This window comes from Orcinus orca, chromosome 10, assembly GCF_937001465.1.
Source record: "Orcinus orca chromosome 10, mOrcOrc1.1, whole genome shotgun sequence".
Classification (NCBI taxonomy): domain Eukaryota; kingdom Metazoa; phylum Chordata; class Mammalia; order Artiodactyla; family Delphinidae; genus Orcinus; species Orcinus orca.
This window is the reverse complement of record NC_064568.1, coordinates 4,530,855-4,769,699: the sequence shown is the minus strand read 5'-3', so window position 1 is coordinate 4,769,699 and position 238,845 is coordinate 4,530,855. Positions and strand designations below refer to the sequence as shown.

General features: G+C 50.0%; 7 protein-coding genes, 2 long non-coding RNA genes and 1 other non-coding gene across 46 annotated transcripts; 5 read left to right on the top strand and 5 right to left on the bottom strand.

Moving 5' to 3' along the window:
• Positions 1-40,907: 40,907 nt before the first annotated feature.
• TMEM40 (transmembrane protein 40) lies at positions 40,908-73,474 on the bottom strand. 5 transcript variants are annotated; one of them, XM_012538446.3, is made up of 11 exons: positions 73,389-73,474; positions 56,438-56,509; positions 55,671-55,772; positions 49,809-49,862; positions 47,502-47,537; positions 47,096-47,128; positions 46,660-46,707; positions 42,541-42,612; positions 42,384-42,458; positions 41,822-41,884; positions 40,908-41,065 (listed from the first exon to the last, which is right to left on the bottom strand). In XM_012538446.3, the coding sequence occupies exons 2-11, from the start codon at positions 56,499-56,501 to the stop codon at positions 41,046-41,048; spliced, it is 567 nt and encodes a 188-aa protein (XP_012393900.1). In that variant the 5' UTR covers positions 56,502-56,509; positions 73,389-73,474; the 3' UTR covers positions 40,908-41,045. The 5 variants fall into 5 exon arrangements, with proteins under 5 accessions (XP_012393900.1, XP_033270032.1, XP_033270034.1 ...); XM_033414141.2 differs by lacking the exon at positions 73,389-73,474 and having other exon boundaries at positions 46,660-46,704; XM_033414143.2 differs by lacking the exon at positions 73,389-73,474 and having other exon boundaries at positions 56,329-56,468.
• LOC125965628 (uncharacterized) lies at positions 59,679-69,635 on the top strand. Its single transcript, XR_007479753.1, has 2 exons — positions 59,679-59,729; positions 69,540-69,635. It is a non-coding gene; the product is annotated as an uncharacterized LOC125965628 (long non-coding RNA).
• LOC117198297 (uncharacterized) lies at positions 73,153-81,101 on the top strand. The gene is made up of 2 exons (XR_004479389.2): positions 73,153-73,290; positions 80,376-81,101. It is a non-coding gene; the product is annotated as an uncharacterized LOC117198297 (long non-coding RNA).
• Positions 81,102-85,097: 3,996 nt separating this feature from the next.
• On the top strand, positions 85,098-114,497 carry CAND2 (cullin associated and neddylation dissociated 2 (putative)). Of its 4 annotated transcripts, none has more exons than XM_033414077.2 (16): positions 85,098-85,493; positions 89,442-89,557; positions 90,458-90,601; positions 93,586-93,740; positions 94,444-94,567; positions 96,494-96,759; positions 98,021-98,126; positions 98,308-98,450; positions 100,298-100,584; positions 101,622-101,763; positions 102,105-103,607; positions 105,797-105,892; positions 108,814-108,983; positions 110,326-110,490; positions 111,604-111,711; positions 112,805-114,497. In XM_033414077.2, exons 1-16 carry the CDS (start codon positions 85,113-85,115, stop codon positions 113,030-113,032), a joined length of 4,134 nt encoding a protein of 1,377 aa, XP_033269968.1. In that variant the 5' UTR covers positions 85,098-85,112; the 3' UTR covers positions 113,033-114,497. The 4 variants fall into 4 exon arrangements, with proteins under 4 accessions (XP_033269968.1, XP_033269967.1, XP_004284346.1 ...); XM_033414076.2 differs by having other exon boundaries at positions 111,544-111,711; XM_004284298.3 differs by lacking the exon at positions 89,442-89,557 and having other exon boundaries at positions 85,336-85,493.
• RPL32 (ribosomal protein L32) lies at positions 114,460-119,201 on the bottom strand. Its single transcript, XM_004284300.4, has 4 exons — positions 119,119-119,201; positions 117,712-117,812; positions 116,920-117,101; positions 114,460-114,632 (listed from the first exon to the last, which is right to left on the bottom strand). Exons 2-4 carry the CDS (start codon positions 117,805-117,807, stop codon positions 114,503-114,505), a joined length of 408 nt encoding a protein of 135 aa, XP_004284348.1. The 5' UTR covers positions 117,808-117,812; positions 119,119-119,201; the 3' UTR covers positions 114,460-114,502.
• Positions 117,882-118,021, bottom strand: LOC117198305 (small nucleolar RNA SNORA7). Its single transcript, XR_004479399.1, has one exon. It is a non-coding gene; the product is annotated as a small nucleolar RNA SNORA7 (small nucleolar RNA).
• Positions 119,120-142,160, bottom strand: EFCAB12 (EF-hand calcium binding domain 12). 5 transcript variants are annotated; one of them, XM_033414081.2, is made up of 11 exons: positions 141,831-142,152; positions 139,213-139,312; positions 137,670-138,752; positions 136,746-137,194; positions 133,943-134,128; positions 132,004-132,160; positions 129,816-130,012; positions 127,223-127,421; positions 123,764-123,923; positions 121,985-122,041; positions 120,793-121,315 (listed from the first exon to the last, which is right to left on the bottom strand). In XM_033414081.2, the coding sequence occupies exons 4-11, from the start codon at positions 137,025-137,027 to the stop codon at positions 120,985-120,987; spliced, it is 1,569 nt and encodes a 522-aa protein (XP_033269972.1). In that variant the 5' UTR covers positions 137,028-137,194; positions 137,670-138,752; positions 139,213-139,312; positions 141,831-142,152; the 3' UTR covers positions 120,793-120,984. The 5 variants fall into 5 exon arrangements, 3 of the variants coding, with proteins under 3 accessions (XP_033269972.1, XP_033269970.1, XP_049572054.1); XM_033414079.2 differs by lacking the exons at positions 137,670-138,752; positions 139,213-139,312 and having other exon boundaries at positions 141,831-142,154; XM_049716097.1 differs by lacking the exons at positions 137,670-138,752; positions 139,213-139,312; positions 141,831-142,152 and adding an exon at positions 141,752-141,818.
• A 3,207-nt stretch (positions 142,161-145,367) lies between these two features.
• Positions 145,368-153,896, bottom strand: MBD4 (methyl-CpG binding domain 4, DNA glycosylase). 6 transcript variants are annotated; one of them, XM_049715644.1, is made up of 8 exons: positions 153,600-153,896; positions 152,052-152,278; positions 150,778-151,631; positions 148,137-148,211; positions 147,925-148,059; positions 147,174-147,323; positions 146,592-146,695; positions 145,368-145,672 (listed from the first exon to the last, which is right to left on the bottom strand). In XM_049715644.1, the coding sequence occupies exons 1-8, from the start codon at positions 153,690-153,692 to the stop codon at positions 145,595-145,597; spliced, it is 1,716 nt and encodes a 571-aa protein (XP_049571601.1). In that variant the 5' UTR covers positions 153,693-153,896; the 3' UTR covers positions 145,368-145,594. The 6 variants fall into 6 exon arrangements, with proteins under 6 accessions (XP_049571601.1, XP_049571602.1, XP_033269953.1 ...); XM_049715645.1 differs by having other exon boundaries at positions 148,137-148,208; positions 153,600-153,890; XM_033414062.2 differs by having other exon boundaries at positions 152,052-152,282; positions 153,539-153,647.
• Positions 153,897-154,056: 160 nt separating this feature from the next.
• IFT122 (intraflagellar transport 122) lies at positions 154,057-231,975 on the top strand. Of its 21 annotated transcripts, none has more exons than XM_033414153.2 (30): positions 154,057-154,214; positions 160,535-160,601; positions 161,968-162,052; positions 166,020-166,098; positions 168,848-168,924; positions 171,067-171,133; positions 172,013-172,159; positions 175,752-175,827; positions 182,051-182,242; positions 182,399-182,537; positions 183,724-183,926; positions 184,860-184,997; positions 186,425-186,589; positions 188,721-188,918; positions 194,096-194,236; positions 197,729-197,782; positions 200,985-201,146; positions 207,009-207,175; positions 209,801-209,972; positions 211,383-211,485; positions 213,425-213,565; positions 214,483-214,577; positions 217,811-217,911; positions 219,855-220,020; positions 220,917-221,028; positions 221,636-221,761; positions 223,343-223,422; positions 223,684-223,848; positions 225,582-225,679; positions 231,836-231,975. In XM_033414153.2, the coding sequence occupies exons 1-29, from the start codon at positions 154,174-154,176 to the stop codon at positions 225,630-225,632; spliced, it is 3,510 nt and encodes a 1,169-aa protein (XP_033270044.1). In that variant the 5' UTR covers positions 154,057-154,173; the 3' UTR covers positions 225,633-225,679; positions 231,836-231,975. The 21 variants fall into 21 exon arrangements, 20 of the variants coding, with proteins under 20 accessions (XP_033270044.1, XP_049571969.1, XP_004284350.1 ...); XM_049716012.1 differs by lacking the exon at positions 231,836-231,975 and adding an exon at positions 230,959-231,062; XM_004284302.3 differs by lacking the exons at positions 225,582-225,679; positions 231,836-231,975 and adding exons at positions 173,190-173,366; positions 224,344-224,795.
• Positions 231,773-238,142, top strand: RHO (rhodopsin). Its single transcript, XM_004284305.4, has 5 exons — positions 231,773-232,148; positions 233,836-234,004; positions 235,268-235,433; positions 235,540-235,779; positions 236,633-238,142. Exons 1-5 carry the CDS (start codon positions 231,788-231,790, stop codon positions 236,741-236,743), a joined length of 1,047 nt encoding a protein of 348 aa, XP_004284353.1. The 5' UTR covers positions 231,773-231,787; the 3' UTR covers positions 236,744-238,142.
• Positions 238,143-238,845: the final 703 nt, after the last annotated feature.

The following is a 238,845-nucleotide window of genomic DNA, read 5'->3' as shown; positions in this document are numbered from 1 at the left end:
ACCGTGTCCACCTTTGGCCCGTCCTCCCTGGAATCGGACACATCAAGTGGCAAATCGCAACCCATCATGCGGGAAAGTCCCTAAACTTTTCTGAGTCTCAGTTTCCTCACCTGTAAATTGAGGGTTCCTTTCCCCCGTCAGACTGGCAAAAAGTTTAAAAGACTGATAATACCCAGTCTGGTGCAAGATGTGTGAAAACCTGCTGTGTACCTTCGTCCAACGCTGGCAGGAATGGATATCGGGAGGGCAATTTGGCGTTATCTATGGACATTTTAGTGTATATAGTATTCCTCCCAGTAAGTCCACTTCTAGGCACTCATGCTAGAGAAATAGGTACACATACGCACAAAAAGGCACCTGCTAAGATGTTTATTACCATGTTGTTTGTGTTAGAGATAACACTGGAAAAAATGTGGATTAATTAAATAGGAAACAGGTTAAATAAAGGGTGCTAGCTACACAGTACAGGATATCCATCTGTTAAAAAGAATGAGCTAGATCTATGTACTGATTTTTTTTTAATCCAGGACATTAAATTTTAAAAAGAACATGTACAGAATGATTTTATTCATTCAAACACAGGCACACAAAGCTACCCAATACCATGTACAAGTCATTCATTTAAATTTTTATTGCAAGCCTATTATGTACCACACATTGTTCTGGGTATTGGGAAGTCAACAGTAATCAAAAGCTCTGTTTTGCAGAGATGGGAAACCCAAAGAAAGCATAAATAATAAATTCAGGTAGTAATATGTACAGTATAAAGGGAAATGAAGGGACTTCCCTGGTGGTCCAGTGGTTAAGAATTCACCTTCCAGTGCAGGGGACGCGGGTTCCATCCCTGGTCGGGGAGCTAAGATCCCACATGCGACGGGGCAACTAAGCCTGCATGCCACAACTAGAGAGAAGCCTGCACTGCAACGAAAGATCCCACGTGCCGCAAGGAAAATTCCCACATGTGGCAACTAAGACCCGACACAGCCAAATAAATAAATATTAAAAAAAATAAATAGAGGGAAATGAAGATGACGAGGAGATAATGACAGGAGTATGTGGACCTATATATAAATACATAAATATATAAATACATAATAATAAAATAATATATAAATATGTAAATACACATAAATATACATAAATGCAGGGGAAAGACTAGAAGGCATTGAACATGTAGGGACCATGAAGGGATTTTTTTTTTTTTTTAATTAGGAATAATGATGTTACCTGCCAGGGTTCTTGGCCTCCTTAATCAATAGAAATTGATCAGAGGCCAGACAAGAAATTCAAGCAAGGCTTTATTGGGTCCCCTGCTGCAGCAAGGGGGAGTGAAAACAAGCTCACTCCCCAGGTGGGTGGTGAGGTGTTTCCTTATAAGGGATGAGGGTAGGGGCGGGTCCAGGGTCAGGCTGGATGGGGTGCTTAGGTGGTCTGCCCAGCCCCCTCGTGGTGCTGTGTGCAGGGGGCATGCGAAGTACCCTGCTTTTGCTCCCGACACCTCAGAAGCGGCAGTTGGGTTTTTGGTCGTTTGTATCTTGTTCTCTATAATTTGCCCCAACTGCATGCACGCAGTTATTTTTAGTCCCTTATAGTTTCTTTGTATTTTGTCCAGGTGTAAGCACTGCAGCAAAGGGTCCCAGGTCCCAGATCACATGTCCCAGCCTGTCTCAATAATACGTACCTCACAGGATTAAATGAGATAAAACATGAAAAGCACTTAGCACAGAGCCTGGGGGTTGAGGCTGACTGCCAAGGTTCAAATTTGGACTCTGCCCCTTCCTCATTTATGACTTGGATAAGTCATTTAAACCTCAGTTCCTCAGTTTCCTCATCTGTAATGAAAAAGCGATAGCACTCACCTATTAAGAGTTGTAAGGATTGGGCTTCCCTGGTGGTGCAGTGGTTGAGAGTCCGCCTGCCGATGCAGGGGATACGGGTTCGTGCCCTGGTCTGGGAGGATCCCACATGCGCGGAGCGGCTGGGCCCATGGGCCCGCTGAGCCTGCGCATCCGGAGCCTGCGCTTCCGGAGCCTGTGCTCCGCGACGGGAGAGGCCGCGGCAGTGAGAGGCCCGCGTACCGCAAAAAAAAAAAAAAAAAAAGAGTTGTAAGGATTTAGTGAGTTTAAGATGTAAAGCACTTGGAACAGTGCCTGGTTCACATTAAACATTATAGAAGTGTTAGTTGTAATTATCATAGTTAACTCTTATCATCCTATCATTACTGCTTAGGGCAGAGCAGCAAACCACACTTGCCGACCCCTAGGCCATTCCTTTCTTCAGCCACCCCCAGCTGGTATTTGCCCAGCACTTCACAGCTTAGAAAGTTGGAGTCTGTGCCTCATTCAAACTTCCCAGCTCACCAGTAAGAGTGGCTACTTCATTTTTTCAAAAATAATTTATTGAGGTGAAGTACACATAACATGAAATTAGCCATTTTTTACAATTTTATTTTATTTGGCTGCATCGTGTCTTAGTTGCAGCATGCAAGATCTTCATTGCAGCATGCGGAATATTTCGTTGTGGCGCTCAGGCTCAGTAGTTGTGGCATGTGGACTCAGTAGTTGTAGCACGCAGGCTTAGTTGCCCTGCAGCATGTGGAAGCTTAGTTCCCCAACCAGGGATGGAACCTGCGTCCCCTGCACTGGAAGGCAGAGGCTTAACCGCTGGACCACCAGGGAAGTCCCGGAATCAGCCGTTTTAAAGTAAACAACTCAGTAGCATTTAGTACATTCACAATGTTATCCAACCACCACCTCTACTTCCAAAATATTTCCATCACTCCAAAGTAAAGCCCCTTACCCTTTAAGCAGTTTCTCCCCCTCCCATCCCCACCCAGCCCCTGACCACCACCACTATGTGTTCTATCACTATGGATTTCTCTGTTCTGGATATTTCATATAAATGGAATCATATAATATGTGACCTTTTGCTCTGGTTTCTTTCACTTAGCATAATGTTTTCAAAGTTAATCCCCGTGGCTGCACATAGCAGTACTTCATTCCTTTTTATGGCTGAGTATGTAAGTATATACCACAGTTTGTTTATCCATTATCTGTCAATGGACATTTGGGCTGTTTCTATCTTTCAGCTCTTGTGCATAGTGCTGCTTTGAGCATGCGTGTACATGTACTTGTTTGAGTACCTGTTTTCAGTTTTTTTCAGGCATATACATAGGAGTGGAACTACTGGGCCATCTTGCACTCCACTGGGTTGCATGTCCCCTACTTTGCAGACCTCCGGTTTGGTGGTAGGAGAAGTCAGGAGAGCTAGAATTCCTAGGAAAGGTCTCAGAAGAGGAACGGAAGTGGGGAAAGGAATGAGTCAGAAACGGCTTGAAGAATGGACATGCCATGAGCTCAGGTCAAAGAGAAGAGGGAAAGAATGGGAGGGGTCCATTGGTGGGGGAAGGGGATGAGGGGAGGCTAACCTGGAAAATTTCCTGGGTGTTGGAATGTTCTACTTCTTAATTTGGGAGGTGGTTTCATGAGTGTGTAGATATATATATGTATGTAGAAATGGCTGTATGTAGTTTTCTATACATTCGTTACACCTCAGTACAGAAAAGATGGGCAATAAGGTCTCCAAACCTGGCCAAAAAGGGTGCATTTTTCAGAAGAAAGAAAAACTTCACAAATAACAGCTACCATTTATGGAGCCTCTTCATGTGATCAGGCATTTTTCACAATCTTCAATACACATCACAACTTAAAAGGCCTGATCTTCAAATGAGGAGCCCCTCAGAGAGGGTAATTAATCTACGGACAAAGCTGGGAAGTGGTGGAGTGGGGGTCAGGACCCGTTCCTCTGTTCATTCCTCATCCAGTTGCTGAAGATTTCTGTTGTGCCTAGTATGTGCCAGGCCCCATGTTAGCTCTGGGCCCATGGCAGCGAATAAGCCACAGTCTCTGCCCTCAAGGACTTTAGGGTCACAGCGGGGCAGACAAGCAGCGAACAGGTAAACCAACACATCAAAGTGAGACTCAGGATTGTAGTAAATCTGTGAAGGGAATGACCAGAGAACGAAGGAATGGGGGGCAGTGTGCCTTCAGACTCAGGGGCCAAGGAAGGCCTGTCTCAGGAGGAGGTGATAGTTAAGCTGGGCACTGGAAGTGAGAAAGAGTCGGGAGAAGGGCATTCTAAGCACCTGGAATAGCACGTGAAGGGCCATGAGTGGGAAAGGAGTGTAGGCCAGTGTGGTCAGAACACAGCCAAGGAGGGGGAGCTGGGGCTGGCGCAGTGGGGACTGGACAGAGGATGGAGCCACAGCAGCCTGACTCCCACGCCTGTGCCCTTTCCATGCCATCCTACCTCTCCAGCGAGTTTAATTTTAGTCACAGATGAGTTGGACGTGTGGGCCCAGCCTGGGCTGGGTGCTGGAGAGACAGAGCCATGTAAACAAACAGTTACCCCACCGGCTGGTCCAAATGTGCTCGAATGGCGAGGAGCTGCCTGAGTTCTGTGGGAGGGCACCCAGGGGAAGGGGGCAATGACCGGTTCTGCCTGGGAGGGTCAGGGAGGCCTCTGCAGAGGCCACCTTGAAGCTGAGTCTTAAAGGAAGAGTCAGAGTTTTCCAGACTGAGAATGGAGGGTGGACAGGGCAGGAGGTGGGAACAATGTGGGCCAAAGTGTAGAGGTGTGACTTATGTTTGGGAAACCCCAAGCAGCCCTTGGGTGCCCAGAGAGAATGGTGAAGGGGAGACCTGGAGGGCAAAGGATGTCTGGCCACAGTCAACCTCCCTCAGGCCATAACAGGGCAGTCTGTAATGGGGAGGTAAGGAGCTGCCTCCTCGGGTGGTCAACCACAATACACGCTGTGGAGTCACGTGCAGGAAAGCCTAGTGCAGTCATCTTGGAAACCAGCAACAATTAAGGCCTGGATGCCCTCGGAGATTACTTGGGGCTTATAAACTGCAACAATCTCTACGTAAGTCAATCTGGCAATATCAGAATCACAAATGCATAAACCTTTCCCCCCAGAAATTCTCCTTCCGGGAATTTATCCTACGGAGGGACTTGTAAATGTGTGAAATGATGTGTATATGGAAAGATGTCCAAGAAATTCTGTTGAATGAAAGAAAAAGAACCAAGGGACAAAACAGCATGAACTGGGCTTCCCTGGTGACGCAGTGGTTTGAGAGTCTGCCTGCCAATGCAGGGGACAAGGGTTCGTGCCCCGGTCTAGGAAGATCCCACATGCCGTGGAGCGGCTGGGCCCATGAGCCATGGCTGCTGAGCCTGCACCTCCGGAGCCTGTGCTCCACAACAGGAGAGGCTGCAACAGTGAGAGGCCGCATACCACACACAAAAAAAATAAATAAAATAAAATAAAACAGCATGAACTGTATGCCACTTTTTGTGAAAAGGAAAACATTTGCTGGTAAAGTCTTAAATTAACTGGGAAGGACACACAAAATACTACCACTGGTGATCACAGGCTAGGGGAAGGGTGGGATCCCAGTAGATGAAGTACCAGAGTGGAAAAAATTGTTTTCACTGCCTAACTTTTTATAATTTTTATTTCCTTCTTTTTCTTTCTTTGTTACTTTTTTGTTTTTTCTTTTTAATTTAATCTTTGGTTTCTTTTGTATATCTTTTTTTTTTTTGCGGTACGCGGGCCTCTCACTGCCGCGGCCCCTCCCGCTGCGGAGCACAGGCTCCGGACGCGCAGGCCCAGCGGCCACGGCTCACGGGCCCAGCCGCTCTGCGGCACGCGGGACCCTCCCGGACCGGGGCACGAACCCGCGTCCCCTGCATCGGCAGGCGGACGCCCAACCACTGCGCCACCAGGGAAGCCCTGTATATCTTTTTTTAAAAATTTATTTTATTTTATTCATTTTGGGCTGTGTTGGGTCTTCGTTGCTGTGCGCGGGCTTTCTCTAGCTGCAGCGAGCGGGGGCTACTCTTCATTGCGGTGCGTGGGCTTCTCATTGTGGTGGCTTCTCTTGTTGCGGATCATGGGCTCTAGGCGCACAGGCTTCAGTAGTTGTGGCACGCGGGCTCAGAAGTTGTGGCTCGTGGGCTCAGAAGTTGTGGCTCGTGGGCTCTAGAGCACAGGCTCAGTAGTTGTGGTGCACGGGCTTAGTTGCTCCGCGGCATGTGGGATCTTCCCTGATCAGGGCTCGAACCCGAGTCCCCTGCATTGGCACGTGGATTCTTAACCACTGCGCCACCAGGGAAGCCCCTCTTTTGGATATCTTATTTTTACTTGTTTAGTTTTCTTATCTTTTTTCTTAAACGTTTTATAGTTTCAAATTGTTGAACCATGTGAGCACGTTACCCACTCAAAAATTTAATTAAAAATAAACAGGCCTGGGGGCTTCCCTGGTGGCGCAGTGGTTGGGAGTCCGCCTACCGATGCAGGGGACACAGGTTCGTGCCCCAGTCCAGGAAGATCCCACGTGCCGTGGAGCGGCTGGGCCGGTGAGCCATGGCCGCTGAGCCTGCGCGTCCGGAGCCTGTGCTCTGCAGCGGGAGAGGCCACAGCGGTGAGGTCCGCGTACCGCAAAAAAAAAAAAAACAAAAAACAGGCCCCTCACCCACAAACTTAGCGTGACCCTCACCAGGACACCAATCACCCAGGACTCCAGGGATAGGCCTGAGGCAGTGCCCTCTGGGATGCCTGGGCCCCTGGATGCCTGACCAGCTTCTCCACACTTCCCAGGACCACATCCTTTTCTACTCTAGCTCCTCAGCTACAGGGCCTGGAGATAAAAGGGGCCCTGACTACATAGCCACACCTACAGTGTCTGCTGGGGGGTCCACCTGCCTTTTGAGCATGGCCGTCACACAGCCTCCAAGGGCCTCTCCCACCACCTCCCTCGGGTGATGTAGGAGTAGAAACACTTGCCTTCAAGGGTTATTGGGAAGAAAGGAAATGGGAAGGTGGCACGCAGTAGGTACCCTGGCACACAGTGGGTGATCAGGGAGCACTGCCCCTCATCCCCTCTCCCACACCTCTTCCTGACTTCCTGCTTTCTGCCCTCAACCGACAAGTCTGCCAGGTCTTGGAAAAGGAAAACACCCGTACTTTCAAATGTCCCTTTCCCCCTTCCAGTTACCACCGTAATTCTTTCTTCCCTTTTAGGGTCAAATTTATCCAAAAATGGTCTAGACTCAGGCTCAATTTTCTCACCTGTCCCTCCACGAAGCCCCACAGTCTCCTTGTCACTGAGCGTGCCCTCCAGAAGGCTTTCCCAAGCCCAGGCCTCAGTGCCCTTTATGACGTTTGGTAAAGGGCATCATCCCCTTCCTGTTGAAATTCTGCCTCTGCCTGACGTCTCCTGTCACAGGACCGGCCACCATTCTCCTCTCAGGCCTGTGGAAACCAGAGCACGTGGCAAAGCAGCTCGTGTTATTCCCTCTGCTGGAAACGCTCTTCCCTACTCTCCATCCCAGCTCCAGCCCCGTCTCCACAGAGCCGCCTCTGGCACCTGCAACCTTCAGTGTTCTGTCCTTTCTCTGCATTTTTGTGCATTTCCTGCTTCAGCCCCACACCTCATCGGGCTGCCTTTTCTCAGGCTCTCACTGCTTCCACTGGCAGAAAAGCCCTGAGGTTTGGAACCAGACACTGAATTTCCATCTCCTTATCCTTTTAGCTGTGTGCCTCTGGGCCAGGCAAACAAGCCGATACACCTTTCTGAGAGGTTTTCTTATCTGTGCACAGGGATAATAAAGGCCCACCTCACAGGGCTTGGGCAAGGCTGACATGCTTATTAAAGCATCTTATCTTGTGTTCATGAGGGGCAGGGTGGGCGGCATGGACATGAGATTGGGGAAGTCACACAAGGCCGCTTGAACTCAGAAGGCCCAGCACTTGGGGTTTAATGCTCTGTGGTCTCTATCGTGAAATCCTTTTTTTTTTTTAATCTTGAAATTCTTGATAACTTCATCTCTGAATTTGTGTTTTGGTAAGTGAACCTGATGGGACAACGGAGCCTGCACCCAGGGCTATGGACCCTCCGCTCGCACATAGTCGTGTCTCCTGCCTCCCAGGGGTTCTTGGACTCCTGCTTCCCTTCCTTTCTGGCACTTCCCTCCTGACCAGCCTCCAGGTCTCCAACCCCACCCAGCGACTTTTGCCATCCTTGTCCTCCAGCCCCGGAATGGACTCCTGCAGCCAGGAGGCCCACGTGGGCCCCTCTTTGGGTCTGCACTCCCGCTGTGAGCATCCCCGCACCTCAGGGAGCCCGGTGTTTAATAGCAGATACAGAACGCCAAGACAGGTCTAGAGAAAGGAAAAAGTTCTACATTTTAGTACCTTTAATGGCTACTTTTCCTGCTTCATGAACGAGAGTCCCACACTTTCACTTTGCACTGGGCCCCAGACATTATGTAGGTGCCCTGGAGAGAGGCCAGCAGGGTTATACGGCCCTGGAGGGGTCTTAAAAATCGCCAGCGCATCCTGCAGGTTTAACCTGGAGCCTATCATTCCAGTCGCCCCACTGTGTAACAAGCCACCGTGAACTTAGGGGTGTAAACGTGGTCTGCTTTGTTATGCTCACAGATTCTGTGGCGTAGGAATGCAGACAGGGCCTAGCAGGGATGGCTTGTCCCACAATTTCTGGGACCTCAGGAGGAAGGACTCCAGTGGCTAGAGGTGATCTGAATGGCTGAGGGCTGGACCAGCTGGGGCTGGAGGGTCCACTTCCAAGATGGTTTCCTTACTCATATGTCTGGTACATCCATGGGGATGTCTGGAAGGCGTGTGTGTGTGTGTGTGTGTGTGTCGGGGTGGCGGGGGGTGGATGTTGGCCAGGACAGTCTGCCTGAGCACCTCCTGGCCTTTCCAGCACAGCAGCCTGAGGGTAGTCGGAATTCCTACCTGGCAGCTCAGAGCACCAGCAATCGATGCAGAAGCTGCACCATCTTTTATGACCTGGTCACCCAGGGTCACGTATGGCGTACTGCACTGGCTGAAGTATTCACAAGCCTTCACAGATTCAACAGCAGGGAACACAGACTCCATCTCTTGAAGGGGGACTGACAAGGTTACAGAAACTCATATGCGATGGGAGATATTGTTGCAGCCTTCTTTGAAAAGTACAATCAGCTACAACAATGATTTAAGTTTTAAAATAAATTGTGATTATCTTGTGAAGAGCATCATTAGTTTGCATTATGCTTGTAACGGGATTTTGATTTAAAAGCATCGTATTCATTATATTCAACAAAGCAGTTTGTTAAATATGAGCATTTAAAACACATCATTGCCATTTTTTAATATCTGCTTTGGCATTTCTACATTTAAAACTATAAATAACGGGAGCTTCAAAAAATGCAAGTGTCTTGGGTCTCTCTCAATCTCCAGAACAAGGATCTAGTTATTTATTTTTGTAATATTCTACTACCCTGATCCCCCAGCGTGTAGCACTGAGCACACAGTTGGTGCTTAATATTCAGCAATTTCACTATTCACTAAGACAGAAGAGAAACTGTGGCTCCAGCTTTGAGGCGAATCTAAAGGAACAAGACGTACTGGATGACTAACACTTTAAGTTCAGGTTGTTTCACTGGCACCATTATCCAGAGTCTAAAATGGGTCTAATTTCTTCGCTGGCTTGGCTTGGCTGATTCTACAGGGAGAATGAAAGCCAGATACTCAGGACCACGGATGTGCTTGTGTTGCTTTGTTTTGCATAAATCATGTGAACAATCATCTCAGTTCTCCAGTTCACTCTCCATTACCTACAGTGCCATTTATTTCAATGAACGTTTACTGAGCATTCAGGGGGCCACATGCTGAGCTAGCCACTGGAGATGTAGAGATGCCCAGAGCGGTCCATGCCCTCAAGGGGCTTACTGTGCAGTTGGGGGAGGGGGAGGAACAAATGAAATACAGCCACATGCAAGCAACTCAAACATGATAGTGTGCACGGGGCTTGACCTTGCCCAGAGCACTTGACTCAGCCTGGTCACTGTGATTGGTTCAGGGATGGACATATGACCCAACTGGATCCTATCAAAGTGAATCTCAGGATTGTTGAGGAAGCTCCCACATACATCTTCTGAGTTTTTCCCCTGGATTTGAACCCTGAGGCGAGGGAAGGCTGGGGATGCCTCGGCTACCTTTACACCTTTACAGAGCTGTGCCTGGAGTCCTGCAGGAGCCTGCTGACCTCTGCTGAGCACTGAAACCAACCAGACCTGAGCTTTTCAGTTCCATGCAGCGTGATATTCCTTTTTTTTTAACCTAAAACCATTGAGTTAGTTTTCCCATTACTTGTAATAGAGTCCTAATAGATGCTCATGTGATTACCTGTTGATTTCCTCTCTGGCAATATTGACAGTCGGTTAAGGTCATTTCTCTTTCTTTTTCTGAAAAGAAATCTCCTAGAACATGGAAATCACTGGAGGCTATGCACACACTTCCAGAGGGAGAGGGTCTGTGAACTGAAGGACCACCGAGGGAGAAGCCACCCAGCATCTTTTGGCCCTCAGCAGCTCTGTGCCCTCAGACAGCCTGCTTCACCTGGCCAACCTCCGAGGCTCTTGTGGATTTATGGTTTGATACTGGAGAGCCTAACTGGCCATCTTCACCAGACTAGGTCCAGCACGTTGTGAGAACTTGGGAATTATTGTTATTATTACATTATTAGCACTATCTGCGTCCTTTATAAGTAGGCATTGGCCTCCTAACTTTGAGTAGGTGGGAACTGAGGGGCCTTTTTTATTGGGATCCTCTGGTATTCAGCTTCCACCTGTACCCCTTCACCTACCTCTCCGAAAGGGAAAGACTTAGAGATGGTACCAGAGGTCAACCTTAACTAGAAGCTTCTGACACCAGATTCGTAGAACTCAGGCCTGTGTGTGCAGCCCTCTTCTCAGCCTCAAATATGGTTTGCACACTTCAAATTCTAGATATTGTTTTCTCATAGTTCATTTCCTCATTATGGTTCTGGGCAACTTTGGTTTTATCTTTCTCCTCGGACCACTCCTCGTAATGTTGGTGTCCAGTCCACATTTGCTCTATCAGGAAAGTCAATGCTTTTCTTCAGAAACCGTTTCGGAAGGCAAACAACTCCAAAGCAAGTCGGTCAACATAGAAAGGAAATTAACAGCAACAGGAATAGCTGACAGTGATTGAGAGCTAACTATGTCTCAGGCATAATGCCGTAAGGCATATGGCAGCAAATCCTATGACTGAATCTGAGATGCGTGCCAGGATCATGTTGTTTCACACGCAAGGGAACTTAGGCAGGGACATGCTGCTAATGGCGGGTGAGCTCTGGGCAGAATCCAAGCAGTCCAACCCTACCCCCCTCTATTTTTAAGAGATAACTATTTATTTTGATATAATTTCGAACAAAGAGAAAATTCACAATACTACTATAAGGAACTCGCATATATAGAACCTGCATTTTTAATCATTACACTATATTTGTTCAATGAATACATAGGTACTCAAACATAGCAAGTAGCTAATCTTAATTAAGGAAACACCAGGGCTTCCCACCAGGGCTTCCCACCAGGGCTTCCCACCAGGGCTTCCCAGGGCTTCCCTGGTGGCGCAGTGGTTGAGAGTCCACCTGCCGATGCAGGGGACACGGGTTCGTGCCCCGGTCCGGGAAGATCCCACGTGCTGCGGAGCGGCTGGGCCCGTGAGCCATGGCCGCTGAGCCTGCGTGTCCGGAGCCTGTGCTCCGCAACAGGAGAGGCCACAACAGTGAGAGGCCCGCGTACCGGAAAAAAAAAAAAAAAGAAAACGCCAACATACCCACGATGAAAATCCAAAACAAAGATTAATCTTGGATGAAAGTCCCGAAGCTGAAGAGGGAAATGAAGGGTGTCTAATATTTTTTGTACAGTTCTTACTCATTTCTGTATTTATCCTTCCTGAGGTTTACTTACAGCAATAAATAGATTCACAAAAGCTTAGCGCTTAGAGAAATCTTAGAGACCCTGCAGTGCAAGCCCCTCTCCCAACTCCCACATTTAGCAGATGGGTGGGAGCTGGCTTTAAGCAGCAACTAGGGCGCTCTGCTTCCCAAGCAGCCATGGGGAGCCGCGAGCCCAGGGCCTTTAGAACTGGATCACCTCACATGGAAGCCCCACCCTGTCACTTACAGCCTGTGTGACCTTAGACAAGGCCTAACCTCACAGAACCTTGGTTTTCCTTGCCAGTAAACGCGCTAAGAATGCTGACCTCGGGAGGTTATGGAGAGAATTTAATGAGATAAGCTTGCAAAGAGCTTGACATTTAGCAGGGATCCAATAAATATCCCTTTTCTCTACTTTTTTTTTTTTTTTTTTTGGGCCAAGCCAAGCAGCTTGTGAAAGCACTGAGTCCAAACCACTGGACTGCCAGGAAATTCCCTCCACCTTTTCAAATAGCTTTTTCCATACTTCAGATGATTTCTCTAAAATAGAGTCCTAGAAGTAGAATTATACTGGGCCAACTGGGAGAAACATTTATATGACCCTTGATCTGTATTGCCAACTTCTTTTCCAAAAGGGTCCTGCCCCTGGTGGCATGTGAGGTTGCCAGTTTCACCATTTCTTTGCCAGACTAAGATTTTTTTCCCCCCTTTCGGGTATTAGAAAAAGAAAAGTATTGTATCATTGTGTTAAGTTGTATATCTTCCATTAGTTGGCAGGTGAATATTTCCTCACATCTACATTCCCTGTTTTCTGACTTGCTTGTTCGTGACCTTTGACTATTGGGGTATTGGCACTTTTTTTCTTATCAATATGTGTGAATTATTTTTTACAATAAAGAAATTAACTTTGCATATACTGACTGCAAACATTTGTTCCTAGTCTTTTCTTTGCTTTTTATTTTGAAGCTGATGGGAATTCCCTGGCCGTCCAGTGGTTAGGACTCAGTGCTTTCACTGCCGGGGCCTGGGTTCAATCCCTGGTCAGGGAACTAAGATGCTGCAAGCGGTATGGTGAGGCCAAAATAAATAAATAAATAAATAAAAATAAGTCTTTCTATTTGAAGATGTTTCATTTATTTTTAGTGATTTTTGTTGTTATTGCTGTGGTAGTTTTGGAGGTTTGTAAGCCACGGAAGTGTTTCATCTGTATTTTGATGTTTTTCTTTATAATTTGTTCTTTAAATTTTAAGCTGCCCCATCTGGGAGTTAGATACTCTTGAGGAATCAAATGTTATGGGTTGAACTGTATCCCTCCAAAAGAGATGTTGAGGCCCTAACCTTCCAGAACCTGCGAACGTGGCTTTATTTGGCAATAGAGTCTTTGTAGACATAATCAAGCTGAGACGAGGTTATACTGGAGTAGGGTGGGCACTACCCCAATATGACTGGTATCCTGAGAAGAAGAGAAGACAGAGACATACAGAGAGAAGGCCATGGGACAACAAGAGCAGAGACTGGGGTGATGCAGCTACAAGCCAGCGACTGCCGACCACCACCAGAAGCTAAGAGAAGGGCAAGGAAGGATGCTACCCAGAGTCTCAGAGGGAGCACGGCCCTGCTGACACCTTGATTTCACACTTCTGGCCTCTAGAACTGTGAGAGAATAAATTTCTGTTGTTTTAAACCTCCCAGTTTGTGGTACTTTGTTATGGCAGCCCTAGAAACTACGCCAAATTAAAGCCAAATTTTCCTATTAAAATTGGACCCAAGGAGAACTGGACAGAAATTATCCCATGATAAATGTGGAAATGCCAGACATATAGAAGAAAAGTGATGTTTTCCTACTACCATCTGGAAAAAGGGGGGGGGGGGGTTTGATCTCTACCTTGTAATTTACCTTAAATTACACTGAAATAAACCCCAAATGACTGAAAGATTTAAATGAAACTAGAGGCATTCTAGAGGAAAACATGTGAAATAAAAGGCTTTTTCAGGGCAGGGAAGGCATTTCTAAGCATTAGACAAATGCCAGAAGCTGTAAAAGGAAAAGTTGACACTGAACCACGTAAAAGTCAACTTTCAGCACAGTAATAAATACCTTCAGCAAAATCAAAGATCAAATGGCACTGGGAAACAATATTTGCAACTCAATTCACAAAGGATTGGTTTCTTTAATAAAGAGAGCTCCAAAAATCAGTAAGAAAAGACCAAATAAGAGAAACCACACTGAGAGACCACTTCTCACCTATCAGCTTGGGCAAAGTCAAAAAACATTTGCTGGGGCTTCCCTGGTGGCGCAGTGGTTGGGAGTCCGCCTGCCGATGCAGGGCACACGGGTTAGTGCCCCGATCCGGGAGGATCCCACGTGCCGCGGAGCAGCTGGGCCCATGAGCCTGCGCGTGCGGAGCCTGTGCTCTGCAGCGGGAGAGGCCACAACAGTGAGAGGCCTGCGTACCGCAAAAAAAAAAAAAAATTTGCTAATTACCTCCCAAACATATCCAGTGTATTCTTGACTGAGAAAAGCAAAAGGTTAAGATCACAATCTCTGGGTGACCTCTTAAGATTCTTTGCAGTGTTGGGACTCTATGATTATCATAATTGTCCTTGTCATTATTTTTACCTATTAGCATTAGCTGAGTGTCAAGACATCAGTGGTACTTGAAAAAGCAACTCTAGCAAATGGTTAACTGAAGTGTAATGGTTAACTGCCTGGGTCTGATTCTTGGTTCTGCCATTTTTTAGCTATATGACCCTGAGTAAGTGGTTTAACTTTGAGCCTCGGTTTCCTCATCTATACAATGGGGATGATGTAATGCCTACTTCATAGGGTTGTTTTGAAGAATTAATGAGTTGATATATGTAAAGCATCTAGAACAGTGTCTGGCACATGGTAAGTACCATGTAAGTGTTAGCAATTATTATCACCATGGGGTGACCCTAAAGTCTGGAAATATAGAGAATTTTATTATGTATAATCAATAAACCACTTATTCTGAAAATTCCTATGTGTTTCCAGATTTGGTGGCCACTCTATATATGCTAGATACTTTTAAATACATTATCTTCTTTAATCTTCCCTGTAGTCCTGTAAGATTTGCTTTATTATCTCCATCTCACTAATAAGGAAACAAGGGATCACAGAAGTAAAGTTACCTTTCCAGGGTCACACAGCTGCAAGGACCAGGGCCAAGATTCAAATGTAAGTCTGCTCAGGTTATTTCTACTCCATCTCAGGCTGTCCCCTACAGAGTGTCCAGAGGCACCCTTTGGTCCACTGAGGGTGGAAAATTTCAGCCCAGTTCCAGATGGCAGGCCCCAACAGGATAGCAGGCTCCTCCCTGGCTCCGACGCTGCCGCCTACCCCGCTGATTTACAGAGAAAGTGGGGAGCATTCCCCATACTCCAAGTGGAGAGAGAAGCAGACTGCTGGCTCCGCCCCCTGAGAACTTGCGGGTTGGGGGGAGGGGAGGGGGAGGGGAGGGGAGGGGAGGGGCATGTGGGGAAGGGCTCAGAGGCCCAGAGAGAGTCGCTGGGCTCGCTGTTACAGTCTGGCATAAACAGTGCCAGCGATTTCCTCCAGCTCTGCTGCTCGGGTGTGGGCCCCAGAGTCTCTTAGATGCCTCCAGCCGCGCTTGTTCTACCGGACGGACGATCAACGCGTGCGAAGTGTGCAGTGCGACCTGTTTCGTAAATAGATCTTATTTGGGCTGTGACTTTGAAATCCAGCCAAAGGCCCCAACCTAAAATAGTCAGCCTACTGCCCTGTTATTTTCACGGCTTAAAAAAAAAAAAAAAAAAAAAAAAAAAACCCTTCCAAAGCAAAGCAAGTATATTTTTATCACAGGCCTGCTTAGAATAGCAACACCTATTTACTTGGAGGGAGGAGACTGCAGGGCGACTTTCCGCACTTCGGTTATTATCCAGACCCGGGGACCCAGTGCACTCAGTCCACAGAAGAGGGTCCTCCCCATCACAGGGCCAGTCCAGCGGCCTCTCCAGCCTTCACCCCTCACCCCAGTACACAATCCATATCCTGGCCCCCACGCACCTCACTTTCTACACTGCTCCTGGGCCTCCAGGTCATGACCACAGGCCTTGCTTTCATGCTGGTTGCCTCCCCTCAACCCTCAAACTGTGTGCAGCCTTCACCCTTTGCTTCTCTCCGTGGCCGGAGTGTGGCTCGTCTGTGGCCTGTGGCTCACGAACTAAGGAGCCTCCATCAGCCATGAATAATCCTAATCACAACTGAATTTTTAGGGAGCACTCACTGGCTGCCAAGAGCCACGCTAAGCATTTCTCCCCTATTATCTCACTGAATTTTTAGGCCTGTTCTGTGAGGTTCCCATTCTGCAGAAGGGAAAACGGAAATTTCACTGAGCTGCCCAGGGTCACACAGTCAGAGGACAGGCTGGGAGACCTGAACCCAGCTGAATGGCTCCCAGTGCTGTGAGCTCTACATAATTCTCTCATCATTGTAGCTTTTTATTACATGCAGATGATATTATCCCATTTTGTATAACACGTATTTGTGACCATCTGCTAACATGACGCCGAAATGCTACTTCTGGGGAGGGGCAGGGAGTGAAAGTTTGAGACATTTTTTACTTGTTTCTTTAAATGTTCCTGTTTATTTTTTTATGAGTATGTATCTGTTATATTATCAGAAAAACAAACAATAGTTCGAGAAAAACAAGTAGAAGCGAGCCCTCAACGTCTCTGGTAGAGATAGTGTGTGTAGTGGCTAACAGCTCACACATTCAGGAGCCAGGCGCCCCTAGCATTGCCACTTCCCAGCTGTGTGACCTTGGGTAATTCATCTAGCATCTCTGGGCCTGTTTCCTCACTCATGGAATGGAGGCTAAAAATAACATCTACCTCATAGGCCGGGCAGGAGGATAAACGTGTTAAAGTGCTCGAGGCAGTGGCTGGCACACCCTAAGGACTCCAGAAGAGCTTGCCACCATCCAGCACCTCAGATTGTAGAGGGAAGGCAAGGAGATGCAAAAGCAAAGGTCCTCAGGGGCCCAGCAGGCATGGGGAGGTCAGCAGCTGTCAGTACTCCAAGGGGTAAGGCTTGTGGCAATCGGCAGAGTGCAAAATTGTGGCTGGAAGGGGCTGCAGTGTTTTAAGATCCAATGCATTTTCTGAAAGAGCTGTAACTCCAGGATTTTATTAAAAGTTCCCTAAGGTTTAATGTTGCCTCAAATTGAACAACACAAAGAAGGACCTGCAGAGCCCTTTGGCCCCAGGCCGCCAGCCTGCAGCCTCGCTCCCATGGGCCTCCTGCTTCAATGGTCCTGGCTCCCCAGAGGAACCCTGACACCCAGCAGCTGACAGTGAGAAGCGCGATGAGTAACGGATACCTGTGTTTGGAGGCAAGCGGCACCAGCTAACTAGGCAGGGATCCTCATCTCCATTTCACAGATGACGTAACTGAGGGTCAGAGAGGGGTAGCAATTTACCCAAGGTCCTGCAGCACAGTGTCTGATAGAGCCAGGATTCAAACCCAGGAACTTCTGATTCCAAAGCCTGTGCTTCTAGGGCTATTTATGAGTCTCGTCCTTTCCTTCTCTAACAGTTCCTCCAACATCAGCTTTCTGACAACAGTAATTAAGAAAAGAAATTTGGGGACTTCCCCGATGGCGCAGTGGTTAAGAATCTGCCTGCCAATGCAGGGGACACGGGTTTGAGCCCTGGTCCAGGAAGATCCCACATGCCGCGAAGCAACTAAGCCCGTGCGCCACAGCTACTGAGCCTGCACTCTAGAGCGCATGAGCCACAACTACTGAGCCTGTGAGCCACAACTACTGAAGCCCGCACGCCTAGAGCCCGTGCACTGCAACGAAGAGTAGCCCCCGCTCACCGCAACTGGAGAAAGCCCAGCAACAAAGACCCAATGCAGCCAAAAATAAATTAATTAATTGTTTTAAAAAAGGGGGAATGGTATTGCCTACAGTACCAGCTCAATTTAAAAAAAGGAAAAAAGAAGAAAATTTCTCCCTGTAGCATTCTTTTCTCTTAATTTTTTTTTTTTGGCCTTGATATAAAAACTGTTGACTCCAACATCATCTCTAAGTGAAATGAGGTTATCCTCCATAAGGCATACAAATGGTTAGATTAAAGGTTTAGCTGGCCACACACCCTGGCGCTGGCTTGCAGTCATCTGCCTCTACTCAGCATCTCTCTGAACACATCAGCAACCGTTCTTGAGGTGCCCACTCTCCATGAAGGACTCTGCTAACTGTTAAGAAACTAATCAGAGCCCTGCAAGCACGAGAGGCTAAAGCTGGGTGGAGATGAGGATGCAAAGAGGACTTGTATCCAGTCAGCCCCCACTGCACGCCAGGCACGCTGACTCTTCCCAACAACACACTTCTAAATTATTGTGAAACCTCCTGGGGGTTTCCTGTGATGTGGGTATTACTATCCCCATTTCATAGCTGATAGATCCAAAGGTCTGAAAGAAGAAGGAATTCCCTCAAGGTTATGTTCGTTGTAAGACAGAAGTTACATCTCTCTAGACTCTCGCTCCTCCACGCATGGTCCCTGGACCAGCCACATCAGAATCACCTGGGAGCTTGTTAGAAACAGATAGTATCAGGCCCACCCCAGATCTGCTGGTCAGAAGCTGCATTTTACAGGACACTGCAATGGGTCTCATGCACACCAAGGTCTGAGAGGTGCTGCCCTAACTAACCCCTTCCCCCCCAAGTCCTCTGTCTCCTGTGCGTTTCAAACTCTGTGCTGGGGTACAGCTGGCAGCTTTCTGCTCTTTATTCTCTAAGTTCAAAAGTACTTTGAAAAAAAAAGAAAAAAAAAACAAAAAAAACAACAACAACAACAAAAAAAGTACTTTGGCTTCAAACCTGACAGTTGAAAGAAAATCCTAAATATAAGTACCACAAATCAGCATTTGGGCATCATTTCCTTAATGGTAGCCCAGTTTACCCAGGACTGAGGGAGTTTCTTGGGATGCAGGATTTTCAGTGTTAAAACTGGGGCAGTTCTTGGCAAACTGGGATGGCTGGTCACCATATCCCTATTCCCAGCCTCTCAAACACAGGTAATTCCTTTCGTGTAGTAGTTCTCAGCCCTGGATGCACCTTAAAATCACCTGGGGAGATTTGAAAAAAACAAATGCCTGCTCACTAACCCAGATGAATTAAATCAGAACCTCTGCGGGTAGGTCTGGCCACTGATAACGTTAAAAAAGACTCCCCATGTGCTTTGAATGTACAGGGTCTAGAGCCACTGTTCCTGCCTAAAGTTATTTTTTTGCTCTGAGAAGCACATTTTTCAGGAACATGAAGAACTGACTGAAGGAAGGAAAAGAGGGAAGGGACTCGCCCTTACTGGGTCCATGCCTCTCATGCTGGTTAGCACCCAAGTGCCAGAAGCCGAGCTACCTGTGAAAGAGGAGTTATTTGTGTCCATTATGCAGATAAGAACACTGAGGCTGAGAGTAGTATCTCACCCAAGTTCACACAACCAGGAAATGGTGAACTGTGACTTCAGGTCTGTCTTCTTTTATAACCCCGGGAGGATGTTCTACACACTACCTCCAAGATATCTAGATTTCAACTTTGCCATTGATCATGAAGAGAGTCTGGATACCTCCCAGCTGAGAATGGTCTGCTGCAGAGTAGAAGATGAGGCCCACCTGTACAGGTGGACTATTTTCACGCTGGAAATTCCTTCACCATGGAGTCTTTCCCCTGAATCTTATAAAACCCAGGTAGACCCAGCAATCCCACTTCTTGGTGCCTACCCAAGAGAATGTTCATAGCAGCATTGTTTATAATAGCCAAAAGGTAGAAACGAGTCAAATATCCATCAACTGATGAATGGATAAAATGTGGTATCACTGTATAATAGAATATTATTTGGCAATAAAAAGTATTGATACATGCCACAACATGGATGAACCTTGAAAACATTATGCTAAGTGACAGAAGCCTGACACAGAAGGCCACAGACTGTAAGGTTCCATTTACATAAATGTCCAGAATAGGCAAATAGAGACAAAAAAGTAGATTAGTGGTTGCCAGGGGCTGGGGTGGGGAGGGGAGAAGGGAGGAATGGGAGAGATTGCTAAGGAACATGGGGCTTTTTGGGGGGTGATGAAATGTTCTGGAATCAGTGTGATGGTTGTACAACTGTGAGTATCCTAAAACTACCGAATTATACACTTTAAAAGAGGGGATTTTAGGGTATGTGAATTCTCTCTCAATCTGCTAACAGGAGTTCTCATCCATAGCTGGTGGGAAAGCAAAATGGAGCAGACACTGTTGAAAACTGGAAGTTTCTAGTAAGGCTAAACTTACACCTACCATATAGCATAGCAGTTCTACTCCTGCATACATGCCCAAGACAAACGAGTGCTTAAGTCCATCCAAGGACACGTACAAGAATGTTCCTAGCAGCTTTGTTCATAATAGCCCCAAACTGGATGCAACCCGAATATCCATGCCGAGGGGAACAGATAAATAAACTGTGCTGTATTCATACGATGGATACCACAGAGCACGACAAAGGGACTACTTACTGCTACCTGCCAGACAAAAATGAATCTCACTGATATGATGTTGAGCATTAAGAAGCCAGACAAAAGAGCCCAGCCGCTATGATTTCATTCCTATGAAGTTCAAGAATATGCGGAACTAATAGATGACGATAGAAGTCAGAGGAGCATAGACTGGGAAGAGGCACGAGGGAGCTGGTTAGGGAGCTGCAGGTGTTATACATCTTGATCTGGGTATTTGTTGATTGGGGCTGCACATCTGTAAGGATCACTGGGTTATACATGGAAGATCCATGTGCTTCGTGAACTTCACCATGTGTACGTACGTTATACCTAAAAAGTCCAGAAGCTCCTCGGCCAATGGTGGCCTTGTTCTGGGGTTCACTGACTGACCCTGGATGTCTGCACAGTGGACTGAAGAGGGCACAGACTGTGGAGTCAGGTGGACCTGGATTCCAGTCCAGCTCTGCCCCTGTCTAGTCCCATGACCTTGGGCAAGTCACTCAACGTTTCTCAGCTTCATGAAATGAGGAAGCAATCTCTAACAGGGACGGCCTTGAGCGTTAAGAGAAAAAATACATGGCAAGTCCCGAGCACAGGGCTCAGCCCAGGAGAGAACAGACGAATCCCAAGTGGTCAGTAAACGGTGGCTCATACAAGACAGCTGCTCTGTCAGAAGGATGCAGAGTCGCAGCCTTCTGGCAGGAACAGGGGCAGATGAGTGGGCACAGCCAGGACAGTTTATGAAACTTGTCCGGGCTGTCTGCCCTGTTGAAGAGACCACCAGGAGCGATCACATGAAAAGCCAAGGAGGGAGCTTCTCTGGTGGCGCAGTGGTTGAGAGTCCGCCTGCCGATGCAGGGGACACGGGTTCGTGCCCCGGTCGGGGAAGGTCCCACGTGCCGCGGAGCGGCTGGGCCCGTGAGCCATGGCCGCTGAGCCTGCGCATCCGGAGCCTGTGCTCCACAACGGGAGGAGCCACAGCAGTGAGAGGCCCGCGTACTGCAAAAAAAAAAAAAAAAAAAAAAGCCAAGGAGTGACAGAAGAGAGGCCCAGTGTCCTAGGGCCCCAGCTGAGCCCAGCTTCCGAGCTGTCCCCACCAAGGTGCAGCCATGTGAGTGAGCCGTCTTGGAGGAGGGTCCGGAGGATCACCGCCCCAGCCAACATCATGTGGAGCTGAGCCGGTCAGTCCACAGAACTGGGAGATCATAAACTGTCGCTGTTTTAGACTTTGGAGTGATTGCTATTCAGCCATAGACAGCCCATACAGGAATTGCTACCCAAGGGGGGGCTCCAATAAACAGCACTGAAAACAGGGGACACTGGCTTAGGAACAGGGCAATGGGCAGAGGCTAGGGGGCCTTGAAGAGACTGTTATTGGAATGTGGAAGAATGTGAGAAATTGTTACGGGAGCCTGACCAAAGGGGACGCGACTTACGTACTGACAGAAAAATGTAATAAAACTGTTCCCTGTAATATCGTGGAAAACAGAAAGTACAGTTCATAGCCTTGTTGTTTTGGCTGAGGAGATTTCAAGGCAGAATGCTGAAAGAATCAACTGGTTCATTTTAGCTGAGGGACGGATGGAGGATGAGCTAAAGAAAGAGCTGTTCCGTATCACAGAGGAATCTATAGGAAACGCTCCTCGCCTCAAGCTTGTTAGGTTGGAAAGTGAGACCGTTTCTCATTCCCAACATCTATAGCCCAATAAAGAGTCTCAAAGGAAATAAGAACCTGAGGGAGGGAAGGAACCTGGTGGCAAAGATCAAATACAGGGTGCTTCCCGTGCAATGTGGCCTCCGGGTCAAGATCAGATGAAGGGTGCAGATACAACAGACTTTCTTGAGAACTCAGATGCATTTCAGGGTACGGCGCAGGTAGAGCCTCTCAGCTAGACAACAGGCTTCTAAGAACCTCTGAAGGCGCATCCCTTAGCGCTTGCATGTGGCCCAAAGGGTCTGTTTCAGAAAGAAATGGTAAGTGTGGCTTTTGTCTAATGGAGTAGGTCATTTGATACACAGGAAATGCACAAAAGCTTTCATTTTACTAATTTGGACTGAGAGGAACAGAGACATTATATGTATACAGTTGTACCTAAGTATCCATGGGGGATTCATTCTAGGACCCCCGTGGATACCAAAATCCACAGATACTCAAGTCCCTTATATATGCGATGGCCTACTATTTGTATATAACCTGGGCACATCCTCCCGTATACTTTAAATTCTCTCTGGATGACTTATGATACCTAATAAAATGTAAATGCTATATAAGTAGTTGTAAATACAACGTAAATGCTGTGTAAATGCTTGTTGGAGGGCCAGTGCACCGGCTGTCCCGAGAATCTGTCTCTAGCTTCTAGAGTGTTTGGACAGAACACCACCAGGGACACCCCTTCTTCCAGCCTCCAACCACCCTCCAACTTTTTTCCCAGCCACAACCTTAGGCACCAACCTCTCAGCCAGCCTCGGCTTCAGGGACCAACCAACACCATATTCGGAGTTTCTCTCCGTATTGAGGATCAGCGGAGCTCCCACATTCCTCAGGATTATTTCTCTGCGGTGGAGGCCGCAATCAACCACCCGGTCAACACGCGCCTGCGCGCCTCCCACACCCAGCTCTCTCTGGGCTTCTATTTCCACCGAGACCACGTGGCTCTGGAGGGCGTGGACCACTTCTTGGGCAAGTTGGTGCGGGAGAAACGCGAGGCTGCAGAGGGTCTCTTGCAGATGCAAAACCGGCGTGGCTGCCGCACACGCTTCCAGGACACACAGAAGCCGTCCCAAGATGAGTGGGGTAAAACCTGAACACTGTGGAAGTCGCCACAGTCCTGGAGAAGAAGCTGAACCGAGCCCTCTTGGATCTGCCTTCTCTGAGTTCTGCCCCCCCACCTCTGTGAGTTCCTGGAGAGCCACTTCCTGGATGAGGAGGTGAAACTCATCAGGAAGAAGGGTGACCACCTGACTAACCTCCGCAGGCTGGCCGGCTCCCAGGTTGGGCTGGACGAGTATGTCTTTGAAAGGATCACCCTCCACTACGGCTAGAAGCCTCTGGAGCCCAGCGGACTTTGACGACCCCTCTGACAACCCCCTGGTGCCAGGGCTTCTGCCTGCCGCCACTAGGCAGCTTTTTAACCAGCCTGGAGCCCTCTCCCACACCGCAGAGCAAATGGAAACGATAAAGCTTTTTGCAGGGAAAAAAAAAATGGTGGGAGTGCAGCAAATTCAAGTTTTGCTTTTTGGAACTTCCTGGAATTTTTTTTCCAAATATTTTCGGTTTGTGGATGGTTGAATCTGCAGATGCAGAACACGTGCACATGGAGGGCCAATTGTATGTGTGCATATATGTAAAATAAAAATACAGGGACTTCCCTGGTGGCGCAGTGGTTAAGAATCCGCCTGCCATTGCAGGGAACACGGGTTCGAGCCCTGGTCAGGGAAGATCGCTATATGCGGCGGAGCGACTAAGCCCGTGCGCCACAACTACTGAGACTGTGCTCTAGAGCCCGCGAGCCACAACTACTACTGAAGCCTGTGCGCCTAGAGCCTGTGCTCCACAGCTAAGACAAGCCAGCGCAATAAGAAGCCCTTGCACTGCAATGAAGATCAGCCCCCACTCAGCAACAAAAAAAACCAACACAGCCAAAAATAAATAAATAAATTTATTTTAAAAATAAACATATAAGGTACATATACATATATACACACATTATATGTACTTTTATGGGTGAAGTGTGTCAAAAGGTAAAAAAAAATTTTTTTAAGAAAGGAACAGAAACATTATAAAACAAAATGTAGCCTCTGTGACCCTCAACTGCCTAAGGACAGGAATCAGGCAAACATGAACCATTTCTTAAGTAAAACAAGGATGACTCAGAGGCCAAGAGCCAAATAGAACCATTCCCAGGGAGCAGACCTGGGCCCCGATCAACATGCATTCCCTAGCCCTGGAGCATGGAGAATTGTACCCAGAAGAATTGCAGAATTGTGATGGACCTGTGACTGCTCTGTCTTCCCTTCTGGATGGGAGTGTACATTGTGGTGCTGCAGTTCCTGTCTCATTTTAATATGCTGGGTACGTGAGGGCAGATAACTTCTCTCTGGTCCACAGGTCTTCAGGTCAAGAGGAGCCTTGCCCAAGTGCCTCATCAACAATTGGATGAGAAACCAGACTTCTGGCCTGCCCTTGAGGCTGAAATAGGATGAGAGTTTGGGCGTTACGGAAAGTGGGGGAAAACATTCATTCTGCACAAGAGAGGGAGCTTGAGGACGAGATAGGAGACTGTGGTGGCTAGTCTCCAAAGACGGTCCCAAAGGAATCATGCGGCCCGGTGTTCATGCCTTTGTGCAGTCCCTTCCCATGCTATATTTGGCCTGGTCCAGTGACCTATTTAACCAACAGAGGCAGCAGAGTGATGCAGTGCCAACTAGGGACCCATGAATTAAGGGGACCTGGCAGTTTCAGCTTTTGCAGTTTGAGGAACCCTGAGCTGCTATATAAGAAGTCTGGCTCCCTTGTACCAGAAGGACTGGGAGGGAAAGGCCTTAGGGAGATGGGGAGGCCCTGAAATGCCTTGGAAAGAGACAGAGTTTCAGGCTTCCCAGTCCTGCTGAGGCCAGACTTCTAGCCATTCCCACCAAGCTGCTAGACGTGAGAGCACCATCTTGGGTGTTCCAGTTGAGTCCCCATTGGACTACCCCTATGTGACGTCAGGTGGAGCAGAACTGAGCCCAGATGATCCCAGTCAACCCACAGAATCATGAGAGATAATAAAATGGTGGCTTTTTTAAGCCTCTAAATTGTGACGTAATTTGTTATGCAGCAATAACTAAAACCCAATGCAACATTAAAGAACAAGCAAGCCCACTCAAGGTATCCATATAATCGGCTTCCTGAGGCAGAGACCCAAGTGGAGGGGACTTCCCAGCAGTCCAGAGGTTAAGACGCCGCACTTACAATGCAGGGGGTGCAGGTTTGATCCCTGGTTGGGGAACTAAGATCCCACATGCCTCATGGCGCGGCCAAAAAAAACCCAAAAACAGAGAGCAGAGTGGAGAAGGGTGGAGAGGGGATTTGGAAAAGAGAGAGAAGGTCAGAGTAAGATGAAAACAGGGCCAAGGACTACTCCCTGAGGAACCCAACAATTCATAGTTAAGCCTTTGCAGGAGGTCGAGCCTGCAGAGGGGACAGAGAGCGGGCAGCCAGAGAGGCAGAGAACGCTAGGTTTGTTCACTATCAGGGAAGCCAAGAGCAGAAGGTGATGGGAGGAGGGAATGGTCCACCGAATCTCACACCGCTCAGATGGCAAGTCAGAGGAGGATGAAGGATCCATTGAGATTGTGGCCTTCAGGAAAGCCATTTAAGTCCGCCTTGGGCTTAGTCCTGCACTCCCTCCCTTAGTAGGTAGCACTAAATGAGGGGGTCTGTGAAACCAGAACTGGCAAAGGAGCTGGGGCTGTTCCCAAAAAGTGAAAATCCAAATTGCCGGTAAACCCATGAAAAGGTGCTCAACCTCCTTAGTCATCAGGGAAATGTAAATTCAAACCGCAATGAAATTCCATTTCACACCCACCAGACTGGCTATAAATAAAAAGCCTAACAATACCAGGATCTGGCAAGGATGTTGAGCAAATGGAACTCTCAGGCGTTGTTGGTAGGAATGTAAGTTGGTACAACCATCTTGGTGACAGTTTGATACTAACTAGTGTGGTTGAGGATGTGCACAGTGTGTTGGGCCAGGTTCCCTGGGACACAGAGTCTGAGGAGGAGGTTTGCACACAGGAGCTTTACTGGAGAGCGCTCTCAGGAACACCACCTGCAAGGGAGTGGGCTAGACCTTCAGAACTGTCCTGAGTTGATGGTGGGGGGTCAGGCCCTTGTACCCCTGATTAGGCTACTCATTGGCTGGGGCTGCCCCCAAGCAGGGGTCCTAAATGTAGACAAGGCAGCCCCATTCATAAGACTCCAAAGTCCCAATGCAGAGGGTCCAGGTTCGATCCCTGGTTGGGGAAATAGATCCCACACGCCGCAACTAAGAGCCCGCATGCTGCAGTGAAGATCCCATGTGCCGCAACTAAGACCCAGAGCAGCCAAAACAAACAAACAAATAAATAAATATTTTTTTAATTAAAAAAAACCACGACGGTCCCATCCGTTAAAAGGCAAGACTCCTGATGGCTGGTGCCTCGGTCCCGCGGGAGATCAGGATGCACACCACAGCATTCACTACAGTCCCATACCATCTGGATCTCCTGCTTCATAAGTTACCACCATCTGAGAACATCTCCAGGATTCTGATCCATCTCTTTTTCTGGGAAACTTACAGTTAGTGGAATTAGCTACAGCTCTCACACTCCAGCTGGTATAGTCATTATCTCCCTCCTTACTATCTATTCTAGACCCCCTAACCATCAGCTGGCTCCTCTGCTGGTCAAGGTGGCGCACCTGGCCAGACAGCCCAGACCTTCATCCCTGAGACGTCTGAGTGACCCTGGTCACCATGCGCATCTTAGTTATGGCTGCTGCATCTGTCTATTTACCATCAAAATCAGTCAAAGAAGAACCAAGAAACACTCAAGAGGGTCACCTGGAGTGTCGAATGTATTTGTCTCTGTCCTGGTGTGTAACAGCAGCCCTGTCTCCTGCTGATGTCACAGTCAGTTCACCCGCCAGGAGGGTGACTCCTCTTCTTGCTTGCTGCTCTCTTGGCACAAGGAGCCTGAAGCAATCAGGTAGCCGCTATAGCTGAAAGTTTAGTGGGATTCTTGTGTATCCTGGTGGAAGCATCCCCCTGCTGGGAACCCAGACCTCAAGGCCTACAGAGCCTAGAGCTGTGAGGATGGGAAGCCCACATTCTCCCAGTGGCTCATTCGGAGTACGAGGACAGGAGTAACTCTCACTTCCACCTGCTGATCCCCAGGTCTGCTTCTTCTATGTACTGTAGGCAGCACCCAATCACGGTTTTGGTTTAAGGTGAATTGTGGAAGAGGATGCTCCATCCACACAGAGTATCTTTTCACAAGTTGGTGCCTCAGTTGCATCTCTTTTTCCTAGCTAAAGTGTTTCCTTTTTAGACCTATCAAACATTTTTTTTTTTTCCCTGCGGTACGCGGGCCTCTCACTGTTGTGGCCTCTCCCATTGTGGAGCACAGGCTCCGGATGCGCAGGCTCAGCGGCCATGGCTCACGGGCCCAGCCGCTTCGCGGCACGTGGGATCTTCCTGGACTGGGGCACGAACCCACGTCCCCTGCATCGGCAGGCGGACTCTCAACCACTGCGCCACCAGGGAAGCCCTATCAAACATTTTTAATATAATTCTTTTTTAAAAATAAATTTATTTATTTATTTTTGGCTGCGTTGGGTCTTTGTTTCTGCGCGCGGGCTTTCTCTAGCTGCAGTGAGTGGGGGCCACTCTTCATTGTGGTGCGCGGCCTTCTCATTGTGGTGGCTTCTCTTGTTGGGGAGCACGGGCTCTAGGCCCGCGGGCTTCAGTAGTTGTGGCTCACGGGCTCTAGAGTGCAGGCTCAGTAGTTGTGGCGCATGGGCTTAGTTGCTCCACGGTTTGTGGGATCTTCCCGGACCAGGGCTCGAACCTGTGTCCCCTACATTGGCAGGTGGATTCTTAACCACTGCGCCACCAGGGAAGCCCAACAATTCTTTAATATACAAACTTCACAACAGCATCCACAGAACAGGGTGGGGGGTGGGGAGGGGGTTATGAAGGGGAAGGGCAGGTTTTCAGGTTCCTGACTGCTTCCCTCACCCCTATTGCCTGTGAGAACATGGTCTTCACAGAAGACAAGTCAGTTCAGCCAGAGGCCAGGGGCCACACAGCGCACTCTAAGGCGGCCTGAGTGCAGCCGGCGCCTCCAAAATAACATCATCACCACCTCTCGGGAAAGCCAGATCCAGTTAGGAGACAAGAGGAAAGTGGTTGTTACTGAGAGCAACCTTATCATTCCTCAGCATTCTGGTGATCATGCCTTTGGGGCACAGAATAGAGTTTTCTAGAGACAGCTGGATTGGAAAGAGCTAAAATCCTCCTGGGAGAAGAAGAGAAATTGAATGTGAGCCTACCTCCTACCAGGATGTCTTGCCTGTAACTCTAGAAAGCTAGCATCTTGGTCTGCTCAGATGATTGCAAGGGGAAGGAATGACAGAGACTTTGGCCCAACAGGGCTGGAAGTCTTGCCAGGTATTGACCAAGAAAGCCTCCAGGCAGGCCAGGGAGGTCCGTGGGAAGCAGCATGTGGCCAGTGGTCCTCAAGGGAGCCTGGTGGTACATTAGCTTTCGGGAAGAATTTATTGCATGTGTGGAAGAGAGAAAGGATTCAAGTCAGAGAGTATTAAGAACTAAAGTACCTCCTTCTTACAGGTCTGTGGGGTAGAAATGAGATAATACTTCTGGGTTGGGGAGAGACCCAAAACCTGTTATCTTTTGGGGGCCCAGTTTGACTGGCTTGGATGTACGTTTTAGCCCCAAATTCCTCATAAGTCCAAAGCCTCCCCCAAATCAGCAGTTCCTGGGCAATGTGGTGTGTGATAAGTCCAGTGGGTCCCATGGTCATACGTCTACTGCTGCACCTTCTTTGCCGTAAAGTGAGTCCCTCGGTCCAAGGTGATGTTTTCTGAGACCAAATGGCAGTGGATCAAACACTCTGCAAATCTTTAGATTGGCCGAGAACGTGTAACCAGGAAAGGTAACCTCATACCCAAAATATGTGTCAGTCCCACCCAAGACAAATTGCTTCTTGGTAGAAGACGTCCAATGTAATCAACATGCTACCAAGTGGCTGGTGGGTTCCTTGAAGGGTGGTACCATGTTGGCAGCTCCATGTTAATCCTTGTTGCTGGGAAAGTGGACGTTCAGAAGTGGCAGTAGCCAGATCATTCTTAGTGAATGCAGAGCTTCTACCCCTGCCACATAACCTCCATTCATGTGGCTATTGTGCCAAAACGGGGGTGACCAGTGACAGAAGCTGACTGCTGACCTAGCTGAATCACTCTTTCTGCTTGGTTGATTAGTACCTCTTCAATGATGAATGCTTTCCATGGACACCAACATGTGGTGCAAAGACCTTCACACTTTGTGTCCATCCCTGTGGGTTCACACACATCCCTCTTTCCCAGGCCTCTTTGTCCCCAGTCTTCTAATATTTATCCTTCCTTCTTTCCCCACTGCCCATGAGGTCTGTATTTATTCTTACCTCAGACCACTTCTCTTGTCCACGGAGTGGATGCCCACATACACTGCCCAAAGCCCTGCCCATTGGGAAGATTCCACCTTATTTATTGTCCTTCAGGGTCACTTCGGAATGAGGCTGCAGTGTGGCCACCCTCTATTTTCAGCTTCTACCCACATACCAAACAGATCCATCTGTGGATCAAGCTCGGCCCTTTCCCTCCTTATCAGGTGGCCATGGGGGGTCCCATGCAGCCACAGGTGTGAGATGAAGGGGATGTGTTCGCGCAGTGCTGGTGGGTGACATGGGGGTCTCGGCCATCTGCCTGGGCAGCTTACTTGTACCCTCTGCCCTACTTGTGCCCCATCCGAGACGTGCCATCTGACTTTGGATTGTTGTCACGCCCACCTGACCTCATGACATGGTAGGTCCGACAGATCCCAGCTTGTGAGGGGCTGTTTGGGCTGCAGGGTCACTTCATGTTCCATGGTCAGGTGCACCGTCTCTGCCAGGGCCCACCCCAGGAGGACTTTCTCAAATAGTGATAATTCTCTGCTGCAGAGTGAATGGCCTTTCTCCAGAACTCTAGGGATCTGGGTTGTGATATTCCCAGCAGGGCTTGTCATAAAAATGTGGCACCTTTTCCCTCTAATACTATAGGTTCTCCCAGGTTCTATGGCCCAAGAGGCAGAACTGCTTGCAGGACAGCCTGGCTCTTCTGCAGAGCTCTTTTCTGCCCGGGACCTGCTCAGAGATGGCAGCCTTCCACATCACTCAGAAAATAGGTTGGATCAAAATTTCCAAGTTATCAGGACTTCCCTGGTGGTGCAGTGGTTAAGAATCCACCTGCCGATGCAGGGGATGCGGGTTCGATCCCTGGTCTGGGAAGATCCCACATGCTGTGGAACTACTAGGCCTGTGTGCCACAACTACTGAACCCACGCACCTAGAGCCTGTGGTCTGCAACAAGAGAAGCCACGGCAATGAGAAGCCCGCGCACTGCAACGAAGACCCAATGCAGACAAAAATAAATAAAATTAAAAAAATACAATTCCCAAGTATCAGGTATGCCAACCCCAGCCTGCAGAGGTCTACCAGCACGCTGTGCTTCCTTCTGGACGGTGGGAGGTACAAGATGCAATCAGATGTCCTTTACTTTGGAGAGGTTATCCCAGCATGCCCCAGACCACTGAACCCCCCAAACTATTGATGTGATGAGCCCCTGAAACTTAGAAGTGTTAACTAACCATCTTCTAGAGTGTTGAATTCTTGTATGGTTTACCTACTACCCTCTGGAACCATGTCTTGTTCTTCGAGTCCGCTTCACACTATTTCACCAACAGAATGGAACAATGTGCTGTTTTGCAGAATGTCCAGATGGTCCAGTCCCTTCTGACTGTATTAGGACAGAGGGCAGGAGAGTTAACATAGGCTGAGCTGGATAGTAAATGTGTACTGTTGTCTGCCCTACATAAAAGTGAGCAGTTTCTGGTCCTCTTTCCTGTTAGGGATGTAAAAGAATGTATAAGCCAGATCAATGGTTGGATACCATGAACTTGTAGCTATGTTAATGTTTAGCAAGGCTACCACATCCAACACAGCAACTGCAGTTGGGGCTACTATGTGCTTGGGTTTGCAGTAGTTCAGTGTCAGCCTCCAGGAACCACCTGGTTTTTGCCTGGGTCAGATTCGTGAATTAAAAGGGGGGACAGATGGTGACCACTACCCCTGAATCCTTTGGCTCTTACATAGAGATCTCTGAAGAAAGTATTCTTAGACCCATTCGGCAGATGAGGAAACTGAAGCTTAAAGAGTTAAAAAAAAAATAGTTTACTTATTATAAAACTTCCTGCTTTGTCAAACCAAAGCATTTGCACTTAACCACTAAGCTACCCAATCAACAGCTGTAAATAGAGTTCATTTAGGAAAGTGAAAAACAAGATCTCACTGAATTGCTACATGTCCAAACGCATCCATCATGCTTTTTGTTAGTTTTCCTAACAAGTCTAATTTTGGAATCAGAGGGGGCAAATTCTACCTACTTTCTTAAGAGTAGAAAATCAAACTCAGTTGAGAAAGTTTTGTTAGCTTTTATTCCTGGCAGCTTTTGGATGGGCTATATTTCCTAAGCTGTACGCCAGGATGTTTCCTCATTTGATTTTTCCAGGGCATGATGGAAAGAAAAAAAAAAGAAAAAGAGTTGCCACCCCAAATTGAAATATTCCCTTCCATGAGGAACAATGAAGCATGAGGCTGCCTAGAGCCGACAGTGGCTCTTTTGTGCAAATGATGAAGCAGCCCCAAGGTACGACTACCCTCTGTGTCTTCATAGGTGAGTCATCTCATGGGTCTCAGTTTCCTCATCTATACAATGGGAATAGTAATAGTCTCTAGCTCAGAGGATTGCTGTGTCTTGTTCATCTTTGAGTCCCTAAAATACCTGGCACAAAATAGCATTCAATGAATATATGCTGGGCTTCCCTGGTGGCGCAGTGGTTGGGAGTCCGCCTGCCGATGCAGGGGACACGGGTTCATGCCCCGGTCCGGGAAGATCCCACATGCCGCGGAGCGGCTGGAGCCGTGAGCCATGGCCGCTGAGCCTGCGTGTCCGGAGCCTGTGCTCCGCAACGGGAGAGGCCACAACAGTGAGAGGCCCGCGTACCACAAAAAAAAAAAAAAAAATTTAAAAAATGGAGGCACTAGTGTTAATTATGATTGTTCTCTTGGCCACCTAACTCTTCCCCTGTGTTTTCAATTTTTTGCCATCATAATAATGCTGCCACCAATATTTGCACATACACTTTTTCCCAAATTTCAAATTATGTTATTCAGATAGGTTCTCAGAAGGGGGGCTGCTGGGTCGAAGGGCAGAAACATTTTTATGGCTCCTGCTAGGTGTTGCCAGGCTGCTCTTCCAAAGAGTGGCCACTGGTTTCCACTGCAACTAAGTATTAGAAAGACTGCCAGTTTCCAAACAGCCTCCCCAGGGTGAGGGATCATGATTTAAAAATAGTTTTGCTAATTTAATGGAGAAAATAAGTTACTTTCCTGCTGTTTTAATTTTAATTACATTATTAGAGACAATTAACAGCCTCTCCCCTTGAAAAATAAACTAGTAAATATTTATTCTTTTGTAAACTGGGTTGGGAGGAAAGTTCTGGACTTCTCACCATTTAACATCTTTGGGCTCCAGTTTCTTCATCTACAAAATGGAGTGATACCAGAGTGACTGTGAAATCAAGTGAGACAAAGTATGGGAAAGCTCTTATTAACAGTGTATTCTGTGTGTAGGTGTTACTATCACCCACCCCCACTTAGCTTCAAATGTACCTATCTACTAATTTATTTTAAAACGTTCTGAAAAAAAAAAAAAAACAACCCACAACTTTCTGTTTTGTCAACAATCCAGAAAACCTCCAATCACAACCCAAATCTTGAAAAGCCGTCTTTTTTTGTGATGTGGTGCCTTCGAAGGCTGTGGGCAAAGCCCCTTCTTAATTTTTTCAGTTTGGTATTTTGTTCTGTTTTTTTTCTTTTCTCCCCTCCCCTCCCCTCCCCTCCCCTTCCCTTCCCTTTTCTTTTCTTTTCTTTTCTTAGAAACACTACGACGTGTTTGGAGTTTTCTGGAGAAGGTCCCTCAGTCCAGGCCCTCGGATATCACTACCTGACTCTAGCAGGCAAAGAGCTCCGCGATGCGAGGGCGCAGCCTCCCGGGCTCTGCCGACCCTCCCTTGCCTTTGGAAGAAGAGCCCTTCTCATCAGGAAAGGTCAAGGACGCTCTCAGAACCAACAGAGACGCTTCATGTGCCAGAAGCGGACCTCGGGCCCACCTGGCAGGTACAGGAGCCAGAACACACTGCTGACCCACTCTCAAGTATCGACCTGCTCAATGTCTTTCTCCGTTGCCAGGAAACCTCGCTTTCCCGCGGCTCACCAGTTAGAGCCCCCTCTTGCGTCCATGCCCTGTAATAGCACTTTCAGTTGAGCGAAGAACAAAGATTTTTTGTTTTTAATACTTGATTTCAGTCATTTTTATTGTGCAATATAATATGCAGAAAAGTATCCAAGATATACTCACAGCTTGAAAAATAGTTATAAAGTAAACCCCGGGTAGCCACCACCTAGGTAAAGAAACAGCATTGCCAGCACCTGGGACACAGTCAAACACCCTTCCCCCATCACACTCCTCTCTCTACAGATAAACCTCTCCCAATGCTTCGGGAATCCCTTTTTCGCTTTCCTTCATGGTTTGATTACCTGTACATGTGCCCTAAACAATATAGCTCTGGGTTTGTCTGCGGACTTTATATAAATAAAACCGCATGGTTTTACTCAATATTATAAGTTCCATCTGTGTTGTTGTGTACAGGTGGAGTGCATTCATTCTCATTGCTGGGTAACTTTGCAGTATGTGACTGTGCTACAGTTTATTCTCCTGTTGATGGACGTTGGGCTGTTTCTAGTTTGGGACTATTTTGAGCAATGCTGCTGTCTCAGAGTGAAATTGCCCAGCAACACAATGTGTATCTCTGACTTTACTAGATAATGCCAAACGATTTTCTGAAGTGATTGAACAAATAAATGTTCCCACCTGGCATCGGATGTTCGTTCCCAGTGCTCCATGGGGCTACAGTTGATATTGGCAGACACGAATTTTTCCAATCTGGTGAACGTGTAGTGGTATCTCATTGTCATTTTAATTTGTATTTCCTGGTAATTAATCAGATCAAGCACATTTCCCTATGTTTACTGCCCAGTTGGATTTCCTCTTATTTGGAGTGTCATTAAATTTTGTATCCATTTTCTTTTGGGTTGTTTGTGTTTGTAGCAGAAATCTGTAGTTCCCGCACTTTGCCAGTCTCTCTCTGCCTCTCTCTGCCTGGCCTCCCCCAATGCCAGCTTGGGCTTTCTCACTGCAGGAGGGCTTAGGACAGTCAGATTTCTTACACAGAGCCTGAATTCCACTAGGAAAAGCAGAAGCTGCCAGGCCTCTTAAAGGTTTGGCCTGGGTTAGTCACATGTCACTTCTGCTCCATTCCATTGGTCAAGGTAAGTCACAATTCCATCTGAGAGTCAGGGGTTGAGGAAACAGACCCCCCCCCCCGCCCCGCCCCACCCCCCAATGGCGGAAGCAGCACATGCGCAAAAGGAGGGGAGAGATGGTTGGAGTCCATGTGGGGAGACTCGTCACCTTGTGACCGGGTTCTGTTGAGTGCTGAGCCTGGATTAGTTGGTTTACAACTTCTGTGGCTGTGTCAGAGAGACCCAGAAAGGGAAAAAGGAAGAAAAGATGCTGGGGGACCACCAGTGCCTCTGCCACATGCCCAGCCCTGAATCAGTGACTGGGATGTGCCGACTGGCTAAAGCCCCTCAGTACCCACCGCCAGAGCAAGTGTGCGGTTGACCCTCCCAGAATCCATCAGGTGCAGGTTTCTGTGGGGGGGGGGGGTTGGTGGTAAAATACACATAACATAAAATTTACCATTTAACCATTTTTACATATATAATTCAGTGGCATTTCTAAATCCACAGTGTCTTATAATCATCACCACTATCCATTTCCAGAACTTTCTCATCACTCTAAACAAACTCTGTACCCATCATGCAAAAACCGCCTCTCTCACCCTCCCCGTCTCTGGTAACTTCCGTGATACTTTTTGTCTCTGTGAATTTGCCTATTCCAGTATCTCATATAAGTGGATCTCATATCTCATACAATATTTGTCCTTTTATGACTGGTTTATTTCACTTGACATAGTGTCCTTAAGGCCCATCCATGTTGTAGCAGGTGTCAGAATTTCATTCCTTTTTATGGCTGAACAATATTCCATTGTGTGTGTAGAGCACATTTTGTTTATCCATTCACTCATCCGTTGATGGACACCTGAGTTGCTTCCCCATTTTAGCTGCTGTGAATAATGCTGTTGTGAACATGGGTGTGTAAATACCTGTTTGAGTCCCTGTTTTCAATTCTTTTGAGTATATATCTAGGAGTGGGATTGCTGGGTTCTATGTTTAACTTTTCGAGAAACTGATAAACTGTTTTCCAGAGTGGTTGCACCATTGTTTTTTATATTCCCACCAGCAGGGCACAAGTGTTTCAATTTCTCCACAGCCTCACCAAGACTTGTTATTTTCCTTTTTTTTTTTTTAACGTAATAGCCATTATAATGGGTGTGAAGTGGTATCTCATTGTTAGTTTTGATTTTCGTTTCCCTAATGACAAATGATACTGAGCAAAGCAGATTGCCCTCCCTAATGTGAGTAGGCCTCATCCAATCCGCTGAAAACCTGCCTTCTTGTGCTTACTGGCTATTTTAAAAACATCTTCTTTGGAGAAATGTCCATTCAATTCCGTTGCTTTTTTTTCTCTCATTTTTGAATTGGGTGGTTTACTTTGTTGTTGAGTTGTAAGAGTTTTTTTTTTTTTAATATATATATATAGTCTGGATGTTAAACCCTTAACAGATGACTTGCAATAACTTTCTGTCCTACGGGTTGTCTTTTCACTCTTGATAGTCTCCTCTGATGCACAAAAGAGGTTTAGTCTTCAAAGGAAAATTGCAGTGGCAGAAAAAACACCGGGCAAATACCAAATACTGGCTACAACCAAGTGACCCCAACTGGAGCTCCGGATCTTCCTAGACTCTTTTTTCCCTTCCCTTCATTCATTCATTCATTTGCTTAATCATTCATTCATTTATTTATCGAACAAACTCAGAGCCTAGTTGAGAAGACCAATATGGACATAGAGGACTGCCGTGCTGCATGTTGAGAACGCCAGCCATGGGGAAAGGCCAGGGGGCTGCGGTGGGCGCACACTTCCAGCCATACAGTGGATTAGACCTTCATGTCTCCAAATTTACCCTTCTTCTCTGCTCCTATCGCCCCTCTAGTCTCATCCCATTAGTCTGGGCCCTCTGAGAAGCTAGCACAGGATGAGGTGAAATATGGAAGGATGTCCTTAGGGAAAACACCTATGGGAGAGAAAAAGGGAGGGAAGGGAAGGCTGGGATGATGCAAATCTAGCGCCAGGGGAAGAAGACAGGGAAGGAGGGTCAGGTGGAAGGGTTTTGTCTGCTGGATACGTTAAGGAGAGTTCGGCAGGCGTCAGGGAGTCCTCAAGCTGAAGTCAACTGTCAGGGGAGTCCTGTGTCTCCCAGGAAAGGGCCTGCTTAGTATGTCTCCTGAGTCAACGGCGAAGAGCATCCCACGGGAAGCATGGCCTCGGGGCACACACAGAGCACAGCATTGGTCCATTATCTTCCCCGTAGTTGGAGGTCATGCTCATTCGCATGGCCCCCACAGGGCCACCAGAGTGATCTTTCTAAAATGCAATCTCACCATGCCACTCCTGTGCTCAAACACCTTCCATTGCTCCCCACTGTCCTCAGGCTAAAGCCCAGCTCCTTACCCCAGCTCTCAAGGTTCTCCAGGGGGAAGCAGGCCATTTGCCCTGTGTGGTATCTTGCCCACTAATCCTCACTCCTACCCAGCCATACTGGACTGATACCTGTTGCCCCTCAGACATGCTGTCCTTTCACTCCTCCATGCCTTTGTCCACCCTGGGCCCTCTGCCTGCAAAGCCCTTCCCTACATCTTCCTCGCAAAGCCCAGCCTCCACGTCAAGTACTTTCCCCAGCTTCCCAGGCTCAGTCAGCAGCATCCCCTGGCTCCGTCTCTGATCCTGCCTGGGTCCTCTGGAGTAGACAGAGGATTCCTGGGGCCGTGTCAGGAGAAGGAGACGACTGCCACAGCACTGCCGGGCTTCCCTCTTTTCCTCCCAGTGCAAGCTGGCTTGGATGGCCTCGAAATACCCTCATACCCGTGTCCTCCTCTGCTGTGGTCACAGCAGAAACCCAGTGCACAGTGTCCAGGGCAACCAGAGATAGAAGCCCAGCCCATCCAAGCCCTGCTCCACCGCCCCACTTTGCAACCCTGCCTTCCTGGACTCAGGATTCAATGCTTTATTTTTAGACCACTTGTTGGACTGGGGTTCCAGGAATCTGCCTGACGCCTGAGGTGTAACCAGACCCCACTGGCACTGGCCTTGAGCTGTAGCTCGGCAGAGAAGCAGTGAGGGGTTCCAAGGGCAGTGCTGGGGGCTGGGGCCCCAGGGAGGCAGCACACTAGGGCAGGCAGACCCTCCACTGAGATCTGGAGGTGTGGGTCTTTCTCTCCCAGCGCATGAGGGGCCCCTACAACCTGACCCACCTGAGCCCCTCCTTTGACACCTGGGCCCAGAAAGCCCAAGGATACCAGCAGCAGTTCGAACTCACGTCTTCACAGGCAGTCACCCTCAGGTCGGGTATTGGCTCCCTCGGCCCCCTCTCTTCCCTGCTCCACACTGTTCTACACCGGGCTGAGTTTGCCTGCCTGCCCCTGAGGGCCTTAATATGGGCCTCTGCCCAAATCAAGTACCTCTACTCTGTGCCAGAAATGCAATCATCTCACATAACCCTCACCACACACTGTGAGGTGGGCGCTGCTGTGATCCCCATTGTACAGATGAGGAAACTGAGGCTGGGACAGGGAAAGCGAACCACACTGCCCTCAAGTCAGCAAGTTCATGTTTCTATTGTGAAACCTTGCATGCTGTTTGTTCATTTGATAAATATCTTATCTGTGCACTCCAGGCTCCCTTTTGAGGAAAGTAAGTTATACACAAGTGCTTGAAATCCAAACCTCAGAAACTAACTTTCCGTGTCTTAGTTTTCCTGTCTGTACAATGGGGACCGTGGACAGGTGCTACCTCTCAGGGTTGTGATGAGGATGAAACGACACGGTGTATGCAGAGTGCTTGGCTCCACATCCAGCACAGAACAAGTACTGAACAAATGTTAGCTGCGGATATTATCTTCTAAGTATAGACGGATTATCCTGTAAAGCATGAAATACCCAGTGGCCAGAAATGATGCTTAGGGAGAGTATGTAGGAACGGAAAAATGCTTATTATATATGAAAGAGAAAAGGGCCCAAAATAAAAATAAATGAACTTATGCAATAAAAAGACTCACAGGAAACACACCAAAATACCATCTGTGGTGGATTTTGGTTCTGGGATTTGGGGCAATTTTTTTTCTAACAAAATGTAAAAGGAGGTAATACATCACTAAGAAGAAGCACAATCCTCTTCACACTGATATTCAGGTGCAATGCAATCCCAGCAGAGCTCCCACCGGCTTCTTCGCAGAAGTGGACAAGCTGATCCTAAAACTTGTGTGGAAATGCAAGGGACCCAGAACAGCCAAAACAATCTTGAAAACGAGGGACAAAGTTGGAGGGCTGGGCCCCAGGTGCTGCTGTCAGGGCTGAGCTGAGAGCCGAATGTTGAGATAACATAGCCATGACTATCAGGAACATTCCCTACTCGTGGGTCATTTGTTCTGTTGAAAGAAGGCCTTAAGCTTCATTGACAGAGGCGTCTTAGCACAGAGCAGAAAAATTCTTGCAGTACAAGGTGCTTTGGGAGGTAGCAAGCCTTTCATCCCTTGAGGTGTGGGAGCTGAGTTGGAAAACCCCCAAAATGAGAGAATGTAAAAGTCCTGAGGAGTTCTTTAGTCTCACGGTTTCCAAATGATAAAATTTTCACCAGACCACAGTGACTTGAGGGCAAAGGACACATAGTGAGATTTCCATAAAGCTTCATTTTTCATTTTAAGCCCCGTTTCTGATGACAATTTCCCTGCTTTTTTGATGCGGGACTATCCTTTCTGTTATAAAATGATGCTGACAGTTGATGTTTTTTGCTATTTTTATTTCCTTAATTGGCAAGATAAGGAGTTGGCAGCCCTCCTTTTCTCACTTTATAAAGATATTCTGGGGGACTCCCCTGGTGGCGCAGTGGTTAAGAATCCGCCTGCCAATGCAGGGGACACGGGTTCGAGCCCTGGTCTGGGAAGATTCCACATGCTGCGGAGCAACTAGGCCCGCAAGCCACAACTACTGAGCCCGTGTGCCACAACTACTGAAGCCCGCATGCCTAAAGCCCGTGCTCCGTAACAAGAGAAGCCACCGCAATGAGAAGCCCGCTCACCGCAACTAGAGAAAGCCTGTGCACAGCAACGAAGACCCAATGCCAGCCAAAAATAAATAAAATAAATTTTTAAAAAATTAAAAAACAATTCTGTAAGTCTGAGAACTCCCAAATCTGGGAAATACTGGGAATAAACTGCAGCTGCCTCAGGGATGCTCTGCCTGGGGTGGGGGACTGCACTAGCCAAGCTCTGTCAGGAGAACACAGGCTTGGGTTCCACTCACAGCTCTGTCACTGACTTGCTGTGGGAACTTGACAAGTTACTACAACTCCTCGAGTCTCTGTTTCTCCATCTGCAAAAAGAGGATGATGTACACATCTCAAGGCTGTTGTGAGAATTAAACCACATAACGGACCTGGACAATCACAGACACTTGAGAAAGTGTCTTTCAGAGTCCACGAGCTCAGTAAAGGTCCCCATTTTTTTCTTCGGCAAGTCAGAGTTGTCACTTCTTCAATTATTCTTTACATCCCCACTCTAGTTTCTTCTTCTGTGTATTCTCTAGTTTGTCACTGTCACTCTTGATATATGAATCTAGAACATATTCTACTGGCGTGGTCTGGCTGTGTACAAGAGAGAACCTAATATCACCTCCTTCAGTCTAGACTCTATACCTCCACTAACACAACCCGAGTTTGCAATGGATTTTTTTGTGCTCTTATCTCACTTCTTTGGTATTTGTTGAGCTGAGAATACCTAACAGCTCCAGATCTTCTTCACAAGAACGTTTGCAAAACCCTGCCTCCTATTCCAAACCTGTGCAATTGAAGTCTTGGACCTAAAATGAGGGGCTTTTTGCATTTATTCCCGTTTATACTTTGTCCAGTAGGACAAGGTGCCCCCTCTGACTAGATGGGGTCAAAGAAGACCTCAAATGTATTCTCACACTCAAGAAACTGAAAGGAATATTTAGCTGACTCTTTTTAGTCCAGGGAAGAGAATGTTTATTTGCATCTTAATGGAGTCCAAGGACAGCAGGGCTGGCACTAGGTAATAGGAAGACCTGGATGCTGTGGATTTAGTTCCCCCAAATCTCGCCTGTATCAGGTTCACCCCAGGGGCCTGACGTGGTACTTCCCTGCCTCAGGGCAGTGGACCATCTGTCTGTCCCGGGATGGCTTGGGGACTTGAAAGAATTCACAAGCCCCGACAGGTTACACCTTGCAGGGCCCAGGGGTCTCCCACTGTCTCCTGAGAGGAGTGATGTCCCAGGATCCTCCCGCTGATCCAGGCCCCGGGAAGGGCACAGGCCCGCTCCCTCCCTCTCCTGCCATCCTGGCAGCTGGGTTGCATGCCAACACTGCCCGAGGGACACCTTGGCCCAGCTGGTGCCAATGTTCAGAACACATGGAAGGCAAAGCGCTCTCTTTATTGCTCTAGCTTGGCCCGCCAGCGTGTCTCCCAGGACGCTGTTCTGTCCTCGTGGGCTGAAAGGATGCAGTGGTGGTCACACCGGGGCCTGGCCTGGCTGCCCACCTGGCACTGGCCTCAGTCGGTCTTCCTGAAGCCTGGAAGGCAAAGCCCACAGGATGGCATGGGATTCTGAAGGCAGCCAGGCCTCCTCCCCACCGTTACCCCAGATGCCCAAATGCCCCTCAGAGCTGGGATAAGGCAGTCATGACCCACAGCCATTGCAACGAATTTCCCCTTTATGCACGAGGTGGATTAAAGGAGACAAAAGTTCATGACACGCAGGCACACAGCCCCTGGTCTCAGTTTTGTGATTTAATGGTAGACACAGAGCTGCTGGTCAAGAAAGGGGATCTCCTTTAGCCTGGCCCAGCCACCCTAGCTGTGTGATTCTGGGCAAGTCACTCTACCTCTCTGATGAACGTAACTGACTAATGAGTTTCCTCATCAGCCAAGTGTAAGATAACTGAAACCCCCTCTCACCCCCAGCTGGGCAAATAAAATCACAAAGAAGACACTGTTTGGAGAGATGCAAACTTCTATGAGAGAATGAGGGATACCCAGGTCCCCTCCACTTTCCTACAATGGTTCAGACTTAAGGACTTTTACATCCATTCCTCACTTGATTTTCACAACACCTTTGTGCTGTAGGTATTATTACACCCATTTTCCAGTTGAGGAAACTGAGGCTAAAAGAGGCTCTAGAGCCCCAGAAATGGTAAATTGAAGGAGGCAGGACTTGAACCCAAGCCCATGACTCCAGGCCCTGTGCTCTTTCTACTATGCTAAGCCTCATTTGCAACAGACGACCCTGGCAGGGAGAGAAAGTGAACATAGAAGAATGTAAAAGTTACCTATCAGCCTAAACTTCTGAAAGAGGGGAATGAAGCCACGCAGGACGCTGTGGATCCGGTACACTGTCAAGAACGGAGGAGAGAAAGGTGATGGAGCTCTGCGTCCCCTCGAAGGATCCGGGGTCAGACCTCCCCCTCCTGCCCTTGAACAAAGGCCTAACCCGTACAAACAAAGCTCTGATGGTGGAATTTCAGGCTGCAGGTTAAGCTTAGATAATGGTATTGAGTTCTTATTATTAAAAACAACCACGAGCAGCAATAACAATGCCAGGAAGCTCGGAGAATTCAGTACCTCACTCCATTAACTGCCCTGTTTTCAGTATCTGGCTGATTCTGTTTGTTTGCCACTTTAAACTGTCTTTGTTGTATTTTTATGGAGCTGCCCATTTTTTCCATGGGGTTTTGCCAACGACATCACATTGACCTTGAAAGCGGTCAGGAAGCAAACACAAGCATAAAGAAATCTTTATAAAAAGTTTAGGTCGTGGCTTTCCAGCCCTTGGCGAGCCCCTGCGGCCAGCCCAGCCGCTGCCCTCCCAGAGACTGTGTGCGAAGGTCTTACCCAGGCCAAAGTAGATGCCAACAGTCTCCAAGGAGGCGAAGGTGAGCAGCCCGACCCCAAGGGACATGAACCAGTCTGCAGGGGCAGCGAGGGAGAGAATGGTCAGCCTGCAAGTCTGGACCTCTGCCCCCTGTTCTCACCACCCCCACACACTCACCTTTATAATAGTGATAACACACCAGCAAGGCCCCAATGGCAAAGCAGAGGAGGATGAAATGGAAAAACTCGTCTGTAAAGGCAGAGGTGAAGATTACTGTTTGCTTCTTTCTCTCTTTTTAATTAACTAAAATATTCCTGTCTCTGCTCAAAGGGAGCTTTATTCAGAGAAGCTGCTCCTGACCAGCCCAACTAAAACAGCACCCCAAGTCCCACCTGTTTCAGCCCTCACCTCACTTTATTATTTTTCTAACACTTATCACCACTCAACTTGCTGGATTTTCACTGCTGTGTTTATTCTCTGACCCACTCTGTAGGATGGTGGTTGGGGATTTTGCCCATCATCTAAAGCGGCGCCGGGCATGCAGAGGTGTCTGACGCCTTATTTGTCAAATGATGCTAAATACAATTGTAAAAAATGCACGTGCCTAGTTTAAAAGTTTCCCATTGCTCCTTTCTCCCTTCCTGATCCAACTCCGTAAAAGCAAGCAGTGACTGACAAAACTTTTCCAAGTATATACATGCACATTCAAAAAAAACAAAAGCAGGATCGGTTTGTGTACCTGCTGCTCTATGGTTTGTTTTCCTCTCTTTGACAGACTGGGGCCATCCTTTCTATCTCCGAGCATATACAGATCTGCCCTGTTCTTTTTTATATATATATACATTTATTTATGTATTTATTTTTGGCTGCGCTGGGTCTTCGTTGCTGCGCGCGGGCTTTCTCTAGTTGCGGCGAGCGGGGGCTACTCTTCGTTATGGTGTGCGGGCTTCTCATTGTGGTGGCTTCTCTTGTTGCGGAGCACGGGCTCTAGGTGTGCGGGCTCAGTAGTTGTGGCTCACAGGCTCTAGAGCGCAGGCTCAGTAGTTGTGGCCCACGGGCTTAGTTGCTCCGCGGCATGTGGGATCTTCCCAGACCGGGCTCGAACCTGTGTCCCCTGCACTGGCAGGCGGATTCTTAACCACTGCGTCACCAGGGAAGCCCCTGCCCTGTTCTTTCTGATGGCTGCATAGTGTTCCATGGCATAAACTTACCCTAATTTATGTAACTAGTCTCCCATTGAGGAAGCTAGAAGGGACTGATTTTCTGCACCAAACATCACCACATATGAATGTGTCTGTGCCCTTGTGTGTGCATTTCCGTGGGCCTGGTGCCCAGAAGCAGCATTGCAGGCTCTTCCTAGTAGTTAATGGAGGTAGAGAGAGTAGCTGGGAGGCAGGGCCCATGCCCTGGGCAGGAATTCAGGGATGGTTTGTGAAGGAGGCCCCCCTGCCCTTTGCCAGGTGCTGTGGGAGTCATCAGGGGAGAGAACACAGGGGCCTTGACCCAGGCAGAGGGTTGTGATAGGGAAGATGCCAAAAAGGTTTTTAAAAGAAAGAAAAAGAAGAAAGAGAGGACAATTCAGAGACGGTTCCCTGGAACGAGGCAGGCTCTCTGAGTGGCCGAGGCTGCTGAGAATGTGTCCTACTTTAGTCCAGTTTGGCCACTGATGTGCTGTGAACTTTGGACAAGTGTCCTGACTCCCTTGAGCCTCAGCGTTCTCATTGATAAATCAAGGAGAGCAACCTCTACACCACTGACGGAGGGATGGATGGGGGTCTTGGAGGGGAAAGTCCTTTGTAAATGGTAAAAGGCAGAGTGGGACTACATATCACTGCTGTCAGGTGGCATGTGGAAGGCAAGTGAACAGAAGTGAGGAGGGTATTTCTGGTTTTGTTTTTGTTATTTTTTTTCTGGGGGGGAAATCAAAAGATTATTTCTAGAACATTCTTGGCTCTGAAATCAATTTGTCCTTTAGGGGCAAAAAAGACGTCATGCAGAACTAGACTTAAGGTTTAAGAAAGCATCAGGCTTAGGTCTGTTCGGAGATGTGACAGAGTGGGGGTGAAAACTCTTTCCTCACCCAAATCTTCAGAAATGCAAAATGAATTCCTAGCAGAGAATTTCTCCCTGATCTTTCCCCCATTTTCTTATGAGTAAATACTTAGAAAATACAAGTGTTTTTAAAAAGAGAGAGACTGCAGAGAAATGTAAGGCCAAACAGAGGGCTGGGTGGGTAGGGCAGCTTAGTTTGAAAGAGCAAAAAATTAGAAATAACCTAAACATCTATCAAGTGGGGAATGGTAAATACATTATAAGGTCCCCACACTGTGGAATTGGATGCAGTTGTAAGATGTCATAAGCATTCAGGACTCACCATATCTGGGGCAGGGATTAATGGAAGAAAGAGAGTTTGAGGTAAGCCTTAAAGATAGCCAAGGCAGTAGGAGTTGGATGAAAGGGAAGATTTTGTGTGTGTGTGTGTGTGTGTGTGTGTGTGTGTGTGTGTGCGCGTGTGCGTGCGCACATTCACGTGCCATGAGACAGGTAAGAAGGTGGGACCAAGGCACAGACCCAGTACAGTGAAGGGTTCAACCAGGTGAGGGCAGGGTAAGTGAATTTCTGGGAAGAGAACTTCAAGTTTTAGGGAACTAGAAGTTTTGGGGGCTGAAGAGATCAGGCCAGGATAAGGACTCCAAGGTGTATTGGAGCCAAGAGGGACCTAGGGGATCACCCTTGTCTGTTTTTTCTGATTTCAGCCATCTACACACCACCTTTGTGGGTTTTGCCCTTTCTACGTAGCACTGCTTATGACCTTCACAATTTCTTGCTACCCAAGGACCACTTGTTCTATTTACTTAAAGTTTTTCTTTAAGCAGATTCTTATTTTTCCTTAAATAGATTTACTTGAAAAGGAAACTTCATGTTACAACACTAAGTGGAAAACTAGGATCCCATGTCTTAAGAACAAACGCAAGGCCCATAAAGCAAGACGGTGAAGGCCTACCCGCCGCTGCCTGCAGACGGCTCCGCGTACGGTCCTGATCTCTGTGTCCGGAGGGCAGTGAGCAAGGGTCAGGGTGGCACTAAAGGCCCGGGGGCTCCACGCAGAGAAAGAGAGGGGAAAGGGCAGTCACCTTCTCACTTGGGGGTATAATGCCATGTCCTGAAGCAACCTGGACATGGCCTGCGCTTTGGGAATCTCAGTTTTAGTGGGATGAGGCTCACTTCATAGCCCGGGACAGCTCGACAGCACATCCGGGTTCATGTAGCTTGATGGAGGCAGAGCCAGGGGCTCGGACACAGGTCTCCCACTCCCTAAAGGCGGGCTTTTGAACAACTCAAAATATTTCTAGAGGGCTTCCCTGGTGGTCCCGTGGTAAAGAATCCGCCTGCCTATGCAGGGGATGTGGGTTCGATCCCTGGTCGGGGAACTAAGATCCCACATGCCGCGGTGCAGCTAAGCCCGCATGCTGCAACTACTGAGCCTGCACTCTAGAGCCCATGCTCTGCAACAAGAGAAGCCACTGCAATGAGAAGCCCACGCACCGCAACGAAGAGGAGTCCCCTCTCGCCACAATTAGAGAAAGCCTGCACGCGAATACCCAACGCAGCCAAAAATAAATAAATAAATTTATATATAAAAAACAAAACAAAACAAAAACTATGCTCTCGGGAGTTCCCTGGTGGCATAGTGGTTAGGATTCCAGGCTTTCACTGCTGGGGCCCGAGTTCAATCCCTGGTCGGCGAACTAAGAAGATTCCACATGCCTCGCAATGCGGCCAAAAAAACCGCCCAAAACCCCCCCCAAAAACATGGTCTTCCTTCCCACCCTTACCCTCCTCCCTGAAGCCCCCACGATTCCAGGCCTGGAGTCGAGGCAGTCCCTCCGGTTCTCATCACTCCTTCCCTAGAGTCCAGTCTAATCTAACCTCCCAGCTTCCTCGGCCCAGCCTGTTCCCAGCTCCCCATTATGGCCATAAGGCCTGGAGGGCGTTTATCATGCTAGTGACTCGGTGTACAGCAGAAAGAGCACAGGACCAGGATCCAAGCCCAAGTCGTGTCACTCACTAGCTGTAAGACCGCTCCCCGTCCTTGAGCCTCAGTTTCTATATCTGCAAAACAGGAATCATTGTACCACCTTCTCAAGGTGATTCTAAGCTGAGGATTTTGCAAACTGCAGGGCCCGCAGCAGAGGTGGGCCATGATTACTGTCGTTCCAGGCCACCAGCTGACTTTCTACCCAGAGAAATCTGGACCAGACAAAAGCAGCAGCCCTGGAACCCCAATTTCCTTACCATCCTTCTTTATATTTAGTCTTCTTAACTGAGAGGGCTCCACTTCTCCTTGGGAACAAGAGAGAGACGACGGTTTAACTCTGACACGGTATAGCTGGTGGGATTCTCGCTCCCCTGCCTCACTGAGAATGGCTCTCCCAGGTTCTATTTCCTGGGTCAGAGGGCACTCACTGCAGGACCGGTCAGGGCAAAGCTTGAAGGTGGGGTGGCTGTCCTTGGACCTCCACTGATGCCCTCCTCCTCCACAGGCCTGTGTCTGTTCTGATCCATGTGACCTGAGCCCGGAGGCCCCTTTCCTGGATCACGGTGACACTCTGGCTGGTGACGGCATTGCTGCTGGGACTGATCTCCCTCCCCCCCAGGCTGCCTGTGGTCCTGTCCCAGCCCCTGGAATCCAGGCCGCCTCCCACTCCCCTCTTGGAGCTTGCATATTTACCACTCTCTGGATTAGAGCCTCTCCTTCGGAGTCCTGGAAATTAGAAACTCAACATTAGTGCCCAGGCCAGCTTGGGTCCTTAACGAGTGCCACAGGTGACTTCTGAAAACGCCCCTGTTGAATTCTCCAGCCCCCAGGGGATCTTTCTATCTATAGATTGTTATTAATAATCCCTTTGTTCTTGCCTGGACCCCCTTTCTAACCTCCACTGGCCCCCCGTCTCATGCCACAGCCAGCCCCACCTGCTTGCTGAGCCCGGGTCAGAGCCCCAGGCCCCAAGCAGACTGGGAGTCCCATCTCTCACAGCCGTGCACCTGATAGCGCCTGCCTCTTTTGGGGGAAAGACGGTGCCCAGACCTCGTTCAACACCAGTACCAACGACCCCTCTCCCCTAAAAGACACTCACCTGATTCCTCAGACGGCACCACCTCCCCGGGGGCACCTGCACAGAAGGGAAATCAGTGACTGCATATTCATATCCTCTGGGTGGGGAGAAGTTACACTGCAGAGAGACTTCCCATTGATCTGCAGGGGACACTGGAGCAAACTGGAGGGTTCCTCTTTCATCTAAAGGGGCAGGCACCACCCCGCAGTCCCCGAAAGCTGCCGCAGCAATGCCTGCCCCATGTTACAGGTCTTCTAATTTCCCACGAGAAGCCAGAAATCCAGGTTTTTATATAAACTTCTTGACTATAAAAAAAGCTGGCAATTCATATTCCATCAAATCAAAGATATCATGGTTTGTGAGAATGACGTCATTTTATGGAAGTTTAAACTACTGCTAATTATAACTGCAAGTTGCCAGTGATTTTAAGAGGCACCCTGATTTCACAGATCTCCAGATGTGAAAAACTGTTAGCTGTAGACGTGATGAAATATATTAAGAACAATAATAATAATAAAGATACTCTGTGAGCCAGATGATATACATCTGTACACACAGGCCACCAGTTTGCAATCTGTGCCTGTTCATTCCTATCCAGATGCAGGTGAGGACACTTAGCCACGTGGCTCCAGCCCCACCAGGCCCTGAGCTTGTGGAAGCCAAGCTGGGTTGTACCATGGGGGCCCTGGCCCCTGACCCCAGTGTGGAGCTCCTGTCTGGGCTGCCTAGGGTGAATCGAGCCCTATACGTGCCCTGAGGTGCAGCCTTCCCTTTAATCTGGCCTGGGTAGCCCTCCCACCTCATTCACACTCTGGTTCTTTTTTTTTTTTTTAATATTTATTTACTTAGGCTGCGCTGGGTCTTAGTTGTGGCACGCAGGAACTTTAGTTGTGGCATGCAGACTCTTAGCTGTGGCATACATGAGGGATCTAGTTCCCCAACCAGGGATCGAACCCGGGCCCCCTGCATTGGGAACGCGGAGTGTTTCCCACTGAACCACCAGGGAAGTCCCCACCCTCTGATTCTTGGCACCTACTCTATTCCCAGTGACTTCTCTCCTAGCCTGTCACCTTCTTCCCCTCAAGGGGAGGCAGGAGTCCCCACTCTGTACACTTCTGCCCTCCAGATCAGCCCCAGGACACAAACACCTGAAGGGGGCACTCAGCTCATGGCAATAAACACTCAGTATGCTGAACTGTCTTTAGGCTAATGTGCAAACAGGAGCCAGTGTCTGCAAGTGACCAGAGAGGCCAGCACCAAGGGTACAGAAGGCAAACCAAGAACGGCATGAAATGAGACTCCGGCAGCGTAATTACCAAGTACCTCTGGTGTCTCGGGAGGGGGGAGGCGGGGCGGGGAATTCATTACTTGGGGGAATTAAGTCACAAATACGTGACGATATCTACGTTTTCTACAGGGAACATGACTTACTTTTTGATGAGAAAAAAACATTTAAAATGTACGTATATGTAACAGTTTCTCTCTCATTTTACACTCAGTGAAAACTTTCTTACACTACTTAATTAACATTTTAAAAAATTAGACAGTACCTGTTTTTGTTTAAAAAAAAAAGAAAATTCAGATGAAAGAAAATAGTATGACGATTACTCACAATGCTACCACCCAGTGGCAGCCACTGGTAATACCTTGATGCAGAATATTAAGATATTTCATTTCCATTTCTTTGAATGTATATGTTTCCAGTTGTATTTCCTGGGTTATTATCTGGCATTAGGAGACTAAGCGGATTATGTAAATGTTGGATTAAACAAAGTTAAACAGGTTTTCTTATCTGGCAGTGTTCATTTATGAGGCTTTTTGGCAAACTGGTTCATTCCTACAAATTCCTCCATCTCATCAAAGTGCTACCAAGCAAAGTGCCATAATATTTATATCTGCTCGCTGTAAAAATCACGATGCTTAGAGACAATTACTCCGTAATTTGAGTTTTGTAGAAATCAGGTCCTTAATTTTCCCTTGCATGCTTAAACAACCCAGTATTCCAAGAGAGAGGGTACTGATTAAGTTCCATCTTGCTGGTTGGAAAGCTGAGGCCCAGAAAGGTTGGGTGACTGGTCACAGTCAACCTGCAAGTCAGGGTTATAGATCAGAAGAGATTCCAAGACAGTCTGACTGTGGCAGAAAATGCCTGCCCCCACCTCCATCTGCCCATGTTATAACCACTCACCTTGCCACACCTCCTACATCTGCCCAGGACTTTGAGCTCATGAAACACCCTCATCACCGTGTTTCCTCCCAACAAAGCCCTAAGCCTTCATGTCCTTTGTTTAATTCTGTTTCCCCCAAAGCCACTGGACAGACAATCACCTTCATAGAGTTGAAGCTCATCCTTCAAAACGTCAGGCTCCCCATGCTCAGCACCTGGGTGTAGACAAAGCCTGTTAGTCAGCTCCCCACAGTTACAGCACCCCAGAGTGGCTTCCCTCTCCTGGTGTCGGAAGCCTTAAAAAGTAACATAGCCTTTGCGCTGGGGGTGAGGTGGGCGCTCTTCAAGAGGCAAGACAGCTGTACAAGAGCATTCCTGCTGCTCTGTCTGACGCCCCTCACACGCCCCAAGGTGACTGTGTTCAGCTGACTGAAGAAGAACTGGGGGCCTGAGAGGACCTGGGCCTCGTTCAAAGTCAGTAATAAGAGTCGCCATTTTTTGAGCACTTACTATGTACCAACACTGAACTAAGTAATTTATAGTTAATATTTCATTTGATCCTCTTGGAAATGCTGTGAAGAAGGTATTAATGCCTCTCTCTCCCCATTTTACAGATAAGGAAACTGAGGCTCACAAAAGTTAAGTTATTCGCTGAAAGTCACACAGTCAGGAAGCAGAAATTCCAGGGTTCAAACCCAGGTCTGTCACCAAGGCCTGCACTTCTAATCATTTTTATCTCCAAAAATAGAACCCAGAGCTCAGCTCCAGAGTCATGAGAGCATTTATTAAACACCTTATGTGTGCCAGGATCTGTACTAGGCATTAATCCAGGCTCTTTCCCCCAAGTTCTTTTCTTCCCACAATCAATTTAGGCTAACATTTATTAAAGTTTTCTTTTAAAAAAACAAAATTATATTCTTCTGGTTATAAAGATAAAAAAGATTATTGTAAAGTATCTATGGTATAAGTCAATTCAAAAAAAAAACAAGAAAATGATAATCACCCATAATTTAACCATCCAGAGATAACCACTATTAACATTTTGATATTTTTCCTTCCAGTCTTGTTTACAATCATGTATGTGTGAATTTTTACAAAGTGTATATGAGATCAAACGAATTCTATGATTTGAATTTCTCTTTTTCACTTTAGAGATGTATGAAGACCAGAGCTCTGACCAGGACAGGGTGTAGCATCACTGCTCTATGTTGCTGTTGTTGGACGTTAGGTTGTTTCTATTGTTGCCCTACTATAAATAACACTGCAAGGAACAAATTTTCACACGGGGGACTTCCCTGGTGGTGCAGTGGTTAAGAATCTGCCTGCCAATGCAGGGGACACGGGTTCAAGCCCTGGTCCAGGAAGATCTCACACGCCACACAGCAACTAAGCCCATGCGCCACAACTACTGAGTCTGTGCTCTAGAGGCTGTGAGCCACAACAATTGAGCGCATGTGCCACAACTACTGAAGCCCTCACACCTAGAGCCCGTGCACCGCAATGAAGAGTAGCCCTCGCTCGCCACAACTAGGGAAAGCCCGAGCGCAGCAACGAAGACCCAACGCAGCCAAAAATAAATAAATAAATAAATGTATTTATTTATTTAAAAAAAAAATCTTCACACGGACATGCTCAGGCCCACTGAGAAATTCAGCCATCAGCCAAGTGGGCAAAGGAGAAATGGTGAGGCCTACTGCCTACTGGGCGAGCTGCCCCTGCAGGGGAGACCAGCCCCCGTCTCTGCCAACGTTTTCCAGTTACTCAGGGGGGCTAGTCCTCATTGCTGCTCTTTGCAGGGAACAAACACAAGCTGTGGGAGAACCTCAGCCTGGATCGAGCCTGGAATACCTCATTCTGGTGTCGGTTCTCAAAATTTAGTTTATGTGAGGAGTGTGGTCTGGGGGAAGAATTCTGCTTTGAGGGTTAGGGGACAGGAACTGCCATGAACTTTCTGTGTGACCTCAGACAAATCACTTACTATGTTCAACACGGCTTTCACTAAGATAAGACAAGGTCCTGTGAAGTATCGTGTTACTGAGGTGCTTTCCCTACTGCCCAGTATGGGGGCTGCATCAACTCTGTGATGCCACCAACGCCACGCTGACTCTGGGTTTGCTCGTGCTCTGTCTCCCACCTGGAATGCCCTTCCCACTTGCTCCCTTATCCTGAAGCTTAAGCTGATGTCACACCTCCTGTAGAAGGGCTTTTCCAGCTGCCCCAGCTCACATGCATCTTGCCCACCCTCCTCTGGGGTTTCTATAGCATCAACTGTCTGTGCTTGACACAGTGGGCATGAGGGTCCCTGGTGGTGCTCATCCCTCCAACCACCTTGAGCTCCTGAAGGACGAGGCCTGGGTATCACTGTCCTAAGGCTGCCCCGCCTGCAGCAGGAGTTTGATTAAAGCCTTGAAGAATGACCGCGTTGTTGGCACTCTTGGATTGGTCAGCATTCTGGGGATTCAGGCCTAGGAGTTTCTAGCTTCAGGTCCAGAGGATTCCCTTTTCCTCAGGATGACCAAGAGGGCCCCAGCAGTCCCAATGTTCCTCAGCGGGCTTGGGGACCTCCTGGTCTATCATGGATAAATTTTTTAATTATAGGAAACCAAGTTAACTGTGCTTAAAAATCAGTGCAGAAAAAAAAAAAATCAGTGCGTATGTGATCTCAACTGGTACAGAAAAAGAGGTATCAGGAAGTACATCAAGATAACAACAGTGGTATTTATCTCAAGAGATGGGATTTTGAGTGGCTTCTATTTTCTTCTTTTGTGTATTTTACAAATATCAATCAATGCCCCCAAAAGGCTTTTTCATCATATTTTGCAAAATATCAAACAATACAGAAAATAAGAAAGCAAAAATTACTCCAAATTCTATCCAACAGGGACAATCTCTATTAACATTCACATCAATATTATTTTAGCTTTCTCCATGATATATTCATAATTTTTTTTTTTTTTTTTTTTCTGTACGCGGGCCTCTCACTGTTGTGGCCTCTCCCATTGTGGAGCACAGGCTCCGGACGCACAGGCTCAGCGGCCATGGCTCACGGGCCCAGCTGCTCTGCGGCATGTGGGATCTTCCCGGACTGGGGCACGAACCCACATCCCCTGCATCAGCAGGCGGACTCTCAACCACTGCGCCACCAGGGAAGCCCCATAAGATATAATTTTTAAAACTTGTTCAAGGATTGATTTTTTCCTTTTCCATTATGGTTTATTACAGGATACTGAATATAGTTCCCTATGCATAATATATAATTTTTAATAAAAGGTATTGTAGAATTGTATGCTGTCAAGAATGAGGATAATTTTTCTGTGTTCTGTCTAATTCAATTGTTTAAAAAATTAACTCTGGCAGAAAAAATCACGTTTGTTTCTGGTGTCCCGAGTATCCATCACTGAGCCTGGCACATAGTTGATGCTCAATAAATATTTATTGAATAACTGTAAGGAGATACACTAATATGTGTTTAGTGGTTATCTAACAGAGCAAAGGATGATTTTTTTCCTTCTTTCTACTTCTTTGTATGTTCCATATTTTCTACAATGTGCCCATGTGTAATCTTTCATAATGAAAAAACGTTTTAATTTAAAAATAACAGGATAGGGACTTCCCTAGTGGCGCAGTGGTTGGGACTCCGTGCTCCCAATGAGGGGTGCCCGGGTTCGATCCCTGGTCAGGGAACTAGATCCCACGTGCATGTCGTGACTAAGAGTTCACATGCCACAACTAAGGAGCCGGCAAGCCTCAACTAAGGAGCCCACGAGCCACAACTAAGATCCAGCATAACCAAATAAATAAATATTTTAAAAAACCCAAACAGGATACGTTAAGAACAAAAAGCTGGGCTTCCCTGGTGGCGCAGTGGTTGAGAGTCCGCCTGCCGATGCAGGGGACACGGGTTCGTGCCCCAGTCCGGGAAGATCACACATGCCGCGGAGCGGCTGGGCCCGTGAGCCATGGCTGCTGAGCCTGCGCGTCTGGAGCCTGTGCTCCACAATGGGAGAGGCCGCAACAGTGAGAGGCCCGCGTACCGCAAAAAACAAAAACAAAAACAAAAAAAAGAACAAAAAGCTATGTAGGGAGAGTGGTGCTGCATGCCAGACTCTGAGTTAGGGCCCTAACGTGGAGGAAGGTGGGGGGCTGCTGGGAGGCACCCAGGCTTGGGGCCCAAGGACTAATGGTCACCGTCTGAGCCTGAAGAATGGGCAGGGTCTGAGTTCCAGCAGCAGGCCAACCAGGGTAGGACCAGAGACCAGGATCCTGAATGTCAGTCTGTCTCAATGCTTCTAGGACTCCATGTTTATTTTCCTGCTGCTTTCTTTTAAGTGTTCAGTTTTGTTAACTACGCCCAGTCCCATGTGTATGTACTCTGGAGACCAGAAGGAAGGAACTTATGGCCACACTTGGGGGAGAACATTTGTGGGGGAGCAGCAACCCCTGAGGGTCAATCAGAATCAGAAGACAGAACGTCCCTTCCCACCTACGGAGGACAAACAAAGGGACAGAATCCCGTGTTGTAGCCCTCCTGCCTCTGGAAGCTCTTCTAGAACTAAACCTCACTGGCCTCGGTTTCCTCACCTGTAAAATGGGAATAACAACAATGCCTTCCTCATGGGTTGCTATGAGAATTAACTGAGTTATTCCACATAAAGTGCTTGGAACGCTACCTGGCACAAAGTAAGTGCTCAATAAATGCTAGCTGTGATGTTGCTGCTGCTATAAATTCAGCCTTACCTTTTGAGTTAAAAGAATAAAAGTAGAGAGACATCCTGCTTCTTTTCAGAGAATAATGTGGCAATTTGTAATCAAAGTCCAATTAGAGATGCTCATCCCTCTAAACCCATTAAAGTGCTTGTGGGAGTAGATATGTAGGACTTGATTTGTATGAAAAATTCAAAAATAAAGGCTTTTGTGCAAGGATGCTCTTGAGCAGGACAAACTGGGGTGGGGAAGGGGGAAAATCTTAACAATAGCAGTTATTTTTAGAGCTATTACTATCTGATAGGTGCTAAGCCTTTGCACGTGTAGAATGTAATCCTCACAGGTATCCTATGAGATAACTTTTGTTATCATTCCCATCTTATGCATGAGGACTCCAGGGCATACAGGACGCTTAGCTAGTTAGTGGCAAAGAAAGGGTATGAACCTGCAGGCTGCTTGAATGGACACATGCACTGCCCCTGATTCCAAAGTGCTCCTACAAAACTTAAACGTTCCTTTACATGAGACGCAGTCACTTTGAGGGGCTACTTGGGAAACATGAAAAATAGCCGCTAAGATATTATGGAATAACATGGCAAAATGCTTAGGATAAGATAGCAAAAAAAATTGTAAACCAAGGACAAAATTGTCTATACGGTAATTTTTTGGGTTCTTTTTTTTTGGCCACACTACGTGGCATATGGGATCTTAGTTCCCTGACCAGGCATTGAACACGTGCCCCCTGCAGTGGAAGCGTGGATTCTAAACCACTGGACCACCAGGGAAGTCCCTCTATGGTAGTTATAACTGTGTACAAGCTACATGTACAGAGAGGCAGGCTCTGGAAGGGAACATGGAAAAAGAGAGCTGTAGTACCGAGGTGGGAGGTTCAGGAGACTGGTTTTTCTTCTTTTCTCTTTTTGTTAATTTTTTTCTTTTTTTTTAATTTATTTTTTTGGCTGCGTTGGCTTTTTGTTGCTGTGTGCGGGCTTTCTCTAGCTGCGGTGAGCGGGGTCTACTCTTCGTTGCGGTGTGCAGGCTTCTCATTGCAGTGGCTTCTCTTGTTCCGGAGCACAATCTCTAGGCGTGTGGGCTTCAGTAGTTGTGGCACGCGGGCTCAGTAGTTGTAGCTCGCGGGCTTAGTTGCTCCACGGCATGTGGGATCTTCCCAGACCAGGGCTTGAACCCGTGTCCCCTGCATTGGCAGGCGGATTCTTAACCACTGCGCCACCAGGGAAGTCCAGGAGATTGGTTTTTCCATGTAAATGCTTGTCTTTAATATCTTAATATAGATTTATTTAATGAAATCATTGCTTTACCTGAGGAGGAGGATGAAGAGGAGGAAGACTTGCCGCTCTCATCTTGGTCTTGAGAATAGAGCTCAGCCTCCTCGTCTTGCTTGTGGAAATCCGTCTCTCCATCTGGGAGGCACACATAGGCAAGGATGAGCGTTTCCTGCCCTTCCCACCCCAGAGACCACCCAGGCCTCCCCAGGGGTCTACTTGGATGTGGGGAGCAAGGAGTGGCTGGATTCACTGGGACACTCTTCCCAAACCCCTAGGGCCAATGGGAGGTACAGGAGACCAGGGATCTCAGAGGCCCCAGAGGCTCTAGGAAGGCCAAAGGCAGACTTTTCTCTGAATGTGGAGCCCAGAGAGGGGCTTCTAAGCCCTCTATCCTTCCCAAGAGACCACTACACTGTGTAGAGCAGTTGCCAATTTAAAATTCTCTGTAAATTACAGGGCAGGTGGGATCCGATCAAGCCCTAAACCTTCCCATTCCCCATTCTGGGGCCATGCAGGACGCTTCCCACCTTCTGAGGACACTCCCTAGTGCAAGTCCAAGCCCCCAGAGCCTCTGAGATTTGGGGAGCAACTGAGGGTCCACACAGCTAGAGTACTGGGGGATAGACTGGACCAAGCACACACATGTGCATGTGTGTAAAGTCACTACTTCTCTAGAGGTTTTGACCGTAACTTGGGCCATTCATTGTGCCGCATGAGCTGAGCAGGGTCTTCTGTTCCACCTACTGCTGGACTTCACCTCCCATGCGGCTTTGCCCAGAGGGCAGAGAGAGCAAACATACGGTCTAGATCTTCTGATTCTCCGTGGACTCGACTGTGGTCCTGAAGTGATCCTGAAGTCTCCATGGCCTCCCCTGTTGGAATAACAATAGTAATTAATATTACCTTAGTTAATATGTTTAATATATAAAGAGCTTGGCAAATAAATAAGAAAAATATAAACAACCACTATTCAAAGGTACAAGAACAATTTATGAAAAAAGAAATACACAATTAGGGAAATTTGAATAATGATCACCTTTTGATACTATTAAGAGCTTATTTTTTAAAAAAGAGACTTCAGTTTTTACAGCAGCCCTAGGTTCACAGCAAGATTGAGTGGAAGGTAAAAAAAAAAAAAAAAAATTGAGTGGAAGGTACAAAGGTTGCCCATATATCCCCTGCTCCTAAACGTGCATAGCCTCCCCTGTTATCAACATCCTCCATTAGAGAACTTATTTTTTTAGGTGTGATATTTATATTGAAGTTATATTTATTTAAAGTATTCTTAAATTTAGAGATAAATACTGCAATGTTTATGATGAAATTATATGATGTCTAGGACATGCTTCAAAATAATCTGATTATTTGAATAAGGGAGTTGGAGGGCGTAGGTGGGGGTCCAAATATAACAAACACGACCACGAGTTAATAATTGTTGGAGCTATAACAAAATATAAACCGTAGTTAGATCTCTGAGTGGTAGCATTATGGGTATTTTTACTTTGCCTTTTCTAAATTTTTAGCAGTATTGCTTTTTTTCTTTTCCTTGTTTTTTCTTTTTCCACTATAGTTTATTACAAGATATTGAGTATAGTTCTCTGTGCTATACAGTAAATCCTTGTTATTTATCTATTTTATATATGGTGGTGTGCATCTGTTAATCCCATACTCCTAATTTATCTCTCCCATTTCCCCTTCGGTAACTAACTGTAAGTTTGTTTTCTATGTCAGTATTTCTTTTGTTATAATAAAACAACCAATAATTTTTCATTACTTAAAAATGTAATATACCACCTTATATCAGTACAGTACTTAACAGTTTTACAAAGGGCTTATGTGTCTGTAATTCCATCTGAGCCTGATCACAAACCAGTCTGTTAGGAATTGGAATTAATTACTTCACACCTGAATTGTAGTTTCTAGACAACAAAACTTCCCCAAAGATTGTTTCACTTGACTCTTACAATAACCCTGCAAGGTAAATTTTTTTTTTTTTTTTTTTGCGGTACGCAGGCCTCTCACTGCTGTCGCCTCTCCCGCTGTGGAGCACAGGCTCCGGACGCGCAGGCTCAGCGGCCATGGCTCATGGGCCCAGCCGCTCCGCGGCATGTAGGATCCTCCCGGACCGGGGCACGAACCCGTGTCCCCTGCATCGGCAGGCGGACTCCCAACCACTGCGCCACAAGGGAAGCCCAAGCAAGGTAAATTTTATCATCCTCATTTTACAGAGGAGGAAACTGAGGCTCAAAGAGATGAAGAGATTTTGCATGAATTGGGACTCCAGAACCCACGTTCTGTCTAATGTACCCCAAACACTGGTGTGGAGCACAAAACTGCTCAAAGTCAAGCCCTGCTGGTATGGCTGTCAGGATTACAGATGCAAACGGTAAAGCAAGGGCAGGAAGCAGGCACTTGAAGGTGCAGCATGAGGTTTGGGAATCTGTCCCCTCAGGACACCATACTCTGTGCTTTCCTGAAATTCTGAGTGGGAGCTAGTGGTAACTCGAAGCCGGCCTTCAGATGAGGCCATGAGAAGGCCATAAGTGTGGCCCTGGAAAATCTAAACGGCTAACCCCAGTGAGCTGGTGCTCTCCTCTGGGGAAAATACACGGGGCTGCCATGGTTGGGCTGCCTTGATTTTAGCTGGGCACATGGCCCCCAGCTAGAGATTGTATTTCCCAGCATCCCTTGAAGCTAGGCGTGGCCTTGGGACCATGTGACTCATATTCCTGCCAACAGACCGTGAATGAAGGGGATCTGCGTGGTGGTGAGCTGACAAGATGTTCTAGGGTTCTGGGGGAAAAAGTATACACACACACAGATATGTCTGCTGTAAATTTTACTGATGTAAAGAATGTATGGGGGGATAAATTAGGAATTTGGGATTAACAGATACACACCACTATACATAAAATAGATAAACAACAAGGACCTAACGATTAGCACAGGGAACTATATTCAATATCTTGTAATAACCTATAATAGAAAAGAATCTGAAAAAGAATACTTATATATGTATATGTATAACTGAATCACTTTGCTGTACACCTGAAACATTGTAAATCAACTATACTTCAGTAAAAAATAATAAATAAAATTTTAAAAAGAATGTATAGCACAGAGTTACAAAAAATAAAAATACAGTCCTCTTTATTGTGAATTTCATACACCTCTAGCTTCAGTGTGACTTGGAATTTCTTGCAAAATATACTATCAGTTTTTACAAATCTATCACCAACAATAGTGTCACAAGGGCTTCCCTGGTGGCACAGTGGTTGAGAATCTGCCTGCTAATGCAGGGGACACAGGTTCGAGCCCTGGTCTGGGAGGATCCCACATGCCACGGAGCAACTAGGCCTGTGAGCCACAACTACTGAGCCTGCGCGTCTGGAGCTTGTGCTCCGCAGCAAGAGAGGCCGCGATAGTGAGAGGCCCGCGCACCGCGATGAAGAGTGGCCCCCGCTTGCCACAACTAGAGAAAGCCCTCGCACAGAAACGAAGACCCAACACAGCAAAAATAAATCAATTAATTAATAAACTCCTATCCCCAACATCTTCTTTAAAATAAATTAAAAAAAAAATAGTGTCACAAAATCAAACTACAAATAAATGCTCAATCACTACCAAATTCAGAAAAGAGGCTGCTCACATCATGGATGAACAAGAGCACTGCCAACGTGAATGTTGGCTGATAACTTCTTTCATGTTAACAAGTAAGATGAAAGGCAAACAACAAATGCCTTTGTCATCACAGTTTGTCAGTGATATAAGCAACATCTTTGCTGAATCGAATCATATTTTACAGATTCTGGAAGAATACTTTCTCAACTTTTTGTGTTATTCACAGTGTAATGGCAACAGGTGTAATGCAATGCCTACAGGTTTGAGGTTTAATCTCCATTATTAACATTTGCTTGATCACTTTCTTAAATTTAGACAATTGACAAAGCAAACATTCAAGCTCTAATTTGTAGAGTTTACTGATCTCTGTGACTGATACCACTGTGATGCCATGGACTGCAAAGTTGGGAAGGCTGGGCTTCCCTGGTGGCGCAGTGGTTGAGAGTCCGCCTGCCGATGCAGGGGACATGGGTTCGTGCCCCGGTCCAGGAAGATCCCACATGCCGCAGAGCGGCTGGGCCCGTGAGCCATGGCCGCTGAGCCTGCGTGTCTGGAGCCTGTGCTCCGCGACGGGAGAGGCCACAACAGCGAGAGGCCCGCATACCGCCAAAAAAAAAAAAAAAAGTTGGGAAGGCATGGACAGTGGAACACAGCATTACGCAGTGATTCCACAATACAGATAAAACAGATGTGAAAATCTCAAGGGCCTAGGTAATGGGCAGAATGTAGCAAAATAAATTAGGAAGTGATACATTTTGAGTACTTATTAACCTTTTTTTAACATAAATTAGTTATTTATACATTTATAGAATTTAATTTAATAATGGTTGTGTTTAACAACCGATTCCCAGCTCTGGGCTTATAAACTTCTGTGCCTTCTACTTCCTCTTTCCGGCTTTTTGTATGCTGGAATGCAGACATGGGGTGGAGAATAACTTCAATCACGCAAACTGAGCCAACACCCCAGGGAATCCCTGAGCAACAAGGCAAAGGAACCTGGGCCCTGAAAGGCCTCACGCACAAAGCCGTCTGCGCACATGGACCTGTCTCTGGTCATTTATGTGCACAGGAAATGAGCTTGTCGCTTATGTAATCCCAGGGATTTGGTCTCTGTTACAGCATCTCAGCCACGCTGTGCAGGCTTCGTTCTGAAGCACCCCCCTGCCATTTCTTCTCCTCCCAGCTCTGAGACTAAGGCCTTAACTTCAAGAGGAGGTAGATTCACTCCTCTCTAACAAGTTTAGACCTCGGTTCCCAACCTCAACGCTCCCCACGTTTGGGACCAATGATCCTTTGCCGGCGTGTGCATTGCAAGGTGTTTAGCGGCCTCCCCACTGGATGCAGGTAACACCCCACCCAGTTGTTGTGACAATCAAAAATGTCACCAGACATTTCCAAATGTCTCCTGGGGGCAAAAACCACCCCTACTTGGGAACCACTGGTCTAGAGAATCTACTCTTTTTTTAAAAGTTTAATTTAATTAAACATTTTTATTGAGGTATAATGCTCATATAACATTATATTAGTTTCAAGGGTACAACATGATGATTCGATATTTGTATATGTTGCAAAATGATCACCACAGTAGTCTAGTTAGCATCTGTCACCATACATCGTTACAAAATTTTTTTTCTTGTGATGACAACTTTTAAGGTCTGTTCTCTTAGCAACTTTGAAATATGCAGTACAGTATTATGAACTATAGTCACCGTGCCGTACATTACATGCCCAGGACTTTTTTATTGTGTAACTAGAAGTTTGTACCTTTTGACCCCCTTCACCTATTTCGCCCACCCCCAACCCCCCATCTCTGGCAACCACCAATCTCTTCTCTGTATCTATGACTTTGCGGGGGTTTTGTTTGTTTTTAGTAGAGAATCTACTCTTAATCCACCACAAGACCTTGACAAGGCAGCATCCTTCCCCGTGCCTCAGAGCTGGATTGCCTGGCTGTGAATCCGATCTGACACTTCTAGCTGTGGGATTCTGGGCCAGTCACTTAACCTCTTATGTGCCTCAGATTTCCCATCTGCAAAATGGGGACAATGATAGTGTTTACCTCATAATATTGTTGTGAAAATGGCATGACTTAAAATCCATAAAGCACTCAGAACAATGCCTGGTATAGAGCAAGGGCTGAACAAATGCCAGCTGAGATGATGATCATTATTATGACGGGGCGTGGCAACAAGACAGCATATGCTTTGGGGTGAGACTAAGCAGGGTCCAACCCCACTTCCGTCACCTGTGCATGAGATGACCTTGGCAGGACAGGCCCCTTCTCCAAGCTCTAGTTACCTCAATTGTGAACTGGCAATGGCAGCACCTTAGAGAAGAAAGATGGCCAGTGCCTGCCCATAGGAGGGCTTGGTGAGTGTGAGTTCCCTCTTCTACAGACCTCCTATGACCCCCGGACATTTGGGGTCCAGACCCAGCCCCACCCATCTCCCATCTCCTAGGGCCCAGGCTCCATTACCCCTTTCTAGAATAAAAATTCCTATTTCTCAGGGCAGAATTCAGCTAAGCATTAGGAGGTCACTAGCCAATAAAATGAATCGATATCCAGGTATGAATGACTGATGACCACAAGCCTTCAGGGCATATTTATATTTTGAAAAGGACTCTTTGTTCATAGCAGGTGTCCAGTATGTCTCACTGGCTGAGATCATCTCTCATGGTGGAATTTCAGGTGGAGTGGAGGAAGAGACTTAGAGCTGTACGGGGGCAAGAGAGCTGCTGGCTGACAGCAAATACGCCGACAGTTCGCCAAGCTCGTCCTACCTCTTTCCTGCTCTAGCTGTCTCGGTCACGTGGCAGCCCCTGGTGACACTCAGCATTTTCAAGCCTCCAGACTTCCACCCATGCTATTCTTCCTGGTTACCAAAATTGTATCTGACTTTCCAGGCACTGTGCAAATACCACCTCTTTCATGAAGCCCTCTGCTGGTTGTCTAACCAGTACCCACCCTCCTTACCCCCACTCCCTTATTCCTTCTCCCACCTCCGTCACCCCTGGACTTCTTTCTTGCGAGCAAAACTGAATTTTGTTCTTCCATATCAAGTAGATACTTGTTTTCCCAGCTAGGAGTGGCCATGTGATTCCGTTTTTGCCAAAAAGAAGTGAGAAGCCTGATGGGGTTCTGGGAAGGAGTTTTGCTACTCCTGACCAAAGAGGCCAACAGTGCTGGTGCTGTGTCTTGCCTCTCCTTTCTTTCTTGAACATGAGTGTGATGGCAGGAGCTACAGTGGCCATCTTGTGACCATGAGGAAAAGCCAAAGCAAATGCAGGGTCACTGAACTGATGAGCCCTTGACAGCAGCTGCTTTCTTATTTAAGAAAAATAAACCCCATTTTGTTTAAACCTCTATAGTCAGGATTCTCGGCATTTGTAGCTGAACACAATTCTGACTGATACACCTTCCCTCCCCTACCTTCATACATTAATTGAGCACCTACTGTGTGCTAGCACTGGGGATACTGTGGTGAACAATTTGCAGCCCTGTCCTCAAGGAGTTTCACGGTAGACCCAGGGGGTAGTCCCATGGGAGCCAAGGGGCCAAATCAGACCAGGGTCAGTCAGGGCAAGTTCCTGAAGGAGGGAACGCTGCGGGTGAGTTTGGAAGGGCCAGAGGAGCCGTGTGCAAAGGCACAGAGGTGAGGGGCCTTGGCCCACATGGGAGACAGTTGGCACGAAGAAACTCTAAAGAAGGATGGGATTTGGGGGAGGCCCAGAGGGCACATTGCTCTCCTGAGCCTTCATCAGCTGTGCCTTGTTTCAGACTCTTCCTTCTTGAGGGAGGAGCCTTGTTGCACAACTGCCGGGGCCACTGTTCCTTGTTCACCTTCAGATCTCCAATCAGGGCCCGGCAGAGGGTCTGACACACCCAGGGTGAGTCTCTTCCACTAGATCACTAACCAGCCAGGGTAGGGACCATGGCTGATTCATCTCTGTGTCACCTGTGCCCTGCACAGGGCCCGGCAGAAAGCAAAAAAGATGATACTGATGATGAAGAAGACAATAACAAATAAGTGCTTCCTATCTACCAGGCAAGGATCTGAGCACGTGACACGTGTGCCTCACATATGCCTCACCACAACTCTAACAGGGCTCACTGTGGTTGTGCTCATTTTATAGGTAAGAACATTGAGGCCCAGAGAGGCAAGGTAACTTGCCCAGGGCCAGAGAGCTAGTAAGTGGCTGAGCAAAAGGGCAGTTGCTCCGTCCTGGCACCTCTTCCCAGGCCTCTGTCATGAGCACCAGGAAAGAAGCCACTAACAGTCATCCATTGTTATGCAAATGATGCTGACTTGGCTTCTATTTAGTTCTGGAGCCCTGAGCAAGTGTCCCCAGAGCCCAGGGAACCTCCTCGGGCAGTTTTTCAGCACACTGATCCATCAGGAGGGGAAATAGAACGATCATGGAGGCAGGACCTGAGGTAGCCCTGTTTCTCCTTTTAATGTCCTTGCCTCATCCTCCTCCACCCATATTTCTGCTGTAAGAAAGGATAAACAGAAATGTAAAAATTTAAAACTCTACGATCAGTGTGTAGGGCAATGCTTAAGACAAAAGGACAGCGCACTAGTGGTGGGACATCAGGCAGAGGGATTGCCATGAGAGGCTTCTGAAAGTTCAAGTTCACAGCATGTGACCTCCTTTGAGCCAAGATGGAACACGGAATTGAGACAGGAGAATTGAAGACAGAAGAAAGCAGAGAGAGGAAAGAGCACATGGCGCAATCCCCGTGATCTTATTTCACCCTTGCAAGTCTTATTTTACACAAAAAGAAACTGAGGTTCAAAGAGACAAGTGACTTGTCCAAGGTCTCCCAGCTTACAGATGGACTCGAATCCGTCCCCTGCCCTAACAGAGAACCCCCGTTCCCTGGCCCTGGTTAGAGGCCCATAGGCCTCCCTCTTTCAGGTGCCCCCCACCCCCCCACCATCTGAGGCTGTTCCTACAAGGAAATGCAATGCTTAGCGCTTTTCTCCAAAAAGCCCAGCCCTGCTGAGTCACCGGTGGTGCCAGGGCCGCTGCACCCACAGGCTTTGCTAAACTGGATTTCCACTTCAGTTCAGCCCAGATTTCCTAAGCTCCTGCTATTACAAGGGCCTGGGTCCGAGGTGGGAGGGATAGTAGGGGACACCAGGCCATCACAGCCTCACAGAGCTTTCCCCGCTCAGCTCACTGGATCCTCAAGCTAACCAGGCAGGAAGCAGGGTGGAGATCCGTGTCCTAGTTTACAGAAGGGGAAACTGAGCAATGGAGAGGAACTTGCACAGGATCGCACAGAGATTCAGGGGCAAGGCTGGCTCCAGAACCCTGTCTCCTGATTCAGGGGCTGCCTATCTTTCTCGGGTGTCCCACCTTGGAGGCGGGGGCTTACTAAGATTGAGTTGGATTTTAGCATGTGGCCAAAGTGGAATGAAGGTTTAGTGGAGGGGGTGGGTGGCAGTGGGCTGGTGAAGGGGTAGGAACCCCGTGAGGCTAGGGAATCATCCAGGGCCTTGAACGCTTGGCTAATGGCCAACTTTCCCCACAGGTGGACTGAAACTTCACCTCTGAGGGCCACCAATGTTGGACCAGCTCAGTTAAACACGCCGAGGGCAGGAAATGGGATGGGAGGCCCTGGGAACAGAAACAGCAGCTAAGAGGGGGACAGAGCCGACAGAGGGGTGGAAACTTACTGATTTTGCCCACCTGGCATCGAAGCCCCTTCTGGTGATTGCAGCAAAGGAGAAAGTCAGAGCCCTGGATAATCTCCAGCTTCCCAAGCCACCCCAAACAAGCATGCGCCCTAATTCCAAGCACATCCTTGTCAGGCAGACACTGCTCCAGGACAACCGTATGGGAACTCTGGAGGGGTGACTGCCCTCCACCCAGGCTAGACCATCAGCTTCTCCCTCCCGGGAATCGGTCTCGTGACGTGAGTGACACAAAGCCCTCAATCTGTGGGCGCTGGTCTCCCCTGAGACAGGGCCCTCTTGTTTCTGCTCCTGGGCACCGTCTTCTCTGCAGTCTGGCTCCTCAGAAGTTCCCTCTGTTCTGTGAGACCTCCGTATCCTCCCAAGAAAGTCCTGTTATGGTAGCCTGTGGTGGTTTCTGTTACTTGCAACCAAAGCATTTGAGATGAGATGAATGCGGGGGGAGGGGCTCTGAGAGTGCAGGCAGAGCGAAGCGGGGCTTGCTGGGCAGGCCAGGGTCCACAGATTTCACTCCAGCCCCCAGGGCGGGACGGGCAGGGCCCCTGAGGCCCCCCATCCCATTCGAGGTGTTCTGTCTCAACTCCAGGCTGGGCTGGGGAGCTCCCGGGTTTCCCCAGCACTGTAACTGCCCAAGCCAGTTGTCCTGAAGATCTTGCCCTAGAAGCCTGTACACTTGCTGAGGACAGAGACCATCTTGGAGCTGGTTCAGCTCCTCACTGGTTTTCTATTTCTTCTGTAACAAATTCCCACAAACTTAGAGGCTTAAAGCAACACCTGTATAGCATCTCACAGTTCTGTAGGTTAGAAGTCCAACACTGGTTCACCGGGCTAAAGTCAAGGTGTCAGCAGGGATGCCTTCCTTCCTGCTCTAGGGGAAATCCGTTTCCTTGCTGCTGCTTTTTCTCCTTCCCCTTTCCCTCCCCCTCCTTCTTCATTTCCTTGCATTGTCCAGCTTCTAGAGGCCACCCACATTCCTTGGCTTGTGGCCCCTGCTTCCATTTTCAAAGCCAGCAATGTCAGGTCAAGTCCTCACACTACACTGCTCTGACCTCTTCTGCCACCCTCTTCCCATTTAAGGACCCTTGTGATGACACTGGCCCCACCCAGGTCACCCAGGATCATCCTGTATGTGACGGCCAGCAGATGAGCAATCTTAATTCCATGTGCAATCTTCATTCCCCTCTGCTGCATAACCTAACAGAGTCGCAGTTTCCAGAGATCAGGACATAGGCACCCTTGGGGGCTATCACTCTGCTTATCACAGTCTCTCCACCGCAGTGCATGCCTCAGCCCAGAGCCCTCAGATGCTGATCATCTTCCTTCCTAACTTCTCTGACTCCACCACCCTCCTGGGTCCCTAAGCTCCAAAGGCAGGAAGGATGACACGGCTCCTCTCTCCACAGCCAGCCAAAGCCCAAGCCTGTCTCATCTTCCCTTCAAGAGGAGCTGGGTTCTCTACTCCCACTACCTCCCTCCCAAGAGATCCTACAAGGGGACTGAGGGTTTGGGACTTGGTCATAACTGTGTTCCTGTCCCTGTTCCTTTGCTGCCAGGCTCCACTCAGCTTCTATAAAATGGTGTGTTAATATCTATCCTCCAGAGTGTTGCGGGGATAAAAGGATATCGCGCTTACAACAAGCCTAGAATACTGGCAACTTAATAAATGAGAGTTTCCCCTTCCTTTCCCATGCTCAATGTCTCTCAAATTTGGGTAATGGTCAGATGTCCTTGGGAGCACTGTTGACAGGGCAGACGCCCAGGACCGTCTCACTCAGAGCGTCTGGTGTTCAGAGCAAGGTTAGGGTTAGGGTGTGGCTCAGGGAAGTCTGTACTGTTAACAAAGGCACCACATGCTAGGTAGAGTGTGGTCCACTGAGGCCGCCAGAAACTCTCCCCTGAGTGTTACAACAGTCTCCCAACAGGCTTGTCTGTCTCTGGCCTCCCTCCTCCAAACATGTTGCTGCACTGCCCTGGCCTTCAGTTCCCACACATGGAGAAGCTGGGCTGCACCCTGCAAGGTTCTTCCAGTTCGGACGTTCTAGGATACTAAAGCTCTGGTCCTGTTAAAGCAGTCAGGGTTCATCCACTCAATCGGCAAAGGCGCTCAGGGTTGATGTGACCCAGGGGAGGGCCCAGAAGAGCATCTTCTAACAGTAAGATACATACAGTATCTTGTGGGGCCCTTGAAATGCTCCAAGAAAAAAGTGGATTTTATGTTCAAAGAAGTTTGGGCAACACTGCTTTCCATAGCCCCCCACCCCACCCCGGAGCTGTATGAAGTGCAAGTTGTACATTAAAGGCTCTGAGAAGGCCTGCAGGATAGAAAGCTCTTTCACTCTAGTTAATCCAATCCTTCCCCAAACTACACAAGAGCATAGTCCTTTTCCCCAGAATGTGGTTCAATGTCTTTTGGTACAGCTTTGGGAAATGCCATCTGCTTCAATCCCTGCTGTGCCTGGGGCCCGTCTTTTTGTCCTAGAATCCAGGCCTGGGCACTCTTGCTGCCTCCTCTGGACACTGCCAGCTTCCCAGGTCCAGAGTTCCTCCACCCGTCAAGCAGGACAGTTGGGGAGGGGAATGAATCAGAAACAGACCCTGGGAAGCCAGAGGCATGGAACAGAAACCGTCTTTTCAGAGCTCCAGATCCCAAGGTATGGGTGGGAAGTCCTCTGGGCACCCTCAGGGCAGGGGCTGGGAGGAAAGAGAGTTAGCTGCTGTGAGACCAAGGGCCTGGCCGGGCCCTGCCACCAAGCCCTGGGCACATCGCTTTTCTCTTCTAGGTCATTTTTCTCATCTATGAGACAAAGAATAGTGTCACTCACCAAGGGTTTTGGAGCTCACCTGGGGCTGTGGACAGGACAGTACCTAGTAAAATGACATGCTCTTAGCCAATACTCTGTACTGAGAGGTATCTTGATTAAGTCACTGTAGCAGTGGGGTCTGACAGAGCCCACTCCAAATCGTGCCTCATCACTTTACTCCCCAGCTCGGTGACTTTGGGCAAATAACTTTACACTCTGAGCCTCAGTTTCCCTGTCTGTAAAATAGGGATTGTGTCACTATCTTGCAGGGTCGCTGTGAGGATTCAGATAAAATGGACTTAGATTCTGGGCTCCCTGGGATTAGGAATCACGTTTTTCTTGCTACTATATTCTAGCCCCTGGCTTAGAGAAAGTGCTTCAGAAAAAGAAGCCGTAAAGTGCTGGATTTAAGAGCTTAGAGAAATAATGTTACGCCAGCAGTGTCTCAGCATCTCCCCCTTCCCTTTATAAGATCCTCCGCTTGCTCCTGTCCCCCTTCTTCTTCAGCCCGCTACACCTCCTGCCTCAGCCTCACCTCCCACCTCACCTCACTCCCCAGGCTTGGCCCTCTCTCTCTTTCCCCAAGCTTGAATTCCACATAGTTACAGCCAGGAGATCAAAGCTGAGGCCCAGAGAGGGCAAGGGGCTTCCCCACAGGCCACGAAGCAAATGATAGGAACTCGGATCTGAGGCTGAAGTCCAAGCACAAGGGGACCCTCACAGAGGAAAAGAATGAAGACGCCACCGTTCCCACCTCCTCAGCCGTTTGTCTCAAGTCCATCCAGGCAATTTAATGGTGGGAGAACAATCCAAACTGCTCAGCCAGCTGCCCACAAGCTGGACGGACCTGTCACGAATCTGGGTGAACCCCGTGGCCACAGCACATCCAAGGATGCAGTGAGGGCCTGAGAAGTGGGGATGGCACCGAAAGAAGAAGGTAAAAGGGACAAAAATCCAGTCTGTGCAGAAGGAGGATGGGTGGGCCCAGCTTGGAGGCTGTTCATACAGAAAGACCTAGGATTTTAAAAACACTCTCTGAAAGATAAGTACATTTCAGCACAAGCATCTGACTAGACTCTAGCACACAGGGGGTACATAACCAATGTCTGTTAAAGTGAAATACGAGTCAACAAGGTGATAGAGCAACAAAGCAAAGCTAACACAGCCTTAGGTCATATTAACAGAAGCACAGAGTGTACAGTGAGGAAGGTGACCTATACCTCACCAGCTCCTATCCTAGGCTCAATCCTAGGTCCTGAACAGAACAGAGTCTGGACAAACCAAGATAATCCGGAGGATGTGAGTGGTACGGAGACCACATCCAAGAGCAGTGGCCGGAGGAGCAGGGTGCTCAGCCTAGGGATGAGCACTGCATGAACAGACCTGGTCACTGTCCCCAGGTCTCTGCAGGGCTCCTCCAGGACAGGACGACCAGGTGGGGCTCTGAGCCCAGAGGGAGGGGTTGGGACCTTGGGGAGTCACCAGGGCAGATGCCAGCTCAATATGTAAAGGAATTTTCTAAAAATGAGAGCTGCTTTGAGTGGTCATGAGCACCCTGCCATGAGAGGTGGCAAGCGAAGGTGTGGCAGAGGTGGGCTTAGATGTCTTTAGGTCAGAACCTATTAGTCTCTCAAATAATAATCTCCAAAGCACAGGAGGAAAATATTAGCTCATTATTTCTACTTAAGTTTTAGCTAAAAGTAGTTAAGAGTATATAGGTCAGGGCTTCCCTGGTGGCGCAGTGGTTGAGAGTCTGCCTGCCGATGCAGTGGACACAGGTTCGTGCCCCGGTCCAGGAAGATCCCACATGCCGCAGAGCGGCTGGGCCCGTGAGCCATGGCTGCTGAGCCTGCGCTCCGCAACGGGAGAGGCCACAACAGTGAGAGGCCCGCGTACCGCAAAAAAAAAAGAGTATGTAGCTCAACCCTGATGTGCACCCTTGGCCATATGTCAGACACCCAATGCCATGTCCATTAAGTGGGGTCTCCAGAGGCCAAAGGCAGCCCACAATGCAGACAGGTTTGCTATGCCCATGTCTTCTGTTCCTTTACATTCAGCCTACTGCTGTATACTGTAGTGTCCTGGTGGCGGGTTCGGTGGAGCTGAGGATCAAACAACACAGCTGTAACTGAATCAATCCCTGTAGTGTGGACAAGTGGCTTCTAAAAGTCCCTGCCAAGAAACCATGGATGGAGATAACGCTAATCGAGAAAGTACAAGCCAGTGACAGGAAAAGTGTAGGACAAACCCACCACTGCTCCTAGTTCAAGCCCTACAACAGCCACCCTAACGTTGAAAACAATAAAGAATGGCATCTCACATACACATTATTGCTGACTGAAATCATAGTAAGAAAACTCCTTGAAAGGTGGACTTCTATCCACTGCTGTTGGTGATGAAATTCACTCCGAATATATACTGGGCCTTGAGACATTAGTTAATTGTCACAGTACTTGTATATAATTTCTAAATCCATATATATATATATATATATATATATATATACACACACACACACACACACACACATATATATATACATATACATATATAAAATGTCGTGGGTGCCTAAACATTTTTCTTTTTTTTTTTAAATTAATTTATTTATTTTTGGCTGTGTTGGGTCTTTGTTTCTGTGCGTGGGCTTTCTCTAGTTGCAGCGAGCGGGGGCCACTCTTCATCGCGGTGAGCGGGCCTCTCACTGTTGCGGCCTCTCGTTGCGGAGCACAGGCTCCAGACGCGCAGGCTCAGTAGTTGTGGCTCACGGGCCTAGTTGCTCCGCGGCATGTGGGATCCTCCCAGACCAGGGCTTGAACCCGTGTCCCCTGCATTGGCAGGCAGATTCTCAACCACTGCGCCACCAGGGAAGCCCTAAACATTTTTCTTGAGCAGAGAGTGACATCAAAAAGTGTGACGGGGCTTCCCTGGTGGTGCAGTGGTTGGGAGTCCGCCTGCCGATGCAGGGGACGCGGGTTCGTGTCCCGGTCCGGGAGGATCCCACATGCCGCGGAGCGGCTGGGCCCGCCAGAGCGGCTGGGCCCGTAAGCCATGGCCGCTGAGCCTGCGCGTCCGGAGCCTGTGCTCCACAACGGGAGAGGCCACAGCAGTGGGAGGCCCGCGTACCGCAAAAAAAAAAAAAAAAGTGTGACAAACACTGCTCCGTATTCTTAGACCCAGCTAGACACTAGGGGGATGCTATTCCCTGTTTAGGTTTGGGAGTCTAATTAGATTTGTTTCAGATTTAGAGACGAAGAAAAACCAGGAGGGAGTGTGCTCCTCAATAAACTTTTTTGAGGCCCCCAAAATGTTTGAAGAGGAATGGGAAGAAACCAAAAACTCTGAAAAGAATTTTCCCTGGCTCTGACTCTCCAAGGTGGGTGTCTCGTTAAACAGCCAGTGCCAGGCCAGGCTCCTCTTTCTCAGCCTCTCAGGCCAGTTTCTCTCTGTCTCTGTCTCTTCTAGCTCTCTTTTCCATCTTTTTCTCTTGGTCTCTCACATTCCCTCTCTCTCTCTCTCTCTCTCTCTCTCTCTCTCTCTCTCTCTCTCACACACACACACACACACACACACACACACACACACACACACACACAGACAACTGACAATAGCAAAAACCAGAAAGGAGGCACCCAGTGAAAGAGAAAGAGCTTTCTGGCTCTTGAATATCAGACAGACCTGGACTCAGTTCCTAGCTCTACCCACCACTGACTGTGAGATCACTGCAAGTCTCACCCATTCTGGGAGCCTCAGAATCCTCCCCTGGAATGGGCACGCCTACAACTCAACAATAATATGACATCCTAATTTTAAAATGGCCAAAGGATTTCAACAGACATTTCTCTAAAGAAGATGTACAAATGGTCAATAGCACATGGAAAGCTGCTCAGCATCATTAGTCATTACAGAAATGCAAATCAAAACCACAATGAGATACCACTTCATATGTGCTAGGATGGCTAAAATAAGAAATACAGACAATAACAAGTTCTGAAGAGGACGTGGAAAATTTGGAGACTTAACGTATTGTCAGTGGGAATGTAATATGGTGCAGCCGCTTTGGAAAACAGTTTGAGCTCCTTACAATGTTAAACATAGTTTCACCATAAGACCTAGCAAGTCCTTAGTATTATGTCCAAGAGAACTGACAACCTGTGTCCACACAAAGACTTGTACATGAATGTTCACAGCAGCGTCATTCATAATAGCCAAAAAGTGGAAACCACCCAAATGTCCATCAACTGATGGATGGATAAACAAGATGTGATATAATCATACAGAACAATATTATTCACCCAAAACGAGGAATGAAGTGCTGACACACGCTAAAACATGCATAGACCTTGAAAACATTATGCTAAGTGAAAGAAGCCATTCAGAAGAGATCCCCTATTGTATGACTGCATGTACATGAATTGTCCAGAATAACCGGATCCATAGACACAGAAAGTGGATTAGCGGTTGCCAGGGAGAAGGGGACATGGTGAGTGACTGCTAAAGGGTATGGGGCTTATTTGGGGAGGATAAAAATGTTCTAAATTGGACAGTGGTGATGGTTCACAACTTGGTGAATAAACTGAAAACCACAGGCTTGTACACTTTAAAAGGGTGAACTTGGCATGTGAATGATATCTCCATAAGGTTATTTTCTTTAAAAAAAAACCACAACTTCCCACATACAGCTGTTATGAAAGTGAAATGAGCGGTCCCTGGGCCTGGCATGTGGCCAGCGTGTGAGCGATGTCCCCCTAAGAAGGTGGCCTGGTGAGGAGTTCAAGGAACAGGGACCCTAGCCTTTTAGAGGGCTGCACCAAGTTCTGGGAGATCCAGAGACAGGAGAGGGGTTCGTTATTACAGATCCGCTTGGCTTGGACTCCGAACAGGACACACACACACTCCTGACTTCACTTTTCTCTCAGTTTCTAAACAAACCAGGTCAAAATGATCAGCACAACCCCATAATCTTTCTTGTCCCCCATAAAAGGAAAATGGGTTGGCTTCCGGCCCAAAGGCTGCCTCTGAGGAGAGAAGCCGGGATGCTCTGAGCACAGGTGGGTCCTCCAGACTCGGGATGACGGCCTGGGGGACCGGGGTGGCTGGGGGCTCCCTCTAGGCCGCACCCTCCACCCCGTAAGCCTCTGACTTCAGCGGGTCTCCTAGCGCCTCCAGCTCTCTGTTCAGCACTTTTTCCCCAGAGATGCCTTTGAGCCCGAGGCCAGGGCAGCTTCTGGGGGGAACAGGAGGGCGGCTGCCTTCACTCGCCGGTCAAAGCGCAGAGGTCGGGCGTCTGTGAGGAAACACCCTCCAAAGCTGTAAGTCCCACGAGGGCAGAGTGGGAGAACCCTTCCGAAGCTAGCGGGACCCTTCACCTCACGAACGGGACGGGTCGCCTGCGGGGGCGGGGCACGGGCTGGCTGGAGGCTCACGGCACCCCTGGAGAACTTCACCCTCCCCTGATTTTCCAGAGATGGAGACACAGGCGCTCACCCAGCTGGGAAGCCACTGAACTGGGACTCAAACCCAGGCCCACAGGTAACCACAAAATGTCAGGCCTGTTGAAGAGCCTGTTCCTCCCCAGTTCTCTTAAAAATCACCCCCATCCCGCCTCTCACGCTCCGCGTACCCCTTACCTGTGTTCCCGAGGCCGGTGTGGGCTGGAGCCTAGCGGCGCTCACACTCTGGGGGCGGGCGGGGCGGGGCCGGGAAGAGGGCAGAGAGGCGGGGCCGCCCCCATGACAGGCAGGGGCGGGACGTGACGTCGCCCTGGGCCCCACGCTCACCCGCCCACGCGCCCACGCTCAGCCGGGGGGCCCTCCTTCCTGCGGTGCTGTAGGCGCCAGGCCTTCCTGTCTGACTTGACTCCCCCCCGGATGTGCCAGGAGGGCAGATGGGGCGGCTGCAGACCCTAACCCGCCCCGGGCCGGGGCCATGCCCTCTGACTTCAGGGGTGGTTACGTGGGGGCAGTCGTACCACCCTGACGGTGCCAGGCTCTGGGCGGGGAAGAGGTGGCGTGTCCCAGATGCTCCCCACCCGCCTGGGTGAGGCCGACTCAGGGCCCAGCCATGTGGGCCAACCGGATGCTCCCCCAGAGGAGTGAGGTGGGGCTGGCAGCATAAGAGGAGGCCCTGGGGCTCAGGGCTGGGTGGGGGGACTCCTGTGGGTGGGACTGGCAGTGCCCTCTCCTGGTGAGGAAACTGGGCAAAGGCTAGAACATCCACTGCCTTGTGGATCCCAACAGGGTAGGGGGTGGGGACTGACCTCTCAAAGCTGAGGCCGGTCCTCTCACTCATCTCTCAAACATTCTGGAAGCAGGACAGTAAACAAGTCCTGCACTGCCATGGGGAGCACCCTGAGGGAGACAGGCCACGACAGCCCCCATGCGGGCAAGGCCCAGGGAGTGATGGGTTCCCAGGAGGGCTTCCTGGAAGAGGAGTCATCTAAGCTCAGGAGTCATCCTTGGAGTCATCCTTGACCCTTTGCTCTCTCATACTCTGGTTCTGACCTATCTGGAAAACCCTGTTGTCCCCACCTTCATCATATACTGTATCCAGCCTCTTTGTTCCATCGGCTTGGCAACCACCCTGGTTTGGCCACCACATCACTAGTCTCTATGCTCCTGTCTGTTCTCATCATGGCAACCAGAGGGATCTGGTTAAAACTCAAGTCAGCTCATGTCCCTCCTCTGCTCAGCACCCTCCCAGGGTTCACACCTCACTCACTCCCGTATTTACACAGCCCTGTATGATGTGCCACTCACTCCTTGCTCTCTCTGATCTTGATTTCTATGACTTCCTCTCTCCCTCTGCCCCAGCCACCCAGGAATGTGCCCCAAACACTCCAGTCAGGCTTCCTCCTCAGGGCCTTTGCACTGGCTGTTCCCTCTGCCTAGAATGCTTTTCCCTAGACAGCCACCTGGCTCCTTCCCTCACTTTTTCAGGTCTCTCTACTCAAATGTCACCTTCTCCAAGAAGCCTTCCCTGACACCCTGTATACAGTAGTAACCGCCTGCACCACCTTTCCCTCGCATCCTGCTTTACTGCTCACTGTCTGACACACCGTATATTTTCTTGTTATGCATATTTCCTTCTTATGTATTGGTTTGTTCCAGGATGTGGGACAGTGTCCAACACATAGTAGGTGCTCAATAAATTTTGTTGACTGAGTGACCTGAAAGGGTAGCCCAAGATGCGTTCCAAGGGTATTTGAGGCAGAGGGAACCAAGTGTGGAAAGGTTTAGAGGTAACAGGCACTACTGTGTTGAGGATCTGTGAATAATTCAGTACAGCAGGAGAGTGGGGGGCTTGGGGGCTGGAGGAGGGGAGAAGAGAAAGCAAGAGAGGCCTCAGAAGCCAGACCAAGGAGGCCGGACCTTATCATGAGGGTGACAGGGACACGATCAAATCTTACGTTTCAGCCAATGATTTGGCTGCCATACTGTGGACTGGCAGGCAAGACATGAGGGGCAGGAACCTGGTAAGCATGAGCCGTGGCAGGGCAGCTGAGTACTAGGAACAAGGTCACTGCGCTGTCCAAAACAGTAGCCACCAGCCACGTGTGGTTATGGAGCCCTTGAAATGTGCTGGTCAGAATTGAGGTGTACTGTAAGTGTAAAATACACACTGGATTTCCAAGTCTTGGCACGAGAAAAAAGAATACACAATAGCTCCTTAATAACTTTTGTACTGATCACCTGTTAAAAAGATAATATTTGAATATAGTTGGGTTAAACTATATTATTAAAATTAGTTTCACCTGCTTCTTTTTGCTATTTTTAATGATGCTACTGGAAAATTTTTTTTAATTTTGTACACAGAGCTCACAATATATTTCTATTGGACACTGTCGATTTAGAGGGTAGAATGGACAGGGCTTGGTGGCTATGGGCTGTGCAGGTGAGGGAGACCTTTGGTCTAATTGCAAGTCTCCTCTCCCCTCCAATTGCTCCTTTTTGATGAGATCATGCAGGCCAGAGGCATAGAGAATGAGCCACAGAGGAGAGCCAAGAGGGTTAGTTTTCATCGCAACATAAGCACACACACACAAGTCATATCTTCACAGTAAAAACTATCTAGAAATGAAATAGGTTGACAGAATAGGCAATGAGACCTCCATCCCTGGAAGCAGAAACTTGAGAACCACCATTACACAAGGGAAAGGAAGTTGAGCTAATTAGCTATTCTCAAAGTGTGGGTCCTGGACCAGCAGTATCAGCATCACCTGGAAACTAGAAATGCAAATTCTCGAGTCCCACCCAAGTCCTAATGAATCAGAAACTCTGGAGGTGGGACCGCAGTTTGTATTTTAACAGCCCCCCCCACCCCCACCCCGTGGTGATTCTGATGCTTGTTCATGTTTAAGAACCACTGGTCTAAATAATAATACTTCCTACCACTTAAAGGTTTCAGTGACGGGCACATAGTAGGTGCTCATAAGACCCAGTAGGTGCTCATAAGACCCAGTCATGACCTTGTGTTTGCCTCCTTCTAGTCCCAGGTTAGGGTACTTCCCCTCTCTGAGCAAATAGGAGTTCACCTCCTGCAGCATCTGGCACAGGGTGGAGGCACAATCTCAGGGCATTTCCTACCTCTCTGCCATGGGCGGATCTCCAGGGCCACGACAGAGCTGCCAGAGGCGCAAGGCAGGTCCAGCTCAGCTCCATCCTGAGGTGACCTCACTGCCCTGCATGTGTGTGTGTATGTGTGTGGGGGGTGATTCATGGGGCAAAATCCCACCATCCTGTGGCCACAGCTGACAGCCCCAGGGAGCCAGCTCAGCAGCTGAGTGTGGCACCTGGCTTCCCTGCATTCTAGAACTGACAGCCAGGGGGGCCCCCCTGACTCAGCAGGCATGTGAATTCTGGAGGCAACAGTTACACAGCTTGGCCTCAGTCTCCACATCCATAAAAATGGGGAGACAGCAGTCCCAATCCATGGTGAGATTATTTGTATGAAGTACTCGGGGCAGTGCCTGGACACAGTCGGCCCTCCCCAGGCCTTGACACTCTTGTGATGAGGCCCTGGGATCCCTCAGGCTGATGGGAACTCCCCAGAGACTTCTTGGGTCTGAGAATGATACACTGTGGGTGTAGAGGGCAAAGAATGTGCCCCTACTATGAGCACCCTGGAGCCTGGTTCTTGACATGAGTTTTTACTTACTCAGCAAATGGATGCCTCTGAGGGCAGGGCCTGTCTTAACCACATTAAAACATTTATTAAATGAATGCTCTAAATCAGGGACTATCGCCCATTTCATGGATGAGAAAAGTGAGAATCAGAGGGGTGAATGATTGCTCAAGGTGACGTAACTGGGATGTGGCTAAGTCAGGACTTGAATCCCGGTTTCCTTGACTTCAAAGGCAGGACTTTTTTCACCCCTCCATGGAGAAACTCCAACCTAACCTCATTTAGAAGCCCCTGTATGTGTCATTTAAATCCATGTTTGAAGAGGTAGCCTCTGGCCTAGATTGGACTCTTTGCCACTCCATATTCTCTGGGAAACAATGGCTGTATCTGATGCAATTTGAGATGGAGTTTAAAATATTCCTAAATCTAGATTAAGCCTGACCCACCCTGGGCCTCTGGATCTCAGTGGTTTCAACTGTTGGTTCTAAGGAAAACCTCTGCAGCTGAAGGCAGAAGTTGGACCTGGTCATCCTGAAAGTCCTCTGACTCTCAGATGCCAGTGTCTCAATGCCTCTTCTAAAGAACAAGGACTAAAGTTAAATTTTTTTTAAAAAGGAGGGGTGGCGGGGAAAAGGTCAACCCTAGCTCATCCTGACAAATGCAAAATGAGGGTTCAGACTCAATTTAAGTGGCTTTCAAACTTCCTTTTTCTTTTTTTAAGCAGAAAGATCCTTTTAACAAATAGAATTTAAGACATTCTATCAGATCAGAATGGACTTCTTTCTAGTTCAAGTGGGGATCTTGGGGCTATTGATGGAAGCACCTGCTCAGCATCACCTTGCAGGCAGCCACTGGAGTGCCCACTGAGAACCCGAAGGCTCCAGGGAACCCAGTTTGACAACCACTGGAGGGCAGCAACGCAAACTATCCCTGGAAATCTCTTTGAGAGGGACAAATAGGTCCAGAAAATATTCCCTTTGGTTTCTAGGGGAAACTACCTCTGCTTGACCACATTTACTTAAAATTAAACTTTTTGAGATAATTATTTGAGATCACCACATGCAGTTTTAAGAAAGAACACAGAGACCCCCATGGACTCTTTCCCAAGCTTCACCCAATGGGAACATCTTGAAAAACTATAGTACAATTTCCCAACCACGATATTGACACTGATACCATCAAAATACAGAACATTTCCATCACCACAAGGACCCCTCATGCTGCCCTTTTATAGGCACACCCACTTTCCTTCTCACTCCTCCCCTCCCTGATCCCCGGCAACCACTAATCTCTTCTCTATTTCTATAGTTTTATTTCAAGAAAGTTATGGGAAAGGAACCATACCGTTTGTAACCTTTTGCGATTGGCTTTTTTCACTCAGCGTTAATTCTCTGTAGATTCATGCAGGTTGTTGTATCAGCAGCCTGTTCCTTCTCATTGCTGAGTAATACTCCATGGTACACAGGTAGGGCCCACCCCACCCAGGGCTGCTGGACCCGGTACAGAGGTTAACAGGGAACCTGGCCTCATCTTGAGGGCCTACTGTGAGCTAGCTTGAGTCCAGCACACAGCGGGAGGTTTTAAGAAGGGGTAGGATGCATTCCTGTCTCCATGCCCCTTATAGCCCATCCAGGAAGCAAAACATGTGAAGTGCCACAGTTGTGGAATTCAGAGCCAAGTGAATTTCGTGAACACGCTTCTAACAAGCTAATTGCCAACAGACATCTTTGACACGATCTGGGAAACCTGAATATGGACTAAATATTAGATTATTTATGGGTTTTTGTTATTTTTGTTAGGTGTGGCGCTGGCACAGCAGTTATGTAAAAATACCATCCGTTGGCGTGGCAGGCTGAAGCGATTACTGGTGACAGGACGTTGCGGTTGGTATTTGCTTTAAGCACTCCAGCCTCGGGGGGGGGGGGGAAAATGGGGGAGGGGGAGAGAGGAAGCACGACTGACCAACATTGACAGTAGCGGAAGCTGGGTGATTCGTACGTTGGAATTCATTATATTGTTCTTCCTACTTCTGTGTACGTTAGGATATTGCCATTTAAAAAAAGTCTTGGAGCATGCTGTGTTACTGGACTTACATTCCACATCTGGAGAGAGGCGGTCTTGTCCTACCATAGTGTCTGGACTGTGGTTTCCATTGCTTTGCTTGAAGCCAGTATTTAGCGACCAGACACCAGGAGACTCCTGGCTGGAACTGCTGTTGTGGAATCTCCCACTTTGGATTGTATCAGCCTTGGTCATCCCGTTCTAGTGCTGTCTGGTTTGCAAGTATAGTTCTGTTCTTGAGGAGGTGTCACGAATCTCTGTAAATAAATGTGTGAGTTGTTAACCTTTATGATGAATAGAAAGAATGGAAGAAAGAGAGGGAGGGAGAAAAGAAGAAGGGAGGAAGGAAGTAGGGAGGGAGGGAGATTTTTTAAAAGGCTCTTGAGAGCATCTTGAGATGCAAGACCCAAATGTTTGAAACAGGCTCACCTGTGCTGGAAGGACCCAGAGCCTTCAGCTTGGGAATTCTCCTAAAAGCTTGGGCAGTGACTCACCTGTGAGCGATGTCTGACCAGACTCAAGCCTGGGCAGATGTCACAGGACGCATCTGTCCTGTAGGCGTGAGGGGCAGACCCAGGGCACCTGATGATGGAGCCTGAGATTGTGAGTATACAGGCATTCGTGTCTGGAACACTGGCCCGGTTCTCTGCCTGGAGGATGTACTGCTCCTCAAGGCCTGGCTCACACGTCCCATCCCTCTCCTCTGTGTCCCCACAATCCTTCCCTCGACCATCATACATCAGCATATGTCTCCCCTACAAGGTGTAACGATAATAAAAACAACCAATAGCTACCATTTGCTGCAGGTTTGCCATGTGCCAGGCATTCTGCCAAGAGCGTTGCCTTATTGGGTGGGTGCTATTATTTCCATTTTATAGATGTGGAAACTGAGGCTCAGAGGGACTGAGTCACTTGCCCGAGGCCCCACAGCTAGAGGTGACTCAAATTCAGCTCTGTCTTCTCACTAAGTAGTTGTTCTTAACCACATCCCCGATCAGCTTTCCTCTATACCCCCCTGTGCTTAGCACACGGCCTGGCTCTTTGGTAAATGCTGACAGGAATACTCACTGCTTGGATCCTTGGCTCCCCCCACAGGCTGGGGGGCTGCCACTCTCTCCCAGCAACCTGCCTGCCTCGTTCACTCCTAAAAGATGTGATAGAACAAGAGTTCAAACTTGTTTGCTTCAAGCCACAAAAATCTTTCTCCATCCCAGAAAGAAGTGGTTTAGTATTACGAATAGCCCTCAAGTGGTTCAGTATTTTAAATAGCTGGGAGACCCCAATTTGAGTGCTGGCTCTAGCTGTGTGACCTCAGCCAAATCACTTAACCTCTCTGAGTCTCAGCTTCTTCATAGGTCAAATGGAGAGATCACCTGCCCCACACAGACAGCACCTGAGAGTACTAAGCAAGTGTTCCTTTTTTAGTTCTCCAGGAGGAGGCCAAAGGATTCCTTTAGTGCCCCTCTGCGGTGGACTGGCATCTCACAACTTGGAATACCAGGAGATGGGCAGAAGCCCTTGCTGAGGTCCAGACAGAAGAAGTGGGACCCAGAGGGAGCAGCCCAGCCTCTCACACGGCCGAGTGAGATGACTCTTGGGGCAGGGGCTGTTTCTTGGGGGGAAGGGAGTGGTTCTGCTGCCTGGGCCTTCTCCTCAGGCAACACCTCAAGCCCTGGCCATGTACGAGTGGGGAGAAGCATCTGCCAACAAATTCCATCTTCAGACCCCTGTGGGGCACCTCCTGGGGGCAGGGTCCAGGAATGAACCAGTCCTGCCCCCCATGCTAGGGGTATAGTGGGCACATGGCCACCGGAATAAAGACTACATTTCCCAGTGCCCTAATAGCTATGGGTGGCCAATGGGTTGTAAGTGAAATATCAGCTTCTGAGAACTTTCCTTAAAACACATCTGGCAAATTGCCCCTTTTCTCTTCTCCTCAATCCAACTAGATGGAACGTCGGTGTGTGACAGGAGTCACAGTAGCAATATTTGACTATAAGATGATCTTGGGCAGTTTAGTTATAGTGAGAGCAGGAATCTAAACAGCAACAGGATAAGCCAGAAAACAAGGAACAATGTCTTCAAAGTGCTAAAAGAAAACATCAACTTAAAATCCTAAATCCACCTAAATATTTAAGAGCAAAGGCTTAATAAAGACAGTCAGGCAAAAAACTGACAAAGTTTATCATTCCCAGATTCTTGCTCAAAGAACTTTCCTCATTCCCTAGATGAGGAAAAAAGAAATTGAATATGGAAGTAAAGAATCAAAGAAGGAATTGCTGGGCTTCCCTGGTGGCGCAGTGGTTGAGAGTCCGCCTACCGGTGCAGGGGACGCGGGTTCGTGCCCTGGTCCGGGAGGATCCCACATGCCGCGGAGCGGCTGGGCCCGTGAGCCATGGCCGCTGAACCTGCGCGCCCGAAGCCTGTGCTCCGCGACGGGAGAGGCCATGGCAGTGAGAGGCCCGCGAACCACAAAAGAAGAGAAGGAATCGTTAGCAAAGAAATTGGTAAACATAGGTAAATCTAAGTAAGTGCTCTCTAAAATAATAATAAACAACTTGAGATGTATAAACAAAAGGTAGAATCCAAATTCATATTAAACAATAATACATATCAGACTGGAAATATTAGAGTTAAAGCATTCTAAGATCCTCATATTATTCAGGAGGAGGGTAGAGGTATTGATTAACTTACAAATTAAATTAAGTTATAAATGATTTAAATTACAAGTTTAAATTATTTTTAATAAATTATAAATTTAAATGTAATTTTTAAAAATTAATTTGTTGGTCTTCCCTGGGGGCGCAGTGGTTGAGAGTCCGCCTGCCGATGCAGGGGATGCAGGTTCGTGCCCCGGTCCGGGAAGACCCCACATGCCGCGGAGCGGCTGAGCCCGTGAGCCATGGCCGCTGAGCCTGCGCGTCCGGAGCCTGTGCTCCGCAGCGGGAGAGGCCACAACAGTGAGAGGCCCGCGTACCGCAAAAAAATAAATAAATAAAATAAATAATCAAGTTGTACTCTTAGGATTTTTGCACTTTGATGTATGTATGGTAGATTTCAATTAAAAAAAAACATTTTTAAACCTTTAAAAAAAAAGAATATAAGTGAGGATAAAAGTCGACCAACCATATCAGTAATCACGACGAATATAAATGGAGCAGACTTGCCACTTCAACAAATTGGACTTAAAAAAATTTAGTCTAGCCATCTCAGCTCGCTGTAGCAAAGGTAAATTATTATTTTTTTAAGGTAAATTATTTTAAACTTCTAATTTTGATACAAATTATCAACTCAAATAAAGTGGCAGAAATAATACATAGAGTCCCATGTACCCTTCACCCAGGTTCTCCCAATGGTGACATCTTATATAACTGTACTACAATAACAAAGCCAGGAAATTGACACTGATACAGTACCATTAACTAGACTATCAGCCTTACTCCATTTTCACCATTTTTTACATGCATTCATTTGTATGCACAGTTTCTATGCATTTTAGCTCATGTATAGATTCATATAACCACCACCATCATCAAGATACAGAGCTGAAAAAAAAAAAAAAAGATACAGAGCTGATACACCACCACAAGGAAATTACTTTGTGCTATAAACCTTTATATTTGTGGACATTTTAATAAATGATGCTGAGGCAACTGAGTAACCATTTGGAAAAAGTAAAATTAGATCCATATCTCCTACCATACAGAAGAATAACATATTTTTTAATTGCATGGCAAAAATCATCATAAAGTCAAAGACAACTGACAAACTGGGATAAAACGTTTGCAAAATATACCATATATAAATATACCACATATAAAGAAGACTTCACAATTGAGGACAGGACTTCCAGTTTTAACACCAACACACAAAGAGCTTGGAAGCCATCATTCCCATCCTTGCAACAAGAAAAGCCTGAACAAACTGAAAATCAACAACTTTTCTTAGACCCAACTGAGAAGTGAGGTCGAAGGGCAAACACCACCCCAAAATTTAAAGAGGCAGGAGAATCTAGAAAGTTACAGCTGAGATCTGCTTCCCTATAGCAAAAGCCACTGGAGCCATAAGCTGGTAGGAACACTTTTACGGCAATTTTGACAAACTGAGGGAGGCTGACTGGGAACTAGCGGGAGAGTGAGAAACTCCTGGGGCCACAGCCTTAAGGGAGCCCCCCACACTTTTGTGGGTTTTACCTCCAGGCACCTCACTAAGTTCTCATAATGAAGAGAGCTCCCCTCTGAGTTCTGAGAAGGGGAGGCAAAGAGTAACCTCTGTGAAATACACCCCGAGTGTTCTCCATAACAAAGGCCTACTCTCCAGGAAAAAGTCTTTACAAATCCTTACCCCACCTGTTTTTGGTGATTATAAATAAAGCTGCTATGAACATTTATGTACAAGTATTAGTGTGAATGTATGCTTTCATTTTTCTTGGATAAATACCTCTGAGTGTAATTGCTGGGTCATATGATAAGCATACTTTATAAGAAACTGCCAAACTGTTTTCTAGAGCGGCTGTGTCATTATTTATTCTATTTCTGTAACGTACCCAAATCTGTCCATTTCTTCCCACCTTCACCACTACTCCCCTCATGCAGCCCCCATCACACTTGACTGCACGACTGCTCAGCAGTCACAGGGGTCTTTCCAAAACACCAATCATGTCACCTCCTTGCTTAATGCCCTCCAGTGGCTCCCTAGAGATTTGACATAAAATCCTAACTAACTCCTCAGCTTGGCCTGAAAGGCTGCAAATGATCTGGCTCCTGCCCACCTCTCTGACCTCACTTCCTCCTATACTTGTTCGCACCTCAGGACCTTTGCACTTGCTGTTCTCTCTGTCTGAGGAGCTCTTCCTGCAAAACTTTGCCCAGCTGCCTCCTTTCCTCTGTTCAGGTCTTAGCCCAAATGTCTCTTCCTCAAAAAAGGCCCTCCCTGAGTAACATGGCTAAAGTTGCCCCTTCACACCCAGGCACTCTCTATGCTCTCACCCTCTTTTGTTTTCTGTATAGCTCTTATTTTCCTTATCTAATCACTTACTTCCTTAATGCTCACATCCTCCATTAGAATGTATGGTCCCCAAGGGGCAGAGGCTGTGTGTGTCTAGTCCCCTCCTGTGTCCCTACTGTCCAGAAATGCACTGTCCACTATGGTAGCCACTAGCTGTAGGTGGCTCTTTAAAGTTAATTAAAAGTAAATAGAAATAAGTATTCCATTCCTCAATCATACTAAGTCACATTTAATTTAAGCCACATTTCAAGTGCTCCATAGCCACATGTGACTGAGGGCCACCATAATGGACAGTGCAGATGTATAAAATCTCCAACATTGCAGAAAGTTCTGTTGGACAGTGCTACTCTAGAGCCCAGGAACCCATAATAACTGGTACCCAAGAAGTGTGTTATAAAATAAAGATTAATTTTATCCCTATCTTATGGGTGAGAAGAACATAGCTCAGAGAGGTTGTGTCATTATCCCAAGTCCACACAGCCAGGAAGCAGCCTGGCAGGGATTTGAACCCAGGGTTGTCTTGCACATGCGACTCACTTTCCCAAGAGCCAGCAGCCTCCTGGCTGTTTGGAGAAGTTCTGCCACTCTCCTCGTCCTCCTACAGATTCTCCCACCCTGAGCTTGTACCTACCTGGGGAGAAACTGTGCACAGCTTCATTCTGGGTAAGAACTGTTGCCCAGTCTGGGGTCAGTCCTGATTCCATCCCAGATTCACTGGCCGTGTGACCTGCAGCAAGTCCCTTTGCCTCTCTGGGCCTCAGCTGTGTAGCTATAAAATGAGGAAACTGGCCGTGATGTCCTGAGGGTTGGAGGTGGCAGGCAGGAGGCCTGGGGCGATAGGGTACACTCCATATCCTGTCTGGCTTTGGGGTGGACCGCATGCGGAGCAGGGTGGGGGTGGAAGTGCTTTGGTTGGCTTGACCTACAATAGCAGCTCCTGTTCCTTGAATGCCTACAGATGAGAAAGCTGAGGCTTACAGAGGTCAAGTAACTTGGCCAAGGCCTCACAGCAGCAGAACTGACGACGGTGGGATTCGAACCTGAGACTCTCTGTTACCATGCCTGTGTCTCGCGAGCAGGGTTGAGGCCCACAGGAATCATAGGGAGAGGCTGTCCGGTGACAGGTGGTGAGCTTCACGTCTGTGGGAGTGTGCAAGCCGGTGATGGGCCGTCTGCAGGGCTGGCGCCAAGCCGAGACCACAGAGCTACTGGCGGGCCCCTCCCGCCAACCGCCTCCCGCCTCCCGCCTCCCGCCTCCCGCCTCCCGCCTCCCGCCTCCCGCCAACCGCCTCCCGCCTCCCGCCTCCCGCCTCCCGCCTCCCGCAGCGGCGGCCAAGGCAGAGGCGAGCGCTGCGCCGCGGGGCGGGGCGGGGCGGGGGCGGCTATTTCTGTTAGCTGAGCGCAGCCCGCGTGCGGCGGGGGAGGGGGCCGCGCCGCCATATTCCTTCCCGTCGGCGGCCCCGCGGCGCAGCCACCATGAGCACCGCCGCCTTCCACATCTCCAGCCTTCTGGAGAAGATGACGTCCAGCGACAAGGACTTCAGGTGCGCCCGCTGCCCGGCCCCCGCCTCTCCGCCCCGCCCTGAACCCCCGGCCTTCCCCTCCCGGAGCGCCGGCCCTCCCCCGGGACCCTGCAGCCACCATCTCTGCTCCTCGCAGCGGGCTCCACTCCTGCCCCCGAGACGCCCCCTCCCCGCCTCTGCGCCCGGCGGAAGCTCGGGCTGAGTTCTCCGCGGATTGCTTGCCCTGTCCTCTCCGGGACTCCAGCCCAGCTGCGTCTCCCACCGTGCAAACTTCAGCCCCTGCCTGCCGTCCCGCGTCTGAGCCGCAGCTTGCCCCTCTGCACGCTTCCTCTGCCTCTCCTCTCTCCGCTTATGCCCAGCCCGCATCTCTCCCCGCATTTGATGGGCCCTGGCCCTCCTCTTCAACCCCCACTGAAACCCTCGGCCTCTCCTTGGGGAACCCAGCGCCTGCCTCTTTTTCTCCGCATTGAAACTCGCTCCCCTCCCAGGACTACAAACCCCAGTGCTGACTTTTTCACTCGTACCCTCAGCTCTGCACTCTTCTCAACATCACCCCACGCCTCCTCCCCGCACTTCATAGGGGTACTCTTTCCCCGCCTCCCGGGTTTGCTCTGACACCACCTGAGGGAGGGGGCTGGGCTGAGTGGCTTAGTAGACAGAGGTAGGTGATGGTTCTGGTGGGGGCTTATAGGTTTTGTGGGCCACTCCCTTTCTGGCCCAGTCCCCTCCTCCTCAGGGGAAACTGAGGCCCAGAGAGGGAAAAGGACTGGTCCATAACCACACAGCCAGTTCTGTGCTGTAAGGAGTCCTCAGAGAGGATATAGACCGTTGAACATTCTGTCACTTTACTCGCCCCCCCCCCCATTTTACAGATAAGAAGAGTGAGGCTCAGAGGCGAGAAGGGCCCAGGTGCAGTCACAAAGCTAGGAAGTGGAGAATCGAGGTGCACAGCCAGGCCAGTCTAACACAGGATGAGATCTCAGCAAGGCCCCCTGACAGCTAAGGATACCCAGGCCCTGCCCTCCTGGTCTGACCCCTGCCTTCGGCAGTTTATTCCTCAGCACCGCTCAAGAGGCCCCGCTTTCGTAGAGCCTCTGAGCCACAGTCCTGGGTTCAGATCCTGCCTCCAGCCACTTACTGGTTGTGTGACTGTGGATAAGTTGCTTAACCCCTCTGAGCCTCAGCTTCTGTTTCTGTGAAATGAGGATAATAACAGAACCCACCTAGAGGGTTGGTGTGAAGATGAAATGAGTTAATACATGCGGGATGCTTAGATTAGTGTCTGGCACCAGGTAAGCGCTTAATAGATTGACACTGTTGTGATTTTGGGCACATCAGAAATCTGCCAGTCCCCTCCCCTGTCTGGGCCTTTACCTGGAAGTTCTTTGTCTGCCCCGTCATTTCCCCCCTTCACCAGGCTAGCTGCTACTCAGTTGTCACCTCTTTGGGATGCCTCCTGATACCGAGGCAGGGTTAGGCACCTCCCCCGGCCCATATTTCTGCTGCATAACTTTTTAAGCCTGGGAGACCCAGAGCTCCTGGACCTCTGGACTGTGCAGTCTCCTTTTGTGTCCAGAGCATGTTCTGGGTACACAGGTGATGCTCAGTGAATGTTTTCTGTGTCCCAGGCTCCCTGCTGTCCAGTGTAATCTCATTCAGTCTTCCTGTCTGCCTGGGTGGTAGTGATCGTTCTTTCTGTTCTCCAGAGGCTTGGAGAGGTGAAGTGACTTGCCCGAGGTCACACAGCCGGCCAGTCACCGAGGGGATTTGCACCACTGTCTAGGCCCTCAGGTCCAGGCTCCAGGAGAGGGAATTGGCCCTGCCAGCTGGAGCCTGAGAAGCCCTTCCAGTCTGCTCTGCCAGCGGCCCTGAGAACACTTAAAACCACCCCAAGCATATGAGGATGATATCTATTTTTAAAGTCCAAATACCAGGGGGCCTGACCAGCTGTCCAGGCACCCATGTGGCCGAGTATTTCAGTTGAGTTGCCTCTAGGGTTTCTCTGGAATGAAACTGAGACTGTGTCCTCTAGCTCCTGGAGGTGGACGGTGACTGCAAGTGGGGGTCCCAGGCAGGTGGAGGAAGCCTTCGATCCCTGTTGTTCTGCGCCCCCACTCTGTGGGCAGGCGGCTGCTCTACTCCCACTCAGACTTCAACAGTGAAATGGGTAAATTGAGGGGTCTTGCAGGAATTCCTACATCATTTATGAAAACATAGTAGTATTGGTTGAGGAGCCAGGAGACCTGACCGGTGTGCTTCTTTTCCCAACTTGCTGTGTGATACTGGGTGGTTCATGCAACCTCTCTGAGCCTAGTTGCCTCATCTGCCTCATGCCAAAAGCTGCTTGTCCTAGTAAAACTTTCCAAAGGTGTTACAAAGTGGGGCAAAGAAAATTCCCATTTTATAAATGGAAAAATTGAGGCTGAGAGAGGAGTCAGTTGTTCAAGGTCACCCAGGTGATAAGTATATGGCCAGTATATTTACTTAAAGCCAAACTTCGGTGCCCACACTCTTATCTACCAAATGATACCCTTTCCTGTATACGCCCCCTTTACGACCGCCACACACATATACACATATATGTGAGAGCTGTGTTTGCAGGAACTCTGAGGTGTCAGAAGTGCTGGGGAGTATTTCAGAAGGATTAGTTTCTGAGTTTGGATTTCCACACAGCTGGTTGGCTCTGAGCCCTGTTAGGGGCTGGTCCTAACCCTCCTTCCCCTTCTGCCCTTACCCTGCCCCCTCAGGGCCTCTTTGGACCTGTTTGCTGGGCCTGGAGTCCCAGAGATGAACTGACAGGCCTCTGTGAGTTCACAGTTCAACAGGGGAGACACTGGTGACCAAGCTTGCAGTGCAGTGTGAGAGATGCTATAATGGAGGGGTGCAGAGTATCTGAAAGGGTCCTATCCAGGGGGACCAAGTGTGCTTAGAGATTGTGGGTGGAGGATAGGGCAGGGTGATGAGAGGAGTCTTCCCTGAGACTAGGACATTTGAGCTGGGCCCTTGACAGGTGAATGGGAGTTCAGTAGGTGGAGAAGAAAGAGAGAGACAGGAGGCCCATCTTGGGCAAAGGAGTCCATCCCTTGGGTTGCCAGGCTGAGCTGGGTCTCCATGGACTGCAGCAGAAACTCAGCTTCAAGGCCCTGCCTGCCTTCTCTGAACATCCCTTCAGCAGGACAGACTTAGGAGTGCATGTGGCTACCCCTGGCCTTGTCCTGGCTCAGATCCAAACCTCATCCTTCATCTTACCTTGGCTGCTTGTCCTGAGGTGGCCAGGCCCACAGGTGGGCATGGTCAGCCCTGCCACCCCCTCCTTGCCTCCAGCCCAGCCTCCTTTCTTCTCTCAGGCTTGAGGCTTATCCCAGCTGTTAAAAATAAACAGCTGTGACACCGACAAGTGCCCTCCTGCCTAAGGGGCCCTAGGGGCCACTGTGACATCCAGCAGCAGGTCTGAGCCTGCAGAGATGAGGCTGGAATCCCACTGTGACCGATTTTGCCATAGCAGGCTTGGTGGGGCAGGGGGAGCGGGTTCTTGGTTGACTCGCTCAAGCTAGAAAGCAAGGCTGGTGTGAAGAGGCCTGGTTGGGGAGCAAAAGCTGGACGCTTTCTTTGGGGCCGCCACTCTCTGATGCGGACTTCACAGCATCTCTCCTCTCTGCTGTCAAGTGCCTGCAGGAGCCAGTAAACGGCTGCAGTGGGCCTGGGGAGAACCTGCTGACCTGGGGAGTGTGCATCTACCTACAGAGGGCAGCCGCCACTGCCTCGAGCCAGTTATAGTCACCAGAGACTGTTGGCCCAGCTGTATTCAAATATTCTGTTTTCAAGAGAATCTGGAAATCAGTACTTTTATGTCAACTCTTCTAATTTTTAAATGTCAATAAATAATTCAAATTTTCGAAAAACATTTGCCAGGTGGACACAGCCAAGGGCTGCCAGTTTAAGACTGCTCTCCCCTCCTGATCTTGGCAGGAATGGTGCTCCATGTTGCTACGGCAGCCCCAGCTCTCCGTGACCTTCCAGCTCAGACTCCACTGCAATTTCAAATGCCGGGGACAGGGCATCCGGCCACACGGATCTGCCCAGCTGTGAGTGGGTGGTCCTTGACGCTGATGCCCACCCTGGGTCTGCGAGCTGTGGCTGGAGACTGCTCAGCCGTTGCCATCTATGTCTAAGATATGCCTGTTGCCCGTCAACCTGGCCTGGGGCGTTAGTTCTCAGAGTGTGGTCCCCGCCCCTCAGCCTCATCCGGGAACTTGTTAGAAATGCATAATTTGGGGCCCCAGCTCAGACTTTCTGATTCAGAAACCCTGGGGCCCAGCCGCACTTGGCAAGCCCTGCAGGTGATTCTGATGCTGGTCACGGTTTGAGACCCGCTGGTGTGAGGGCAGGGCTGAGTGATTCTTTGAGGTCGGGTGGGCTGGACGGGGCTCGTCCCCCTCCACCTGTCAGGTAGAGAGGCTTCCTGCTGACACCTGACTCGGTTGCAAGGTTTGTGTTCGACCTTCTAGCCCGAATGAGACGCGAATGACGTGACATTATAATCATGGAGGGACACCTCCTGAGTGCCCACTGTGTGCTAAGCACACCCCATACATTGTCTTCTTTTATGTTCCATACAGCCCCACAAGGCAGGTACCGTTCTCATCCCCACTTTTCAGACAGGTTAAATAAGGCTCAGAGAGGTGAAGTAACTTGCCCAAGTTCACAGTTGCATAAATGGCAGAAGCAGGAGCCATGTGCTTTGGAGGTCCTAAGCCTTTAGCTGGGATGCTGTGTGTCTGAGTCTGCCACCTTGGGCCAGTCGGTGTCTCACACACGCGTTGCCTTGTGGTAGCCCAACTGTGCCCACAGCCCAGATAATCTATTGCCCTTGACTGCCCCTGACCCTTTGTATCAAGGTCTGCTTCTGGGGAACTCTGAGGTACTGCCCAGATCACCGGGGCCCAGGAGCTGCTCAGCAATCCTCCTCCGTCCTCCCTGCCCAGGTTCATGGCTACCAGTGACCTGATGTCAGAGCTGCAGAAGGACTCCATCCAGCTGGATGAGGACAGCGAACGCAAGGTGGTAAAGATGCTTCTCAGGCTTCTGGAGGACAAGAACGGGGAGGTGCAGAACCTGGCGGTCAAGTGGTGAGTGTCGACCCTGGTGGTGATGGGAGGGTCCCTGACCCTTTGGGGTACAGCCTCTGAGAGAAGAATTGCTGAGCAGCTGTTGGAGCCCCAGTGGAGCTGGACAGTGTCTTGGTGTAGGTTCCCCCAGAAGTACACCCTGTGGCAAGGATTCAAGTGTAGGTTTACTAGGAAAGAGATCCCAGGAAACTAGGTAGGGGGGTAGAGAAGTGAGGCAGGGAAGGAAGAAAAGCAATAAAGCATCAAGCAAGTTTCTCCTGTGGGCGAGTGGAGCTTACCCCTGCTGGGGATACCTGGCACACAGTGTAGGACATGCACCTTGGAGTGTTCGCACCTGCCAGCTTTCCTTGGTTGAGGGCTGCTCCTGGGGTAGGTGGAGCGTTATGCATTCCTTGGCATCTCCAGCCAGGGAAAGCCGTCAGGCACAGATGCAGGAGTTGGCAGCTGGAAGGTCAGGCTGGCATGCACAGGAGTGGTGGGGGTGAAAGAACGCGGCGGGGGTGGGCACATTTGCCATAGGCCTCATGAGGTGTCGTTCTGAGACCTTTGCCAGTAACCCCCAGAGCTGAAAAGGCAAGATGGGGTATGTGCAGGGCATGTGTGTGTGTGGCGGGGTAAGCAGGGGACTGAGGAATGGCGGGGGTCAACAGAATTGGGGCACTGCCTCCCAAACAGTACTCTGTGGGCTGGATCCAGGTGTTCTGGGTGGGTAGTGAATTTCAACTTGATCCCAAGAGCATAGGAATTCAGTAAAGAGTTTCATGCAGGAACAAGACGTGCTCAGCTTTGTGGTCTGGGAGCATCCCTCTAACGGTGGAATTGAGATCAGGTGGACTGGTTTCCTACTAGCAGAAGCAAACCCCCTTTTTATAACACGTGGTCTGAAATACTCTTTTCTTATCACGAAATGAAATTCATGCATAATAGAATCTGCCTTTACACATGATTACAAAACAGTTTATATAATGCCTTAAACCGGAGCATAAAGGACAAATAGGAGGAACGTTGTTGATGGTAAAATAGTATGTGTTTCACTGTGTAAATGCTCAGGCACGTTGACGGTAGACGTGTAATGAAGTCGTGAGAAGCCTGCACCTGAGGTAGGCTCGCCAAGGCAGGAAGCAGGTGGAGACAGGTGTGGATGTTGGGGACTCAGCACAGGCAGCATTGATCTTACGAGATCTTCTGAAATGGTGACCGTGTCCCGGTAAAGTTTCCCAGGAAAATAAAGTACAGTCTTCCTTCGAGTTACCTGATAACTACATTTTTGGAAATTTTAGAGTATATTAAAATATTAATATTTTAATATATTAAAATAGTGCAGAAAAGTACTTTGTGTTTATATGTAAAATGAAATTAGGTTTTGGACTCAGATAATTATAGAAAGGCTTTTTACCTGTGTGAATGCCCAGTGGGATGTTAGAAACTCCAGCAGGACATGGAACATGGTTTTGCAATATTGTCTTTCTATCATCCCCGACGCCCCCACCCAAACCCCCCCTCCCCCCTCCCCTCAATAAAAGGCAGAAGTGCCATCTCATTAGTTGTGATGAACATAACTAATAGAAGGCCCCCCCCAGTAAATATCCAAAACGCCCCTCAGGGCAGAATCACCCCTACTGAGAACCAGTGCTATAGAAGGTAGAGTGGAAAGACCTGTGATTACTTAGAGAAAGAAGTCAAGAGTTTGCAAAGTGGTGTGCACTGCGGCCACCTGGGACCCTTGTTTAAACTGTGTGCTCCCCACCCAGGGATTCTAATTCAGGAGTGGGCTGGGGCGGGCAGGTGAGGATATAGCACCCGGGAATCTGCATTCTAATGCGCACTGTCATCTGAGAACCACTCTTTTAAGTCAGCGGTTCTCAGCCTTGACTGCATGTTAGAATCACCTGGGGAATTAAAAAAAAAAAATCCCCAGCTCCAGGCCACACCTGAAACCAATTAACTGAGACACTCTGGGGCTGGCACCTAGGTAACAATTTCTTAAAAGGCCCCAGGTGATGGCAATGCCCAGTTAAGGCTGAGAAGCAGTGTGGTGCAGTTTTTAAACTTTCACGTGCATTCGAATCACCTGGGGGTTTTGTTGCCGCACAGATTCTAGTTCGGTAGCTGTCGGGTAGGACCTGAGCTGCTGCATCTCTGCATCTCCAGGTAGTGCTGATGATGCTGATCTGTGACCACACTTGGAGAAGCAAGCCTCTAAGGCAGGTTCTCAAAGTGTGGTCCCTGGACCGTCAGCATCTACTGCGAACTTGCTAGAAATGTAAATTCTCAAGCCCCACCTAGACCCCTTAAGTCTGAAAAGCTGGGGTGGGGCCCAACAATCTGTGTTGCGGTTTTTTTTTTTTGGTTACGTTGGGTCTTCGTTGCTTCATGTGGGCTTTTTTTTCTAGCTGTGGCGAGCAGGGGCTACTCTTCGTTTGCAGTGCATGAGCTTCTCATTGCAGTAGCTTCTCTTGTTGTGGAGCGCGGGCTCAGTAGTTGTGGCTCGCAGGCTCTAGAGCGCAGTCTCGGTAGTTGTGGCACATGGGCTTAGTTGCTCTGCGGCATGTGGGATCTTCCCGGACCAGGGCTCGAACCCGTGTCCCCTGCATTGGCAGGCGGATTCTTAACCACTGTGCCACCAGGGAAGTCCCACAATCTGTGTTTTAACAAGTCCTCTAGGGGATTCTGATACACGTGCAAGTTTGAGAACCCTACTCTTGGGCATTCCTTGGTTTCCAGCTGAGGTTGCCGGGTTCGATGGTTTGGCCATATACTGAGATGTAAAACCCAAGAGGAGATGCAGGTTTGGGAGGTGCCAGGAATGATGTTGGCATACCCAGACGGTACCTTTCTTTCTGGCAAAATAGGAAGTCCCCTGTTGATCTGGGGCCTTTTCCTCAGCACATGTGGCCCCATAGACATGAGAGGATATAAGGGGTAGCCCGACTCGAGCTGAGCCTGGGCTTTTGGACCTCCTCCCTCCCTCCCTCCATACTCAGCCTGGGTCCTCTGGTGGGCAAAGTGAAGGAGTACCAGGTGGAGACCATCGTGGATGCCCTCTGTGCCAACATGCAGTCAGACAAGGAGCAGCTCCGAGACGTCGCTGGCATCGGCCTCAAGACCGTCCTGTCGGAGCTCCCCCCTGCAGCCACAGGTACTCAGGTCTTAGGGACTCGGTGCTATTGCTATTTGTCCTAGTTTATGATTGAAGCTGAGGGTCAGCGAGGTGAAAGGACTTACCCAAGGTCAGCAAGCTAATAAGTGGCAGAGAATTCAGACCCAGATCTGTTAAACTTCATGGCTCTGTTTCAGGGATGCTTTTAGCTGCAAGTAACGAAGTCTAACTAATGGCAGCTTGAAGAAGTAGGGGGTTACTTTTCTCACATAACTCTGAAGGGATCAGCCACTCCATTTTCACAGCCATTCAGAAGCTCATTTAGGACAGGGCTGAAGTCTCTACCCATGTCTCTTGCCCTTTATAAGAAAAGCACGTGTTTCCCCAGAAGACTTTGACCTGTATCTCAATGGCCAGAACATGGTCACCTGGCCTCTCCAAGCAGCAAAGGAGTCTAGGGAAGAAGTGCTTAACTTTTCCCACCTCCCCATGGGAAGGCAGAGGGCAAAGGGGTCAGGTGTGGGGTGAGCCAGCCAGCAGGTGCGCCCTTGGTTCTTTAGCTCCCCAGCTGTCTCCTTTAGTTTCGTCTGACTCTGCGTCAAACCTTGGACCACGCCACCCCTGGCTTCCCTGGTCAGCAGGATTTGAGGGATGTGGGCTCAGGAACACAACCAGAGCAAAGGCCGACCACAGGTGGAGGCCAGCCCTGGGCCTCACCGCACCCACCTTGTGCTCTGTGCAGGCTCTGGCCTGGCCACCAGTGTGTGCCGGAAGATCACAGGCCAGCTCACCAGTGCCATCGCCCAGCAGGAGGACGTGGCTGTGCAGCTGGAAGCCCTGGACATCCTCTCTGACATGCTGAGCAGGTGCGGGAGGCCACCCTGGGCAAGGAGGACAGGGGGACAGGGAGGGTCTCAAATTCACAGAGCCAGCACTTACTGTACGCCAGTCCCTGTGCTAGGGCTCTTTAATCGTACCAGCAGTGTCCCAGGAGAACTCGTTTGTCACCATTTTCTGGGCTCTGAGAGGTGATGTGGCCTGTTTGCAGGCACAGTCAATAAATGGCAGAACCTAGATGTTGAATTCAGGTCTCTCCAAGCTGGAGCCCACGTGTGTTCATCCTCTCCCTCGGCCCTTCTTTCTCTTTTTTTTCTTCTCTTGGATTAGTATAGCTGGGCCTTGGTTTTAAATTGCACTACACATTTTTAAAGCATTCATTCAGCCTCTCAAGATATGAGCACCTACTGGAAAAATGTCAGGTGCTGGACTAGTTCTGGGAATATGGAGTTGGCTGGGTCTTGGCGGCCCCTAAGGAAAAGCTCACAGGCACATAAATCTGTGAATGGAGTAAGAACAACAATACGGCTAAGAGCAGGGCCCGTAGGAGCTCAGAGGAGGAGCCCTTAACCCAGCTGGGGGGTGGGGAACCTTCCTAGAGAGGGTCCAGCCAGCTGAGCCTTCAAGGGTGGGCAGGACTTGGCCAGGCATGGGTGAGCATAAGGGGGACCCCGTATGGGGGACCTGCCTTTGGCCTAGAGGGCAAAGACCAGAGAGACATGAGGTCCTGGGGGTTGTGCAAGGCAGTCATGGGGTGTCATGAGGAGGGGCTGGTGTGGAGAGGTAAGGGCTGGGAAGGTGGGGCAGTTGACTAAAGATTCTACTGAAAGTGTGAGGGGCTCACGGAGGGGTTCTTGGCAGGCATGAGGAATGCCCTGGGTGTATTTGTGTGTTTTAGACTGATCTTTCTATGTGCAGAGTGCACGGAAGATGGGAGGGGGTTGAATGGGCAGGGAAACTGCTTAGAAGGCTTCTGCAGGCAGGTGAATTCAGGTTGTATTTAGGAGGTGGACTCCACAGTGCTTGGAGTGGATGAGAGGCAAAGACTCAAGGCTGACACCCAGGGGTCTGGCTTTCCTAACTGTGGGCACAGACACAGGGCCACTGGCCGTGTAGGTGCGCTCCAGGAGCAATGTCGGGGTGGGTGTGATGGTTTCCGTTTGGAACATGTTGAATTTGAGGTGCCTGGGAGGTACCCACTCAACCGAAAACTCCATAGGGCAGGACTGAGGGCCAGAGTCCGTCTTGCTCTCCTGAGTTTCCAGCCCAGGCCCTGTCACATAGTAGGTGAACACATAAATAAATGAAACCCAGGAGAGAGGTCTGGGCTGGACAGAGAGATATGGGAGGGTGAGGTCAATGTGTTGGTGTAGAGCGAGAGAAGAAAAGGTTTCAGGACACATATGGGACAGGAAAAGCACAGGCCTGGTTTGAAGGTGGGACAGAAGCTGCTGCAGGGGCTGCGTTCTATCTGTGCAGAAACCATTCTCTGGTGTTCCCTCTTGCCTTGAGCCCGGAGCTCAGCTTATCTAAAGGGCATTGGGGAGCCACTGAAGGAGTTAGGCAGAGGCACACTTTTTTATTTATTTATTTTTTTGCGGTACGCAGGCCTCTCACTGTTGTGGCCTCTCCCGCTGCGGGGCACAGGTTCCGGACGCGCAGGCTCAGCGGCCATGGCTCACGGGCCCAGCCGCTCCGCGGCATGTGGGATCTTCCCGGACCGGGGCACGAACCGGTGTCCCCTGCATTGGCAGGTGGACTCTAAACCACTGCGCCACCAGGGAAGCCCGAGGCACACTTTAGATCACTCTGGCCTCAGTGATGGGGAGGGTGAGGGTCCTTGGGTTGTCATAATGGGGGAGGCGGCCAGGCACCCATGGGGAGAGGGGAAGTGCCTGGCCCAGGCTGCCCGCCGGGTGGGCCTCGCCCGACACCCCTTCCTTCCGGCTCCCCAGGCTGGGCGCCCCGCTGGGCGCCTTCCACGCCAGCCTCCTGCACTGTCTGCTGCCGCAGCTGAGCAGTCCGCGCCTGGCCGTGCGCAAGCGGGCCGTTGGGGCGCTCGGCCATCTGGCGGCCGCCTGCAGCACCGACCTCTTCGTCGAGCTTGCTGACCACCTGCTGGACCGGCTGCCTGGCCCACGCGCGCCCGCGAGCCCCGCGGCGATTCGCACCCTGATCCAGTGCCTGGGCAGTGTTGGCCGCCAGGCAGGCCACCGCCTCGGTAAGGGGGCGGGGCCCCACGTAAGGGGGCGGGGCCGACTACCGGGATCCCGGGAGAGGGGCGGGACCTGGGCTGAGGGGGTGGGGCCCGGGTGAGCCACCTCTGGTTAGGGGGCGTGGTTGAGGTGGGGAGGGTCGGTGGCGGTGCTGAAGCGCCTGAAGAGGAAGAGGGCTCGAGAGGCAGCCAGGTGGGCCCTGAGCTCAACCTGCTTCTGAGCCCTACCCAGAGGCTCGCGAGAGTAATTATAAGTCATGCCTCCAAAGGGATGATGTATGTACAATAAACTGCACTACTTAAAGTGTACAATTCAGTGTGTTTTGACCTTTTCGCGCACTTGTGAAACTACCACCGCAATCAAGATGCACATTTCCATCACCCCCAAAAGTTTCCTTGTGCCTCTTTGCAGTCCATCCACCCTCTGCCCCACCCTAGGCAACCACTGACCTGCTTTCTGTCACCAGAGATGAGTTTTGTAGAAATGGAATCCTGCAATCAGTTTTGAATTTATTCTCAAACACCTTGGAGTTAGTTCGGGCTAGAACAGGGCAGTGTAAGTAGAGTGGCCACGGTCTGCCCTCCCTCCCCTCTGGCTCGCTCACTGCAGGGGACCTTAAAAGCGCACATGGAGGCCCCAGCCTGCAGTCCATACTCTGTCCACATCCCCCCAAACAGCAGCCACCCTCGGGAGCATGGACCTGGGCAAGAGAACTGCACAGGACCGGAAAGGTTCAGGGTAGGGAAGGGTACGGCTGGAGAAAAGCTAGGGCAGAGTCCGTATAAAGCCCCGGGGGCAGTGGGGGGGCCCCTCTTGCCTGGTTTGTAAGGGCAGTGCCTGCCTCCCCACTTTCCTTGCCCAGGTTTACAACCTAGCGCAGGAAATCAGGCAAGAACGTGAGTAATAGTTTCAACAACAGAAGCTACTTATTGAGTGCCTGCTTCGTGCCAGGACCTGGGTGGAGATCTTTACCTGAATCTTACTGTTAATCTTGACAAACTCTCTGGCTGGTAGGCGTTGTTATCCCTACTGTGAAGATGAGTGGTCTGAGGTTAAAGAATGTTGCGATGTGCCCAAGGTCCCATAGCTTATAGGGTGCTGAGTCAGGGCTAGAACCCACATCTGCTTGACTCTGAAGCCTCTGAGTAACTTTGCAGTGGCCAGGGCTGCAGGTGCAGGCGCAGGCTGAATGCTGTGGGCTGGGGGAGCCCTGGAGATGGTCTGGCCTCATCTCACCTTGCCTCAGTGACCCACCTGGCCCTGCAGGGACCCATCTGGACCGACTGGTGCCCCTGGTGGAGGAGTTCTGCAACCTGGATGATGATGAGCTTCGGGAGTCCTGCCTCCAGGCATTCGAGGCCTTCCTGAGGAAGTAGGTGCAACAGGGGTGCTGGAAAACGGGGGCCCTGGGGTTTCTTTGAGAAGTTGGTGGGGATGGCGTGGGGGCAGGATGCTGGCCTCAAAGCAGTCAGGTCTCAGGACTCACCACTGGGCCCCATCCCCAACCCTGTCTTGCCTGGGTCCAGCAGAGCCTCCCGCATCCCACCCCACAGGTGCCCCAAGGAGATGGGCCCCCACGTGCCCAGCGTGACCAGTCTCTGCCTCCAGTACATAAAGCACGACCCCAACTATAACTATGACAGTGACGGGGAAGAGGAGCAGATGGAGACAGAAGACAGTGAGTTCAGTGAGCAGGGTGAGTGGCCAACTTGTCCTTGGGCTGGTGGGTGGAAATGGGTGCAGCCTTCCCGGGAATCCCCCAGCCAAAGACAGGGGCCACATCTGGTGCCCCCATCCTGATCCCAGCTCTTCCTCAGGCTCCAGCCCTGCCCTTGGAAATCTGGATCCTCTGTGGTACCCACACTCTCTGATTGCACAGATCACAAGATAGTAGTAATTGCTGTTGTTTATTGAGCATCTCCTGATGTCCTCTGTGCTATTTTCTTTTTAAATATTTATTTGTTTATTTTTGGCTGTGTCAGGTCTTAGTTGCGACACGCGGGATCTTTCATTGTGGCGCTCGGGCTTCCCTCTAGTTGTGGCGCGCGGGCTTAGTTGCCCCATGGCATGTGGGATCTTAGTTCCCCGACCAGGGATCAAATCCACGTCCCCCGCTTTGGAAGGTGGATTCTTAACCACTGGACTAGCAGGGAAGTCCCCTGAGTACTCTCTTATTTCATGTTCCTTATAATGACCCTAGGAAACCAGGTATTTATTGTCATCCCCATATTTCAGACAAGGAGATTGAGACTTAATGAGAAGAGATTTGCCTGAGATAACACAACTAGGAAGTGTCGTAGCTGGGACTTGGAGCCATGTTTGCCAGACTCCCCCACCTCGTGCTGCCATCTCTGTACCCTTTTAGTTACGGCTTCCAAGAGCCATTGCTTTAACCCAGCAGAGTGAAGCTCTAGTGGTGGAATGATTGGCACTGACAGGGAGAGATACCTGGATGGGGGATGGACTCAATGGCTTCTTTCCTTCTGTGCCTGTGGGTCTTTCTGTCACTCAGAGGGAAGGCCCTGGGCCCTGGAGGCATTGATGGAGGTGAAGCCCTTAGGTCCTGATGGGCACTCAGAACGAGATGCGGTGGTAGGAGATGAGATTGGACAGGCATTTTGGGCTCAAATGCCCGGCCAAGGAGATTGGGCATTTTCTTGTTAGTAACAGGGAGCTCTGGATGTTTCTTCATGGGTGACATAGGGTGGAGATAACGAGGGTCCATCAGAGGGGACACATCTGGGGGACCATCCATCTGGCCCACTATGGCTTGTCCAGATGCCGTGCTCTGAGAGTCTGAGTTCTCTGCAGGGCAGTGTGGGTAGGAATATGCTGGCCTTTGAGCCTGTGCCTGGGGGTGTCCCTAGGGAGGACCGTCCCCCTCTGAGCCTCATGTGTGTCTCCCAGATGTATGAGTTGGCTCTGTGGGCCTCATTCATCTCTGCTGTTTCTAGCTGTGTGTTCTCAGGAGAGTCTTCGCCCTCTCTGAGCCTTACATGTATCATCTATAAAAGGGGGCTCAAGACACCTTCATTCCTGAGGCATGGTGAAGACTTGAGCTCTGATCTCTTGGGGGAGCTTGGAGAGTGGAGAGCCACACAAATACAGCTTTTCCTTAATTGTTAGTCCTGCTTGGCAGCTGGAATCAGGACTCTGTCTGGGGCAGGGGAGCTATCACCTTTCCCTTCTGAAATCCCAGTAAATGAAACATCACGCAGCCAGTCCTGAAACCAAAGTTTGGGTCTTGTGCCCCAAATGGATTCCCTAAATCCTCACTGGAAGCTTGGGAGTCAGTTTTTCCCTGGTGTAGTCAATACAACCAGGAGTCTGGAGGCAGCGGGAGGACCCTGGCCTACCTCCAGCTGGTTCCCTGCTTGACGCCACCCCTAGCACAGGGCAGGTGTTCATTAACGGGTAGTGACCATGGAAAGGTGAGGCCCCGGCAGAGCCCTCCTCACTGCCCCCTCACTTCTCATCCCTCCGTCCTGGGAGACCGCCCTGGGTGGTGCGCAGGGCTCCATGGGTGTCTGGTTCCCACCCCAGAGAGCGAGGACGAGTACAGCGACGATGATGACATGAGCTGGAAGGTGCGCCGGGCAGCGGCCAAGTGCCTGGCGGCCCTGATCAGCTCTCGGCCCGACCTCCTGACCAACTTCCACTGCACCCTGGCGCCCGTGCTCATCCGCCGCTTCAGGGAACGCGAGGAGAACGTCAAGGCCGACGTGTTCGGGGCTTACATCGTGCTGCTGCGGCAGACGCGGCCCCCGAAGGGATGGCTGGAGGAGGAGCCCACCCAGTCGGGCAGCAACCTCCAGATGCTGCGAGGACAGGTGTGCCTGCCTGCCCCTCCCCCTGCCCCTCCCTCCTGCTCACCACCCTTCCCTCCTCCATCCCCTCACCCTCCCACCGCCCCCCATCTCTCCACCCACTGGATTGTGCGTACCGAGCACCTGCTGTGTGCCCGGCCCTGTGTATGAAGTGGCGGGGCACAACAGGGGGCAAGACAGATGAAGTCCCTGCCCCTGGACCACACAGTCTCGGGCAGATAGCCAACAGCACGAGTAGGGTTCTAGGCCACAGCAAGGGGGTTCAGTTTTATTCTAAGAGGGTAGACGCCACGGGAGGGGAATTATGGGATCCCACTCACATTTGAAAAGGCTCACTCTGGCTGCTGTGTGGGGAATGGATTGTAACGGGCTGGAGGCCGCTGCAGCTGTGCAGGTGAAAGGGCTTGGTGCCTTGGGCAGGGGGCAGGGGGACAGGTGGTGGGACTTGAGAGATAGTTTTGGGGTTTGCAGATGGATGTGAAAGGCAAGGGGCAGGGAGGTGTCATGTGAGTTCGGGGCTCTGGCTAAAAATAGTGCAGTCCCTGACATGGTGGAGGGTGGAGCGGGGGCATGTCCAGAGTTCTGTTCTGGACATTTATGTTCGAAGCCCTCGTTGGATGCCGGAGTAGAGGTGTCTGGCGGGCAGTCGGCACACAAGTCTCGTGTCAGAGATGTAGATCTAGGAGTCATTGCTTCAGGGGAATCCTCAACTCGGAAGTGGATGAACTCACTGGGGAGGGAATCTAGCTGGAGGAGGGAAGGGGGCCCCGGTGCTTCACCCTCACCAAGCGTAGGAGTGAGAACCACACTGCCCGGTGACCTTGAGCAAGTTACTTCAACTCTGTGCCTGTTTCCCATCTGTCAGCTGGTGAGTGTGGAATCAGGTGCCTGGTACAGAGCGAGTGATGGGAAGCTTGGGGTGGAATGATCCTCTCCACGCTGGGGGTCCTCCATGGGCAGGTGCCCAGGCCGAGTCCCGCAGTAGTGGGTGGGGTGTGGAGGTTCCCGGGTGGTCACTGACCTCCCCCCTCCATCCACAGGTGCCTCTTGTGATTAAGGCCCTGCAGAGGCAGCTTAAAGATCGGAGTGTCAGGGCCCGCCAGGGTTGCTTCAGCCTCCTCACCGAGCTGGCAGGCATCCTTCCGGGCAGCCTGGCAGAGCACATGCCCGTGCTGGTAGCAGGTAAGATGGACTGGAACCCAGTGTCTGCTGTTCTGGGCTTCTTCCTGAACCCAGACCCCAGCCCCAATCCCTGAGAGTGCCCCTGTTCAGCAACCTACAGTGGCTCCCCACTGCCAGCAGTGAAAACAGGGCCGGGGTGCCATGTTCTGTTTTTAAATAGGTTTCCTGGCCTGTGTCCTCAGCCCTGGCCCCGGCCAAGCCCTGACCTCATAGAATCTGCTGCATGAGATCCCAGGTGCCTGGGTCCAGCTCAGACACCTGAGGGTACTCCACCCCTGCATCCAGGGAGGGCTGAGTTGGGTCAGGGTCTGTGGCCTGGTAACCTTGCCTCCCACCCCCAGGCATCGTCTTCTCGCTGGCGGACCGCTCCAGCTCCTCCACCATCCGGATGGATGCCCTGGCTTTCCTGCAGGGGCTGCTGGGCACAGAGCCGGCTGAGGCCTTCCACCCCCAGCTGCCCGCTCTCCTGCCACCTGTGATGGCCTGCGTGGCTGACCCTTTCTACAAGATCGCAGCCGAGGCTCTGCTGGTGCTCCAGGAGCTGGTGAGGGCCCTGTGGCCGCTGGACGGGCCTCGGCTGCTGGACCCCGAGCCCTACATTGGAGAGATGTCCGCGGCCACCCTGGCACGGCTTCGTGCCACTGACCTGGACCAGGAGGTGAAGGAGCGGGCCATCTCCTGCATGGGCCACCTCGTGGGCCACCTGGGTGACCGGCTCGGGGATAACCTGGAGCCGTCACTCTTGCTTCTCCTGGACCGCCTGCGGAATGAGATCACCCGGCTTTCTGCCGTCAAGGCGCTGACACTGGTGGCCGTGTCCCCACTGCGGATCGACCTGCAGCCCATACTAGCCGAGGCGCTGCCCATTCTGGCCTCGTTCCTGCGGAAGAACCAGCGGGCGCTGCGGCTGGCCACACTGGCCGCCCTGGCTGCCCTGGCCCAGAGTCAGGGCCTCGGCCTCCCGCCATCCGCCGTGCGAGCCGTGCTGGCCGAGCTGCCCTCCCTTGTCAGTGAGAACGACATGCACGTGGCCCAGCTGGCTGTGGACTTCCTCGCCACCGTGACCCGCGCCCAGCCAGACTCGTTGGCCGAGGTCAGCGGCCCTGTGCTGGCAGAGCTGCTGCGTTTGCTGCGCTCGCCCCTCCTGCCAGCCGGTGTGCTAGCGGCCGCTGAAGGCTTCCTACAGGCCCTGGTGGGGACCCGGCCGCCGTGCGTGGACTACGCCGAGCTCGTCGGCCTGCTCACGGCACCCGTTTACGAGCAGGTGGCGGACGGCGGGCCCGGCCTGCACAAGCAGGTGTTCCACTCGCTGGCTCGGTGCGTGGCGGCCCTCGCGGTGGCCTGTCCCCAGGAGGTGGCGGGCACAGTCAACCGCCTGGTCTCTGATGCCAGGTCGCCCAGCTCGAGCCCAGGGGTCAAGGTCCTGGCGTTCCTGTCGCTGGCCGAGGTGGGCCAGGTGGCCGGGCCGGGCCCCCAGCAGGAGCTGAAGGCGGTGCTCCTGGAAGCCTTGGGCTCGCCCAGCGAGGACGTGAGGGCGGCTGCCTCCTACGCGCTGGGCCGCGTGGGCGCGGGGAACCTGCCTGACTTCCTGCCCTTCCTGCTGGGGCAGATGGAGGCCGAGCCCCGGCGGCGGTACCTGCTGCTACACTCGCTCCGGGAGGCCCTGGGGGCCGCCCAGCCTGACAGCCTGAAGCCCTATGCCGAGGACATCTGGGCCCTGCTGTTCCAGCGCTGCGAGGGCGCCGAGGAGGGCACCCGGGGGGTGGTGGCCGAGTGCCTCGGGAAGCTGGTCCTTGTGAACCCTCCTTTCCTCCTGCCGCGGCTCCGGAAGCAACTTGCTGCAGGTAGGGGCACAGGGGTGGGCAAAGGCAGCCCAGATCGGAGGTGGGCAGAGTTCCACATAGGGTGAACTTGTTCAGGTGGTCAGGTCTGAGAGTCACAGTGTTGACAAGGTTCAAGGCAGGGGAGCCATTAAAAACAGTGTTTCCTGAGATTTAAAGGCCTCTGCCTGTGGGACCCTCTGGGATGGAGGGGACAGAATCCTTGATGTGTCCCTCCAACAAATAAACTTTTCACGGTGCCACTTGTTGTGGACAGCAGCCCTGTGCTCCAGGTGAGGGTTAGTAAAGGCAGTTCTCTGAGGGGCCAGAAACGGCAGCCTGCAGAATGCAGCTGTGTCGGGCTAGCATGAGGCAGGAGCAAATGTAAACGTGGGCTAGGATTGGATGCCAGGCCCCGGGTGTGGAGAGGGCCAGGGAAGGGGTGAGGAAGGCAGGTCTTACGTTCTGGGGTTAGGGCGCGTCAGGGTGTTCTGCAGCTCAGGGGGGAAGAAAGCGGGCAGGTGGACTGTGGGCTCTTAGGCAGGTGAAAGCCCCTGAGGGCGAAAGGCCTCCAGGCCTTGAGCTAGTCCCCTGGTCCCCGTAGGGTCAGTGCTGTGTTAGTTGACGTAATGCAGCCAAAGTGCTTGCTATAGTGGGTGGTACCTAATTAGCACTGCTAGTATCCACTGTCGTTGCTGTGTCAGTGATTCCAGTTAAGCCCTTCCTGGGTTGCTGGTATACAAGCAGCAGCTCTGGGCCCTCACCGCTGTGTGGGCAGGACAACCACGTTGAGGACCTCACCTGTTAACACTGCACAGGGCTCTTCACGAGGAACCTTGGGAGGCAAGAGTCTTGGGATGAGGGGCAGCCCTGCCTTTTCTAAGCTCAGATTTGTTTAGACCTCGTGCCCGCTGTTGAACCAGCTAACCAGTCATATTTCCTATTTACTGCTGGCTGCTGGGATGCTTAGAGCCGAATCAGCGGCCTGCTTCTAGCAAGTTCATAGGACTTTCTAGTTGCCTCTCGCTGCATGCCCCTCACTCTGGTTTCCATCTCACTTTGTCCTTGGCCTCATTTTTCTTAATTCAGTTAATCCTCTTCTATGTGTATTACCTTTATCAGGCACCCTGAATCTTCTTAGGAGCCAGTCAGGATGGAAAGAGAAAGAGGAAAAAACTACAAGTCTGAAGTCAGTAACTCACTCACTCATACCCTAGCCTCAAATTGTAAACTTTCTGCTGAGTCTTGAACTGCAGTCTTGGATGGAAACAGCCTTAACCCATTCAGTGCTGTGTGCCGGAGGGGTGGAAGCTGCCAATTAATCTCCTTCACCCTAATGGGAAGTGTACTCCCTTCCTTTTCTGCAGCTTCTCTACTCAGAAAGCAAGCAGAAAAGCAAAATTAAGTGAGTTCAGCCTGCTTGAAGCATAACTGCTCCCTCCTTGGAGAAGCCCACAGAGAGGGCTCAGAAGCAGCTGGTGAATTCTGGACCTGCTGGGTGACCTTAGACGTGAATTTAACCATTCCAGTCTCTCCTCCTGTAAAATGGAGATTAAGAAGAATTTTTATTAATTATTGTTACTAATATCATATGACTTTTTTTGTGTGTGTGTGTGGTACGCGGGCCTCTCACTACTGTGGCCACTCGCGTTGCGGAGCACAGGCTCCGGACGCGCAGGCTCAGCGGCCATGGCTCACGGGCCCAGCCGCTCCGCGGCATGTGGGATCTTCCCCGACCAGGGCACGAACCCGTGTCCCCTGCATCGGCAGGCGGACTCTCAACCACTGCGCCACCAGGGAAGCCCTATATGATTTTTTATTATTATCAACCAGTGACTAGGATTAATTAATCCTGAGGATTAATTGAGATAATGTGTCTGAAAAATAGGACGCAGCCCCAAGGCCTGGGCAGAGAGGTCTTTCTTGGGCTGGAGCCCTGTCCTGGGTTCTCGTCGTCCGTTCCTGTCCTTGGCGTGGCTGCCTGAGAGCTGGCAGTTTTACGCTGTCAGCCGAAGTAGGAGGAATTCAGGGGAGATTCTGGGCTGCCAAGGAAAGTGGTAGCATCAGCTTCCCCAGAGATGTGCGGGGCGTTTCGTGTGGGGAGGAGACGTGGTTCTGTCTCCCACGGAGGCAAGGGGAGCCTCAGCGCCCTCCGGCCTGCGGGTGTCCGGGACCCGCCACGCCCGCCCCAAGTGCCCCCTCCCGTCCTGCAGGTCAGCCACACACCCGCTGCACTGTCATCACAGCCCTCAAATTCCTCATCTCGGACCAGCCGCACCCCATCGACCCCATCCTGAAGACCTTCGTTGGTGAGTGCCCCCGCCCCTCTGCCCCCTTTGGTCACCTCCACCCTGTTCTTGGGCTTGAGCTGATTTTTCTTTTTTTTTTTAATTTTTATTGGAGTATAATTGATTTACAATGCTGTGTTAGTTTCAGGTGCACAGCAAAGTGAATCAGTAACACCTATATCTCCACCCACTCTTTTTTTAAAGATTCTTTCCCATATAGGCCATTACAGAGTATTGAGTAGAGTTCCCTGTGCTCTACAGCAGGTTCTTATTAGTCATCTATTTTATATATAGGAGTAGGTATACGTCCATCCCAATCTCCCAATTTATCCCTCCCCACCAGCCCCTTGGTAACCATACGTTTGCTTTTGATATTTGTAAGTCTGTTCTTGTTTTGTAGATAAGTTCATTTGTATTGTTTTGTTTTTTATAAATTTATTTATTTTTGGCTGCATCGGGTCTTCGTTGTTGTGCGCAGGCTTTCCCTAGTTGCGGGTAGCGGGGGCTACTCTTCTTTGCAGTGCACAGGCTTCTAGTTGTGATGGCTTCTCTTGTTGCAGAGCACGGGCTCTAGGTGTGTGGGCTTCAGTGGTTGTGGCACGTGGACTCAGTAGTTGTGGCTCGCGGGCTCTAGAGGACAGGCTCGGTAGTTGGGGCGCGTGGGCTTCGTTGCTCCACAGCACGTGGGATCTTCCTGGACCAGGACTGGAACCCATGTCCCTTGCATTGGCAGGCGGATTCTTAACCACCGTGCCACCAGGGAAGCCCTTGTATTGTTTTTTAAAATTAGATTCCATGTATGAGTGATATCATATAATATTTGTCTTTCTGTGTCTGATTTACTTCACTCAGTATGACAATCTCTAGGTCCATCCATATTGCTGCAAATGGCATTATTTTGTTCTTTTTTGTGGCTGAGTAGTATTCCATTGTATATATGTACCACATCTTCTTTATGCACTCTTATGTCTGTGCACGTTTAGGTTGCTTCCATGTCCTGGCTGTTGTAAATAGTGCTGCAGTGAACATTGGGGTGCATGTATATTTACAAATTATGGTTTTCTCTGGGTATATGCCCAGTAGCGGAATTGCTGAGTCATATGGTAGTTCTGTTTTTAGCTTTTTAAGGAACCTCCATACTGTTTTCCATAGTGGCTGCACCAATTTACATTCCAACCAACAGTGTGGGAGGGTTCCCTTTTCTCCACACCCGTTCCAGCATTTATTGTTTGTAGATTTTTTGATGATGGCCATTCTGACCAGTGTGGCGTGATACCTCATTGTAGTTTTTTTTTTTTTTTGCCGTACGCGGGCCTCTCACCGCTTCTCCCATTGCGGAGCACAGGCTCCGGACACGCAGGCTCAGCGGCCATGGCTCACGGGCCCAGCTGCTCCGCGGCATGTGGGGTCCTCCTGGACCGGGGCACGATCCCGTGTCCCCTGCATCGGCAGGCGGACTCTCAACCACTGCGCCACCAGGGAAGCCCCATGAATAAGTATTTTTAAGCCTATTGAAATATTTTCTTCCTCATCAAATTTTTGCCCACTACATTTTGCATCCATTGTGGTTTCTTGCCTGAATAAATGATTACTGACAGTTGCTAAATGACAACTTTCTAATTCCAGCATTCCTCCCATATTTATTAGTTTGCATTTTGTTCTCAGAAATAACTTTTCCTTTTCCCTCATTTATTTATTCATTGATTTGTTCATATCATTATAGACTCAGGGATTTGTATTTCACTCAATGGGTTATAATCTATTACTGTCTTTAATTTATTTTGATTCCCAAGATTGTCTCACATTTAGCCAGTGGGAGCCCTTCAAGCTGCTGCTTATGTTCTGTTGATATGTTTCCATCATTCTTTGAGCATCTCCTTACCTTTTGGCATGATAAGGTGCTCCCGACCCATCTTGAACCTTTCCTGCCCCAGCCCTGGAATCAACCATTTCTCCAAGGAGCCTGATTCCTTTTAGTGGAGAATAGTATTCAGAATCCAGGATCTGAGCACTAGGTGTGCTCATTGCTACTGGGGTGCCATTACTTCGAGGCCCTCTCAGCAGACAGAATCAGGAAATCTAAGTATGTATGACTTTACGTACATAGTCAGACACACATATATATTCCAGTCCAACACCACAGGGTTCATGCTAGCCTTTTCCCTTTCCATATACCCTTCTGTTACAGGAGAAACCCAGCTCCTGAGATATTTATTCACTTAATCCTGGAATACACAGAAGGTAGTCATGAGAATTGCTAACCCTTATCTGTAAAAAATCAGTATTCGTTTATAATTTTGTCTTTAGCCTGAGGGCATCTTGTCACAATGCTTTGGAAGTTACTTAGGTGAGTTGTTTTCTCCTTCATAACCTGGGTGGTTATATTAATCATTTGAAATTCAGTTGGTTTTTTTTTTAGGGATCCCTCCCATTCTTGATTTTATTTATTTATTGAATATATAAAACATTAACATAGTTATTAAAAAGTCTAACCTATAAGAAAAGAAATGCTGTGTGATTTTGTGTAAGTCTCTTCACCTCTCTTATCTTCAGCATTCTCATCTTCAATAAAATCAAGTTAACATTTATAGAGTCCTCACTTGGTGCTCTGCTGTGTGCTTTGTAGACATCACCACATTTTTAATCCTAAAACCAGTCCTACAGTGTAGGTACTGCTGTTACACTCATTTTACAGTTGAGGACATTGAGGCAGGTGCCACAGTTAGGACGTGGTCAAGCCTGGATCTGAACCCAGGCCAGACTCAAGTCTACATTCTTATCTGGACTTTGAAGGTTTGTTGTGCAGAGTAGATGCTCAGAACACATTTGTCCCGGTCCAGCCAGGTCTGCACGGCTCCCGTTAACCAGATAAGCACGGTGGGGTGGGGGTGGTTTGTGTTTGGCTGTGCTGCCCCCCACACCACCTCTGGTCTTTCCGCCAGGAGAGTTCATGGAGAGCCTGCAGGACCCAGACCTGAATGTGCGCCGGGCCACCCTGGCTTTCTTCAACTCCGCCGTGCACAACAAGCCCTCACTGGTCCGCGACCTGCTGGACGACATCCTGCCCCTCCTCTACCAGGAGACGAAGATCCGCCGGGACCTCATCCGAGAGGTGAAGCCGTGGGAGGACAGAGCCGGGAGCCCTTGGGTCTGACTCCTGTGGCTGGGGCGAGGGTTAGGGTCAAGCTCATCAGAGCAGGTCCGGCCCACAGGGTCAGGTTTGCCCCTCCACTTCCCAGCTGTGTGACCCTGGCCGGGGCAACGCGATCCTCTCTAAACCTCAGTTTCTCCTCACGGGCAAAGGGAGGGAAATAACCGTGTCCACATTATAGGGTTGTTGAGAAGATTTTTAATGAGTTAAATCCTGCAAGTGCTCAGAACTGCTCCTGGCACGCAGTCGGTGCTCAGTAAACGTCAGCAACTCTTGGTTGTTTTTTTTTTTTTTTTTTTTTTGCGCGGTACACGGGCCTCTTACTGTTGTGGCCTCTCCCATTGCGGAGCATAGGCTCTGGACGCGCAGGCTCAGCGGCCATGGCTCACGGGCCCAGCCGCTCCGCGGCATGTGGGATCTTCCCGAACCAGGGCACGAACCTGCGTCCCCTGCATCGGCAGGAGGACTCTCAACCACTGCGCCACCAGGGAAGCCCCAGCAACTCTTGTTATCACTCGACATTCAGCAGGTGTTCGTGGAGCACCAGCCCTGCGTCCAGGCGCCAGGACCAGACATGAGGCACCAGGGAGCTCATGGCCTCCTGAAGGAGAGGGAGGGATACCCTCTCTGCTGATTATTTAAGTTACTTAGAGCACTTGGTGAAGTTAGGATTTAAGAGGCAGAGATTAAAAGTGATTGAACAGCCAAGTCATTGCACGATATAATGAGAAGGGCTGAACCACCTGGCATTGCTGAGGAGGATGTGACTCTGTTTAGAGGGGTTAGGAAAGTTTTCCAAAAGGAGGGGACATTTGAGCTGGGCTTTGAGGGGTAAGAAGGAGTTACCATTAAGAGCAGAGGCTTCTGGTTATAACTTCAGAGAGACCTGGGGTTTTAATTCTGGTTGAGCTATTTACTAGCTTGGGCTAGTGTCCTTGGGCAAGTTAGTTAACCTTTCTGAACCTTAGTTTCCTCATATATTAAATGGAGTTAATAGTAACACTCTCTTCCTGGGACTGTTGAATGAGTAAAATGTCATCTGTCAAGCACTCAGCACAGTGCCTGGCACATCATAACTGCTCAGTAGATTCTAATCATTGTAATTATAATTATTGTTACTATTATTATCAAAAGGCATCATGGGCTGAGCAAAGGCATGGAGACTTAAGGGTCTAAGGCATGATTTGGGGATGGGACGCAGTACTGAACAGCAGAGGGGGAGGGGTGCAGCAGGAACCTGGGAAGGTGTCCTTATGCCCTGGGGTCACAGCTCCCAACCCGCTGTCATCCCTCCCTCCTGCAGGTGGAGATGGGGCCCTTTAAGCACACGGTGGACGATGGGCTGGATGTGCGGAAGGCAGCCTTCGAGTGCATGTACTCGCTGCTCGAGAGCTGCCTGGGCCAGCTGGACATCTGCGAGTTCCTGAACCACGTGGAGGACGGCCTGAAGGACCACTACGACATCCGGGTAGGACGAGCCCCCTGCCGGACCCAGGCCCACTCCGCAGCGGGAGGACAGCCAGGCGCCACAGGGCCCACTTCTTGTTTGTCCCCCACCCCTGCCCCAGGTGCCCCCGTGAAAACAGCTGCTTTGTTCTTTAACAATAAGAAAAAGAACCCACGTCTCACACCTTTGGTGGGAGTCTACACTGGGCAAGCTCTTGGGAGGATGGTTTGACCAGAACTAGAAAAATGTAGAATTTAGAAACATTTTATTTTTTGGGGGGGGGGGGATTTTTTTAAACATCTTTATTGGAGTATAATTTCTTTACAATGGTGTGTTAGTTTCTGCTTTATAACAAAGTGAATCAGCTATACAAATACATATATCCCCATACCTTAGAAACATTTTAAAATTTAGAATTCTTAGACACTCCATGAACTGACTTCATGGAACTGACTCAAAAATACAAATACATTCAGAGTTTTATGTGAGAGATGATTCTCCACAGCTTTCTGGGAGTTGGGAAAGGCTGGCAGCTACCAAAATGTCCACTCATGGGGAGCTGGCTCAGTAAGCCGGGTACCTCCAGCCATGGATGGGATCCTGGCAGCATTACAAGGACGGAGAGGGATCTCTGTGCTGGCATGGAAGGTGGCCAAGACTCACTGTTAGGTGATAAGTGAGTTGTAGAAGTTTGGGCCATTTTTTTATTACCTGTGAGGGAGACAGGTTTTACTTTCTATCCTTGTAGCTTTTTAAAATACATACAATGAACATGAATCATTTTTGTAACAAAAAACCAGTGTAAAATAATCAAAAGGAATTATGCTTGTCTCAAAGGGTTTAGACAATCTAAAAGTGAATAGGAAAGTGAGTAGTAATCGCCAAAAAGTTCCACTCCACCTAGAGAGAACCACTGTTGTAAATCTCAGTCTTTCCCGGGAAAATGCACAGAAACATTCCTTAATTTCGTCAACCAATATCTGGTGAGTGCCAGTACACACAGGTCAGTGTGGCAGGCAGGCAGCCTGGCTGCTAGAGCTTGGGCTTGAGCTCCAGACCTCTGCTTTTCCCCAGGGCCTGCTCCTTTCTGTCCTGGGCCATTTCACCAAGAACTGTCTCCTTCCTCCTGGGCAGATGCTGACCTTCATCATGCTCGCCCGACTAGCTACCCTGTGTCCTGTGCCTGTCCTGCAGAGGGTGGACCGGCTCATCGAGCCCCTCAGGGCCACCTGTACCGCTAAGGTAAGCCCCCTGCCCAGCCCTGGGCGCACCGGCCGGGTTCTCTGCAGATCGTTCATGGTTACTGTTTACTGAGAATCTCCTGCAGTACAGGTGGTGTATGAAGTGCTTTATTTGATCATTATCATTGCCCTACAGAGTACTTATTCTTAGCATTATACACGCAGGGAAACAAAGGTTCAGAGAGGTTAAGTTATTGACTGAGGCTACACAGTTAGTAAATTGCAGAGCTGGGATTCAAACCTAGCTCTTTCTTTCACTCATTAAACACTTCCTGAGGGTTGGGCCTTGTGCAAGGTACTAGGGATGCAACATTGAACATGATGGACTCCCTCCTCTCACATCCTAATTGGGAAACTGAGTCAGACCCTTAGAAAGATAGAAGTCACTGACTGATTCATTGATTGGTATAGGGCAGTTAGCCTGGAGTGCCTCAAGGTCCGGGGAAGATCTGGGGCAGAAGGCTCACGGAAAGCTGTCACGTGGAGAACAGAGCCTATCACACCTAGTAAATGCCTGCTGAATGCAAAACTAATTTGGGTTTTGGAAGAGTAGGAATTAACCAAGAAGAAAGCAGAGTATTTTAGATTGGAGCTTAAAGAGGGGTCACAGCTCTTAGGGGGCAGAGCCGTTTGAACCCAGGACCGTCCAGCCCCAATGCCAAACTTTTCACCTCTACCTGAGCCTCTTCGGGGAAGGGCCCGAGTGTTGTCTGGGCTGAGTGTCCTGAGAGCAGAGCAGAAGGGATCTGGACTTTATTCCAGAAGCAGTGGGGAAATTCCTGAGATTCTGTGAATAAGCGGGAGAGGGAGGGGATAAAGCAGTGGAACGCAGGCGAGGCAGCTTTGGAAGTCTACTCCCCAGCCTGTCTGCACAATGGGTGGCAGAGGCAAGGACTTGACTGGGGGTAAGAGGCCAGCTAGAAGGCTGTCACAGCAACCCATTCTTGAAGTCCAATGGTGCCAAGAGCCTGCTTTAAGCGCAGTAAATAAAGATAGGAGATGGCGCATGAGCTGGGGAGGATGACAGGTGACCAGGGAAATGCAAGGCCGTGTTCAATAAAGGATGGCTCGTTGTTCATTGCTCCCCACCTTAGGTCAAAGCTGGTTCTGTGAAACAGGAGTTTGAGAAGCAAGATGAACTGAAGCGCTCCGCGATGAGGGCAGTGGCCGCCCTGCTGACCATCCCAGAAGTGGGGAAGAGCCCCATCATGGCTGACTTCTCGTCCCAAATTCGATCCAACCCCGAGCTGGCCACCCTCTTTGAAAGCATCCAGAAGGATTCTGCTTCAGCCCCCAGCACAGACTCCATGGAGCTCAGCTAGTGCCCCACCCCACCCCCTGGGGACCCTAACTCACAAGGAGGCCCACTGAAGCCAGAGCCTCACCCTCCCAGCACCACAGGCCTCTAACTTTTGCCCCTTATCCTTAGGCTGCCAATAGTTGGGCCCTTTTAACTCAGGACAGTTATTCAAAGCGGGTGTGGTAGTTCTTCCAAAGCTTCCACGGAAGATGGATGTGACTTCACACAGGTCAGCCTGGCTCCTTCAAACTGGGGGTCCCAGCCTCAGCGAGTACTTAGTATTTAGAAATACTTGTGCTCACAGCTGCAAAAAGCTTAGGAGGCAGCCGGATGCCTTCCTCCCCGCTGTCCTAGATGCGCCATTCACACTGCTCCCACGTTTTCACCTGATCCGATGTGCCAAAAATTAGTGCTTTGGCTGGGCATCTTAAACTCAGGTACCTCTCAGAGCTATTCACACTCTAGAATCCAAAATGCTTTCTTTCTCATTGGCAGTGATAAACCAGGAATGTGTATTATTTTTGCAGAGGCCGGTGAGTGGGGTAGGGAATTAGATGTAATGTTTTTTTCTAATCCCGAAACTCTTAGGTAGCAAACTGAGAGACAGGAAAGCACAAATGAAAAAGTACAAACCACCTTTCATGTCCCCCCATCGAGGTGTAACCAGGTGGTTTGTGAACATGTCCCTTCTAGTTTTTAGTATCAAGGACACAGAAACATTAAGCGACAGGCCAAAGAATTTTCTGCTATCCCAGGTTAATAAAGGACAGATCCTCAACTGTTACTGTTTTCTCCACACAATTCCTCTACTCTGTAGTCAAGACTATCAGAATGCTCCCCACGTCAATTCAAAGAAGTCACACAATGACCAACAATTTACTCAAACGTTTCAGACTGAGTTTTGAACAGGAGCAAATCTGTAAGACATTTATCTACTGAACTAAGGGCCTTAAATCCAACCTTGTGCTATAGAGTGCCACGTGCCCTGTTCCTTGTGACCTGTGCTGCCACTTAATAATACCATGTCTTGGAAAAATGGCCTCTTAGCATCAAAAAACAGCTGAATTCTAGGTACTGTTGACTAAGGTCTAGGACTGTAGTTGAAAAGGAAACTTGATTGTCCTCAATCTTCACAAGAACCACACAGGGTAATTCCTCACTTTATAAAGTGAGGCTAAAAATGACTACTTGCTCCAAGATGCAAGGTCCTTCACCAGGGGTCTCAGAACCTACCGTGGTCTGAGGGCCACATCTTCCTGAGCCCACCTGGAGCTGACCAAGGCTGCTCTGGGCACCTGAGGCCTGGGCCCCATGAAGGAAGGATCACGTATCCTTTACAAACGCCTTCCAAACAGAAGGTTCCATAGAGCACAAACAGGCAAAAGAGCAATCTCTGTGAGAAGCTGTCAAACAAACTGAAGAGTAAAACCAAGGGGGAAATGCCAGATGGCCGTTTTACGGTTTTATTAAACAAAACGTGCACACGAGCTGTCTATTCATTTTCTTCGCTGCGCAGCCTGGCATTGGGATTGGTGACTCTGATGGCCAGCTGGGCTGCTCTCTCCACAATGGCTTTGCGGTTCTTGGAGGAGACGTTGTGCGCAATCTCAGCACAGTAAGACCTGGAAGAGAATCGGTACGTAAGGAGGCCATCCTGGAAAACACACTTATGTGTTCCACCGGGAAAGGCAATAGCCCTGGTCACTCTGCTTCCAGAGCTACAGCACTGAAGTGGGGGGAGCTGCTAACTCCCCTAATTCCACGGCACTAGCAACACGGCTCTGAAGTGTTCCCTGGTAATGATCCCTCTCGTTTAACCCTCCCAGCGGCCTTGTAATCCAGGTAGCACCTCCATTTTACAGACGAGGAAACCAAGGCCCACAAAGTGGAGGTGAATTCCCAAGTCACACACAGGCAGGATTGCTCAGCCCCAGACTCCAGGTTCAAAGGTTCTCCCTCAGTCCTTTGAACCAGCCTGCCCAGCTCAAGGCAGTCTCAGGGAGCTCGGACTTGCCCATGAAAAGCTTTGCTTCTGCAAAGCAACCAACAGCAAAGCCCAACAGCCTGATTAAGCCAAGGGCTCCCCAGCCCAGACCGTAAACATTTTACCAGTTTGCTGCAGACAAAATCTTGAAAAGTAACAATACCTAAACTCACCCAGTGAATGACAACACCTAACATTTCCTGAGCTGGTGCCAGGTACCGTTCTATTCATTCCTTCACAGCCACACCACACCCCAGTTTGACAACAGACTGGCCTAATAAGCACATTTCAGTAAGGAAGTGATTTATGAAGCCATCAACACTGAATTAAGAAGACACTCTACCCCAGGAGGAATTTCAGCAGAGAGAGGAGTAAGACTAGGGAGTGATTAAGGCAGTGGGCAGTTCTTTTTAAGAACTCTGCAGGAAAACAGCTTCAAAGCAAGAGAAAAACCAATCCAGACAGAGAACTTCTTCTGTTTTATGTCCAATATCTTAAAACATTTCCCCAATCTTTATTTCCAAGGAGACTTAAGTTGCATCATACTTTTTTCATTTTTCAAAAACTCCCCAAGTCCTCATCCATGTGTATTTAATAATCACAATCACACTGCACATACTTCAAATACTTTCCCCTCTGCTTGGGCATTTTCCATACATGACAACCGTTTTTAACGTACACACAACATTCCAGCCGGCGCTTGTAACCCCACCATTCACCAATTACACATAGTGCAGTTACTGCTGCAATGATCAGCTTACAGTTTCCCTACTTTTCAATTATTTCAAGATAAGTGCCCAGAAATGGAACTTGTGAATTAAATTAGATCCAGAGTATTTCTGTGCCTCTTGATACAAACTGCCAAGCTGCTATTAAAAAGACTTATCTTATGGCAACCAACTACATCTGCACAGCAATCATCTTTGCTACACAAAAGATACGAAACTGCATCTTTCTGTCACAATTCTCTATCAACCTGCTTACTGCAGTTTGGGCATCCAACATTAATTCCTATGCTCATCCTTTCTAAAGAGTATCTGCAGCATTTCAATGCCTGGCTAGACTTCTGAAAGTGAGAATAATGGTCGTTTATTACTTGTGTCTACAATTACTACAGGTAAAAGATCTTTGTAAACATACGTACACACAGATGTTCCTGGTCACTCTCTCCATGTCCTTTCTAACTCACCAAGAAAATGCAGGGTTTTTAGCTCCTGTTTAACAGGAAGGGAAGAAAACAAACTGTCCTCTGCTTAACCAAAAATTACCATTCCCCCCAATCCAGATTAAAATTGTGTCTAAATCACTACCCATGAGAAATCTTTTCTCATCCCACTGCCCCAGTCTGGCCCTAAGCAGACCAAAAGTCTCTTACACACAGAGCTCGCCAACTGTCTAAATTTCTCAAAACGCTAAAATAATGCTGTGAACCTCCATACCCTCTTGCACCCCTACAACTCTGTGTAAGCTGTCCTCTCTGCCTGCAGCCTTCCCCCCATTTGTCCACTTCAGATCACAGCCCAAAATGAGGCAGCAATTCCTCTACTCCTATAGCCTTCTGAAGATACCTGTGGCCACAGTGTAAAGCGTCCCTTAGATCTGAGGCTACATTTCATCCCCCCCATCCCCGGCATAAGTAATGTTCTGAAAATGACTGCCAGAGGCTACGGCAGGAGCCGCGCTGTCAAGCTCAAGCAAAGCCACTTTTACTCTCTTCTGGTCCTGGTCTCTACACTTTCCAGGACAGCTCCCAACCCACATCTCTCCAGCAAAGCAAGCACTCTGCAGTCCCCAACAAGCATCACCCAAGCTCCCGAGGACACAGCGCTCCTCCAGATGCGTTCCGGAAGGTCCAGAGTCCCTGCCCAAACTGCTCCCACACGCAGGCTTCTGACACCTGAGCCCAGATGTGGGGCCCAGCTCACTTGTTGCACATCAGCAGCACTTCAAGCTCCTTGACGTTGTGGACCAGGAACTTCCGGAAGCCGCTGGGCAGCATGTGCTTTGTTTTCTTGTTGCTCCCGTAACCGATGTTGGGCATCAAGATCTGGCCCTTGAATCTCCTGCGCACCCTGTTGTCAATGCCTCTGGGTTTCCGCCAGTTCCGCTGAAAGAAAACACATGGTTAGTGTCTGTGAAGACGCCAACTCTTCCTTTCGGAGAAAAAAGGGACCAGATGAAAAGGAAACGTGCCGAACAGTAGTTGTCTTCAGGGAACAGGATTTCACTACATTTTTTCTGGTGGAAAAAAATAGGAGCTCCTGCATCTCACCGGCAGGAATACAGATCCAAACTCACACTCCTTCCAAGCAAAGGAAAAGCAGACTACATACCCATGGGATGCGAGGAGACCATGTATAAAGTAAGGTGAAAAGCATGGCTTTTAACATCGCAATCAACACCTAAGTTTTCTCGTCTATGAAATAAGCGTAATCTATCTCCCATATTGTCATAAGGCCACCTGAAATATAACAAATATAAGCCTCTAGACACCTCAAAACAGGCAAGTGTCCCTTGCCATTTAAATTTCAATTTACACATCAAGAGACTGAGTGCCAATAAGGCAGAGACACCTGGGATTCTAGAGAACTCTACCACCAGCCACAGACCAGTTCACCTACCAAAGGTCATCTGAGTTGGGGATGTGAGAAACCCAACAGCCTGTTTAGGAACCCCTTTCTTCACCCCAACACACACTTCCGTCCTGGGCCACACACCTTAATTTTGACATATCGGTCTGACTGGTGCCGGATGAACTTCTTGGTCCTCTTTTTGACGATCTTGGGCTTCACGAGGGGTCTGAGGGCAGCCATGATGCCTTCAAGAAAGAGGCAAGAGACCATGTCAAAGATGAGTCTTGGAAGGAGGCTTTCCCACCCTGCCTGGGGCCTGTTGCAGAGTATCTTCCAATCACCAGCTACGGAGCAAACTGGGAATGGAATGGGTACCTCTGCCAGGCTTGCTTTCCCTCCCGACTCCGAAGCTGGCAGAATACTAGCCATTCTCCAGACGCGGTCCTGGGAGGTCAGGGGTCACCTTGCCCAGTCAAAACCAAGAAAGAATGCCGACAGCTAACCGAAAACAAATTAACCACAAAGGGAAATTTTGCAAAGGGGCAGCAAATCCCATTCTACAAAGTGTCCCGGCCCTGAGATGGCCCAATTGCAGGCTTTGGGCAATCTTCACGAACCTGAATCTCAGTTTTCTCACCTTTTAAATGGAGATATTGCACACTGAACACCTGCAGTGCGCGGACCACAAGAGATGTGCAGTAAAGAGAAACCTGTAATTCCCCTAGGGTGCTGCTGCTCTATGACACCCTCAAAAGATACACAAAACCGTCATGTGCTTCTAAAATGCCTCCAAGCCTTGGAACGTTCTGTTCCACCTGACCATCATCCGAATACCAGCTTTAAAAAGTTACGTTCCTCAAGATGCCCTTTTCGGCTACCTTATCTTTTATACCGCAGCACCCTTTTTGTTCTCTTCACGGCCACCAATTTCTTTGTTGAGCACACAGCAGTTACTTAATAAATCTGTCCAATAAATGAACTTCCCCCGACCCCCAATGATTTCCTCGAAGACCAGGATGTGGCTTCACGTTCCCAGAGATCCTGACCCGCTACCAGAATTTCGGTCAATTGAATTATTCGACTCGCAGCTCGATTTTTTTTTGTTTTTTTGGCAGTTCCGCCGCAGAGGCAACCCCAGAGCCAAAAACTTAAAAGGAGGGAGCGTGGAGCAGCGGACATAGAAGAATACACGTGGGCAGACATCGCTGAGCGAGGTGTCCCAGGGCCGTAAGGCCGGAACCCCCTCAGTCTTGCCACGGCCCCCAGGAGCCCCCTTAGTCTAGCCCCAACCGGCGCCCTGCGCCCCCAGGACTCCAACAAGCTGTCCGCAGCTCTGACCCCAGGCGGCCCCCGTAGGAGAGCAAGCGGCCCTGGGAAGCGAAGCTCCATCACCCTCCAGGCCGCTTCGCTCTGTGCCTGTAGGTGGTCCAGCCAACCGACAAGAGCCATGCCCACCCAGACGAGTGCTCGGAAGGACGGGCCTCTTTGGCAGGGAGCGATGGGGCCAGATGGAGACCGCAGAGACGAGGATGGCCAACGATTAACACTCACCGAGTACGAGATGGCGGCCACCTCCGTAGGCACCGCTGAGGAAAAGAGGGGAAGGTAACGCGCGAGGCTGATGGGACGTCACCTTTGGGTCCTGGCAGGGAAAAGGAGAGCACTTTCGGCTTCTGGTCCTTCAAAGATACTATAGACACGCCAGAGAAATAATAGTGAAAAAATTCGAGGATACTTGTGTTTTCCTAGATGTTAATATCTAGGAGTAGCGCTAAAATTTTCATGCCTGCCGTTGGGACTACGTAAAAATTTGGAATTTTTTTTGAGCTCTTAAGACCTGGTGAGGAGGCATCCACTTCCGCCAGGAATTGAAGCCGCCCCTCCGGAGGATAATCCAGCTTTTAGAATACTGCCTCCCGCGTTTCTTCTTCCGAAGTGCGCCTCTTAGTGGCCAGGAGGGAACAAAACAGCGACATTTTAATAATTCTCTCACGTGAATTTAGAGAGTAAACAGCAATGAGACTGTAACAGCTCTCGTTCAGTGGGCCTCGCACAGTTCCATGAGGTAGTTCTATTAGTTTTCCCATTTTACATATGTAGAGAGTGAAGTATGGAGATTTGACGCCAAAAAAAAAAAAAATCCACACTTCTAACCATTAGGCTAGACTGCCTCATTTTTAATTGTTCTTTGTTTTATTTTAGCTTTTATTTTTATTGTTTTTTGCGGTACGCGGGCCTCTCACTGCTGTGGCCTCTCCTGTTGCGGAGCACAGACTCCGGACGCGCAGGCTCAGCGGCCATGGCTCACGGGCCCAGCCGCTCCACGGCACGTGGGATCCTCCCGGACCGGGGCACAAACCCGTGTCCCCTGCATCGGCAGGCGGACTCTCAACCACTGCGCCACCAGGGAAGCCCTAGCTTTTATTTTGAAGGTTATCGTGAAAATCAAATTTCAAGAGAGGAAAAAAAAAAAACAAAACAGAGCCCGAACACGACAGGGATGTCATGTCATCCATCAGTGATCTGTGGTAGAGTAGTTTCAGGGCCAGATGGATACAGAAGCTGAAGTGGATGGTGTTGTTGACTTCGTAATGGGTGAGAAGGGAAGGGAGCAAGTGTTGACAACTCCTTCGTGAGATTTTGACTGTGAAGGGGAGTTTGAGGAGAGCCAGAGACATGAAATGTAAAATGTGAAGCGAATGTCTTGTCCAAGATCACACAGCTGGCACGCCGTAGGGTTGAGACTGCACCACACCTCACGCGACTGCACCACACCTCACGAATCCTGCTTGCCCTGTGGGCTGTGGAAGTCAACTGGGTGGCTGAGCACAGAGGCACTGTGCTAACAGCAGCCCACAGGGTGCGTGTTGTGAAGGAAAATGTCTTGATGTGGGGGTCAGGTGGGCGAATCAGGGGAAGGGCTCACGAACCAGTGTGCTTGCACTTGTGAAAGGCCCAAGAGTTTTGGAAGTAGTGACCCAAATGGCTCATTCTTTGGGGGATGAGGGACACTTATTTCAAGAGAAGGGCACAGGGGTACCCACATTGCCTGCTGCTTCCTGGTGGGCCCTGAGATCCAGGATGAGAGGCTGGAGGTGCCATGCAGGCATCCCCGTCAAAACCCCAGGCAATGTGTGTTTTTTTCCCAGGCTCAGGACCCCAGCTTTGCCAACATCCCTCTGGCCACAGCTCCTGAGCAGGAAATCACATCAGCTGTATCACAGGTGACATGAGAAAAACTCCAACATGGTTTATTTCAAAAGGACAGAGGTCAGGAGAGGGAAATGCTCAAAACCCACATCTTTCCCTGGACACATCCACTCTCTGACACACTGCACACTTTGAGTTTGGAGAGAGCTGGCCCGGGCCTTCCCACTGAAACAACTTCTGTTTGGTTCTTTGATACCATCCCTGTGTCTACGGCTCTGGGCTGCTAGCTATACTGGCCCCCGGCCCAGGATGGCTAGGTTTGGTGACACTTGGGCCAGTCCAGTTGATGTGGTAGATCTTGGGGGCATCGTAATAGGCATAGGTCATGTAGTTCATGTCTTTAATGGGCCACCAGTGGTCGGGATGGTAGGTGGCTGAGTAGGCCTGGGACCGGTGTTGGACACAACTGAAGAGCGCCAGGCTCCGGTCCACGGTCACAGTGGGCAGGTAGAGCTTCAGCTTGTCCAGGAGGTGACCCGGCCAGAAGAAATTGGGATGGGTTAGCTGCGGACCACTGGGCCTCTTCGCCTTCAGCTTCCTGGAGAAGGAGAAGACACTGGGATGGTTGTCATGGAGACAGGTGGCGGCTGGGGCTGCTTCCCAGCGGAGCCCACCCGCTGTGAGCAGAGTGGAGGTGCAGCACCGTGCTAAGCACTCTAGTACTCAGCCCTCCCGACAGTGCTGTGCGGTGGGCTCTATTGTCCCATCTGCCTCACCAGCGAGGACCCGGAGGCCGAGTTATTTCTCCAAGACCACACAAGCCAGCAAGTGGCAGGGCACAGGCTTGAGTGCCAGTCTGCTGCCTCTAAACCCAAACTCTTAAGTGCACACTGTCTGCTCTGCAGAGGCATTTTAATGTGCTGTTCGGAATGCAGCCTCTGGAGCCAGCACAGCTGGGTCCGAATCCCTGCTCCACCACTTAATAGAGATGTGACTTTGAGCAAGATAGTCAAACTTCCTGTACCTCAGTTTCCTCTTTTGCAAAATGGGAATGCTAAGAGTAACTTCATAGGGTTGTTGAGAGGATTTACGTGAGCTAACATCTGGAGAGCAGTGTCTGCCTAGCACTCCTAAGTGTCATTTTATGCCCCTCAGCTCCTGGGCACTGAGTCCCAGGTGCAGTGCTGCCGTGTACCCTGCAACATGCGAGTCCTGGGCACCTTCCTCCTACCCGCCCCCCTCCCAGAGTTAGATGATCACTACGGACCTGGTGAATTCCTCAAACTTCTTAAAGCTGACTTTCTTGACTTTCTTCAGCATGTTCCTAGTGGAGAAGAGAGAGAGAGGTACCTTTTCAGGAGACAGGAAATCCAGGTCAGTGGGGCTTTGGGGAGTAGGTCAGTGTGACAGGGGGTCCACTTCTGAGTCCAGACCAGAGCTCTGAAAGGAGAACTTCTTCTACCTGGGTGGGGCCCTGACTCTGTCCCCCATGCTCCAGTGGAACACACAGTGCGCTGGGGTGTCTAGACCTCTGGGCCCCTATTGGTCAGGCAGACAGGATGACAGCCCTGGGCTCAAGGCCTGGCTGGCTGGGTGACTTGGGGCAAGTCACTCCCCTTGTGGAGCCTCGGGTTTCTCATTTCCCAGCACAGACACCTCCCAGATGGTTATGAGACATGCTCGGTAATCTGAGTCCTTTTGGGGCCCCTGACTCCCACTTGCCTTCCAGAGCTGAATCCAGCCTTGAGGACAAGGGTGGTGAAAGCTAAGGCCCCAAACCTCAGGCCTGGCAGACATCACTAATCACCGCAGCACACTTTCCCAGCAGACATCACTAATCACTGCAGCACACTTTCCCAGCAAGCCTGCGTCTGGCTCCAGCATCTTTCACAATGCATTCAAAGAAGCCAATGAAACCAGTCCACCCCTGCCCCGGGGGACATCTATCCTTTATAACCGTGGCCCACCTAAGCAGGACAAAAGTCACTTTCTCAGGTTCCCTAGGTTCATGGCTCAGGAACTGGTGGCAGCCACTCAGGGGCTGGAAGGCAGTCACTAGGGGATCAGAAAGGACTCTCTAGGCCACCACCTGCCCTGCTCATGCTCAGCTCTTCCCAACCAGGGCTGTGGACAGCCCCACCTGCAGACCTAGCCCACTCCTGCACTGGAGAACGCCATGACGGGGCAGGCTAAAACAACAAAAACAATCAGTGCTCGAGTGCTAACTGCTAAGAAGCTTACTTGCATTTCTCATTGGTCCTCACTGTGTGTGGTATAGCTGTTGTGCCCATTTTACAGATGAACATACTGAGGCTCGGTGAGTAAGGTAGCTTGTCCATTTAACCGCTGGCCTGTTGGATTTCCACTCGGCTCTGCTACATCCCACCCCCGCTGTTCTGGCCAGACTACCCTAGCAGGCAGCTGGCAGTGACCTACGGTGTGGTTCCGTCTTGGGCCCCTCCCCCCCTCATGGTATCTGGTCAGCTGCCCCCTCCTCCCGCACTCTGCAGGGATGCTGCCGTTCTCCAGTCTGCAGTCACCACTGATGCTCGTTCATAGCCTGCCCTCGGGTCAACCTCCTGACAAAGGAGGACATTTTCTTAGAGAGGACTTGGGATCTGAGGGTCAGGGGGAGGCCCCAGTGCAGAGTTCTGTTCTCCTCCTGGGGGGCTGCAAGCCCACCTTTTGCCAGAGAAGGCAGGACAGAGAAGGGGCTGCCATCACTGTCCTTTGCAGGGGCCCTGACACCCAGCCCATAATTTGTGAAGGGTCCTCCCCCATTTCTCTAAGAAGTCCCTCTTTTTAACCTTTTCCAGAGAGCTTGGGGTCACATAGGATGTGGTCAGGAGGGTGGCTGTGTGGGAACGAGGCAAGGCGGCTGCAGAGACACGTGCCCGGGGACACGTGGCCAGTCCATGGTGATCAGTTGGGTTGGACATGCCAGGTTAGGACACAGACACTGGCACAACGTGACCCCCAGCCCCCCAGCAAAGGGGCAGCAGTGGGACAGGAGCACAGGCAGGGGAGGAGGGGGCCGACACTCAGCTTGTCAGGCTTCTGAGCCACAGGTTTGGAAACGCCCTGGGATCGGAGCAGGGCCTGGTTCGGACTGAAGATCTTCAGGTCCGAGTAGTAGCCTCCCGGTTGCCGGATTGGACGCACCTCGTCCTTCTGGAAAATGATCTTGTCCCCCGGGTACAGCAGGGCTGTGAGCAGCAAGAGAAATACGGCCTGTCAGCCCAAGACCCCTCCCCATACCGAGCCTTTGGGGCAGAGCGGGGGGTTTGTCTATTTGTTTTAACAAATTCACATTTTTGCTTGAAAAGATTTTTCTTATATACATTAAAAAAATTTTTATTGTTAAATCACTGTAGATTCACAGCACGTTGCAAACAGTAGCGCAGAGCGTCCCCCAGGCCCTCTCCCAGCCTCCCCTACGGTGGTGTGTGCATCACCGCAGCACGCTGTCGGGAGGCGCGGCTGGCGCGGTACCGCTCACAGGACCACAGGTGAGGGTGCCTGTTCACAGCTAGGGCAGCAGTGGCCCCGAGGCCTGGGGGTAGTTAGGACGGAGCGCTGCCCTACACCCCACTCTGCAGGGGCGTCCTGGTCAGAAGTCCAGGAGGAGGACGGGAGGGCTCACCCAAGACTTCACTAGATTAACTTAGACCCAGTCGCTGGCAGTTTTCTCCTCGTAAAGAACGTAAGAAGCACTGGGCTGGGGCTCCGCCCTCCTGCAGCTGCTGAGCAGGGCTTGTCCTAAGATGGTGACACACAAACATCTCATGTTCTGGACACAGTGATGGAGGGTTATTCTCCAGGTTATTAATGCTGGTTATTGGGGCGGGGAGGGCAGGGATTGCGGAGCTGAGAAGGGAAGGGAGGGAAGGAGGAGACGTGCCATGTCAACATTTTTTAAAGGTTTAAATGATTTTTGAAAACTACATTAAAAAAAAAAATATATATATATATATAGGGGCTTCCTTGGTGTCTCAGTGGTTGAGAGTCTGCCTGCCGATGCAGGGGACACAGGTTCGTGCCCCAGTCTGGGAAGATCCCACGTGCCGTGCAGCAGCTGGGCTCGTGAGCCATGGCCGCTGAGACTGTGCGTCCAGAGCCTGTGCTCCGCGACGGGAGAGGCCACAACAGTGAGAGGCCTGCATACGGCAAAAAAAAAAAAAAATATATATATATATATATATATATATATACACACACACACACACACACACACGACTTTAAAAATGATTTACATAAATAATTTTGTGTAAATAGTAAAGAAAGACTGTCCTTGTGAAAGGACAGTCACTAAAATATTATTGCTGGTCAACTCACGCTGGGGGGATTTTTATTTTTATGTTTTCAAAAAATATAAGTGAGCATGGATTATCTATAAAATCAGGGGGAGAAAAATAATAAAGCTATATTCATTAGGGACAGGAAATGCCTCGATGTTCTGGAGTTCCGGCCCATAAGCTTGAGACCTTGAACACAAGCTCTAGCCTTGAACACAGACCTGGAAATCCCTGTGTTTGTACTTCTTGGGCCACAGCAGATCATGCCTCTGTCATAAGGACAGCCAACAGATAGTGGCCAGGGCAGTGGTCAGAGATGGACCAGTGTCTCTTCCATCTAGACCAATCAGAAGCAAAAGGAAGCCCACCCACAGATGCTCCCATGTGCCCATGGGTGGTGGGATCCTGCAGACAGGTGAAGCTCACCTGTGTGCGGACCCAGGAGCCAGCAAAAGCCAGTGGTGGAGAGAATCAGTAGAGGCTCAAGCCTCTGGTGGGGACAGACCAAGGGGCACATCCGGGGAAAAGACCTAGCCCACAGGAGCCTTCGGGTACCTGGCAAGCATGCTGGTATTTTAGAAGACACAGCTGCAGCTCCACCGCTAGCCAAGACCAGGGAATGTAAATGATCCAGGTAGACAAGGCTCCCCAGGGGAGGAGGAAGGAACGATGATGTGGTGAAAAGTTGGTGTCCAGAGCAGTGGGGTCTCCTACTGTCTCTGCCCTCCCCACCCAGGCGGGCAGCAAGTGACCGCCCAAGCAAGGGGTGGGCAGCGTGTGCAGCAGACAATGACCGTTTAGGCTGGTTGGCCTGTGTTCCTGAAGGCCCTTGGCCACTTCCCCTTGTATAGACCTGTTATGGGCTGACTTGTGTCCTCCCAAATTCATATACTGAAGCCCTAACTCCCAGAATCTCAGAATTTGTATTTGGAAATAGGGCCTTTCAAGAGGTGATTAAGCTAAAATGAGGCCGTTAGGATGGGTCTGAATCCAATCTGACTGGTATCCTTAGAAGAGGAAATCTGGACACACAGAGAGACAGCTGGGGTTCATGTGTACACGGAAAACACCATGTGAAGAGACAGCCAGAGGGTGGCCATCGGCAGGCTAAGGAGAGAGACCTCAGAGGAAACCAACCCTGCTGGCACCTTGATCTTGGACTTCTAGCCTCCAGAACTGTGAGAAAATACATTTCTGCTGTTTAAGCCCCCGGTCTGTGGTATTCTGTTATGGCAGTTCTAGCAAACTAATATAAGACCCAGGGCCCTGTACATTTAGCACGTGTTTCCCTCCATCTGGGGGAAAAGATGGAAACAATCAATTGTGACTGTTAACTCTTGTTCTCAGGTAAGTCACACTACTCTCTGGGGGCCCCCTTTTTTGAGAAAGCCACATGCCCAGTATGGCCACAGCTCCTTCCTGCAGAGTTCCTATGGGAAAACCTCTGCCCTCAAGTGCAGCTCACTCCGTGTTTTTAAAGCACAGACAGTGACCTGCCCATTAAATAAATAAACTCATAAATGTGGGATGCCGGCATTGCTACATGGTCAGCAGGGGCTTATGGGGACACTCCCCTGTCCCATGTCTCAGAAGCACACACCCAGAGATGTGGAGGGTTCAGCTCTGCTTGCGTGTGCGAAAACACAATCCTTCCCCCACGCAGAGGGCAGAACCAGTAGGAAATCTCAGGGTGGAGGCCTTGGTCTGAGCAGAGAGCAAAGGGCCTCAGCAGAACCTGTCTCCCGGTGCCTTCTTCCCTCCGTGTGGTAGAAGCACCAGGAAACAGGCCTGGCCTAGACAAGTGGTTTGGAGCACCCAGTGCATCACAGCAGTTACCACTTCCAGCCAGACTCCCTCTCTGAAATCGGGATCCTTTCTTTGTGCCCAACCTCTGGCTCCCTCACCTGGAACTCCTGGCCTGGCGCTTCCTGCTCTAGACTGGGGAACCCAGATCTCCAGGCCTGTGAAGCCTGCAGCCCTGCAGGGCTATAAAATCCCATCTAAGAGCGAACCAGGCGGGGCTGTTCCTCCCTCCACCACCAACATCTCCCACCCCCACCGCCCGGCCCCGCAATGTCCCCACCACAGGCCGCAGCGGCGTGCTTTGATGTGTGTCAGCTGGAGAAGGACAGACCTCAGGTGGACGCCATCCTCGCCCTGGCTGTGGGCCCCCTTGGCACCTTCCGGAGGACCAGCCCCGAGGCCCTTACCTCTCATGAGGACGTCCTCGGTCAGCGGGAGGCTGTAGGATTTGCAGAGCTTCCAGCACTGCAGGTAGACCAGAAAGGTGCTCGTGCGTGACCTGTTGATCAGCGCCTCCATCTCCCCGTGGATGGTGGACGGGAGGCAGTGCTCATCAAAGTGCTTGTTCCCGCTGTGCTCCGTGTACTGGATGGAGGGGATGGTGAGCTGTGGAGAGAGCAGAGGCTGGCACTCACCCCTCCTCACCTCCTGGCCCAAGGCAGATGTAGAACCTCATATACCTCCCCCCCCAGGCCCCCGTGAGGGGCAACAGCAAAGAATGCAGGTTCTGAAGTCTGGCTTGGGAGGAAAAATCACACGTCGTCCAGGTGATCCCCGGAAGAGCATCTGAATGGTCAGCGTGTGCGGTTCTGTGTGCACAGCCCCTTACACGGAAGCGCACACACAACTGTATCATACATACACTAGGCCCTAGAGGTGTCCTGTTGAAACATTACATTCGACTGTCTGGCTGTGTGGGAATTTAAATTAGGTGCAGCCACATGTGACTTTGAAGTGGAAGCCACGTGTTAAGGATGACAGAGCAAGGTATTGAAGATATAGGTATTGACAGAGCAAGGTATTGAAGGTATAGAAGAGGCCTGGGGAGCGTACAGCCACTTTTGGCCTTATTTCTTTGTAAGGAAAGAAAAAGTCTATCTTTTTAAAGCTTCTAAAATCAGAATCAGCTGTTAATGGAGGTCATTGCTTACCTTAGTATGTATTATGAAGAAATGATTAAATAGCTATTGTGAGTATGAGAATGCATTTTTTTTTTGGCCGTGCCATGAGGCATGTGGGATCTTAGTTCCCCAACCAGGGATCGAACCCGTGCCCCCTGCATTGGGAGCGTGGAGTCTTAACCACTGGGCCGCCAGGGAAGTCCGAGAATGAATTTTTTATTTATTTAATTTTTTTAAGGTTTTTTTTTTCTTATTTTTTTGGCTGCATCAGGTCTTAGTTGCGGCACGTGGAATCTTCACTGGGGCATGCGGGATCTTTCGTTGCAGTGCGCGGGCTTCTCTCTAGTTGCGGCATGTGGGTTTTCTCTATCTAGTTGTGGCACATGGGCTCCAGGGCACGTGGGCTCTGTAGTTTGCGGCACGCAGGCTGTCTAGCTGAGGCGCGTGAGCTCAGTAGTTGTGGCGTGCGGGCTTAGTTGCCCCGTGGCATGTGGGATCTTAGTTCCCTGACCAGGGATCAAACCCACATCCCCTGCATTGGAAGGTGGATTCACTACTGGACCACCAGGGAAGTCCCCCGAGAATGCATTTTAAAATAGAAATCTCTTGTTCTAATTAAACCAAAGTAGTTTCTGACGTCTACTTGAATCACTGCTCTGATGTAGTCAACTATTAACAAAATTTTCCTTGTTTTTGTTCAAAAATAAATAAATACAATAAAATCAGAATCAGCAAAGTATAGCTTATAGGTCAAATCTGGCCTATCACTTGCTTTTATAAATAAAGTTTTATTGGCACACAGCCATACTCATCTGTTTAGCTGTTGTCTATGGCTGCTTCCATGCTACAATGGCAGAGCCGAGTTGTTGTGACAGAGACCACATGGTCTGCAAAGCCTAAAATGTTTATTATCTGGGCCTTTACAGGGAAAGTTTGCTGATCCTTGCTCTAACATTCTGGGTTTTCTCATCATGCAACTTAATCAGATCTTAGTCAATATAACACTTACCAATACCTGACATTTTATTTTATATATGTATATATATACATACATATTTATACTATAAAAAGTATATAGTAGAGGGACTTCCCTGGTGGCTCAGTGGTTAAGAATCCACCTGCCAATTCAGGGGATGTGGGTTCGAGCCCTGGTCCGGAAAGATCCCACATGCCGCGTGCACCACAACTACTGAAGCCCGTGCACCTAGAGCCCGTGCTCCGCAACAAGAGAAGCCACCGCAATGAGAAGCCCACACACCGCAACGAAGAGTAGCCCCCGCTCGCCGCAACTAGAGAAAACCCACGCGCAGCAAGGAAGACCCCAAGCAACCAAAAAGAAACAAAAAAAGTATATAGTAGAAAATATTTATTGATAGATAGTATTATATTAGTATTGTCTGCCTCCCTGACTAGACTCTCAGCTTCCTGGGGCCTGGGGCTGTTTTGTTCTAGGCAGCACCTAGAACGGTGCCTGACACCTCACAGGCTCTCGATAAATATTTATTGGATGAATTAACTCAGGTAATCAGTTATTCCCTTCCTTCACTCGTCACATTGTTTCTGGAGTGTCTACTCAGCGCCAGGCCCCAGGCCAGGTTCCTGGATTCCAGCTGTGATGAAGATGCAGCCCTGGGCTCAGGATGAGAAGTCATAATTAAAGAGTTGGACGAAGGGGATACTTTCAGAAGCATCATCTCGTTTTATCTTCACAGAAACCTTGTGAGGTAAGTGCCATTCTTACATACAGAAGAGGCAACAGGGAGGTAAGGAAGCCCCCTACTAAGAGCTCCCCCGGCCAGAAGGTGATGCAGGGGCAGTGGATTTGAACCCAGGCCTGCCCAGTCTCCAAGCCCCATCCCTCCCCTGTTGGCGGGGGCACCTTGCTCTGCCGCTTCTTCTCGCGGTACCGCTTGCCCACATCGTCCATCTCCTCCAGGGTCATAGGCTGGGCCTCCATGTCGGTGTCGACCACGGGCACGGTCAGCAGGTCCATCTTGAGAGGCTCTGGGGCTAAATTCTCCTGCTGCTTCTTGGATGGACTCTGTGGGGAACCACTGTCCTTGGCAGATCTATAGTCTAGGAGCAGAGGGAAGAGACAGGAAGGAGGAACTGAGAGGGTGCCCAGCCATGGAATCCACCAAGCAGTTAACCAGTGTCACCAAGCAGGTGCCCACGTGTCCGGTCAGTGCCATCTGAGGTGCACCTTGAAGGTGTCCCTTCTTCCGTTTCCAGTGTGGCCACCTCCTCCGTCACCTGCACCGTGGCCACAAGCCCTCCTGTTGCCATTCTCATCCTCTAGCATCCTGTTTCCAGGCCTCCACTGTCCCGGGAAGAAATGAAATCCTGGCCCTGCCACCTTTTAGTTTTGAGACTGTGGACAGGTGTTCAGCCTCTCCAAGCTTCAGCTTCCTCCTTGCAAAGCATGAATAGTAGCCCTGACCTCCCGGGACTGGAAGGAGAAAATGCCCTAATGCTGTGGGTAAATGAGGGTAAAGCTCTGCAGCCCACAGGGGGTGCCCCAAAGCCACCGCCTTCTCCCTTGTAAGCCAGGCGTCCAGACTCTTGATGCTACTGCCCCTTTAAGCAAAGCAAGAGATACCCAAGTCCGCTTACCTTACCCACTGCTGCTCTCCAGGGAAAAGGAACTCAGTGAGGACACTGAGATAGCACTGGCCAAGCAGATACCTGCTCTTGGCTCTTAGGGAATAATAGGTCCCAAATACCTTTGCTGCAAACGTGTACCAGCACGTTTGTGTCTGGGGCACTCTGATCATTCAGCAAATAACTTGCAGCCAACTACGGGGATAATGATAAGCTTTGGTAATGCATAATGACAAGGCAAAAAGAGCGTGGGTGGGAAAGCCCACCCAACTCGAGGAGACCTCAAGGATGCACCAGACACAAAGGGTACAGGATCTCATTACAATGGGGGCACTCAGGTTCCCTGGGGTTCTGAGAGGGACAGAGACTGTGCCTGGGGTGACGGTGTCTCGGCCTGGAGGCTTGTTGAGACCTGAGGTCAGAAATCTCGCTACCCTGTGGGACTGAGGAGGGGATGCGCTAAGGGAGGCGTCTCTAAAAGAACCTACCCGTGAGGACGCTGAGCACCCAGCTCCGTGTAACCTTGAACTCCAGAGACCCCGCCCAAATCTTCACCTCCGTAAGGAAACCCCTCTGCTGCCCTCCCAGGGCTTTTACATGACCTCAGGGAGGGCGAGGAGGTCCCCCCACGTCCACCCTCACAAACGTGTCTGAAATTAAATTCCTGCCAACCTGAGGGTGGGGATAAAGCAAGATCTGTTTCATTTAGAAGAAGAGAGAGGTGTTTATATTTGAGGAGGACTCTGGAATGGTGGGTAGTAGTCAAGGGAGGGCTTTAATTTTATCTATAGTTCAAAAAAATTTTTTTTACAATAGTGGCACTAACAATAAAAAAGCAAACAAACAAAAAACATGATGTACCCTGTGTTGTAAATTCATAGGCAGAGCTACGGCTGGTTCATTTCTAACTTGCCTCTGTGCTTCCTCTGGATAGATGTGGCTTCACAAGCACACAGCTTGGCAAATGGAACTTGAGCTGTGCACAACCTATACAACTGTTCACAGCAGCCCTGCTAATATCCCTGATAGTAGAATACCAAAGTAGGTTTTCCAGTAAACTCTAAACATGTACTAATTCTAGTTTCTGAATTCTAGTTAACTTTTTATCAATAATATGTAGATTAATAGTGGGAAGGCCTTGGACCCACATACAAGTGGAAAGGCTTGCCGTTTGGGTCAGTCTCAGCCTATCAGGTGGGCTTTGATGGGCTAAAACCACCCTTTGAGAATCCTCCTTTAAGGATAGGGTTGGGCCTCATTCATCTTTGAATGGACCCGGGAGCTGGGCACTCAAGAGAATATCTACCCTGCGGTTGATCTCTGGGCCTGGAAATACCAGAGGGAGGCTTGGCCCACCTATAGTAAGCCAGAGGTGGAGAACACACTCAAGTGAGCCAAGGCTGCCTCCATCACACTGGCTCCCAGGATGCGGAAGTGGAGACACGGGGGTGGAGGTGGATATGTACACTCTGTTGCAGTTGCCAGGGTGCTTTTCTGCTGAGCCGAAGACCACTGCTCGCAGGTGCTGGCCAGGTTATCCACGGTGATGCTCTTGTGCTTTCCCAGAGAGCTGAGATACATCACGATGTCCTCCACCTCCTGGCTTTTCAGAGGGACTCCAACCTGAGGAGAGAAGAGAAGCCCCAAGGCGGGCGGGCAGGCTCCAAACGTCCTGCCAGGACAGCCAGCCTGGCCTCACCTCCCCGTCTAGTTTCATCCTCAGCCACTCCCAGCTCACACCCAAGGTCTCTGCCCAGGAGCTCAGAGCCCTTCCCGGGGCCCTGAACACACCCTACACGTTCTCACCCTCTGCCTTTACTCAGACATTTCCCACTTCCTGCCTGAAAAACTCCTATCCCTCCTTCAAAACCCAGTCCAGACATATCGTCATCTTTGCAGAGTCTGTTACTTCTTCCTCTGGCCTCCCTCCCCACTCCATTCCAATCTCAATGACAGCCTTCCTGTGCTGGGCTGGAAGAAGGATTTCACGTCTGTCATGCCTGTCCATGAGGGACACATAAGCCTCCCTGAACTGAAGTAAAAAAGAATCGGAAATCTGATACACATTACTCCTTTAAGGATGGTGAGCAACTTCAGAGAAGTAAAATGCTTGCCAGCAATATCGAATATTCAAGAAGAAAAGTTTGAAAGGAAATACAACTTCGTCAGCTTCTTTAGACTGTAGATATTATTCACTGAGCTTTACTTAAAGAAGATCAGAACTTACCTGGTGCTAAAGGACTTAATGTTTTATCTTTTTGGTTACATTGATTAACAACTCTTCATTTTTTGTTGTTTTAAATGCTTTGAAATGTTGTTTCGATAATTACATGTCATAAAATGATAGTGGGAAAACTGGTGATAATTTAAGACCATAAAAGATGTAGCATTCCCCTTCCTAAAGTTTTTTTAAAAGGTATCTTGTATTCAAAATATATAAAAGCTTAATTCACCCAGACCAGGAGTCGGCAAACTTTTTCTGGAAAGGGCCAGATAGTAAATATTTTTAGGCTCTGGGAGCCACGTGATCTCTGTCACCACTACTCAACTCTGTCCTCCTAGCATGAAAGCAGCCATGTCGATATGTAGAATAATGGGTGTAGCTGTGTTCCAATAAAACTTTATTTACAGGAAAAAAACCTTTATTTACAAAAACAAGAGACTGGCTGGATTTGACTCCTGGGCCATAGTTAGCAAACCTCTGCTAGACCGATAGAATGGATGACGGGAATGTTCTATGTCTGAGGGATCCAGTGGAGGAACCACTCACCACATGTGACTATTGAGCACTCCAACTGTAGCTGCTGTGACTGAGGAACTGGATTTTTATTTATTTACAACTAATTTGAATTTTTGAATAACCTGTGAAAGTGTGGTCCGTGGACCTGTACCACAGGCATCGCTGGGAGCTTGTTAGAATGCAGCATCTTGGGGGGACTTCCCTGGCGGTCCAGTGGTGAGGACTCCGCGCTTCCACTGCGTTTTAACAAGAAGCTGCATTTTAACAAGATGGAAGCTGAGAGAGAGGCTGTATTTTAACAAGACCCCGGGTGAGTCATATGCCAATGATGGTTCCAGAAGTTCTAGAAGGTTCTAGAGGCAGGACTGAAGGCCCAGCTCTCTCTGTGCTCAGTTCTGGGGTGATTCCCCAAGCAGCTGGCGGGTTATGGGGCTGACTCCGCAGACTTCCCACTCAGCTAGGGCCTTTCAAGGTCAGGTCGGTGCAGGGTGGCTTTAGGGGTCTGATGGGGCCTCAGGTTAAGCCACATATACCAGTGCGGCTTTATAAGTAATACGGCTGATAGTCGGAGCAGGATCTGGGGAGGGGGCAGCGGGGGGAGGGTGGTGCATGGGCGCCCTCCATCCCCCAGTCAGGCCAGCCTCGGGGGCGGGGGAGGCGCTTACCGCCTTCAGAGCCGTGATGAACTCCTCCCTGGAGATCCTCTGGTTCTTGCCCTGCTCCACCTTGTGAAATATCTCCTGGATCTTGATCTTGTGGCTGCACAGGTAAGAGTACAAGGCCGACAGGGCAGAGGGTTTGGGCAGTGGTAGCGGGGGCACCTGCCGGTGGAGGGGTCGCGGGCTTTTCTTCTGAAAAAGGCAAGAGAGTGGGGTAGAGGGGAGAGTTTGGGGGAGACAGGCCGAAGGAGCTAGATCCCCAGAGTTAGAAGTGGGAGAGAGAGAGTCTGAGCCACCCTGAACAGACAGCAAGGGGGAGGGCAAGGAGCGCTGGATTCCGGCAGGTGCGTCCTGCCACGGGACGCCTGGGGGATCTGGCTTCTCTGGGCCTCCAATTTCCCATGAGAAACAAGAGGCTTGGACAATATGAGAAGTAAAACTTTCTTCTTATCCACATCTCTCCTGTCAGACCAGTCAGTATTGTAATTGCACTGGGCTCTCGGTGCACATTCATGCCCCAGCCCGGAGCTTCCTACTGCCGCTGCCCTCACCTCCCAGCCTCTGCCCCTTCTGGGCCTCCTGCCTGGAACACCTCTCCTTCTTTCTCTTCCTGTCCAAATCCTACTCCTCCATTTCCAGGTGAACGGGAATGCAGTTAGCCCTCCGGGTCCACGGGCTCCACATCCACGGATTTAACCAACCACAGATAGAAAATATTCCCCCCCAAAATTCCAGAAGGTTCCAAAAAGCAAAACTTGAATTTGTCATGGCTGTTGGCTGTCAACTATTTACATAAAATTTACATTGTATTTATATGGCATTTACGTTATATTAGGTATTCTAAGTAATCTAGATATGATTTATCCTCCTTATATGGGAGGATGCTTGGGGATTATATACAAATACTCTGCCCCTTTATATACGGGATTTGGGCATCTTCTGATGTTGGTATCTGTGGGGTCCCCCCCGACAGATGCCGAGGGAGACTGTACTTAGGAATAATATTCCTTTACTTTGGTGCAGCACTTGACAGTTTACAAAGGGCCTTGCTGTTCCCTAGCTTATAGCCCCTCAGGGTATTAGAGTCTATTCATGGCCTGTGGCAAACTGTAGAGTCCTTAATCTGCTCTGTCCACCTCTGCCGCTAGCATGGGAACATCTTGAGAGCACGACCATGTCTTATTTAGCTACATACTCCACCTCCTATCCTTGTACTCAACAAAGCCCCCAGCCCTCTGCAGGTAGGCAGTGATGGTTTGCTGAATGAAGAAAACAATGCTGTTAATTCGGTATTAGGTATTAGTTTCCCTTTTTTTTACAAATGAAGAAACAGGCTGAGAGGTGAAGTGACCTCCCCGGGCTCACACAGCAGGTAAGCGGTGGAGCTGGGTTTCTAACCCAAGACCTGTGCTTATACCTAGATGCTGTGCTGCTGGCAGGAAAGCGTGTGCTGGACCCATGAAAGTTGGCTTTTGACTATGATTACACCAAGGACTGACTCTGAAGTTTGGGGGCCAACCCAGATGACATCAGTAAGTCTGCAATAATAATAAAAATGGCAAACATTTATTGAGTGCTCACGATACGCTCAGCACTGTCTCAGGCACCATATATAAATGAGTCCATTTAGATGTCACAGTGGCCCTAGGAAGCAGGCACAATGGTTATCCCCACTGAACAGCTGAGGAAACTAAGGCCCAGATCATACAGCTAGGAAGGAGCAGAGCTGGGTTTAAACCCAAGTTACCTAACCTCTTATGCCAGCTTTACCTGAACTGGGAGAAATTTCAAGTGTCTGTATTGTAAGGAGATGTCCCATACAGTGTCTGTGTTGCAAAGAGTTGGAAGATGAGGGCTTTGGTTACTGACTGCCATTTACCATCCCTATGGGTTTGGACAATGTATGGCCTCACTGAGCTTCTATTTTCATATTTATAAAAGGGACTTATATGTATAATATATATAAATACATATACAAATTTATAAAAAATTTTCTTCCAACCTCCCAGCTGTGATCCTCACAGTAGCCCTGTGAGCACCTGCTGGCACATATAGTCCCTCAACAAATGAATGAACCAATGAATGAACAGTGAGTATTCAAAATGCCCCACAGATGAATGCCAGGGATGATTCCTCCCAGGGTGGTTTTAAGATATAGTCACAAATTCTTCAACTCTCCTCCCTTCTAAGGTGGAGCTCAATCCCCTTCCCCTCGAATGTGGGCAGTATTTAGTGACTTGCTCCTGACAAACAGACCGTGGTGGAAGTGATGGCGTGAAACTTCTGAAACTGAGACCTCCTGAGATGAGGTTATAAAAGGCATTGCAGCCTCCTCCTTGCTCTCTTGGACATTTGCTCTGGGGGAAGCCGGCTGCCATGTGCTTAGGACACTCGAGCAGCCCTGGGAGAGGCCCATGTGGCCAGGAACTGAGGCCTCCTGCCAGCAGCCAGCTTGGAAGCGGGTCATCCTGCCCAGTCAAGCCTTCAGGTGTCTGTGGCCCAGGCCAGCATCTTGAGATGAGAGCTTGAGCCAGTGCCATCCAGCTAAGCTCCTCCCAGCTTCCTCATTCTCAGAAGCAGTGACATAATGAACATCTGTTGCTCTAAGTCACCTTGGGGGTATTTGTTATGCAGCAATAGATAACAAATACACCTTTTTAGGACTTCTGTTTGCTCCCCTGGGACTGGGAGGGGGATGGTGGGTGGGGGTGGGGGTAAAAGATCCCCATCCTGCTTAATTCAAGGGAGTGAAATGACAGCATGCCCCTAACACCCGAAGTGTCTGCATCTGGCAAATGGGGCTGCTCACCTCGGTGTCTCTGGGAGTGGCCAGCTGGCCCATCAGCCGGGCCTCGTGCTCCTTCTGGCTCTCGTGTAGGACCTTGGCCTCCGAAGGCGTGAGTCTGGACTTGTTCCGCAGCCACCTCTCTATGCTGCCAAATGACTCCAGGTCCTGCTGAACCCTCAGCCTCTGGGTCAGCCAGGCCCTTGGGTCCTCTGGCTGTTCTTGGATGTCCCCAACTTCCAGGGCTTTGGAGCTGGGGGTGGGCTCGGGGGGAGCCTGGGGGTGGGGGGTGGGATTGACGGGCATCAGAGCCTCCTTTCGAGGCAAGAAGATGATCCTCCGGCGGCTCTGAGGCAGGTGGAAGTCCTCCTGCTTGAACTGCTTGAAGCAGTGGGCGATGACCGCGTCAGGGTTGAACACGAGCTCCTTGCTGGCACGTCCATCGTCAACCAAGTACTCAGACTGGCGCAACCCTGGAAGAGGGTTAGAAGGTGAGTTCCTTTCAGGAAGAGGACCAAAGGAGTCAGGAAGGAGAAATGCTTCAGCACCAGGCTGGGCATCAGGGCACCTGGGTTCCAGGCCTGGCGTTATTGTTGCCTCGCTATGATGATGAAAATAATTACATCTAACGTGACTGGGCAATCCCAACGGCAGGCACTATGCTAAGAGATTTATATGCGTTCTCATGAAACTTCTTAGATTCTAATCTTACTCCACCCCACTCCCCCCGCCCCCAGTACCCCTTGGCAACCAGAATGATCTTTCAAAAATGCCATTCTGATCTGGTCTGATCAACTGAGGCAGCCTAGTGCCGTAAAGCACAGAGGCTTTGCAGCCAGAACGCTCCGGTCTGAGTTCCGGCCCTGCCGCTTACTGGGGGCATGATCACTTATCCTTGCAGGGTCTCAATTTTTTCATCTGTAAAATGGGGATAATGATGGTACCTACCTTATTGAGTGGTGGAGATGTTTAGAATCAGTCCAGTTTGTTCATAATAAGTGCACTGTTACTATTATTTTTTTATATACTTACCCTCCCATTTTGAAATACTTCCATGACTTTTCATAGTCCTCAAAATAAAGTCCCATAACCCTCCTCCGCCAACCTTTCCTGCCTCATCACTTGCCTGTCTTTCCTTACCCTGTCCTGATGTCTTGGCGTTCTCTCTGTTCCCTGAATGATCCAAGTCCCATCCTGCCTAAGGGTTCCGCACACGCTGCTCCCCCTGCCAGGAATGCTCCCTCCCCCATCCATCGCCTCCTCGCTCCTCCTCATTCTCCACGTGTCAGACCAAATGTTCACTCTCCAGCTTCAGGCTGCGTTGTATCCTCCTGTTATCTCTGTACTTTTCCTTCAGACCACTTATCATAAGTATGTAAATCAAGGGTTGCAAACTGGCAGCCCTCATACTGAACGAGGCTTAGGGTCCTGTTTTGCTTGACATACTTGTTTGCTTAAACTTTTCCAGTTTGCACTGCGTTAGGCTGGGGCATGCGCTCTGCAGCTTGCCATAGGCCTCATCATTCCCTATCGTCTCACACGCAGCTCATTTCATTCAGTAAGGGCTTGGTTCAGGCAGACAGTTGCATTTGAAACCCCTGGTGCAATTATTTGGTTTATGTTTTTCCAATACACCGTGAACCGAGATCTCATCTCTCTTGTTCCCTGCTGGAGTCCCAGCACCTCCACGGTGCCAACATATAGTGGGAGCTCAGTAGATATTTGGTGAGTGAGTGAATGGCAAGTGGACAGACGTAACAGGTTGGCATCATGATTTACACCCATTTTTACAGGTAAGGACACCGACCCCAGAGAGGCCCAAGGTCACACAGCTGATTAGTAGCAGAGCTGGGACATGAACTTTGGTTTGGCCCCAGAGCTCAACTCTTAGCCATTACTTGATATTACCCCAGGCTGTCACCTAATCCTGCTGAGTCTCAATTCTTTTATGCCTAAAATGATATAAACTCTCCTGTAGCAACCTCCCGAAGCTATTATGAAGATCAAATGAATAACACGTGTGGGAATGTTCTGAAATTCAGAAGGGATAAAGCATTATTATTAAAAATATTGTCACCATCATTTTCCTTCTAAAACCCAAACTCTCCTGCTTAAAACCCTTCTATTGCTCCCAGCTGCCTCTAGAATAAAGTTCAATCTCCTTAACTTAGCCCCACCTGTCCCACCCACCCCTGCCAACCCCTCTAATTTCTCCAGCTCCTTCTCTCATTCCTTCTGCCTCACCTTGTATTTGTACTCAAACTAAGCTGACTGTGGTTCCGTAGTTCCCTCCTCCTGCCCCCCCCCCCAAAACCGTGCTCTTTCCTGTCTTTGAAACACGCTTCTGTCTCTCCCTTGTTCACTTGATTATTCCCTACTTAGCCTTTGAGGCTCAGCTCAGGCATTACGGTCGCCTGAAGCACCCCAGGCTCTCCCTCGTCCCCCTCTTGGTCCCCATAGCCCCTATGTTTAGCCCCCTCATAGCATTTACCATATTTTTCTGGATGAAGATACTTTTCTTTCCCAACAGCCTGTGAGTTTCCCAATGGCGGGAACTGTGTCTTACTTCCTGTGCGTCCCCAGTACCCAGCCTGGCACAAAGTGAACAGTCAGTACATTTGTTAAGTCCCTTTACAATGCCCATGTATTCCTTTCATAGTCAGAAAATAATTAAAGTATGTATACATCAATGTGGACAGAAGTAAGTACTTCTCAACAACCCATTTATCATTTCTTTGAGGACAAGATGTTTGGTACGACTGAAAATTTAGTCATTCATCAAACCAGCATTTACTGAAAGTTACCCAGTGCTTGGTACTGGCTGGGTGCCCAACAGGCAGTGTGCTGGCACAGAACAAGGTGGGGTAACCAGAGGGGTTACAAGGTGGTTTCAGTCAGGGGAGAGACGCTGACCGAGGGATCTGGGAGGTCATCGTGCAGTAGGGGACGTTGAGTGTGCTTTCAGAATGAGTTGGGTTTCAAGGGATAGAGGGGCCAGCATGGGGATCAATCAGGGTGGGGTTTAGGGACTTCAGGGTTACTAAACTGTTTCACGAATTGGAAGCACATTGTGTGTGAAGGAGGAGGTTAATGGAAGAAAATACAGTTGGAGTGATCTGCAGCACCAGGTTCAGGGGTTTAAACTGTACTCTGCAGACCGTGGGAACGCATTCAAAACATGCTCCTCACTGGTCTCGCCTCTTCCACTTGTGCCCCCCCTAGACCCCAAATCCATGATCTGCCTTTAGCCAGAGGCATCCCTTCCCCCTCTGAAACCCTGCAATGGCTTCACTGAAATGGCTTCTCCTGCTCTTAGAGTAAACGACGCTCTTTCACGATGGCCTGCAAAGCTACCTTGCTGGGACTCGGTTCCTGTTTCCTCCCTAACCTCCCCCTACGCTCCTTCCCTTCCAGAGTGAAGGCTGCAGGCCCACCAAGCTTGCATTCTAGTAGTCTTTGGGGTCCTCTGTCCGTTGATAGAAAAGGGAGGCGGGCTCTTCGAATAAAAGAGGTCACCATGTGGTGTGGGTAGAGCCTGTGTGAAAATATTCCCCAGCGATTAATGAGGCAAGCTCTCAGCGGCCAACTAGTCCCATTGCCTGCCCAGGTCAGGGAACTCTTTCTACAACGCCCCTGCGGACTTTGCCTGTTTGTATACCTCCAGTGACAGGGTGTTCTCTACTTAACACTGTGAGTGCCTAATTCTAACTGCTAGAAAAGACTTCTTTATATTGACCCAGAATTTGTTTCCCTGGAATTTCTACGACCCTTGGTCCTAGTCCTCTCCCACTGATGCCCCAGAAAACACATTTGTTCCCTGTTTTCTGGGACAGCCCTTCAGGTGTCTGGAGACAATTCACTACTTCCTTGAAATTCTCTCCTTTTCTCTTGGCTTCTGATACAAATCTCTCCCTAAGTTCCATCCTACCTCTCTGGCCACTTGTTCTTGGCCTCTCTTTTCCTACCCACTCCTAAAATGTAGATAGCCTCCAGGCTTACACTTGGGCACTCTTTTTTTTTTCCCCCAAACACTCTCCTCCACTCTCATTTCTGTGGCCCTGCATATGCAGAGGACACCCATACTCATATTTATGACTTGGAATTAGCTCCAACTTTCTACATACAGTTGCTCCTAAAGCATCTCAACTTGTACGGCCTACAAGGATCTCCAACTCAACCAAGACTGAACTCTTTCCAAGTTCCCCATCCAATCAGCCCCCTCTAGCCTGGCACCTTTCCCTCACCTCCCAGTGTCTTTGGCCTGGGAATTTGGGACAGTCCCAGATCGCCCCACTCCCAACATTGTGAGTTTGCCAAGTCAGACTCTGCATTTGCTGATGCTCCCAATCCAATCCTGTCATTCTCAGTGGCTTCCCCATCTCCTGGCTCACAAGATCTCTCCTGATCTGTCCCTTCTGACCCCTCTTGCCTCTCATCTCCAGCAACAGTCAAACTACCAGCAGTTTTCTGAAGACCTCATGTCTCTGGGCCTCTGTGCATGCCGTTCCCTTGGTCTGGAATACCTTTCCTCCCCCTTTTGGCTTGGATAACTCCTTGTATCCTTAATTGAAGCTCCAGTGTAAAGAGCTCTCCAGGACCTTGGAATCATTCCTCCCCATCCTCTGCACTCAGCAGACCTCTTACTCCTGGGTGTCACCCCTGGACCCAGTATTCATCCCTTCTTCTGTAAGTATCCATTTATCTGGCTTTCACCTCTGAAGTTGCAGCGCTTGTCAAAGACAGCAGGCTATCACCAAAATTTTGAAGACTGCTGGTCTTCTCCATGCCTCTTCTCCCATACTGAACACACTAACGTCTAGCGAAGAAGTAGGGCCAGCCAGAGGGCCTGGACACCTTTCCCGGGCCAATGGATTGGGCCGCTGGTTCCAAGCCAAAGCAACTCGGCCTGCTCCTCCAGCCCGGGCAAGGAAATCTGAGAAACATGCACGACCTGCCCCCGACTCCCTGGCAACCCCGCACCCAGAGAGAGGACGACACAATGAGATATCCGTCCCTGTCGTAGTCCTCACCCCACTTGCACCCGTCCACCCGGGGGTTGAGGGCTTCCTGGAGCTGGCGTTGATTCCCGGGAGCTTAGGGTGAACTTACGGAGCAGAGACCGGAACACAGCCTCGTACTCTTCAGAAAAATAGTCCATGGTCGCGGGGCCGGAAGCGGGTGCTGAAAAGAGTGTGTGAACGTGCGTGTGTGCGTGGTGTGTGTGTGTGTGTGTGTGTGTGTGTGTGTGTGTGTGTGTGTGTGTGTGTGTGTGTGTGTGTGTGTGTGTGTGTGTGTGTGTGTGTGTGTGTGTGTGTGTGTGTGTGTGTGTGTGTGTGTGTGTGTGTGTGTGTGTGTGTGTGTGTGTGTGTGTGTGTGTGTGCTTGCTTGCGCGGGGGTATGGGGTACCAGAAAAACAGTAATACCAAGTTTGCAAGAGACCCGTGACTTGCAGAACTTGGACGCAACTGTTGCCGAGACTACGGACGCCCCGCGCTGATTGGCTGGATGCCGCCACGTGACCGGAGGCCCGCGGGGAGAGGATCCGCCCGAGCGGGAGACCCCGACAGTCTCGCTCCCTTCGAGGGTCCTGGGAGGGGACTTGGAGGAAGCCAAGAGGAAATGGTGCAGAGCATCCGGCTCCGCAAAAGACAGGATTTCTTAGGTTGGCCCAGTGGCCCTTGAATCTGGAGTAATAAATCCCAGGTTTTCCTGTAAGCCGTAGGGTCTTCAGCAGTTCTCTACATGTTTAGCGCTGTGTTCTCACCCAAAGAACAGGCGCTCCCTCCTCCAGAGGGAACCCGAGAGGGTCGTGGCCAAATAGAGGCAGTGTTTTGGGTATGCTTTGTCCCTGAAAGACAGGGTGCTATGGTTTGGAATTATAGAACCTGAGAACTGGAGTATTAATAATATTTGAAATGTCCATTGACTGATGAATGGATAGACAAAAGGTGGTCTATCCAAACGACGTTATATTATTTAGTCATAAAAAGGAATGAGGTATTGACACATGCTGCTGAGACAGGCTGGGACCTGGGACCCTTTGCTGCAGTGCTTACACCTGGACAAGTGTCTCCTCGAGTAAGAAACTATGTAAGTGATGAAAAATAACTGCACATATGTGCAGTTGTGGCCAATTATGAACAGCATGATACAAAAAGACCAAAACCCAACGGCCGCTTCTGAGGTGTGGGGAGCAAAAGCAGGGTACTGCGCAGGCCCCCTGTACACAGCACCACGAGGGGGGTGGGCAGACCACCTAAGCCCCCTCTCCAGCCCGACCCATGGGTCAGCCTCTACCCTTGCCCCATTTAAGGGACCTGCTCACCCCCCTCCACCCAAGAAGCGAGCAAGGGAACTTATTTGTTTTCACTCCCTCCTGCCGCAGCACTAGTTCCAAAAAAGCCTTGCCTGAATTTCTCATCTGGCCTCTTAGCAATTTCTGTTGATTCAAGAGTCTAAGAACCTGGGTCGGTAATACTGCAACAAATACGAACCTTCAATACGCTGAGTGAAAGAAGCCAGACACAAAAGGCCACAGATTATATGATTCCATTTGTAAGAAATGCCCAGAACTGGCAAATCTATAGACACAGAAAGCAGACGAGTGGTTGCCAGAGGCTGGGGGAGGGAGGGATCATTGGGTTAGACTGCTAATAGGTAAGGGGTTTCTTGTTGGGGTGATGGAAATATCTTGGAGTTAGTGATGATGGTTGCACAACACTGTGAATGTGCTAAAAACCATTGAATTGTACACTCTGAGGATCCCACGTGCCGCGGAGCGGCTGGGCCTGCGAGCCTTGGCCGCTGGGCCTGCGCGTCCGGAGCCTGTGCTCCGCGGCGGGAGAGGCCACAACAGTGAGACGCCCCTGTACCGCAAAAAAAAAAAAAAAAAAAGGTTAAATCAATTTTATGTTATGTGGATTTTGTCTCAAATAAAGAAGTTACAAAAGACCCAAACACTTGAGTGCTTACTCTGCATAAGGTACCATCCTTACTGAAATGCACTATTTTTGTGACCCTCTCAACAACCTGAGGTCATCACTCAGACCATCCCTATGGGCCTCATTAATGTAGCACTTTTGTAAGCCAGGCTCCATTTAAGCAATTTCATACATTAACTTAATAATCATAATTGTGTGAGGTAGGCATCACTGATCCATTCTCAACAGATCAGGAAACAGATACAGAGGCCAGGCAACCTCACTTGCAGGAAAGGGGAAAAGCCTGGCCTGGCTGCTGCACAGTTCCCCTGCTGCACCCCCAGGCCCACAGTCTTGGTGGAGATGCTGGGCTGGGACTGGACAGCAGGTCCCACTGCCACACCACACCTGATGCCCCAAGCTTGCTGCCTGCCCTACCCTCTGACCCCAGGTACAGCCAAGGTTGCAGGGGTCCCTCTGGACTCTTCGCTGCAGTGTTGGGCACCCTGTCCCCACACCTTACCCCTTTTGTTACCTTTCATTATTGCTTGTCCCTTTCTCTGTCCCATGAGGGTCTCTACAGAGCGTTTTCATCTTTGTGCCCCTCCCTGGCACAGAGCTTTGCACTTAGTGAATGCTACTCTGGTATCTGTTAAATAAAAACATGATGGGAGGTTATGAAGTGATGTTTGCCTTGGAAGTGTGCGTGTGTGTGGCCAGTTTTCCTGTTCCTGGATTTTGAAGGATGGTCAAAATCTGTCCTTCTCTAAAAAATGAATCTCACTCACAATAGTGGAAACAACCAACTAGCTCTGCAGCACACTTTATCCTGGTTCTGTTCACACTCTACCCTACATCAGAGGTAGTTTCCCTAACAATTTGTTTTTCATTTATTCGATCAACTTAATTTCCAAATTATGCCTTAAAATGACAATGGATAATCGAGATTTAATAACTTAGATTTTTGTTTGTTTTGTGAGTTCCTTCTAAAGTAAATGTTTCAGTATTTGAGCTATACCATTATAATACCTGTTTTAAAAATGGCATAAGGGCTTCCCTGGTGGCGCAGGGGACACGGGTTCGTGCCCCGGTCCGGGAAGACCCCACATGCCGCGGAGCGGCTGGGCCCGTGACCCATGGCCGCTGAGCCTGCGCGTCTGGAGCCTGCGCTCCGCAACGGGAGAGGCCACAACAGTGAGAGGCCCACGTACCGCAAAAAAAAAAAAAGGCATAAAACTTAAAAGGTCCTGTCCTCCAGCTGGAAGATGGGAGATGGGTAAATGCTCGAGTTTTCACATAGGGATCAAGGTAAATGCGTGAGCCAGAAGCCAACACTCCGCAACAGAACTACAGGCAGATATGCACATTAGGTTATCAAACAGTCAAATCTCCAATTCCTCAAAGCCAGCAGACAGTCATCAAGGACACAGAATGACAAAATAATCTTATTTTTCTTTGGAGGTTAGCGTTTTTTAATAAAAATACTTTATTAATTAACTGCCTAATTTACCCTATCATATCTTTTCTGACATGAGTGGCTGAAAACTCTTTGCTTCTTCATATAACAATTGTGTGATATCATTTTCTATAGAAGGACAACAGGAGGTCTAATCTTCCCTCAGGCAAGGTTGATAGAAATTTGCTTCATATTATTAATAACTGAGGAAAGTTTTTTTAAACTTCAAATCACATTTCATTATTGGAAAAGTCATATACATTTTCAGGATTGTTGTCAAATAACAATTTATTTTTTAAAAAAATCTCAGAACATGTCGTAGCACATTCAGTAGCAAAGATCTTCCGGTGGTACACACGTTACGAAGACACACATTAGGTTTCTAGTTGGGCTGATTAGAATCTATACACCTGGAAAGGCGGTTGTGCTTAGTGGAGCTTTTAAGAATCGAAGTGCAAAGCAATGCATAAAAACAAGCTTGAAAATGTCAACGAGTTTTAAGATAGACTTAATTTTTCGTGATTTTCCCAAAGCCAGTCATGATATTTATTTAACTTGTGGTCTTCAGGGTGTACCTGGAAGAAATACAACACATTAGGAGACAGAGGCCTTATGTAAGTTAGTCAGAAATACATTTTTTAAATTGGCTTTTTAAAGATATGGTGGGGGAACAGTACCTTACGATAATACACCTGAAAATGATAACCTTTACCCTAATGAGATTCATGAATGGTTAAAATTATAGCTTACATCAAAGTAATCCTTTACAGTTTACAAAGTACTTTCCAATTTGGTACTGATCTTCACTGGGACTCAGCGTGGAGGGTGGTGATAACATGAGTCAAGTATTAATATGCCATTTTCCAGGAGCCTACAGACCCTGAGAGTTAAATGGACTGCTCAGGTCACAATAAATGGGGAAGCAGGGATGGGCTTGGCCAGACCTCCCAGCTAAATGCTTTAGGGCAAGTCACAGACTAAGAGGGCAGCGTACAGGCTATGTGGCAGTGCCTATCAGCTGCCAGGATGCCACCCAGATGCCCGTGGGCTGGGCATACTCAATAGAATGGGCAGCCGAAGTAGGACCCATGTGCCACAAAAATAGTCTGAGACCACTAGAAGAAACCCGACAAGCATGCCCTCCAATCCTGCACCTGCCTGCTTCCCCTCAGTGGCGTGCTTTTGAAGGCGAGTATGACTGTGACAGGAGGAAAGCCACATTAGGCCTAGAGACAGTACGTGAATGGAAATGACAGGAACAGGGCTAGAAGTGGCAAACCAGTGGAGGTCAGTCAGAGACCAGGGAGTCTTTGTGGACCTGGGGAAATCTATGGACCCTCTCCTGCTGTCAATAACCCCCAGCCACCACTGCCCCTCAAGCTTGGAACAAAGCTGGTTGTGACTGTAATGGCACGTGTGTCCAAGAAATAGTTCTAACCATAACGGTGGACTTACTTTACCTCAGAGACAAAATGTGCCGGAGACGGGCCTTACCTGCTTCCACTCATTGACACAAAAAATTCGGTAAGAGTCGTTGCCATATTTGCCAATCCCATGAAGCTCAATTGGATACCTCCACTGCTTTGTCAGATATTCATCTGAGAATACAACACCCACATATCAGGTCAGCCTCTAGGAAAACACCTTCCCCGGAAAGGAGGAACAACAGAAAGGGACGGGAAAGAGTCTCTCCTAACAGCCTTGTGGTTGCTTTCTTCTGAATTCCTGCAGCCACCGCCCCCGTCTGACCTGCTTGTCTGCCACTGACTAACCGTTATTGTTTTGTGCTGACCTAACGAGACAGGGGTAATGTCCCTGAGGTCAACTGGACTTTCTGCTTCACTGACTTCTTCCTCTAATCCTGCCCACACGGCCTCACCTGGTGCTGGGCAAAGATTTATCACCTGGGTCAGCGGGAGACTGCACTTTGGGGCAAACGAACTGTGTTCAAATGCCTTCAGTGCTTGAGCTGAATGACCTCTATTAATGTCGCAACTGAGGACATTAAAGTGTAAGGTGTGGCTCTCTTAAATAGGCACAATTTATGTTTTTCCCTGTGGGTATATGGGAAAGTACCTGAGAACTTGATAATGGTTTTTGCTCGAAGATCGTAGAGACCAAGAGGTTTAAGAAGTTCTGAAACATCTCTCCAGTTTGCAGTTCTCGCTACCTCAGCTGAAGGATATTTCTCCAGAAACTGCCAAAGCACAGGGATTGCCATTTTGCCTGGGAAGTAAAAGTAACTACGTGACTGCCAGCCTCCTGATGGGCTGATTTTAGGCTCACATACTTCTTTATCTAGAAATCTCATATAGAGAGTTTTTTTCTTTCTTTCTTTTTAAACCACTGATGAGAAGACATTACCTAAATCAGCAACCACTCTCAGAGTCAAAACCCAACACCATCAACCAATTTGGTTAACTGTCCAAATTATGCCAAAACCTGGCCTTGTATGATATTGGTTTTTAAATAATCAGATCATATAACTAGTGTAAAAGCATACAGAACATAAGGTGCCAGCGACATTAAAGAAAGCATCCAATGAAAAAGAAATGCTTTTATACATGACACAGAGAGGAGGAAGGTTAAGTAACGGATTTTCATTGATGACTAAAAGTAATCTGGAAGTAGAACATAAATGAAAATCTGCTCTTTAATGCTAAAAAGGCTGTTGGATGTCATCTAGTCCATAGGTGAAGAGTTTGAGGACTGACCGAAAGAAGAAGGCCTTACCTGAGGTCAAAATCAAACTTGAGACCAGGTTTCCTGATCAATTCTCCTCATCACACTGTCTCTACTAAGACAAAGATTAAAAGAATCCACAAACCTGAGGTCCGGTTGAGGAATATAGTCGCAATGAGGAGCTTCCACGGATCATGGAAAAGTGTTTCTTGGATAAGATTAAAAGGTGACCGAGGAGGTGTCCACTTCTTAAAGGCCTTGCGTCGTGGGGGACTAAGAACTAAACAAACACACTGTATTAGAGGGGAACACTTGAAATAGGTTTAAAGTCTGGTTTTCTGATTGGAAAAGGGATACCTTCTTTGTTATATTTGCTGGAAAAATACAGGCTTGTTCTCCTTTTTTCTATTTGTGTCTGTGGGATGGCATCTTCTGAAAAGGAAAGAGTGAAAATTGTTTACAGAATCTATGGTTTAGCCTAAAGAAATATTCAGGGCTGCAAATAACAACAACACACTACTACTATAAAACGTTCAGTTTAGCACTATTCTAAATTAACCAGTTTAATCCTACTAATGACCTATGAGCAAGGTAGGTACTATTTTGTCTCCACTTTACAAATAAGGAAATTGAGGTACAGAGATGCTAGGTAACTTGCCCAAGGTCCCACAGCTAGTAAGTGTCAAGAGCTGAAATTCTAATCCAGGCAGTCTGGTTCCTGAGTCCATGCCTTTAACCACTATTATACTAGTTCTCTATGATTTTTGTTCAGAGTTCACTACATTGAAAAATTGGAAATAATATAGACTATTTTAAATTATGACATTTGTACAATGTGGTTATTAAAATATTTTGAGACTACATCATGAATTTTTCCCATGTCATTAATTTTTAAGTGATAAAAGCAATATTCAACATATGATCCCAATTTAACAAAAAAAGAAAAAATGTGATAGAAATTAGAATAAACCAAAATGGCATAATGGTATAATGGTTGTTGCTAGTTTTTCTTTTCTTTTAATTTTCCATATTTTCCAAATATTCTGCAGTGAATACTTTTACTAAAAAAACCAAAAAACAGGGCTTCCCTGGTGGCGCAGTAGTTGAGTCCGCCTGCTGTGTCCCCACAGGGGACACGGGTTCGTGACCCGGTCCGGGAAGATCCCACATGCCGCGGAGCGGCTAGGCCCGTGAGCCATGGCTGCTGAGCCTGCGCGTCCGGAGCCTGTGCTCCGCAACGGGAGAGGCCACAACAGTGAGAGGCCCGCGTACTGCAAAAAAAAAAACCCAAAAACCAAACAAAAAAAAGGATACAGATAAAACAGAACCTGCAGGAAAGCCTAAGATTTGGACCTTAGAACACCTAAAGCCACTATCTACTGGGAAGTTTAATTTAACAAAGACTCTTTGACTACCATTATTAGGCTTTCAAGTTTCTAAAATCATCACATTTAATACTCCCCATAGCCATACCCTCTAAATTTGAATGTCAGTTAATAACACCTTGCACTTGTCTAGCGTGAAGCCATCTTTTTCACTTCTCATTTTACAATATTCATGATGTGAAAAACAGGACTGGTGAGGGTTATTACCTGTGTTTTACAGATGAAGACTCTAAGGCTTAGAAATTAAGCAACTATCTGAAAACAATAGTGGGATTGACTATAGATTGGGACAAGTATCCACGTCTCCAGATAATCAGTCTAGTGTTTTTTGCTATTCTAGTTTGAATAGGCAAAGCCCAGTGGAAAGTAAAAAAGAGTCAGAACAAAGGAAACTGCTCTTACTACCTACTTGATAATTTCTTCTGTGGGTTCCTATAGATAATTACTGACTAGCCTCCTTTATTACTAGGAGACTAAGCTCAATTTACGTGGCAATTTCTAACTAAGGCACTGGGAAAGTCTTTACTACTCCATTGGATACCTATTACCTACAGTAAACGTACTTATGTTGAGAACTAGACTTCTTTATGCATAGGATGACTAGCATACTTCCATTTTAGTCACAAAAGGATGTTTCTGATATTTTACTTGCCCATTTTACAAGCAATAAATCTACATAAACCTCAAGGCTTTAGGAAGCTCAAGGTCTTTAAAGGACACATTGGAGAATTTTTATGCAGTTCCTAGGTGTACGTGGTCATCTTCTGTTCAAGGCAGAGAAATTCCAGGCACAGCAAAGACATAATAAAATCATGAGTGGGACCAAGAGCAGGAACCAACTCTAACCACCTGCTCTACTAATCTGTCCATGCTGTCTCCCCATAGGACTTTAAGTAAAATTACTATTCTTCTTTAAAGGAGTTACTCATTATACCATAATGGCATAATGAATAACTAATATAGGGTTGCTCAAAGGTCTCCTTTCTTTTATCTCTTATTCACTGAGGTATTATAAAGGCAAAAGTGCTAAGCTCTGAACTCTGTATTAAGAGCATATTACAAATAATAGATAACTATGTGATTACAGTTTTGAATTACTTAGAGCTCTAAAGCATTTTAGAGAAGCATTACAATAGAAGATAAAAATGACTATGATATATACAAAATTAAATTGGAAGTCACACATCAGTAATAAGTAACAGGAGGGGTGCAAAGAGAAGATACTGACTATTTTCAACCAGTTTATGTATAAAAGGAGTCTTCCCCAAATCTTTTCACAAGTGAAACCTTTTTATTTCCCCTAAAGTTGTAAGATTATTGGCTGGAAAAAAGGGAAGATGGGAGCACACTGTGGAGGAGAGTCCCAGGTGTTGTACCAGGATGGTGGCAACGGTTAATGGCACAATTGCCCTCTGTTGGGGGCAGTAGCCAGCTGATTCTTTGCCGTACAAAAGGGCTTAAATATCAGTTACCCAAGGCACTAGGACCAACTGGTAGAATGTATCTGATATTTGGCCCTACTTCTTCATTCTATTCCCACATGCTAACTGGGTACAGGCATGAAGTGCAAAATCCTCATCACATGTTTAACAGCACTTTAGTGCACTGAATACCTTGGAATATTTTCGCAGAAGTAGAGTCTTTCTCCGTTTGTGAGCTGTTGTCCATTTCAGAGCCACCTTTTGAAATGTCAATATGCAAATGCTCCTTCCTTTCCCCAACTTCTACTTCGGTTCTTATTTCCTCAGATTCTAAAAAGGTACCCTCACACTTCTTGTTGTGTCCTGCTCCTTCGGTTGAACGTAATTTGTTTATGACGCCAGAAGTGGTCTGTTCAAAATCTGATCCTGAACACAATGATTTTTCTTTACCAAGCCTCTCCTCTTCACTGGTCACAGTAAGGGTCTTGTCGCTCGCTCTGGCATCAGAGACGCAGCAAGTTCTCTCAAGCTGATTTTCTTGTGCAAGAGGCTCACTTTCAGCATCTGCTGCCTTATTATACACAGATGCTCTTTTTCTACTACTTTGAACAGGATCTGGAAGACTCCTCCGGCACCCTGTTTTAGTTTTCTTAATTTGAATCGCTTTCAAAACAGTCACCTTTCTTTTGGACTTTCTAACCTTTCTGGAGTCAGCATCATTAACACCATCATCTTCTTTCAAAAGCCAACGAATGGAAGTAAAGTTAGAGAGTCCTCTGCTGTCTTGCAATTCCAAACTAGCACTTGGCAAAGAAACCACATCTTTTTTCCACCTGCTTCGTGTCCTGAGGCTCCGGTTTGAATTGCTACTTTCGTTTTGCAGCTGGGATGGCAGAGCTGCCATGCTTTGGTCTTTACATCCTACCTTGATGCTCCTTTTATGAAGTACAGTAAAATCAAAATCTTCCGGCTTAAGAGAAGTCTGTCCACTTTTGTGAAGATAATTAGCAAGTGAACTTTTGGATCGGAACTTCAGTCCCTGTGGGCTAGAAAATGATATTAAAGAAAACTTATTGCTAGTTAATAAAAGTGACTTTAAAAAAAAACCTGGACAATATTTCGGATTTTTTATTAATAATTTCCAAACTTTGCCACGGGCATTTGTCATTTAAAATAAAAAAAAGTGATCAAGTGATACTTTAAAATAGTTTCCTCTATGACAACAGAACATAATTTTACAAATATAGCTTAAGTGCAACCTTACCAGTTGCCATTCACAGTAGGAGAAAATGTAAGTATTTGTCCCCAAATCACCTGATGTAAGTAACCAGTGACAGTGAAGGAACAGAATCCGTAATGGTTTTATGGTAAAAACAGAAAAAAGCCAAAACTCCTGCGATGCTTTCCTACCACCTGTCTAGACAAAATTATTTGGCTGTACTATCTTTACCATCTTGCACGCTCACCTGATGAAATATACGTCATATCTTCCTGCTGTTTTCCCAGATAACCTTTGCTTCACAACTCTTTCCCATCCACATGGTACAGACTTATGGCACTCTGCCATTGCGCTACCACCAAATTGAGCAGAAGCAATGGGTTCTTGTAGCGGGGGATTACACTCACTGCTGCTTTTTATCACCATTTGTTTCTCATCTTCTCCCACTCTTTCTGATCCCAAAGCAACACGTTCCTCCCTGAAAAAAAACAAACTCCAAGTGATTAGCTCATTTAAAATTAATTAGACTCTGCTTATTCAATTTCAGTCCATAACAGAGAAGGAACCACATGGACTATTTGGACTATGGGAGAGTTTAGAATCAGTATGGCTCAGTCATGCTATGAGTATCTTCCTCCTCTCCAATATCTTCCTGTCCTCCAACATGGTTAAAAAGGGTTGGAAATCTCTGCACAATGAAAAGCTCAAGCTACTTGCTAGAAAATTTTTTTTTTTGCTGTTAATCATTGAATAGCTCTGTTATAGAGATTTCTGGTGACACTTGGCATAAGTTTAAAAACATGAACCAATAGCTGAGCTCTTAACCTGGGGATCAACAGAACAGCTTAAATGAGTCAGTGAGACACCGTCCTCCCCCCGAAATAAGTGAGGTAAAATTTTTATATATATGTGCATTTTGGGGGCGGTGGGGGGACAGTGTCTATTACTTTCATCAGAGGTTGTAATCCTCTAAAAGGTAAAAAACACTTGATAAAGAATTTTCAAACTCTCTTTCATTCTTGATCCAATAACCTTCTGAGGTAGGTAGGATAAGGATTACTCTCATTTTATTGATAAAATTGAGTGACAGGAAGATTAAGTTATTTGCAGAACTGATTCCAGGACCTAGGTCTACTAAATCTTGGTCTAATACTTCTCCCCCTCTACTATTGTTGAAAAACTTCAGTAGAGTGTATCCTAATCACTTAATCATATTTACATTTTCAAAGTTGGATGAGTCTCTAGAGATGTCTAACCAACTTCTTTTCTACAAATAGGGAAACAAAGCATGAGCCAGTGACTAACTAGAATTAGAATCAAAGTCTTCTGATGCAATATGGGGTTAAATAATTTGGGGGATCTGGGTGGATCTTAAGAAATTATACCGTTCACAATTTTGGCGATAAGGAAACTGAATCCTGGTGAAAACAGCACGAACTTTAAAATCAACAGACTGGGTTCAAATCCCAGCTCTGCCATTTACTACCTATGGGGTCCAAGAGCAAGTTACTTAACCTGTCAAAGTCTCTTTCTCCATCTGTAAAAAGGAGGTAATACCTCTTTCACGGTAGTTCTGAGAATCACATGTTTTTTTGGGGAAAAAAAAAGTAGGTAAATCATCTTAGCCCCACACCGCACATACACAAGTACTCAGTACCCCAGCCCTTGTTCGCAGGAACTAACCCTGCCGGCCTCCAAGTGTCCATCCACCCTAGGTAAGAAAGGCCCACCCACCTTCTACTCCCCCGCTCCCATTTTACAGGTGGTGAAACTGAGGTCCGAAGGGGACAATAACTTGCCGGAGGTCACACGGCCGGTCGGGGACTAGGCGCTGGTTGGCGATGACCGAGGGGGCAGCTCCGCAGTCCCCCAGGCTCGGACTCTCCATCCCAGACGTGTCCCTCAAGCGGTCTCCAGCTGCAGTAATAGGCCGAGAGGGTGCGTCGCTCTGGGTGTGGAGCGCAGTAAGAGGCGAACACTTCTTCAGCTCGGAGCTCTAGGATGGAACCAAAAGATGAAGGCAGTGAAAGTCTGTCCGACTGCTCAGTCGCTTTCCGGCCGCCCGCCCTCGACTACAGCCGCCATTTCCACAGCTCAGCCAATCAAGTCCTTTGTCGAGGAAGACGCACCGCCCCCTACCCATTCCGACCAATCGCGCGCGTCCTAGATTTGAGGAGGCCTTCTAGCCAGCCTCCCGTTCCTTCTTTCTAGCCCTCCCTTGTAGACATGCGCACTCGGAGCTCTCTGCCTCGCGCGTAGCTCACTGCGCATGTGCGTTGCCGGGGTAGCGCAGGGAGACAAGGTGGCTCGAGGAGTTAGGCCTGTTGCTGAGGCAGGGAGCAGGGGCCCGAGGCGTGAGGGAAACCGCTATGAGGGCCGTGTTGACGTGGAGAGATAAAGCCGAGCAGTGGTGAGGAGCGGGGCAGTCCGGGAGGAGCGGGAGGCTGAGCCCCAGCGGGGATGGCGGGCGCTATGGCGTGAACCCTGGTGGTTGCCAAGGGTAACGGGCCTGCGGGCTGGGCTGAGGGCCCTGAGTCCCGGCTCTGGGCGACTGCAGGGTCGCCTTCCCACCGCTTTGCGGATGGAGAAACTGAGGCCTGGAGAGGGAGCAAGGGGATATACCACGCGTGAGGTAGTGGCCTGTGGAGGCGGCTTTACACATAATCACAGTCTGATCTTGTCGTTCCTTTACTCAAAATCCATCCTGGGCTCATCAGTGTTTTCCATCTTCACAACTTATGCCACTTCCGCGTATTACCTATACTCTTGTTTACTTAACCTTTTCTCTAAATTGTCCCACTTATTTTCCTTTAAACATGCTTTTACATTCTACAGGGAAACTTTATTACACCGTGTATGAAAACCAGTAGCAATTGCTGTAAATGTAAGATAACTGTAGAACTTAAAGCAGGGAGAAACAAAACGGCGTTAACAAGTTGTAGCTAGATACTGTTGCTAGGGAACCTCTGAGCCTCAGGTGTAGTGTTTCTAGAGCTAGAGATTTAGCAAGTGTGGTTGGAGAGGTGCTTGAGTTGAATAGCATCAAAGCAAGACTTTCTCCTATGTTTTGTTAGAAGGTTTGAAAGAGTATCGAAAGAGAATGACTTTCTCACTTTATGATTCACCGTTGTTTAATGTCCTATTCCATTTTTATCCCCCAAATCCATCATATAACAACACATTTGGGGGCATACTGACGTATTGGGCAGTTCTCCTCAGCCTGACTTTCAAAACTTCCTACATGATCTTTTCAGCTTCATCGTGAAGCCTCTGCTTTGGCTACTGGAACAGAGCCATTCCCTCTCTGTCTTTTCTTTGGCCTCTCTGTGTGAGGCCTTCATCTCCTCACAGTGAAATCCTAAACGTCCTTAAGCCTCTCTTTGGAGATGGTCGCTCTCTTTGTACTCTGCACCAGTAATAGCTAATGCTTACTTTGTACCAGGCACTGGCTAAGAACTTCATATCTTTTATCTCATTGTCACCTCACAACAGTACCTGACATAGGTACTATACTTATTTCTGTTTTACATATGAGGCGACTGAAGCACAGAGTGGGTAAATAATTTGCCAGGGTCACACAGTGAGTAAGTGGTGGAGCCAGCTTTCTTTCTCACTCCAGAGCCAATGCTCTTAGCCACTGCGTTAATTATTCCTGTTGTTACAGAGGCTGCAAACTCAAAGGCCTGCAGGAATCAGGCAGGCAACGTAAATGCGAGATGTTTATTTGCATCTTGAACACAAGGAATTGTTTGTTTTCCCTAGGAGTATTCTTCTTTTCTCTACTGCACTTTTCTTGAAACGTATAGCCCTACAACTGTATCTTTCACTTCTACTCTTAATAGAGATTTGAGTAAAAAAAAATTTTTTTACTTTTCTCTTAACTGTTATAAAAGTATTCATAGCACAAGCTGCTGATAGCTAGCAGCTGAGCATTTGATTTTGCTGTCAGATACTAAGAAGTGGCAAGGACTGTGGCAAACTGGAGAGCGCATGCTCTGACTGAAAGGGACAACAGCTGCTCTGCTTCTGCTAGTTACCACCCTGCAGGAATTTGGCCCAGCGTGGCTCAGAGCTTCCTGTTTTCACCAGAAACCAGGGATCTGGGTTTTTATGTGAAATGTCCTAATTTTCAAATGTTGGCACCTAATCTGTAAAATATATATATATATATACAAAATAAAATACCATATGGGCCAAACAAAACGTTTGCTGGCCAAATATAGCCTGATTGGCTCCCAGTTTTCACCCCCTGGCATAGGATTTTGTTCATTCTTCTTTTGTGGTACTTAGAGTCTGTCTAGTGCAAGAGTTTATGGGAAACTGTTGATCCCAGAAGTCTATAAACCCCTTAAAAGCAATGGCTATGTCTTACTCATTTCCAAGGCTTATTCTAGAGCCTAGACAGTGTTTGTTGTGATTATTTCATGGATAGAGGTATTCATGAATGAATGAAGAGGTGAGTGAATGAATGATGAATGAAGATTGGTTATTTGGGTTTTGGCCCATTACAGCTATTCTAGTGTAGGGGCTTTAGGGGTTCTAGGGACCAGCAATACTGATGGCAGCTACATATGCAAGCTGATAGCCCAGAATGAGACAAAACAAAAAACTATAAAAATAAATAGTAGAACTCCAAAATCCCAGATGTCAAAAGATTCTTCCTCCACACTGAAACAGCTCCGCCTGCTGGTCTGCTCTTTTGCTTCCGTCTAACCTTCGTGTAGCAGCAGGAATTCTCTTTTTTGAGTCCTGTTGCTGTGTGATCCGTTACTCCACCTCTCATCAACCCAGAGTGACTCCCCATTACCTTCCATGTCAGATTGTGCACTTAATTAGGTGGTCCTTCCCCTGCCCCACCCTGCCCCCTTTTGCTAAGATTTAAATTTATGCTTTTCAGTTCAGCTGTAAACTCCATTTTCCTGTCCAAAGGCCCTTCCCAAATGTTCTCTTATTCTTCTCTGAGCTCCTTCTTTTCTCCCTTCAAAGCAGTGCTCTAGATTCTTCTCAACCATGATGCCTTATTCCAGGCAGGCTGCCATCTGCTCTGCCCCTCATCCACAGCAGCTGTGGGCCAGACTGTTTACATGCCTTATCTTGTTTAATCTCCACAGCAGCCTTTGAGGTTGGAATTGTTACCCCATTTACAGATGAAGAAACTGAGACTTAATGAGGGAACAGTTTGCTTAAGATTCAAATCAAGTAAGTGGGGGCTGGATCAGGTTGTGCAGGATTTGGAGAGGCACCTTGAGACTTCAGTTGACAGTGGGGTGGGCACAGGGTTGGCAGAGGACAGTTTGCAGGACCCACCCTCTGTCTCTCTGCAATGGAATCTGACAATGTCCGTTTTTCTTAAAAGGGGGCAGGTGGGGAGAGAGAGCCATCCTACCGTACTGTCTGCAGACGGGTGAGCTCCCCAGCCCTGGAAGTGTTCAAGCAGAGGCTGGATCCATCAATAGGGAGTTCCTGCCCTGGTAGGGGAGTTGGGCTATATGACAGGGTCTAGGGTCTTTCCCAATAGTTTGGGAAAGTTTCTGTGGTCTTATGATGTAATTAAAGCCCAAGGGGTTCAAGATAAAAATCTTGTCAGTTTGTCAGTTACACTCATTTTGTGTCGAGGACAATGCCATGTACTGTGGGTCCACAAATGTCTAAAATAGGGTCATTACCCTGAAATTGCATATGACTGTAATTAAGGGGATAAGATAGTATCTGAAACAGTGTAAATACAGAAGATTATATAACTCTTAAGTTGAACTGTACAGATTCTAAGTACAGTAAGAATTTGGATTGGGGTAAATCAGACATGTATGTTATACTTTAGAAAAGCAAACTTCAAGAAATGCAGAGAAAATGAATTTTCACATCTGAAAGGAAGGTAGCTAAAGACTTGGCTCAAGTGAGATGCTCAGAAATGATTTGCTAATAATTCAGCCCAAAATGATCCTAGTGAAGAAGAAGCCACACGGGAACCACTTTGATGGGCTCAGATATGTACAAGGCAGGAAGGGAGCCACACGACCAAGATGACTGTGGAAGAGAGGTGCAGACCCCTCCCAAACCTCGTGCCTCACCAGCTCCCCACAGGAGGTGGTGCTTGTGTACCCTGCGAGGCGGGAGGGCAGCTCCCTAGCCTTGCTGTGTAGGTGAGGACCACAGCTCAGGCCGGAGGTCAGCCCTTCTGGCCCCAGCTCCCCCCGCTTTCCCCTCTCCCCCCCTGCTTCTCTGCAGAGTGTGAAATGCACCCAGTACGTTGTCCCCTAGGTTCTGAGAAAGAAGCCTGAGAGACGGGAAGGCTCAGGTCTGTTACCACATAACAGCAAGGAAGCTGAAGGACTCAGGGTTTGTGTTTGCTTCTATCACGAGGGATGCCCAACTGGAGAGGGGTAGCAATCGCTGTGTTCCAGCTTCTCCATCAGCCAGCTGTATGACAGCAGACAGATGACTCGCCTGTGTACTTCAGTTTCCTCATCAGTAAAAATGGGCCAATAATGCCTGCCTGAGGCATTATGTTAGCATAAGGTCAAATGAGATCATGTAAATTTACCCTCTTCAACAACTCTTAACTCTTGAATATTTGTGAAGAATTATTTTTATTAAAGGAAGCTTCTGAGGTCAATGGAGCCTATATAAGAACTCTGAATTCTATGTGTGATGCCTTGAGTAGATGATAACACTTTTTTTTTTCCTGCTGATGAAACATGGAGACTCTTGCTAATTATTTTGTCAACTATGGCATATGCAAATAATAATTATAATGGAGGCCACACGCGTAGTGGTTAGAGCTTGGGCTGCAGAGTCAGACTGCTTGCGCTTGAATTCTGGCTCCACCTCTACTCAGTAGCAGTTTATTTTCAGGCAAGTTAGTTAACTTCTCTGTGCCTTAGTTTTCTCATCTGCAAAACAGATATAAGGTTGTTGTGAAAATTAAGTGAGTTAATACATGTAAAGCATTTAAACTGTACTTTGCACACGTAAATAAATGTGCTTAATAAATATTAGTCACTGTTGTTAAAGTATTGAGGGTGGCATAGATTTGTTATACTTGACAGTAATTCAGGAGAGTGGAAGGCCATATAGCACAGACTGTAAAGTCAGACCTGAGTTAAAATTCTGGCCCTTTCACTTGCTGTGTGATGTTGGGCAAGATACTTGACCTCTCTGAACTGTGGTGTCCTCAACCACAAAATTGAGTAGTAATTCTTACCTCATAGAATGCTTGTGAGGACAGAATAAAATAATGCATTTGAAGAGCTCAGCATTGGGTGTCTGTGGTAAATGCTCCAAGTTGTTACCAGGGTGTGATTTTTTTTTTGGCCGCACCGCCCGTGGCTTTTGGGATCTTATTTCCCTGACCAGGGATCAAGCCCGCGCCTTCGGCAATGAAATTGTGGAGCCTTAACCCCTGGACCGCCAGGGAATACTCCAGGGTGTATATTTTTCGATCACGCACAGGTGCCAGGTTAATTTATCCCATGTTCAACTTTTACAATAGGCCATCTTGGCAGTGCTGTCTGACACACTCTTACTAGGGTCACCTGAACTAATGAAACCCTCTGCCTGGGGGCATTTGAGAATCTTTGTAATACGGCTCCAGCCTGTTTTTTCCAGCCTTATCACTCCCTATTGCCTTGCACATAGCCAAATGTTTCAGTCAAATTAGGTTATTTAGATATTTGCTATTCCCACTGTCTTGTCTTTGCTTGTTCTGTTTTCTGTGCCTGAAATGCTGCGCCTACCCAGTCTCCTCCTGCATGTCTCAGAAGCCCTACCTTTTTCACATATTGTTTTCTTCATGAAGCTTTATCTGATCCTCTCCAAATCAGAACACTGTGTCCACTCCTTGGAATCCTACAATATATGCTTTAATGTGTCTCCTAAAGCCTCTATCACAGTATTATTCTATATTTCATCCAGTCTAAGAGGTCACTGATTGTAAAATATCATTATTTTACATACGACTAAGAAAGCAAAAAATGCTGCCAGTTAAACTGACACATCATCAATTATAAGACACATCCCAAAATTAGAAATGTTCAAATGTGAAAAAAACGTGTGCTTTACAATTGATGACGTGATTCTTTGTGGGTGTCTGAGCATCCATCACCTTTCCTCAGGATGGTAATTTCCTTGAGGGCAGGGAGGGTCTGTGATTTACTCATCTTGTGTCTCTTAGCTCCTAGCCCCTAAGAGGCACTTGGTAAGTATCTGATTAATTGGAAAGAGTAATGTTGTTTTTTTTTTTTGCCTGTGCCTCGCGGCATGTTGAACTTCCCCACCCAGGGATCGAACCCGTGCCCCCTGCATTGGAAGCATGGAGTCTTAACCACTGGACCACCAGGGAAGTCCAGTAATGATATTTTAATAAATGACCAACTTTTTCAGAGACCTGTGGATTTGCTAGCCCTCACACGTTCTCTCAGTTTGTGTAGCCTTCATGGTATTATTAGATGAGGTAGTGCCCTCCACTGTTTACTCTTTGAATCATGTCTGGCGTCTGGCTTCTGGACAGGTGGAAATTGGGACACAACAGCTAACTGCCAAGTGAATTGTGATCGAAGGTGTGGTAGTTGAATGGAATTTGCAACCAAATGCAATTCTTAGCTATTATTTTTCTCCCTCAGACACAATCAGTGCTTCGTAATGGAAATAAAGTTTGCTTTCCCGGCCATTAGCAGACCTCATCATTTTGGTTCCTAATTGTCCTTTTGTCTTGTCTTGTCTCCCGTTTAGTGTATATGACCTCGCATTTAAGCCCGACGGAACCCAACTGATTTTGGCTGCAGGAAACAGATTACTGGTAGGATTTTGTCTGAGTTTCCTTTTTAAGTGCTTTTTTTCCTCTGCCTCTTGTAAGTGCTCTGAAATTTGACCCTTTTTTTAAGATAAAAAAGGCAAGGTGGAAAAACCAGTCATTATTTTTTATTTTTTTATTTTCTTTATTTTTTTTTCCAGTCATTATTTTTTAATAGGGAAGGAAATGGGCTACTTAAAACAGGTAGGTAAACTGTCTATCAGATAGGAACCTGTGAACAATACCTCCTTTGGAGTCATTAATCTTTCCCTTTTTACTTTGAGACACCCACGAAAGAGTTCAAAATAATTTAAATGCCTTTGAAAGTGAGCCTTTGTCAGTTCATATTTTGTCCCCCTGAAAAATTCAAACAACAGGCCTGAAGGGGCTCCCTCTGTGAGAAGCCAGATAGCCTGGCCCCAGCTTTTAGGCACTGGCCTTCCTAAACAATTCCATATGGATGCTGTCCTATTTTTCATATTTTCAAAGAACGTAAGCTGTCTCTGGAACCTGTCCCAGTGTATAAAAGTAATTTTCAGAGAACTCTTTATGTTTGACCTAAAACCCTTTGCATGATCTCCTCTTCCTCCTGCGTAAGTCCGCTTCCTCTTGCTCTGTTGTCTCGAGATATGCAGACGGCCTGATCTCCATTCTGTGCATGGTAACTACATAATCTGAAAGCCGCGGGTAAATTGTTCTGCAGACTTCTTCTGTCCAGGGTAAACAATCCAAATCCTTTTAGGTTTTTCCCATAGGTTATCTTCTCCAACACTGACCATTTCTGGAGGGTTTTGCTTTTATTTCTCAGATGGTGTGTTTTTTAAATCTCCACATATTTGTACATGTTACACAGCTATAAAATCGTAAATGCACGTTACAGATGGGTTTTATAACACTCCCTACAATTTGCAAACCCAGAGTTCAGGTCTGTGACTTCCAACTCTTGGTAGCAAGTATGAAACATCTCTCTGTGATGTTGGTAGTAGGGCAGGGCTACACTGGCATTTAACCATGCTCTAGCTGGGCTCTTTGTGCTGGATCTATTAGGGAGGGCCTAGCTTGTTTGGTCATATATCCAAATACATGCAAGGGGAGTGAACTGTGTAGAGAAGTTTCACGGAGTGAAGTTTTGTTTCTCGAGCATTAATGGCACATTTCCGGCCGTGTAATGGGCAGAATCAGAGCCTCTCCTTGGGTTTCCCAACTTTAAGTCACATTCTTTCTGGTTTCTTGGTTCAGTTTTTACTTGGTGCAAATTTAGAATATTGACAAATGTGTTGTTTTGACAACAAAAATAGCAGCAGCAACTTGCAGGGGTTCTGACTACTGGACGCCACGCGGGTAATCTGTACTTTTGTCTCTTTTTTGCCAGGTTTACGACACGTCTGATGGCACCTTACTTCAGCCCCTAAAGGGACACAAAGATACTGTGTACTGTGTGGCATATGCGAAGGACGGTAAGAGGCTGCTCTGGATTTAGTGTCTGTAATGGCCTCACAGCCACTCATTTCTCTCCTTGGCTGCGCCTTCGTCGTGTTGAGTGAGCTCAAGTACAGCTTGCAGTTTCGGAAGATAGTTAGTCTCTTAGACTTCAGTTCAGTCATTCGATTCAATTCAGTCATTCAAGTATTTATTGAGGCCCATCTGTGTGTCAGGCGTTGTTCTAGCTGCTTGAGATACTTCAGAGAGCAAAACAAAGATCCCTGCCCTTATGGGGCTTTTATCTATGTGGGGGGGGGGGTGTGGGGGAAGGAGAGAGAGTATGAGGGAAGGCATACAATAAACGTGGTAAATAAGTAAATTGAACAGTACGGCGGAAGGTGGTGTTAGGAAGAAGAAAAAGTAGGACAGAATAAGGGGGATTGAGAGTGCTGAGTGGGCAGGGCATTGGGTACAGTGTTGAACAGGGTAGTCATGGTGGCTCATTGAGATGGGGACAGGCAAGCAAAGACTTGAAGGTGGGGAGGCAGGGAAATAATGACTGAGCATCTGGGAAAAGAGAGCTCCTCACAGAGGGAAGAGCCATTGGAGAGGCCCTCAGGTGGGGTGTGCCTTTCTGGGGCTGGGGCAGAGAGAATCGGTGGGGAGCAATAGGGGAAGAGGGTAGAGAGGTAGCAGGTGTGGGCTGGCTGGATTCTGTTGGCTGTCGTAGAACTTTGGCTTTGATTCTCACTGAAAACGGGGAACCACTAAAGAGTTCTGAGCAGAGGAGAAATCTGATTGGATTTATATTTTAAAAGGATCCCTCCAGATGCTGTACCCCAAACAGCCTGCAAGGGCTGAGGGTTGGGCAGAAAGACGAGTGAAGAAGCGTCAGACACTGGTGATGGCAGCTCAGACCCCTGTAGGAGCAGAGAAAGTGGGGAGCAGTGGTCAGAGTCTGGATACAGTTGGAAGGTGGAGCCAGTAGGATTGCCTGACAGAATGTGGGGCGTGAAGAAAGGAGTCAGGGGTGACTCCATGGTTTTTGACCTGAATGACTGAAAGGATGGAGTTGCCCTCCACTGAGATGGGGAAGGCTGCAGGCCGAGAAACTTACAGCAGGAGATCCGGAGTTCAGTTTCAGACGTGTTGAGTTTGAGGAAAGTTGACGCTGTAGAGGTGGGGGCGGAATTGCTGGAGCAGAGTTGCTGAGTGGGAAGAGGAGAGGGGATCCAGGGCAGAGGTGAGCATGGTGGGAAGTGGAGGATGTCACTGCAAGTGCTGGCAGCGGGGGCATGTCGTAGTAGGAGTCTAACAGAATTCTCTTCCGTTTTTTCAGTGAAATAGGAAGCAGCAACATCTGAGAGTGAGGATGGGGAAGGAGGTGTCCGAGAGTTGAGGCAAAAGAAAAAAGAGTACAACACCACCTAGTTGAGGGGCTGAGTGAATGGCCCCGGGAGGTATAGTGAGACCCTAGCTACACGAAGGGCCCACCCAAAGCTGGTGGTCATGAATTGAAAGTGAGATCAGTGGTGCGATTGTGTCTTTTTCTCCATCACTTTAAGCTGCACAGATACAGGGACAGAGGAGGTGGAGAGTTGGATTTAACCAGAGTGGTAGGTTTACAAGCACCTCTGAAGATGCAGTGAGAGGGCAAGGGCAGAGGATGTATGCAAAGGAATGATTATATACATTGACCTTCAGTAATGAGGGGTGAGCACCCTTGTTGCTGAGTAATGAGGGGTGAGAGGACCACAAGGGGTGAGGGAGGTTCTAGTGGGGTTGAAGAGTCATTGGCGTTAGGGCACCAGGTGGGGTGAGAAAGAGGAGAGGTGGTGGTCACATCGGCTGCGTGAAACTGACGTTGAGAGTTAAAAGTAAATCCGTGCTACGCACAGCATAGCATCAATGGGAAGAGCATGGACTTTGGGATGAGACAGCTCCAACCCGAAAAGCTCTGTGAGTCTGAGGTGGTTATTGACCCTGTCTGAGTCTCGATTTCCTCATGTGTCAAGTGGATATAGGATTAGAGGTGGCCCTCTGTGACCACTGCCAAGAAGTCGCAGAATCGATGGTACAGTGCTTAAATGAACCATGGAGATCATTCAGGCTCCAGGTTTTTAATTTCTTTTAGATGACAGACCTCTTTGAGAATCTGATGAAAGCTATAGACCCCTCTCTAGAAAAATGCACCTACTTCATGTATACACACAATTTGGGGCACACAGTGTTAGTCTGATCTAGCCCAGTCTCTTCATGTTACACCTACATAAAGATTTAGAGAAGTCACACGACTGGCGGAGGTCATACAGCGAGGTAGTGGCAAAGACAACGCTAGTTCTTGCCTGGTAGTCAGCAGCCCTGTGCCACGGTAGTCATATTTTTTTATGTGCGTGTTTGAGTTTAAGTTCAGAGTAGTACCGTGGGGAGACCTGTGAGGCCTCAGAGTTTATAAGCCTAGGGCGTCTTTGGCCTGCAGCACCATCAAGGCCCTTGAGGATCTTAGAGTGAGACCTGCCATCAGGGGCATTTGTCCGCGTTTTGCATAGTCCTGCCACACACATCTTCACGTTTGATCTCCCAGCAGCCCTCTGAAGGAGGCAGGGAAGGGATCGCAGCTCCTCTCACGGATCAGAAAACAGGCTTGGAGCGATTACGGGTGACGGTGGCAGAGCTGGGCCTGACCTGGATCCTCTGACTGCAGAGCCCTTGTTGTTTCTGGTGTATCATGCTGCCCCTCATGACACTCATGTAATGATAAGGAAGTCTTTTCCCCTTGGATCTAGAAGTGAGGATACACTGAATTTGGTTTTGCTCTTTAAAAAATGATGATTTTGCTTGTTTCCGATTTCCCCCTTAAATTGAATAAGTATTTAATGAGCAACTATGATACAAAGGTGTATTAAGAGCTAGTTTTTCTTCAAGGAAAGCCATACAAGGCAATGTAAGGAAATAATAATAATAGCTACTTTTGTTTAGCATTCATTCTAGGCCAGGCACAGACCTAAGCACTTTAATCTCATTTAATCTTCACAACAACTATGAGGTAAATACTGTTGTTGCGTCCACTTTTCACATGAGGAAATGAAGGCCTAGAGATGTTCAGTAGCTTGTTCCTGGTCCTGCAGCTGGTGGGTGACGTCGCTGGGGATTCCAGCTCCGACTCTGAGCCCTTAGTCCACACTCTTCCTCACCTGCTGCCTGCCAGTGTAAGGGAGCAGTGACAGAAATAATAAATAAGAGCAGCTTCTATTATTTAGTATTTGCAGCAGTGTCACATGGCCCAAGCAGTGTGAAAATGAAAATCTCATCTGTCACTCTTTTGCTTAAAGCCTTTCTTTGGGATAGAGAGCAGGATCTTACTGTGGCCCCGAAGCCCCTAGAGATCCCTCCCCCACCCACCTCACCCTTTGCCCTTGATGTTCTATGCTGGCTGCCTCTCAGCTCCTCACACATGCAGGTTTTTCCTGCCTCAGGGCCTTTGCACATCTGCTTGACCCATATGGATAGGTCTCTCTCCTCTCGTTGCACCTGGCTAAGCTTTGCTCAACCTTTAGGTCTCAATGAAAGATACCATTCTCACAGAAACCTCCCTCACCAAAATTGGGTCCTCAGGTATTCTCTTTTATAGGGCCTGCTTTTTTTTCTCACTACGTCGTATTTGAATTGGATTAATTTAATTTAATGCCTACTTTTCCCACCAGACAAACTCTATGAAGGTAGACAGCATGTATGTTTTAATCACCACTTGATTCTGAGCACAGAAAATGATGCTGGCATGAGATAGGCCCTCAGTACATCTTTGTTAGTGCCAGGCAGAGCAGGATATGAGCTCAAACTTCCTGACTCCAAAGTACTGCCACTCAGTACAGATAAGAAGAAGGGGTAGAGAAGCAACTGACACATACTAGGGACCTTAAAGAAGTCGTTTTCTAAGAAATACTCTGCAAAATGCTGGCCTAAATGAATGTGAAAATTTATTCTTTTTAAAAACACTTTTAGGCAAGCGCTTTGCTTCTGGATCAGCTGACAAAAGTGTTATTATCTGGACGTCAAAATTGGAAGGCATTCTGAAGTACACGTAAGTAACTGTTTAGGTTTACGGTATTATTAGTTTGCCTCTTACTGAGCTACTGTAGCAAAAGGCCCTTAGCAAAGCTATCAGGAAGGACTTTTTTCTCTGCAGTTGAACTTCAAGTGAAGTTGTGGGGTTGTGCGCTGGGAGGGTTGGGGAATGAGTAAGTGAGGGAACAGTTCTTGAGCACTGCTGGCTTGGCCAGCACTGGGCTAGGTGTTTTCGTGTAGCTCAGTTTAGTTAATCTGATATCGCACATTCCACCCCACCCTGACCTGTCCTTTTTCAAGAGCCTCACATCCAGCCACCGTTGACACCCTGAGACTTGGGGTCAGTGTGCTCCAGGCCCCTCTCAGTGCAGAGGCTCTCCTCCTCTTCTTCCCCATCCCTCCGCCTGGTTAACCCCTACTCACTCTGCACATCTCAGATGTTGCTTCTGTGAAGTCTTTCCTGCCCCTGGAGCCTTGATTGGGTCTCCTTCATGGTGCTTCTCACAGCTGTAGTTTTTTTTTTTTTCTTTTGGCCGTAACGTGTGGCATGTGGGATCTTAGTTCCCCGACCAGGGACTGAACCTGTGCCCCGAGCAGTGGGAGCATGGAGTCTTAACCACTGGACAGCCAGGGAAGTCCCTAACGGCTGTAGTTTTACACTTATTCTGGTGGCTGATTGATATCTCCCATCAGCCTGTAAGCTCCATGAGGGCAGACACTGCGTCTGTTTTGCTCATGCTGTGTCACTGGTGCCTAGTGCAATGCCTGGCCTGTAGTAGGTTCTCAACAAATGATCGTTTTTCTTTCTTTTTCTTTTTAAATTATTTATTTATTTATTTATTTATTTATTTATTTATGGCTGTGTTGCGTCTTCGTTTCTGTGCGAGGGCTTTCTCTAGTTGCGGCAAGTGGGGGCCACCCTTCATCGCGGTGCGTGGGCCTCTCACTATCGCAGCCTCTCTTGTTGCGGAGTACAGGCTCCAGACACGCAGGCTCAGTAATTGTGGCTCACAGGCCTAGTTGCTCCGCGGCATGTGGGATCTTCCCAGACCAGGGCTCGAACCCTTGTCCCCTGCATTGGCAGGCAGATTCTCAACCACTGCACCACCAGGGAAGCCCGTTTTTCTTTTTAATTGTGGTAAAATACACATAACATCATCCTAAGCATTTTTAAGTGTACAGTTCGGTAGTGCTAAGTACATCCATGTTGTCGTGCAGCCAGTCTCCAGGACTATTTTTCATCTTGCAAAACTGAAGCTCCACACCCATTAAGCAGCCACTTCCATTCCCCTTCCCCAGCCCTAGGCACCACCATTCTACTTTCTGTCTCTATGAATTTGACTACTCTGGGTACCGTATATAAGTGGAATCCTATGGTGTTTGTCCTTTTGTAACTGGTTTATTTCACTGAGCATAATGTCCTCAAGGTTCCTGTGTCAGAACTCCCTTACATTTTAATGCTGAATAATATTCTGGTGTATGTACAGAGCATATTTTGTTTATCCATTCATCTGTTGTTGACGGACATTTGGGTTACTTCCACCTCTTGGCTATTCAGAATAATGCTGCTGTGAACACCGATGTGCAAATCAACAAATCAATATTTGAATGAATGAATAAATGAATGAATGAATGAGGTTGTAAGTAAAGTATTACCCAGAAGTGGAGGAATAAAACTCAGGTTGAGGGACTTCCCTGGTGGCACAGTGGTTAAGAATCCACCTGCCAGTGCAGGGGACATGGGTTTGAGCCCTGGTCCGGGAAGATCCCACATGCCGCAGAGCAACTAAGCCCGTGTGCCACAACTACTGAGCCTGCACTCCAGAGCCCATGAGCCACAACTGCTGAGCCCGCGTGCCACAACTAGTGAAGCCTGTGTGCCTAGAGCCCGTGCTCCACAACAAGAGAAGCCACTGTGATGAGAAGCCCGCGCACCGCAACAAAGAGTAGCCCCCATTCACTGCAACTAGAGAAAGCCTGTGTGCAGCAACGAAGACCCAGTACAGCCAAAAATAAAAATTAATTAATTAATTAATTAAAAACAAAAAACAGGGCTTCCCTGGTGGCGCAGTGGTTGAGAGTCCGCCTGCCAATGCAGGGGACACGAGTTCGTGCCCCGGTCCGGGAAGATCCCACATGCCGCGGAGCGGCTGGGCCCGTGAACCATGGCCGCTAAGCCTGCGCGTCTGGAGCCTGTGCTCCGCAACGGGAGAGGCCACAGCAGTGAGAGGCCCGCGTACCGCAAAAAAACAAACAAACAAAAAAAAACAACTCAGGCTGAGATGCCCCGTGTGGTACATGACTCACTCAGCTTTCATTGTTATCTCAGATGTTTCCAGATATTGGTCTAGTATTTTCATTGTACCTCCATCCTGTATTAATGAATGTATTTCCAGGCCTCCACAAAGCAATAAGTGTTAGGGCTGTTAATATGGCACTTCTTATGCACCTGGCGCTAGGCGAGGTGGTTTACATCATGCTCTTACTAGCTGGCACACCAGAGGTGTGCAGCACACTAGTCTTGGAGGAGGTGGCATTTAAGCTAGGCCAGTCTGATGCGTGGGTAATGTTTGAGAGAGGAAAATAGTGGGTGGGGGGTAGCCCAGGAGGGGAGAACTCATCCCTGTGCTTTTAATTGGTCACTTGCATCAGAGTTCACGGTGTGGAGTCAGAGAGGCTGTGGACCCATCATTAAAATCTTGAGCTGTAGCCACTGAAGCATTTGTGGTTTGCTGCATAATCATCTACATTTGTTTACTTCCTAGGCACAATGATTCTATCCAGTGTGTCTCCTACAACCCTGTTACCCACCAGCTGGCGTCCTGTTCCTCCAGTGACTTTGGTAGGTTCTGATTCCCAGTGTCTTGTCTGGGAATAACTGAAAATTGGCAGAAGGTGCTGAAATCTATCCAGAATGTGGTGGTTTTGTCCTGAGACAGTTAATGCCTTTCTACCCGCCGTCAATGGCTGAAGGGAGGCTGGCACTTGTTCTTTAAATTGTGTAGAAACCAAGAGAGTGAGTGATGGCACTGAGTCTGGTAAGAAGTCTGGGAGACAGCGGGAAGGGCCCTGGGAGGGAGATGGTGAGAGAGATGGGAGAGCACAGGCGTTAAGTTGGTGTTGCCACCTCTGGGAAGCCTTCCCCGCCCCACCCTGGCAGGGACAGTTCAGTTGTCCCCACTTCCGGGTCCCCCAGCGTCCGTGTATGTGTGGAAAGCTTCACTGTGCTTCTTGTGCGGCGTGTCCCCATTAGTTGTTCAGTGGCTGTGGCTGTCCTTCCTGAGGGGCTGAATGCCCCGAGGAGTTCACCCACCCCACAAACGGCACTGGTGTAGTCCTGGCGCAGAGGAGAAGCAGTGAGACGTCAGCGAAGAGGCAGGAACGCGAGCAGAGGCTTGCATGTTCTCTTTTCAAGGTCGATTCTGGCTTACAGCTCATAAGTTCCGTCTTCCTTGCTAAGAGATAGTGGTTACAACAGAACAGCCATTGTTGAAATCAAGGAGCGAGAGATCTAATCCCTTTCAGTTTCCTCCTGATCTAAGATGAATGCATCCCCCAGTCCATCCACTGATACAATTCTGAGGTTCCAAAGAGAGAATGTAATTGAAAGCATGTTGTATAAATAAAAGGGGAAGGGACTGTCATTCATTAAAAATTTAGCATTTTCTCCATGTGAGGCATTGGTCTGGGTGCTTACTTTTGGGGTGAAAAAGACAAAATAGAATTCCTGCCCTCAAAGAGCTTGTGGTTGGGGGCAGGTAGGGAGGAAGAATTTGTAAAAATATATTATTAAGGAATAATATTTGTTGAATGTTTGTGATATGCTAGGCACTGTCCTGAGAGTTGAAACAAATTCCTGTGTGAGCTCTGTGACGACCCCTGAGGTCAGGTATTATTCTCATCCCCACTCCACTGAGGAACAGAACTTGAGCTTAGAGTGGTCCAGTGACTCACTTGAGGTCACCCAGCGGGTAAGGGATGGACCCAGGCCTTGGACCTAGGCCGTGTGATTGCATCTAGAGTCTGCTCTGGTCAGTGCTGCCTCAGGGGCCTGGAGGGTGTGGTTTCCTCCAGCAGCAGGCTCTGAGGGGGCCTCGGTGGACCACAGGTAAGGTGTGCATAGGCTGAAATGCCGGGGGAGGCATTCTGGGCAGGGGAGAGGGGAAGCACATTGTTTGATGTTGCACCTTGCTGTGTAAATGCGTTTCTGCCCTAGGGTTACTTCCTTGGCCGTGCTTCATGGCTCAGGCAAAGAGTAGAATTTGCTTTTGTTGCCCAGACCTACACCTGTTGTGGGCCACTGAGTCACTGGCAGGAGGGAGCAAGCCGAAGGTGACCAGTGTGCCAGGGACATGGCACAGCCCAGATAGGGTCAGGAGAGACTGGATTTTCAGAAAGCGTCATTCATTACTTTGAATGCTAAGTTGTACTCTGGTTGCAGTGTAATAATTACGAACAGTGAACTTGCCATTTCTTTGACTTAAACTCCTGAAAAGTTGGCTATCAATTCACCAATATATCTTCCTCTCTTTTTTCTTTTGAAATAATTATAGATTCACAGTAAGTTGCAAAGATAGTTGAGAGGTCTTATGTACCCTTCTTCCTGTTTCCCCAATGGATACATCTTATGTAACTGTTGTACGGTATCAAAATCAGGAGGTGGGGCCTGGCACAATGTGTGTACATAGTTCTGTCATTTCATCCCCTGTGTAGATTACCATCACCACAAAGATACTCCTTTACCCTCATCTCCCCCATCTCCTGTTAGCACTAACCCCTTGTACCTGGTAACCATTCATCTGTTCCCCATCTTTATATAAGATGGAATCATATAGCATATGACCTTTTGAGACTGGCTTTTTAAACTCGGCATAAAACCCTGGAGATCCATCTAAATTGTAGTGTGTATCAATAGTTTGTTCCTTTTTGTTGCTGAGTAATGTTCCAACCAACCTCTCTTCTTTTATATTATTTTGTGTTGAAGGCTTATGGTCTCCTGAACAGAAGTCTGTCTCTAAGCACAAATCTAGCAGCAAGATCACCTGCTGCAGGTAAGTTAAGGGCAGCTCTGAAGGTAGTTTTTTGTTCCCTGCTCTTCAAACAGACTCTCAAAGTCTGGTTAGTTCACACAGTAGAGAAGGTCTTGTGCTACCTAGTTGGTTTGGGCCCCATGTTTCCTCTTTTCCTCAGGTTGCTTTTGTGCAGTTGTCCAGCAGCAGGCCTCCCCAGCCTCAAGCTGTGCTCAGGGGAGGCTCTGGGGACCTGAGGCTGTCCTGGTGCAGGCAGCACATGCGCTGGAGAAAGCTCGGGCTTTGATATTAGATCTGGATTCGAATCCACATTCAGTGGCTGACAGGCTCTGTGACCTCAGGAGGTTCCTTATTTGACAAATGGGGATTAAGATGCTGACTTGATGGGGCTGTTGTGAAATGTACACGAGCTAATGAGTTTAAAGCAAGCAGCGCGGTGCCTGCACACGGTAGACGCTCTCAAATGGTGGCTGGTCTTGCTGCGCAGCTTCTGAGTGTAGCCTTTCTTTCCATTCAGCATTTGTTAGGCACCTGTTCTAGAGGCTAGCAACAACCAAGACGCAGATTCTGTTCTTCAGGTGCACTGGAAGTGGGAGGAGGTTGAAATGGCGAGCGGGGAATGGAGGCTGACCCCGCAATGCAGGCAAAGCTGAGGGCCGTCGTGGCAGTGCAGACAGAGACTATGGGCACCAAGAAGGTGCTCCCGCCTTCACATCTCACCCTCCACTCCAGGAAGAAATGGGACTCTCAGTTTGGCCCTCTGATTTTTACATCAGGGTCAGGATGAGCCCAGCCATTGCTGCCTCATCAGATTGTTTCAACCAAGGTATCATCCTTGCAACTTTGACTTTCTCTGTGTTCCTTTCCCCTCCCCATGCCCATTGTTGGTTGTTTGAACAGCTGGACAAATGACGGTCAGTACCTGGCTCTGGGGATGTTCAGCGGGGTCATCAGCATACGGAACAGAAACGGGGAGGAGAAGGTGAAGATTGAGCGGCCAGGGGGCTCCCTCTCCCCGCTGTGGTCCATCTGCTGGAGCCCTTCAAGGTGACCGCACAGCTGTCCTCCTCCTAGGACGGAAACTCTGTGGAGAAGGCCTTCTCAGCGGGCTGAGTTCTTTCCCCCGAGGGCTCCATGATTCAGAGGCTTCTCACCCCATTTGACTGATCTGTTTTGGAACCTATTCCATGTGAATGGAATTTTTAAAGAGCCCATCTTGAGTTTTGGAATGAATCCCAGAAATTTAGCTGAGCAGATGAGCTATCTAGACCAGCTCAGTGTGTGTGTGCGTGAGAGAGAGAGGGAGAGAGAGTATGTACGCATGTGACACAGGAGAGCCATTTCCTTAGGAATCGAGAGCTCACCTCTCTGCTGTGGCTTTATTTTGGTCTTTTCCACCTTTCAGTTCTTCCCTCCAAGTCTGAGCAGAAGATGTGCTTTTTCATGAGCCTTTTTTACTTTTTCATGAGCCTATTTTGCTGCCCTTGTCAAAAAAACATCAAAATTAAGTATAAATGTCCCCAAAGCCTATAATTGCACAAACAGTTGGCATCTACCTTCTCTAACCTTACACACGTTTTCCTTACTGTGCTCATGTGACTTTGATGGTGGACTAATAGCTTTACATCCTCTTTGTATAATTCTGTGATATTATTAAACCACCAATATCCCCCACAGAGTCCTCTGAAGGTAAAGAACTTAATGTTTACCAGCCCAATGTCATTTTACAGGTGGTGCCTACTTGATTTAGAAGGTAGTTTAATTTCATTGCTTTTCTTACATCAGATTATTATGCTTCTTCCTGAATCATTTTGTCCAGCCCAGGGCTGTACCATGTATGTCTAATGCCTTCAGAGGCCATTAGCCTACCCCAGAGTTCCTGCTGTTTGATTTTTGTGGCCACAGATGACTTGTGGCTTCAGGGTACCATTTTTAATTCATGAGAAGCAGCACACCCAGTGTACCTGGTTGCTGTCCTCTTCCGGGCGGGGTTCAGGGGCTCCTTGACGGGTTTTGAAATTAAGCTTTAGTGTAGTTCTAGGCAACGTGATTGTGAACAACCACTTACTGTCTGCAGCCGATGGGAGAGTTTCTGGATGAACAGAGAGAACGAGGATGCCGAGGAAGTCATTGTCAACAGATATTTTCAGGAAATCCCTTCCACTCTGAAGTCAGCAGTGTACAGTAGTCAGGGTAGTGAGGCAGAGGAGGAAGAGCCAGAGGAAGAGGACGACAGTCCCAGGGACGACAACTTGTGAGTGTGTCCCGAGGAGCGAGAACCCTCCTTGGAAGGGTCCAGCCCCCAGCGTAGACCTGCTGGGGCAGGTGCTGCTCCGAAGCTCCTTTCTAAAAGGGACCGGGGGCGGGGGTGTTGCTGGTTAAAGCTCCTCCAGCAAGGGGGACACTCCCTCTAAACTTGTGAGTTATAAAATTCTTCTTTGAGAGACTTGAGGAAATACTGAAAAGTCTAAGGGAGAAAGTTTGACTTTTCTATAAAACCCCATCCCCTGAGGAAACCACTGTTAGCATTTTAGTGTATTTCCTCTCAGGCTTTTAGTGTATTCATATAATGAACCAAATCATATCGTACTTCCTTTTTTTCCACTTAACATCATAGAGTGCACTTTTTCCGGTAACATTAGCGGTCCTTTGAGAAACATGATTTTTAGTGCCTGCCTCGTGTGCCCTTGGCATGGCCGCCCAGGAGTTCAGTGAACGCTTCTTCTCTTACTGTGCACTTTCTTAGCCTGTTTCCACGCCGCACCTCACCTTGTATTTGCTAGGACACGTATCAGAGAGGAGGCCCCCATCTTACCCGCAGTCCTCACACCAAATCCTCGCTGTCCAGCTGTCCTTCCTTCTCTTCAGTCGAGGTTACCTGTAGGGAAAACACTGCAGGCTGGAGTGCGGGAGCCAGGATATTCTGATTGGGCAAAAGTGATCGAACTTAGGACTTTTCAAACTGTGTTCTGTGGTGCCTGGGGTTCCTTGGAAAAAGAAGGTGGGAGGGGCTTCCCTGGTGGCGCAGTGGTTGAGAGTCCGCCTGCTGACACAGGGGACACGGGTTTGTGCCCCAGTCCGGGAAGATCCCACATGCTGCGAAGCGGCTGGGCCCGTGAGCCATGGCCGCTGAGCCTGCGCGTCCGCAACGGGAGAGGCCACGACAGTGAGAGGCCCGCGTACTGCAAAAAAAAAAAAAAAAAGAAGGTGGGAGGTGGGGGACAAGGAAGGGAGGAAAGGGTGGGTTTCAGGTCCCTATCTGTGCTTCAGCCAGAGCAGACCCTTTAATTGTTAGCACAAGTGTTTGTTTTGCTAAGGAGTCCCACTGCCAGGGGGAAAAAAGGGGAAAAGAAGGTTGAAAACCACCCATCCAGCTTGTGGGGCTGAACCCGGCCCAGAGCTGTATGTGGTCTCCCCAAGAGGGCTCACTGTAGCCTGGGCCTCTGGATGTGTTTGGATTTCAGTGCCATTCACACAGAGTTCACCTGTGGGTCCGCTCCATCCCTCTCCATCTTTGTCTTTTTTCCCTTAGTTACGAATTAGTGCTATTTTGCCACTCTTGGCTGGGTTTTGCAGATAGGGCTGCACCATGCTTTGCCTGCATATCTCATGGTGCTGCCAGATGACCGCAAGGCCCTGGGCTCAAAAAGCTGGAATTAGTAAAGAAAGAGGAGGCAACATTAGGTGGATTAAGACCAGGACTCAAGGGCTGGGAATGTCTCTCTCTTGAATCAGATTCCTGAGTAGCCTGATCCCCAGCCTTAGCTGAGGAGGTTTCTCCTGTGCTGGTCCTACAGCCCCAGTTCCTAGACACTGATCCTGATAGGCACTCAGTTTCAAAGACAGTTGTTGGTCTTTTTTTTTTTAAATTCGATCCAGTCAACCTTTTCACCTGTGCAAAAACCCCAACTGTGTTAATTTCCCGCTTGAGGAGAGGCAAGCCAAGTTCCCCTCTGGCCATTAAAAAATCAGACGATCCATGCCTTCCCAGTGCAGAAGACATATCTCTCCACCATCTCCCCATGGTTTTTTTTTTGCGGTACGCGGGCCTCTCACTGTTGTGGCCTCTCCCGTTGCGGAGCACAGGCTCCGGACGCGCAGGCTCAGCGGCCATGGCTCACGGGCCCAGCCGCTCCGCGGCACGTGGGATCTTCCTGGACCGGGGCACGAACCCGTGTCCCCTGCATCGGCAGGCGGACTCTCAACCACTGCGCCCCCAGGGATGCCCTCCCCATGTTTTATAGTGTGTAAGAGAGAAGCACTCTTGGATCTGCAACCTTGCTGTTTCTTAGCTTTGCTCCTAGGAAACTGAAATGAGAGGTTTCACCTCTTCATTGTGGCAGTGTCTTGGCACCACGAGCACCTGAGTGGTGGGGCATTCAGTGAAATAACAGATACCGGGAGGGCTGAATCTCACCTGCTCCCTTCCCATTGGACTGATTGATGGGTAGGCCCACATTACAACTTTTGGCCTCTGTACTCTTGTCCAACATTTGGCAATCTGACAGCCTGGCCAGGGCTTTCTTTTTCCTGTTGTTTGTTAAACTCTCAGGCTACACTGAGATGTAGATGCTGATGAGGGCTACACTCCTGAGCAGGCCATGGCCCCACGTAACCTTTTTTGTCTTCTGTTGATTAGAGAGGAACATAATGACATCCTGGCTGTAGCTGATTGGGGACAGAAGCTTTCCTTCTACCAGCTGAGTGGAAAACAGGTATGTAGCTCTGTACAAGCCCGATGGGAGAAACAGTTTCGGTCATGCCTGTTTTAGTGTATTTTCATGTTTGGAGATTGTATTAATAATAATTGTACATTATTTTTGTTAGCTCCTGTTTATTGAGCATTTACTGTGATACCAGCTTCGGTGCTCAGTGCTATGCATACTTTATCTCATTTAATTCTTACAAAACCTTTTGAAGTAGGTACTTTGATCAACTTTTCAGAAATGAGTAGATAATACTTAGAGCAGTGAAATAAATATCACGTCCAAGGTCTCGCACTGCTAGTAAATGATGGCACCTGGGATTGAAACGCAGCTTGGTCTGTAAGGTCTTGGTTCTAGTCATGACCCTACCTTCCTGTATTTGACTTATTCACCTTGTGAACAGTTATGAGCAGCCACTAGGCCAGCCCTTCACCTATTAGGAGCTGCTGACATAGCGCTGTGTAAGTCATTGCCTCTGCTCTGCGAGAGCTCACAGGCTGGTGGGGATAGCCAGCAGTCCCCGTGCAGTGTGATCCATGGCATGAGAGAGAATTGTACAGATAGACAGCTATAGGGACACAAAAAAAGATGGCAGCACTGCTTGGTGGAGACCGGAGATTTTGTAGAGGTGAGCTTTGAGCAGGACAAGCAGGAGTTCGCTAGGCAGAGGACAATGGGAATGGCGTTTCAGGCAGAGGAAATAGCATCTGCAAAGGCAGGGAAGAATGAAAATATGTGACAGTTCAAGCGACAGTGATTTGTTTAGGGTGACTGGATCCCCAGACTTGTGGACAAAGATGGAGCTAGAAAGGAAGATGGGGACATGACTGTAAAGGACCTGACTAGTGAGAATAAGGAGTTTGAACATCATCTACTGTAAGTATTCAGGAGCCATAGATCCAGGGAGGGAGTGACGTGGTCAGATTCCCATTTCAGAAGATTTCCTTGTTTCTGTGGAGGGTGGATTAAGGTAGAGAGAGCCTGGTAGTAGGAAAATCTGTTAGTAGGCAAAAGACACTGAGGATTAGTGGGGGTGGCTTGAACCGCATACAAGCAGGTGAGAATTACAGCCTGTTCAATGGAGCCTTTGTTTAACAACATCCTTACTCCTCAAAAAATGTCATGCTAGAAGGGAAAGGTATCAGCTATGTGTAGCCTACCTTTGGGGCCGTTTCTTCTACCTCATCTTACTGTTGGTCATTTCTTTTATAATTAAGTAAAGAAAAAATAAGGAGTGTTTTCTCAGTTTCCCATGGCTGATTTCCCCAAACCCTCATTTTTATCATCTTGCATCTAGCCCTGGCCCTATCTATTCTTCCACTTAATGTGTGTACATCATCATTCAACAAATATTTATTGCGTATCTACTGTGTAGTGGACATCGGGTGTGGGTATTGGAAGTTCATGGGAACAAAAATCCACACTACACAGGGAAGGAATGGGGTCTCGTTGCTATAGTGACCACAAAGAAGAGCTCAACGTGGGGGCCAGGCCATCGGAGATATCTTGCATGTATGCAGCTCCAGAGCTCATGTTGTGGCCCTGAGTTTTTGAATGATAAGCAACCTCATTCTGCTGAGATAACTTGTTTGGGACAGTAAAATTGTTTCCTCAGTGGCTAAGTGTCTTCTAAATCTGGGAAGATTTAGAATTAAATATACAGTGATGAAGTAGATCAAATCTATACTTTTGTGTTAGGCTTAGGTATAATGTGTACTTTTGGCATTTTAAGTGTTTGTAATGTTTAAGGGGATCTGGCTTAATAATGACAAATAGCTAACATTTATTGAGTTTCAGGCATTGTATAAAATCTTTATAACGTTAATTCTTTTAATCTTTATAACAACTCTATGAGGTAGATACTATTATCACCGCTTTACATCTAAGAAAATTGAGGCACAGAGAGGTTCAGTAATTACCCAAAGACACACAGTTTAGTTAATGGTCAAGCCTGGATTGGAACCCAGGCAGACTGGTACTAGAATCCCTATTAGAATCTCTATCAGATTTGTCTTATGATGACCATTTAAAAGACATAAGCTAGTAATCAATTTTATTCTTCCAGGTTTTTTTTGGCCATGCTGCACAGCTTGCAGGATCTTAGTTCTCCGAGCAGGGATTGAACCCAGGCCCATGGCAGTGGAAGCGAACTCCCTTATTCTTCCAATTTTAAATTGAAAGATAAAAGAAATTTTTATTAAGTACCTAAGCAATATTGGAATATTAAAGAGATTTATTATATTTTCTGGCTTGGGGTTGTGGGGGAGGTCACTGAGCTTCTTGATTCTATACATCTATGTCTTTATTATTTCACCAAATATAGAAAATTTTTTGGTTATTATTTCTTCAAATAACTTTTCTTCCCCATTCTCTCCTGTCCTTCTGGGACTCCAGTTATACATGTTAGACCTTTTGATATTGTTCTCCAGGTCATGGAGGCCCTGTTCATTTTTTAAATCTTTTTTTTCCCCTCTGATCTTGAGATTGGAGGATTTCTGTTTCTCAGTCTTCAACTTCACTGACTCTTCTGTCATCTGTAATATTTCTTAAGCCCATCCAGTGAATTTTTGTTTCAGTTATTGTATTTTTCAGCTCTAGAATTTCTATTTAGCTCTTCTTTCATATTTGTTCATTCATTACAAGTATATTTTCCTTTATATTCTTGACCATAGTTATAATGACTTTTTTTTTCTTTTTTTTGGCTGTGCCACATGATATGCGGGATATTTGTTCCCTTACCAGGGATCGAACCCGTGCCTCCAACTGCAGTGGAAGCTCGGAGCCCTAACCACTGGACTGCCAGGGAATTCCCTAAAATAGCTATTTTTATTTTTATTTATTTTTTTGCGGTACGCAGGCCTCTCACTGTTGTGGCCTCTCCCGTTGCGGAGCACAGGCTCCGGACGCGCAGGCTCAGTGGCCATGGCTCACAGGCCCAGCCGCTCTGCGGCATGTGGGATCTTCTTGGACCGGGGCACGAACCCATGTCCCCTGCATTGGCAGGCGGACTCTCAACCACTGCGCCACCAGAGAAGCCCTAAAATAGCTATTTTTAAATTCTCATCTGCTAATTCTAAATTCTGAATCATCTTGGGGTCAGTCTCTATTGGTTGTCTTTTCTCTTGAATATGGTTCACACTTTTCTGCTTTTTGGAATTTTGGGTTATATTCTGAACATTGTGAATGATACAGCATAGGGAACATCTGTCATGTTCCTCTTAAGATTATTGTGTAGTTTTTTTTTTTTTCCTTAAGCAGGTAGTTAACTTTGCTGGACTCAACATTTAAATTGTACCTTTCCTGTGTGGGCAGCAGCTGGAGTGTCTCTTCAGCCTTTGCTAGGCTGCTTGGCATCTGCCCCACACGTGGCGTGTGTAGTTCAAGGGGCTCCAGATATTCAGCAGTGTATGTGCAGGATTGGGGCTCCCCCTCTGCATCTGTCTCTTTTCTGGGATTTCCTGCCTCAATTGCAAGCTGCTGTGGTCGCTCCAAGTTCTGTGCTCATCCATCAGGTCACTGACAGTGCCTGCCCTCAGGCAAAAAGCCATTAAAAAAATGAGAAACTCACCTAATGCCATTCCCTTCTTCCAGATGCATTTGTGTCTTACGTCTCTTTCTGCTTCTGGTTGCTCTCCACTGCCTCCAGGTGGTTGTAGTTTATAGTTGGTCCAGAGTTTACAGTTGTTACCTGTAGGAGAGTTGGTCCAGTGGCAACTAGTGAGCATTACCAGAAGCTGCACGCCTTCTGTGCCATGACTCATGCGATTTTTTAGTTTTCTCATTAGAGCTACTATCATTATGTAAGTACGAGGGGAACTTTTGATTATTAGGCATTTGAAATTCTTAAAAAGGAAAATTGAATATATTAAGTTAATAACTGCAGTTTAAATTAGTTTAAGGAAATTAACTAAGTTGTAAATGAGACTAAGGGATTTTATGATCTGTTCAAAATTGAATTCCGTAAAGTTTAATGAAAGACTCCTTTTCAGTTGGTTGCTTATTTTTTAAATTTATTTATTTGTTTTTATTTTTGGCTGCGTTGGGTCTTTGTTGCTGGGCGCGGGCTTTTCTCTAGTTGTGGCGAGCGGGGGCTATTCTTCGTTGTGGTGCGTGGGCTTCTCATTGTGGTGGCTTCCCCTGTTGCAGAGCACGGGCTCCAGGCATGCGGGCTTCAGTAGTTGTGGCACGTGGGCACAGCAGTTGTGGCTCGCAGGCTCCAGAGCGCAGGCTCAGCAGTTGTGGCACACGGGCTTAGCTGCTCCGCGGCATGTGGGATCCTCCCGGAGCAGGGCTCGAATCCGTGTCCCCAGCATCGGCAGGCGGATTCCTAACCACTGCGCCACCAGGGAAGCCCTGGTTGCTTATTTTTACTAGGTTTATAAATAGGAAAATATTTGTAAGTTGAACAAAACTTAAGGAGAAACAAGGATTTTAGAGTTATTTCTATAGTAAAGTGATTATTAGTTCAATAATGATAATAAAAAATAGTCTTTTGTCACAGAAGGCACACTCAGGGGCAGCAGAGGACCCGTGGACTTTAGTGGGGAGACATCAGGTTAAATGTGCAATTACAGAGCAGTGAGAGAAGTGCTGTGGGAGAGGCCAGCACAGGGAGATGGGTCTTAATTAGGCCTTGGGTGGGCAGGGAGATTGGGGGATGCTTCATGGAGGAGATGACACCTGGCAGAGAAGAAGAGGGAAAGGGCACTCTTGGCCAGGGCTGGGGTGGTGTGGAGAATGGCACCTATGTCATGTCATTATGGAGGATTGAAAGAGCATGGGCCACTCAGGAAACTAGAAGAAATTCATTTTGGCTGAGAGAAGGATCTTGGGAACAGAGCTCAGGAGCTTGACCTTCATTCTGAAAGCAGAGGGGGCGCCATCAGAAGTGAAAAAACAGTGCACAGAGTGGGAGAGAAGTTTTACAAATTGCTTATCTGATAAGGAACTTGCATCTAGAATATGTAAAAACTCCTACAACTCAAAAATAAGACAACCTAATTGAAAAATGGGAAAGGGATCTGAATAGACGTTTCTTCAAGCAAGATGTACTTGTGGCCAGTAAGCACATGAAAAGATGTTCAACATCATTAGCTACCAGGGAAATGCAAGTCAAATTCACAATGAGACACCAGTTCACACCCAGTAGGATGGAGAAATTGGAACCCTTATTTACTACTGATATGAATATAAAATGGTACAGCCAGCCACTTTTAAAAAGGCTGGTAGTTCCTAAAACATTAAACATGAAGCTACTGTATGACCCAGCAATTCTACTCCTAGGTATGTGTATCTAAGAAAGATGAAAACATATGTCTACACAAAAATTTGTACACAAATATTCGTATCAGCATTATTCATAATAGCCAAAAATAGGGAGAACCCAAATGTCCATCAACTGATGAATGGATAAATAAAATGGGGAATATCCATACAATGGAATATTATCCAGCAATGGAAAGGAATGAAGTACTGATACATACTACAGCAAGGGTGAACCAGTCACGAAAGGTCCCATATTTTATGATTCCATTTATATGAAATGTCCAAAATAGGCAAATCTATAGACACGAAGTAGATTAGTGGTTGCCTGGGGGTGGAAAGAGGAGGGAATGGGGATTGACTGCTAACAGGTACAGGGTTTCTTTCTGGGGTGTTGGAAATGTTCCAGAATTAGTGATGATGGTTGCACAACTCCAAATATATTAAAAGCCGATGAATTGTACACTTTAAGTGGGTGAATTGTATGGTATGTGAAATTCCTCAATAAGGTTGTTATAAAGAGAAGTTAGTTTTTAGAAAATTGAATGGACTTAGTCTTGTGAAATACAAAAAAAGAAAGGAAAGAAGGGAGGGAGGGAGGAAAGAAAAGGAAGAAGAAAAGAAGCTGAGGGGAGTCCTGAACCCTAGTAAAGGCTATGTGCGGAGGAAGGCCTATGGGAGAAAGACCATCTCGGGTGCAGATTGGCTGAGGAGCTAAGACACACCCCTGGAGCAGCTGGGTGGGACTGGGGAAGACACTGGAGGATTTGGCTGTGAGGAGGGGAGAGGTAGGGTGCTCCAGAGGACTGGCCTGCGTTCATGATGGAATCAGTCACACGCGGGAGAATGCTGGCCAGCTCTCCCCAATCTTCCCAGCTCCCTCTAAAAGTTGGAGGGAAAAGCCCTTGATTGTGTTGTGATTATTATGAATTCAGAAGTAGATTTCCCTTGGCGTGTTCTCTTTCCTCAGATTGGGAAGGATCGGTCACTGAACTTTGATCCCTGCTGCCTCAGCTACTTTACTAAAGGGGAGTACATTTTGCTGGGGGGGTCAGACAAGCAAGTATCCCTTTTCACCAAGGATGGAGTGCGCCTCGGGACTGTTGGGGAGCAGAACTCCTGGGTGTGGACGTGTAAAGTGAAACCCGATTCCAACTATGTGGTAAGAAGGGGGAGTTCATTTGATGGGCCATTGCCAGAGTAGTCACTGAACATCAGCCATGTTTAGCCAGTCAGATCATTGACGCTCGTTCCTGACAAGCGGGAGGGTCGACGCTTTCTCCACAGAGAGCTGGGAATTGACACTCTTTCTCTGCAGGTGGTAGGCTGCCAGGATGGCACCATTTCCTTCTACCAGCTTATTTTCAGCACAGTCCACGGACTCTACAAGGACCGATATGCCTACAGGGATAGCATGACTGATGTCATCGTGCAGCACCTGATCACCGAGCAGAAAGGTAAAAGGCAGGTATGGCCCCTCTGGCCTCCAGGCACTGGGAAGAGGGGCAGGTTGAGAGGGCTCCTGACAGGGCAAATGAAATGGTAAGAAATGTTTCTCCTTGGTCTTTTGGAAACACACTGGACCACCAGCTCTTGCTTTTTTTTTGTGGTGGGGTGTGGAGAGGATGTAGATGTCTTTGAAAGCAGTAAACCCTCTCTCCAAAACAAAAAAAAAAGAAAAAAGCACAGACTCAGAAAATTTCGCAGGTAATAGTGAGGGGAACGTGGGCTCCCTGGCTAAGGAGGGTAACATATCACAAGTTAGAGCTGGGGGTTGGGGCTGACCTGCATGGGTCTCTGTGGACCTGTATCCTCTCTGGTCACAGTCCCTTCGGGGGTGCTGCTCTGTCAGCTCCGTGTCCACTCGCCTCCTGGCGGGTCCTTCTCCCAGAGATAAGCCCGCAGTGGGTTGCACAGGCTTGGTCACCAAGACCTAGTGTAGTCAGTCTCCTCCTCTGTCCACCCAAGTGGCCATGCTGGTTAAATGCACTGACTTCAAGTGCATTCGTATCCAGATATGCTGGCCACAGCACACTGCTGGGGGCCTGTGGGTAGGGATCCAGGTCAAGGGTTGTCCTGCAGATTCAGGTGGCATCCTCTGGTCCTCATCTGGGAGCAGCACCTCTGGTTGAAGATTCCAGCTATGATGGTGAGGGTGTAGCTACTTGGGTAGCTCCCCGGTTTCCTTCCTGAGGACATTTTCTCCACCTGGTCTATAGCAAGAGTGTGAGACCCTAGTGTGTACCAGAAACTACCTTTGGTTCCCTGTTGTCAAGGGTCGGGGGTGGGAAGTGGCCAGAGGTGTAGGCCGTTACCCAGACGGGCTCCCGATCATCAGGGGCCATTAGTGCCATGCAGAGGAATTAGATTTATATTCAGCAAGTGATGGTAGTACAAAGAATTTTACTTTCCATAGCCAGTTGTAAGCTTTGGACCACAAACATTGTATACAATTTTGGATCTCAGTTTAGCACAGCTGATTGTACATATTAGACACTCTGTAAAGATATTTTGATGAGAGTGTCTCCTTTAATTGCCAATAGCAGTAACTAAATGGTGGCTGTTAATTTCTCTGCCTTCTACCTTACTTAACAGCCTCTTGGTAGAGCTGGGTTTTTGTTTGTTTGTTTTTCTCTTTGACAGTTCGGATTAAATGCAAAGAGCTTGTCAAGAAAATTGCCATCTACAAAAATCGATTAGCTGTCCAGCTGCCCGAGAAAATCCTCATCCACGAGTTGTATTCAGATGACTCGTTGGACATGCGGTACCGGATGAAGGAGAAGATTGTTAGGAAGTTCGAATGTAACCTCCTGGTGGTGTGTGCCGACCACATCATCCTCTGCCAGGTGGGCAGCGGTGGCTGGGAGGGTGGGCCGCATCCACTTCATGCTTCCTCCAAGAGTGGGGTACCCAACTCACAGCTTTAAAATTGGTCACTAGGAAGCAAGTCCCTTTCCATCAAGCTCAGTGGCTATTCATTGCTTTCATTTTATTGGCATCTAGATGAGTCACACTCTACCAGAAAGTCATGGGCCATAAACTGGAAAATACTTTTTTGTATTGCAAAGCACTTTGTTAAACTGCGGTTGTATATATATTTTAATGACTTAAAGCATACATTGATATCCCGCAAAAGGAAGATCAATATTTTGTGGTAAACATATACACCTAAAAATTTGTGATAACTTTCAGTTAAACAACAAAAAATATTATATGAACTCACAGTCGTAAAGGAAATTTTACTTCTGAGAACTTTTTTCACAGAAAAACATTTCTCAACTTAGAGCTTCCTAGAAATGTCTAGGTCAATGCCAGGCGGGTTTGGAAAGACTTTAAGAGAAGGCCAGCCCAGCATCTTTCTTGGAAGTAGAGGTGGATTTGGTTTCAAGAAACTAGACCTGTTGGAAGTGATAAAATGGAAGAAATCCTTTAGGAATCACTGGATGTAAAATACTATTAAAATCTCTCTAAAAATCTAGAACTTCAGGCAGTTTAGGGGTACCACAGGTTATAGGATAGATGTGGCAAAAAGCTGTGCTTTTGGTTGCTGCCTCTGGCTGTGGCCGCCTGGAGGTCTGCTCAAGAACTGAAGCTGAGCTGGGCTTCGTGGGGAAAACTTGTGTGCAGGGGTAGTGGTGCCAGGCAGGGGGTCTAGATGGGGTTCAGTAGGTACTGAGCGTGTAGGTGTTTTTCATCCCTTAGGTGCAGGCAGACCTCCTTGGGAGGGCTGGGCATGCTTATTCTGTTGAATATCACGCAGAGCTGCACTTGCTTTCTAGGAAAAGCGGCTGCAGTGCCTGTCCTTCAGCGGAGTGAAGGAGCGGGAGTGGCAGATGGAGTCTCTCATTCGCTACATCAAGGTGATCGGCGGCCCCCCAGGAAGGGAGGGTCTGTTAGTCGGCCTGAAGAACGGACAGGTGAGTGCTCCCTCACGTCTCCCATCAGGCTGCTTATCTGCAGGCAGACACTGGCGACCAGACTGGTTGTGACCCTGAGGTGGGTTCCCCGGGGCAGGAGCAAGGCTCCCCTGTCTCACCCCACCCCCCGCCCCAGGCACATTGGAGGGCATCCCAGAGTTCCATTTTATGAGGACAGCTTCAGGCCAAAGATGCTCCGACTCATAGCCTGCCGAGTTCTGACAGAGTCGGCCCTGCAGCCTCTGGGCTGCCGTAGAGTGGGTTAGTGGATTTAAGGTCACCCAGAAAGTGGGAGACTTGTTAGAGATTCAGTTTCAGTGCCTTGCTAGAGAGGAAGGCAGAGCTCGTTCCTTAGGTCAGGTCCCGGTTAGAGCAATGAATGGATCAAGGCATGTGTTCTAGCTTGTATCCCAGAGGGTACTAGTCCTCACGCTGTTACTCGATGTTTAAGACAAATGGACCCTTTGCTCAAATAGATGTGGAAAATCTAGGTTACAAAATGTTAAGCAGATATGTATGTGTGTGTGTGTGTGTGTGTGTGTGTGTGTGTGTGTGTGTGTGTTCTTTGCTCAGAAGAAGAAAGTTCTAAGTGGGTTACATGGAAATTTGAAAGGAAAAATATAACTGCTTTAGCCTGAGAGTCAAGCTGTCTAGCAGATGGCTTGTGGCTGAGCCTTGTCAGGCCTTTCCTGGGGACGGAAGTCATGGAAGTTGAGATTGGCAGGGGCCACAGTGTAGCAACACCACAGGGAAGGAAAGCCAGCTTCCTTCTCTCTGTCAGCTGTCACTTCCAGTGTGAGGCTGGAGAGCATGGGCTTTGTGGGCAGGTGGACCTGGGGTCATGTTCGTCTGTAGCTACTCACTAGCTGTGTGACCCTAGGCAAGTCACTTCACCTCTCTGGGGCTCAGGTTTTACAAATGAAGAGAATACCACATGTTTCACAGGGCTGTCAAAAATGGTCAATAACTGATAGCTATGTACATCATCAACTCCATCATCAAAATTCTCATCATCCCCACCACCAGCATCATCATCGTCATCTTGCTGTGGCTACACCAGATGTCTTGTTAGTGTTTACAGGCGCCTCTTCCCGTGGTAGTTTGTGACTCAGCTCTCGTTAGATGCTGTCTCCTAACCCTGCAGTTTGGGTAATGTTGTTAATAGTCCCCAGTCAAGCAGACACTCAAGTGAGTTGGTTGTGTCTTGGGGACTGTCATTACCTTGGCGACCTCTGACGGACCACACTCCCGGTCTCCTATGGAGAAAGCCCCGTTCTCTTTCTTTTGATGGGTCCTTTTCTCCACACAGAGCCTCTGGTGAAGTTAGTGGGAGTTATTCTTGTAGAGCACACGGTTCCAACGGCCTGGCGGTGCTCCAGGGTGTTGTTGCCTTGGGGACTCACAGTTTTCCTCTGAAATTTTGCCAGATCCTGAAGATCTTTGTGGACAGTCTCTTTGCCATCGTCCTGCTAAAGCAGGCCACAGCCGTGCGCTGCCTGGACATGAGCGCCTCCCGCAACAAGTTGGCCGTGGTGGATGAAAACGACACGTGCCTGGTGTATGACATCCACACCAAGGAGTTGCTATTTCAGGTGACCCCCAAGCGTGCCCAGGACGAGGTCCTTGCCTAGAGACCCTCCCCTGGCTTCCCAGTCCCTGCAGGAAGGGCTCACACTCTGGCTCCCAGGCGGGCCTCCGGGGAGAGCAGTGAGGTGTAGCGTGTGGGGACCACACGGCAGCACAGAGTCCAAGAGGCCGGGCCCAGCCTGCACCTCGCACGCGAGCGGCGGGAGCTGGGCGAGCCTCGTGGACTTCGGTTTCCTCACAGGTAAGGTGGGCAAGTTACACCTTTCTTATGAGGTTACTGTGAGCAGTAAATGAATAATAATCAGTCTAAGTGGGGCTCATAGGTGGGCTCTCAGTAGGTGGGTTAATGTGAAGATGATTCTTTTGAAGAAGTCTGCTGCTCACCGGCTGGAGGCCTGCCTGCGTCTGCGAGTGCCCTGAGACACGGTCAGGAAACAGGACCGGTTTTGTCATCTGAAAGAAGGGAAGGGATGGGGGCAGCCCTTCCTCTGCTGTTTCCCAAGGATACTGTAAGAGCCAACAGGAGGTGGAGTGTGCGGGGGACAGTAGTTGCTTACACACTGCTTGGTCCTGTGGCTGGAGGAGGGGTGTCCCCGGAGAAGAGCCGCCCACAGGCTCCGTGCCCAGCGTCCGCTGGCTTTCTGCTGGACTCGGTGCTGCTCTTTGCCTCTTTAGGGCTTTGTAAACGGTCAGGGCCATTTGCCTGAGGCGGGTCCGCCCAGAGCTAAAGCCTCCCCTGACTGGCTTCCTCAGCCACTGCAGGTGTCCCTGTGTCATGGCAGATTGAGGACCCTTTATCAGGGCTCCTCCTTGTCCTCGGCAGCAGAATCAGCACAGCAGCGGGGGCGGCCTCAGTCATTTGGAAGGGGACACCTGGCTACCACTAGCCCAAGGCGACTCCCCCATAGCAACTCGCCCCCATCACCGGGAGGCAGAGTGGTTTCGAGGAAAGAAAAGAGCACAGGCTGTGCCTTCAGACAGACCTGCCTCCAGTCCCGCCTTCATCACTTACTGTGTGATCTCAAGCAAGTTAGTGAACCTCTCTGAGCCTCAATTTCTCCTTACGTCTAACATGCAACTAGTACTTGCCCCCTCACAGAATTGCTGCTGGGCTCAATAAGGTACCGTAGAACCTAGCTCAGTGCCTGGCACAGAATAGGGCCCTCGGTGTTATGTCTCTTCTCTCCAGACTGAACACCCACCCCCTGGAGGTAGGTTAGCAGGCCCCCAGTTGTGAATCTGCGCCTGAGCCTTGAAGGAGTGGAAGGGTGTGTGTCCTTCCCAGTCCCCACTGAGGGTTCTGCAGGCAGCCAGGGAAGGTGATTCTCCAATCTTGCCAGGAGACACAAACATTCCCAGCTATCTTTTTTTCTCCTCTCAGCTGCCCCAGCCCCCTGCAAGCAAAAACAGCTATATTGTTTTTTTCTCATTATAAAAGTAATCCATGCTCATTATAAACGATTCAGGCATTGTAACAGATTCTAGGCAGAAAGGTATGAACATCTGCTGGTCCCTGGGGCCCCAGAGCTGAGCAGAATACTCTGGAGGGGAAGTGAGGGGGAGGGGTGCCTCCCAGGGAGACCGTAGTTTTTACATGTGTGAATTGTCAATGCAGAGAGAATATATTATTTTCTAATTTTAAAAATAACTCACTGTTCTTTTTCTTATTATAAAAAACAATAGATGTTCAAGGACTAAAAGAAAATTTCAGACAAACAGAAAATGTAGAAAATAAAAATTACCCACAATTCCACCCACCCTCAAACAATCCCTGTTAATTCTTTGGAATATACCCTTTTAAACCTTCTTCCATGACTAGCTTTGTATATTCATTCTTTAATAGAACTAGAACCCACCTTGCTGATTTTCTCACTTACTATGTAATTATTAATACTTGAGGATAATAATATTTTTTTCAAAAATAATGCTTGCTTATTAAAAAATTCCTACACACATAGTGCAAAGAGGAGCTTGCCTCTGTGTCCTGTCCATTTTGTCCGATCCCCTTCTCCCCCCGTTCCCTACACCCCACTCTTGGCAACTTAGTGTGATTCAGGCTTTAAAAGGAGTCCTTGTCTGAGTGTAGGAATGGTGTCCATGCCCGGGGCTGTCACCCTCACCATCCCTGTTCCTCAGGAGCCGAACGCCAACAGTGTGGCCTGGAACACCCAGTGTGAGGACATGCTCTGCTTCTCTGGAGGCGGCTACCTCAACATCAAGGCCAGCACTTTCCCCGTGCACCAGCAGAAGCTGCAGGGCTTCGTGGTCGGCTACAACGGCTCCAGGATCTTCTGCCTCCACGCCTTTTCTATGTCGGCCGTGGAGGTGCCACAGGTAACCCGGGAGCCTGTCAGCTCTTAGCCGGGGCAGGGCAGACGAGACCAGGAAAGCCAGGCTCCTCGTGGTGCCTGGGAAGGACTGGGGAGGAGAGAGGGGAGAGAGACTAGAGTGGCAGCCGTGACAGCATGGAAGGCACTCTGGACTTGAACCTGAACGCCATCTCCACCCTTTGCAACCTGCCTGTCTTTGGGCAAACAGCTCAACCTCACTGAGCCTCCATTTCTTTCTGATCCTCCTTTCCTGGGAGGGGCGGGGAGGGGTATGCAAAGTTGTCTGGCAGCAGACAGCATGTTTTACTGAGAGCCGTGCGTGGGACAGAGTGGAACAAGCTGGCAAAGCTGGGAGTCCAGCTGGGAGTCCAGCAGGGCGTCCGCATGGCGTGTGAGGGGGTGGTGTGTGCGTGTGAGAGAGAATATGGGTGGGACGAGGCGTGGGAGCCGAGGTCTGTTGAGCCAGAAAGGGAGCGTGGGACTGTCTGCACCCGTCCCTCAAACCAGGAGGAGGCCAGAACAGATGTGGGGGGTTGGGGGGAGCTGGAGTCCAGAGCCACGGAGTAGTGGGGAGGGCAGAAACAGACAGGAGGGCAGAGATTGACGACCCAAGTTGGGGCTGGCCTAACCCCGGCGGCCCCAGCTTCCTGTCTTCTCCCCAAGGGAATCGCGCCCTCTGTAGAGCTGTTTTAAAATAGAAACAATTGCCAAGGAGAGGCTAGCCCTCAATTTCCCATCCTCGAGAGAGAATCACTCTGTACGTTGAGGCTTGTGGGATCTTAGTTCCCCGACCAGGGATTGAACCCGGGCCCCTGGCAGTGAAAGCAGTAAGTCCTGATCACTGGACTACCAGGAAATTCCCAAGAATCACTCTTTTTTTTTTTTTTAAATAAATTTATTTTATTTATTTATTTTTGGCTATGTTGGGTCTTTGTTGCTGTGCATGGCCTTTCTCTAGTTGTGGCGAGCGGGGGCTACTCTTCATTACTCTTCGTTGCGGTGCGTGGGCTTCCCAGTGTGGTGTCTTCTCTTGTTGCGGAGCACGGGCTCTAGGCGCACAGACTTCTGTAGTTGTGGCTCACGGGCTCAGTAGTTGTAGCTTGCAGGCTCAGTAGTTGTGGCTCGTGGGCTCTAGAGCGCAGGCTCAGTAGTTGTGGCACACGGGCTTAGTTGCTCTGCGGCATGTGGGATCTTCCCAGACCAGGGCTCGAACCCATGTCCCCTGCATTGGCAGGCAGATTCTTAACCACTGTGCCACTAGGGAAGCCCAAGAATCACTGTTAAAGATTGTAGAATATATGCACCCAGACCGTTTCTATATGTACATATAATAGATGTGTGATACGCAATTATGAGTATATGATTTTATATAAACATTTTTAAACAAAAGTGGAACCATACTGTAAATACTGTTTTGTGACTTTTGTCTGTAAGTATTGCTCCTATAGATGAAACCTCAGGTTTGCTGTACTTACTTTACTGAATGTGGATTATAATCTTCTAATTAACCTGACATTTACATACTGCAGACCCATCACTTTGTATGAATTATTGGCCATCAACTAGCACTCTGGCTTTTTCACTCAGCAATCTACTGGAAACATGGCTCCACATTAGTAAACGTGCTTCTCTAGCATTTAAAAATACTGAGGTGATTGTAGATTCACATGTAATTGTAAGAAATCATACAGAGATCCTTTGTACCACTTGCTGAGGTGTTCCCGCTGGTAACAGTTGGCAACCACAGTACAGACTTATCACCTGTGTAGGTGAGTGGTACCTCCGCTATCAGCCCACAAGGTCCCTGGTGTTAGGTTGCCCTTCTGTTATAACCACACCCCCTTCCTGCTGCCCCCATTGTTTTTAATGATTGCTTTTTGTCCCGTCACATGATGTCCACAACTTACTCAACCAGCGCCTATTGTTCGATGGTCATGCTGTTTACAGCTTTTTCCCTATTGTAGATAGTGGGCATCTTTCTAGTTAAGTCTTTGCACCAATCCCAGTATAGCTCCTTGGTATAAATTCCTAGGAGTGAGATTGCTGGGTCAGAGGTCATGTCTATGTGAAAGATTTGTAGACGTGTCTCCAGATTGCCCTTCAGCTGGGCTCCATCCGTCTGCGCCCCCTCCAGACACCTCACCTTCACTCGCGCTCCCTGCCTTGGCTTCTTGTAAAGGCTGGGGCTGGGGTCCGCTTCTCCCTCTAAGCTGATGATACCCTTGTTACTTATTGCTTCGGGAATTAATAGTGCCTGACACAGAACAATTACTCAATAAATGGTAGTAGAATTAAGATCTGAGGAAAAGGAGAGAGAAAAAAAGAAAGCCAGAGAAAGAAGGGAGAGAGGTGGGTGGAAGCAGGGCAGGAGGAGGGGCAAGAACCGCCCCTGCTGGACTGTTTCCTCGCGGGGCTCCCCATCCCGAGCCCCGGCTCCACAGCCACCAGAAACACAGTCCTCCTCCACCGTGCCAGACAGGCCATGCTGAGTGACAGTTTTCCTCCAAGACTGCCATCGTGACCTCGAAGATAAATGCAGTTTGCTGCTGCTCCCTGGCTTTGGCCGCCAAGAGGAGCCAGCAGGGCAGCGTGGAGCTTCCTCTGAAGCCAAGCCCTTCAGATTCAGCAGCCAGAGCCCCCTTGGCTGCACGAAGGCCGTCCTGCTGATGCAGCAGGTCACTACTGCCAAGGGTTCGGAAAGGCAGCCTCGAGACAGAGGCTGTTTATCTGTCGCCTCTGCCTCCAGCCATCCTGTGGCTTTGGCCCAGAGAGGAGGGAGAAAGCAGACCCGCTCTGGGGATTTCTGGTTTCCTTTCGAAATTTACATCATCTTGTGCAAGAATTGGTTAGTCAGGGCTGCCAAGTAGGGCGGCGAACCCTGGTCGGGCTTCTCAGGGCGGTGGTGACTTCATGCTTGGAATGCAACAATGAGATCAAGTAGAGCTCAGAGGGCATTTGATCCCTCAGTATATTTTAAAACTCCCGTTCTCAGATGGTGCCTCCCAGGCAAGCCCGAGTGTCAACCATTTGTCCTGGGCTGGCTTCTCCTGTGCTTGTCTGAGTCCCCGAACCACCCTTACGGGGCTCAACCTTGGGGGCGGTCGAGGGGAAGGAGCAGTGGGTTTGAGTTCTGACTCTGCCATCTCAACCAGCTGTGACCTTGAGCCGCTCCTTTTACTCTTTGGGCCTCACTTTTCCTTGCAGTGGAGCTAAACGCACCCATCCTTCAGGTTTTGTCTGGCCCAATTCCTCTTATTGTTATTATCAATCTTTAAATAGCAAACCCTGCAGAACAACTAAATTGGAACAGAGGTTGTTCACCAAAGGAGTTTAGAAAGGAAAGCTCGTTGTTCTTGGGGAGTTTGAGAAAGCTTCCATGAGGTGGTGACAGTTGATCTGAGCCCAGAAAGGTCTGGAAAGACAAAGGAGCAGCAGGTGTGTTTCTGTGCTGAGAAAGCACAGTGGGGAGGGAGCAGGCTCGCTTTCGCCTGGCACCTTCCCACTTTCAACGCACTGGTAGCCAGTGGGCTGGGCAGGGCATCATTACAGGAGCTAATGAGTTTACCCCAAACCCCACAGCTAGGATGTGGCTGAGCCAGGCCGGGGTTCTAGCTCAACTGCTCCCCGCTTCATGCCCTGCTGCCCCCTTGAAGGGAGGGGAGATGGGGGGGCAGGGCAGAAAAGGTGAGCATTGAGAAGCAGTCTTGCTGTCAGAGGGGAGAATAGCTTAAAAAGAAACAAGTTTCCTTCAACTCTAAAGCTAAAAACTGGGGTCAGGAATTTCAAAGATACAGGCCCCAGACAGAGACAGCAGCTCTTCCAGCTCCACATTTGGGAACCATTAGCGCAGAGGCACTGGCGGATCAATTCCACTGCCCAGGAAGCCAGAAGGAGGGGTGCAGTCCCTTTAGCACGCTGACTGGCCTTTCGTTGTTGAGGACACCCGGACCCAGCTCACACCTGTTCTTGTGTGCGAAAGAACACACACACACGCACACGCACACGCACACACACACGGCAGGGAGGAGCACGGAACCTGGACAGCGTGCCCCCAGTCCAGCCCCAGGGCTTCCATGTGCCACTTCTGTGTCCTTAGCAGGTCAGTTGCCCTCTCAGTCTCTGGGCAGTAATCAGGGGGCAGTAATACCTACTACACAGGGCTGTTGGGACCGATCCAAAAGCACTTAGTACACCTAAAAAAAGAAGTTATTAAGAACTGTTCACAGGTGTCATGGTGAGGCAGCCCTGTCTGGATGGAGGGATGGTAGGAAGGTTCCCAGGGCCAGGGCACTAGAAGATGGCAGCCTTTCTTGGGAGAAGCAGGTTTTTCCACCCTCTTCGTAAGAGGCCATCCCAGGCCCCTTCCTCAGTAATGTTGTTCATTCCTTCAGCAAACGTAGACTGAGGGCCTGCTGAGGGAGTTAAGTACGACCCCGCCGCCACCCTCAGGTTGTGCACAGCCTTATGGGGACAGACTTTTAATTAAAATACAGCCAGAATGACTTCCCTGGTAGCACACTGGTTAAGACTCCATGCTCCCAATGCAGGGGGCCCGGGTTCAATCCCTGGTCAGGGAACTAGATCCCACATGCATGCTGCAACTAAGAGTTCGCGTGCCACAACCAAGGAGCCCGCCTACCACAACTAAGGAGCTGGCGAGCTGCAACTAAGGAGTCCACAAGCCACAACTAAGGAGACTGCAACTAAGACCCAGCGCAACCAGATAAATGAACAAATATTAAAAAAATAAAATAAAAATAAAACCCCTTGAGGGGTCAGTGAAGACTTTACAGAAGAGGTGACATTTTAACAGGGCCTTTAAAGCCAACTAGGTACTTTGCAGAGGGCGAGGAGGGGCAAAGGCATTCCAGGCAAGGGTGACATCTTGTGATCCGGCCACCCTGGAGGTGGGGAAAGCCGGTGGTGGTGGAGGGGAGGCGGGTGGAAGTTAGTGCTGCTAAATACGGTGGTTCAATACGATGGCTGTGAAAGAGGTGGCCGAATGGAAGGGCATCAGGTGGGCCGGGGTGAGGCTGAGCAGGGTGCTGATGGGTCATTGTGGCCTTGCTCTGTGACATTCGTCATTAAGTTGGTGCACACACGTGGAATCGGGCTTTGTGTGCGTCTGACTCTTCCATTGCTCTGAAAGCAGTCTTCTTTCCTTTTGATGAAATCCTCCAGTCTGCTCCGATGTACCAGTACCTGGATAGGAAGATGTTCCGAGAAGCCTACCAGATTGCTTGCTTGGGCGTGACAGACACTGACTGGCGCGAGCTGGCCATGGAAGCTTTAGAAGGATTGGAGTTTGAAACAGCAAAGAAGGTAAGCGTCAGTCAGCGTGAGCTGGAATTTGGTCCTCGCAGGCTCCCTTGAGGAGGCAGATGCCTACTGTCATGGGCTCTGGAGTTAGACTGACCTGGGCTGGGATCCCAGCACAGCCACCTCCGTGAGCCTCAGCAGGTAACAGCCTTTCTGAGGTTGCTCATCTGTAAAATTAGGGTGATGACAGGCCCCATCCTCATGGAGTTATAAGGATCTAATGGATAATGCCTGTAAAGCCTAACACAGAAGAAGGGGCATCTGATAGACTGTAGCTGTCAGCCTTATGAGTGACTGTCCATGCACAGCTCACAGCAAAGCCTGCACATTGTCAGTGCTCAGTCACCGGGAGCTTTTATCATTGGTATAAGCACTTACTGGTATTAGGGCCACTTATTACACAATGCTGTTTTTCTTGGCACTCCGCTAAGTACATTGGAAGAAATGGTCAAGTTCTCTGATTCTGACGGCAGTGTCACTCCACACATACCTTCATGGCATGCATGATTCATGGCCTTGATCCGTGGTGTTGTTTCCTGGCCTAGTCTATTAAAACTACAGAAGTGGTTGAAAACATTTGCCCCCTTTTCCCCACATTAGAAAAAGCCCAGCTCCGTCTCTGAGATGGGTTTTCGTCTGGAGCCTGAGGTGGGGAAACGAGTGGCTTCCAAACCCCCCTACCCTACTCCTCCCTCCCCTCTTTTTCTTCCCCGCAGTCAATTAGCCAGGCCCTCATTTAGCCCATACTCCTGGCTGGTGGGCAAGTGGTTGCAGAAATGTGTGGTGCCTGCCCTGTGCTAGGGTGGGACTTCTAGGCCTGAAAAGAGAGTGGATGGGGACCAGGCCGGGACTCAGCAGCCTGGTTGAGGCCCAGCGGTGCCTGCACGGGCTGGATGACCCCAGCCAGCCGCTTCTCTTGGAGCTTCAGCCCTCCCACTCCCACAGCGGGACGGTGAAAACGGGACTGACAGGCTTGCGTGACAGTGTCATTAGGCGTAACCCCCACGTTGTAAGAGGGATTCTAAAACTGGCAGTGGTTGTACAAATGCCAACCATTATTACAACAAGTAAAATCACCGTGATACGATAATTATCTGTATCATAGTTTTAGATCTAGTTAGCATAAGAAAAGTGGTAATAGAGGAGGGCTATTAGGAATTCTTAAGAATTCAGAGGAGGAGGAAGCAAGTCCATGGAGGGAGCTTCCCTCTCCTGCCCCACCCAGAAATGCCAGGAGGGATGAAGAATGACAAAGGATTCCTAGAATGTGTTTTGCTTGGTTTTAGCCTGGAACGAAATTAGAAGTCTTCCGGAGAGATTGTCAGTTCCTTACACCCCGCAACTAAGCGTCAGCCTCATCCTAGCATCAGCCAACACCGCCAAGCACGGTGCCATAGACCACTAGGCGCTCAGCAAACGTTTGAAACGTTTGACGCAAACTAAACTGGAACCCCTCCTCCCCACCCTGTATCCTCCAAACGCTCCCTGAGAATAGAGATTATTGTGTGAAGCCCACAAGACTTTAACCATAGACTAGAACTTGATCATTTTATCCAAATTCCCATTCCCCAGCCTTTCTTTTTCTGCTTTGCCCAAGTCTCAGGCACATGGGGATGGAGGGTGGTTCCCGGCGATAGGCCAGTGTCTCCACTAGATGGCGGAGGAGAGCTGCTTCACACCTGGGAAGGCAGCCCCAAGCAGAACTGCAGATGCGGCCCTGTTCCCACACTTCCCTCTGCTTGAGGTTATCCACGGGCCTTGTGACTCAGACCGCTCCGACCAGGGCACCCCTCACTCTGCAGAATGTGTCAGGGCTGAAGAAACTCACGTTTCTCACGGTGACAAGTCCTCAAATCCTAGCAGAGCAGAACTAGGAAGGCCGTGGAGAGGACCTCGCTAGCTTGCCCCTTTCCATAAGGAAGTTGTTGGCAGCCTGGAGGCGGGCAAGGGTTAGGTTCAGGGCCCCCCAGCTGGAAGGTCTCAGAGCCAGGACTGAGACCTAGAATGCTCCTTCTTTCCTCTCTGCCACCTTGCCAGACACCCCAGGCTTCCCCCTCATGTTGCTTTCAGGAAGCCCAGATCTAGACGATAGCTTGTAAGCCCTCCTGTGTGGAAAATGGGTGCTTTGAGCCCTCATCCCTTTGCTTATGTGACGCCTGCCTGACCCTTTCAAGGGACCCCTCTTCAGGTCCCATCTGTCAGGTTCCTACCCTGTGATGCTTTGCTTAGTCCAGCCTCCAGCCTCCTGCCCCTGCCCGTTTCCAGACAGTGAATCTGTGTTCTCCAGGGCATCTAGTTCGGAATTGTATAGATCTTGGCTCAGGGAGAGTTCATGATCTGTTTAGTCTGCCTGCCTCCCCTTTTAAAATATGGGCCCCTGAATCACAGAGGGGGACAAGGGCCAAGTCATGTTCGTCTCTGGGTCCCCAGCCCCTGATAGGATGCCTGGCCCTGCAGGATGAAGAGATAAAGTCACATTTTGGTCATCTGTGAGGCAGCCAGAGGCCGGATGACCTGCTAATCTCCTGGCTTTTTAGGTGGAGGATGTCGTGCAGCTGAGCAGAGAGAGCAGTTGGCCAGGGTTGTTGTTCTGCATTTTAAATTCGAAGGCTCCTGGACCTGCTGCCTCCTCCAGGCATGTGTCAGCCCATTTCATATGGGACGCTGTAGAGAAGCCCGCCTGGGAGGAATTAAATGGGAGGAGATGCTGGCAGCAAAGCCACATGAAGATCCGCCTGACAGGGTGGGTTATGTTCCTCTAAAACCCTTGCAGAATCTGAAAGCAGCACAAGGGGCTTAGCTAACATCAGTTTGCTTGCAGAAGGCTGCCTAGAAGTTTCTAGTAGTCCATGGGTTAAAATCTCTGGCTTTACTGCGAGTCCAACGCAAGAGCTCCACTTTTAGGATTTACATAAGAGTTTGCCTTCCAGAGACTTGGAGTGATTCATTCCCTACCTCCCCCTTCCTTCCTGAAGCCATCTTTGTTCCTTCTCAGCTTTCCCCTCTTCTCCTCCCCCTGTGCTGGCACCACAGGCCCTGTGTTTGTGCCCTGCCGGGAAGCAAGGCTGTCTCCTGTGCTCCATCCTGGTCACTGAGGTGGACACGCGGCCTCTCCTCCGTCAGCACGTCCCCCCACTCCCACTTCTGTGCTGCTGCCTCAGAGGCTCAGACCAGCCTGGTCTTCCCTTTCGCATAGAGATTCCTCCAAGCCAGCCGCATCACTGACTGCAGTATCCAAGTTTTGTTTACCTCGTCCCAAAGTGAGTGATGCAACCAGGGCTTCTTTGCTGTTCTTCATATGGACTAATCCCAGGGATAAAGCCACGCTTCCCTGGGTGGCAGGACCCTCCCAGTACACACGGTGATTAATCAGTGCTTGTTTCTTTCCCTCCTTATTGGTTCACTTTCTAAAGCTTGACTCCCACCCCCAGCCAATCACGCACTTTTGAAGCCCAGAAGGCAGCTGATTTTGTTCTTTCATTTCTTCCCCTGTAGGCCTTCACCAGAGTACAAGACCTCCGGTATTTAGAGCTCATCAACAGCATTGAGGTAAAAGATGAAGCGTTCTTGATTCTCAGGGAAGCGCAGATGCGCTGTCTGTGGTTTGCAGGCGGCTCTTGCAGCAGGCGAGGGTCTTGAGGACACGTGGACAGAGCCCACTGGTGTCTGGGCGTCCGGGCCACAGCCTTGCTCTGGGGGGCAGAGTGCCACGTGGGGGGAGCCAGCACGTGGGAGCCGGGAGTACAGTCTGTCACTTGTTAGCTGGGTGAGGCAGGTGGGTCCCTAATCTCTCAGAGATTCGGTCTCTTGTCTGTGAAATGGGATGAGACCTACCTCACAGGGTTGCTGGGAGGATTAAACAGTTCTCAGTAACCGGATTTCATCCTCGCAGTGGCTGTTAGCTTGGTACCCCCCTCTAGGGCTCGAACAACGTGCCAGTGTAGGAGGCATTTCCCAGATGCACATGGTCTGCACCCACCTGCAGGGATGGGCCCTGGGGAGGGAGGCGTGTGACCCAGCTGGCGCCTGCGGAGCTCTGAGCCCTCCCCGCAGCCCACCAGTCCCGGTCTGGACCTCGTCAGCCACACCCAGAGGCGGATGGGGGCCTAAAGAGGCTGGTTCTAGCTGCACCATTTGCTGGGTGATGGGAGAAAATATTTTTCATTCCTGTGCATCTTCAGGCTGTCTGTCCGTAAAAAGGTTTACATATTTCTTCTTCTGAACAGATTTATTGTGAGGCTCCGGGAATGTGAGATACATTTGAATTCACATATGGAAGCAGTGAGGAGATCAGCAAATGTCTCCTCCCTTCGATTCAGTTCAGCATAATAAACACCTGTCGTGGGCCAAGCCATGTGGCTGAGCCCAGTGGGCAGAGAGCTGAGTGGAAGAGGCCTGCGGGAGCTCACAGCCTGCTTGGCCTAGTGATAGTTGCCGTTTGTTGAGTGCCTGCTCCATGCCACACGCGTGATTGACGTGCACACGATTTGAAATCCTCACAGCCACTTGATGAGGCAGCTGCTGTTCTTACCTCTATTTGATAAATAAGGAAACTAAGGCCCAGAAAGGCTGGGTCATGTCCCCAGGGCAAAAAGATGGGTTGGAATTTAAGCCAGTTTTGTTTTCCAAGCTCCCGCTGTCTTTCCTCTGGGCCCTGTTGCCCTCTCGGAAGTTGCTCCTGGCGCTTGCCCTGCACACCCTCTCCCTCCCCCAGCACAGTCACAAGGAGCATCTCTGTCTTCTGTTCATTCCTCACCTGCACGGTGAAGGGTTTCTTCAGAGCCACCTACCCATGATGCCCAGTACCACTTACTACTAGGGGCCACATTTGTAGATCAGCTGGTCTGGATCTAGGGGTCTTAACATGAGGCCATGGAACATAATTTTTCTCTGTGTAAAAGTAACCGACCTCTGTGAGGACCAACTCTGGCCACTTATCACGTCTTACTGAGATCCCGTGTACTGTCTCTTCCGGTGTGCTGTGAGCTGGGCAAAGTAAACTTGTAAGAATTGCCTCTTGAAAAAGAGCAAAGTGCCTCTGAGTGCGGATCCATTTTGTTTGCTCTGAGGCCTTAGTTGCTTGCTTCTAGGCATTCAGCATTGTTCCAGAGAACTGGGGTTCTTTACTGCGCTTCTTTTGGATGGGCGAGATGCAACTGTGCTGATAGCAGGAGGAACGGCATCTGTCCATGTGGCTCTTACACACTGAGTGTGTGGAATCCTTTGTACTGATCATGGTGGGGTTCTGGGGCCCGGAACAGTTTTGGCCTAAATTCCACGCCTAGTGAAACCTATTTCTTTGTCTCACTGCAAGATTTTAATTCATTTCCTACTATTAGGAGTTAGTTTATTTGGCAGATTAGCCTAAACTATGTGTAGTTTGGGGTTTTTTTTGGGGGGGGTTAAAAATTATTTCTGTCGGGGGAAGCATATTGCCTGCAGCTGTTATAACTTTCACCGGCTTGCCTAGGAGTTGTTGTTTTTTTTTAAAATTAATTAATTAATTTTAAATTTTGGCTGCATTGGGTCTTCGTTGCTGCGTGCAGGCTTTCTCTAGTTGCAGCGAGTGGGGGCTCCTCTTGTTGCGGAGCACAGGCTCTAGGTGCACGTGGGCTTTAGTTGTGGTATGTGGGCTCAGTAGCTGTGGCTCGTGGGCTGCAGAGCACAGGCTCCATAGCTGTGGCGCCCGGGCTTAGCTGCTCCGCAGCATGTGGGATCCTCCCGGACCAGGGGTTGAACCCGCCGTGTCCCCTGCATTGGCAGGCGGACTCCCAACCACTGTGCCACCAGGGAAGTCCTTGCCTAGGAGTTTGATTCAATGTTTCATCTTCCTCCACTGTGATACACTTGCTGGAAAACAAGCAAAAGGAGACTGCTGGGGATGAGAGAGTGGGTGCTATTGAGTGTTTACAAATACTTGAGCTGTAGACTATTGACTGTTCCCTAACACAGGAGGGAGGGGAGAGTGCCAGTTACTTCTCATTCTCAGCTATCTGTGTTAGTTATCTCTGCTATCTGTGTGTGTGTGTGTGTGTGTGTGTGTGTGTTTGCCTGCGCGCACAGGTGTATTGTTGGGGGCCGTCACGAGTTTCCGAAGGGTGTATTATGTGGAACAGAGAGCATCTGGAGTCAGTCAGAGTCCAAACGCCAGTTCTGTGTGATCGCGACCTGCCCCTCTCCCGAGTCCCGGCTTCCCGCAGTGTGACACTTGGGTGAGGAGTAGCCGGCGCCTAGTGGGTTCTCAACACACGGCGTTGCTTGCCTTCTCTTTAGAGACAGGGACGTAGTAAGATTCTCTATCCTGTTTTGTTGGTCTTTTTCTTGGGAAGAAACCCTAAACTTTGTCCTTGTCCACCATTATCATGAGTAACAACTCGGCCAAACCAGGCCTGGGGATTTCGGAGCTCTTAGAGCTTGGGGGCCCCCTACGAGTGGGTGGTACACACCATCCTCACTATGCAGTTGTTTCCTTGGAAGAATATATAAGGAAGCAGCCGTGAGGAATTTCCATTAAACAAACAAAAGTTTGCATCTCTTTTGATCTTCACTCATCTGGAAAAAAAAAATCTGCTTTTGTTGTCAAGCATTCCCACCAGAAACCTAGGTGAGAGACACAACAGCCCAGGAGCCAAGCGTAGGTTCCAGTAGGAAGGCCCAGGGGCTTAACCTGAAATAGCAACATCTAACTTTTGTAAAGGCTGCTTCCTGCCATGGCTGCAGAGGCCGTTTCCTGTGCTTCTAATTTTTCCAGGAGAGGAAGAAGCGGGGAGAGACCAACAATGACCTGTTTCTGGCAGATGTGTTTTCCTACCAGGGGAAGTTCCACGAGGCCGCCAGACTGTACAAGAGGAGCGGGCACGAGAACCTCGCGCTCGACATGTACACAGACCTCCGCATGTTCGAGTACGCCAAGGTAACCCGGCCACGGCCTGCCCACTGCCGTCCCGACCCTGCGGCTTCCAGGCTGTCTACCCCAGAGGTGGTGCGGACAGACGGTAGCTGTGGCCTCAGAACAGCTGTGGGCACATTGATAAACGAGGAACCATCGGAGGCCACTGGTTAAAGCTGACCTACAACTGACCTTTCAGGCTGATGTCAAAAGGGACAGAGTGTAACGGTTCAGAGCTTTGTCAGTGACAGAACTGGATGGACGGTGAGTCCTAACCAGCATAGTCCCTTTGTTAAGGGTTCGGGGTTCTGTTTCCCACAAAGTCTCTCAAACCTGTGTCAGAAGCCACTGAGAACCTGTGTCCTCAGGCATGAGCTGGTTCTGCTGTTGTCGTCACACAGACCAGCGTGGTTCACTCCAGCCAAGGTTTCCTAAGTGCCTGCTCTGCTTGGTGCTGGGCTTCGCACTGGGCCTCAAAGGCGCTGTGACAGAGGCCTTGCCGCCACTGTGAGCACACTGTGCCCCCATCGCTCGCCTGGGGTTGGGGGAGATACCCTCTTGCATTTGGAGGGCCCCTGTTAAGGTTAGTCCCCAACAGGTCTGGGCCTTTAAAGGTACATGAGGGCAGTCTTCCTGGAGCAGCTCCTGGTGGCTTGTGTGAGACTGAGTCCCACTGAGGACCCCAGACCACCAGGACACATGCAGGTTCGCCTAGCGCGGGTGAAAAGAGGGTGGGTGCCTGGAACAGCCAGGATCTTCCTTCCACGGAGGTGCCTTTGTTAACCTGTCTCCGGGTAACCTCAGAGAGGCTTCAGAATGTTCAGTGAGTCATCAGCCACAACCAGTTAGAGGCTGTTAATGGTAATTAGCTAACGAGTTCAAGATGGAAAATTCTCCCCATTTTTTCCCCTGCTTTTCTGTTCCTGGAGATGGCTGCGTGCTCTTTTATCTTCTACCATCCATGGGTCCCTGTGATGCGGCCCGGGAGTTGCTGGTCATCAGTACCTGGCCAAGCACCTGGGCTCCAGTCTGTCTCTTCCTTGGTGGCTCCTTCACCCCAACTCTCAGATCTGGGTGCTTCAGGTAGCCCCCTTTTTGCCCTCTTCAACTTTTGTATCCTCCCCCAAACCCCACCACACACATGACACACACACACACACACACACACACACACACACAATTTAACAGTGCGTTCACACTGAGAACACATAAATCAGGGTGTCTCTTTCTGGGGGTGACAACATTTAAACCAAGGATAAAACCTTGAACTAAAGGATCGAATCCCTGAGGGTAGAATTCAGGCTTTAGGAACAGCTAGGCTTAGTTGTTCTTCCGGACCAACAGCGCTTCCCGGGTCCTCTGCAAAGTCCTGGTGGGCAGCTGTGGCGTAGGAGACAGCACCTTGCCGTGGTGCCCAGAGAGCGGGCGTGAGTCTCAGCCTCCCTGTGGGTGACCTGGGGGAGGCTCCGCACTTTGCCAGCTTCCATTTCCTTCTTGGAGGGTCGCCTTGTCCAGCTGAGCTCAGTTCTGAGAATTGCAGAAATGAACCCACGAGGAAGCCCTTTACAAAGGCCGAGCTGTAGAAAGGCTGGGAGAGTGAGTGGAGCCAGGCGTGACCACAGCATGGCCGTCCTTCAGACCGGCCCCCGCCAGCCCCACCCCGCCCTGCACTGAAGCCCCTCCTCACACTTCCAGTGGGCTTTGTGCGCCTACGCTCGTCCACCCAGAAAGGCAGCCCGTTTACGCAGTCCGTCTGGTCTGCCTCTCCATGAAGGTAAATACGCTGGGGGTTGTTTCCGGTTTCAGGTTTTGATCACAATTCCAAGTAGGATCCAAGTAGGTTGCTTCCATTTCATTCCCCCCCCGACCCCCGACAGTCTGAATTTGAGAAAATGTGTATGTACACATTATGTCGGGGGGTGGGGGAAGATACAGTGCTTATTAACATGGCATGTTTTTGTTTACTTGAAAATTGCTTCCCAGGATTCAATCTGGTTTTCAGAAAATTTTTAAATTACATTCCCACGTACAAATAAATTGTATGCTTTCCGGGGAAGTGACATGTTTATATGGAGATAAAGGGAATTATAATGCTCTTAACTCTTATGTAGTATATCCTTATCAAAATCACCAAGCATGAGAACACTGTTTAGTCTCATTCATCACTCAGCACAGCCTCTTTCTGTCCACTCCGGGACAGAGTCTTTGCCATGGCCCCAGATAACGTGTAAATTAGCTTCATGGGACCAGAGAACCTTTGGAAACCCAGTTTGCTGAGCCTTGAAGCACCATTTAGACTTAACTTCTATTAGGTCCGAGCTCCAGGAGCTGGAGCGTAGGGCTGGAGGAGGCTCTTTCAAGCCCGGGAGCTGTGTCCCTGCCTGGTCTCCACACTGACGACCCAAATTTATGGCTTGCTCTTAGCCTCTGACCCTTCTCACTACAGAGTGAGACACCCGGAATCCACTGAGCACTCCCTTTGAAGGACATTCCTGTTCTCTCACGATGCCTGTTTTCCCCAGCTGCTAACCTCATTTAGCCAACCAGGTTAAAGAAGAGTTTCCGGCTTTGTGTTGGCATAAAGAGTACACGTTGTAGCTGCCAAGAGTAAAGGCTGGGTCTGTAACAGCCCAAACCAGGCATCTGCAGGTAGTCAGCGGCTGCCTTCCAGCCCCTTCACCTGTGTGCACTGCAGAGAGCCCCAAGCCAGCGAGGCGGGCCTGTCTTTTATTGGATCCTCAGCATCAGAGTCATGATGCTTCTTCCTCTCCTGAAAAGAATCGCTTGTCTTAGGCCAGTCTAATATGTTATTTTAGGGGCTACCCAATTACCCTGAAAGCAAATGGAAGAAAAGAGAGAACGCTAATTGTTCAAGTGGGTTTTTAGCATACATTGACTATACTTTTCTGACAAGTGAGTGCTAATCAGGGGAAAGGAGTGCTTTCTTTTTTTTTTTTTTAACATCTTTATTGGAGTATAATTGCTTTACAATGGTGTGCTAGTTTCTGCTTTATAACAAAGTGAATCAGTTATACATATACATATGTTTCCATATTTCTTCCCTCTTAGGTCTCCTTGCCTCCCACCCTCCCTATCCCACCCCTCTAGGTGGTCACAAAGCACTGAGCTGATCTCCCTGTGCTATGCGGCTGCTTCCCACTAGCTATCTATTTTACATTTGGTAGTGTATATATGTCCATGCCACTCTCTCACTTTGTCCCAGCTCACCCTTCTCCCTCCCCATATCCTCAAGTCCATTCTCTAGTAGGTCTGTGTCTTTATTTCCATCTTACCCCTAGGTTCTTCATGACATTTTTTTTTTCTTAGATTCCATATATATGTGTTAGCATACGGTATTTGTCTTTCTCTTTCTGACTTACTTCACTCTGTATGACAGACTCTAGGTCCATCCACCTCACTACAAATAACTCAATTTCGTTTCTTTTTATGGCTGAGTAATATTCCATTGTATATATGTGCCACATCTTCTTTATCCATTCATCCGATGATGGACACTTAGGTTGCTTCCATCTCCTGGCTATTGTAAATAGAGCTGCAGTGAACATTTTGGTACATGACTCTTTTTGAATTATGGTTTTCTCAGGGTATATGCCCAGTAGTGGGATTGCTGGGTCATATGGTAGTTCTGTTTGTAGTTTTTTAAGGAAGCTCCATACTGTTCTCCATAGTGGCTGTACCAATTCACATTCCCACCAGCAGTGCAAGAGGGTTCCCTTTTCTCCACACCCTCTCCAGCATTTATTGTTTCTAGATTTTTTGATGATGGCCATTCTGACCGGTGTGAGATGATATCTCATTGTAGTTTTGATTTGCATTTCTCTAATGATTAATGATGTTGAGCATTCTTTCATGTGTTTGTTGGCCATCTGTATATCTTCTTTGGAGAAATGTCTATTTAGGTCTTCTGCCCATTTTTGGATTGGGTTGTTTGTTTTCTTGTTGTTGAGCTGCATGAGCTGCTTGTAAATTTTGGAGATTAATCCTTTGTCAGTTGCTTCATTTGCAAATATTTTCTCCCATTCTGAGGGTTGTCTTTTGGTCTTGTTTATGGTTTCCTTTGCTGTGCAAAAGCTTTGAAGTTTCATTAGGTCCCATTTGTTTATTTTTGTTTTTATTTCCATTTCTCTAGAAGGTGGGTCAAAAAGAATCTTGCAGTGATTTATGTCATGGAGTGTTCTGCCTATGTTTTCCTCTAAGAGTTTGATAGTTTCTGGCCTTACATTTAGGTCTTTAATCCATTTTGAGCTTATTTTTGTGTATGGTGTTAGGGAGTGTTCTAATCTCATACTTTTACATGTACCTGTCCAGTTGTCCCAGCACCACTTATTGAAGAGGCTGTCCTTTCTCTGCTCTACATTGTGAAAATGACTCTACTACCCAAAGCAATCTACAGATTCAATGCAATCCCTATCAAACTACCACTGGCATTTTTCACAGAACTAGAACAAAAAAGTTCACAATTTGTATGGAAACACAAAAGACCCCGAATAGCCAAAACAATCTTGAGAACGAAAAATGGAGCCGGAGGAATCAGGCTCCCTGACTTCAGACTATACTACAAAGCTACAGTAATCAAGACAGTATGGTACTGGCACAGAAACAGAAATATAGATCAGTGGAACAGGATAGAAAGCCCAGAGATAAACCCACGCACATATGGTCACGTTATCTTTGATAAAAGAGGCAGGAATGTACAATGGAGAAAGGAGTGCTTTCTTATGCTTTGTGAACTTGACACAGCGCAGCCTCTGCAGGGTACATTATTCCTGAGACAAACTGCTTCTTAGGAGGAGTGCAGAGCTGGGCTCCAAGCACTCTCAATTTCCCTTTTTGAAAAGCCCCACCTTTCAAATTGTCAGCACCAAAAGCTGCCTCAACTATGGCAACCCTCAACACATGTTTTGGGTAACTGTATCCTGAAAAGAGGTGATATTCTGAGACTGTTTCTTGCGAATTATAAGGCCAACCTGGGGAAGCTGGGCACGGCCCCTCAGAGGCCCCTGTTGCAGTGGAAGGAACACAGGCCTCTCCTCCTTCATGGATTCTCTCCCAACCCCTTCCCCCTGCCTCAGATCCCCCACGGCCTCCTGCTGTCCCCACCCCTGCAGACCTGATCTCAGGACAGGGTCTGATACTATCCTGTTGAGAAGTAATTAACCATAACCAAAACCACTCGTGCTCCTTGTCGGCCCCAGGCAAACAGCTGGGGCAAAGCCGAGGGGACAACGCCCTGAGTTCAGGCAGCAGAACGTGAACAGAGTCAGAAAACGGATGCCAGTGATACTTGCAGTGTGGTGATGGCTGAGGGGCCGTCGTAGAACTCTGTAAACCATCTTGCCTCCTTTAAGTTCAGGGGACCACATACTCAGCCTCACTCTGAGGCGTGTGGTATCATCCTTACACTCTGAATAAAGATTTTAGGTCTGACTGTTTGAAATTTTGTAAAGTCACTATAAAGGAATAGTTACACATACATCAAATTCTATATGAGAGAGAAACAAAGTACTCTGATCATAAACCTCCCACACTGCGGGGTTGTGTGCAGTACTCCAGAGAGTCGGGAAAGTGTTGTTTAGCTGAAGAACAAACGTCCATTAGTGGGAAGGGCAAGAAACATTGAGGGCCCTAGTCCTTGACACTGACCTCGTACCCCCAGGAGCACCTGTGGGGCGGCCTGCGAGCCCTCCTCCCCAGCACTTGGGCCTGCCCTGCAGTCCGCCCCGAGGGTACGGGCTCATGCCTGCATCCTGACCGCCTGCTGCAGCCAAATGGGGCCCTTCCTTGCTGCAGCCTTCAGCAGCCTGACGTAATGCTGGCAGCAGGAAGTTCTAATCCGGAATGTTTTTGTTTGTTGTGCTTCCTCAGGATTTCCTTGGATCTGGAGACCCCAAAGAAACAAAGATGCTAATCACCAAACAGGCCGACTGGGCTCGAAATATCAACGAGCCCAAAGCCGCCGTGGAGATGTACATCTCGGCGGGCGAACACGGCAAGGCCATAGAGATCAGCGGCGACCACGGCTGGGTTGACACGTAGGTTTTCAGTCCCTGCCCCAAGAGGCATTTGGCAGCATGTCATGTCATGTCAGCTCTTGGTTTTGACTGACAAGGAAAAAACTAGTGTTTCTCTAAGTATCTGATCCGAAGGTGATGGTGACTTGGTTTTTGGGAGACACAGAGACTGAACGAGGCAGTCGCTGACTTTGGGAAGCTCAGCAAGGCCCTGGGGAAAGGGTGGTGGGGACTGAGCGGGGAGCCACCCAGGCCCCGGGGCTGCCATTCCCTGAGCCCTCCCTACGAGCCGAGCCGGCCTTCGGTTCTCCCCCACACCCTCCGCGTTGGTGTTTCCATGCCCACCTTCAAAGGAGGAAACCAAGGTTCAGGGACCAAGTGATCGTATAAGGCCAGGTAGCTGGGAATTTGTGGAGCAGAGCTACAGACTGATCTCAGTGCCCATAACCGGTATGATGGTAGGCCCTGAAAAGAACAAGAAAAGTCCTAAGCATGTCAGGGAAGGAGACGTGAATTCTCACGGGAGGAGCCCTGGATGTCTTCTCCTGAGAGGTAGTCTTTGCACGAAGGTCATTTGACGAATTTCAGGAGGTAGAGTTGGTAGGAAGGGAAGATCGTGCAGGTGGAAGAACTGCCCAAGCAGGACAAGTTGGTGTTGGTCACATGAAGGGTCCAGGTGAGGGTGGAGGATGCAGGCTGTGGCAGGGGCATCGGGGCTGGCCTCACCGGGAGGGCCTCCAGGGCCAGCCAAACTGAGGCGTTTAGATTTGTCAGTAGGTGGTGAGGACCCCTGGTCGGGGCTGTGCTCTCAGAAGCCCACTCAGGCAGCAGGTGGGGGGATGGAGGGAAAACTAGAGGAGGACCAGGTAAGTGGCCAGTGTGGCAGCTGAGAGAACGAGAGAGACGTGGAGGAGGTGAACTGACAGGACCCAAGGCAGGGTGCGTCGGGGCAGGGCCGGCAGAGCTGATTCTGAGCTCTGGGCCTGGTGGTCAGTGATTTCACTCAAGGCAGAGAACAGAAGCAACGGGGACTTGGGGTGGAGCTGCCAGACAGAGCATGGATTTGGTCTTAGGACTCTTAGAGCATCAGACCTTCAGGCAGAGGGCTTTCTCCTCCCACCGTCAGGGAGAGTGGGCTTTGTGCTCACACATGTACACACGTATAGGCTGCTACAGCTGGCACAGGAGAAGAGGTGAGGGAGTGGCTCCTGAGTTTGGCTCAGTCTAAGCCCTGAAAGCTGTTGGCTGTTCTAGAAACAGGTAGCAGTGGCCCGGGACCTGGGAGGGGGAGGGGCTGGTTGATGGCTAAGTCATGTGGTTGGTGTTGTCCCTCACAAAGGGACCTGAGTGGGTGACCTACTACCCCATCTTTCTCTTGTCCAAGGATAACGTTTCTTGAAGATAGAGGTGCAGATTTTGCCCCCCAGTTATTCTGTTCATGAAAGGTGTGGTACAGGAGAGAGCCAGGCAGCTTTAGGTCCCCCACTCAATCCTCTGGTTTTGCCTGTCACTTTCATTTGCAGCTTATATGAATCAGGTTACCCTGGGGATACTTAACTAGTGCAGAAAGGAGACATTAAGCATGTTCTGTCCTTCTTCCAGGCCTGGCTGTAAAAGGTGCTTCTCCTCCAGGGACATTAGGGTTAATGGGCGGGGCGGGGGCGGAGGTGCTAAGGTGCTGCCTGTGCCACCTTTCCCTAAACACGTGTCCTTTCTTTGCTGAGAAGTGTTATTTTTAGATGCCATTATTATTCTAAGTACAGATTGACAGGCCTCCCTGAGCTCGCCTGTCTCTGAGACAGGGCTTTGCTACAGCTGCTTCTCACAAAGAGCGAGCTGGGTAGAACCCCTTTCCCTTGGGAGAGCTGGTTTTACTCAAAACCCCGGCCTGACCAGAGGGAACAAGCACTTTCCACGCAGCCTCATGAGCCCACGAGCAGTGGCAGGGCTGGCTACCACTGGGGAAAAGTGGTGAACCAGTGGTCCCCATGGCCCCTCAGCCTGGTCAGCACTTTGGCCAGGAGGAGAGGCACAGTCAAGATTCCCTGCAGGCCTTCCTTCCAGAGCTCAGAGCAGAACCGCACATGCCTCTTCCTTGAGAGGTCCTGTCCCAGAAGACATCTCCCACCTCTGCTTCTACTTTCCTGTGAGAATTCCTCAAATGGTGCTGGAAAGGGCACTCTGCCACTTCCTGGCTGCAGAGTCTTGGGCAGGTTGCTTCACCTTTCACCCTAGCCTCTAGTCTCCTCATGTGTTAAATGGGAATAGCAGTACCACCCCCTTAGGGCGGTGAAGGTTCAGTGACATCACACATGCGAAAGCTCATGGCGCTGAGCTTGACGCCCGTAGGTGATGAGTAAACGTTGATTTCTCTCCCCAAAGCTTGCTGGATAGGTTCGTAACTCCTGTGAAAGGCGCAAGAGGTGGGGGAGCTGGTGTCCTTTACCAAGCAGCGTTTCTGGATTAAGTATTCACTCAATTAATAACCTCCCATCAAGCACCAGGGGCCATGGCGCCATACGGAGGCCTGGGGACGTCAGCACGAATCAACACCGAGCCTGCCCTGGGAAGACGCAGACGCTCGCTTCCTTCCACCGGGCTCCCTTCCTGGGAGTCCATCTCCTCCCTTTGCTCTCGCCGCTCCAGGCTCATCGACATTGCCCGTAAGCTGGACAAGGCCGAGCGGGAGCCCCTGCTGATGTGCGCCCACTACTTCAAGAAGCTGGATAACCCTGGCTATGCTGCCGAGACCTACCTGAAGATTGGTGACCTGAAGTCCTTGGTTCACCTGCACGTGGACACCCAGCGCTGGGATGAGGTGAGTATAGGGGGCCCTCCCTGAGCCCTGGGACATGGGGATTTGGGGGGTTTGGGTGGAGAGCAGCTGTCCTCCTTGTGGGTGTGAACATTGGCCTGGCAGTCACAAGACTCACCTGTGAATTCTCTGAGCCAGAGTATCCTGGAGGGCCTCTCCGTACTCGCTTTCTGTTTGTTCGCTTATTCGTTCATTCATTCGGAAAATCTTTATGGCCTGCTGGCTGTGTGCCAGCCCAGTGATGGACCCCAAGGATGTGGGAGTTAACGTGACAGCCCCCACTGCCTGCTGTTGGTCTGAGCTGCCTCTGACCAGCACCACGGGCTGAAGCATCGCAGACAGGGAGGCACACCTGTGTGACATTTAAAACCTGCTGGCTGGCATTTTGGCAGAAGATGCCACCCGTACTTTCCCTGAAACGGCCGGAGCCATTTCAGGGGCCAGCTCCTCCTCCTCTTCCCGGCCCCCTCCCCCCGACTCCTCTGTCGTGAGGGTCGGTCAGAGAATTAGCCAGGCCAGCGGGAGAGATGGCTGTGGTGGGGCTGGTGGAGCAGCTGGTATGCTGCCCCTCTGTGGCTTAAGTCCCGCCCTCCAGCTGACTGGCTCCCTGTGCCCTGGATTAAAATTCATCCTCGAGGGGATGAGAACTGTGCACACCGTCCTCACCCTCCCCACCCACCCACTGTGGTCTGGTCTGCAGAGCCGCTGCAAGGCCTTTGCTGGTAAGAGCTGTCTGACTCTTGTCTCCCCGCTAATTGGCTCCATTTGGTGAGGTGACAGGGTCACTGATGAGAAAAGGTGGAGCCAGGGACAGAGGCAATAATGGCTTCTCAAGATACATTTATCAGATTTCTCAAGCAGCATAAATTAGAGCATCTTGGCTGTGCATGAGGCAGACTTTCTCCCCGTTGCCACATATTTTCCCCCGTGACTCACTTCCGGTTCTCCCAGTCTGACAGGTGGTTCTGAGGCTTAGATGAAGCAGTCACCGGGTCCCATGCAGCACCACGACCACGGTCATCTTTGACAGCTAATAAGCAGCAATGATGATAATGTCAATTATCTTTCCTTAGGTGTCGCCTGCAATTAAAAGAAATCTGTTTGCAGTGCGACAGGAGCCCACGCAAAGCCTCAAAATAAAATGTTTCCGATTCTGTGCCACTTCTGTGGTTCAGAAACAGACTGTGTTGTTACTGAATCCAGTTGCTTGCATATTGCTGTTAATTGCCTTTTGTTTTCAAAGAGCTGATTTGTTTTTGCGTTTCTGGGGGTGGTGGGGGGGGAGGCACTCTCCTCCTCCGAGTTGTCAGGCTGGCAAAATATGACATCCCTGATGGATTCAGCCAAGCGCCCGTGTTTTCATGGGGGCCGCGGGGGCTGCTTTATTAAGAAGCCATTTGCTCCTTCCTCTAGGCCTTCGCCTTGGGTGAGAAGCATCCCGAGTTTAAGGATGACATCTACGTGCCCTACGCTCAGTGGCTAGCAGAGAACGATCGTTTTGAGGAAGCCCAGAAAGGTAGGCCACATAGACTGGCACCTTGCACAAGGGGCAGGAGAAAGCACTGCCAAGACACACGCGTCAGGTAGGCTGCCCAGCCCTCCTGCCGTGGGCCCCAAGACAGACAGTTTCCTCGGCGGCTGTGATGTGCTTGGTGCTGAAAGGCCATGGAGCCGTGGGAGGAACACGGGCTCTGCGTGGGATGCACCCGGGCCCACCACTCACATGCCCCAGGACCTTCAGCAGGTCCTGTCTCCTCTCTGAGCAAAGCACCGTGAGCTCCAGTGTATCTTCCTGTTTATTCCTCGCAGCAGCCCTGTGATGTAGGTACCATTTCGTAGGTGAGAAAACTGAGGTTGGAAGAGGTAAAGGGATTTGTCTGAAGTCCCACAGCTAGGAGGTGGCAGAGAGGGAATTTGAGGCAGGGTGGGGGAGGACGGAAGGAGAGTGGCCGCAGAATGGCCAGAATGGTCCCACCTGCCACTTTCCTCACCCGGAAGAGAAACTTGGGTTCTGCTTCTGGCTCAGGGAAACGGGGTGTCCTCTGCTCCTCAGCATACCCAGTGGTAAAACGGCTGGGCACAGGAGTGAGAGGAAGTCTAGCGCTTTAAATGGTAAAAATAATTTTTAAATGTGATGGCCTTCTGTGTGTCAGGCACTGACTGGGTGCTTAACCACATAACCTTGCACCTCGGCAGTAGCCTACAGAGACGCAGAGGCTAACTGTGCCCTGCAAAGTCCCAAAGCCACAGAGTGGCAAAGCCAGAATTGGACCAGGATCTGTCAGACTGGGGAGGCTGATTCTCCCAACTAGGGTTCACTGCTTCTCTAGGAAGTATTCTAATTGCAGTTGGATGTGTCATGTTCCATAGCATCCCATTTGCACTTCTCTGTGGGAACAGTTGCCACCTCCGGACACATTTCGGAGTGGCTCCCTGTGGAAGCTCCTCAGCTGAAAGGCCCCGTTGAAGGACAGCACGTTCTCCATTGCTTCAGCATTTCCAGAGTACCCAGTTGCTGAAGTATGTGCATGTTTGGGCAAAACACATCAACCTATCCATCTGTCTGGTCTGTCCTTCCAAGAATCCATCGCCATAGTAACTTGGTACTCAGACGAGAGATTGGAGATGAGACTGGAACAAAGGCCAGACCTTTTCCTTCCCTAACGCAGAGGATTTGGATCATCTGAGCCACCCACATGTGGGCAAGCATCACAGCTAGAAGTGCTTCCCCAGCTGCCCCCAACATCCCGAGGGTCTGGCCACACAGTAGGGACTCAAGAAATTTCTGTTAAGTGGATGTGAGAACGACTGAGAAATCTTTGCTTGTTTTCACAAATGTTTGGTTGCTAGAACCAAGCCAGATTTTCCAAGGTTGTCATCAAAAAGCACTCAGTTGGAGACTGACCAAGCGCTTGAGTCGGGCTCGGTTCTGTGACCTTGGGTGTGCCACTTTACCTCCCCCTTGCGAGTGTATTCAAAAGCGTCTTCCTAGATCTGTTGTGATGATCCAACAGACTCACAGATTCTGTTGTGAGGGAATCATCAACAAAAGCACTCTGTAAAACCACCGAGGCCGTTAGAGTGCCAGATCCTGTTAGTCACCTGGGGAGTCACTAGGCTTTGTCCTGGAACAGGGCTGGGGGCAGAACCTCACTGACGGTGAGCAGCGCTTCTGTCCTTGGACTTTGCCCTGCAGTTTGGCCCCTCAGCTTTCTCTGTCTGCCATGCCTTGCCAAAGCGGGTTGCCTTTTCCCAGCCAAAAAGGCGTATATCTCTCTGTACTTTTTTTCAGGATGTAGCCTTGGTTATTTATAGCCTCTGGCCTGAGAGGCGCATCCCAGCAGCGCGGTGCTGCAGATGCTCCGACAAGGGTCCTACTTCTACAGCAGCCCCTTGCAAGCCCTGCAGAATTCCACCCAACTCCCCCCATGGTGTGTGCTTTTGTGCCCCTGCAGCGTTCCACAAGGCCGGGCGGCAGGGGGAAGCAGTCAGGGTGCTGGAGCAGCTCACACACAATGCCGTGGTCGAGAGCAGATTTAATGACGCTGCCTATTATTACTGGATGCTGTCCATGCAGTGCCTCGATATAGCTCAAGGTAAGTAAACATCAGCAGGGCCGCTTGTTTTCCCGGCCCCACTCTGGCACCAAGATAAACATCGGAAGAGCTGCGAGGTTTTAATTAAAGCCCTGGGCTTTGCCCTGTGTTGCTAATTCAGAACATATCTTTTCCCTGCTACCTGGGACCCTGTAACTGGACCTGGCTGAGCCGTGGTTTCAAAATGTTGAACTAAATGAAAAGGTGAAAAAGAGATCCTTTTACAGTAACACACTCCAGATTCTCGCTCATCCCAGGCAGGAAGATAGTTTCGATGTTGCTTTCTTTCACAAGACTTCCCATGATGCACTGAGGGAGTTCTGGAAGCAGACGGGGCAGGGAGATGCTCTCCACTGGGCCGAGGCCAGCCTGCAGGAGTGGGAAAGACACTGGCATTGGAGCAGCTAGGCGACTCGTAACAAGTCACAGTCCTTCCTCAGCACTGCAGCCCCATCTGTAGCGTGGGGGTCATCCCGCCCTGCTTCCTTCGTAAGGCTGCTGTGAGCCTCCCAGAACCATGGTTATAGTTTGAAAGCTGTCAAGCTCTAGCAGAAGGTGGCATTTTTTGTTCTGGCCAGTGGTTTGTGATTTGATATGCAAGGACACAGAGGGAAGAGCCATGAGGTGAGCGTGAATGAACTTGACGTCTGTCCACCCTCCCTGCCAGGTGGCTCTGGCTTGTCTGGATGCCAGTGATCGCCCTCTCGCACAGCTGGCCCTCCCCCAGGGAATGACCCTGAGAGAAGTCCTGCTGTGTGCTCTGCCCCGCCGAGACGTTAGCTGCCTCAGGATAGCGCAGCTCCTGCGCAGAGTGCCATTACCATCTCCCTGGCTCAGGTCTGGTGTCGGGGGAGAACCTGCACAGTCTGACACGTCCTCTTCCTCCTGCCCTGCTCCCCTCCTGCTGTGCCCTGCAGACCCTGCCCAGAAGGACGTGATGCTCGGCAAGTTCCACCACTTCCAGCACTTGGCTGAGCTGTACCACGGCTACCACGCCATTCAGCGGTACACGGTAAGGTGGCCGGGAGATGAGTCCTGGCGGGGGCACCAGTCCCGGCTGAGCTGGGAGCCCTGGGTACGTCTTAACAGAGCAGCAGACCTCTGGATGGAGGGTAAACCCAGGGCATGATGACCTGCTGAGAAATCCTCGTCTCCTCCTGGGAGACAGTTTGGAACTTTGATTTTCCTGATTGGTTACTTGTTTGAGGTGCAGCATGTGGGCTTCAGAATTAGCAAGCCAGAGCTGGAGTGGGCCCTTCTGGTTGCTTGCTTCAGGTTTGGATGACTCGGGCAGACTGGATTAGCCACTTAAAGTGCCGTCTCTCTAAGTGATCGGTGGGGGACGTTGCCTGGGGCCCTCTCTTCTAGGTGGGTGAAGGTCTAGCTCTAACCAAAGGCCTGAGGTCTCTTCCCTGGCCCTGCCACTGACCTGCTATGTGACCTTGAGCAATTTACTTCTCCTCTCTGACCCTCAGTTTCCTTCTCTATAAAGAAGAGTGTTGCCTTGATCTCCAGAGACCCAAATAGTTCTTTTTAGTTACTCCTGGATCCTTCTGATTAAGCCATTTTAAATCTGCCTCCTGACAGTAGGGAACAGGTGACAGATTGTTATCAGCCTCCCTATTTTGTGTACCTTCGATCACTCAACAACGTGAGCTTATCCTGTGCTCGTAAGCCAGAGGGTAATATCAATAGACGACCTTTATTGAGCACTTGCTACATACCAGGCAATGTGCTGAGGGCTTTATTGTGTCAGCCTTTCAACCATGCAGTGAGATAAGTGCTGTCATCCCCATCTTACAGATGAAGAAACTGAGGCACTGGACAGAGAGATCCCACAGCTAGTAAGTAGCAGAGCCAGGACTTGAACCCAGGCAGGCTGACTTTGAGCCTGTGCTCTTAGCCCCCCACCCCACTAATTTAGAGAAGGCAGACCCCTGGCCTCACGCCCCAGCTCCACTGTGTGACCTTGGGCAAGTCGTTTACTTTCCTCTGTGCTTCAGCTTCCTTCTCTGTAAAAGGAGGATAATAACAGTACCTACCTGATGGCATTGTTGTGAGGATTCAGTGAGTTAATATTGGGAAGCACTTGGAAGAGTGACCCTGCACGAGTCTCAGCTCTTCCCACTGCCCTGTGCGGAGGCCTCAAACCAGTTTTCCATTGGCCTACTCCCCGCAGGCTGAGCAGTTGCCTTTGGGTGTCTCAAAGGCCCTGCCTTCCACCCTTGGTGCCTCTTTCCCCTCATTTGTGCTGAGCTCCTGGCACATTCTCTGCCTCTGGGGGAAGTCTGGCAAGAATGACTCTTGTGGGGAGGGGAGGTTCCCTGCCTGAGCCATTAGCCCTGCATCTCACCTCTTCCCCGCACCAGGCCCAGTGGTCTCGAGGGACCTCATCTTCCCTACAGTCTTTTTGGGGCCCCTTATCTCTATCAGGTGCTTACCTGGAAGGAAGCCCTCCAAATTAAAGACCCCAAACTCAGGGTGGAAGTCAGGGCCCAGCCCGGTCTCAATTTGCCTGAGCCACTTTGGGACCCAGCTCCGTCTCTCCCTGCTCTTCATCGCCCTTGGCCCCTGGAGGCAGGGGCCTGGCGGTCTCCTCTCTGGAACAGCTGAGCTCTGCCCCAGGACCTGATGCAGCTGTGAGCTTGTGGCAGCTTCACACCCACTTGCAGGGCCTGGCTCTTCATCCCAGCTCAGGCTTCTTCACTGGGCCCTTCCTTCATTCAACAAATGCCCGCTGTGTGACACGCCCTGTGCCAAGACCTCGGGCACAGTGCTGAAGGAGACATTGTCCCTGCCCCCCAGGAGCTCATAGTCTAGTACAGGCGACTGCAGTGCAGTTCCCGCAAAGGAGACGCTTAGAGGACTTCCTCGGAGAGGTGGCCCCCAAGCCAAGAGGTGGGAGGTAAGTAAGAATGGGGCAGGCGGAGAGGACGGGGAAGGGCATTCCTGGCGGAGGCCACAGCGGGAGCAAAGGCCCGCAGGTGGGTGTAGTGTTTTAGGGTTTGGCATCAGGGCCCGGCAGAGCAGCGCTGATTCAGAGCAGGCTGGAAAGGGAAGCATCAGACCTTTTCTGAGATAATGGCGTCCTTCCCAGAGGAGAGGTGCGAATCCCGAGGACCCCCCCCCCACACACACACGCCCTCCTCTTTCTGGGACATTTCTTAGCTTCCACATCTAGTGCAGTATAACCAGAGGCAGGCTTCTCCCTGGCTGTCACCCAGAAAAGGATGCACTCTCAGGTTTTCTTGGGTTCTTGGAACGAACAGAAGCTATAGAAATTTAAGTGAGAACTAAAGAGAGAATGCTGGGTTCTGGACCAAAGAAGTAGTGTAAAGTGAGTCCTCACAAACTGAGGGCCTAAGTCCTGGTGGCTCAGTGATGACTGTGGCCTAGCAAGACCCTTCAGGAAATGTCAGTTTTATTACCATTAGGTGCTCACTGGTGGGGGCTGGGGGTGGGTAGCTGGCCTGCTTTCATCTTGTCATCTAAAGCCGCGCGCCAGATTCCTTCGAAACAGGGTTTTCTTAATCTTTTATAGACTCCTCCTGATAGAAAGTTCCCTCTGCTCTACTGTGTTGAGCTTCTGGCAGCCTCTGGGTGCAGAAGACCTGTTCCTTCAACTCAGCATGTCTTGAGTGCCTGTCTGTCAGGGCCTGTGCCGGGCTCTGGGGGCGGAGGGATGCAGCTGGGAGCCCCAGCGCCTGGCACACCTGTGGGCGTCGCACAGTCAGGCTGCTGCTGTACAGCAGAGAAGAGGCCTGTGATTTCATCCTACAAGGGGTTAATTGCCTCCGCTTAAAGACGTGCTTATATGGAGGTCATGTCTTAAACCGCATAAAGGTCTCCTCTTTTAGAGCTACTTGGAGACAGCTTGAGCTCAGGGAAGTGGAATCCTTACTGACCCCAGAGGCAGTGAGCTTGGGAGAAAGACATTGTTGGGCTTTGGGATCAGACCTGGGTTTGAATCCCAGCTCCACTCCTTTCTAGCTGGTGACTTGGGCAGATCATCTCTCGAGGCCTCGGTTTTCTCGTCAGCACAGTGAGGATGACAATGCTTCCCTCACGGGGTTGGGTTGGGGACCACCAGAGGCAGTGGCTGCAGGCGCCCGGCACACAGTAGGTGCCCACTGGGTGGGTCTGCTGTTCTGTTGAAGTCGCTTGGAGTTACTGGTGTCTGCCTCTCGCCCAGCCCAGCAGCAGCTCGGCTGAGAAATTCAATCCTGTTTGCTTTCCTCACGGCAGGAGGAGCCGTTCAGTTTCCACCTTCCCGAAACGCTCTTCAACATCTCCAGGTTCCTGCTGCACAGCCTGACCAAGGACACTCCCCTGGGCATCTCTAAAGCGTATCCTTTCTCTCACCCCACCCTCTGTCCCGCCCCTCTTGTCTAATGGCCAGAGCACTTTGCTGGCAGAAGTTTCCCTCTCTCCAGCTGCCTCGGGGAGGGGAGAGAGCTCGCCCTGCCGCTGCTGTTCGGCTGGAAGAGAGGCTCAGCCAGGGAAACCGAGGGAGCGCCAAGGGAGGATTAGTTTTCAGGGCTCTCTGGGCTGGGCCCTGCAGCAGGCCTCTGGCCAACACACTGTCCAGGCCCTCCCAGAACCCACAGATGAGGGTGTGACTGAAGTGAAGGAAACGCCAGGCCTTCGGGGCTTGGAATATTGGGCACTTCCCTGGGGGGTGGGGGGGGACCGTTTATTCAGCCCAGGTGGACAGAGCACCTGCTGCATCCCCGGCCCCGGACCAGGCAGTAGGCGACAAACTGCCATCAAATGGGGAGGTGACAAGTGTCAGGGCCTGGTTCAGTGGGGCGTGTGCTGTGTCCCAGGGTGGAATGCAGCTAGGCCGGGGCCAGGGTTGGCGAAGGCTGCCTAGAGGAGGTGACAGCCATCCTGTAGGCTGAGGTAACCAGGGAAGACGTGGAGTACATGTTCCAGGGGAGCGCCCAGCGCCTGGAAGGGCTTGGAGGGAAGTGAGGTGGGGGGAGGGAGGAGCTCCCCCTCAGAGAGGAAGGCCCTTCCCCGCAGAGGAAGGCCCCCTGCGTGCGAGCCAGGCTGGAGGGGCAGCGGCCTGAGGGCCTCCCTGTGAGCCGGCCTCTCCTTCTCTGTCTGGTAAGGGCCACGGAGGGGCCGTGAGCGGAGGCGAGGCCTGAGGGCCTGTGCTGCCAGAAACCACCAGGAAATGACCCCAAATCCTGAAGGTCCTCAAAGTGATAAAAGTCATAATAAACCCATGTCCTCTTCTAAACACCACTATCTCTAAGCCCCTTCCCAGCCCCACCCAACCCTGCCTTCTTTCCTTGAGTAAAAAACCCTCCCAGTCGAGGGTTCAGAGGTGAGAACTAGCTTCTCTAAAGGGTTTCAGGCCCGTCATTTACATTTCAGGGGAAGCTGCCACAGACCAAGGGGCTCTCGGGACCTACACCTGGCCTTTGCTGCAAGTTCTGTTCAAGTCAGCAGAGTTTGACTGAACCCTTGCCCTGAGCTTCACCCTTGCTGTCCACTGGGGATGTGGAAACAGCTCCCGACACAGCGCCTGACTCTGATCAGGCACGGTGGAGACACAGACAAGGAAACTGGCCTCCACGTGACTGCTGGGGTGGGCGGGGCCACGCTGGGGGTGTGGGGAACAGGAGCCTGGGGAGGGAGAGTGGGGAGGAGGTTGGGCCTGGGCCTCATTTAGCTGAGGCGTGTTAGGGAGAAGTGGGGAAGGGCAGTCATAGGTGGAGGGAGGGGAGGAAGGGCAGGCCAGGCCTGGGCACAGCCGGCCTTTGAGGTGACCTGAGATGGAGCACAAAGCCTAGGAGTTCCAAGGAGGGCCTTGGAGCAAGGGAGGCTGCGCTCAGAGCTCGCCATGGCCTTGGTGAAGTGCAGGCAGAGGAGTGTCTGCACCGGGGAGGTCTGGGACCAGGCTCCGTTGGCGGGGCTGGAGCAGGGGGGTGCTTGGTGCCAGGCATCCTAGGGCCTGGCTGGCAGGCTGGGTGAGGCCGAGGGAGCCGTTCTGGCTTAGGCAGGGTACAGAGTGAGCCGTCAGCAGGCCCAGAAACCCCAAGCAAGATCAAAATATTAATGGAAACTACGCTGTCTCTATCTCTGGAAAAATCTCTGGGCCTTGATACCCGAGAAATATACTTACATCCCACGAATGAGCGAGGCAGTGCTCAGACTCCTTCCCGTGCTCTCCTGGCACCAGCACGAGCTGCGTTCCAGCACGGAGCTCGCTCCAGAGGTGGGCAGTGCCAGCTCTCGGGCCTGGAGTGACCTCTACTGTCCTTAACGTCGTTATCGGCAGGAACACGCTCTTCACTCTAGCCAAACAGAGCAAAGCACTGGGTGCCTACAAGCTGGCCCGGCACGCCTATGACAAACTGCAGGGCCTGCACACCCCGGCCAGGTTCCAGAAGTCCATTGAGCTGGGCAGCCTGACCATCCGCTCCAAGCCCTTCCAGGACAGCGAGGTGAGGGCGCGGCCCCCTCGGGCAGGAGGCTTCTCCTGACACCTCCTAGTGCGACCTGGGTTCATTTGTAGATGGCTGCCGTGCTCCTGGGGCTTTGCTCTCCCGCCCGCCTGCCAGCCACCCAAGCCCTGGCTTGCCGACTCTCTCCCCTCTTCCCTCTCTGTGTCCTCTCTTCTCCGCCACAGCCCTGCCCTCCCTTGCTTCCTAGCTCTCCCGAGGCTCCAGGTCTGCTCCGCCCCAGTGCCCAGGTTGGCCCTGCCTTCACCTCAGCCTAGGAGCCCCTCCCCTAGCCCACCCCTTCTGGAACCGGTTTGTCACTTGCCAGCAAATCTACTCCAAGTGTCTGCAGCTCAGTCAGTGCCCCAGCCCGCCTTCCTCCAACCCAACCAGCCGCTGTCTCTTTCACAGTCCCCTCCTTCAAGCACAGAGCGGAGACTTGGCATCAGACAGATCTAGGTTCAAATCCCAGTTCCCCCATTTCCTCGGTTTCCAGCTCTATGAAATGGGGATGCGCCTAATAGCTTTCCCACGAGAGGCTGTGAAGAGAAGTGAGCCAGCGTGGGTAATATGCTTAGCGCAGTCCATGGAGCACAGGGACTGGCTGGTAAACGGGGGCCGCGGTGGTTGTCATTCCTGCCAGGAGAACCGCGCTGCTGAGCCCTGCCTGGGAAGGGGGTGTCCAGCACCGCTGTGGTTCCTGTAGGCCCTTATGCTGCTTTGCTGCAGCTCAGAGCCTGTGCGCTGTGCCCTCTCCAGTGCCCCCTCCCCACCTACCCAGGTGGCCTTTCCTCTCAGCCGCCAGGCCCCAGGGAGCTGAAGCCAGGGGAGGAGACGGGGCTGGACCCCACCCCACCCCTGCTGGGCCCTCGGGCCTTTATGGTGCTGGCATTTTGTAGGAGCTGGTGCCCTTGTGCTACCGCTGCTCCACCAACAACCCGCTGCTAAACAACCTGGGCAACGTTTGCATCAATTGCCGCCAGCCCTTCGTCTTCTCAGCCTCTTCCTATGGTGAGTGCTGTGTGCGGTTGGGGCGGCCGGCATGTGGGTGGGGCACCTGTGTCCTCCTTTGGAAATCGGGGACCGTGAGACCCCACCCCGCCTGACACACACAGTCACTCCGGGTTCCCAGAGGCAGGACCTCAGTGCTGCCCCGACCTGAAGCACCCACCCCTCAGAGCCCAGTGTGCAGCGCTGCCTGATGAAAATGCCTGGGAAGAGGCGCCGCTAGTCAGGCCCTCCGTCTGCGAGGCTGACGTGGCTCTCAAGCCCCAGCTTCTTCCATGTTGACGAGGGTCAAAAGCCCTTTCCCAGTAGCTGTGCAGAGACGCTTCTCTTCTTCCGTTGGAGAGGAGTCCCTCCGGCTCCTAGGGGGACAGAGCAGGGGTAAAGGCCCCCGGTGCTCACCCTTGCGTACACACGCATGCCTGCACGCACACACACGTACACGCACACATGCTTGCTTACCCCAGATGTGTGGCAGGCAGCAATGCTGCACCTGCCAGCTTTCAGAGAGGCCTGTGCTGGGTGGGGAAGGAGCTCTGGGACCCTTCCACCCCCTCGCGCTGCCTGGTGAGAGCATTCCAGCCCCAGCCCCTGCCCCTCCCTGTGCCTGCAGAGGTGCTGCACCTGGTTGAATTCTACCTGGAGGAGGGGATTACTGATGAAGAAGCCGTCTCCCTAATTGACCTGGAGGCGCCAAGACACAAGCGTGAGAATAAATGGCAAGAGATCGCAAGCAACAGTATCCTGGGTGCTGGCCAGACCCTGTGTGTGTCAGCTGAGCGTCGGCCTGGGAGCACGCCAGGAGGCAGGGGCCTTGGGGGGTAAGGCCAGGGCAGGGCAGGCCACCCTGTGTGATGGTGAGGACCATGTGGGAGCAGGCATAGGGCCAGAAATGGGCAGAGCTCTGGCCAGGGTGCAGCGGTGCAGGAGGGGACAGCACGTGCCCACAGGCCAGAAGTGGCACGTGGAAGTGGAGATGCCACCTTGGCCTTCCACCCAGGAGGGCCTCCCACCCACCCCTGGCTCCTGAAAGGCGCTCCCCTGCTACTGGCTGTGTGGGGCTGGTGAGCAGCCAACGCGGCGTATGACGCCTGTGTTGGTGGCCCAGCTCTTCTGGTCAGGTCACTTTTATGGACAAGGGACAGAGACACAACTTGGACAGGCCAGGCAACAAAAGGGTGTAGAGAAACCTAGCGTGGACGGGTGCTCAGCCTCACCCAGATGCTTGCTCAGCGCTGACGGGAGCCTGCCTCCTGTCCTCTGGGGCCTGCTATCCTCTGGTAGCTTCATTCGTAGGCCGCACCTGCCCTGTCCCCACCAGCAGTGCCCAGCCTGCATCCCATCAGCCCTGCGACCCCCGGCGCTTCTCCCAGCGTGTCAGCATAAACCCCGGGGCACGCCCTCCCTGGAACAGCTCGGGCCACAGGCCACACGTCAGGTGTCCCTGTGGCCAGGACCGCAGTCATGGTCCCAGCCGAGCCACGGCGTGCACACGGTGGGCCTTGTGAGCACACGGCAGCTGGGTGGGCAGGTCTCGGTGGGCTGGGAGCCGGTGTTTCTACACGCTTTCAGACGAGGCCGGTGCCGCTGGTCTGTGGACCACGTTTGGAGGAGCAGGATTGAGGAACACCCAGGCAGTTGTTTACTGAAGGACGGAGACGGGAACCGTATCTGCACTCACGCCCACCCTCTACACACTCACGTCAGATGCTTAGGCTGGGTCGTAGATGCTGTGCGGGGCCACGTCCCGCGCCTGACTCGGCACCAGCAGCCTCCCTTCCCCTGGGGGGCCCTTCCTCATCGGCCCCAGCCAGCCTGGCATCCGCAGGCGCTCTCCGCCTTCTCCCTGAAACAGGATCTGCGAGGCCACCTCAGGTGCCTGCAGACCACCCGGCAGCTGCTGAGTGTTTCTCCAGGAGCTGGCGGGTTTGCCGGCCGTGGTTTCCAGCCAGGCCCATCGTTGCTGCTCCCACACCAGCAGGCCCACAGGCCTCCGCTCACACGGCGCTTCTCGCCGGTCCATGAGCCGTGCCTGGTCTGAGGGGGCAGCAGAGGCCCGTCAGAGCCCCTTGTCTCCTCCTTCCCCACCTGTGCTCTGGGTGTGGCCCCGGCCTCGTGTGACCGCGGCGTCACCCCGGCCCACATTCCCTCTGTCCCTCCATCTGGAAAGCCACTCTACAGACAAGGCCACGCTTCCCCACGGCTGGTAGGGAGAGTGCCACTCAAGGCCTGGAGGGAGCTCCCGTGGGTCTCAACGCATCGGGTAGAGGGTGGGGCCTGTCCCTCGGCCTCAGGTCCCGTCCTTGACTAGCTCCTGCAGCTTCCCAGACTCTGAGGCTGGACGAGACCCTGGACTCCATGGGAGACGATGACCCCTTCACAGCCAAGCTGAGCTTCGAGGTGAGGGCGCCCCTCTGAGTGACGGGCTGCTGAGGCCCATGAGGCCTGCTGGGAGGGCGGTCTTGGGTCCCTTTCCTGCGCACACTCCCTGTCGGGGCCACTCGGGGGAGAGGAGGTGCCTTCACAGAGGTGGCCTGGCCAGGTTCTATTGAGGGACCCGGTGGGGGAAGTGTCTGGGGTCCTCTGGGATCATAATCCACGTAAACATGTCCCCATGGCTGAGTGAGGGCCCTGGTGCCCCTCTCCCCGCCTGCCCTACAGCAAGGTGGCTTGGAGTTTGTGCCCGTGGTGGTGAACCGCTCGGTGCTGCGCTCCATGAGCCGGCGGGACGTGCTCATCAAGCGCTGGCCCCCGCCCCTGCGGTGGCAGTACTTCCGCTCCCTCCTGCCCGACGCCTCCATCACCATGTGCCCCTCCTGCTTCCAGGTACCTTGCCTGCTGCCTGCAGCTCATGTGTGGTTCCCAGTTTCTCGTCTCCACTGCTTTTCCATTTCCCAGATGTCCCCTTAGGGAGGCCAGGCATCTGGGAGGAACACAGGTGTCCCTCAGCGGCCAAGGCCAAGGCCAGGGCTCCGAGTTGGGAGAAAGACTCGGCCATCCTTAGGCCCTCCCCACTCTCACATGCATTCCATGGGCTGTCTGGAGTGGACTTGCCCCTGACCCTGTGCTTTCTGTACCTGCCCTTAAACCAGGAGGGCTGGGCAAATGTGATGCACCTTTGAACTTCATTTAGGAAAAAAAGGGGCCTCAGACCTTCTCCCCCTCCCTCCCAGTCCTCAGACAAAGGTGGCCTGGATGTGGTGTTTCTAGTCCCGACTCACTGCCAAGCCACCTGCCCTTGGAAGGTCAGTGGTCCCCACCAAGCTTGGGGCTGCTGAGCGCCCAGAGCTGCGGCCTGGGGTCCCGGCCGTTTCTCCTCAGATGTTCCACTCAGAGGACTACGAGCTGCTGGTGCTTCAGCACACCTGCTGCCCCTACTGCCGGAGGCGCATCGACGACCCCAGCCCTTGACCCGCAGCCTCGGGACCACCTGCCCCCTCCCGGCCGCCTTGCAGGCAGCTGGGCTATCGAAGGAAGAGTTAAACTGTCAGAATGTGTCTTCTGCCCAGATCAAGTTTGAACTCTAGGGAGGGGCCTTGTGTAACCACGGAATTCCTATTTATGGCATTTCATGCCTTGTAAATACTGCCAGGAGAGGGAGAAGAGAATGTACATATATTTTCTAAGAAAAAAAAATCTGTTACTTTCAGAACGGCTCTGAGTTGTTCACGGCAGCCTGCTGGAGTCCACAGATCTGTCAGACCATTAACATGTACACTTTGTGAACAGATTGCCTCAATAATTACAAATAAAAGGGCTACTTATTTTCATCATCCGTGCCTGCATTTTCACAAATCTTCATATTGTCTGCAACTTAATTTCCTTATGCAAAAGTGCACCTGTTTCTAATTTGATCTGAGAGGAACATTACATTTGTGTGCTCTTAAAATTTAATCTAATCGAAATGGGAATGGTAGGGGAACGGGTTTTTAAAAATATTTATTTATTTTGGTTTTAACGGGGCTCCATCTCAACGAGAAGATAAGATATCTGGCTCTAAAGAAGGTGGCAAAGAGGGCTGCCGCTCCCGGGGGCTCTGGAGTCGACTCTCTACTTCCCAGCTGGGGCCAGGCCCCCCTGCTCCCCACCATCCCCTAGCACCCCAAACTGACCTGAAGCTTTCCCCTTCCTTCAGCTCCTGGAGCGGGTAGGTTTCGTTTGAAGTTCCAGGAAGGTCCCTTCTCCTGAGCACCGGCAAGTGTCCGATTCGGCAGCTCGAGGGCCGATGAGAAGCTGGGGAGGGGAGCTGACATTTATTGGGGACCTTTTCTGTGCCCGCCGTGCTTCATAGGCTGGCTCAGTTCTCATAGGCTGGCTCAGTGACGGAGGGGGGTGATTTCCCTTCTGCCGCCATGGGGGCTAGTGGAGGTGCTGGGGCCCTGGCTGCGAAGCCCCTGTCCTGTCCTGAGGCCTCTCCCTTCGCCCTCCGCTCTACCTGCCCAGGAGGCAGCGAGCAGTCCAGTGCTTTATACAAAGTCCTGACGGCAGGAAGAAGGGAACTGGGCTGCCAGGGAATGTGTGGAAAACCACCCTGGTGATTAGATATTGATACTTTACAGGGCATCTGTGAAGTGGGCAGAGCGGGACAAATGTCCCCATCGGAGGGATGAAGACCCTGAGGCCTGGAGAAGGGAGCAGCTGCAGAGGCCACCCAGTGGTGAGTCCAGAGCTGGACCCTGCCCCACCCTCTCCTCCCTGCCTCCCTCTGCATCTCTCTTAGGGGATGATGGAGGAAAATACAGAAAGGGAGCCAGAGAGTTGTGCCAACAGAACTCCTCCGTTGAGTGTCTAATTACGTACGATCATGCATGCTCTCTCTCTCGCTAAACATTTATTAATGTGTTAGCGTTTCCATTAGCGCATTAGTTGAACTGAAAGCACTTGCATATGGCTGGGAGAAAGGAGAGGGAAAAAACAGCCCCCCGCCACCTAACAGGCGTTAATCACAGTGACAGATAAGATGGAGGCTAGAGGCAGGGGAGGGGCCCAGCCTGAGACTCCAGCGTGCATCCTGTCAGCCGAACGGCGCAGAGGTGAGGGTGTGCTGTGCCGGGTTCTGCTGCCACAGGGGAGCTGAGCTCCAGAGGCCTGGGTCTGAGCTCCCGTTAAGTCTGGCCCTGACTGAGCGCCAGACATGGTGCCGAGCGCTTTCCGTGCATCATCTTCTGTAACCCTCTGCCGTCTTCAAGGATGTCCATTGTACAGATGCTGAGACTGAGGCTCAGTGACATTCTCTTTTCTTTCATTCATCAAATATTTACTGAGTCGAGACAGAGTCACAGGCAGGCACAGCCTTTGTGCGTGAGCACTGTGTCCTGCTGCTCTCCTGTTCCGACCTGGACAAGGCCTTGGCCAGGTCCAGCCCTCTCTCCAAGGCTGTTTTCCCATCTGTACAAGAGGCCCCTCCAGCTCTGACACTGAGGTTCCAGCCTCAGTCTGTGTCAGATGACCCTGACAGCCCCTCCCATGCCACAGTGAGGCAGGCACCACGGGGGTCTCGAGATGCCTGTCTCACTAAGAGGAGACTGAGGCCCGGGGAGGGGAGCGGCTGCCAGAGGCTGTGCAGCTTGGAAGTGGTTCAGGCTGCGACTTGATCCTGACCTCTTGGCTCCAGGTCCTCAGCACTGTTCCTAGTTCCTGGAAGGAGGAGGTACGGAAGCAGGGATTGGGTGGCCCAGAAAGAGCCCCAGGCCAGACCTTAGGTGGCCCTGGCTCTGGCCCGGCCTCAGCCCACTGGTGTCTGCACCTACCCCCAGCAAGGCTGCCGAAGCCGGGAGCCCCTCATGGCTCTCGAACAGGTGGGCAGGTGCCCCTTCTCCAAGGTTGCTGCCGGTGGCAGATACCAGATGACCTTCCACTTGTGCCAGCCCTGACCTCAGGGTAGGTAGGAGCCCCAGCAGAGAGGCCACCGCTGGGCAGGGCTGTCACCCTGGGCCCAGCACTTGCCCAAGTACACCCTGATACTCCTCCAGCCAGACTCCAGAACATCTCCTAGAATGGAACCCGGCCACGCCCCTCCCCTGCTTGTAACTTTAGTGGCCCCTGCTGGCCGCCAGCTGGCCCCCCGGACTCGTAGGCGCTCCTGCCTCCCCTGCCATCCCATCCCGCGGCCCCAGCGCCTCTACGCCAGCCGGCCCTTCCCTCCTTGGACCTGGACCCAGCTGTCCCCCTGCCTAGGCTGGGGAGCTTCGCCACTGCCTGGTCCAAATCTCACTCCTCTGGGCCCCCACAGCACTGGGGCTGGAGCATATTCCCACCTCTCACGGTTATTAGTTTTCCCTTTGACTGCTGCCTCCTAAGCCTGGGAGCTCCTTGAGGACGGGGACTGTCTAGGATTCATCTCAGTGTCCCCAGCACCCAGCTCAGGCCAAATGTTGCAGTGGGAGGGAAGGAAGAAGGAGGAAGGAAGTGGGGCGGGAGGAGAGGAGGCCGGAAGGAGAGGAGAGTCGGCCTCTCCTTCCCTCTCCCCCCTTGACATTCTCAGCTCAGTCTAAGGCGTCACTCAGCTGTGGTGACGCAGCCTGTGGGGTTAAGCCAGTGAGGGGAGGCGGCGGGGGGCGGGTGCTGCTGACCAAGCAGCACCTCCACGCAGAGGCTTACGAGCTATTTGCGCGCTGTCCCTTAAGCCCTAATCCTGCATGGCCAAGTAGGAGCCCTACCCCTGGCGTGCCAGAGGGGCTGGCCCGGGGAAGCAGAGACGACCAACCCTGGCGGCCCCGGCGCCACCCCTCACGGCTCCTCGCAGCTTGTTCTCAGCCTGGCCAAGAGGGGCAGCAGCTCAGAAGGTTGCCCACACCCGGACTTGGGCCTCGTGTGCTCTGAGCCGCTCTCTAAACCTCCTGACACAGGGGACAAAAGAGCTCAGGCTGGAGGGCTAGCCGCCTGGCCTCCGTTCCGGCTCTGCCGAGGAACATCATTTCCTCCAGTGGTCAGAGGGGACTTGAGGCCTCCTCACGGGGCTGGGAGCAGATGTTCCTTCACTGGGCAAATCTTTACTGAGCACCTACTCTGGGCTGCAAGCTCAGGTGTAGCCAAGAACAGGCCGAGCCAGCCCTGCCTTCTAGAGAGAGATGGGCCGTCAGTCAGGAGACACATAAGACCGTTGCTAACGGTGATGACTACGGAATAGGAAATGAACGTGTGATGGGTGGGTGCCCAGACGTTTAGAGCTGGCGGGGGCTCTCCATGGCTGCGGATTGAACGAGGTTCAGAAGAGGATAACGCTTTCAGCAATGCTCACTGATCATCTACAGGAAACTGAGGCACAGGGAAGTGGGGAGGGCTGGGCTACACCTGGCGCTGGGGCCGCAGAGCCTCAGTCCAGTGAGGGAGGACCGTGAGACCTGTATCGTCAGGCCTGAAGGTCTGTGAGCGCTTTCCCTGGTGGGGAAAGCGGGTTAGGTTTACCATGCAGGTGGGCGTGGATCCCCAGAGTTTTCTAGCCCCAGCAAACTGAGAGGGGAAGCGGGTCTTCCGGGGCTCTCTTGGCGACCGAGAGCCACAGGCTTGAGCCCAGTGCTGCCTCCACCACTGCTGCCCAGGCTTGACCGACTCAGTCAGGCCTTTTCCAGCACCCCAGCACAGCCCTCTTTTGTCATTGGCAGCGTGGTGTAAGTTATGAAGGGAAGCTCTTCCTGAGAGCCGTCTTTGGGGCAGGAGGGAGATGTGGCCAGGCAGGTTTGTCACATGACCTGGGTGACTCCCTGCCAACGAGGGGCCTTGGTCTCCCCACCTGCAAAATGCGGCAAGGAGGGGGTCAGAGTAGGTGTCTTTTAATGACCTTCCTGCTCGCTCCATGAGCCTGTTCCTCTGAATAAAAAGAGCTTTTTTTTTTTTTTTTTTTAGTTTTTTATCATGCGTTACAGAACAGAGCTCCATCACATCAGGGATGGCCTTTAACCCCCCATCTCCTCACCCTGTGAGTGTGGGATTATTAGACTTTCCTACAGAGGGTGAATCTGAGTCTTAGAGAAGAGAAGCACTTCCTGATGTAACCTAGATCCATCGCCTCAGTCCACAAATATTTCTTGAGCACCTATTATGTGCCAGACCTCAGGGAATACTTCAGTGAACCAAACAGAAATCCCAGCTCATTCAGTTTCAGGGAAAATGATTTACATGCTCCTGCTGTGTGTGGAGCTGGGCTCTGGGGCCCTGTGGTGAGCAGGACAGGCCCCAGCCTACCCCGAGGGACTCAAACGTTACAGCCTAGGAGATGGACAAAAGACACATGAACAGAATAGGAATTAAAAGCTTCCAGATTGTCATAAGCACTAGGAGGTAACAAGCAAGGTCCTGAGGTCGAGGGTCGAGGGATCAGCCCGGCCTGGGCAGGGCTGTGTGGGCTGGTGTTGACCCAGGGTGTCCACTGTCTCTCCTTCTGTCTGGCTACCAAGGGCCGCGTCAGAAACTCTTCACCTTGACCTCATTAACGACAGGCCTAATCACTGGGCCAAGCGCCTTGCACTTTGAGGGACCACGCCCCACCCACCCGCCACGCCTGCCCCTGGCTCATTCACCAGCACACATTTCATCAGGCTTCTGTGCGCGAGTCCTGACTCTGCCCGGGGCCTCAGGGGTCTGGAGCCCCAGGTGGGCTGGAGGGAAGGGGGCACATTTCTAAGCAGACAGGTGTAGGAAACCCAGGTGGGAAGAGAAACTAGCATGAGGGAACTTAAGTGATGGAAGTCTTGAAGACTGGTACACTTCCCTGGCCGGCCTTGTATTCCCAGACTCAGGACCTTTGCACGTGCTGTTCTCTCTCGCTGAGCGTCTCTACCCCCACAGAACTCCTTCCACCCTTGAGTTCTCAGAGACGCCTTCCTGGGCTGCTCTAGACAACCGTGCTCTGGGAGTAAGTTGCCATCTGAACTTACCCTGTTGTTACTGGTTTCATTATTTGTTTGTGGGGCCCTCCTTGCTCTCCTGTGTCCAAGAAAGACACTTCCTGCAGGCAGGGCCTTGGTCCTTCTTGTCCACTCTGTCCCCCAGAACTGAGCACCTTGTGTGGATCACAGTAGGTGCTGGATAAAAATTTGTGGCTGGGGGCTTCCCTGGTGGCGCAGTGGTTGAGAGTCTGCCTGCCGATGCAGGGGACACGGGTTCGTGCCCCAGTCCAGGAAGATCCCACAGCAGCTGGGCCTGTGAGCCATGGCCGCTGAGCCTGCGCGTCCGGAGGCTGTGCTCCGCAGTGGGAGAGGCCACAACAGTGAGAGGCCCGCATACCACACACACACAAAAAAAATTTGTGGCTGGCCCGTGGTCAATGAGCACCTGAAGGCCAGGCTCCCAGTTCACTCCTGGGGGATGTCCTCACCATCCTGCTATACATGGGGGCCCTCATTTTCCCCCAGAGCTCATCCCGCTGTCCTGGGACCCACCCTCATGGCATTGCCTATCACCTGGCATCCAAGGCCCACGGTCCCAACCCAGCCTGACCAGACATCCCGGGTCGCATCCTGTGTGCTGCAGTGTCCACCCAGTGCTGTTTCCGGGGTCCACGTCCCCTTCACGCGGGGGTGCCCAGGACCACGCCTGCCTCGCTCATTGCAGGGATCTGGTGCCTGACACGCGTTTGGCACAGCTTACCTCCTGCAGTCAAGGGCCTTCCTTCCGGAGCCCCGAGGGCCTCTGTCCCCTCCCTGCTTCGGTCAAACCCCCCGCCCCCACTTGGTACCCTCCTCCATCCTCGCTCCCTTCAATCCATCTTTGAGGGCTTTTGAGCCACCTTTCTGTTGCCAAGATCTGCCCAAGGCACTGCCCCCTGCCCCTGGATAAAGCCCCCGGCACTAAGCCCCACCAGAGCTGGCCACATCCCACATGGGCCTCAGGCCTCTGCCCAGCCTTTGTCTTCAGTCTACGCTGTCTTCCCCACTTGGCAACCTGGCACAGTGTCCCCCCTCCCTCAAAATGTTATCTCCCTGGACATCTCCACAGGTAGGCACGCTTCCTCCCTGGGCCAGGAGCTGTTCTTCCCATATGGAAGTCTTCCTCAGCCTGTAAGCTCCTCCTTCCTCAAGCTTCGGCTCCCCAGTGGCCTGCACATAAATGATTGTGGAACGAGTAAGCGAGTGAATTCCAATTCAATGTAACAAATGCTTTTTGAGCTCCTGGGTGATGCCGGGCTTGTGTCTGCCATGGGGAGTGCCCTGCCCTTGTGAAGCTCACAGCCTGGCAGATGGGCTACTCTCAGTATGCGGTTACTGCATGAGCCAGGAGGTGACTTAGGTGGGGAAGGAATGGGTGAGGGGCTGAGTGAGGGGATGAGAGAATAACCGGCACCTTTGCCCTCTGGGAGCTCATGGTCCATTTGGGAGGAAGACGAAGTTTGCTTGCACTAAGCCAGAGGGAAGTGGGGGTATGGAGTCAGAGGTCCCAATGTCAGGCCAAGGCCATCAGCTGAGATGACAGAGATTCCTCGGGGACAGGAGAGTTGGGGGCGGGCCTCCTGCCCTTTCCCAGGGTCCCCAGCACCTCCCTTCCCAGACAGAAGCCTTCTACCTGGAGTCACCTTGGCCCCTCTTGGAAGCCAATTAGGCCCCCAGTTGCAGCAGTGAGGATTAATATGATTAATAACGCCCCCAATCTCGCAGGTGCTGATTCAGCCAGGAGCTTAGGGAGGGGAGGTCACTTTATAAGGGCCTGGGGGGGGGGGGCGGGTTTCAGAGCCTGGAGTCATCCAGCCGGAGCCCTGCGTGGCTGAGCTCAGGCCTCAGCAGCATCCTCCGGTTGGAGCTGCCGCAGGGCAGCCACAAGGGCCGCAGCCATGAACGGGACGGAGGGCCTGAACTTCTACGTGCCTTTCTCTAACAAGACAGGCGTGGTGCGCAGCCCCTTCGAGTACCCGCAGTACTACCTGGCTGAGCCGTGGCAGTTCTCCGTGCTGGCCGCCTACATGTTCCTGCTGATCGTGCTCGGCTTCCCCATCAACTTCCTCACGCTCTACGTCACGGTCCAGCACAAGAAGCTGCGCACGCCTCTCAACTACATCCTGCTCAACCTGGCCGTGGCCAACCTCTTCATGGTCTTCGGTGGCTTCACCACCACCCTCTACACCTCTCTGCACGCGTACTTCATCTTCGGGCCCACAGGATGCAATCTGGAGGGCTTCTTTGCCACCCTGGGCGGTATGAGCTGGGGTGCGGGTGACGGGGCTACGGGAGCCGGGAGCTTGCGGCGTGAGGGGGCCAGTGTCTGGGGACAGCCTATGCCTTGGGGATGGTGGCTGAGAGGCCATTATCCAAAGCCCTCACTTAATCAACAAACACTTTAGTGATGATGAGCTAGGCTGCCGTTTGTCGAGGGTGGGCACTGAACACTGTTGATCTCACTTGGAGTGGGGTCATTGTCTTGCTTTCCAGCAAGGAAGCAGATGAGAGAAGTCAAGGGCCTTGCTGGGGTCACATCAAGTGTCTGGCGGGGCTGAGTTTCAAGCCCATGTCTCTGAGGCCCTTCAGGACATATTCTGCTTCCCTCGCAGCAGCTGTGCTGGGTCAGACCCACGCCGGGCACTGGGGATAGAGCTGGACAAGACAGATCCCTGTGTTCAGGGCTCCCAGCCTGGGGCGGGAGGAGGGCTCTGAGTCCTCCAGTCACTGGACTGCCTGTACTGGGCGATGGGCTCGGTCCTTCTCCAACATCTAGCTGACTCCCTCCCAGCCCACCTCCAGCCTCTCTGCCATGCTTGAATGCTTTCTGCGTTGATGAGTCCATTTACAGGGAGACGTTAGACCTGTGAGGTGATCTGTGTAGCTCTGAACCATAGTTTAAAATACTTTCTTTAACTGAAAAACTGATTCTTTGCAGAGAATAGATCCCATTTAGCAGATGAGAAAACTGCAGTGTGCAGAGGGGAAGAGTGACTCAGGGATATGGCAGGGCAGTGACCAGGGCCTAGGTCTCCTGGCTCAGATCGAGGAACGTTCCCTGGGGACACACGGCCTCTCAGGCAAGCAGGAGACACGAGAGGTCATTATTACAAAGCCAGGGTGACAGGGAACGTTGTCACCTGCCTCCTGTCCTCTCTCTCCCACCTGTGTCCAGGCTGCTGCCTCCGCCCCATTCCTGGGACTCTGGCCATCACTGGGTGTTTGTCACCTTCAGTGACCACAGTCACACAGTCTCAGGCCAGAAGGGTGCCACACACAGGCGGACACGTCTCTGCTACAACTATCGTCCTGGAATACTCACTAGTGTTCCCTTTCCCTCAGAAATGTCCTAGTTTGGTTGATAATTCCTATGGCCACCCTCCCTCCTGAGTTTCTGGGGTGATATGCAGGGCAGATGTCTGAATCACATCATTATTTCCTCCTCCTTTCTCTGAGCAAAACATTATGCAGTTCCTTGGCTCCTAGGAGAGGGTCCCACATAACTCATGTTGTTACATTTCCCTGGAGGGGAGAGGCCGCTGCCCAGGAGGGAGGGAAGGCTTCCCAACTCCAGGCTTCTGCTGTCTCTGCAATATCTTTTGACAGGAACTCTGCCTGTTGCCCCATGAAGGACACATTTTTCTATAAAAACTTCCTACAGGGCTCCCGGTCCAGCCATGACCCCGTGACCCGATTTCTGTGTCCCTCAAGAACCCAGAGCTCTTGAGCTGAACTAACCTTCCTGGGAGTTACTCTGCGCGGCATATAGGCCCCTCTGCCCCGCACCCGCTCTTCAATGTCCAGGCCCTCCGCACCCTAAGGCCTTGCTCCAGGCCCGCCCCCAGGTGCTTTCCTGGCCGCCCTCACCCCATCCCTCAGGGGAGCTCCCCCTCCTTAGACAGGTCCAGCCACGTGGTGTGTTGACTGACAGCTGGCTACCTTGCAGGTGAAATTGCCCTGTGGTCCTTGGTGGTCCTGGCCATCGAGAGGTACGTGGTGGTGTGTAAGCCCATGAGCAACTTCCGCTTCGGGGAGAACCATGCCATCATGGGCCTCGCCCTCACCTGGATCATGGCAATGGCCTGTGCCGCGCCCCCGCTCGTCGGCTGGTCCAGGTAACAGCACCGAGTGGAAGGGAAGGAAGGGTCTCCAGGGCTCTTTGTAGGGTCCTCCAGCCAGGGGGGCTGTCTGGTTCCAGGTCCCGAGCTGGCAGCTGTCATGGGGTTGAGGTTTAGGGCAGGGAAGAGAGGGTCAGCCCCTGACACTGCTATGGGGCTGGTCCCCATGTCAAGGGGACTCCAAGACGCCCCAACCCTTCACCTTGGCTGTGCCCCTAATCCGCAGCTAAGCCAGGGCCAGATTCCAATCCTCTTTGGTCCAGTGCCCTGTTGAGCAGTTCCTCTGACCTTAGGCCTCAGCACCTGGGGAGGCAGAGCCTTCCTCGTGCAGGTGTGACATTGTAGCCTCTGGGAAGCAGTCCTGTCCAGACTCTAGGCTGTCATCTCCAAATGGGCTGAGATGAGCTGGGGTTGCGGTGGACAGTGGTTCCGGACATTGGACTAGTGACTCTGTAGGCGGCCTCGTGTCCCTCTGCTTCCGGGAAACTCCCATCTCTCTCCACTTTCCTCCTCTCCCAGTCTTCCTGGGGCCAGTGTTCTTTGCCCCGTGCTGAATTTGAGCAATTCAGCAAGGGACAAACAACTCTGGTCCCCTTCCCTGTCTTCTCCAGTCTGGCCCGGTTACATCCTGGTAGGCACAGCTAACAGACACTGGGTTTTCCGAGGTCGGTCCAGTGTCACCATCGTCTGAAATCACCCAAACATCTTAACCAGATGCCCCGGGGCCTCTTGTTTCCAGAAAGTGCAAAGATCCCTTAGTTACCCTGTGTGTCCCTCTTTGGCCTAGAAAGACCTGGGCGCCTCAAATACAGAGCTTGGCAGGGCTTTTCCCTTCTCCCCACCAACCTGTGCCCTGTGTGGCCCAAGGCCTGGCCTCCGGCTGCTGGGGAGTGGCAGGCTGGGAGGGGCGGGGCAGAGCGGCGCGGTGGTGGGCGCGGGGTTGGGGGCGTGCCTCTGGAATGAGAGACTTGGAGAGACTGTGGTCCTGGGATAACACGGCGCTGAACGAACAGTGAAACAACACTGTTTCCACAGGTACATTTGAATCGCTTACCTCAGTCAATGTGATCCTCGGTCACACAACCAAGGAGAGGTTTATTATTTATCCCCATTTTACAGAGAGGGAAAGTGAGGCCCAGAGTGAGACCAGCCCTACGGTAGGCGGTGGCAGGGGACTCTGGTCAGCTGGGCCTGTTCCCAAGTCCCTCACATGTGGGTCTCCCTTTGCCCCTCCCGCCCCATCTCCCCACCGGTCCTCAGGTACATCCCAGAGGGAATGCAGTGCTCGTGCGGGATTGACTACTACACGCTCTCGCCAGAGGTCAACAATGAGTCCTTCGTCATCTACATGTTCGTGGTCCACTTCACCATCCCCCTGGTCATCATATTCTTCTGCTACGGGCAGCTGGTCTTCACAGTCAAGGAGGTATGGTCCTATGCTGGGCGCTGGGGACACGCACATTGACTGGGCTGAGCCCAGCCCCCGTCCCAGAGGAGCCTCAGTCTGAACACCAGGCCCTGTTTCCCCGCAGGCAGCTGCCCAACAGCAGGAGTCGGCCACCACGCAGAAGGCCGAGAAGGAGGTCACTCGCATGGTCATCATCATGGTCGTTGCTTTCCTGATCTGCTGGGTGCCCTATGCCAGCGTGGCGTTCTACATTTTCACCCACCAGGGCTCCGACTTTGGCCCCATCTTCATGACCATCCCGTCATTCTTTGCCAAGAGTTCCTCCATCTACAACCCCGTCATCTACATCATGATGAACAAGCAGGTGCCTGCTGGTGAGGCGGGAGGGTCCAGGTCCCCCAAGGCCACAAGAGGACGAGCCACATTCTTGACTGGGCCCTCAGTCTTTCCACCTGCAAAATGGTCAGGGAGTTGGTCTTCCCCGGGGTGTCAGAGTCATCTGGGAGAAATTCAGACTCCTGGGCCAACCCCCAGACCTTCTGATTAGAGGCTCAGGGTGGGCCCAGGAACCTGCATTTCTAGCAAGCCCTCCAGGTGGCTCTGATGCTGGCTCAAGAATGAGAAGCACCCATCCAGATGGTTTCGGAGGCCTGCTTTAAAGGTCAAACGGTCAAAGTCCCAAGCCTGGGAATAGGTGACAGTTTCCGCACAGCTGGACAGGGAGCTAAAAAGTCTTGTTCCAAGGAATGAAAGGATAAAGCGGTCCTTTAACACAGACCAGTGGTTCCTCTGCAGATCCCTTGATCCAGTGGGGAAAACATGGAGTCAGACATATTGGGTTCAAATCCCAGCTCTGCTAGTTTCTAGCTGTGTGACCTTGGGCAAGTCACTTCCCTTCTTTGGGCATCAGTTTCTTCATCCATAGGAAGGGTGAACTCCTAAACTCTTGGGTTAAATGAGATAATTTACAGATAGCCCTTGGCACACAGAGGGCATCATGGAGCATCACCAGTGACAAAGCCCCCTGAGGTTTGGTCCTGGCATTTCCGGGTGGGGTCGTGAAGGCTTAGTAAGTTCCTACAGGGAGCCATTTGAGAGGGGAGTGGAGGCTGGGAAGGCCAGAAGCGGGACGGGGGTGGAGGCAAATCTCACCGACCATGCCGGTTGCCACCCACATTTTGGGGGACCCTGACACTGACTCATGCCCTTTCTTCCAGTTCCGGAACTGCATGCTCACCACCCTGTGCTGTGGCAGGAACCCACTGGGTGACGATGAGGCCTCCACCACTGCCTCCAAGACAGAGACCAGCCAGGTGGCGCCTGCCTAAGGACTCTGTGGCCAACTGTAGGAGTCTCCCAGCCCCCGCCCCCCACCCCAGCCACCCCATCAGGAGCCGTGCCTGTCGGAACCAGGTCACACAGGCTCCCTGAGTTTAAACAAACAAACAAAAAGAGAATTAATGAGAGAAAAATGAGGCTCCTCACTTGGCAGGGACGGCCCAGTCTGGAGTCCTGATTTCCCAGGGGCCAGTGGGATCTGTACCCCCCTTTCCCCCCAAACTCATCTCTCAGGCACACGAGAACTCTTGCTCTGGAAAAGTGTCCCAGCTTAGGGATAAGTGTGTAGCACAGAGTGGGGCACATAGTAGGTGCTTAATAAATGCTAGATGGTTGAAGGAAGGAATGAATGGAGACATGAATGGGGAGATGAATGGGCAGGGAGAGCATATCTATCCTCTCAAAACCATGTTAGCAGCAGCAGCTCACCCTTGTCTGATGCCCTTGAGCAGTTGTTTTCCTCCTTGGGCCTCACTTTCTTGCCCCATAAAGTGGAAATTCCAAATCCCCCACACAGCTGCTGTGAAGATCAAATGAGATTGTGTGTATGCGTGTGCGTGTGTGTATGTGTGTGTGAGCACTTTGTAAATGGTAAGGAGCTGTACAGGCTGTAGTTAACATTATAAATAATATCAATGTATATAATTAATTCATTGCTATGATCATCTCCTCTTGATAGTGACCATTTTGAGATTGGGCAAGGCCCTGAGCAACCAGCCTCAGCAGGTTTATAAAAATGAGCCAGACGTCAAGGCCAGACCAGGGCTGGGTGTTGGGCCACGGGAGGGACAGTCAAGGAAGTGCAGAACGCAGTCATCAGGACTGAAAAAACATGGGGGGTTCAGAGTGTGGGACCGAGGCCTGGGGATCTCACCTCCAGCATGGAGCCCCGGGACTAGGGCCACCCCTTTTCTGTGTGGCCCATGGAGAGACAGGCCTTTCTGTCAGCTTCCGGAAACCACTTGTTCTCCTCCCCAGCACTCAGGCTGCAGCATCTCTGGGCCAGTATGGAGCTTCTAGAAGCCATGCTTACCTGCCCACATTTAATGGGGAGCTGGGTCCCCAATGTCACCCTTGTCTCACAGAGCTTAGAAACAAAGAATGGGAAATCTGGCTGGGCCCACCCTCCCTGGGGATGTCCACAGGTCTCAGATTTCGGCTCCCTTGCTGGCCGAGCCTTCCGCGGCTCCAGTCCATTCTGCACTGTGGAGAGTCCTTGCTGTGAAACTGGATGGGACGCTGGGGCATCAAAACTGAGCTGCTTCAGCAACTGCCCCTGCTCCTCCGCATAACCAAAGCTGGAAGCTCTACCTCTCCCCAGCTCTGCCTGGAGACGAAGGCAAATTGGGGTATTAAAAGCTCAGCTCCTATACCTGGTGTTGATGGTGGTGGTTTGTGTCACTCTCAAGCTCTTTATCTGCAGGATGGATTGGAACAGGGCGGCGTCCACCTGACCCTTGACCCTGGGTTGCCTGGTTTGGGCAACCGTCAGAGCCCCCTGGGAGTACGAGGTGGGGGGAGCAGGCCCGGGAATGAGAAAAGCCCCCAACTTTGGAGTCACAGAGATCCAGGTGACCCGTGGAGCTGCAAGCAAGTTTTGTCACCTCTCTGAGCCTCCTTATGTGCAAAAAGGAATCTCAAAGCTGACCTTGATGGGATCTGCTGAGCTTTCAGTATGCAGCCAACCTGCTTCCTGGACACAGCAGACAGTGGGAGACTTTTGGCATTACCGGAGCCTTGGCTCAGAGCTGGCCCTACCAGGGACCTCATCTCCAAGGGGAATGGGATGGAGATGTAGCTCCCAAATTACCCTCATCCTCCAAGGTAGGAAAGGGCGGCAGGAGCCTGAGAAGGAAGATCTCCAGTGCCATGGAGGGACTGGAGCGGGTAATGGCTGGGGTCTCTATTGTTGCCCCTCTTAACTCTGTCTCCCTAGGTGATGTCGGTCAGGATTACTTTGGCTGCAGGTGACAGGAAATCCCACTCAATAGCACTGAAGCAAAAGGGAAAAATTATTGGCTCCCAGAAATGAAACTCTCAGGGCATCAGGCACAGCTGGATGCCGGTGCTCGGATGATGTTAATCTGGCTTG

Coding starts and splice junctions, on each gene's coding strand:
- TMEM40 (XM_012538446.3), bottom strand. CDS start 56,501: ATGGAGACTTCAGGATCACTTCAGGACCACAGTCGAGTCCACGGAGAA. Junction 55,773..56,437: donor AGAATCAGAAGATCTAGACC/GTATGTTTGCTC, acceptor TGTGCCTCCCAG/ATGGAGAGACGGATTTCCAC. Junction 42,613..46,659: donor ACTAAATATAAAGAAGGATG/GTAAGGAAATTG, acceptor CTGCCTTTACAG/ACGAGTTTTTCCATTTCATC.
- CAND2 (XM_033414076.2), top strand. CDS start 85,113: ATGGGCCGTCTGCAGGGCTGGCGCCAAGCCGAGACCACAGAGCTACTG. Junction 98,451..100,297: donor CAGTGAGTTCAGTGAGCAGG/GTGAGTGGCCAA, acceptor TTCCCACCCCAG/AGAGCGAGGACGAGTACAGC. Junction 105,893..108,813: donor CATCCTGAAGACCTTCGTTG/GTGAGTGCCCCC, acceptor TCTTTCCGCCAG/GAGAGTTCATGGAGAGCCTG.
- RPL32 (XM_004284300.4), bottom strand. CDS start 117,807: ATGGCTGCCCTCAGACCCCTCGTGAAGCCCAAGATCGTCAAAAAGAGG. Junction 117,102..117,711: donor ACCGATATGTCAAAATTAAG/GTGTGTGGCCCA, acceptor GTTTTCTTTCAG/CGGAACTGGCGGAAACCCAG. Junction 114,633..116,919: donor GTGCTGCTGATGTGCAACAA/GTGAGCTGGGCC, acceptor ATTCTCTTCCAG/GTCTTACTGTGCTGAGATTG.
- EFCAB12 (XM_033414079.2), bottom strand. CDS start 141,879: ATGGACTATTTTTCTGAAGAGTACGAGGCTGTGTTCCGGTCTCTGCTC. Junction 130,013..132,003: donor CCTGGCAACTGCAACAGAGT/GTACATATCCAC, acceptor CTCTGCTCCTAG/ACTATAGATCTGCCAAGGAC. Junction 121,316..121,984: donor AAGTTTGAGGAATTCACCAG/GTCCGTAGTGAT, acceptor CTCCTTCTCCAG/GAAGCTGAAGGCGAAGAGGC.
- MBD4 (XM_049715644.1), bottom strand. CDS start 153,692: ATGGAGAGTCCGAGCCTGGGGGACTGCGGAGCTGCCCCCTCGGTCATC. Junction 152,279..153,599: donor GGCCGTGTGACCTCCGGCAA/GTTATTGTCCCC, acceptor TTTTTCAGGGAG/GAACGTGTTGCTTTGGGATC. Junction 151,632..152,051: donor TATGACGTATATTTCATCAG/GTGAGCGTGCAA, acceptor ATCATTTTCTAG/CCCACAGGGACTGAAGTTCC.
- IFT122 (XM_004284302.3), top strand. CDS start 154,174: ATGAGGGCCGTGTTGACGTGGAGAGATAAAGCCGAGCAGTG. Junction 175,828..182,050: donor ACCAGCTGAGTGGAAAACAG/GTATGTAGCTCT, acceptor CTCTTTCCTCAG/ATTGGGAAGGATCGGTCACT. Junction 194,237..197,728: donor AGTTTGAAACAGCAAAGAAG/GTAAGCGTCAGT, acceptor CTTCCCCTGTAG/GCCTTCACCAGAGTACAAGA.
- RHO (XM_004284305.4), top strand. CDS start 231,788: ATGAACGGGACGGAGGGCCTGAACTTCTACGTGCCTTTCTCTAACAAG. Junction 234,005..235,267: donor CCGCTCGTCGGCTGGTCCAG/GTAACAGCACCG, acceptor ACCGGTCCTCAG/GTACATCCCAGAGGGAATGC. Junction 235,434..235,539: donor TGGTCTTCACAGTCAAGGAG/GTATGGTCCTAT, acceptor GTTTCCCCGCAG/GCAGCTGCCCAACAGCAGGA.